This window comes from Lissotriton helveticus, chromosome 8 (genome assembly GCF_964261635.1).
Source record: "Lissotriton helveticus chromosome 8, aLisHel1.1, whole genome shotgun sequence".
In the NCBI taxonomy this organism is placed as follows: domain Eukaryota; kingdom Metazoa; phylum Chordata; class Amphibia; order Caudata; family Salamandridae; genus Lissotriton; species Lissotriton helveticus.
The window spans coordinates 1,503,880,981-1,504,124,773 of record NC_136069.1 but is presented as its reverse complement, the minus strand read 5'-3'; the positions used below and the strand labels follow the sequence as shown (position 1 = coordinate 1,504,124,773).

Sequence of the window (243,793 nt, the reverse complement as noted above, 5' to 3'; positions counted from 1 at the left end):
GACCCTGCGAACCCTTGCCACTCTTCTGTGCTGTGTCTCGGCGCCGGGATACCCTTTTTGGGTAGCTGTTGCGCCTTACAAGTTTAATAAATAAATAAATAAATAAAGTTACGTTTTATACCGAGGTTCACCAACAAAGGTACAACATGGACATAAACAACGCAACCTTCCATAACACAAATAATAAGTTACGGAGAGGTGGCCCCAGCAGAAAGAACATCACACAATTCTCTCTCAGATACAGAAAGGTACAACATAGGTAGCTAATGCACTAAACAGTGAGTTAATAACATTAAATTACTGTTCTATAATTTTAAGTAAATAGACATAAACATACATTCATGCATGAAACCGGTTATTGAATTACCATACATTCATGTACTCTGCAGGATGATAAATGCTCACCAACCTAATGTCGTATGCTTTATCAGTGGGTTCCATATCTTGCACGGGGAAGCATTAAAGAGTACTAGTGTTCACTAATAGCAGTCTCCTAGTTATGGATTCCATAGCGTGGGTGAGGTTATGTCACTTATGTACTCAGTTTGTTCAACTGCCAGACCTATATTAGAATTTTAAGTGGGTGAGCTAAAAATGTTTTTTTTTTTTTACTGTGGTCTGCCAACCACATGATTAAAAATTGGTTGGCTGTGAAATGGACCTTACATATCTTTTCCATAAACATAGTACTTGAATATTGACCCTTTGGGCTCAGGAGTCTTCCCCAGGAATATAGTACCTCACATAAAATATTGTGAAGCAATCCCTGCCTCATAGGGCATATTCACCAGTCTCAGATGGGGGAGGGATGATGGTGCAGGCTCGCAACACGCTATTGGTGAGAGTCACAGCCTGCATTATGAAACAGACCGTGGCAATGCTCCAAGTCACACTCGCAATTGACTAGGTGTGGCAACTGGAATGCCTAGGCATTGAGACGGTGCAGTATACGCCCAACACCAAAGCATCTCACGTCACGCTGAAAGCACCAATAGGGCAGTGGCAGTCTCCCCATCCCCATCTGTGTTGCATTCTGTCTGGAAAAGCAGTGCTCTGGAAGCTTAAGTGAAAAGCTATTGGTTCAGGTTGGACCTCCCGCTCTTCTGTAAAGGCTGGTGACTGCCATTTTATTTATAGCTGAGGTATGAACTTTTGCATAACAAAGTATATGTTGGTTTGTTTCACTTAACCACCTTAGATTGTACCACTGTTCTGAGCGGCCTTTATTAAAATTAATGAACAACATCCTTTTTTGCCAACACAATTTTATCATTGATGTAAGAGAAAGTCAGTCGTCTTGTTTCCTCCTATGTAAGCCTTTTGTTTTTATAGCTGAAGCAACATTATGGACTATTATACCACATACAATGTAGGTTGTTATATAGTGTGCATCCTGAACTACTTCAAGGTGCTCTCAAATGTGGGGATGGTGGAAAAATAGGCACAGTGGAGAAAAGTAATTGCCTAAAGTCAGGCTGTTTAGTCAAGCTTGGAAACTGGGATTTAAACCAGGTTTCCTGATTAGTCATTGCGCAATTCAAATCCTGCATGGGTATCACATTCTTTCCCCTTCTACCCTGATGAAAATTGTATTAGCGACCCAAGAGGCAACTAAGTTGGTTGTCTTAAGCCTGCTGCTTAGGTCTTAGCAGTTGTCATAAATGAAGCAACATTATGGTAAATTAAACCATACACAAGAGAGGTTTTTGTACAGTGTGCATCCTGAACTAAAACCAAGTTACTCTCAAATGTGAAAATCACATTAAAAGGACAGGCAAGAAAATTGCCCAGGATCACATAGTTCGAGAAGCTGTGATTGAAACCAGGGTCTCTGGGTCAGGGATCCTCAACTAGTTTTGCCCTGGGCCCAAGAAAAGCTTCTAACTAGCTTGGGAATGTAATGCAAGGGCATTCAAATGATCTTTTGTTTTATAATACAAGACAGGGGAACAGTAGTGAAAACACCCTTCTCCATACACCACCTTGAGCTGAACCAGTGCAAGCATCCATAATTCAGAAAACCAGTTCACATAGGGTAGCATCAACACAAGCAGGTACCAACCAGGTAACAGCAGGGCAAGCTTTAGTTCCTCAGAATAGGGATAGCATGGCAAAAACCATCTCTCACATAGGAGAATAAGTTCAATCCTCTGTTCCACAGACAGTAATGTATAGGTGGATGAGTGAGGGAATATAAGTTCTGACAAAATTCCCACGTAAGTGATGATATTCCATGTCTGCACCCTGAAAATCCTGCTGCTGTCACTCGGAGACCTGTTTTAATTGATTCTTTGTTTTTCCACATACTAAGAAGTTGCAGTAAACAAGTAGGTCTGATTCCCGTCCTGCATATAGCGCTAGGCGCTGGAAGCTCGTAATTGATTTTTAAAAACCCCGTTTTGTATTTACTTTTTGGATTCGCGCTCGTTATTCCCTGATTTTAACTGTTAGAATATTGTTTAGAGATTACTAGGTCCCTACCTGTGCCCTTAGACACGGATCGCACTGCTGCACTTAACAGGTCTGCATTCACCGCCATTCGGGCGGCCCGGTCCCCGCGCTTTGTTTGTCTGGGACGCCATCTTGGGTGGGTCACTAGCGCTACTCAGCCATTGGCTGAAGCAGACACGTGGTCTGACTAGAGCCCTACATAGATAGCGGGATATGGCGCGCAGCGTATACGCGCAGCGTGGATGCCATAGTGACGCCGGAGTCACGCCAGAGTCCAGCCCGTCTGCGCCCGTCATCACGCCAGAGTCCAGCCCGTCTGCGCCCGTCGTCACGCCAGAGTCCAGCCCGTCTGCGCCCGTCCGCGCTGAGGACGCGCTGGATGGCTGGACTCCGGACTCCGGCGATACATTTCCGGCCCTCTATAGCTATTCACACCAGCAACTGCTGGGTCTGAAACCGCACCGACTGCGATGCTCGCATTCATACGAGCCGGATGATTTTCTTCTCCCCCTTCATTGCGGCTGCTTCTCCACGCGTAGGCTTCCCAATTTTGTCCCTAAAAATCCTCTCTCTGGTTACCCCGCTATTTCCAGCCATAAGATAGTAGGAGTAGAGGGCATCTTGCTTAATGCCCGCTCTCTTGTTAAGAATAAAATAATGTTTAAAGAGCTGGTACTGGAGAAAAAACCTACTATAGTATTCATTACGGAAACATGGGCTAAGGATTCCTCTGACCCTGACCTAATTGAGGCGGTTTCAGAAGGGTACTGTTTGGTCAGACTTGATAGACAGGGTCGAGTGGGAGGGGGGTTAGCGATCCTTCACAAAGACCACTTGCAATGCCATTTTGTACCTATACCCGACTTCCCGGATAGCTTTTAAGCACTTTATTTCATAATAAAGGAAGCGCAATGTCCCTTTTTTAATGGGATCCTAGTATATCGACCACCTGGTTCGAGAACTCATTTCACGCACAACCTTCTCCAGGCCCTGGAACCTTATTTCGGCCAACAAAACTTTTCTATCCTAGGTGATTTTAACTATCACTTAGAACGACATGATCTATCTGACACATCATGCCTTATCGAGGCTCTGGAGTCATGTGGACTTACGCAACGAGTTAGCGGAGCCACCCATCGTGCAGGCCATACTCTGGATGGCATTTTCTCTAATGACTCTCGGCTAACTATCAAGGATCCGATGCACCTATCTTGGTCTGATCATCTGGCGGTTCCTTTTCTTTTGGAATACCATAGGTTGGACTCTTGTAAAAGAGGGAATCATGTTATGGAAACTACTAGAAATTTCAGGAATCTCAGCAGTGATTCCTTTGCGCCATGGGCTGCAAGCCTTTCTGTCACTAGCTTGGACAGCGTACAGACCGCAGTCGGCCATTTCGAACAGGTCACTACTGAGGCCTTGAACACACTGGCCCCAGTACAGTCCCGCCGCCGAGCCAGAAAGAGACCATCTGCCCCCTGGTTCTCTGACTCCCTCAGACTTCTTAGGCAAGAAGTGAGAAGAAAGGAGAGGCTCTGGCACGCCAGCTGGGACTTTAAGAACAAGGAAGCTCATAAATTCCTTGTTAGGAAATATAAAGCCGAGATTATGCAGGCCAAACAAGATTACTTTGTAACCCTGACCACCTCGCTTTCCTCGCCGAAGGAGCTCTTTAAAACTGTTGACTCCTTAGTCAACCTACAAGCCCCTGATCCTGTTATTCCTTCGCAGGACTTATGTGACAGGATTGCCTCCTTTTTCCACACCAAAATACAGGATATCCATTTGGCCCTCGAGGAACAAAGAGCCTGCGTTAGTGCGTCCATCACTCGGGTTGAGATGAATATGACCACTATAGACATCTCCCCAAAGCGCACTTTGGACTCTTTTCCTCTGCTGGCCTTACAAGATCTGGAGATCCTGCTTAATAAGATCAAATCTGGATCTCCCCTGGATACCTGCCCACTGAAAATTATCAAGCAGTGTAGGGAGACTCTCTTACCACCGTTGCTAGAAATAATGAATCTAGCCATTAGAGATGGTATTTTCCCTATGGAGTGGAAGAAGGCGGTAGTCAAACCCCTGTTAAAGAAGGCATCCCTTGACCCGGAGGTCCTAAAAAACTTCCGCCCCATCTCGTTGCTTCCTGCCCCAGTGAAGATGCTTGAGGCACATCTTAACAAGCATCTCGCTATCTTTGTGGAAAGCTCGGGATGCCTGGACTCCTCCCAGCATGGATTCAGGAGGGAACACAGCACCGAGTCAGCCCTCACCATCGTGCTTGATAAGATCCGCACGACAGTAGATGGGGGCCAGACCACCCTCCTGGTCCTGCTAGATCTAACAGCGGCTTTCGATACCCTCTCCCCCTCAGTGCTTACATCTCGCCTGAGGGAGGTGGGGGTGAGGAATGCAGCCTTGGATCTCTTGACCTCCTTCCTTATTGGGAGGGAACAAAGAGTCAAGCTGGGGGAGTTCCTATCTCCATCCCGACCAGTGCTATGTGGGGTCCCTCAAGGGTCGGCGCTTAGCCCGACCCTTTTCAACATCTATGTGACCCCACTAGCCAGGCTAATAAGATCTTTCGGGATGGAGGTAGTTTCTTATGCAGACGACACCCAAATACTCGTCTCTCTTCCCCATTCAGATGTGCTCACCGCCTCCAAGTTTAGATCTTGTATGGAGGCGGTTGGTCACTGGATGATTCAGAACCCTCTTAAACTGAATGGGGAGAAGACTGAGGTGTTGGTGTTCGGGGGGAAAGAAAACATCTGGTCAGCCAATTGGTGGCCTGACTCACTAGGAATATGTCCCTCCCCCACAACATCTGCTAAGAACCTTGGGGTGATGATAGATCCAGCCCTTGATATGGGCGGTCAGGTGAGTAGAACTGTCTCCACCTGCTGGGGCTTGATCCACACCCTGCGAAGGATCAGGAAATATCTTTCCTTGCAGGCAAGAAAGCAAATAGCCGTTGCATTTATTGGCTCTCGTTTGGACTACTGTAATGCGCTGTATGCTGGGCTAAACCGGAGCCACCTGCAGCGCTTACAGGTAGTCCAAAACGCCATAGCCAGATTTGTCCTGGATATTCCCAGACGCTCCTCAGCCACTGCGGCCAGGAAATCGCTGCATTGGCTACCGGTAGAACTTCGAATCCGGTTCAAAGTCCTATGCATGACCTACAGAGCCATCGCTAAAAATAGCGACACGGGTATTGGGTCTATTATCTCCCACTATACCCCTGGTAGGAACTTGCGTTCCTCCGGGAAATTACTTCTGACAGCCCCCGTGTACGAAGAGCTAAATGGGGTGGCAGGGCTTTTTCCACGCTAGCGCCCAAATGGTGGAATGACCTCCCTCTTGATTTGAGATCCCTTCCGTCTTTACAGAATTTCCGCATTGCCCTAAAAACTCGCCTCTTTCGACAAGCCTATATGTAAGGACGTCTGCTTCAATTTTGATTGTATTGTTAGGCGCCTTGATACCTGCGGGTTATTGTTTATGCGCACTATAAATTTTTATCATATCATATCATATCATATCATAGGTCATTGCTTATTTGGAACAGCCTTGCCACAGTCTAAGTGACTATGCTCTTGGAAAAAGTTTTGAATGCGCATGCATCAGGCTGTGTGCAATCCTAGCCTCAGTGATGCAGACCATCATGTCTGTGGTTGTTTTAAAATAAAATGATCTTTTTTTCTTGTTAAATGCAGACCGTTATAAAAAAAAAAAAAATAACTGCCTGCTCGAAAAAACCTTTTTGTGAAAATGCAAATGGCTTACCATTAATGTTTTGCGACTGGATTTCGATCACAAAACATTAATACATTCCTAAAGAAATCTGTATCTGGAAGGGATGGCTTTAACACTGCCCTTCCAAATCCAGATTTGGTATCTCTTCCCAACCACAAATTGCGATGTGTTTAATATGAACTAGTTACCTGCTCCCATTTGGAAATTACAGCTTATCAAATGTAACAAGGTGACTCCAATGTTATATGGGTGAGCTATACCTTTAAAAAAAATTTAAGGGTTTTTCACTACCAAGACATGCAAAACTGAAAAGTACATGTCCCATTTTTAACATCCATTGCACCCTCACACTGGGCTGTCAAAGGTCTACCTTAGGGGTGACATGGATACTAAAAAGAAATGTTTGGGCCTGGCAAAAGGTTTATTTTGTCAGGTTGAAATGGCAGTTTAAACTGCACACACAGGCTGCAATGGAAGGCCTGCAACATGTTTAGAGCTACCTAAGTGGGAGGTTAGCACTTAATTTACAGGTCCTGGGCACAGGTAGTGCTACCTTATTTGGGACTTACAAGTAAATTAAATATGCCAACTGGGTATAAGCCAATCTTACATTGTTTTTAAGGAGCGAGCACAAGCACTGGTTAGCATTGGTAAAGTCTGCAGAGTCCTAATGCCAGCAAAATCAAAAACAGTGAAACAGAAGGTCTGTGTGCAAAAAGTTAGGGGGAAAACTCCTATAATCCCAGGTGAGGAAGCAATGTCAGCTGCTGAGCTTGTGCATGAGTGGTAGCAGCGAAGGAGTGAGATCCGTCAGCGTGTGACTGCTTAACTCAAAAGGCACAGTGTTTTGGCTTGCTAAGTTCTGTATATTAAGTGACGGTAATTGTTTACAATTTCTTTCCTGTTACTGTGTAAAAGGAAATGATGAGCAATACGAAGGCTCCAAGATAAATGCATGTATAGTGTGAATATCAAACTGCTTTGTAGGAAGCTCTACACATTTTTTAACATTTCGATGGTTGGTTTTGGTATAAAAGGGTCTGTGGTATATGGAGATGACACCCTACGCACAAGATCAATTAGTCTGGTCAGATCGGATTGGTAGTTTTCACAAGTGTTTCTACTGGTTCCACAAAAAGTTTAGTTAGAGGACGTCCTCTCTTCTTTCTTTCGTGGTAAAGAATTGCTCTAACTTTTAGAAACCCTTTAAAATTCAACATAAAAGGTGTGAGGTGTATGTGTGAGGTGTACATCACCTCCATCCTAAAATAATATTGCTATCCCTAGCTCTGATGAGGATTAGAATAATCATGTTATGCTCCAGGACAACTCTAAAGGGCACATGCATGCACCTGTAGGCAACTATCCATGGGACAGCCCCAGATGCTTGGCTAATGTAGGCATTTCTGCTGCCCATGAAATGCTAGAACTAAGGTAGTGGATACTGGAAGGACAGGCCAGGAGAGGATTACCCAAGCGTTGGCGACTAGTCATTATCTGCACCATACCATGAGGATCCCCTTGCCATCCCAAGGTTATGGCACCTCCAACCACCCACTCCTTTGAAACCAACACAAGTCTCTCTTACAGGAATTGGCCTACAACCCCATACAATAATGTGTCAGGGGCACTGAGATTGGAGAATGGGATATCCAAAGGTTTTGTAGTAGAGTGGAGAGGGCACTATTACTTTCTTTTTTTATAACACTTTTTATTGCTTTTATGTACCAAACAACAATTGCCATGTTCCACCCAACATTGCAAACAAATTGACCCATTACAACAATATTTCCCCAATACTAGCACAGCGTCGTGAGCCCTATATCCCAGAACCAAGAGGCCCAGGAGCTGCTACCCTGTCAGTCCATGAGTGTCCCACGATTTCTTTCAAATCTTTTGAAATTTCTTGGGGCATCCTCTCGCTTCGTATATGGTTTCCTCAAGTTTGCCACATCAATCCATACCCTTCCTCCACGCCTCAAGGGGAGGTGCTGCCGTGGATGTCCAGTGACGGATGATGTCTCTTTTAGCTATCATTGTACCCAGTCCAGCCAAAACTATCTACTCTAGGCTCACCCATGTCCTCCATGATACCCAGCAAAGCGATCTGGGGATGGGGTTCGATGGGGGGCCTCTTGGCTGGATAGAGTCTCCAAAAGAGTTCCACTCAGTCCAACAGACCGCAGCCCTCCAGGTACGAAACACCACCTGGGTATTCTCTGAGCGCTGGCAAGGGATAGGGGTGTCGTAAAGGATGCCCATTACGTTGTCAAGCCATGGTGAGGCCAGTTTGTCTGTGTAGGCAGGGTCATCCCTCCCCGCATAACCAATTGTTAATAGGGAGAAGATGTGTAGCTCGATAATATAGCCACAAATTTGCCATAGCCAGTTCCCCATCGTAGGATGATAGAGTATGATTGATTGATGATTGAGTACACTTCCCCATATGGGAAGTGTACTCAATCATCAATCAATCATACTCTATCATCCTACGATGGGGAACTGGCTATGGCAAATTTGTGGCTATATTATCGAGCTACACATCTTCTCCCTATTAACAATTGGTTATGCCACCCTGTGAGGGCCCTGTAGTATATCACTTTAAGAGTGATGTATTGTGTAGAATCTTTAGTAGTTCTAGAATGTTTTATATGTGTAATAGGGAACATTCTCTAGAAGCTGTTATGAAAGAAGCTCTGTTACCTACCAGCTGTATATTCATTCCCACAGTGGTGGGGGTTCAAATAAAGAACCTAACTTCAAGAAATTACCGGTGTATCTTTCGTTACTACAGGCCACCTGCCCAAATAAACTTGTGTCCCATAGCCTGTATTGCATCAAACCACGTTCGTGGGATAATTAAGCGGTAATTTAGCAGCACATATTGAAGCTACGAAAGAACCATCTGTTTTTAAAAGGGCAACACGGCCCATGACACTAAGGGGAAGGCTAGGCCACCATTTCATGTCTTTGAGAACCTTGAGCGTCACAGGTTCAAGCTCAGCATTAGGCCCAGCTCCCTGGAAATGTACATACTGTTCTGGCAGATCAGGATTTGAGATTGCCACAACTCATCACTGCGTTTCCCTTGTAGCGGGACCAACAGGGAATTATTCAACGTGTAGTCCTGACACTTCACTGAAGAGCTGAAAGATCTGGAAGACCCTGGGCCCAGTGTCAGCGGGCGGGACATAAACAGCAGGGCGTCATCTGCATAAATGGTGATGGGGTCATCAGTTGCAATGCCACAGTCAAAACCCCACAAGTGCACGCCACTTCTCACCCATGTTGCCTGAGATTCCATAATCAGGGCAAACAAGAGCAGGGACAAGGGGCAGCCCTGCCCAGTGCTTCACCCGATAGGTGTATTGTGTGAATATCAAACTGCTTTGTAGGGAGCTCTACACAATTTTTAACATTTCGATGGTTGGTTTTGGTATAAAAGGGTCTGTGGTATATGGAGATGACACCCTACGCACAAGATCAATTAGTCTGGTCAGATTGGATTGGTAGTTATCGAAAGTGTTTCTACTGATTCCACAAAATGTTTAGTTACAGGACGTCCTCTCTTCTTTCCTTCGCGGTAAAGAATTGCTCTACCTTTTAGAAACCCTTTAAAATTCAACATAAAAGGTGTGAGGTGTACATCGCCTCCATCCTAAAATAACATTGCTATCCGTAGCTCTGATGAGAATTAGAATAATCATGTTATGCTCCAGGACAACTCTAACGGGAACATGCATGCACCTGTAGGCAACTCTCCATGGGACAGCCCCAGATGCTTGGCTAATGTAGGCATTTCTGCTGCCCATGAAATGCTAGAACTAAGGTAGTGGATACTGGAAGGACAGGCCAGGGGAGGATTACCCAAGCATTGGCGACTAGTCATTATCTGCACCATACCATGAAGATCCCCTTGCCATCCCGAGGTTATGGCACCTCCAACCACCCACTCCTTTGAAACCAACACAAGTGTCTCTTACAGGAATAGGCCTACCAACCCATACAATAATGTGTCAGGGGCACTGAGATTGGAGAATGGGATATCCAAAGGTTTTGTAGTAGAGTGGAGAGGGCACTATTACTTTCTTTTTTTAAAACACTTGTTATTGCTTTTATGTACCAAACAACAACAATTGCCATGTTCCACCCAACATTGCAAATAAATTGACCCATTACAACAATATTTCCCCAAAACTAGCACAGCGTCGTGACCCCTATATCCCAGAACCAAGAGGCCCAGGAGCTGCTACCCTGTCAGTCCAGGAGTGTTCCACCATTTCTTTCAAATCTTTTGAAATTTCTTGGGGCATCCTCTCGCTTCGTATATGGTTTCCTCAAGTTTGCCACATCAATCCATACCCTTCCTCCACGCCCCTGGAAATGTACATACTGTTCTGGCAGATCTAGATTTGAGATTGCCACAACTCATCACTACGTTTCCCTTGTAGCGGGACCAACACGGAATTATTCCAATTAACGTGTAGTCCTGACACTTCACTGAATAGCTGAAAGATCTGGAAGACCCTGGGCCCAGAGTCAGCGGGCGGGACAAACAGCAGGGCGTCATCTGCATAAATGGTGATGGGGTCATCAGTTGCAATGCCACAGTCAAAACCCCACAAGTGCACGCCGCTTCTCACCCATGTTGCCTGGGATTCCATAATCAGGGAAAACAAGAGCAGGGACAAGGGACAGCCCTGTCCAGGGCTTCACCCAATAGGAAATTCGCAGGACAGAATGCCAATAATGTGCACTCGACCTTGCGTTCTAGCACATAGAACACTGACAAAGACATGGAACCATGGTCCTAAGCCCATGGTCAACAGAGTCTCTTCCATAAAGGAACAATTCAAAGGCCTTTTCAAAGTGCAACAGGAGGAGGTCCGCTGGTCCTCCCAAGATCTTGACACGGGCAAGGGCCACTTGCAAGAGATGAAGGCAGTGTCTGGTCCCCCGGCGGACAAGGCATAATTATAGGACTGTAGTTCCATGTGTGACGCACCTCTCAGTGAGGTAGTGGAGCCCTTGTCCTTATCTCCATTTCCCAAGGTCATCTAATTCAGCCAGCTAGTTATCTCACCTCTCCAGTCATGTTGAGAAACCCTTACTTAGTCCATTCAAAACAGGCCTGACCCAAATAATATGTGATCACGCACTGTTGATTGGCCTGGGGCGGGGATGCGAAAAACCCTCTGGGGATCATGACCCACATGATAAACTGAAGCTGCTGACATGAATGTGTAGTAGCTCACTGAACCAAACGTAGACAAAAACAACAACAAAAAAGAGGTTACGACTCGATATTGCCTTTTTACATACCCCAGGCCCTCAGGCCTCTTCTCATAGTGACATAATTTAGTATGAGGTAAGATTCTGCCTGGTACCCTCAAGGGAATCCAAATGCTGTCCGGCGGTAGGACATCAATCTGAAGTTAAGTAGAAAATGTACAGAGGGCCCCAGAGGGGATTGTAAAAAGACTCATGAAGTAACATTGAAATAAATGTACGAGAGCGATGAACAAAATATCAGAGTGGGAAATACACAGGCCCCCTCATTCCAACATCTTCAGTGCCTTGTTGTCCTCAGCGCCAATGGTTTGGTGCAGCCGGCGAGCAACATGGAGCAGTGACTGAGGTCTTCCGGCAGGGCCGGACAGTAGTGCCCAAATGAGATACTTGAAGAGGTTCTGCTTGAGCTCTTATGTTCACCAGAGAGGGGGATTAAGTGATGTTTTGTCTTAAAAAGTCAGAAAAAAACAGTTCCCAATGTTTACTTTGCCAAACTGAATTTACAAGGCATGGTCGTATAACAGAGCAGGTAGGGAGGAGACGAAGACGGCAGTCAAAAGTTCCCAGAAAAGATCCGGCTGCATGAGATGAGCTAATAAAAATTCTAAATTGAATAGCTCCCACAAAGTTTTTTTCTGTCAACCTTTTGTAAAAAAATTAATAAATGTAAGAGCGTTTTTATTAAGTGTTTGCATGAGTACAACACACATTGCAAGTACAGTATCAGGTAATGATTCAGATAACCAATGTACAATGTCCCATGAGGTCAATGCATCACATAAATTAGCGGAAACACCTGTAGGGGACATTGGTTTGTTCTTTAACGTAACCGTGACAAATGATATGGTTAACAGCTTGAACACTAACTAGGGCACTAACAGTTCTGAGTCAAGATCTGTGTCTCCAATGCGGAGGGGTATAATAATGATACATGGCGGGCATGCAGCTCCTTAGTTCTGTTGCCCCCCACAGCAGGCACACGCACAGCATTCCGGCACCGCTTCAGCCAATGAGCCAAGGTGGGGGAAGGGGGATCGGGAGCACTGCAGGCATGGCATTGGGAGCCAAGAAAAGGGAAGGGGGGTGGCAGAATCACGACTCACTGCCGGACCCCCCGCCCCCTCCCAGACACTGTTAACATGCGTTTGTCCGGGTGGCAAGAAACGGGTGATAACCCAAACGAGCTGTTTATAGGCTAAGCATTATGTGGTGGACTCCTTTAATACCCCTACTCTCCCTTCTTGAACCAGATTTAATAGCAAGCTAGTGAAATGCCATCATTCACGTTTCTGACTCTCAAAACACCGAATGGTTGTCCAGTGGGCTGATCCAAACATGGATATGAGACACAACAAAGCCAATGGCTAAAGCAGGCAGACCCAAAGCCTACTCCACTTATTTTGTTCTGTGGACTCCTTCCACACGTGAATGACAATCCAATTAAGAATTGGCTGAATGGGTCTGACCAAAAGCCTCTTTGTATATGTAACAGTATCATTTTATGTAGTGTTTGTGGTTAGAAAACAATCCCAGACAGCTTAATCTGTCAAGTCAGACCTAATACAACTAGTATCCGGTCTTGTGAGCGCTTGGCTGTGCCGGTTGAATAGGTGATAGCCATGGTAATGACACCATATGTCCAGAGCTAATCAAAGAAGGAAACTCTGCAAAGAGAGGGTTTTTCTTATCCGCTATGAACCTCCTCAAACACCCCCGCCCAAAAAAGCCAAGTAGATGTTACCCACTATTATGAGAGCTTCCATCAACTCGGTGCTAGAATATGGACAGGCAAAGTTCACTGACGTCAGCTGTAGCAGGCCAGTGTTCCACATTAAACCCCATGCCCTAGAGAGAAATGAATCACTTAACAATCGTTTTGGGCTCTGCTCTGGCACCGGCATTAACCAACTCAGTGGTTTGCTGCCTTTGTGAACAGTGAAAAGGGGCCAGATCAGAGTTCACTAACAGCTCACATCAAGACTGCACCATCTATCCTCCAAATACAAGGGGATTTATTTTTTATAGAAGCAATATTTGTAGAGTTGAAAAACAAAACTGTTGCAAACAAACAAGGGTAGACTAGATACATCAGGTTGCCTTTTTTAATCTCGAACATTTGATCTAGACAACATGCAAAGAAATAAATCACAGCACCAAATAAATATTATGGACCGATAAGGTTAAACAGGTTTAATTTTTTCAACAAAATGCAATCAAAAACAATATATGTAAAAATAATGAATAGTGCAAGTAGGCATGTAGAGCAGAAAGACAACAGGATTTTAGCAGGTTTTTTTTTTTAAATCAACACCAAGCTTTCCTAAACTCAGAAGCAAATGTATGTTGCCTAAAACAGTGCATGGCCGTCGGAGAGACCCATGGGCAGGCCTAGTGTGGCAGGAGTCTAGTGGAAGGATAATACTGCATTCTCATTTGGATTTGGAGAGATCAGTTGAGAAGGAATGTAACTGATGGACCGCAGACCAAGGAACACTCTTCGTTCCAGATCTGCTGGGGGCCAGGCGTCCTACTTGAAATTGCACTTTCCAAATCAGGTGCAGACTGAAGAAGAATTTTCTCCAGTTGCATGCCTTCACCTGCTTCAAGAGTGGCTCTGAGTAGACAAAGACTTTACGGAGGGATTTGTAAATGCTGGGATTTCTGCCATGAAGCGACAACAGTAGCTGGGGTCTGGACCAAGTAAAAAAAGGAGTGAATGCTGAAGTTCCTCATGGTAAGAAGCTCTGTTTGAGAGTGGTTACCGTTATACATTCGTAGAGAACAGAGCTAACTTTCACCTGTCTTTAGACTCATGAAGTGCAGGCAAGAGAATCCTGGATTACCAATCACACGATCTATATTGTTCATCTCTGCCATTATCGTCTCAAGTTACCCCAGAAAAAGGCAGTGCTGAGGTGAAGTGGTGGTACACATGAGGTAACGCAAAGGATACAGTACTGAGTCCAAAATTGAGGTGCAGGACCGCATATACCTGGGGTTCCAGTTTTATTACAATGATGGAGCAGAAAAACCTGTGTGCATCATCAGGACAGTTCCGAGTGGCCACATATCTAAACTTCTATATGTATGCAACAACTTTTACAATAAGCTTTTCAGAATTTTTCTTGAGTAGGGAAAGCAAAGTTGCCTTTCAGTTCCTCCTCCTTCAACACGTCTTTGGTAATGTCCACACATTATAGATAAAAAAGGCCACTGTTCCGCACGTTGACGTTTGCAGTGCTATTTCCACAATCGATAAAATCCCAGAGCTATTGCTAAACATGCAAAAACGGAACCTGCAGAAAATAAAAAAATATATAGGTTAACAGATTAAGGTTTATTTAGAAACTTTCAGCACTTTGCCTTTCACTCCAAAGATTATATAGCACAATACAAAACTAATTTAAAATACATATCTATACCCGTGACACCGCATTGACCTATGGCACCCACAGCCATTAACGTGTAACATTAAAATAATATAAAAACATCAAACTTTTAAAATCACAATACAATAAAAAAACTTTTTCTTGCAGCAATCAAATCTCTAGCTTGTCTCAGAAACTCGGAAAAGCAGAGTTCTTTTGCCCACCCCCTTACCCTGCCTTTTTGGGATGCCTGTTCTCAGCTTCTTATTTGTAATGCATTTATCCTCATAGCTCTGTCTGGTCACATGGTACTTGTTGCTTTGAATCAGGCAAACTTCTCCCACTTTTATCTAGATATTGGTCTACTACTCTAGTTGTTATAACCAAACCAACCCCTTGATCCTGGCTCAATGCACCTTTTAACAATGACCCTGGAGATTACTGTCTCCCTGATCTCCAAGCAGAGTGCAGCTCATCATAAAACAGAGAAAACTACATGCATAACACACATGCATGTTCAGCACCTTCCAGTTTTGTGTTTATCATGAATAGGCCAACTGGCTCACGGAAACTACAAAATGTTTGTTTGCATTGCTGTGAGTTACCCAAGGACGTTCAATAAGATTGAGGGCATTTTGAGGTGTTGCACAGACTTCAAAGTTCCGGGGAACAGTACTGTTTCAAAGCCTGCAGGGCCGACGTCTAGCACCAAGAGGCTGTAGCAGTAACAGACTTACTTCTTGGGTATAGTCAGTGATGACAGTGTCCAGGCCAATGTTTCTAGCAGCACTTTTCCATTTAACCATAATCTTCGACTGTGAACTAATTTCTGGGTAGTCTCTCCAGGTTTCTAGCAATCATTTGGTTTAGGAGAGATGCTGGGGTTAGGCTGCGTATTAAGGGGAACCGCTCTACTATAGTTAACAATTATGTCCAGAGATCTGGTTGAAAGCCTCCCGGTATCTAAAGTAGTCTTCTACAAAATCACCTTTTATTTGCCTTTGTCCATCCCCATATGTTCGTGCCATATGTCAACTTGTTACCCAACATGGCCTGTACCAGTTTATCAACACAAGGAGGGAATTTGTTCCATATTCCCAGGCTATGCAAAAAAATAGCTTTGATGATGTTTCAGGTTTCTCCAACGGAATTTCGACATGTATTTTCCAGCCTAACTAACTCAATAGTGTGGGCCTAAGTAAGTAACAAAAGGACTTTCTCCAATTTTGCACCATCCAGGTAAAATTGCCTCGATTTTGTTCTCTTCCTCCCAAAAACGTTATCTTCGATTTGATGGCATTTATTCTAAGTATTCAAGGCAACATTGCTATATTACACTAGGTTGTGCTTGATAGCCAGTGGGTGTGAGGGCTATCACGATAGAAGCATTACCGAACAAAAATCCGGGGACTTTAGGACTCTCTTTTGCAGGTATTCATGTCTTGGTGCAGAAGGTTAACAGATCAGAATTCCATTGGTTGTGAAACAAACTATACTAGACATGTAGAAATTGTCTTTTTCTGAAGGCTTGACTAATTTACAAAACACTGGGGCATGTAGGTGGAACATACTTTAGAAACGTTACGCATGTAAGTGACCTTGAGTCACATACATTAGTGGTTCAAGCTTGTTTTTCATAACCTCGCTCCACTGAAGAAAATCTGCATGCATGCTTGGACTTTGGGAAAAAAATATGTTTTCTTTCAGGAAAATCATTTCCTCATGAAATATCCGATCATTTTCACTACTTGCAACTGCATATTTCAGGTGTATGTTTAGAAGTGCAGTTATGTGCAGGAGAAGGTTTTAGAAATGGTTGAAAATACCCACAAACATTACCCCTCTGTGACACTTAAGAGGGCAGACGCAATGGAACCTGCGTGCTCTGCCATAGTGTACATAGAAGCGTTTGCAACACGTTTCTCACTCTGTAAATCGCCTCCAAGTCTTTGATGCCTGACATATGTTCATCCAAGTTTAAGGCTCACTCAAATTCAATTTCTAAAACTCTTTGGGAATCGGCCAAATAATTAATAATTGTATAAACAGCAGTAGCAATTATACAAAGTTTTGTGAAAATGTTCGTCTCTCTTTTTCTAAGAAAAGCAAGCAATACACTTCTGTGCCTGACCTGAACAAGACTGTAGGAGACACAACATTTCTGGAGGGAACATGGACAAAGCTGGAGAGGGCTCTGGAATGGCATTAAAAGTCAATGTGCAAGCTGAGCCATCAAAAAGATGTAAACCAGACATAACAAAATAAAAAGAATAATGGCAAAATACTATATAGACTCTGTAAAAGGTAAAAACAATGTCTTTCTCTGTTTTTGAGTGTCTCAAGTATATACCACTATGGCATTGAATTGAGAGACATTTATTAAAGGTAATTTTTTTTTTTAAATGATACATTTAAGAAGACCCTCGTGCCATGACTACATGCCAACAGTTGCCTATGCCATACCAGTTTGCCACATTTTCTCTTCATAAGGCCTATATTATTGGTTCTTAACCTATGGTCCGGGGAACCGTGGGGGGCTGTGAAGCTTACTTAAGGGGGCTGTGACTGTTTTAAAAATTAAATAGTATTAACAGAGTAATAACGTGTATATAAAGAATCAAAATGTACAATTGAAAATTTTAAAACAGTCTGTAAACGTGAAGGACTTTGAAATTGGTGGTTACATCCTCAGATTGCTTTGTGGGAGCAGAGCCAGTGCATCAACCAGAATATAGTCTGGACGATGAGTGGCTTCAATTGAATTTAGAAAAGCTCCAAACTTAACATTAAAGTTAACATTTTGATTTTTTTAAATTTTAGTTTGTCAATTAAATAAAATATTTCATAATTTGTGTAGGAATATTTGTTTGTGTATTTTTGTCTTTTGTTTTCAAATCATTGAAAATGCTTAGGCCTGGGTCTCTGGCTACTTGTAATGACTTAGTGGGGGTTGCCCATCTTCTAATAATGATTCAGTGGGGTTGCCCATCTTCTAATAATGATTCAGTGGGGGCCTACATAAGTCAGAAGATTAAGAACTACTGGCCTATACAGTTATTAAATATGAAGCAAGATTACTTAATATTAATCATATATGAGTGAGGTTTTTCTACAGTGCGTATCCTGAACTGAATTACTTCAAAGTACTCTCAAACTGGGTAGAGAAGGAAAATGATACATAGTGAAGTAACCATGTGCCGTGGATCACACAATTTAATCAAATCGGGAAGATGGGATTTGTGCCGAGATTTCATGGTTGTAAATTGCAGTTCAGTCACAGTACGGTTACAGTTGCCTTTCTTCCCTTAATCACCAAAGATTAAGAAGTTCAATAAATACACATATAGTTGGACCTTGACCTTTCTGGTGGGTCATCAACAGACGTTTTGCCTTCCTCCTATTGTTTACTGAATTCGTTTTTGTTGGCCTTAGGACTCTATGCACTTTACCAGTGCTAAAGTGCTTGTGCTCGCTGCTTAAACATGGCAACATTGGCTTATGCCCATTTGGCATATTTAATGTACTTGTAAGTAAAGTGGCATTACATGTGCCCTGGGCCTCTAAATTAAATGCTACTAGTGGGCCTACAGCACAGATTGTGCCACCACTTAAATAGCCCTTTAAACATGCCCCAGGACTGTCATTTCAGAGCCTGTATGAGCAGTTTTAAACTGCCACGTTGACCTGGCAAAATAAACCTTTTGCCATGCCCAGACTTTCCTTTTTAATACATATGTTACCCCTAGGGTAGGCCACGACAGTTCAAAGGGCAGGGTAAAATGTATTTAAAACGTTGGACATGTAGTTTGAAGTTTTACATGTCCTGGTAGGGAAAAACTCTTAAAGTTGTTTATCTCCCTTGAGATTACATTGGAGTTGCATTATTACATTTTATAAGTGTAATTTCAAAATGGGAAGAGATAACTGGTTCATCTTTGGTGTCTCTTGAGTCTGGATTTAAAACTCCTAACTTATGGTGAAGACAGATTTTAAATTACAATTCTGAAAAAGCCACTTTTAGACAGTCGAACAAAGCAAACACAAGGATATGATAAAAAAATTAATAAAAAAGGATGGACGGAGCGCTGAAACTTTTCAGGCCCTCACCCCCAGTCACAGATCTGGGTTAAATCCATCATCATTCTTTAGCTCACTTCATCACCCCAGTTCAGACCAAGCTATATGCAAATCAGTCTTGACCCTGTGCCTCATGGGAAGAGCCCAACCTGAACGGCTAAGCAAGGTCTTCCCTGGACCAGAAACAAGCATCCTGGGACCAGTTTCGGGGTATCATCCCTCATTAGCCAGGCTAGCTTGAATCCAGTGGTAAAGTGAGCAAGGGACCCATGTCTGGGCATACCCTGCCAACTTAGGGTGAACAAAGCAAACACAAGGGATAATGGATGGAGTTCTGAAACTTTTCAGGCACTCACCCCCAGTAACAGATCTGGGTTGAATCTAGCATCATTCTTTAGCTCACTTCACCACCACAGAAACCTGTCCCAGGATGCTTGTTTCCGGACCAGGGAGGATATGGCTTGGCAGTTCGGGCTGGACTGTTCCCAATGCATATGGCTATCTAAACTGGTGTGGCATGGTGAGCAAAACAATGCTGTATTTAACCCAGATCTATTGACTGCATTCCGTCCATCATCTGTGTCTCTTACTTTTTGAAAGTTGGTATTCTCTTGCCTTGGCCATTTGGTGCCTGCAGCCTGTCTCTGGTCACAAGACTGGCTTTGTGTATTCTTCCTAGACATCCACACACAATGGGAGCTTAGGTGTTACTAGTTGGGCTGTTAGAGCAGGAAAGGCTGGTTATCTGTGCACTTCAAAGGCATGCCTCTAGTAGCTTCTCCCCATTTCAAAGGCACAACTGTGTATAAAGGAAGGAGCGCAGACACCATCACTTTTGGACCTGTGGATACTCTGCCAGGAAGGTCTGCTGTGCTGCTACAGGGACTGCCACTCTGCTGGACTGCTGCTCTACAAATAACTACTGCCCTGCTGTGCTGACCTGCTCCCTAGAGAAGAACTGGACCTGAAACTTCATCAGGATCCCAGGACCCCAAGTGACTCAAAGGTCTGCTGGTCTGGCCTGTTGATCTGAGCCTCAGGGACATGAACGACTTCCCAACATCTCCTGCACCCGTCTTCAACGAGTTCCTGACCCCCAACTGATGTCCCCGGTACCAGACCCTTGTTTGGGCTCAGCGGGCTCTTAAAATAAAGCTTTTGAGCTCTTTGTGACCGTGCCCATTCGCATCAGAACCATGCTGCTCACAGAGAAATTGAGCGCGAGCCACCGCCAGCCCGTCTCCTCGCACAGCAAGCACCGATCATTGCAGGGTAATGGGAAGCTCCAACAAGCCCGGTGCGCTCTTCGCTCCACGTCGACCACCACCAGTGACACTCTTTTTGCCCCCTGTGACCCTCTCCAACACAAACAGGATTCTTGGCCAAAACTTTGCAAGGTAAAACTTCAGCTGGCCTAATCTGGGACGGCTGTATGACAGAGGCACACATAGCCGAACCACGCGCGCCTCTGCAACACCATCCTAACCACGAAAAGATCCACTCATTACTTTACAATGCATTTTTGTGGTAAAGGCATGATTGGTAAGGGGATTTGCGCGGTAAAGATTGCTACTACCCTGACCCACCTCCCTGCCTAAGCCCAAAAATCCTATCCCCCTACGTCGCACCCCCGTCCAGAGGCGTAAAACCCTGCTCCTACCTAAAACTACCCGGGCCCCCCCCGCCCTAAGCCCAAAAACTTACCCCAGCGATGTCCTTAAAAGTACAGGGTTTTAGGCCCCAAGGCCTAAAAACCTGCCCAACCATTAAATAAATGACCCCAACATCTCCTGCTTAGAGCCCCAAAACCGACGCCACCCCTAAAAAATTCCCCAAAACCCAGTCCTCAAAACGACCCCAACCCCATATCCCCGCCCCGAGCCCTAAAACCCAGCCCCTTCCAAAAACTGCCCCCTTCCAAAAACTACCCCCTGCCATGGGCCCTAAAACCGACCCCGCCCCTAAAAACTACCCCCTCCCAAACCGAACCCCACTTATCTGTCCCGGAGCCTCCTGTTCCGATGCTTCCTCTTCTTCTCCTTGCCCATACGAACACTATCTGCCTTAACCACACAAATGCGTGGTTAAGGCAGATGCGTGGTTCAGACAAGCATGGTTACCATTCGGGAAAATGGCAACCGCGGCTCAGTCCACATTGAAAAGGACGTTTCCCATCTGGAACTGTATCTGACCCCTGCATCATCCTGAACTTTTGACTTTGACCCAGTCCAGCACAACAAGATAGCCACAGATGGCGCTTCATGCTTTCAGACTCTATATTGCAGTTTATTATTTAAAAATTCATAACTCCGTTTCTACTGATTGGCTGTTTGTTGTTCTCATATTGTTTTACTTATTGAATTAAGTTCTATTTTTCTAACCTGGTGTTAGATATTTTTGTGTGGTGCTTTCACTGTTTGAAGTGTTGCACAAATACTTCAACATTGTATCTAAGTTAAGCCTGGCCGCTCTGTGTCAAGCAACCAGGGGTGTTGAACACAGGTTAATTTGGAGAGTGCTTGTGCCTTACCCTGACAGGGATTGTGGTTGCTGCTTGACCAGGGATCACACCCTAGTCAACCTGTAACTAGGGTGACCAGAATTTTAAAGCCAAAAACCGGGACATTTCACAAAAATAGAAGGACTACAATTTTACTTCAACCGAGAGCACAGAATGACCGTGCTCCTTAGCAGAGAATTACAGAAGAGGTAGTAAGAAAACACATAAAATGCCATTTGAGAGCCAGTATCATGCCTGTTAATTAAATTGTTTTCTTATAACAGCTGCTAACTATCCCTGCTTTGCGAAACATAAAAAGATACCTGCCACCGTTTTTAGCCGATCCTTTCTAAAAACTGGGACATGAGCTTAATTTCCTGAAATCTGCTGGGACAGCTGGCGAAAAACGGGGACGGTCCGGGCAAATCCAGGATGTCTGGTCACCCTGCCTGTAATCCAATTACTAACACTTATCACACCTTGCATCAAACTGGCAATATACATACATATGTATGTGCGTAGTCATTAGATTTAAATGTATGCTTTTCAGATTGGAAGTTTCCACAGGAAATTAAGATGAAACGCATGGACAGAACATCTGTCTGCATCCATGCCGCACATCCTCTGTGCCATCTTGAAGTGCTGCACCCAAGGAGCAAACTCCTAGGGTTCCAAGACCTCTGGCTTTGTTAACTGTGTAATAGAGGTCACTGAGGCACAGAGCTTCACCTAAAAGGGTTGTGTTTGTGAAGTCAAGTAAACACCGACATAAAAATATCTCGTCTTTTTTTACACAACTGTATATTTGAAAAATTAAGTGGAAGGAAAGGCAAGCGATGCTATTTGTATGTTAATATCAATGATGGCTCTCATGACTTCATTTGACAAACACAACATTTTAGGAGAGGCTCAACATTTCAATGACCGCAATTAAATAATTTACAAGACAAAGAATATAAAGAGATCTTGAAACCCACAGTTTACTCGTCAGGTTACAGTGTGGCAATGAGACTATGCCATGTACAGCATGGTTTCAGAGAGGTAGGTTCCTCCACCGCTTAATCTTCAGTTTCTACTACACTCCAAAGTCAGGCAGTGGAGGAGTGGGTGGGGTGTTGAAATATTGGATCATGCGGCCCACTTTAAAATGTGGGGCTTGGGGTGAGGGAAGGCAGAGAGCCAGGACTGCATTGACAGATTTTCTGAGAGGTGCTCTTCGTCTGCTGTTTCAATTCAGCATGGGTCTGCAGCGACTATGGGATAACGGAAAGTGGCGACTGGTGGCGCTGAGGTGCCAACTGCATTTCCCTGCCTGCCTATCTAGAGACCCTAGAAGGCATCAGCTGCATCAGTCAGGCATGCCTTTGGACCCACCGCTTGCCTGCTCTCACATCAGCATAACCGGGTATTATACATAACCTGTGTTCTAGAAAATTGCTTCATATGGAGGCCATACAGAACATTTAGCATTCTTGATGAGCAATACTCCAGAAAAGTGTGTTGATGCTACTATTAATGAGGATTCCCCACTGTCGGGAGATGATCGTTTCTTCTCATACGTGTCTTGTAGGTGTTCAGTTACCCGATGCACCAATAGTTTTTTTAAAGGTTTTTTGGTCAGTTCAAAATATAATCTTTATCTCAGGAAGTCTTTGTATTTAATCTAATGAGCCCAATCGTTATGTCTACATTGTTGAACTGATCAGTGGCAGTCAAACATTGATCTTTAATGATGTTCTTTAGGTGTAACTTTCCGCACATTTCACAGATCATGTGTGAAGCGTTCATTAGGGATCTCATGATATAGGTTTTAGGTGTCCGTTCATGCCTTACAATGTTACATAGTTTTGCAGTACTGGAAACATTTCTCTCATAGGTTGTAGAATAAATTAAAGGCAACTATGCCTTATACGAATGCCATTTATAGGTCTGGTTTTGACAGAGAAGCAGTCAAACAGGCCTGTTGCTAACAATATAGTACATATGTAGAAGAATGCAACATAAAGTGGACTTTGAGTCTGCACCTCTCAACCATTGGTTTTGTCCGATCTGCCAGTTCAGTCACTACCTTGAAACTTTGTCAATCATGTGTTGGTTTAGCACAGAGGAGCATCCCTTCCTTTAGCTAGTACTATTGGCTGTTTGGGCGCATCCTTCCCCATCCACTCCAGTGCTTGCAGTGAACTTTATGAGGGACTACTTTACAACTATAGCCCTGCATTCCGGTGCTGGCCACTTCTCATGCATTTCACGCAAATAGTAATGGCTGGCTTTAGGGCAGAGTGGCGGGGCAGGGGTGGGACCTGGGGTAGGGGCGGGCAGAGAAAGATAGAAAGAAGAAAAAGAACTTACCTGCCCGTGCACAGCTTGTGGCATCGCTGGTCTTCTGCTCCTCTTGTGGCTACCGTACAGACAGAGGCTCCCAGCTTCCCCTGCGGCCAATCCTGAAGCTGCTCTTATGCACAAGAGCAGTTGCAAGATTGGCCTGAGCGTGGTTGATTTGCGCTCCCAGGGAGACTGTCTCCAACCTGGCAATGCAGCTCGGGCTAGAGACCGCTCAGTGCGCATATGCGTTTGGCTGGGCTGAGATCCACTACCTCTCCTGACTGCCCCCGCCCCCACGATGACCCCACCTCCAGGCCACAGCGCGTAGGAGTTGAAAAATAAAACGATAATAAACTTGCTTTATTATCGTTTAATTTTTTAATTTTTGAAGCTGCTGACAGGGGGGGCGACGATTCTCCGCTATAGCGGAGGAGCCGCCGCGTGCTAATAGATTGCACTGAAACATGTGGGCATTGCCAGTGCGTGTTAGAATCAGGTTTTCATGTCTTTCTCTGTGATTGTTGATTTGTATCACATTAGTGTGCTCGTGTGTGTGTTGCTTAGTTCACAATTTACTGGGATGTTATGTTTTAGGTTTGCTAAATATCTAAGTTCACTTTTCAACAGCTAGCAACTCTACTAGGGGGAAGTTTTCCGTTGCAAAGAACTAATCTGATTCAGATTCAATAACACTATGACCCTGTCACAGCAACTGGACAAAATATCCAATATCCAGGTTGATTGTGTTGATCACTCTGGATTCTTTAGATGTTTTTGAATGCCCTTGTCTGGCCATTACGGGTTCTCCTCTTTGTGTAGTTTCTCTGTTAGCCTGTAAGACCATTAAGAACTCTTTTCTCTGTAAAACCTGGCTTTCCACATACAGACGTAAGACAGACGTAAGACAGACGTAAGACAGACGTAAGACAGACTTAAGACAGACGTAAGACAGACTTAAGACAGACGTAAGACAGACGTAAGACAGACGTAAGACAGACGTAAGACAGACTTCAGACAGACTTCAGACAGACTTCAGACAGACTTCAGACAGACTTCAGACAGACTTCAGACAGACTTCAGACAGACTTCAGACAGACTTCAGACAGACTTAAAACAGACTTAAGACAAAATCCTAACTTCTGTGAATACCAAAAGTAGTAAGTTTAGGATTTTGTCTTAAGTTAGTCCTGTGAATCGGGCCCATCGACTTTAAGAAAATTGTCACTGTGGAAACAAATCAGATTCCTCTTTCTCGAGAGAAGTATTGTTTAATTTTTACCTGCAAGATACCGAATTGTGTCCAGCTTGTGGGACTCCATGAGCGTTTTTAAAGAGGCAATATCAATATCGATTTTTTTATTGATTTCCGTGATAACTGCATCTGTGCCTACATTCTGAAATACATAAAGTAAGGACGTTGTTTAGTAATGTTTTACATAAAAAATGCATTTTCCTTGCAATGAGATAACATGTTAGTAACGTGATAAGTCAGGTATGCGATGTGTTTATGCATCAGAATTTACTTAACACTTCTGAACTAAAAAGTTGATGTATAGTGATAGCTGCCTATATTAAAGGGCTACGGTCTTCCTAGGCAGCTTTCACTTTTTTCAGCAGTCCCCTTTTGACGTATTATAACATCTTTGGAAAAGGTGATATTTCAACTAAAACCTTTTTTCTCTTTCATACGAATACCGATCCTTCAAACAAACCTAGCTGGCCCTTTTGACTCTGAATGTGCCTCTTCAATTTCACTCTCTTCTAGTAACCTCACCTTCCCTCGGTATTATTTTGGGGCGTTTACTAAGGTAGAAAAATCATGCAGTAAGAGAAAGTCTTTGCCGTCCATCTCATGTTCTCGATTACAATTGAATATCCAGTTCAATTGTTTAAAAATATTTGAAAAACACTCATCATATTACCTTCGAACTTTAAAAACTCCAAAGATGTGCTGCATAGTTACAATACCAATTGGATACATGGTATGGAAAACTAATATTCTGTTGAGTGGGGTTGGCAGCGGTTTCTGGCCTTTGGCCGGCCCCCAAGCCTAACCTCCTGGGTGACCAGACCCTGATGGAGGACTCTGACTGTGCACAGCACTGGTTGGCCGCAGAGATTGGCCTATAGCTAAGCACTGCGCCCAACATCTTTCAAGGCCACCCAGAGCTGGCCAAATGTCCAACTTCCCCTGAATCGATCCCAGATTTACAGCAACATGGATGTGGGTATGTTGGCTTGTCTAGCGAGCTCTCAGTAAGGGTCGCTGTGCCACAGAATTCTCTTTCTACAGCCTTCAGCAGTGCGCAGCATGCCCGGGCAAGGGCTTGACCCTGAGCCAACACCAGTGCTTGAAATGGAGTACCAGCTTGTTTCTGTGCCGGTACTCTCCAATTAAAAGTATTATGTAACTCTTGAGAAGTGCAGGTACTCTCCCTCTCAAAATAAAAAAGTGCTGGTACTCCGTACTGGACAGTACCGTCCCATTTAAAGCACTGGCCAACACCTCAGTCCATAATCCTAACTGTGCATTATCTTTTCTATGCATAGTTGCACAGAGAATTTTTTGCTTGTTTTAATTTTTTTTCAGGATTTGTAAAAATAAATAAATAGCATTGAATTTCTGTGTCATCAACACAGCTGTGTAATTACGCCTTTGTGTGTAGTGGACTATGTCAGCTGGGGCTGATTGGAACTCAGGCCCTGGGCTGGCATCTGTGTCACTGAACCAGCTGGGATGGCAAAGCGCGTTCTGGCCACGAGGGTAAACAGCTTAGCTGCCAACCCCGAGGTCTACAGTCTTAAGGAAACTGTGGTTCTACCCGAGATTTTGCAGATCCTAATTTGGGTCTGCCGATCCTTTAAAAAAAGCCTTTTTTAAAATAAAAAATAAAAATTGGGAGGGGGGGCATCTGCCACTCTTGGAGGGAGTCTTCCCTCATACACCACACACCCTCCCTAGGGTCAGGCCCAGCAGCAGTACCCTTTCTTGGTTTTGTGTAAATCTGATCAGGAGTTTTTGATATATTTGTGTGTTTCATAATGGTGTTGGGTTGGCTTCAGTTAAAATACTTTAAAAAAAAATAATTAGGGATATCAAAAACGTTAGGACAGGATTGTGTCTTGCATGGTAAATGAACATGTACCCCTTCCCTGAGAACCTGACTGCGTGTGAACATGCGATCAGGACTTTTTGTTTGCCCCCCCCCATCCTGCTAACCCAGAGTGTATGCAGAGGCCTGGGTCTTTCCGTGGAAATCAGTGATCTATGACACTGATGGAAATATTTATTACAAATAAATGAAATATTGGCCTATACTGCTTAGATGTCTGCATTAAAAAGAAGAGAACAATATTTAAATATGTTATGAACAATGTAGGATTTTAGGAAAAAACACCCTTTGTGTTGATAAAATAATGGACATTGGTCAGATAGAAGTAGAATGCGCTAATTATGTGGCTGCGACATTTACTGCGTAATTCCTGTTGCCATGGCAATAGTAAAGGCTCTGCAGAATGGTTTATAAACTCATTATGATGACAAAAGCTATACTTTACCGGCTCCTCTCTAAGTTGGAGGAGCGTCGCCCCACTGCTCATGGGGCAGTGTAAAAGGAAAAATAAAAATGATAATAACAGAAGTTATTATCATTTTATTTGTAGTATCAGCCAGGTTAGGGCAGGGTGGGGCTTGGCTCCCGTGGCGTCAGGGGGGAGAAGTGGTTGCTGCACTCTAAAGTACGCATGACAGTTTGACCGCCCGTCTTGGCCCGGCCAAACGGTTATGCACACTTTGCTCACCAGGCTGCAATGCAGAGCCTGATAGGGAACATGCACAGGCTCACTGTGTCCGTCTGAACGCCGAACTACAGCGCTGAGACCAATTAAAACACTGCATTGCCGCGTTGTGATTGGCTTAGGAGAGTCTGGGTGCTTCCTGCTTGCACAGAAGCCAGGAAGAAGACAGAAAGGATGAAGGAGAGACAGTGTGGGAGAGACGGCATGCTGAGGTACGTGAATTTAAATTTGTATTCCCCCCCCCCCCCCCATCTCTCCCATTCCGTACTGGCCACCACTGTACTTCACAAGGACTTGTGAAATTGTTCCTTATTTCATGAGTCCTCTTGGCATGTGGGTTTTTATAGGAATGCATTTCATTTTCATGCTACTTTGTCGATATATTGATCTCTTTTATGTCTTTGGATTGAACCTCAGTTCACTGATTAAACTGCATTCACAGCTTCTTCAGTGAAACATGTTGCATCATTTGTTGGCCTATCTACAATTCTAACCATTACTTGGGAGATGTGGCCTTGAGGCATCTTTGCAGGCTTCTGAGACTAGAGGCCCCATTAGGATGATGGGCGGATCGCCCCCACCCGGCCGGTGGTAGCCTCCGCTGGCCCGGCGGGGGCGGTCCACCCGCCATCCCTGCAGAAATGACCTCACGCCATATTATTATGGCTGGGGGGTCCGCGGCGGACGGAAAGACCGTCCGCCGCATTTCCGTCCCGGTCGACTTGCGACCGGGCGGAAAAGGCTGCAATATGGTGGCGGTGTCTGTTTGACACCGCCAGCCATATTACAATGTGCATTGAGGAATGCCTTTCCGTGGCGGCATTGCCGCCACGGAAAGGCACGCGGAGTCTGCTAGGGGGGCCCGTCACGGGCCCCCAAGGACTCCGGAGGGGTGGGGGTGCACATGGGGTGTACCTATGGTACCCCCCTGCAGTTCCATGCACAACATGGCAGGCCCCGCGCGGTGCCTGCCATGTTGTGCATGGAAGTGCACAACATGCCTCCCTAACATTGTGGCACCTGCCACAATGTTGGGGATGCAGGATGCGCCCGCCACTGTGGCGGGCGCATCCTAATAGCACCCACGGGACCCCCGCCCTTATGGCGGGCGGTCCATTTTCACGACCGGATGGCGGGCGGACAAAGTCCACCCGTCATCCTAATGGGCCCTAGGGGTCTGAGTTTGAATCCAAACTTCCCCACCTCACAGAATCTAACTACTTGTTCCTCTGGTCCCTCATGTGCCTAAATTTCATAGCAGCGTTTCAGTGTACATAATACAAGAATCCACATTCACATTTTTCATACACCCACTAATTTGGAAATCAGTTAAAATCTCTCTTTCTTCTTTTTTAATTCACAAATAGATGTCACAAAACCTGTACATGTCGTCTACATGGATATTGAAGTATGTGTATCGATTGGAAAATCCCAGGTTCCGTTTCCTGCTTTATCTTTATAGAAAAACTGTAGTCTTAAATACTGGTTTGATGTCACTTTATTTCAAGATGAAGCAGTGGTGTTCAGGACAATGTACTTTATTAATTACCCTGCTACTGGCTTGTTAGTTTCTTTCTCTTCACCCTGGCTGATTGCTTAAAAGAATCTTCATTTGCCCTGTCAGCGCCCTTTCATTAATAGAATGATTTTGTGAGCTTTGCAGAATCAACTAATTTACAGGGTAACAATGTGTGTGCATTATTGTATAATGGTTCTTGCTTTTCAGCCTCGATTCAGCCAAACACAGAGCAGTTTACTTAAATCCATCTCAAAATTAATCATCGATTTGTTTTCACTTTAGAATGTTCAAGATAAATTACATTCCATATTAAAAGCAATAATTGCAGTATTGCTGCACCCTTGGTAAATAATCACCTCTTTTACTCTCACAACAAGGCATATTTACCATAATGCACTTTAATTATCGAGTACTTTACAAATAACCTAGCATTATGTTTAGAAATTGGATCATACATGATTAGGTAATGCATGTGTGTGTAGTATCTACAATAAACGTTTAATACATTGTAATAAACTTTAAATAACAAGATAGCCCGTGTGATTGTGTAACACATATGAGCTTGAAAACAATTTACACACATTTACACATGCATGCAGTAAGTGCTTACCTTTTTATGAAACTCTGTACTTGTTTCTATTAACTTCTTTTCATGATCTGTGAACTGACAATCCAAAAATGTATTACTCTTATTTATCGTGTAGTACGAGTAAGATGACGCAGCAAAAAGGTTTGCTAAACATGGGCTTATTTCCCTGAGAAAAAACATAGGAGTCAATTCACAAAGACATTTAAGACCATTTCATGTGCTCATAAGTGCCTTTGTGAATGTCACCTTAATGTTTTTCTTATTAGGGATTTCAAAGGTACCGCATCTCTTGCTTGACTATCCATTCAAAGCATCACAGGTACTGTGAAGGGAAAGGAAAAGGAGCACAGGGGGACTAGGGGAATTGAAGAGGTAGAAAGATAGAGATGGGGAGCGAGAGACCGGAGAGAGACAGAGCAGGAAGAGAGAGCAGAAAGGAAGGCGTCACTCAGGTATGTTTGTTGGGTTGTTAGTGAATTACAGTTTCTGTTATCATACCAGAGCCTACTTAGAGAGTGATTTTGTTCCAGCTGGGACTGAAAAGTCCTCAGTATGGTAGTGGACATGTACCCCTGCCTTGAGTGCACAACTGTTATAACAAGGGGTTTCTGGTTGGCAGAGTATGCACCCCGCACAAGCAGGAAACACCACTCTGGTCAGGGTAAGCTAGATAAACACTAGAAGATAACCAGTGCTCACCCTCTGGTAGCTTGGCACAGAGTATGCAGGCTTATCTAAAGAGGCAGTGTGTAAAGTATTTGTGCAACACACACAGGTAACACAATGAAAACAACACACAAATACTCCACACAGTGTTAGAAAAATAGATTATATTTCTAGGAGTAAAACAAGATCAAAATTACAATAACCCAATAAGTAGAACCGGCGTTAAATCCAAAAAGTAGCTTAGAAACATATTGCTTAGAAACAAATTGCGCTTCGGATTATTTGATGTGGTGGGGAAAATCCAATGGCCAGACCCACCCTGATGGAGGGTAGGCCAGCTAAAGGACTCCAGCAGGTCCCGCTGAAAAAGTACTTTGGATGGAGCAACTGTCGAAGACTCAATGCGTTTAGTTCTGATCGGCAAAGACGATGAAGACTTTGCTGAAGAACCCCTTTACGATGCAGGTGCTGCGTTGTTGTCGAGCCGCGTTGTCCGTCGACATCAAACCTCACAGTCTGTCGAAGCGATGATGTCGATGGGGTCCTGCGTCGACATCAAAGGGCAATCCATCTGTTCCGATCACACAAAGTCGTCACTGCGTCAATTGTGATGGGTCCTTTCAGCAGAAGTCATCTTACAAGGGCCCATGAATTGATTGGCACCACTTGGCAGGGTAGGATAGGTGCTATTGTAGGGTTAAAGGAAGTCCTTGATGGCCCTGAAACTTCAGAACAGGGAGCAAGCTAGCAAACCCTTGGGAGTCACTCTGGGTTCAAGTTAGATGGGTCCAGTCCAGCACAGCAGAAAAACTGTTCTTCCAGAGCAGCAGTCAAGCAGCGTGGCAATCCTAGGAGCACAGCAGTCTTTACTCCTGGCAGAGTTGTTCACCGGTCCAGATATGTACTGTTTTAGTAGGGTCAGAGCCCCAGTACTTATATCCAGTTGTGCCTTTGAAGTGGGGTTGACTTCACAGCAGGCACTTGAGGTGCACAGATTCCACTTTCTTCCCAGGCCTCACTCCAAACTATCAGTAGGTGTAATCAGCCCTTTGTGTGGGAAACACGACACTGCCTATTCATGTGTAAGTGCCAGCTCCCCCTCTCTCTTCCTACTCAGGAAGAGCTATCAGAATGCAGATGAAAGCAGATGAATTCTCGGTCACACCCAACTTTCCTGTGCTTGTGGCTGTATAGAGGGAATGCCCAAAATGTGGCGGTCAGCAACCCCAGATGTGTATTGGAGATAGGCTGCAAGGCAAACAGAGAAGTAAGAGCAGAGAAATGTCCACTTTATAAAAGTTTCAGAAAAGGGGGGTGGTGATGAACAGAGTGTCTGAATTAAGCAGACCACTCTTACCCAGTCCAAAGATCAGGGCTTGATCCACCACCGTTATTTAGCTCACTGCCCCATCCCAGCTCAGAACCTGGTCTTTGGACTGGGTAAGAGTGGTCTGCTTAATTCAGACACTCTGTTCATCACCACCCCCTTTTCTGAATCATTTTGTCCACCATAAGCGTGAAAGGGTATACTCAGATGTGAGTCCCTTGCTCATTGCACCATCAGGATTCAAGCAAGCCGGGCCGACGACGGCTGAAATGCCAGAAACCGGTCCCCGGAAGCTTGTTTCCTTCCCAGTATAAGAATTGGCTTGGTAGTTTGGTTTGCCCTGTTCCCATCAAGCACTGGGACAGGAACAGACTAATTTGCATGTAGCCAGGTTCTGAGCTGGGATGGTGCAGTGAGCTAAAAAACGGTGATGGATCAAGCCCTGATCTTTGGACTGGGTAAGAGTGGTCTGCTTAATTCAGACACTCTGTTCATCACCACCCCCTTTTCTGAATCATTTTGTCCACCATAAGCGTGGAAGGGTATACTCAGATGTGAGTCCCTTGCTCATTGCACCATCAGGATTCAAGCAAGCCGGGCCGACGACGGCTGAAATGCCAGAAACCGGTCCCCGGAAGCTTGTTTCCTTCCCAGTATAAGAATTGGCTTGGTAGTTTGGTTTGCCCTGTTCCCATCATGCACTGGGACAGGAACAGACTAATTTGCATGTAGCCAGGTTCTGAGCTGCACACAAAGGCCCTGCTACAAAACGGTGATGGATCAAGCCCTGATCTTTGGACTGGGTAAGAGTGGTCTGCTTAATTCAGACACTCTGTTCATCACCACCCCCTTTTCTGAATCACTTTATAAAAGTGGCATTTCTTATAAAAGTGGCATTTCTAAAATAGTAATGTTAAATCCAACTTTACATGTAAAGAGGATTCATCATTACTGTTCCAAAGATATCAAACATGATGCAGCTACTCCTTTCTAATCAGGAATTACAGCTTGAAAGTATAATTAGGAATTCTCAATGTTAACCAATGAGAAGAGTAGGCCTCACAGTAGTGAATAACGAATTTGGTTGTTTGGAACTACCAGGACATGCAAATCTTCAAAGTAAATGTCCAACCGTTTGCTTACAAAAGCACCCTGCCCTTATGGGCTACCTAGGGCCACCCTTAGGGGTGACATGTGTAATAAAAGGGAAGTTTAAGGCTTGGCAAAGGGTTTTAAATGTCAAGTCGAAGTGGCTGTAAACTGCACACACAGGCCCTGCAAAGGCAGGCCTGGAACAGGTTTGAAAAACTACTAGAGCGGGTGGCACAATCAGAACTACAGATACCACTCTTCGCCCTCAAAAAGAATACCATCATTGGACAACGCTTAATTCGGGCAGCAGATGAACTACAAAGAAAACCAGACTTGTTGCTCCCCTTTCTTAACATGCAACCCATCCTTGGACACCACAAACGTGGGAATTGCCAATCGTGCAGCTCTACATTGGAAGGCACTGAATTCTCAAATGGTTCTGAGAAATGGTTTCATAAAGAATTTTCAACATGCAAAACAAAAAACGTTGTCTACACCATCATCTGCCCTTGTTCACTGATCTATATTGGCAAAACTTAACAAGAAATACGGCAGCGAATATCACAACACCGCTCAAGAGCCAAAAACAAGGTTCGAAATGCGCCCCTTGTCTCACATTTTCAAGAACTCCATCATACTGAAAAAGATTTCCGATGGACAGTACTTAGCTTCATTAAATCCAATCCCAGAGGTGGTGACCTCCACAGAGAAGCCCATCTAATAATGAAATTCAACACAGCCACTCGGGGGCTTAATGAAATGTCTGAAATAAGCAGATTGTAATCCGCTTGTGTAGCACAGTTGAAAACCACAGATCCCAGCATGCAATGCACCACCGACTCCGAGAGTCTACAAGTAATGTCAGGCATCCCAGGCTGACTACTTCCGCATTTCCGAGATGGCGCAGTGGTGAAGGACGCATCAACTGCTAAAGCTACGAATCAAGAGGCAAGTGTAACGAACACGGTTGTGTCAGGAGCACTCAAGGAAATCCAATGCTTTGAGAATAAAGTCCTCACATGGTCCTCATTTTCCCATGCAGGCCTGATTCACTCAAGCATCACAGGAAGAAGAACAGCTTCCCTTCACCTTAGGCAAGTCACTCTGACAATAGTTTGCCGTGCATGCTGACCATTCTTATAATTGTAACTTCAATGTCAGCTTTCACAATGCATATGCTGACAGACGCTAACACGGGCTCCGTCTTCGCAGGTGGTCACATAACTGTTTCATGAAGTATCGACACACATACTGAAGATCTTCCCCCGCCAATTCGAGGCAAGCCATTTCCTCAGAATTGTACTTACCAGGTTAGCCTGAATAGGGGTGTTCCCCATGCATCATTCTACTATTTTCTCACTTTGTTTCGGTTTCATAGAGTGCTCCCTTGTTTGAAGCTGCAGAACCCCCAGCTCATACAATTTCCCATTTTTTCTAATCCTTTATAGAAACCATCTTTTCACGTGGTTACAAGTTCCATAATTTGGACTTCACCAGCTTGTTCCTTTCGCCAAACTGAATGGTAAGGAAAAACTCTCCATCTAATTAAGGTCGGTAGGGTATTGTTATCATTTGGGACACAATTCTTATATACAACTTTATTTATGGTTTATAGTGTCTGACCATGTTCTAGTCCTGAGGACAGCCCGAAAGAAAATAAGGGCTCCAAAACGTGTCAAACTGACCCAGCTAGTTGGAATGGATATTGAACTGCATAAATCAGGCATATTCTGCGAACAGGGTAATCAGCCTATTGTTAGCCCATAACCCCGACTAACTTGTACTGGCAGGCGTTAGATGTTGACCACTATAAAATGTTTTGCCGCCTTGTTGCTTATTTCAAATGAAGGACTGGTCATTTTTTGTATTGTCATGTATTGTCATCCAATTTTGTCTCTTGTGTAATTGTCTAATGTTTCACTGTTAGTAATGTGTTGTTAAACATTCATAACTGTTAGTTCTTCTCTGTGTGACATACTTTATATGTTGATCATCTATTTCAAAAAGCATAGCTGAATAGTGATGGTGTAATAAATCACCAAAACCACCTTAGTTGATAAATTGTTTTTTTCCATTCATTTATTGTTGATCCAATTTGCACACCCAAACAATCCTTACGTATAAATTTTGTTGAGGGCTAGTTTGGGTGTAATTATAGGCCCAGCCCCTATTTGTTCACAGCAGGCTCATTAGTAGCATTTAATTTACAGTCCCTGGACCAATGCTATACCCTTTACAAGGTGGCTACCACCACACACGAGACGCACTGTGTCACAAGCCCCCATCACCCGCTGACTGGACCACGGCAATGCCCTTTACGTAGGAATCGCCGCACACCTTCTACAGAGACTTAAGACCATACAGAACGCTGCAGCTGTTCTCATCCTCGGGCTTCCCAGACGTACCCATATCACACCCCACATCAGGACAATCTACGGGCTCCACGTACAGAAGAGATGCCAATTCAAGCTGCTGACCCATGCACACAAGGCTCTACACGAGGACCCGCCTACATTAATCGCCGCCTGAACTTCCACTAACCATCGAGAAGACTATGCACTGCCTCCCTTTCACTTGCCCATAATCCCCGCATCTACTGAAGTAGAAGTGGAGGACGCTCCTTCTCCCACATCGAAGCAATGATCTGGAACAGCCTACCCAGACAACTCTGGACCTTCGCCTCAAATTCTGATGACCCTCAAGATCTGGCTGTTTGAATAAGCCTCCAGGACCAGGAGGGGTACCCAAAGTGCTACCCTCATAGCGGTGGAAGGCTACTGCCTTCACCAGGGGCTAAGCAGCATGAGCGCAGTGGTGACAGCATACTGTGTAGAGATCAGTAGGAGTGAACAACTCCTTTTTAACCTGTGTCGCGGGAGTGCTGTGTACAGGCTCGCTCACTTTTTAAAGTGCTCCTGCTGTTTGCTGTATTCACTTTTAGCCTACATCAGTTAGATGTGTAGTGCTGTGTAGTGCAGGAGTGTTGACTCTGCACTGAGTGTATATGAGACTGGAAAGGGTACTGTACAGGGATAGAGCAGTGATGTGCGGCGTGCGCATGGTGAGCGCAGATACTGTTGTATGTGTACATACGAAGAGTACAATACATGAGAGATGCAGGTTTATTCACTGCGTGCATGGTGAGTGCATGTACTGGGTTATCTCTACCTGCGAGGAGTACAGTACATAAAGGGTATAGTCTTGTGCAGTGCGCGCATGGTAAATGTGTATGCTGGTTGCATGTGTGCCTGCAAGTGGCAACACAGAAAGAGCTACAGTTCTGAGCCATGCACACAGAGGAAATGTGTGTGCTGAATATATGGGATTCTGTGGTGGCACAATAAATGGAGGTAACAGTGCTTTATAGTGTGGGTCCTGTGTACACCCACAGATTGTAAGTGTGCCTGTAATGGTACATTACATGGAGGACCGAAGGTTCTATTTTGGGAGGCCCAGGACTGCTTGGTGAAGACATGAGGAGGTAGTGGAATACCCCGAGACAGATTTGTGTATTGCTACATTTCTGTGGTGGGACACGCTGGAGGAGGAAGTGCGAGGCTCGCTCTGTACACTTCAAAGGAAGGGCCTGGACACATCTCTGGAAGGAGATGGGGCTGAGAAATTAATCAAAGCCCGAGATTAACTTCTTGATGAACATATCACTGTGGCCGACATCCAGGTGTGAACTCTAGTCACTCATGGCCTGTGTTGTGGGACGATCAGCTTTGGAATCTCTCCTACTTTGATGAATAGCTTTTCAAGATGAAGAGGGAGAGGAAAATGATGCACTTCAAAAGTAGCAGAACCTAAACCTAAAATTTCAAAGATCCAGGCCCTAAATCACATTTGGTGTCTGGAAATGAAGGAGCGGTTGTGACCCCCAAAAACTGACGAGCAGTGTGGAGTGGGAAAGCTCTGCAAAACGTCTGGCTGTGAAGAGGACAGGGGTAAAAGGCACCAAGACAACCTGCTCTGGGGCCTAGAGCTTACCAAGATCAGTGTGCCCTGTGAGGAAGAGGAGAGTGTTGGAGGGAGCAAGGTCAAGTGGGGAGCCCTGTAGAGAACTCCCACTGTGAGGTGTGGGGCTGCTGCACCGATCGGGTTGTTGTCCGTGTGCAGACGAGTCGGCGATTCCAGTATGCAGGGAGAAGGCCACCATGAAAGATTACTGAGTGGTAAGTGCGGAAGCCTGTGTGACATTGCTGCGGTGACCCCGTCTCCCAGGAGGAGCTGCTGTGGATAAGACTGCCTTGCGGAGAAGGGCCGAAGCCTGTGCGACTTTGTAGTGGAGAGCCCATATGAGTAATGAGGACTGCATCCGACCTGACCTGGGTATAACTTGTGATGGGTCTACTGTGCCCTGGGGAACTCACTGCTGAGAGTGCAGTGGAGCTAAGACACTTTTGACTGTAATCAGAGTCAGAGAGGACTCTTGAGTTAAAGTCCTACTCGTGAGCATTCCCTGGATGTGGCCAACAGTAAATGAGGAATAACCCCAATCACATTGTGAGGAATCAGTGGCACAGGGACTTGCCAGTAAACTACTAAAGCCCCGACCTCAAGGGAGACATGTGGTGTGGTCTGTGGATGCCATAACCTTCCTTTGAATGAATAGAGATTTTGTTATAAAAATAGTTATTTGTCTGAACATGGATTTACTGATGCAGCTGTGAGCTCTTTGAGTTATGTGCAATATTCGCTAACCTGTAACCACATCTCCCCCTTAAAGGACCCTTAGATTGCTCGTTCACGTTTACCATTGAGATTCAAATGCAGAAGGGGTACTTGGCCCAGTTGTTCCAGATCCATAGTAGGCGGGCCCCGGGATATCAGGAGTAAAGGCCTCAACCCCCATGGTTGTGCCCAGTAGTCCCTGCATGCCCTGTGGCCCTCTGAAAACGGTTCTGATAATTCCCTTTTTAGAATTGACTTAAAGGAGTTTGTACCATCTAAATAAACTACATGTATACAATATAAAAGAAGGGACTAGGGGCTTTGGTATATAGGGTTGATTTGTGACTAATTAAAAGTTATTTCCACATCATAGCTCAGCAATAGATTTTTTATATCTCACGTGCTGATTTTTTATTTGTTTTTATTCACTGTTGGCCACTGGCGCTGGTGGATATCAAGTAAGTTTTCACATAGATCATTTTGAAACAGGCATTTCCTGTGACTAATGTGAATGTGTGGTTGGCCGATTACTTGTTCTGCACCGATGTATTTTGTAGCCAGTCTGTCCGCATTGTCTCCTTTCTCGTAGTACATCTAACAGCGTGATTGTTGTTGGTGGAGGGGGCAGCGAGGACCACACGCCCCAGCAGTCTCTGCGGCCGTTGGCACCATCACTGCACCCAGAGGTGCATAAAAGTTGCGGTCGGGCCCTGCAGCGCAGGAGCCCGTGTTTGTTGTTGGTGGAGGAGGCAGCCAGGGCCGCACGCACCAGCAGGACCGGCGGCCTTTGCCGCATTCACTCTGCGTCCGGAGACGCATAACATTTGCGGTCCAGCCCTGTAGCAAGGGATGCACGCGGGCGTGCCTGGTCCAAGGGAGGGTCCGTCTGCACCTGTCTGCGGCCGAACTAGGCTGGGCTGGGCCAACCCTCTTGGTTGGTCACCTTTGTATTAGATGCAGCCCACAGGACAGAGCATACTTGAATTTCCTACATTGGAGACGGATCCCTCATGAGTTTAGCCAGAGGAACCACAGCAGTGTGGTAAGCACGTGTTAATTGTATTATTGATTTATTCGTGGACGACCTAGGGTCTGACTACCAACTGTAGCGGTTAGCATTTATCGATCATGGGGAAAAGAAAAGCCACTAATTCCGACAATTAGTCTAACAAAAGGGCTACCATTGACTTATCTAGCCAAGGCGGTGTGGGCCATTTCCCAAGAGATTGATAAGGCGGAGAGGAGATTATCTATGGGCTTTCCCGGTCCCCTAGTGCCTAAACTCTTGCGGGCTGATTCAGTGGAAGCAACTATCACAAGCTCTCCGGTTGGCATGTCGAATAGTGAACAGGCTGCCATCATAGGTGTGGTGGCGTCAGAGAAAGGCAAGTCATGCACAAGTGTTTCATCTTCAGGCACCACGGGGGGCCCACAAAGAGAGAGGACTCATCCAAAACCTCTGTCCAGCCTGATAGACATGTGGGACGTTTGGAACACCTTGAGAGGCTTAATCATGAACTTAATGACTGACTTGTTCTCTAAGCTCTGGGACAAATTGGACAAAGGGTTATCAGATTCTAGAGAGACATTAGACAAAAGTGGAGAACATGCTGAAAACTATTTCTGATGTTACTAATGTTTCGCCCCGAGTAGGGCCCATTCACAGGCAGCGTGCCCCAGTCTGCAAGGGCAATATGAGCCAGGAAACCAACTACCAAACTCTGACAGACCATTAGGGAATGGACCCCTGAGTGACCTAGGGGTCCAAGAGAAGGAGATTGGAAACAGGTTCAATTCTCAAACACATAATATGGAGAGAGGAGGCCGGGGATAAGGGACCGACTTTCCCCATCACTGGAGCAAGAGAGGGGGGGGGGGCAAGTCCGAAAAGCATTTACAGACCAGATTTGCCAGTAATTGATCTGCCCCCAGTATGTTGCCCCTATACTGTAGCTTTGGTGGGGGTGCACCGTCCAGGAGTGGGTACTGAGGAAGCTACAGATAATCTTATAAATAAAGTGTCTCACTGTTTAGGGAAATCCAGAAGATTTAACACAAGGGACCATTCTCTTATCCTGATGGCAAGAAGGGTCTCTTGGATTGGAAAATCCAAGAAATCCTTCAAGGGCGCTGCCGTGATTGTCACCTTTAGATTTCCAGAAATAGCACACATTTGAGAAAAGCGGCAGTGTATCCTTTTTATGCTTCAGAAATTAAACCACTCCCACATATTTCTATAGGCCGGGCACTATCACCCCAGTAACTAATAATGGCAGGGAGTTGGATGGGGGTTCACACATGTGGGAGGGAATGGAGTTGGCATTGAATACCTATGCCCCTTTGTCAGATCATAATGAACTGGATCAACAGGCGGCGGGCACTGAGCACAGACCAGCACAGGCAACAGTGATTGACCTCCAGAGGCAGGTCGCCATGCTCAGTGGGGAACGGCAGAGAGAGAATGTAGAGCACACCACAGATCACTCTAACCGGACTTACCGGTTAGGTCATCAAGGTGACAAGACAATATCAAAAACAACAGGTGATGGACAGAATGCAGAACACTGTTATACATTCACCCCAGTAAAGAGATCTGGGCCTAAATCCATTGTTTCTTTGCACTCCACACCACCCCAGGTCAGACATGGCCATATGCAAATCAGCCTTGACCTTGTGCCTCATGGGAACAGTCCAGCCCGAACTGCCAAGCCATGTCTTTCCTGGACCGGAATCAAGCATCCAAGGACAGGTTTCTGGCTATCAGCCGTCATCAGCATGGATAGCTTGACTCCAGTGGTGTGGAGAGCATGGGACTCACGTCTGAGCATACCCATCCCACTCATGCTCTCGACACCACTGGAGTCAAGCTATCCAGGCTGATGACGGCTGATAGCCAGAAACCGGTCCTTGGATGCTTGATTCCGGTCCAGGAAAGACATGGCTTGGCAGTTTGGGCTGGACTGTTCCCATGAGGCACAGGGTCAAGGCTGATTTGCATATGGCCATATCTGACCTGGGGTGGTGTGGAGTGCAAAAAAGACGATGGATTTAGGCCCAGATCTCTGTACTGGGGTGAATGTATGACAATGTTCTGCATTCTGTCCATCACCTGCTGTTTTTGCCTTTGTCGCCCCGAGTGGGATGGGTATGCTCAGATGTGAGTCCCATGCTCCCCACACCACTGGAGTCAATCTATCCAGACTGATGACCGCTGATAGCCAGAAACCGGTCCTTGGATGCTTGATTCCGGTCCAGGAAAGACATGGCTTGGCAGTTCGGGCTGGACTGTTCCCATGAGGCACAGGGTCAAGGCTGATTTCCATATGGCCATGTCTGACCTGGGGTTGTGTGGAGTGCAAAAAAACGATGGATTTAGGCCCAGATCTCTGTACTGGGGTGAATGTATGACAATGTTCTGCATTCCGTCCATCACCTGTTGTTTTTGCCTTTGTCGCCCCGAGTGGGATGGGTATGCTCAGACGTGAGTCCCATGCTCTCCACACCACTGGAGTCAATCTATCCAGGCTGATGACGGCTGATAGCCAGAAACCGGTCCTTGGATGCTTGATTCTGGTCCATGAAAGACATGGCTTGGCAGTTTGGGCTGGACTGTTCCCATGAGGCACAGGGTCAAGGCTGATTTGCATATGGCCATATCTGACCTGGGGTGGTGTGGAGGGCAAAAACAACGATGGATTTAGGCCCAGATCTCTGTACTGGGGTGAATGCATGACAATGTTCTGTATTCTGTCCATCACCTGTTGTTTTTGCCTTTGTCGCCCCGAGTGGGATGGGTATGCTCAGACGTGAGTCCCATGCTCTCCACACCACTGGAGTCAAGCTATCCAGGCTGATGACGGCTGATAGCCAGAAACCGGTCCTTGGATGCCTGATTCCGGTCCAGGAAAGACATGGCTTGGCAGTTCGGGCTGGACTGTTCCCATGAGGCACAGGATCAAGGCTGATTTGCATATGGCCATATCTGACCTGGGGTGGTGTGGAGTGCAAAAAAACGATGGATTTAGGCCCAGATCTCTGTACTGGGGTGAATGTATGACAATGTTCTGCATTCTGTCCATCACCTGTTGTTTTTGCCTTTGTCGCCCCGAGTGGGATGGGTATGCTCAGACGTGAGTCCCATGCTCTCCACACCACTGGAGTCAAGCTATCCAGGCTGATGACGGTTGATAGCCAGAAACCGGGCCTTGGATGCTTGATTCCGGTCCAGGAAAGACATGGCTTGGCAGTTCGGGCTGGACTGTTCCCATGAGGCACCGGGTCAAGGCTGATTTGCATATGGCCATGTCTGACCTGGGGTGGTGTGGAGGGCAAAAACAACGATGGATTTAGGCCCAGATCTCTGTACTGGGGTGAATGCATGACAATGTTCTGCATTCTGTCCATCACCTGTTGTTTTTGCCTTTGTCGCCCCGAGTGGGATGGGTATGCTCAGACGTGAGTCCCATGCTCTCCACACCACTGGAGTCAAGCTATCCAGGCTGATGACGGCTGATAGCCAGAAACCGGTCCTTGGATGCCTGATTCCGGTCCAGGAAAGACATGGCTTGGCAGTTTGGGCTGGACTGTTCCCATGAGGCACAGGATCAAGGCTGATTTGCATATGGCCATATCTGACCTGGGGTGGTGTGGAGTGCAAAAAAACGATGGATTTAGGCCCAGATCTCTGTACTGGGGTGAATGTATGACAATGTTCTGCATTCTGTCCATCACCTGTTGTTTTTGCCTTTGTCGCCCCGAGTGGGATGGGTATGCTCAGACGTGAGTCCCATGCTCTCCACACCACTGGAGTCAAGCTATCCAGGCTGATGACGGTTGATAGCCAGAAACCGGGCCTTGGATGCTTGATTCCGGTCCAGGAAAGACATGGCTTGGCAGTTCGGGCTGGACTGTTCCCATGAGGCACCGGGTCAAGGCTGATTTGCATATGGCCATGTCTGACCTGGGGTGGTGTGGAGTGTAAAAAAACGATGGATTTAGGCCCAGATCTCTGTACTGGGGTGAACGTATGACAATGTTCTGCATTCTGTCCATCACCTGTTGTTTTGGACAGGACAATATCAGCCATTACCTAGTACCCAGGGAGGGAGGGAGGTTAGTTTGAGCTCTTGGAACGTGGCAGGATTAGACTCAAAATTTGAAGATAATAGATGGAGTCAATCCCTAACCCCCTATAAGATCATTTGCCTGCAGGAGACCTGGGAAGTGGAAAATACATTATTTTTGGAGGGCTATAAGTCATTCTTCGTCCCAGCAGAAGGTTCGATATTCGGTCAAGATAAAGGTGGCTTAATTATATTTATTGCCCTCGAGCTGTGTGGGTCAGTGAAACAACTGAATTGGAACAGTACAGTGGCATAAGGCTTAAGGCTGGTGATAGGTAGAACGAAATGGCTCACAATAATTAACTTTAATAATGCCAAAAATAGGAGTCTGGGCTCAACAAATTTGAAGGAGCTAGCCGGTTTCCTAAATCAGTTACAGGGGGGACGATTTATCACTGGGCAATCTTATTTTGTTCGGAGATTTTAATTGCCGTTTATGTTTAGACATTGGACAAAGTACTAGGGCCACTTCCTCATGCATGACAGTAGAAGAATGGCACATGGAGCACTCTGTAGATGGTCACAAATGAAATGCTCTGCTAAACTCCTTTGACCTAAAGTTCACCTTACAAAATGCAGTAATGCCTCCCAATAGTCTCTATCCTTCCACCTATAAAGGAAGGGGCTGTGCGTCCACCATTGATTTTATTTTTGTGTCATCAACACTGGCATATTGAATATCGTTCTTTAGGACTATAGAAGTCAGCGATTATAACCCTTTGACTCTGGGGATGTGGGCTCAGGGGCCGAAGCTAGTGCAAAGCAGCAGGATGGGAGGGACATTAAGGCCAACTCACCAGGGGCGGCGCCTGAGGTGGATAGCAATGATTTTTATTGATCCCTTTTCAAAGAGAGGCAACAGGAGGTATTGAAGTGCCAGGAGACCTCACCTTCAAAGGAAGAGATACTCAGTTCCTTTGATGTTATAGCAAAGCCAGTTAGAGCTCTTCTAATTGTACCAGTGGTCACTGCCCAACCGGATAACCCAAGGTGGTTCGACAATGAGTGTTCACAAGCATTGAGGAAACTCAAAATGGATCTGAAAGAGACTCCGCGCAATAGATATATGGTAGCTAGTTGCCGCATTAACTATAAAGAAGCATTAAAGAATCGTAGGACTACATTACAAAAACAGGCTTGGGATGAACTGGTGGAGGCTAGGGCATTAAAAGATAGTTCCTTATTCTGGAAAGTCATTAACAGACCTGGTTTCTCTGACAAACCAACCATGTGCACACAGGACCAATAGAAGAATCACTTCCAGACAGTTTAGAATTATGGGGAGGGAGTTCACTGTAACAATGGCTTGGAGTCCGTCCCATGTGATTCTTATATTAATTTTCAGTTAGAAGAGGTAACAATAGAGATAGAGGGACAGACCAATAATAAGAGAGACAGTTTCAAGCTCCTTTGTTTTGCGCATAAATCCTTGCATAAAAAAGGACCACACATTTTGCAAAATGAGTTATAATTCCACGTCCTTTTGAGCAACTTGAGATCGTGCCATCAAGCCCTTGCCTCAGTCAAGCGTACATCCAAGGTCAGATTGGGCGACCAGTCCTTTTCTAAAGGAGCCACGTTCCTTTGGAACAACCTACCCCTTGATCTTCGCCTGACAGACGATCACCTGATGTTCAGAAAAAAACTAAAAACCACCCTGTTCCCTAGATTCTGATCTTACCTAAGAACCAAACTAAACTGCACTCTAACCCGCCCTAGCGCCATGATGCGCTCTATAAATACTATTAAATACAAATAGAAAAAATACAAATAAGGCTCCGAACCCAGACGGGATCCCCCCGACCTGTTTAGAAGCAACATTGAGGTGTGTGCCCCGATTTCAACCAGGGTTCTGAATGCTGCAGTTTTAACTGACATGCCCCAGTCTTGGTCTACTGATATATATATATAGATATATATATATATATATATATATATATATATATCTATATATATATATCTATATATATATATCTATATATATATATATATATATATATATCCCCAATTGCTACCGAACCATATCGTTGATAGACTCGACCGTAAAGGTTATGGGACGGGTCAAACTAAATAGGCTAGTGGAGTGGCAGACAAAAAACAAATCATCTCGGAGGTACAATAGGGCTTTCGAGCAGGTAAATCCATAGTGGGACAATGCTTGAACCTCTACTTACTGATGGCAAAATATACAATCGACAAAGCCAGGACCTTTACTCTGAGAACTTTCCATTGATCACTGAGACCTAGCCATTTTGACTGATGCCCGGTGGAGCAACCTCGCGAGCTAAAGGGGAGATGGGTTATGGATTCCCTCCTTGACCATCAACTACCCAGCCGGACTTTGGGCATACCCACCTGCGTCTCTCCTGACCTTATCTCCCTCCTCCCCCTACCCCTCTCCGCTCTACTCTTCTCTTCTCCACTTTCCTGCTACTGACCTTTGCCCTCACCTGTCCTGGCCCTTAGCCCCCACCCTGTTTATCTGTGAATTTTCTCTCGACAATTGAGACCTAGATATTTTGTCTGATGCCCGATGGAGCACCTGGTTTAGCTAAAGGGGAGACGGGCCAGGGATTCCCCCCTTGGACGTCACCTACCCAGTCGGTCTTTAGAGAGACTTCCTTTCATCTCTCCTGTCGTCTCTTCCCACTTCCTCCCTCTATTTATGTCTCTCCTTCTCTCCTCACTCAATGTATTGCTTATTGTTTGACATAATGTGTAATTGTTATAATTTTCTATTACATTGTGGAAACTAATGTAAAACGCTTTGATACCTTCGGGTGTAGCCAGCGCTATATAAAACTTTTTAAATAAATAGGATAAATGGATCTTACTGCAGCATTTGATAGGGTGAACCGCAGTAAATTGTGGTCCTTGTTAGACTAACTAGGAGTAGAGCGTTCAATAATAAATGCCCTGATGTCTTTATATGCCAATACCTCAGCGGCTGTACGCTTTACACATGAGGAGGATCTTACAGTTTTAACTGCTCAGGAGGGGTCCACCAAGGCTGTATTCTAGCCCCTTTTTTACTTGCGCTGTATATTAATGGGTTGGAAACGGCCTGGATATCTTTGCAGGTCGATACCCCGAGAATAGGCAGCAGACGAGTCACAGTACTGCTGTATGCAGACGATGCATTGCTTATAGTACGTACCCCAAGAGCGTTGCAAGCCTTGATTGACAGGTTTGTTACCTTTATGAAGGGGTTGTACTTGTGCCCCAACTACGCCACATCGTTTTGTGATGGAAGTGGGCTGTCGGGGGACTAGTACAAAAACCTATAAGGCAGGTTCTTTTAGTATAGCCAAAGTTCCAGCTTTTAAATATCGTGGGTTTGTTTCCGATGCTAAACTAAACTGGAACACTCTGATAGAAGAGAAGGTGATGGACATTAAGAAAGTAATGCGAGCCATCTCAAATTACGCACACAGAAGAGGTGCATAGTCGCCTGTGGTGATTTTAAAATTATATCAATCTATTTGTATTAAGGCAGTGTACGGGAGCGAGATCTGGCGGTACAAGGCAGTGGTGGAACTACAGACGACGCACAACAAATATCTGAGACAGTTGTTAAAAGTCCCTCAAGGTGCCCCCACTTACTCAGTTCACGAAGAACTTGGGTTGAGGCATGTGTCCGACTTAGTCGTAGTCAAGCCTCTGCTTTGCTGGGTGAGTATTTGGTCCAATGAGGAGGCCTCCTTTAACCAAGCTGTAATTTTGGACTGCCTCTCATTGGATCATGCCCTTAAAATACCCTGGCTAAGATTTATTAAAGAAACACTCTGTAACCTAGGAAGAATAGACATTTTTACAAATTATAGAACAGTAAAGAAAGAGGATAAAAAACTAATTAATGATCTATTCACTAAGAAAGTAAGCGCAGAGAGAGAAGGAAAGGAATTGGCTAAGCCGAGAGGTGGATAGAGGACCCTGTGGCTGTGACAATAGGTCTCCACAGGATATTTTACATTTGGTCTTTTTATGCAAATATTTTACGTATCCCAGACGTCTCTATCTTAAACCCTATTTAAAAGATATGGGTTTTAGACAGGCTCGAATTGCACTTTTGCACATGCAACCTCTGCAGAATTAACGCACTTTATTCGTGGTTATGCACATGTTAGGAGCAATGGTGAGATCTAGTTAAACCAGACATGACTAAGACTGAGAGGTGTATTTATGAATAGCGATATATTGACATAGGTTCTCTGGGGAACCAGTTCGTATTTACAGTCATGTATAAATTAGTGGTCTTGCAAGAGGAGAGTATATTTTGATGTCATTTTAGACTTGTGTTAAAATGAATTATGTTTTTGAATGAATATGACATTGTTTTAATGTATTGTATCTTTTATGGCTGTGTGCTGTCTGCATCTTTAATCAGAAAAGTCTCCAATGCTTCACACAATGCTGTGTTTTCCTGGTGTTTTTATTTTTAAATTCTGATTCTAATTGAGTGATCTCTGCCTCAAGGTACAGTCTTTTTCAATTGGTGCTGTAGAATAATGTTTTTGTATGCTTGATTACTTCTTTTCTCACCACCACCTTGGCTGCATCCCAGATTGTCTGCCCAAGACATCCTCTCTGTTTCACTCTATTTAAATTGTTTTCCATTACTTTTTTTATATTAGCTTTAAGGACCGGGTCTCAAAACGCTATTTCATTTATCTTCCATGTCCTATAGGGAGGAATCTTTGGGAAGGGGAGATGTTTATTATGTCACAGGTGTATGGTCTGACAGGATGCAAGTACTAATCGCAGAAGTTCTGACCAAGGAATACACAGAAGAGGAGGTAAAGATATAGTGAATTCCTGAATACAACCTATGCAGATTGGAATAGAATTTGTAGTCCCGCTCCCCTACCTGTTGTGTGTGCCAAACATATATAAGATTCAGGCTTATAGGAGGGGCATCAACTACGAGGAAGTTTGTGGTTTTTCCATACATAGTTCGAGGAAAACATTGAAATCGCTGCAGACTAACAAACTAATGATTGTTGAGCTACGTGGGGAAGAACCAAGCATGAAACCTTCTTTTGCCCTCATCTGGACCATAAACTGACACAATTGCAATGGTCGGACCCTTGATTTTAGCATAAATTAGCACTTTCCTACCCTCTGTGTCTCTGTATATCTTGTTCACTTATCAGAATGGCAGCCCCCTTTGTTTTGGTTAGTGCATTCGAATTGAACTGCAGTGGATAGTAAAGCGACTTGCATCTTTTAACATCATCTCACCAGAGGCGAGTCACCTGTAACAACACCACGTCAGCCCTTATGGTATGAAGCCAATTAAGAAGTGACTTCTGCTTAACTGGTGAGTTGAGACCCTGTACGTTCAAAGTCAGGATATTCAGAGCATGCCTGTTGTCTTGCATCATTATCAAATCATTCTCCTCCATCTTGTGAGTTGCAGTCTCCCTGTGCCCCAGATTGCAGTGAGCAGAGTCCAGGAAGTGGTAAGGAGGCAGACTAGTGCTGTCTCGTCCCCAAAACAAATGTTTTTTAAAAAACAATTTTACCTTTCTGTGATTTCTGTCTTTGCCTGTGGTTGTTACAGTTTAAACATTGTAGTTTTAACCTGCCTGTGATTGGATATTTTATCACCGGTTTTGTGTTTTAAACTTGTGTTTTTTTCCTGCCCATGATTACTTCCATACAACATGTTGAATTGTGGGATTTGCAGTCCAAACTCTGTCGTTTTTCCTTCTCATTGCTGATGACTTTCAGTCTTCCCTCCAAATTTCTCCTTTGCTCTGTGCTAAGACCTTTATGTTAAAACAGTGCACCCCAGCCACCATTTTGTGTTCACAAGCCAGTGAAACCAGGCCCCCTGCCTCTCCCCCCCCACTCCCTCACAGCAATAGGGATATTCTACATCAGAGGGTGCTTCTGTGAGCGGTTTAAACTGTGTTTACTTGGGACTGTGCACTTCGTTTTTTGGCCAGTAGAGGAAGTAAAGTTTTATTCAAACAGTATTGTTAGATTTCAAGTTAGTGCGGCCTTTACCTGCAGAAGTCCAAAGTGTGGATCGAGCCGGTCTGTCTCCTAGGAGATTCTGTACAGGAAAAGCAGCTTCCAACTCCCTGGCCAGCAAACCTTGTCTGAGGTTGCTGGGACCTTATCTGGTCTGATATTGTTTGGTACATGTGTACACTGATTGGTGGTTGTATCTGATGTTTCTATTGGATTAGGGTTAGTATCCTCATTGGTTGGGTATTGGAGTGTTCTGATTGGTTTCTGGGTCTGTGATTCAACCAATGTAGGGTTGGGACTAGGGCTAGGGTTAGGATTTCTATTGGAAGTAGGGACTAGGGTTTCCTGTGTTATTGATTGTTGGGACTAGGGTGGGACTAGGGCTAGGGTTAGACTTTTAATTGGAAGTAGTGATTAGGGCTTCTGGTGCGATTGGTTGCTGGACTGGTTGTGGGACTAAGAGTAGGGTTAGGCTTTCTATTGGAAGTAGGGACAAGGGCTTCCTCTGCCATTGGTTGCTTGGACTTGGGGTGGGACTACTGGTAGGGCTAGGGCATCTATTGTACGTAGAGATTAGGGGTTTTGAACTGATTGGGGGCTAGGGCTAAGATTGGCTGTAAGGTCCTGGTCTCCTATTGCTTCTAGATTTTTAAGGGCTAGTGTTGTGATAGGATAGTGTTAGGGCTAGGGTTCCCATTGGCTGATGGGGTCACCTGATTACTAGGGCTACAAAAGGCCAGGCTTAGGGCGCCTGAGCCCGGGCGTCGAGGACAAGGGCGGAGAGGACAAGGGGGGAGAGGACAAGGGCAGTTGCCTGTTTGAGCCAGTTAAGGGCGGAGAGGACAAGCGCAGTTGCCTGTTTGAGCCTGTTCGAGACTGTCCAGGGCCAGGGCCAGAAATGCTGCCCAATATACATACCTCCATTATGCATCTATGTACTTTCAATGTACTTATGGATCTATATATTTATCACTTTCTTCTAATTTAGCATTTCCAATGCACTTCCCTATTTCTCAGCCTATACTTCGCTCAATATATCCTCTACATCCACTCTCTCATTTAACCCCAAACCCCATACCACTACTATGATCCCCAAAATAACCCTTTCTAGACTCTCTCCTACTCTACCCCTCCTAGCATCATCTTACACCACTTTTACTATACCGATCCCCCAAAACAAACCTTTCTAAACTCTTCCCTCTTTTCTACCCCTCCTCAACCCTTCTCAATCCAAATAACTGACTAACATATCCACCACTAAAATTACAATCATGTTTCACCATACTTGTTCAACACTAATTCTGATGGGTTCCAGAGTAGCGGGCTACTTGCGCTTCAAAACCCCATCAGGGGTAGCAGGCGCTATATAAATACAAACCTCTTTCCCTTCACTATCCCGCCACCTACCCTTCTCTACCCAAATAGCTGAATAACATATCCACTACTCAAATTTACTTCATATTTTACTATACTAATTTTCAACACTAATCCTTTATGAGTTCTGGAGTGGCGTGCTACTCGCCAGAAAAGCGCTTCAACATCCATCAGGGGTAACAAGTGCTATATGAATGCAAACCTTTCTTCCCCTTTTTATCCCTTCGCTATCCTTCTCACTCCAAATAACTGACTAATATCCACCACTGAAATTACTTTCATATTTCACCATATTAAGTCACCACTAATCCTTTATGGGCTTCCTGAATAGCATGTTTCAACTCCCCATCAGGGGTAACAAGTGCTATATAAATACAAACCTTTTTTTCCTCCTCTATCCTTCTGCTATCATTCCAAATCCAAATAACTGACTAACCTATCCACCACTTAAAATGTACTTGCATGTTTCACTATAATAATTCAACACTAATCCTCTATGGGTCCCGGAGTAGCGTGCTACCCACCGAAAAAGCGCGTTGACGCCTCGTCAGGGGTAGTAAGCGCTACATTTCATATAAATGCAATTACAATACAATACAATCTTCTAGGAGTTTAAACGCTCCCAACTACTAGATTTATCATCCTCCTTGTCTTTGGATAGAGGACCTATGCCATGGAGCCATCCATTTATCACTAAACAAAAATAACCTCTCAATAGTCGCCTTCAATGGGTAAGAATGTTGAAAAAATGCTGTGTTAATAGGGTGTGAAATAGAGAAGCCATTTAGACAACATGGTGGAGGGCAGTGGTTGGAGATATTAATGTTCTGTTCCAAGAAGTCAGATGCATCTAATTAAACATATGCCACAGATGAACAGAAGAGGAAAGCCACATTGGAAGAAAAGAAAGGATGCAGGAAAAAGTATGAGCAAATTGTGCAGCTGGCTGAATATCAGCAGTTATTTATTTTATAACGGACACTCTACTTAAGCTAAAATTAAAAATCATGTGTGCAATAAAATGAAATACAACGAATTAACACGTAATCCTCAATAGCAAACTCTGCTGAAAGTATTAAAAAAAAGAGCACATTAAATAGTTACCATGTCTGTCAATCTGCTTCTTTCAAGGTTAATGTCCAGTTTGGTATCCGCTCTGATTTTGTTCGACTCATTCTTCAAAACAGAGAAATGTATTTACTATTCACATCTTTCAAGAAAGGACGTTTTTTTATTTGCAGGAAAGCATACAGTGTCAGTTTACCGTAAGCTGCTGCTTGACCTGGTCCAATTCTATTTTCATTTTCTAGGAACAAAAGAATTTTTTTTACAATATGTTAATTTATCTGCAATTGTATTAAAGACTGTCACAACAACTATGCCTTTGGTTTGCCATCAGATTTCACAAATATTTTGCTTCATACCAGGTACATGAATAATCGGAAAACATGTTTGAAACAGGGCCGTGTACATAAATATATAATATGTGTCATTCACTTGATCTGAAGATTTGACTGGCTGTTGTGTTGTTTACATAGTTATGTTGGTGCGCGTTACTTATGTTCTGCTGCGCGCTCTGTGGTTCGCGTTTCATGGAACATGGAACGCGAAGCCAGAGCGGTTAGCAGTTCCTTCACATTTAGCTTTTGCTAACTCCTGTCCTGCCAGGAAGAGTAAGTATGGTGCTTGTGGTCTATTTGGTCATTACACCAAAGCTTGTAGGAGAAACACGAAGGCAATCAAATGTGTTCAGGTCGACACAGACTCTAATGACAATGAGAGTAGTAGTGATGAACAAGTTTCTGATTGCTCTTTAGCACTCAAGAAAAAACTTCTACTCAATATTAGAGATGGATGTTTGATGATTGACAATAAACCTGAGTGTTGGGTCAGCATTGGTGGCGTGCGTGTGAAAGTCTACGCTGATTCTGGGTCACCATACACCATAGTGAATGATGATGTTTGGAAAAGGAGCTTCATTGGGAAAGTGGGTTCAAAACTTTTTCCTTCAGACATTGATCCCGAAGGTTATGGTGGTGAGAAAATCGACATTGTGGGTTTCCGCTGGTTTAGATTTGAGTTTAAAAATCGCAGATCCTTTGGCAAGCTGTACATTTCTAGGAAGGGTCCATCTGTCTTAGGGTGGAAAGATCAGGGTGATCTACATATAATTTTAGATCCCAATTCTGATGAGAAAGTGCTTGTGATGGATGAATGTACTAAGGTGGGTGAGAGAATTTTGAGAAGGTTCCCTTCAGTTTTTCAAAAGAAGATTAGTAAATTAAAGGACTTTGAACACAGGATCTTGCTTAAGGACAATGCGGTACCAAAGATTCACAAGGTCAGAAATGTGCTGATTGCTTTAAGAAAGGATGTCACTGCAGAACTTGATAAATTGGTTGCTTCTGACATAATTGAGCCCATTGAGGCGTCATCTTGGGTTTCTCCCTTGGAAGTGGTGAAACGCAGCAACGGAAATTTGAGGCTGTGTGTTGATTTGCGCCATCTCAATGACAACATTGTGGTTGATCAATTTCCATTTCCAAAGATCAATGAAATGTTGGCTTTATTGGATGGTGCTGAGTGGTTTAGCACAATTGATTTATCTGCAGCTTACCATCAGATACCGCTATCAAAAGATAGCAGGCAGTACACCGCTTTTATTACTCCACAAGGGTGTTTTCAGTTTAAAAGGATGCCTTTTGGCCTTGCATCTGCTGTAGCCGTTTTTCAACGCCTGATACATAGGTTGTTTGCCAATATCAAGAACACTAAGTTTTTCCAGGATGACATACTTGTTTTTGGTAAAAATGAGATGAAACATGACAAATCTTTAGACAAGGTCCTTGGTATTCTTGATGTGAAAGGATTGACGGTTGAGTATTCCAAATGCACGTTTGCCAGTGATCATGTCACGTTTTTAGGTCATGTCATTGACCGTGAGGGAATAAGACCAAAACCCAATTTAATTGATGCCATCAAATGTGCTCCCTCCCCAAACAGTAAGGACGATGTAAGCTCATTCATTGGTCTTGTTGAATACTGTTCCAAGTACATTCCCAACTTTGCAGCTTTGAAGAATAAAACGAAATTCTTTTGGCCGCCTGAATGTGAACAGGACTTTGAGGACATTAAGGTTTGCATCACCAAAATTGCTTCTTTGAAAAGCTTTGATCCTGAAGCTCAAACCATATTTACTACTGATGCAAGTATCAAGGGTTTAGGGGCGGTTTTATCTCAGATTGATCCTAATGGTGAGGAGCTTATTATTGCCTACGCTTCCAGGTCTTTGTCGCCCACTGAGGAGAAGTATTCCACCATTGAGAAAGAGACATTAGCGTGTGTTTGGGCGGTTGATCATTTCCGTGCTTTTGTGTAGGGCAAACAGTTTTTTTTACGTTGTGATCATAAACCGTTGCTTAAAGTCTTGACCACGGAAGGCACCATTAACACTTCAGCCAGAAACTGCATAGCTGACTTTCTCTCTAGGATGCCTAAACAGTTGGATATGTGCGAGGATGAAATTTGGAATTCTTTTCAGATTGCGTATGTTCATGATTTAGGTAATGCTGGCATACTGCAAGGTAAATGGGAAGATGAATATCTCAAAGATGAGGAGTTGTCCCTAGTGAAATCGCACATTACTCAGTCTTGGCCTAGTAGGGTAGGAAGTGATCACCCTCTTAAGTCTTATTGGGAAGTCAGATTTGACCTTGCTAATCAGGGTGAGAATATCTGGTTTGGTGAGAGAGTTATTCCCCCCAAGGCGTTGCGTCCTTCTATTATGGCCTTATGTCATGAAGGACACTTTGGCATAGTTCGTACCAAACGCACTGTTAAGGCTTCATTCTGGTGGCCTGGCATGGATGCTGGAATTGAGAAATTTGTGAGGGATTGTAAATTGTGTCAGGCAGCTGATAAATCTTTGGTCACGTTTAAACCTCCATTAAGTAACATGTCTAGACCTAGTTCACCTTGGGAACACACCGCCATTGACATTATGGGTACCATTGGGAATGAACAGAAATTCATTTTAGTGTTGATGGATTTATACTCTAGGTGGCCTTTCGTAAAGATTGTTGAAAAGGCCGACACTGACAGTGTTTTGCTTTTTTTGGATCAATCATTTATTTTGGAAGGAATTCCATCCTTGTTACTTAGTGATAATGGGGTTCAATTTTTGTCTACCAAAGCTGTTAAATACTTCAATAGACTGGGTATTAAACACAAAACTACGTCGCTTTACAACCCAAACAGTAATGGCATGGTTGAGCGTGTTATTAAGAACACTATTCAGATGGTTACAAATTATGGTGATTGGGAAACTCAGGTTCTTAAAATGGTTTGGGCCTATAGAGTTTCCATTTGTGACGCCACTGGGTATCCTCCTTTTGTCTTGATGCGTGGAAGGAATCCAAGAACTAAGTTCACTCCCAGTTGGCTGTTCAAGTTTAATATTGTGAACTGGTCTGAGAATCTTGTTAAGAATAAGAGTGAGGCTGCTTTTGCTAAAAGCAAAGAATGGTATGATCTTAAACATGGTGTGAAAAGTGTCAATATTGATATTGGGCAATGGGTTAGAGTAAAAAAACCTGGCAAGATTGCTAAGAATGTTAGTCGCTTCTATGAGTCTTTACAAGTGGTTGAGGTTTTGAATAATGCTGTTTGTTTGTCTGATGGGAAAGTTTGGAATCTTAAAAGAATTGCAAGATGTCCCGCACCTTCGGTGCCACATGACAAAGTTCCTTATATATATGATTTTGATGATTTTCTGTGTAATAATAATTCTTCTGTGAATTCTTACTCTGGGTTAGATATCAGTGATAAATCTGTTGTCATTTCTCCTGAGGTTCAAGATCATGTTGTTTCTGATTCACATGTTAATGATGCAAATCCAATTACTTCTAATGTTACTAAGAGCGGGCCCTCTGTGGCCCTCAGTGGGCTGAAGTAGGCTGGGCTGGGCCCACTCCCTAATTTCTATTTCAATATATTATATTTGTCTATTTCATTGATTGTTTGTCATAGTAGGCAATTACTGTTTATTTAGTGATTCTATACATGCCTCTCATTGTTCGCTTGTGTGATTAGATAGTATCCACTTTTACTTATATATTACCTGCGTATTTATATTTCAAATTACCTTTTTTATAGTTTGATCTTAGTTGTAGTATGACTGCCAAAAAGTTGAGATCTGGAAGAGTGTTGGGGGGAAGATCTACAGCTAAGACTAGATCAAACCCCCTTCGAAATAAGAATATTTCAACGATCCAGTTGAAAGGTCAAACCCAGATTTTCCAGCTTTGGGAGAAAGCGTTGGATGGTATTCCTCAGGAAAACATTGCACCTGATAAGAGCATCTCCCTGGCCTCAACCCCTATTCCATCCTTGGCTAGTCAACCGAAGGAGGTAGAACTGGGAACTCCTGGTCTTAGCGCATGTATTTTTGGGGGTATTCCATCTACTACGTCTGTATCTCAGGAGAATGAGAAATGTTTAATTTCTAGCCCAGTTAATCCCAGAAATTCTAAGACTTTATTAACTTCCGGAAATGCTTTGCACAATGGGTCTTTGTCCATCTCTAAGTCGAGGGTGGATATAAATGAAGATTCACAGCCCCTGATTATTGACCCCGTGTTGTGCAAACGTTATTTGGTCGACGTCCCTAGGGCATTATCAGATGTTGTAAAGTCCCCTATGGGCGCTACTCCTTCTGGCCTCCATCTTTTTAGCAGTACTCCTTCTCCCAACTCACTAGATCCCTCATTTAAAACAAACATGTCTTCAAGTCCATTGCTCAATATAACTGGGATTGAGGTTATTAATGATCCTAGTCTGAAATACTCCGAGAAACCCATATCTGAATTTTTACTTTCATTGGAACAGTTGCTATCCTCAATTCTCACGCTACTTAATAAATTCGTGGGTAGCTCGGATTGCGTATTGGACTCTGTTACTCAAATTTTAAAGGCTTTATTACCAAAGACCTGTGAAAGGAGCTGTGGCTCAGACTCTCCCACGTTAACACCTCCTAATAATGTACGGACTAATACACCTTGTTTGTTGAGTGAGAATATGCCGGTGGCTCCGGTAGTGAAGGACGTGTGTCCCACGTTGAAATCTTCTGCTTATAATTGTATAAGCGATTCCATTCTAGGTATTGTTGCTGAGGAAAATAATTTGGTCATTCCTAACGCTATTGCCGAAGTGGCATTATATCCTATTTTCGATCTTGAACCTAAGGGGTTGGAATTGGAGGAAAAAGAGGAAAAACATGTAAAACCTAAGGGGGGGAAAAAGAGGAAGTCTCTCCGCAGATTTAAAAAAAGGAGGCAGAGACAAATTCTCTTTGAGAATCCCAAAGTTTCCTTCAAGTCCCCCTCTGTTGAGGTTGAAGATAACAAGAACAAGGATAAGGTATTTCTGAAGCTTGATCCAATTAGGCCATCCTCTGATTTTTTGGGGCTCTCCGTCAATTCTGATGAAATTATTATGAATTGTTCAAAATCAAATCTAACAGATCAAGGTCTAGGAACAGAAAAATCTTTGACCCTCCGTTTAGTCGAAGAAGAAAGATGTTCTGCCTTGGTGGCTCCCACTTCTTTAAATCCTTCTGCACCCTCTTTCCGTACCCGGTTAGAGGGGGCAATTGGGGGCCAAAAAACGGTTCATAAAGTCACGGAACTCCGTACTGATTCTTTGTTTCTGGACTTTGTCCCATTATTCGATATTGATTTAAGTCTGAATAGATCTTTTCTGTTGAAATGTTGTAAGGATATCGAGGGACTAAATTTAATTAAATCAAGCGACATTGACTTAGTAACACTATTGGGATCTGGACCCACGTCTTTAACTAGGGTAAGATTCTACTCAAATTTGATAGTGAATCTAATATTAAATAAAGCTGAACTTTTTCAGAGCCAGGGGATTGATGTGGTACCGTTTACAGCCATTAGTGGTGACAATCTCATTGCGAATGGTCCTCATAGGGGATTGAGTTCGGTTGGTCTTTCTCAACCTTTTGATGACTTAAAAATTCGAGTGTCAAAAACAAAAAGGATAGTAACGCATCCCATTCCCTCCCCTATAACAATAAACAGAGGCTTACCTGAGAATGACCAGCAATGGAATTGGTTACCCGGTGCCCTGGTGACTAAGGTGACGGACAACCCTAGATTGTTCTCTCACCTTTAGCAGTAATTGTTCTGTCATCTCCTGGAATGCAGCCGGCATTAATAATAATCCGGAAAAATTATCATATCTTTTTTCCTTGAATGCTAATATCATTTGCATCCAGGAAACTTGGTGTACTGATAAATTGAATATAGTGAAGGATTATTATGTATTGGAGGTGGCGGCAACCCCCTCTAGTAGAGGACATGCAAAGGGGGGAATTGCCTGCCTTTTATCAAATACAATAAAGTGGAGTTTCTCTCACTATATTGATCCCAGTAACCTTTTCCAGGCTGTGACCCTCTCCAATTTAGATAAAATTGGGGAGAGACACCCTCTTGTTATAATAAATGCCTATATTCCGCCTGGTGATCTTTTTAACACTTTGATGAAGCAAATTTTCATTTTTATTAGACAAATAAAAAAAACAGTCCCTCTCTCTAATTTTTTGTTAGTTGGCGACTTAAATTGTAAAGTGTCCAATTATAGTCTAGAATTATTCAGGAATAAAGAAAAAGAGGAGGTCTTATTGATACCCCAAACCATTTTTCCGGATAACATAAAAACAAATAAACGGGGCAAATTGCTGCTGGAAGAACTATATTGTACGGAGGGACTCATAGTTAATGGTAGGCTCCCTTCTGATGTCCCTGCAAACTATACTCATAGCTCCTTCAACAGCAAATCAATTTTAGACTATATAATTGTTGACCAACCTTTTTTCTCCTTGTTAAGGGATTTGGTGGTCATGGACACTAGCCTTAGTGACCATAATGTTATCGTACTAACGCTCTCTCTAGAGCCTCCCAATTCTGATACCTGGGTGTTGGACAGAGAGGTGGTCACCTTTCAAAAAGCAGGTAGATGTTTCTGGGATTATAAAGCCATGAAGGATTTAGAACCTCTCCTTGAAAAAACTGTGTCCGATTTAAATAATTGGCAGGGGGTGGAACAGTGTTCTTTTGATGTTTTTATAAAGGAGGTCATCTCTGCCGTTAAAAAATCGAACCTAATCAGGAAAAAAAACTCCCTCCCAAAAGCGGTTGTTTCCCTCAATAAGGAAATAAACAAACTGGTGAGGGAACAATATTTAGGTGGTGCAGTAGAAAGATCCCAGAAAATATCTCTTCTCAAAAGGAGGAGGAGCAGGTTAAAGAAAAAAATGAAAAGAGAAAAAGAGGACCTGTTATGGATTGGATTGCGTGAAGCCGCTGTCCATGGGAACTCTAGACAATTCTGGACCCTTATTGGGGAGGGATGTGGTTCTAGAGTGCGCCCATCTCCAATTCCTATCTCCGAACAAACCTGGGTTAACTACATTTTAAGTCTGTATGCAAGAAATGATCGGCATGTGAAACTTAGGGGAATTGAGGAAAATACCACCCCTATAACTGAATACCCCTCAGAATTATCCATAGAATTAGCTATAAGAGACATGCGTTCTTCAGGTGCCATGGGCCCTGATGAACTCCCGATATCAGTCTTAAAACAAAATCCAGTAGCCTGGAGTAAAATCCTATTTCCTCTCTTTAGGATTTGTTACCTTAAAAAATATATTCCAGCATCCTGGAAGGGGAGTATTTTGGTTCCGTTGTTTAAAAAAGGTGATAGGAACTTGCCTATCAATTATCGCCAAATAGCTCTTCTAGACGCTATCGGGAAAGTGTTTTGTAAATGTCTATTATCGCTGATTAATGATTGGGTGGCGTTAAAACAAATCCTTCCCTTAGAACAAGTAGGTTTCCGTAAGGGCCACGGAACGTTGGACAATCTTTCCGCTCTTCAGTCAATTACTGACAAATATATAGGGGTACGTGGCGGAAGAGTCTACGTGGCCTTTATTGATTTCTCCACAGCATTTGACAAGGTTGACCGTCCACTGCTGTGGAGAAAGCTCTCGGCTATGGGAATGCCGCCATATCTATTAGATATGATTCAGTTGTTGCATACAGACACCTGGTGCCAGGTGTTGCAAGGAGGTGACAGGGGGCTCTCTAAGATCATTCCTTCATGTAATGGTCTTAAGCAAGGTTGTTTACTTGCCCCGTTACTCTTTTCGTTATATATTGCTGATCTACCCGCTTCTCTCTCCTCTTGTGATGGTATAGCCCCAATACTGGGCGGAAAACATATCTCATGTATGCTATATGCGGATGATATCATAATAATGGATCTTATGCCCAAAGGTCTTGCTAAACGCCTCCTTGCTCTACATCAGTATGCAGTTGTTCATTTCCTAAAAATTAATGCAAGTAAGAGTAAAATTATGTGCATCACAGGCCGGAAAAAACATAAATTTAGGAATTTCACCTGGTCTGTGGGAGATGACAAACTGGAGGTTGTAAAGAATTATGTTTTTCTTGGAAAAGTAATTTGTGATAATCTAAGTGCCAAACCCCACACCGATAATAGTGTCCGTAAGGCATTAGCCCAAGGAAGAAGTTTAAATTCACTATATTCGGCACTGGGAAAAAGGCATTTTTCGCATTTACTGGAGGTCTTTAGGGCAAAGGTCCCATCCACCCTTCTATATGGCTTAGAATTAATTGATCTTAAGCACTGGGATTTTTTAAATAAGGTGGAGGGGAAATTGCTAAGAAGTATTACTTCAGTCAGTTCTGCCTGCTCCGTGGCAGCCTGCAGACTTGAGTTCGGTCTGCGCAGCAGCTGGGTGCAGGGCTTGGCAGCTGTGGTGCGCTGGGTCGCAAGCATAGCCAGAGGAGAAGAGGGGACCATGAGGTTCCTTCTAAGGACTGAACTATTGGGAGGTTTAGGGGAACACTCCTTGATAGTTAGCAACTTTAGAAAGGCCGTATCCCTCCTGCAGTTGGAAGAGAGTACTCTCTTCTCTTTATCTGCATCCCAGTTAAAGTCTGTCCTGAAGGAAGCCACTTGGGACCTTAGTTACAGATTAGACTTTACTGCTATTTCTGATAAGAAGGGTGTTAATCTTCTTACTGATTCATTTGCAAGAAAATCCGCCCAACCTTATGCCACTTGGAACTTACCCCATGGTATTAGGAGATTTTGGTTTTTACTGAGACAAGATTTGTTACCCCTAAACAATCTTTTGTCTAAATGGCACGGAGTATCTGCAATTTGCAATTTTTGTCATCAATCTATTCAAGATCGAATACATGTACTTTTGATATGCCCAGTGCTGCGTCCTTATCGCAGCAAGTGGCTAAGACATATATGTTTGCAAATGGGTATTCTAAATGTGAATTCCTTTATGTGTGCTTTACATAATCCCCCTAATGAGAGATTCTGTTATCATATTTTTAACTTTTTTTAATGTTTTTTAGAAATCTTTTGAAGATCGGCATGCTTAATAATGTGTCACTTTGTGTTCTAGTAATTGTAATTGCTATGATTTGTTTATTTTCGTTGTGAAATGATTTTCTTTATATTGTATTTTTTCTTTATGTGGACCTCTAAGGAGTTCCAAATCATAATAAAATTTGAAATTGAAATTGAATTCTAATGTTACTTATCATGATGAATCTAACACTATGTCCAGGAATCCTATGGGGGAGAAAAGGCCCCCGATTTGGCTTGCAGATTATATTTCTGAGAATTTTCCCTTGTAGTTATTCAGGAATACTTTATTGTTTTTTTTTGCTAGCAAAAAGAAGGGGATGATGCTATTCTGTATTTTTTTCTTTGTATTCCAAAGGGGATGTGTTGTGTTGTTTACATAGTTATGTTGGTGCGCGTTACTTATGTTCTGCTGCACGCTCTGTGGTTCGCGTTTCATGGAACATGGAACGCGAAGCCAGAGCGGTTCGCAGATCCTACTTGAACATCGTGCTATCCGGTTGGGCAGAGTGTACCTGCTTGTTAACTTACAATAAATGAGTTTATCACTACTCAAGACCTCTTTGAGTCATTACATTACACTGGCCTTCCTGACTGAGGACAGGGAGGGAGGTGGAGTGCAGAGGAGTGGTGTACAGAGCCGGTGCAACACTAGCAGGAAGTCCAAAGGACAATTTGGTAGCTTGCCTTATTAGCATTTATTTCCCCCGTTACTATAGGTCATGCTTTAGTGACATTCACAATGGTTACTGGCTGTATTTATTTGACAACGTTTTTAAATAGGATACGTTCCTGGCATGTTTTACCTCAAAACATAAAAAATTCATAAATCCGGTTACATTTTTCAGATACGGATCATTTTTGTGTCTTTTGATTCTTAAAATTGTCATGACTTTTTATAATTGATTTGGGACTTTTATGGTATTGTGTTCTTAAAGTTAATGTTGCTTGGTACTGCTTGAACTAGCACAGATTTGTCTGGGGAAATACCAGCTACTTGTGTCATAGCTACTGGGGGCTGAGGAGGGATTCACATAGAACTGAATTGTGGTCTAACGGAGTGCGTTTATTCAGTTGTTTGGGACAAATTAATAATCAAGTTTCGGTGACCTCTAGTGAGCAAGGTCCATTTCCCGCAGGGGACTGGGTGGTCTTAAAGTGGCAATGTCCACCCACTCCTCAACAAACATATTGCGGACCCTGATATTTTTGGAAACTACAGATGCGCAGTAGACTAACTTTTTTTTGATAGAATGGATAAATGTGGTGACATTCATATCAGGGAATTATACATTCTCCAAATCATCTATGAAGCTTATGGATATCCGACGTTGGAAAATCTCCTTAATCCCTCAGCATCCTTGGATACCATCAACCAAAGCATCTTTCTCCGTACTCTCAGTGACAGGATGGATATTGATGACACTGCACTGAAATGATTTGAAGCTTATCCGATTAACAAATCCCAATGCAATAAAATCTCAGCTGTTCCTTTTGGGTTCACTCAGGGCCCTTCTATTCTTTATTCATTAGAATCAACTAGATTTTCTCAAAATTATGTACCACCTGCCACAAGTAAATTGATGAGATCTAGCTGATTCAATCGCCTCCTGCCTCTCCCATATTGGCTCCTGGACATCCATTAATCAAAAAGGCGGGAATCACAACATCCAACATAAAACTCAAGCTTAATCCTCAATAAACAGAGTTTCTCTTTTCTACTATATGAAAGGATTAAAGAATTACAAGCAGGCATCAGCTTCCATGCAACTTCAGCTAAATCACCCAGTATTATACTAGAGCAATCTCTGAATCTTAACCTTCATGTCAATGACATTTTGACGATTGCTTGATATCAAATAAGATAGCTGCACAACATCAAACCCCTTATTTCCAAACCACTTCAAATCTGCTGCCCAACTCTAGTCACACTACATATTTGTCGGGGAATGCACTACTCACAGGATTCACCGCATCTACTCCATCTCACAACAATTCTTCGCTTATGTTGTTAGACTCTACATGCACTAGAAAATTTGACAGACTAACACCTTTTCTTCATTCCCTCAACTGGCTTCCAAGTGAATCTACTTTTACCTACACTACATCTGGCCTCATCTATAGGTCCACTGGCCATGACTCTCAAGCAGCTCCCACAGAAACCCACCTCTCTACTCTGATCCAGTGTCTCCCACCTCAATCTTTCCTTCCTAACGTATTACTGTATGCTATTTGTAATCTCCTTTATTAGCCCACTTATCACAACCTGGATCTACAAAAGCAATGTCCCCCATCTGCCTTAAAATGATCCCTAAGGAAAAAAAAACACAGATAATGGACAGAATGCTGAACAAATCAAACATTTGACCCCAGTCACAGATTTGGGTGTAATCCATTTTTTACTCAACACGCCATCCCAGTTTAAACCCAGCCATATGCAAATCAGTCTTGACCCTGCTCCCCATGGGAACAGTCCAGCCCGATCTGCCAGGCATGGTCCTCCCTGGACCAGAAACAGACATCCTAGGATTGGTTTCGGGGTATCACCTCTCACCAGCCAGGGTAGCTTCAATCCAGTTACACAGTGAACACGGGACCCCACGTCTGGGCATACCTTTCCCACTTAGCGCGAAAAAGCAAAAAGAACAGATGATGGACGGAATGCTGAACAAATCAAGCAATTCAAAGGAAGGGCACAGAAGTCATCGCCCACTAAACCTCCCGGGCTGGTATTCAAAAGAATGTAGACTTGTTGAAACAATGCTTTTAGAAGCCGTAAAAAAAGGTGATCGTAGGAAGATTATAGAAACAAGGATAGGATATAGGGCAACTCTGATAAAGGTCAAAAGATGCTAGGACATAGCATAATGGGAGGAACTTACCGAATCTCACCAGAATAAGAAAATAAAAGCCTTCTGGAACTTATTAGCGATTGGGTCTCACCCCTTAGAAAACCACCTTGAAGAGGCTGTACAACCTGATGCACGGGTCACTCATTTTTTAGATATATACAGTAAATGGCCGAATGATCCACTGCAGATGATTGAGGACTACGACAGCCCATATAGAAAAAGAGGCAGCGAATGAGGATGTCATTCCCCTAGCCTTTGGCTTAGAAGAAACAGCACAGGCATTGCATCTAATGAAGAGTTAGAACGCCCCTGGCACTGATGGCATACCTGGAAATTTAGATTTGTCACAGCCTGAAATCTGGGTTCAATGCCTGAACACCCATGGAAATTCCATTTTAAGAGAGGGGGTGGTGGTGTGGTGGATTCATTCCGTCATTCTGGAGAGGTGCCATTATTGTACCCACCTACAACAAGGAGAGGCGGGATGTCCCTTCCAACTACAGGGCGATCAGTGTGATGGACAAGCGTCAAAAGATCTTCGTTAGACAGGTGTGGTCTTGCCTTGACTGTATTGTGTCTCTCAACTGGACAATACAGTTTCCATGACGAACTAACTTTCTCCAGAGGCTTCTGAAGAGAGTGTACACAGTGGTGGTTGAGACTGTTAATGACAATTATCTCCGAGGTCTCTCAGAGACCGTGGCTGGAGTTTCCTCTGTGAAATAAACTTCATTTTTTATCATCTCTCCAGCGTGGAAATCATCTTGGATATATGACTTCACAACAGGTACTATCAAGACTTCTGTCATGGATGACAGACCATCACATCCTTTCAGATGGCCAAGTAGGCTTTAGAATGAAGGTCAGCACCTTGAACAAGGTGTTCCGCGTCAGGAAGATTTGCTGGAAATATGTCGGCCTTAGGCAGGACCATCTATATGTGGCCTTTATAGACCATTAGGGCTACGTTCCACTTGGTGCCCTGGGATAACCTTTGGAGGGTCAAAATAGGTATGGTATCTCCGATGACATCCTGAGAAATTTGGAAATATTGTGCAATGAGGCCTTGGCACAGGTGGAATTTGAGTAGGGATCCGACCAATAGGATACACATTAATCATGGAGTAAGACAAACTGCTTGCTTGCCCCCACATTGGTCAGCTTATAGATCAACTGAGCAGTAAAGTGGGTGGCAAACTGCAATCATGATGTGCCAAAATCTACGGGCATTAACACCCCAATTATCATCTCTGCAGAGGATACTCTCCTACTTTCAAGGACTCCACAAGGTCTTCAATCCCTCCTGGATGATTTCACACCTTTTTGCACTGTAAGGGGATTAGAGATAAACCCCCATCGATCCTTCAGAAGCAGGATGTTGATAGAGGGGGTGCCCTTGGAACAAGTAAGACGTTTTGAATATCTGAGTGTAAGATTGGCCAGATAGGAAAAAGCAGAGTTATCCTATTACAAAGGGTGTCAGCTATAGCAAGGAAATACAAGGCCAATTTAAGCGGCGCTGTATCATCAGCTCTCGAGGCTTATGGTCACTGAATTGTCAGGGGCCACATATAGAGCAGAAGTCTGGGGATGTGCCATATTGTGTCCTACTAACTCAAACCGAAAATAAATGTATTAGGTCATTGTTTATTCTTCCTCAAAGCTTTTCTCTTACTCTCCTGAGCACTATTTTGGCAGTAAATATGATAAACCTTGTGATGCTCCTAAAACCTCTACTTTACTGGGTGCGATTATGGACAACGCTGGAACTGGTACCCTACATTGAGGCCTTAGTGGAGCTAATACGTACTGACAACAGCATATGTACCCCATGGCTCAAGAAGGTAAAATATATTTGTGAAATCATCAAAATGGAGGAAGTGTACCTTTCTCCAAACACAATGAACAAAGCTACAGCTATTAAGCTGAAGCAAGCTTTCTGGGAAACCATGCTGTTGCAAACTTGGAGTGGCCAAAAAGTGGGGTGCACTACTGAAACATTCTTCCAACGTGATTGCACCCCTAATTTTAAGATGTAGCTGGATAGGATTAGGTCACCACAAGCCAAAAGCCTGTATATAAAATTCAGGGTTGGTGGTCTACTGTTAAGACCTTTTACTTGCAAATGGGATGAAACAAGATCTTCATTATATCAGTGTGCTTTTTGTCTGCTCCTTCAAGAACCAGAGGAACACTTCCACTTCTGCCCTGGTTATGGCTTGTCCCGAAGAAGGTGAATTGTTGCATTATGTGAACTCATGGGCACAGCTCACTTTTTGGAAGATTATAGACTCCTCAGATATGACACAAAAGAACAAATTGTGTTTGCTGTTTCTAGGTTGCTCCTTTGGGTATGGAGAATTAGACGGAGCAAAGTGGCTAATGAGATTTAATGGATGAGATGGACGTTGTAATGTTTTTAATTTGTGTGCTTCAGGTAACAATAGTATTGTAATGTTTCTATTGCATCTCAAAATATGCACGTTTTTGCTTTTTTTAAAGATGTTTTAACAATTTGAATCATTTGCAAGACAGAATGTTTCTATGTATGTATGATCTACTTTTATGTTTTTTTACAAGCTGAAATAATGTATTATTATTATTGAGTAACAGATTCCACTTGCAGAGAACTCAATTGATGATAAGCCATGTCTATGCAAATATTTCAAACATGCCCCATTAATTCATCCATCCATCCATGCACGTATATCACTTTCCCTTATTTAAAATAAAAGGCAGACCTATTATGTTTATTAATGCTTGATTTATACAGTTATTAGTAATCTGCTCAGGGTTTGAAGAGGGAACACCATTAAATAATTTTTTTTACGGGTATTGAAACTACTTGCCGAGAAGAAACATCTACTTGGGACAGGAGAAGATGAGACCATAAACCAGATTTGTAAAAGCTAGCTATAAAGAGGAGGGGTCACCACAAAAGGGCAGAATGCTTTGGCAAGCACAATGTTTATGAAAGATCACTGGTCACGTTTCGCACAAACTACATATTTCGTACATAATAACAGAACCCATACACAATTTTCTATCTACTGCTAAGACAATGAACGGTTGTTTTATTAATGAATGTCTCGTTCTTACCTCGTTTTCTGCTCGGAGTGTTGAAAATTCACTTTTTTCAAGGATAACCATATCTTTTCGAATGGAGTCCAGGTGAGCCATTATCTGCTGAATGGTTATTTCCTGGGACAACAACACATTTTAGGTTTACAACGATGCAACACTATCTATTTACCAAAACAATATGAGCATGTTCATTACACCATTTTATATTATGTTACAGCTGTATGAATGGATTCTTCTATTGTTTAAGAAGAGGGGCCATACACAAATGATTCCAGGGGGACATTTTACAGTCTGTAACTCCCACATTAACACAGGAACCTGCATCTTGCAGGTACCATTACTGTTCAGCCCGCAAACCAGTTCCAGTACTACCGACCGATGCATACAGTTCGCTTGAGAACACAGGTTAGTCATTGTGAGGTGATTGTGACACAAAACATACATACACAAGCATTGGCAATAGGTCTCGCTTGCGTGATTTGCCAAGATCTTTTAGCCATAATGTACAGCAGAGTTCTTGCTGTTCAATATGGGTAAAGGTTAGTGGGGTGGCTTAGTGGAGTGGCATAAAATAAAGTGGTGTACATTAGAGTGGCATAAGTAGAGTGGCGAAGTGTAGAGTGGCGTACAGTAGAGTGGAATAGACTAGAGTGGCTTAGAGTAGAGTGAGGTATAGTGGAATGCAGTGGCATGGAGTGGAATGGAGTAGTGCAGAGTAGAGTGGCATAAAGTGGAGTGGCACAGAGTGCTACAGACTGGCACTGTATGAAGTGGAGTGACTTGAGTGGTGTAGACTGGCATAGGGTGACTGAGTTGATTGGTGTAGAATGGAATGGCAGTAGAGTTTCATACAGTGGTGTAAAGTAGAGTGTCAGAATGGGATGGAGTGGCATACAGTAGAGTGGCAATGTGTGGCTTAAAGTGGAGTGGCATCGAGTGGAGTGGCATAGAGTGGAGTGGCATAGAGTGGAGTGGCATAGAGTGGTGTAGAGTGAAGTGGCGTAGAGTGGCATTGTGTGGAGCTGCATGGACTGGAGTGACAGAGTAGAGTGGTGGAAAGTAGAATGCCACAGAGTAGAGAGGCATGGAGTAGAGTGGCATGGAGTCGAGTGGCTTAGCGAGGCATTGTGTAGAGTGGGTTACAGAGGAGAGGGGTGGCATGGAGTGGTGTAGAGTGGTGTGGCACAGATGGACACTGTGTGGAGTAGAGTGGAGTGTGGGGGAGTAGAAGTGTGAATAGAGACATCAGATAGGGTGAAAGCAACATAAATAAGAAGCTGTATGCCTGTGTTAAAAGTAGGAAAGCGCATTGCATGTCCACAAATGATACTAAATTGCTTATGAAATTATTAAAAAAAACAATGTAATGCAAAATAGAGGAGGAAGAACGTATACTTAGTCCATGCTCCAGGGAGGAACTAACACACGGAAGGGAAGCCTACTGGATCCAAGCAATCGGAAGATTGTAAAAGAGAGTGATAATGAAAACAACTAAAGATATGCTGTGGGCGAGTTTTTAGCCCACTAAATTGTAAGCAAAATATCTCACAGCACATGCTCTGAGTAGGGGAGACCTAAACAACTACTGACTGGGACCAATAAACTGTGAATCATACGAATGATAAGAATGTCCTGGACTTGGATCACAATATCAGATGAGTGATAGTAACTGGCAAACCTGGTAAGTGAATGTCAAGTACAACCAATCTGCACTCACCTCACCTCACTAGACCAAGATTAAAGAACAACAAGTTGACAATATTTGAGTTGCACTAACAAACCGATGATTTACAGAACGGTTTTCCAGAGCCAACCTTTTTTTTCAGTGATACTGAAACCAAGGAGAGGACTGACCCAAAAATATTAATTACAACACTTAAAATGCACTCTGGAATGAAATATGCTAAGTGTTGGAGCCACACGGGGCTCTGTGAACAAATAATGCCTCCATAGCGTTGCAGCTGACCCCTGCAAAGTGGGGCAGCTGGAGTACAAGGGCCAATATGGGGCAGCACGGGCCCTCGGGACCCCCACTGGGGCCCTTTAAATAAGTATGGCCACGTTGGAGCCATCTAGGCTCTAGAAATGAACATGCCCCTCTCGTTGCGGCGGTCCACAACTGCATCGCCGCTATGGAAATTAGCACCATGCCGGGGTAGTGGAATGGCTCACGGGCCCCTCAGGCCCTCTGAACAACAATGTGCCCCCTTCGTTGGAGCGCTCCCCTATCAGGCGGGGGCCGCTCAGGAAATAGGCTGGGACACAACACTGTGCCTCACAAGGCACCACAACATGATCAAGGCCCTAAGCACCGGGGCTTTCTGCAGCGGAGCTCCTCTTTGGCGGGCCGATCTCAGCTCATCCCCGCTTCTCTCCTCACGGAAGTGTGGCGGCAGCATGTGGGGCTCTCCCTCCTCCTAGGAGAGCCCTGCCTGGAATCGGCATCCTGGTGCGGCACGTGGGGCTCCCTCTCCACAAAGGGAGCCCCGTAGGCCATGGCCGGTCGTCTTGGTCGCCTTCCCCGGCTGGGGGAAACGGAAGTGACGCCTGCGGCCCCGCCCACAAAAAGGTAATTGCGCCTGTCTTCCGGGTCGCGCTGAGACGCGGCCCGGCAGTCTCTGTTCTCTTTGCGCTGGAAGAGGGGTAAGCTCCCTCAAAATTACAAATATACAGCAGGGTAGGCACCTGCTTTAAAAATAGCACCATAAGCGGGGTGGGCACCCGTAATTTTAAGATAAAAGTTCGAGCCGCGGGGTGGGCACCCGCGCATTAAATAAAACGAAGCGCAGACGCAGGGTGGGCTCCTGCTATTTGAAATATAAAAAATAGCGGCCATGTGGGGTGGGCACCCACGGTAAATATATAAGATAAGCGGGGTGGGCACCTGCAAGGCCTGCATCACGGGGGAATCCCCAAAGTGGGGGTTCCCTCCCAAAGGGGCTGCAGCTCAGCATTGCTCAGCCCCCCAGGCTCTCCCTCTCCTGGGGAAAAGCACAGCGCGCCCAGGGCGCAGAAAGGCTGCATAAAGTCTTGGGAGAGTCCTGGAAAAAGAAAATAAAGCCAAAGGTTCCAGGGCATAGATGGGCCCAGGGAGGCAGCCCTCCTGGCATGTCCTCCTGGGCCCCAGCAGCAGCACGCCCAGCAGGGATCAGGATCCAAAAACAAGAACATCTTCATTGGGTCACAGCCCCTATATTTATACCAGCAAATCCTTTGTTTAAAAGTGTAGGCAATGGGAGAACCAGATACAACTGGTTCAGGGGAGCTGTTGAGCACTTTGTTTTGCTCAGCTCCTCTCTCCCTTTCACAGGACAGGCCAGGGACATCAGACGCACCACAGGAGGTGGAGCCAGCATTGTGGAGGGAATGCACAGCCCTATTCAGGTCCCAGGTTCAACTCCTCCCTCCCATCTACATGCAGATCTCCCTATTCACCACCGGGCAGACTCATCCTGGCTCCTGAAGCCAACCACACCAGCCAGCACCTGTAACTCACAAGCCAGACAGGCAATTCACATTCACATAGCACACAGAAATGCCAACTACTAAAAGTGGCATTTCTAAAATAACCACAATAAATCTGCGCACACACTTGCGCAGCATTTATCCCTCGAGTTTGCACATACTAAACTTGGCCCTGCACTCCCCATATATCAGGAATTACCATGGGCACACAAATCCCCCATGCATTCATATTCAGATTGGATCAGGCGCATGTTGGTAGGCAGGGAATTCCACAATCTGGCCGCTACCACTGTGAAGGATCTGCCCCCTATACGTGACTTCGCAGAGTGTTTCAAAGAGCAGGTGCTGAGAGTTTGACCTCAATGACCGTTTTTGTTGGTAGAGGCATAACAAATGCTTATGGTAACTAGGACATCCGCCTTGCAGTGCCTATCCTTTTCGCTACCGGAAGCCAGTGGAGCCGTCTTATATGAGGAGAGATGTGGTGTCGATATGGTACTCATCTATTTAATCTCGCGGCCACATTTTGTACCATCTACAATCTCGTAATCAGATAGGCAGGTAATCCCAGGTACGGACAGTTTGCATAGTCCAGCCGAGATGTCACTGTGGCCTAGACTATAACTCTACGACAGTCCTCCGGCATTAGATGCTGAAATTTCCTCAGGCTTCTCAACTTACCGAAGCATGAGGCTGCTATATGACGTACTTGAGCTGCGAATGAAAGATCAGTTTCCCATTACGACCACGTTGTTTGCCATCGTTGCAGGGATAGGTGGCAGGTCCATTTCCGCCGGCCATCAAAGTCCAGCTGAAGGAGGAGCTGCCTTACCAAAGAATAAGACCTCTGTCTTCTCCGCATTGAGCTTCAGTTTATTGTTAATTCATTCAACAGGAGATGTCCTTCAAGTATCCCTTAAATCTAATGAAAGAGTCAGCAGAATGATCCTTGAAGGAGAACACCAACTGGGTGTCATCCGCGTATGATATTACCTTAGCTTCCCAGTTGGCAATAAGTGAAAACAGGGGTGCCAGACAGGTATTGAAGAGTAGCAGAATCAAGGCCGAACGCTGCGGTACCCCACACCACAGAGTCTTTGGTTCTGACTGAAAGGGTTGAAGAGCAACCCTTTGCGTACGGTCTTTAAGTTAGGACTGTAGCTAGGAGAGGACCATCCCACCCAATATCAGCTGTGCTAGCCGGAAATGAGGGAGCCAAGGGGAGGAGTCATGTCCCTCCGCAGCAGACCGGGGACCAGCAAAGGCGGATAAAAGTGCAAGTGTAAACAGTAAAGCAAGTAACTAGATAACATTTTAAAAATAAGTGATCAGTAGTTATTAGGCAGCGATTAAAAATCCTGCAGCGCTGCTTACATACAGCAGGGAAGGTGATGCGTCGGTTCCTTACACTCACGGAAGGTGATGTGTCGGTTCCTTGCTCCGGGGGAGGTGATGCGTCGGTTCCTTACTGCTGCGAAGGGGAGGCGATGGGTCGGCTCCTTACCGGAGAGGAGGTGATGCGTCGGTTTCTTACTGTGTGGGGAGGTGATGCGTCGGTTTCTTACTGCTAGTCCCAACGATGCAACAGACTTGGCACCTAGATGCGATGCGATGATCTGGGACGATGCGTGGGTTCTTGGAGCCGCACAGCAGGGTTTGCGTCGCAATCGGTGTGATGATCTCAGACTTTGGTGCACTCGATGTGGCGTGCGGCGATTTCTCAAGCCACGAGCAGTCGCTGCGACGATTTCTTCTGCAATGTTTCGGAAACAGGTGCAGATGAGTCTCACTTCTCAAAGTTGTGTTACTTTTCCAGCTCCCATCGGCAAACAACCTCCAGAGGTCCAAAACAACAGCAGGCATCTCTTAGCAGGTCAGAACTCCCAACAAGTAACTTCAGGGGAGCTGATGTTAAAGTCTTTGTGTCCCTGACACTTCAGAACAGGAGGCAAGCTCAGTTTCAAGCCCTTGAGATCTTCCTCAAGCAGGGGAAACAGCAAAGTCCTTGTCCCTTTCTTTTGCAGAAAGTAGCCACTGCAGGCCAACCCCAGACAGCAAACAGCACAGGGGTAGTGTGCCTCCTTCGCAAAGGTTCCTCTCGATTCCCAGAAGAAATCTAAAGTTCTGAGGTCTGGGCCCCAATATTTATACAGCAAAATCCTTTGTTCTCTGGTGGCAGAGTAGCCCTATGCTCAGTCAAAATCACTTCTGTCCTCTCTGGTGCAGCTTCCTGGCAGGAGGTGGATACAGAATTGTGGAAGGCAAACCAGGCCCATTCAGGTGAAAGGAAATCTCCCCCCCCCTACTCTAAATGCAGCCCAGCTCTGACTCATCCAGACTCTCTGGAGCCACTGCACATCCCCAGCCCCTGTCACTCAAAAGTTAGACAGTCAATACACATCCTAGCAGAGGCACACTGGATGGCTAAGCAAGAAACTACCTACTTTCTAAAAGTGGTTTCAAACACAGAATGTAAGAATCACCCTCACTGAAAGATGCATTTTAACATTCTGAGTTCAGGCCTACTAAACGTTATTTTCCTACCTTGTTCCCAGGGGTAGTTATGCTTACATGATGTTATAAGCAAACTCACCGTTCTATCCTATGGGGACAGAAATTGGCAGTATTTCACTATCAGGACATGCCACACACATCAGGGCATGTCCTACTTTTCACATACACGGAATCCTGCCCACAGGGGTACCTTGGGCTTACCTTAGGGGTGACTTACATGTAAGAATAGGGAAGGTTAGGACCTGGCAAGTGGATGCACTTGCCAGGTCGACATGGCAGTACTTGACTGCACACAAGCACCGCAATGGCAGGCCTGAGACCTTGTTTAAAGGCTGCTTGTACAGGTGGCACAATCAGTGCTGCAAGTCTACTAGCAGCATTTGGTTTACAGGCCCTGGGCACACACAGTGCACTGTACTAGGGACATAACAATAAACCAAATAGACCAATCATGGAAACACCAATCCATATCAACAATTGACAAAGGGAGCACTTGCACTTTGATTTGATGATTTATAAAGCGCAGCAGTCACCCAAGGGCATCAAGGTGCTAGAGACCAGCCGTCCATAACCAGGAATTTAGAACATGCCAAATGTTCCCGCAAGATGCTAGACTGTAAAGAGACAAATTTTAAGAGCCTTTCTAAAGGGGAGCAGAAGGGGGATGGATCAAAGAGCAAAGGGCAGGGAGTTCCAGAGCTTACTAGCTGCCACTGAGAATGCTCTGTCCCCCCATTTCTTCTTCTTAGTTCTAGGTACTACCAGATGCATTTGAAGCGAGGAGCGCAGTGATCTGGTAGAGTAATGCCATTTGAACATAGTCTTCAATCTCGATGGCACTTTGGCACTGAACAGCAGTGGCAAAGTGCCCAAAGCATCTAGACAAGCAAAACAGAGTCCAACACACAGCAAAAACACAGGCGGCACAGGCAAAAATACAGGGGAAACCCACGCTAATGGTGCCAGGTCTAACAGATATAATGGGGGTGTCATTTCCCAGGAGAATACCCGATCTGCGCCCCTTGCATGAATAATGGCTGCTAGCGGTTCAATGGCTAGGGGGATAAAAAGCAGAGGGGATAGCGGTCATCCATTATGGGTGCCATGGCACACCAGGATTGGGTCTGATATGTAGGAACCTGTCCTGACCCTGGCTGTCAGCTCAGTATAGAGCACTCAAACCAAACGAATAAACCTAATACTGTATCGAGGCAGGGTGGAGAAAAGGAAATCTCATTCCACAGAATCGAAGGCCTTTTACACGTCATGAGCAAGACAGCCTGAGAAAGGCCAGAGATGTGTGGAATAAGTGGAAATGCAGAAGAAGCGTCGCAGGTTAAGGGAGGTGTTACGAGCTGGCACAAACCCATTCTGAACCGAATACTCCAGTGATGGAACTAGAGGCATCAATTAATCAGCAAGTATTTTGTCCAATATTTTGTTGTCCGTGTTGAGTAAGACTTAAAGGCAATAAGAGCCCAGTGCAGTGGTGTCCCGATCTAGTTCCTTCCATCTTCATTTATTTTGTCAAACAGTCCTCTCTTGTTTCTTGTTCAGACCTCCCTTCTTTGAACCCTTTTATTGAATGTGCTCTTTCTAGTAAGTTTTCCTTGTTTCGACTAGCTGTCTGTCTTATTTCCCTATTCTCTGTGTCATCCTAAGTCAAATGTGTATAGATGGAGATATGTTTGCACCTTAGTAAGATTGGATTTTAGTTGATAAAGGATTAATAGTGTACATTTAGTACACTTTCCTGCTGCTTGGCTATTGAGACAAATGGCGAAGATCGACTGAATGAAGATTTTCTATTTAGAGAAAGTTATATATGTTGTGCTGTGATTGGTGGTCTGTTATTGCAAGCCAGCATCACACTGCCCTGTTCTTTGTCTTGAGACACTGAGAAAAAACACTGTGCTTAGTCTTGAGACACTGAGAAAAAACAATCTGATCTGGACTCCTGCTTTGCCTGGTCAAAATGGAGATTTTATTTGCATTCTGTTAGCTGTGAAGACGTTGGTGACCATAAACTGCGCAACTATACGAAGAAGCAGGTGAGCTAGGAAAGTATCTTTAGAACCTGCAGGATGTCTTGGGTCATTTGCTGGTGCAGTTCACACCGCAAATGAAGTTTATTTTTCCATTTATGGGCTATCTCAATGGGATTTTATATTTATGTGAAGCAGCGTGGACTGCGTTCCTGACAGGCATATGCGAGAAGTGAACGTCATGCTTTACCTTTGGGTTCTGAGCAGAGTGCACTGTTTAAGTGCAATTTCCATCTTGGGGGCAAGATAAAGCAAATTTCAATGTTTCCATAAAAGACTGTCACTGGGGTTTGTACAACGAATTTTTCTATCTGCCTAACCTTGCTTCAGCACCTTAAGTTTCAAGCTTCATGGAAGAAGCAAAAATGGAAATTGAACTTGGAACAGAGCTTAGAGATAGGAGCTACTCTAACACTGTTTAAAAAACAGAGGGCCTCAAAGCAATACAAGTATAGTAAAATCTGGGTTTTCCAGTCCCTACGGAAAAGCAAATTTTCTATTTGGTGGTGTTTTATTATTATTTTTTTTTATAATTTTTGATTGGTATTTACAGGTTAAATATAATGACAAACATAAAGATTCACATTGGTATGGTTAGTCGTAGCCTTGTTTTTAGGTCGAGGACCTAAAGGCTGCGCTTGCGCAGTCTGGGGTCGGAGATTTAATGTTTCTTAGTAGGGCTGTAGAACCCGCCTCCCTGCCCTGTCTCTCCTCCATTGGCTGGCTTCCTAAATGGAGGCCAGCCATTGGAGGAGAGATGCGTCACTCCGATTTAGCCCCGTCCTTTTCAGATTTGGGGGCGTAAGTGTTGCTGTTCTTTAGACAGTGACGTTGTCTGTCACTCAGAAACAGAAAACCACGCCCCCATTCCGAAAAAGACGGAAGCTTGCGGCCGCCATTTTTTTTGTCCCGAAGACGAGCTGCAGGACTCCCTTCATCCTCGCCTGTGCTGCCGGGCTCTACTCCGCCTTGTACCGATATCTTATTCACTATCCCTTCGTTATGTGGTGCCCCTGGCCCTGACTTGTTTGTACTCTGCAGAGATGGCTTGCAAGCTAGAAACCCTAACCTGGAGACGGACGGAGAGACTGCTCTGTTGCGGCCGCCATTTTTTTTTCCCGAAGACGAGCTGCAGGACTCCTCCCTTCCTCCTCGCCTGTCTGTGCTGCGTTCCAAGAAGAGGAATACCGAGGTAAGGACCTGCACAGGGACATGTGGCGGGAATTGGCCCCCCACAAGAAAGACTGGCCCCCCAGCTCTGGTTAGTCTCCACAGCTCCCCAACACCCACAGGAAGGAGGGGGTGTGAAAGTGGGGCTTGCTCAACCCCCCCTCCTGATGCCTTAGTCTTGCCCTTGCTGCCCCCGGAACATCAGAGGGGGGGCTGTAGGCAAAGGTCTTATGCGTGCCTTTCCTGAAGAGGGGGGGGTGAGAACAGACGGAGACGATCGCAATGCCGGAGGAGTCTGTGGTCGGCGCAACTGCAAATGGACCTCGCAGGCTGATTTAATTTGCGAGGGAGCCTGGACCCGGTTCCAGTGTTCCCTTGGGGGCGAGGGAGATGCCGGGCCAAGATGACCCCCGCGGCCTGGACAGATGCCAGAGAAGCCGGCCTACCATGTGGCCCCTGCAGGCCGGGGACCGGGGCGGGATAAGCCGGCATAGACGATGACCCCTCCCCTGCCGTGTCAGAAGCGGGGGGAGCTGGCACTGTTATAGAGGTGGCCCCCTTGAGGGCCACGGTCAGACGCAGCGCCTTGCGTGTGAGGGGGCGTGCATGTTAAACATGGGGAGCAGGGCAGGGGGAATCAAGCCTGCCTGTCTAGGGCGCCGCCACCCAGGTACGGGGTAGCGGGCTTGACCCTGATCAAAGATCTCTATCGGGGATTTAAATTATTGCACGGCCCAATGGGGGCGGACGTCGGCACGGCCGCTGGCTCGCGGGCCCGCTGAGTGGCCAGCAGGTTGCCAGTGCTGGCCACTGCCTTCGCCGGCACGTTGTCGGTTCCAGGGTTTTCTGCCCTGAGACAGCAGCAGGGTGCTTTGCCCCGGTCACCATGCGGCAACTCCTGCCTCTTACACCATCCCGCGGGGGCCCTTGCCGAAACCTGAACATGCCGCCATAAGGGGGGATAGGGGGGCCAAGGAGTCAGCAGCACGCAAGGGGAGTTGGCGACCCAGGTGCCCCCCTGTCCACACTCGTCCCGCCTCCACAACCGACGGTACTCTGGGTAGATAACCCCCTCTCTATGATGTGTCAAGGGGGGGGGGGGGAGCGGCACAGATTAAATTAGCCCCTAGAGGGCCGGGGTATTATGCGACAGTGGCTAACATCGGGCGGGGGGGGGGGGGAAGGCACAGATTAATTTAGCCCCTAGAGGGCCGGGGTAATATGCGGCAGTGGCTAACATCGGGCGAGATTACGGGAGGCCCGGACGATCCTATCTGCCTCCTATGTCGTGGCAAAGTGGGCGCTGCTGCCGGGTGATGCGCTCTATAGGCCCAGTGCGCACTGTCCCTGCGGACGGGGCCCATCGCCGCTTGGGCTGCAAACCCTGTGGTCCTGTCCGCCCTCACCCTTCCCACCAACACGGAGAGGGGGAGCGCCCTAGCACCACTAACCACCATGAGGGAAACGGGGGCCACAGAACAAGTAGTCTCCCCCGCAACTGCCAGCACACCCGGAGCCCCTGCGGGCCCAGGGGCAGCCTGGTGAGAGAGACTCCGTGCATGCTCGAGGGGTGCTGCTGCTGCCCCTACAGCAGCCCTGGCTGGACCGCCCTGCCCATGATCCACCCAGATGAATGCTCTGGCGTGGGGGGGGCAGAAATGCACTCATCGTTCTAATGGATGCAGCGGCTCCCACGGGACACGTCCAAATGGCGTCAGGGTGAGGGACAGAGACCGCCAGGTGGGCGGGGGAGGAATTTTCCCCTCTCCCCACTTAGGCCAGAAGTGACGAGCGGGACCCCGAAGGGGTCTCCGGACACTAGGCAGCCCAGTGTGCCATCCTGTGACACTAAAGAGGCCGCCCTCTTATGAGGGTCCCCTGCGGGGATGTCTGTAAGCCCACATTCTAGGGGTCCAGTGTACGGGAGGTTGGTGCTTGGACACCAGCAGCTGGCAGCCCACAGCTTACCATTCATGCGCTACCTTGCTTAGGGTACTTGGGCCCTCCATGGGGTGACGGGCAAGGGAATGGAAGCGCAGCGGGTGGTTCTGGGTAATAAAATATTCCCACATTTTCCACAGTGCATCACAGGAGTGAATGCCGGTCTATGAATGGGCAGATTTATAATATTAACTGGCGGTCAGAAATGATATAAAGGTAAGCCACATAATGTACTAAGGAAATACAATAATGAGCAGATTCGAACAGCAGCGTTTTCCCGCCTGTTTAGGAAACAATTGCCATAAATCCCTCATATAAAGCATGGCTCATCGTGCAACATTTTGCACCGCACATTCTGCAAACTGATTCATTTTTCGCCACTTTTATTATTGTAGGGTATGGATGAAGCAACAGTGCAGACCTTCACCACCTATTGCAAGTCTATCCAAGGGACCTCCGCTCCGTGCTGTATGTGTGTATGTCTGTGGCTCTGTATGTGTATGTCTGTGGCTCTGTATATGTGTGTGGGTAGCTCGGTATGTGTGTCTGGGTGGCTCTGTATGTGTGGCTCTGTATGTGTGTGTGCGTGATTAACTTTGTGTGTGTGTGGCTCTGAGTGGGTGGGTCTGTATGTGTGTGGTTGACTCTCTCTCTCACTAGCTCACTCTCTCTCTTCCTACCTCACTCGCTCTCTCACTACCTCACACACTCTCTCTCACTAACTCACTCTCTCTCTCACTACCTCACTATCTCACTAACTCACTCTCTCTCTCTACCTCCCTACTCAACTCTCTCTATCTCACAACATCACTATCTCACTACCTCACTAACTAACTCTCTCAATACCTCATTACATCACTATCTCTCCCTACCTCACTCTCTCACTACATCACTCTCTATCTCACTACCTCACAACTTCACTATCTCTATCTCAATACATCACTCTCTATATCACTACATCACTCTCTCTTTCTATCTCACTATCTCACTCTCTCACTTTCACTACCTCACTCTCTCTCCATCACTACCTACCTCACTCACTCTCTCTAACTAACTCACTCTATCACTCTCGCTACCTCACTCTCTCAACATCACTACTCCACTAAATCTATCTCACTAACTCACAACTCACTCTATCAAAGCCTCAATACCTCACTCACTCACTACCTCAATCTCTATCTCACAACTTCACTCTCTCTCTCTAACTCAATACCTCACTCTCTCTATATGTCACTACCTCACACTCTCTTTCTATCTCACTAATTCACTTTCAATATCTCTTTCACTACCTCACTCTCTCTCCAGCTCACTACCTCACTCTCTATTTCTATCTCACTACCTCTAACATTATCCCTCACAAACTCACTCTTGGACTACCTCACTCTCTCTGTCTCTCACTACCTCACTCTCTATCTACCTCACTCTCTCTCTCACTACCTCGCTCTCACTACCTCACTACTCCACTCAATCAATCTCACTACCTCACTATCTCACAACTTCTCTCTCTCAAAACGTAACTACCTCACTCTCTCACTACCCCACTCTATATCTCACTACCTCACAACTTCACTCTCTCTCTAACTCACTACCTCAATCACTCTCTATCTCACTACCTCACTCTCTTTCTATCCCACTAACTTACTTTCACTCTCTCACTACCTCAATCTCACTACCTAACAACATCACTCTGTTTCTATCCCACTACCTCAAAACATCCCTCTCCCTCACTAACTCACTCTTTCACTACCTCACTCTCTCTCACTACCTCACTCACTATCTACCTCACTCTCTCTCTCACTATCTCACTCTCTCTATTTCACTACCTCACTCTCTCTCTCTATCTCTATCTCACTACCTCACTCTCTCTCTGCTAATGCAATAGGTCTCGCATATGCAAGCAAATAAGCTATTGCCAATACAAATGACAATGCCATTTATTTAGGGATAGAGAAAAAATTATAATGAGCAATGCCAATAGCTCTACCTATAATATTGCCGAGACCATTGCATTGTAAATGCTTGTTTTTTTTGGGGTGAGGTCGACGGTACGACATTGCTCGTTAAGACTGTTAGGCTTACACGTAACATTTAACCTTTAACACTCGCCATTGGCTCTCTGAAACATAAAACATAAAACATCTAGTGGTGGTTGTTTTTGACAGAAAAGTACTTCCGATTAGAGGTTGGGTTGGACTTTGACTATGGTGGTTTGAAGGAGTCTATGAATTTGTCAAGTTTGGACCACATCTCTCTGTGGGGGTGTCTTCCTGGCGTGTTTGAGAGTGGTGTTGTCTGCACCTCTGAGGAAGATCACCCAGTTTAGCCACCCTTTGAAAGTGGCCTTGGAGGAGTCTTTCCAGTTCGTGAGTACTATCTTTGCTGCTGAAGTGAGGAGGAAGTCAAGGAGATTTCAGTCTTCCTGGGTGGGGACTTCTGGTGCGATATGTGCTGTGATTATTGTGGCGAATGTCTCTCTGAGGCTGCATCTCAATGTATTGTTTGTGAAGTCTAGCACCTGTTTCCAGAAATGTTTGACTTTTGGGCAGGTGAAGATGAGGTGTTCTAGGTCCCCTTTCTCTATTCCGCAGTTCCAGCAGGTGTCATTGTCTTTCAGACTTATAGAGGCCAAGCGAGCTGGTGTCCAATAGGCTTGATGTAGTAGCCAGAATTTGCTCTCCGCAAGTACTGGGGATATCATATTCTTGGATGGGGAAGCCCACAGTGTTTGTAATTCCTGTTCTGTCAATTTGGATTTTGTCTGGGTTTCCCAGTAGGCCGATTTTTTGTCATTAAGCTTGGATTTGACTGGTCGGAGTAGTTTGTATAGAAGTGAGGCTCGGTGCCCTGTCTTGTTTATGTTTTCCATGAGCTGGAAGATGGATGGGGTTTGTCTATGTAGTTTTGATTTCGTTAAGGCTGTTTTTATAGCTAGGAAGTTATAGAGTTCTATATCTGGTAGGTTGTGTTTATTTTTCAGGTTGTTGAAGATGTGTGGCATTCCATCCTGTTCTAGTTGTGCTGGGAACGGAATCCCTCGCAATTTCCATGTACTCATGTCTAAGGTTTTCCTTCTGTATTTAATCTTGTGGTTACCCCAGAGTGTCTCCCACTGCGAGTCTTTGATGCTGACTTCTAGGTTGCGGTCTATCTTCAGTAGCGCCTTTTTCGTGAACTTTAGGATCAGGTTGTTGTTGAGTGCTTGTTTGTTCGCTGTAAGTAGTGTGAGTGGGTCGGTATTGTTCAGCATGACTTCCTCTATGGCTAGCCAAGTTGGCGTGTATTTTTGTCTGGGCAGCACCCAGTACATTCCTTGTCTGGCGATGAACGCTAGTTGGAACGTTTTCGGATCAGCTAGGTTGAGCTCGCCCAGTTTTTTCCCCAGCCTCAGCTTGCGGAGGACTATCCTAGCTTTTTTTTCCCTCTCAATATAAATTTGTTGATCATTAGGTCGAGTTTTTTGGGGAATTCCTCTGTCAGGGGCAGGGAAAGCATGTCTGCCAGGTAGTTGATTATGGGTGTTACCATCATTTTGATGGTGCCTATGCGACCCCACCATGTGATGAACTTGGGTGACTATGTGTCTAGTAGTTCTTTTACCTTTCTCAGCGTGAGTGTCTCGTTCAGTTCTGGGATGCCTCTTAGGCTTCTTTTAAATTGGATGCCCAGGTATTTGACGGCCTTTGGTTGCCACGCTAGTCCTACGTTGCCCATTACTTCCTTGGTTGTGTGTATATTGAGTGGCATACAATCCGATTTGTCCTTATTGAGTTTGTAGCCTGAGTGCTTGGCATATGTTTCTATTGGACTCATGAGTGCTGGTATGGAGTGAGATGGGTCGTTTGTTAGTATTAGTAGATCGTCTGCGTAGGCAGCGATCTTGGCTGTTGTGTTATTTATCGTTATCCCTGTGATGTCTCTGTTTGCTAGGGTGTCTGTGATCAGAGGTTCTAATGCTAGTAGAAAGAGTAGCGGGGATAGAGGGCAGCCCTGTCTCGTTCCTTTTTCGGCATCTAGCGTAATTGCGACAGCCGGGTGGGGTGAGTTAGAGGAGTGTTCAATCACTTGGCATAGTAGTCTGGTGTTGTTGTGCGACATGCGTGATTTCATGTACCCTACTTGCGTGTTTCCGATTAGCTGGGGTAGTATTTTGTTTAGTCTACTGGCTAGTACTTTTGCGTATATTTTGCAGTCACAGGTTAATTAGAGATATGGGGCGGTAGTTTTTGGGCCATTGCAGATCTTTACCCGTTTTTGGAATGACAATTTTGTCAGATTGTGACATTGTTTCTGTTATGGTCCCCTCCCCTGCCCATTGATTGAAGGATTTAGTCAGGCCTGGGATAAGAAGTTCCTTGAACTTTTTGTAAAAGGGTGCTGTGTAGCCGTCTAGTCCTGGTGCTTTGTTGTCTTTTAGTGAGATTATGGCAATTGCTATCCCGGTCTCTTTGAAGTCTTGGCCTAGTGTTTTCGCTTCCTCCCCTAGTAACTTGGGTAGGTTGAGTCTTTTTAGGTAGTCTGCCGTGCCTGCCTTCACAATGTTGTCGTCTCTTGTGTATAGTTCTTTGTAGCACTCTCTGAAAGTTTGTAGGATTTCTGTGTGGCTTGTGTATGTTTTGTTTTGCTGGTCTGTGATGCTGGATATGCTGTGCTGTCTTTGCTTGCGTTTGATGTAGGATGCTAGCATTTTCCCTGCTTTGTTTGCTTCGCAAAGGTTGATCTGTTTGTACTTCCTGATCCACAGTCCCGCCCTCTCACTTAGGATTCTGTTGTATTCATATTTCTTTCCTGTAAGGATTAGAAGGAGTTTTGAATTTGAGGTGTCGTCTATGTGTTGTGTTTCTAGTTGTTTAATGTCCTTTTCTAGTTTGTCCAGCTGAGATTTTGCTTCTCTGTCTCTCCTGGCCTTGATTTCTATCAGGCTCCCTCTGATGGTTGCTTTCAAGGCCTCCCACAGGCATTTCGGGTCAGTGTCCGCTGTGTCGTTTTCTGCTATATAGTTTTTGATTGCTTTCTCAATCGTGTCTCTGTCCTCTTGCTTCGCTATCGTAATATTATTGAACCGCCATTTACGGGTAGTGTGGTCGTTATGCCTGCCTGTTAGGTGTAGACTGATGCAAGAGTGGTCTGAGACCGTTCTTGCTGCTATATCTGTGTGTTCTGTCAGGTGCGTGTGTGATTTTGAGATGAGAATGTAGTCGATTCTGCTGTATGTGTTGTGTGGGTTGGAGTAGAAGGTATAGTCTCTGGTGTCTGGGTGCTGTAGTCTCCATGGGTCCTGTAACTGAAATCTATTGCAGATATTTTTCAGGATTTTGTGGGAGGCCGGTGGTCTTGTCTGGGAGCTTGACTGTCTGTCTAGTGTATGATCTAGGACTAGATTGAAATCGCCTGCTACGATATTCAGGCTGTTCGTTTGGATCTTTTCTGAAAACCAAAAAAATCTGGAAATAACACACAGTAAACAGGGATAATGGTCCAAGGGACCGCAGACACAGGTTCCTGTACCATCAAACCCCTATCAACAGATGAGTTTAAGCCATGGCAAATAAAAAGGGGACATTTAGGCTACTCTTCAGATGTTTGCAGTTGAAGAAAACTAATGGACTGGCACTCCCGCTAGCCCCACTCATTAAAATATTATTAAATCAGCCCTTTGAGAAAGAGGTAGTTCTTCTGCGTTAAAACGTACAGTCATCACCTCACCTCAAGAAGCTAGGTCCTCAAGTAACAGGATTTGTAGGAAATTGGTTCTGTCCATTTAATCACCCTGGATTTTTTCTCTAATCTTATAAAGTAAGTGGGCATTTGTAGTGTAGGCCTGTGGTACGTAACTGAATTACACATTAGAGGCGACATTGGCACCAAAATACAGTTTTGCCCCATTAAAGCCTGAAGGCTTCAGTGAGGTATGCGTGTAAAAAGAGTGCGGATCCATTATCACTTATGTGATAAATGTGCTCCTTCTGACACTTTAAAAGTGTTATTTCCCTGACTCACCTATAATCAGATTCCAGGCCTTTGTCCACCCTCCCTTCTCCAATGGGCCAAGTTAATTACTCTGCTGGCCAGAATGAGGATCAAAGGCCAATCCACACAATAGAGCACTTAACAGTGCTTGATCCAGTTCTTGGGAAAGAAAGGACAAGTGAGACAATCTGTATCCGCTGACAGACGTTTTAAGACATGGGAGCAAAGATGGCAAAAAATGCCCAGCTGGAAACAGAAGCCACCTGGTGCCCCTGTATAGATAGACAAAGACTTTACCTTTAGCTTGAAACCAGGATTTGGACAGAGATGTTCCTTAGTAACAGTTGGGGGAATGGATGGTTCCCAGAAGCCTTCTGATAAAGAAATCCCCTACAAGACGCCAGGAGGCTGCAAGACCTGGGGAGTGTGGCAGGGGTGCGTTCTGCTTGCTAGCTTTGGAGGGCTTATGGAAAACATTACTGAAGCAGGAAAAAAAACACCAGGAGTCCAGGCAGGGGATAGATCTGGCGCAAGGAGCTTGGAAATCAAGGTCCCCACAGGACGTGCTCTTTAGATCCCAGAAGGCCTGATGAAAGTGCCCCTGGTGGCTATTGCTGGCAACCAGGGAAAAATTCAGCCCTGCGAGTCTAGATAAATCAGTGTTGCAAACCTGGTGCCTGAGGGACCCAGATGGCGAACAAAGCACATAACACTCCGTCCAGATTCTTTAAGATTACCCCAGAAAAAGGTCAAGCCACCCAGGGGTCTGCACTTCAAAAATCATTTACATTTTGTTAGAGGGAGGGATAGTGAGTAGGCCCCCCTCCCCAAGCAGAAATCCCCCCCCCCCTCCCAGAGTCTGCAGCCTCAAGGAACTGTTCTGGGGGACCCTATCTCCCTCCAAAAGGAGGGAAAAGCTGAACGCCACTGCACTCCAACATTTGAGCCGCACCGCCTTCCACTCCCTTAGCCCGTGACGGAGGGCAACGGTGGATGTACAGCCCTACTACAATTCACTGGCAAGGTTCTGGGTGGAAAAAGGAGCATTACAGCTCCTGCCTAGGAACTGAGTGGTGTTGGCTGGACTGGGGAGCCAGTAAGGGATGCAAGGACTTTGGCACAGCCACTATGACCTATTGCAACTGGGTGCCTGAATGGTGACAGGCACCGAAAAGTGTGTGAGCAAGGCCACAAAGGAAATAATGTGTCACAAAGAAGCATTAGATAGGAATGTGCGGTGAAGCTAAACCTAAAAAAAAAAAAAAAAAAAGAGAAGAAGAAGAAAGGCAAGTGGATGCCCAGGGTGGGATGCATTTAACATGGAGACACTTTGCACAATCCCATTCCAACATGGACACTCTTTAAGCATTGCACCAGACTGCAATCCTGAAATGATATTGTGCATACTGTATCACTGTTGTGCCGGTCCAAGGTGGCTGACATAAGGCTTCTAAACGTGGCAGACAACTTGGAATGGAAAGCATTGATTCACTATGGACAATGTAATTCCGTGTCGGCTGCCTGGTTTAGGAACAGTGGTTGTGCAGAATGTGGCTCACTACAGGGAAAATGACCGGCAAGCGGCCTCGCTAGCACTGTTTCGGAAGCTGCAGGATGCTCTGAAGAGAAAAAATAAAACAGTAGAAAGAATGAAATAAAAAGTTATCCACAAAAGGAAAAAAATGGAAATCCAAAAGGCTGTCTAACTAACCCTGGCAATGCAGCACACTCTTTCAGGTAGCTGAGCACATGTAATCATGCCAATGGTGTCACTCAGACGGCAATAGTGTCCGTGGCTGAAGTGCACCATACTGCTTCCTGTCACGGGAAGAAGCCAAATGTGAACAACACTCTAACACACTAAAGGCAGAAAAGGGCTGATCTGAAGGCCCTGCATGTATGTATGTGCATAAATGTATTTATATGAATTTTCAAGACCCCGTCAGCCAACAGAACACATCAGTACCACTTAATAGCGTATGTTGCAAGGATTATTTAAGTGCACATTTTATATACTTTAGAGTTTGTCAAATGTAGTAACTAAAACCAAAACACTTGACTACTGACACATTCTGTGAGAATCTGTGCAACAATACATCGGTCTACATGCTTTAACATGGTGCAATAACAATCCTCCATTAGCAGCCTGTTGGCATTGACATGTGCTTTTATCAATACATATATTTGGACAGATTCACAAAGGTAAACCTACACTTTTGTGTAAGTTAACAATGTTTTTGCTATTCACAAACTACGCGTTAATAGTAAGTTTATGACGGTGGAAACTCTGCAGTCGGGGCAGAGAAATCTGCCCATAAAATGATAGGACTTGCTTATCTTTTTATGCATGGAGTTCTCTGCCCCAAGTGTTTAATCACCACAGTTGTAAACTTACCATTAATCTGTAGTTTTTGGATAGCAAAAAAATAGTAAACCTACATAAAAGTGTAAGTTCGATCAGGCCCAATAAATGTTGGTTGTAAGTTTTCAGAATAAACAGATCACACTTATGTCATTTGACAACTTTTCCCAATTAACCAGTTAGGACTATGGGCCAGATGCATGACGGCCAAAATAGCGCCTCGCAAATTGCGAGTCTTTTGTGACTCGCAATTTGCAAGGCGCTATTTCGGATGTGCAACAGTGTATAAACACACTGGTAGCGATTCCCAATGGGGTCGCAAATAGAGAGGCTCATAAATATTAATGAGCCTCTCGCAATTTGCGACCCCATTGGGAATGGCATGCCCTCCCAGCTATGGTGGCCTGCCATGCTCAGCAGACCACCATGTCTGGGACTGCTTTTAAATAAAGCAGTTTTTTCCCCAAATTCAGCCCGTTTTCCTTAAAGGAAAAAGGGATGCATTAAAAAAAAAAAAAAAAAAAAATAAATAAAACCAACAACAAAACATTTTAGTTAAATTTTTTAAGGGCAGGCTGTGGTCCCTGGTACCACTGCCTGCCCTTAAAAAAGGTTTTCCCCTGCCTTTGCAAAGGGGAAGGGGTCCTCTGGGGACCCCTTCCCTTTTGTGACCTCATTTGCAAGAGTTTTGCGCCCGCAAATGCGACCGCAAAACCTTTGTACATGGGGTTGCGCTCGCTATTAGGAAGGGAACGCCCCCTTCCTAATAGCGACTCTGATAAAAAAATTGCGACTCGCTATTTTGGTACTGTACATACCCCTAATGTTTTTTGCATGCGCAAACGGGTTCGAAAACCTTGGCGTCAAAGCCCCTCCCTCCAAAGCACTTCTTAAAGCTCTTTTTCTATTGATAACTTATGGTTTGACTACAGTTGCCCTGTAAATTAAAGCTAAAATGGACACACCAAGAGTGAATACGTATCAGTGAACAGTTACGCTGCAAACTGTTTGCTTGTGGAGGTTTTTTTTTTATCCCTAATTCTGCCTGCCCTCGTGAGCAAAGGTGCACTGGTGGGGGTTCTCTGCGATCACATGCAATGCTCTCAAAATGTCAGTTTGTCAAACAATTAAGGAGGCCGTCTGTGCACTGGTTTAGTCCTCATTTTTGTCAGAGAGGTCCAGTAGGATGCTGATAATGTCTGTGCCTGTAGCTGTGAGGCAATACCAGAAGAAAATGACTTCCCCCTGGGCACTCACCGGCAGCCCAGGCATGCAACTGCAGGAGTGAATAATCAGCAGAAGTTATTGCCCCAGGTGCAGACAATAACGTTTAATCAAGCACTATTTAAGTTTTGGATTTTGTCAGAAGGCTGTGTACTAAAATAATTTAAATGTCAGAAAGCTGTGTGCTATAATAATTTAAATGTATGGTTTCACTTGTTTATAAATTAAGCATTTCAATCAGAAATGCCGGAAAAGCGATTAAAACGGTGTTCTCCTTCATAGCATATGACATGGAATTAAACTATGTTGACCACTGTTAGTGTCGGTCGCCGTTAATTGCCTTTCCCAAAATTATGAGGATAATGATGCAGAAGGACAATTAACAAGTTATGGCCTGACAGTAAGTGGGCAATGAGGCTAATAGTATGTTACTCTCAATCTCATACAACAGGCCCTATCTGCTTTACGTCCCAGCTTCACACTCTTACTGAACCTAGAATGCAGGCATATAGGAGTTAGTGGCAAAATCGAAACTGGAAATTCCACATGTGGTGGTTTTATTCCTGTGCATATGGTATATATACACACGATTATAAACAGCAAGGCAGACTGGCGCGGGGGGGGGGGGGCCGGTGGCATGTGGAGGCGGGGGGTGCCACACAACATCGAAACAGTGCACACAGGAGGGGCAAGGACCTGGCACTCACGAATTGCTCTCAGAATGGGTCTAAAGCTGTAGTTACTGCCTGCACAAGAAACATTCTGATTGGCTGTTTCACTCTTAAAGTTCATTTCTGGATGCGAATGACATTTTATTGAGGAAAATGTATTTAAAATCTGCCATTGATACATTTACCTGTTGTGCTTTGGTCACCATATCCCTGTAGACGGTGTCCATACTGGAATTCGTCAAATTAGCCAGCACAGATACGATGGTCTCTGATTGCACTTTATCAAAGCCTAAGGATAAGGGAAAATTATGGCTATCAATTCCAAAAGCATAAAAGTCAACCTCCACAGACATAATGCCCGTTATATGTCCAAACATTTACTCCCTTTTTGAAAGCTTGAGCATTATCTATTTGTATAGAAAACTGATGTAATTCAAAAGAAGTCCAGAGGTAGCCATGAGGTAAGTTGTATGTAAGAGGTTTATTAAGCTTAGTTACAGGTCAGGTTTGGAAGGTAGGTAGAAGATATGAAGTTCAGCCTCACCAGGAACAGCATCCTTACTGCTCAGCCAACACACTTTAACTCTCTGTCAACCTCACGAGGCACTCCAGCATTCCACTACCTCTTCAAGCATTCCAACATTCCACACACATCACATTGTACTGGTGGAGCAGCAGGGAACAAATGGCTAAGGGAAAGGATGGAAACTAACATTACAAGTTATAACACATCTCCTTCCCTTAGGGAAAACAATTAATAATAATAATAATAAGAAAACAATGTACAGTGGAAGTACACACCATTTGACATCATCAATACAAAAGAGAAATACACAATTTACAAATAACAATTGCAATTTGAAATAACTAAATACCAAATCCCTTGACATTACACCACTGTAATGTTATGTAGGACTGTGAGAATGGAGGATTCCACTGAGGTGCACAAGGAACACGACCTCTCAACACACTCCTAGGTAAAGCAACAGGACAGGGTACATAACCCCTCAACGCACCGGTTACATCCTGCTCTTCCTCCCTCTTTGTCCCTCCTTAGTGTTAGTGTCTGCATGTCTATGTCATGTCTCTGTGATGTTATCCATGATTCTACCTGTTGCTGTTCAAGGGATTTATCAGGGATTTATCAGCGACCATTGACCCTTCCGCTGGTATCACTGCTCTGTGCTTTTGCTCCTGTTCTGCGCTCTAGTCTGCACTGCGCCATTTTCATTTTATTCTCTGTAACTGTGCCATTTGTATTTGTATTTTATTTCTCACTGCCTCTGTTGCCCTGCGTCGCTTATAGCGCCCCTGCCACGCCCCCTTCAGCTTCTCTCTGTCCCGTTCTTCCCACCGCTGCACCCCTGCGGCCCCGCCCCCGCGCTCCCATTCGCCGCCCATGCCCCCACCTCCCAGCTGTCCCTCCCTCCCACATCCCCTTATATGGCAGCCGCTGTATGGCCGCGCGCAGCGGGTGCGCCAAAGGCAAGCCCGTCTGCGCCTGTCCGCGCCTGGACCGCGCCCAGCGCCAGAACCCCTGGACCCTGAAGACACCACGACACCCAACTACACTACGACGCCAGCACCCTCCACGCACTTAACCCCGAGCGAGAACACACATGCTACCAGGCCACCCCGAAGCGCAACCAAGGCGCCTTCACCTGCCGGAACTGCAGATTCACCAGTATCCGACCAGCACAACCACCAACCAACGAAGCCAACCACCCGAGGTGCATCCTCCTCAACACCCACTCCGCCCGCAAACACGCCGTCGAAATCTGGGACCTCCTCAACTCGACCGCCCCAGACGTCGCCTTCCTGACTGAGACCTGGCTGACCCCTGCCTCAGCAATAGACATCACCATAGCCATCCCGGAAGGATACAAGATCACCCGCAGAGACCGCATCAACGGAACAGGAGATGGAATTGCCATCGTCCACAAGAACATCCTCAGCATCTCGACCAACACTGACGACACCCTCAGCATCGCACTTCCAGCTTCACACCGACCCCCAACACCACCCTCAGAGGAACCCTCATCTACAGACCCCCCGGACCCAGACCACAGTTCAGCGACTCCATCACCGACCTCATCAGCAACCACGCCCTCGCCTCCACTGACTACATCCTCCTCGGGGACCTGAACTTCCACCTCGAGAACAACAACGACGTCAACTCCACCACCCTGATCGACAACCCCGCCAACCACGGAATCAGACAGCTTGTGACAACACCCACCCATGCCGCCGGCCACAAGCTAGACCCCCATCTTTTCCGCAAGCCCCCACGTCTCCTTCAACCACACCACCGAACCCCACTGGACCGACCACCGCTGCGTCCACTTCACCTTCAAGAAGCCCACCTCACATCGCCGCAACCAACAGATGCCCCGTCGCTGCTGGGGAAAAGTCACCGAAGAGCAGCTAGCCACCGCCCTCGCCCAGAGCCCACCAGCTGACCCCACCGATCCCAACACCACCACCCTCCGAAAGTGGATCAACGACTGCGCCAACACCCTCGCCCTGCTCAAGACACCCTCAAACAACCACACCAGCAAGAAAGCCACCTGGTTCACTGAAGACCTCAAAGCGTACATGCCGGAAACTGGAGAAGAACTGGCTCCGCGAACGATCAGTAGACAACTACACAACCCTCAAGAACGCCACCCGCAGACACCATCAACTCATAAGAACCGCCAAGAGGACCGCATTCAAGGACTGCATGGATAACAACGCACACAACAGCAAAGAGCTCTTCAGCTTAGTTAAGGAACTCTCCAACCCCAGCTCCAACACCAACGACATCCCCCCTTCGCAGGACCTGTGTGACTCACTGGCCACCTACTTCCACTGCAAGATAGCAGACTTTCACGATACCTTCAACGTCACGACCACCCCGCCAACTATCGAGACCACCACCGCTACAACCACCGGCCGCCTGATCGCATAGTCTAACATCAACGACAATGAAACCATCAAGACCATGAACTCCGTCCACTCTGGATCCCCGTCTGACCCATGCCCACACCACGTCTTCAACAAAGCTAGCACAATCATCGCACCCCATCTCCGGAAAGACATCAACACCTCCCTCGAGACAGCAACCTTCCCCGAGAGCTGGAAGCACGCCGAGATCAACGCCTTACTCAAGAAACCCAAGGAGGACCCCAAGGACCTCAAGAACTTCTGTCCCATCTCTCTGCTCCCGTTCCCGGCAAAGGTCACCGACAAAATTCGCAAACAACTGACCCGCTACCTCGAGGACAACAATATCCTGGACCCATCCCAATCAGGCTTCCGCAGCAACCACAGCACCGAAACCGCCCTCATCGCCGCCACCAACGACATCAGGACCCTGCTCGACAATGGAGAAACAGCAGCCCTCATACGCCTGGACCCGTCAGCCGCCTTCGACACGGTCTGCCACCGCACACTACAAACACGCCTACACAATGCCGGGATCCGATAGAAGGCGCTATACTGGATCACACCGGCAGACCACAGAGCGTCCGCCTCCCCCTCTTCAGCTCCACCACCACCAAGATCACCTACGGCGTACCCCAGGGCTCCTCTCTCATCCCAACGCTGTTCAAAATATACATGGCACCCCTCACCTCCGTCGCCCGTCAGCACAACCTCAACATCATCTCCTACGCCGACGACATCCAGCTGATCATCTCCCTTACCAAAGACCCTCACACCGCCAAAACCAACCTCCATGAAGGAATAAAGGCTGTCGCCGGATGGATGAGTAACAGCTGACTGAAGCTGAACTCGGACAAGACGGAGGTCCTCATCCTCGGCTCCAACCCCTCAGTATGGGATGACTCCTGGTGGCCGACATCACTGGGAACAGCCCAGACACCCACTAACCACGCACGCAACCTGGGGGTCATCCTTGACTCCACCCTCTCCATGACTAAACAGGTCAACGCCATATCCTCATCCTGCTTCAACACCCTACGAATGCTCCGCAGGATCTTCAAGTGGAACCCCACTGAAACAAGAAGAACAGTAACCCAGGCCCTCGTCACAAACAGGCTGGACTACGGAAATGCCCTCTACGCAGGAACATCAAACAAGCTCCTGAGACGGCTGCAACACATCCAGAACGCCTCGGCATGACGGATCCTCGACATCCCCCGTCGCAGCCACATCACACCGCACCTCAGAGACCTACACTGGCTCCCCGTCAACAAGAGAATAACCTTCAAACTCCTCATCCACGCACACAAGACCCTCCACAACGCCGGCCCAGCGTACCTCAACAAACAACTCAGCTTCTACGCCCCTACCCGGAAGCTCCGTTCCGCCGACCTCGCCCTCGCCAGAGTGCCGCACAACCGGAGAACAACCGCCGGCGGCAGATCCTTCTCCTACCTCGCCGCCGAGACCTGGAACACCCTCCCCACCAACCTACGGCAGACCCAAGATCTCCTGGCCTTCAGACGTCTTCTCAAAACTTGGCTCTCCGATCAGTAGCAGCACCATCCCCCCCTCTGCCCCCCCCCCAGCACCTTGAGACCCTCACGGGCATGTAGCGCGCTTAACAAATGTCTTGATTGATTGGTTACCTGGAGGCTGAGCAGGAGTTTATCTGCTCCTGGTGGGGTTTCTTACCAGATTACATTTCTACTTGAATGCTGTACCGGACCATCTAATCCCAAGAATAAATATACTACTTGAACATTACAACGAGGAGTTTTCATCTTTATTTTACTGAATTTAACACTGGCGACGATTTAAGGGAGAAACCATGTGTGCATAAGAAGAAACTACCAAAGAAACTAGAAGATACTATCTCAACTTAATGCTCAATGCTTTCTTTGCCCCACCGGTGTCTTCTACATCAGACAGCCAGACATAAGTGAGTGTTGATGTGTGTTTTGGGACACTGCCTACACGTTGGATGTTAGATGTTGGAATTTGCATCTTTATGCTGACATTTGATCTGAATGACTTGGAAGTTGTACACAGATGCGTCGGGCTGACTCATGTTAAAAACAAGGAGTTTGTTCAACCTAAGCTCTAGCATGTATCGTCAAGTAGTGCTGTTTTAATGCGCTAAATTGTGGGCTAATCGTAATTCTGATGAACATTATTAGCGTGACCGAGATGGACTTTTTATGATACTCAACCCATTGGATGATTACCTATGGTCTCAGCTGGTACAAGTTGTCCTTTGTGAGGTTTTCGGGGGTGATGTGTGTTTTGATCTGCACTTGGCCCCAGTGTGCCTAGATTTTTTTTTAGCACAATTTGGAGGCACGTTTGCGCAGTTAACAGTTGATAGAGACTTTGAAAACACACTGTGTATATGTGCTTCGAGCCCCGCAATGATGCCTTCGTTGGACTCTGTCTCCTCACGTAATCGTATACAAGCATATTGTACCTTCTTGAGGATGCCTGTTACCCTGACGTGCCTCGAGCCTTCCGGTACAACGTGTGCTGTGTGACGCCATATTTTGGTGGGCGGCCGCATATTCCTTCTCTCTGGTGGATCCAACCACGCTCTGCAGCCAAACACGCCGTTTTTTTGTTGTTGGTTTTTTTGCCGCACTAAAGATCGGAATGACTATACAAAGTGCTTCTGTCAACCTTTGTTTTGCCTTTCAGATCGGAGAATACTTAACTTGGTTGCGAGAGACAGTTCAATATCAAGAGAGACAGTTCCATATTAAATTTTTGACAATACTGCCACCTTGTGGATTTTGACGTAATCCGTCCTACAGAGCAGTTTCAACTTGTTTAACTGATTGGGATTTTAGTTCGTACAACTTTCAACTGTGAAGACAACTGTGACTACTTTTATTATTTTGATTTGTGATGTTTAAGATGCTGTGAACAATTTTGCATATTTCCTAAGTTATGCAATGTGTTGTTTGCGCTGTAATTTACCCTTGAGTGCATTATTCAAGAACTTTGCGTGAAGGATTTGCCTACTTTATAATTCTTGTTTTAATTTACAGTGTATGTGTGTCAGTCATGACATTCCTTTTAAGTACTGTGATGTGCTAAATATCGATTTATATGCTCAATGCTTATAATTCTGGTTCTAGGTTATATATGTATGCTTTTCCAAGTTCTTTTCTGTGTGGATTTGCAAGTGATGTATTTTGAAATAATTGATTCTATTATTGCCTACTTTACTGGAGCCACTTTTGTGCTCAACCTCCGTTGAGGTGCTTATTTTCTTTCATTTTGGTGATGATTTGTAGGCGTTATACTTATTGGAGTCATTTATGTGCTCAACTATCTTGAGGTGCTCCAATTTGTTTTCATGCTTAGTGATGATGAGCTAGAGTGATGCTCAAGTTTTGATATTTATTTCTGTTATCAACCACTTTATAGTGCTCTATTGTTAGAGGTGTTCATGTGCTTGCTACTAGGAGCCGTAGGGGCTCAATTTTATTGTCATTTCAGATTAACCACTTATAGTGCTCTCTGGTTAGAGGAGTTCATCTATTTACTGTGAGGAGCCGCATGGCTCAGTTTATTTGGTGATTTTCTGTTACTTACTGTGAGGAGCCGCAGGGGCTTCGTTTTATTCTATTGTTAGAGAAGTCATGCATTTTCTGTGAAGAGCAGTTTTATTGTCATGAACCACTTTTATTGTGCTCTATTTTTAGAGGCGTTCACGTATTTACTGTGAGGAGTTGGGCTCATTTTTTTTTTTTTTTTAAAAACCTTTATTGTAGCATTCAATAAAAATACAAGCATGGGCCTACAACCGCAGGGGCCGGCCGCTAAACAAAATTTAAGACCCCCTATAGCACAGTACAACACAGCTCATCAGCGGACAGCCCTGAGGTCCGGCAGCGATACAGGATAGAACTTGTATTAGAATGCACAACTGAGTCCCAGGATGAGACAAAGGTTCCATTTTATATTATTTAAGAAAGGATCAGGTGCCATGCAATCAAACAGAAGAATACGGGGGACAGGGCAAGAGACAGGATATGCACGTAAGAACTGCTATAATGGAACATTGGCGCCAAAGCATACGGATCGATGCAAACGACAATACAATATACATTAAATGTTGAGCGCCAGTTCTCAGGGCCTGCCCTCCCGGAAATCAGGATATCATAAAAGCATAAGCACTAAATACAAGTACACGATAAGAACCCGAATGATTCACAAGCTATACTGATCCTTTAAGGAAGAGAAAGGGAAGGAAAGAAAAAGGCCATAGAAATAAAAAAAGGCAAAAAAAAAAAAAAAAAACGTCCCAACCCCCCACCCTGCACCCCTGCAAATGGCTACAGCCTAACCCCACTAGCAGCGTGCCTGTCGCCCCTGATAACTAAAAACCCTAAAAGTAGGAAAAAGAATGGAGGAGGGCTTATCCATTTGGGCTCCCAGCCCCTTTAGTCCCCCCGCCAGAAACAGACACCCCCTATCACTAAAAGACCAACGTATGACAACACTTATAGAAAAAATTAGGGGCCACTGTTATACACCGCCCAGCCGTTTAGAGATCAAACAGTTGCAGGTCGAACACCCGTAAAAGCCACTCTAACCCGTCCCGACCTAGTTGATCTTAACCTTGGCCCTTCCGAATCAGCACACAAACCCCCCCCAGCGAGACCCAAAGACACACAAAGGAGTAATAGAGGAGAGGGAAGTCATCAAGAATCAAGCTATGGCAACTCGTATGCAGTGAGTCCACAAGAACTTAAGACGCAGAAGACCTCTCCCTCTTAGATGGACAGTCCCAATGTATCTTGCCCAGGAGTTGGAAAGTCACCATAAAAGGAGAAGACGACCACAGAATGAACGGAGAGTCAAGAAGAAAAGTCTCCGGGAGGGGAACGCCTTTCGATACCTCCAAAGTCGATAGTGGTGGAAGGTTCGGCAATACCCTGACGACCTCGGGGACACCTTCCTCAGGGCACCATCCGATGGTTGCGATACTTGCTTCCTCACGGGGTTCTCGCACATAGGCAAAATGGCCGCGGTTTGAATGGCTGCAGATTGCTGTTCCAACAATAAGGCTGGGTCCGGTTCTGCCAGGAGCATCTCAGATAGGCGCGTGTCCAATTTGCACAATAAGACATCCACATGTGAATGAAACGCCCTAATTTCTGCCAATATTGACCTCAGCGATGGCTCAAGCACCGTTCGATCTATAATCTCACACCCGACACCAATCACAATCACCTCCCCGGGTGAATCTGGCATCCTCAGGGGGGACAAACAGGGTCACGAACGTGCAGATGCGGAGGGTGACCAATCTTTATTCGCAGCCACGGTCAACCCGGTTAAGGCCGCAGGCCGGAGACCCCGACCCACCGAACCCCGGCAGGCCCAATACCGGGTCCGCGGGACGGGGACCCCCACCCGCAGCCAACAGCGAGCAGAGTCACTCCTCCATTGATGCTGAACAATAGAAACGATCGCCGCCAAATTCGGGCTTAAGCGAAGCCTCCACTCCAATTAACCGGCCCCAGCCTGGGTCTCCCGGCCGATGTTATTGCACTGCAGCCCGGCTGTGAAAGTACTCGAGGCCCCGGCTTCACCACTGGAGTACGCCACAATCTTCAACTCGATGTAACTTCGTCAAACCAGCCGATAAAAGTTCCCGGATTTCACCATCGGAGTGCGGAACAGTTCATGTACACAAAGGCTAGGCGTAAAATCAGGATAATGTACAGGATATTGCGGTGGGATACGGAGGTCGGAGGAGCCGGGAGCCTAAGCGACTATCTCGTTCGCTGACGTAGCTCCTCCTCAGGGCTCATTTTTATTGTGCTTAATTTTTAGAGGAATCGAAAATATTAGAACCTGAGGAGTTTAAATTTCATTTTCCATCTACGGTACTGAGCTATACTGTACTTTTGCTCATTTGGTTTTGAGAGGTTCAGTTTTCATTTTGTGGATTTGTCATCTTATAGACTTTACCACATTTACTTATGCTTACATTCTTTTGTTAGCTTACGGTGCTTGTACAACCTTTGTACCTGCGCCCTTTGGTCTTACCTCTTCTTTCCACCATGTTGAAGAGGGTGTTTATTTCTTGTGCGTTTATGTTCTTTCTTTCTTCTGCCTTTCTGCTTCAGCCATCTTCTGTTTTATCTTATTCATCTTTTCAGTCAAAGGGGGAGGTGTGTTACATCCTGCTCTTCCTCCCTCTTTGTCCCTCCTTAGTGTTAGTGCCTGCTCGTCTATGTCATGTCTCTGTGATGTCATCCATGATTCTACCTGTTGCTGTTCAAGGGATTTATCAGTTACCTGGAGGCTGAGCAGGAGGTTATCTGCTCCTGGTGGGGTTTCTTACCAGATTACATTTCTACTTGAATGCTTTACCTGACCATCTAATCCCAAGAATAAATATACTACTTGAACATTACAACGAGGAGTTTTCATCTTTATTTTACTGAATTCAACAACACCCCTAGGTAAAAGCAAATGCACAAGGTACATGACCCTTAAACGCACCCCTAAGTAAAACAAAAGTACAGGATTCACAACCCCTCAACGCACCCCTAGGTAAAACAAAATTACAGGGTACACAACCCCTAAACGCACCCAGGACCGGGTACACAACCCCCAATGCAAAGTCCCACACTTTATAAGGCTAGACAACCATACATCGCACAATACAAAATAGGCTAGAGATTAATGATAGCCTCACTAGATCAGCACAACATAGGCAGAACCACACCCAGTAAGAATAAGGTGTACAAGATAGCAAACTAAGCACTGCAAGCAATAGCACGTGGCATAAGCAACAACACACCCAGCAAGAACATGGCATGCATGGCAGCAAACTCAGCAAATTCGAGCACGGCGTATATCACCCATGTCAGCTAAATTGAACAAGGCACTTAACTACATAATAGCGAGCATGTGGCATGCATGGCACACAGTAGCATATTGATAGTTAACCAGCACAACATGTGACCTGAAAATATGAGAAAGGAAGAAAACTACCTACTCAGCACAGCAAATAAAAACTCATATGCATGCTATGTACCCAGCAATGGAACAACTTAAGCTTTAGACTCGTTCCATTATCAGGAACTAAAATTAAGACAGAAAGAAAAACCTGTTTCACTTCACAGTCCCCTAGTAGGATAATCTGCTGTCGATGACTTATGAAGAACCCAAACACCCACTCGCAGTTGAGCAGTTCCATACCGTCACAGAGATTCTCGTCTTCAATTTGTGGAGAGTTTTGCATAACCCCGTGGTAGGTCATCAATGTCCCTCTGACGTTGCAACATAGTGTACGGAGAAGCACGCCGCACCCAATGCGAAAACTTCTGTCTCGCTGTGACTAAACAACAATCGACTTGTGACTTCAATGCGGCAATGCTGCTAAGGAAAATTCTTCTACACAGACGCTTTCGGTACTTGCTGTACTTCTAGCTGAAACGCAACCTCAGGCAGCAAAGATGGCGGCACGCAGGGTTGTACGGCGTTGGGTGGCTCACAGCGAGTACGTGCTCCCACAACGTCACAAGACAGCACAATGTCGTGGGACAGCTTGCGCTCCAACCGATAGGGCCCACTGTGTGCTTCCAACTGCTCTAGCAGATTCATGCAACTTCAAAGCAGCAGGACATAAGGCTCCAATCTTACACAGCAATTCCCAGCAGCCACTGTATGTCACAAACAACTCCACAAAAGTGCATCCAAAAGCATACATTTTGTAGTACTTGGATAATGAAGCTGCTAGCCTACTCTACATCAGATCAGTTCACGTCCAGGCAGCGGGTTGTTTGGTGGTGTGCCAGTCTTTGTTGAAGCCAGAATCACACCCTGGTAGAAAGATGTTTAAAGGTTTGCCAATCTTTTTGGTTGACAGATTTACGCTTTAATGGTGGGTTGTCCGGTGGAAAGGACACTGGTGAGGCTTACAAGGCGTTGTTCTTCACCTCAGGTTCTTCAGTAGTTTCAGGTACAGGTAATCTTTCACAACATGCAGATTATTTTCGCCAAATCTTCTTTTAGATCCCATCCTTGTCACCATTGATGTAATCCAAAAGAAGTCCAGAGATAGCCATGAGGTAAGTTGTAAGTAAGAGGTTTATTAAGCTTAGTTACTTGTCAGGTTTGGATGGTAGGTAGAAAATATGAAGTTCAGCCCCACCAGGAGCAGCATCCTTGCTGCTCAGCCCACACACTTTAACTGTCTCTCTATCAACCTCACGAGACACTCCAGCATTCCACTACCTCATCAAGCAATCCAACATTCCACACACATCACATTCATACTGGTTGAGGAGCAGGGAACAAATAGCTAAGGGGAAAGGATGAAAAGTAACATTACAAGTTAGAACACAAACCTTCATGCGAGAGGCATTCTCGGAAAATACATCATGCTCATAGTCCTCACTGTGGACGCACACTATGTCTGTAGGCGCAGTCTGCTAAAAGGGTTGCCTGTCTTTCTTTAATCCTCAATATTTATTTGAAAACATTTTTGGAGTGTTTTAAAAATTCGTAAACTTCCCAAAGGGCTTTAGTGTACCATAGAAGCTATTAAAATTGTGTTGATTGATCAATGGCTTAATGTAAATATCCATTAGCAAACATGAGCAAATTTATACAGGGCATTTCAAATCACAGTACTAATGTAAGTAGTGATCTAAGGCATGGGAAAGAACATGGTATTCTTTAAATGAAAGTTAGAAAAATATCTCCTTCACTCCTGCAGTATTTCAACTTTATGCAACTGCTACAAACTTTTATACACCATCACAATTAACTTACCAAAGCGTCAAATAACAAAACTTTAAGCAAAAAATGTGTTTCATTTTTAAGGCCGAACACATGAGCATGTCCCAGTAACCCTAAACTTTAAATACCAGAAGTCAAGAGTATTCAAATCAAAACTAAATGGTAGTAAGACAGGAAAAGGACACACTTTCACATATATACTTTGGCTTCTAATTCTTGATCCAATATCCATATAAAATATAGAAATTTCTAAGTACTATTTTACGCATCTTTTTGTCAACATACCTTCTCTAATCGTAAGGGCTGTACTTGAGCTAATTATGTGGCTGTGTATTGAATATGTGACTATGTTCACACTTCCCTTCACAGGACGCATCCCGGTTGGTGTTTTTGAATAACAGTGTTGAATATTGGAGCTGTCAGGGGCAAACTTTACATCTCTAAGAGTAATTTCTCATATGGTCTGACATTTTGACATAGAAAGTAAAGGAGGTGCACAGTATTTGATTTGCAAGGTTTTCTGTTGTATTACTGTCAGCGATGTCATCAACAATAAAAGAACACAGTTGCAAATACATAATCTCGTTAAGTACATCACAAATAGTAAGCAAAATTTAATCAAACCATTTCGCAAGTACAATCAGAATAGATTTAATAGTTTAATGTGTACTATGTAAACTACTTTCTATACTACTATGTATTTAGAGTTACAGACGTTTAATGGGGGCAATCATAGTGCATAGCTGGCAGATCCATGCTATGATCTTAGTTTGCAGAAGCAAATAATGTTGAAGTGCAGCTCTGCTGCTGAAATAAGTAACATATGTTATAGCATATTCCTCAACCCCTTTTGGCTTTCTATCTTACTTTCAATGAATTAGAACATGATGTGTCTCTAGGTATGAAGTAGGAGTGGATCTGGAAATAAACAATCTTCTAAAAGTTATGCTACACGTATATATTTGGGAGGGTTACCCTACCCATCACCACTACTTACCATTAGATTCCAGGTCCTGAACCAAGGCGTGAGTATCAAACGTTACCTTCCTCTGTTCTAAAGGAGTTATTTCCACTCTTCTCATTTCATAAGTTGCAACAACTGCTGAGGTCAAAACTCCTGGAAAATTGCAAATTCGCAGTGGTCAAATATATCCGTTTGGGCTTTTATACAAGTTTCAACAAATTTCGATAAAAACATCACAAGCAGGTCCATGAAATGAACAGACATACAATCAACACAAGAAATACAATTAAAAGAGCTTTACATAGCTAAAAATTGATTTAAAAAATAAGCACTCTGGAAGAACCTGTTACTGTTAATATAAAACGAACAGCATAATTAACCGTTCTTACATTGCTTTTATACACATGAGAAACCAATGACAAACACATAATCAAGAAATTTATTAGATTGTGTACTTAATTTTAGACAAATATTTTTACGATTTTTTTGTTCAAATATCTTTATTGCTCATTAAAAAAAGAAATACATTTGTAGTACAGTAGCAATTTTTACGATTTATTTGTAACATTTGTGGTCTTTCGTTGGTCGTCAACATTACAAACCATTTGTCCGTGTTGCAGTTTATAAGTAAAATAATTATTTGTGGTGTTTTTACAGCATCTGACACTGCAAGAAGTAATTTCTTACTGTTTACAGAGAAAATGACCGCTCTGTGTGGGTACTAGGAGCAACAAGTCACATAACCGTGAAAGCAAGTCATTTTAGAGAGAAGTTTTGCAAAACAGATTCAAGGACACTGTTCCACCACTAACTTAGAAATCATAACAAGCATTGACAAGACATCGATAGGAATGTATCTTATGCCAGGTGCAGTCTTAGATGCCACCATAGGGGGCGTGGCCAAGATGCCGGATGGATAGGACATGCCTTCTTGTCCCTCCATTGCCACCGCCGACTGGGGCATGTCAAGCACCCTCCACAGCACAAAGCACATGCCCTACGATGCTTCACCACACCCTGGAAGTGGTCTGGCACCTGGAAGCGTTGCGAGAGGCAGTGGGTCCCACTTCTAAGCTGGTTCTGCTCTGCTGTCGCAGCTGCCCAATGAAACGCGACATGGCGGCGGCTTCTGCACAGTAAGACCCGCGCTGGCCACGACTTGCCTGCATCGACTCTGACGACCTCTTCCAGGGACCAAAGTGAACTCCCCAGCGATCAGGCCTCACTCCTGACCAGAAGCCCCAGGGATACTCTCCATCAGAGACGGCCGTCACACGACCCAGTACACCAACGCGATGGGCTGCATTGCAGCTGGCCCTGGCCTGCAAGATGGCAGCAGCCTTGTAGATCAGGAGTGGACCGTGGCCCCGCAGGGACAAAACCACACTGGGCCCGGCTGTGGCACTGGGAAGACCCCCATGGCTAGAGACCCTTGAATACTGGGCAACGCAGGGAAAGCGGATCCAGGCCGCTAGGTGCTGCAACAACGTAGCAGATATGATGCTTATTACGGCCTCAGTGCTAATCACCAGTCCTGCTGAGGCTTGCCCAGATGCCCTCACCATAGCAGATGCCCCCATGGAGAAGCAGTGCAGTTCGGACCTGACACGTGCATCGTAGCAGCCCCTTGAGATCACAACAGCTGGCGGGGCATCAACACCCACCGGAGCCTTCGCAGATCCACCACAGGAGCCTGCTGCCCCCTGCGGGGATTTCAGCTGTGACAATAGGAGCTGGCCACAGTTGACGGAGGTGAGAGAGGAGCAGAGGGGGCACGTGACGAGCACTGAGACCCCTGGGAACAACGTGCAGACTGGATGGACGACCTGAGCTGCGGCTGTTGTAGGCCCATCAGGGTTAGCCTGCACCTCCCCCCTCCCCCCACCGAGACTGTGCTTAGGCACCCAGCAGACAGTAGGGGGGAGAGGGCCGGGGGGGGGAGGGGAGAGCACAAAGCAGACCCTGAAGGTGTCCCTCTGCCGGCAGAGACTTTGCCCAAATACACTGGGCTCCTACATATTTGATAGACTTTCGCCTCGAGGCGCTTGATTAGAGCTCTTCCCCCGCCTCACTGCCCATCTTCCTGGGGACTCTTGAGGTTGAGAAAACCAGAGAATGCCCGTCCGGCCAACATTCTGGCATGCGCCCATGACTTTGAACTCAAAGAAACCATACTCTGCAAAGCCAGGGACCTTCATCCTTTGCAATTCTGCGGGCATAAGCTGGTACTCAGAAACTAAGACTTTCGCCAGGTGAACACCTTCCTTTGGGACAAGGGCATCACTTAGTCCTGGGGACACCCATTCCGCATAGTTTTTCACTGGGAGGAGAAGCTCCATCAACTTCGATCCCTGTCTGAGACCTGTTAGGTGCTGCCATTGAATAGTCTACCCAGGGCTTTAAGAGGGATGCAAAAACTGGGGGTCGCTCAAAGGGACGTGGCCAGAGTAATTAGGGGCGTGGCTTCAAAACACGCAAAAAATCTGTGTTTAGCATAGTGTGCCGCCCGACTTGTATTTTGTTGTTTCTGTCATTGCATCCAGATATGTGATACAACTAGTAACATCATACCTACAACAAGTAAGGACTATTGGCTTTGTAAATGGTTATTAGTTGTATAAGATAAATAAGCTGCAACTATGGCTTGTTACATATAATATTGAAAAAGCTTCCAATTAAAGCCCTAGTATCCCTATCACAATGTTGCTGCTCTTGCGTTTCTGGAAGGGAAATCCAGAAGGAAAATGACTCTTTAAAGGATTTCCCTTCCCCCACAACGCTCACCTGGCATGACGTCATGCCATAACTTCTCCACTAGTGAAAAGTGAGGAGTGCGGGCAGCGCACATCGATGGCCTGCTGTCTCGAAACAGGTCTCTATCGGGCTGTTTTGCGCCCTTGCACTTTTTTCCGGACTGCAGTGACAGCAAACTGCTGTCACTGCAGTCCGGAAAACAAGCACTGGCATAGCCAATAGGTCTGCTTTTGGGACCTTATAAGTATTTAGTTATGCAGCACAGTATCCTTGGTGCAACAACATCAACTGTTGCTTGGCTAAACACTCATAAGGTCCCAAAGGTGAGACCTATAGGCTATGCCAATGCTTGTTTTTCTGCAGTTGGCATGTAGAAAACACATAATCAGTGAGCACAAGGATGATTTCACAGTCCTCAGGCACTTGGAGTAGATGTCAAAAGATAGCCTGTACATAGGCCTCTAGCTGAGCCTTGGATAGTGGTTCATAAAACTTTATTTCGATTCATCAACAGAATCATAAAAGCATACATTGTTAAAAACACCAATACATTTAGATTATCTGAACTACTATCGCAGATTTCCATTTGAATGATAATTTACATATAATTTCCTTAACATTTAATTTTGAGATTTAAGTTCCAACAAACAAGGTAAAGGACCCAAAAGTGCTTGTGCCATAAAATCATCAAAGGCTGTATTGCTATAGCTAACAGAGACCTGACATATTAGCATCTGTTATTACATGGTACTACCACTAAAACTGCTCAATAAAGTTTTCTAATGTCAAGTGCCAATCTAATAAAACTAATCATAGCACTACATATAACTGCAGTTGACATCAAATACTCATATCCTTCTTTGTAGTTACACGGTCTAATATTCAATAGGACAGGTTTAATAAATCGGTTCTTGGGTCTTTATACAAGGAACAAAAAAAGAACAAGATGCAACGTACATTGTGGTGTTTTATTATCACATGGGCAAGGTGGTACCCTCTCACGCCAACCCCTTGCTTTGGAAAAGCAAATAAAAAATGCAATGTTTCCGATCGAAATCTTGTTAAATAGAAACGCCATTGCGTATGCACCGTAAACGATAAATAAAACTGGTGCCGCAATTTACCCCTATAATATACCGTTTCAGCATTATTTTTTAACATACCCAAGGTGGAACGATAGGCGCCTTTTATTTCCATCTTTGTATCCTTCTGGATAGTTTCTGGGTTTACATATATATGTCCTAAGCCGATCTTATGGAGGGTTTCCTTCACATATAACAACCATGGGATTTGCATCGCATAATCGAGTTTAACCCCTTCGGCACTGATGACGAGCTCAGCTCGTCATCAGTTGCGCCGCTCGCACGCTGATGACGAGCTGAGCTCGTCATGTAACGCGGCTTTTTGAAAAAAGCAGCGCAGCGTGAAAATAGCCCCAGCGCGCATGCGGTTAATACAATCTTTCAAAATTTCCTTTGAAAGCTGCATATCTTCCGACTGCCAAATTTTGCCCCATAGGAGTAGAGGGGAAACATGGATAGTATCACTCACAAATTCTATGCCCATCTGAGTATGGCAAAAGATATTAGAAGAACCAGTTGGAATTGATAAGAGACGCTTTAAGAACTTGTTTTCCATGACTTGAATCTTGGTAGATCCATGTGACCCCCACACCCCAGACCCATACATTGCAACAGGCAAGCATTTAGCTTTATATAGGGACATCATTTCGGCAATCGGTTTTTGACCAAGTTTGCTAGAAAAACGAATAAGGGCCTCTATGGATCGTGTTGTCTTTTGTACGCGGGCTAATATTAATGGGTCCCAGCTCAAAGTTTTGTTAAATAGATTTCCTAAGTAGTTAAAATTTTCGACTTTCAATGGTTTGATTTTCTACCGTGAAGCTACGGGTTTTTGACCATTTCGGGCCACAGACCATAGCAAATGACTTTGAGAAATTAACCCTAAGATCTAAATCCTGCATAAAGTTGTTAAATGCATTCAAGCAAGTTTGCATACTATTGGCAGTTAGGGTCATTAACACAGTGTCATCAGCATAAGATAACATAGGTATATATTTGTCATTTACTTTAGGAAAATCTAAACAATTTTTCAACAGAAAACTTTGCAGGCCATTTGTGTAGACTAGAAACAAGAAAGGGGCCAGGATACAGCCCTGGCGTACCCCTTCAGTCGATGGGATTGATTTGGTCTTCTCTCCCCCTGGACCGAATCTAATTTTCACAGTAGTTGCAGCATGCAATCTGCGAAGCAGGGTAATCAGGGGTTCTTCAAACCCCATGGCCTCCATCATCCGCCATAGTTTGTCCCTACATACAGTATCAAAGGCACTGGACAAGTCCAGGAAGGCCAGGTGAATCGAAACACCCTTGGCCCTCATGTACTTGCCCATAATTAAGGCCAAATTTAGGCACTGCTCTGTAGTCCCCTTACCTCTCCTAAACCCGTACTGTGAATCCACTATAATGCCCGATGATTCAGCCCATGTTTCCAGGCGCGCTAATATTACCCTTCCCATCAATTTACAGGACGCATCTATTAGCGAGATTGGCCTATAACAGCACGGGTCGTTTTTGTCGCCTCTCTTAAAAATTGGTACGACTACCGCCTCCTTCCATGAAGTTGGGATACGCCCTACCACAATCGCTCTAAAAACATTAAGTAACAGTGGAGCCCACATATCGACATTGTATTTAAAGAGGTCTAGTGGAACTGCATCTGGGCCTAGGGCCTTTAAAGAAATACCTTTCCCTATAGCGTCCTCGACTTCTGAAAGAGTGAGAGAAAGGCTAAGTGTTGATGCAGAGTCGAAATTAAAATCACCATGCCCATTGCTATTAACTAATTGAGAAACACCTTTTGGATTAAAAAAAAATTGCGTAATGGGCCTCCCACGTCCCCCCCGTTATGTGGGTGACCATATTGCCTTTGTCCTCACTGTTTAGGAAGGGACGATTTATTACCTCCCAGAATAGCCTACTGTCTCTAAGATCCGAGGCTTTTTCCAGGTCATCCCATGACTTCTTTTTTAAGTCTATTTTCCGTTTAAAAATAGTGTCCTTGTATGCTTTCCTTGCACTTTTGACCAACTCCTTATCCCTCGGTACTTGGTGCAATGCCTTTGTTAATGACGTTTGTGCTGCAGAACACGCAGCATCAAACCATTTATACTCCCTTTGTTTTCTATCACCCACCCTTTTGAGTAGGTGCCCTGCCACATTTCCACAAAGCATCTCAAAATTCTTAATTACTGTTTCGGGCTCTGCGGTAGGCGTTAAGCAGATATCTATCTTTGAGATATTTGCTTTAAAGATCTCTTCCTCCAACTTTTTTCCATCCATCCTGTCCCACTTCAAAGTTACGCCTTGATTCTGGCTGTATTTCATTGGCTGTTCACGAGTCTGATTCCTCTCAATCATCGGACACAAATTCAAAACTAAAGGGTTATGGTCACTTGCGGGGTTCACTTCTATCTGAAAATTTTCGACAAAATGTATATATCTACTAGAGACCATAGCAAAGTCAATTACACTCATTTCACCCCTTGTACCTAAAAAAGTTGGTACTGGGAGCGATTTGGAAAAATATGCCATATCCAAAATACACACATACCCCAGACCCACTAAATTTACATACGGTACAATTGAAATCTCCTACCCACATAATAAACATCGAAGAGAAACTTTTAGTTGCTTTAGCTATTTCCTCCTGTAGTTTGTCGATAACAGATGTGGCATGCGGATCAAAGATATTGTAATACCAATTAATCAAAATCAAAGGGACTGGAAATAAGTTCACAACTAAAAGCAGCTGATACCAGGGGGAATCCACTAACATCAATATTTTTACGGTATTATACTTTACAGAGATAGCGGTCATTAATCCGCCCTTTGCCCTTCCCGCCGCTGAGGATTCAGCATTGACCTTAACAAATTTAAACCCATCCAAGCTCTGATCATTTCTGCACCAGGTTTCCTGAAAACAGATAATGTCAAAGCTTTTTACATATTTTAACCATACCTCATCCTGTAACCTACGAGAAAGGCCTGCTATATTCCATGAGATCAAACGGAATGCACACCCGTCCAATTGATTGCTTGATGACTCTCGCTGTGTGCTTTCTTTACATTGTGTAGTGCTTACATCCAATTCAATATTTTTGCCCCCACCTTGGCCTGTAGCATAGTGATCTATCAATGGTGTATCACATGAATTCATAATTCTATCAGCCACTATTCCAGTCCCTGCTGGTTCTTCGTCTGACCATTCCCTTACCAGCATGGCAACCCCGCCTATTTCATCCATTTCTATGTCCCAGGTGGAGGCTTTCGGTTGTCAATCTACCCCATACAGCCCCATCAGTGGTTCAAACCCATTTCTGAGTGGCAAATATTGCTATCTAGTTGATTTTCACAGAAGAGTCCCCACCTACGTTGATTCAAAATTGGACGAGGTGCACCACAATTCACATATGGGTAAAAATAATCTACACCCAATGATTGGATATCACCCAGTCTGCCATACCTTGGTTCTCGCCGGATGTGATCAACCACCCAAGGGTCTCTGAAGTTGATGATAATACAATCACCTTCAAGATCCTTGGAACTAGGGCCCACCCAGGCCACCCGTCTGACATTTAAAATCTCTGTATTAACAGATGGGGGAAGTCTGCTATTTTTATTAAGCCTAAAAATTACTTTATTCCTTAAATCTCTATGCGATTCAGATGATTCAGGACTAATAGCTGGTACCCCCGTCAAAATACTTGTAAATAGAACAGATTCCGGGGGGAGGTTTACGAATGGGACCCTCTTTACAGGCTCTTCTTTTTCTAAAGGTACACACACCTTTGCCTGTTCTTCCACTGGTTTTAACAGAGGTGCCAATTTGGGAGCAACCACCCTACCTGCCCCAGTACCTCGAGCGCCTATAGCCACTATCTTATTTTTCTCAGGGCCTATTTGAGAATTCTGGTTAACCAAAGTTGAAGGGGCCAATTGGATAGTTCCCGTAGGCTTTGAAGGTGCTGGTGCCATATTAATAGGGGCTTTAGTACTTTTACTCTTTGCAGCCTTTACCAACACCTCAAGCGTAGAGGTGTTTGCTATTACCAGCTTCTCTATTTGATCAAGCTTTACATTATTTTGCTTCGTTCTTTCCACTAAGGGCAGTAATAATGACTTCATTAGTATTTCCATTTTGGCAAAGAGTTCCTCATTTATATTATTTTGAATGGGAGGTTGGGAAATATCAAGAGATGTACCACTCAGTCTAGGAGACTGGGATTCATCCGCTAGGGGATCACTCATATTTTGCGTTTTTGATGATTTTGCACAGCCACCCTTCCTATGCCCACCCCCTCTTTTCCTTTTGCCTATTTTTAATGTAGCAACTGGATTTTCCCTCGCCCCCAACACCTGACTTTTTCCATTCGCAATAGGTCTTCCTTTTGGCGATTAATCAGAGACTCTGCGGCTAGAGCCACTTGATACAATACTAGGTGTCATTAAACTTAAAACAGAGCAAGCCAATGAGTCATCAGGACCCGCCAACAGGGAGCAGGGGGAGATCGGGTCAGCGACAACCAAAGGATCATTTCCTCTACGGTGTTCCGGGGTTGTCGATGACCCTATCATACCCAAAGAAGAACGCTTCCCTGTTAAGAGATCTATGGACAGGCGTTTTTCTGTGAAGGGTATTTCCTTTTCTAAAATCACAGTCGCCCGTTTAATGAAATTGTCCAAAGTCCCGGTGGCTGATCCCCGTTAGTGTTGAGGGTCACCTTTCTGCCTCTACCTGAGCGCAAAGCCATCTTAATAGGATAGTTACCATCACTTGCACTAACAGGGAAAGTACAACACAATGAATCTCAAACAGTATGGTCACGTGTTAGACAAATTAACAGTACCAGATATTGACAGAGGGGTGGCCCAGCCTGGCCTCAATTGCCCTCAGACGGCCTCAGACGGCCCCGCCCTTTGCCCGGGCTTAGCCCGGCTGGTCCCGCTTAACGCGGAAGTGGCTATAGATTATATGCAGGGAGGAAGGGGCGGGAAGAGGCCCCAGCTGCAGCGGTGATGGGCGCGCTGTGCAGGCTGGTCCTCGCAGTCCCACCCGCGTTGATCCTCAGCTGGCCCTAATCGGCACAGGCAGTCCCAGCCACGGAGTCCACGAAGCTCAGGAGAATAACACTTCAGGCGGTGAGCACGGGGATGTTAAAAATATTCAGGTTCTCATAAAAGATTAGGCACGGTGATTTTTGAGCAAGTCAAGGTCCCCTCACATGTACGGCTACGAGCGGCACCCCTTGGATAGTGCCTTTGCAACACCTTGCTGCAAATTAACCTTTTTCAATTCCTTCTCTAAGAGTTAAATGTCACTCTTTATAGATGGAGTCTTTAGTTCTGAGATTCCTGCCTGCTTTTCTCTGCTACGTGATGAGACTTTTTTTGCAAGATTAGCATTTTCTTTTGATGGACCTCATTTTAGGGGCTTTTGGTCATGCTGCTGCCCTTACAGAGAGTTCAATCTGTAGAAACTCAAGGTGTCAATTCAGATATTCTCCGCAGTTGAACCAATGAAGAGTTTCATTAGAGTCAACAAACCAAACAAACTGGTTTAGGAATATCTGAATGTCAAACATGTCAGACGCAAAGTCACTGTGTCCAGTTAACGGAGGTCCAGGAGTCAAAGTTTTGAAGCACCTAATTTAGTATCCGAAAGAGAGGAACTAATTTGGGTAGAAGGCTTCAAAATGGGGGGATGTGCAGTCCAAGGAAGGGCAAAATTGATCAGGTTGGATGCAGTGAGGGTGTTGGGGGGGGGGGGGGGGGGGGGAGGATGGCAGGGGCTGCGAGGTTGCCAGGCCCTGGCCACGAAGGGCATTTCTTATCCTCCTAGGGAATAGAGACAAACCTCATTGCTCACAAGGATGGTTAGTTCTAGTGAAATAAAAACGAAGTGGCAGTGATCCACACTATAGTGGGCCATTGGTAATATCGCTTTCCTGGCTGAAAGGAGGTATCAAAGTAGCAGGGGTGGAGGGCACCAGATAACCTTTAAAGTCCCCCCTTCTTTTTCTGATAAAGGCTCACACTTTAAAAGCTGCAGTGTCTCCTCTTACACAGGGTGCCCGGTACCCGGAAACATGCTGACAGCAATCAGGGCATCAACAACCTGCTGTTTGCAGCGAGCTGAACCTGCAACCTCTAGCAGTAGGAGCTATATAAAGCTTGCATGGTTAAATTCGACAGCCAAGGGGTGCAGCTTTGCTGGTCGATCAGTAATCGGACCAATATCCGGCCGAAATAAGGTGAATTGAAATGACCAAACGGTACACAGAGCTAATGTGGGCAGCTCTGGACAGATGGGAGACAATTTGCAAGCATTGATGGACTTAATATTGTTAAGAGATCCTGCGGTGACTCAGCCGAGCCTACAAGAGAACATGCGGCCGTATGCGCTAGGAAAGAGCCGGGCGCGCATTACTGAGCAGCTGCTGACACAGAAATAAGCACGTGTGGAAAGCGACGCACCTGCTGATCTAACGAAAGTGAGCGGGATCATGGCCCATCCTTCTGCCCATTGCCAGGTGCCGTTGTGTTAAGGCCCGCCCAGACCGGGGAGGCAGTGCCTTGCGGGATGGTTGAGCGAACTGGTCAGCCTCACGGAGCCTGAGGCGTCAGGAATGGAGAGGGACGGCGGCACAGACCAGACCCGCAGTGCACCCTGAGAGACAAGCATTGGCCGCCCAGCCGTAAAGCGCCTGCGCGGCCCGGTGCATTATGATGAAGGGTGTGCACCAGAAACCTCTAATTTACACAGGAAAATACGATACAAGTGTGTATTAAAAAAAAGAGTTCCATACATACAGCTTCCACTCCATAAGCGCACCTACGTAGCTTTTAGTTTGCAGCCGGACGCTTCCAACATAAAACATTCAAACATGCACTCTACCAACCATGGCGCTAGCTCTGGCTGGCAATAATCTGGACAAAGGACCGGGAAGCCTTTCTGTCCCACATAAAACTAAAGTTAATTGTGAGAGGGGGAGCAGGGGGTGAGCCAGAGAGTGGAGCGCGGCTGAGGAGAGCAGTCTCCTGCTGCAATACACAACAAGCCCGCGAATGGTGCGCGCGAGAGAGACGAGCTCTGTGATGGGGGTGGGGGAGGGGCGAAGCGAGGTGCTGGAGAGAGCAAGCGAGACACAGATGGCGCCTGTGCCGCGAGGAAAGCCAGAACCAGATGGCGGCTTTGCGCGTGCACGCACACGTGCACTCAAACTTCTGGTCATGGTAGCATTTTCTGAAGCCCACTTACTATAAGTCTCGCCAGGACAGCGCATGCGCTGGCACAGGGGAGACCTAAAAAACGGACCGCCTGTGCCAGGTCTCAAAACAGAGCCTGATAGAGACCCGTTTCGTGGCCCCCTTTTAAAAAACTGCCTGTGCTCAGAACCCTTGAGACCCGGCCCACTTAAAGCCCTGAGTCTACCGAGTAAAGAGACAGCAGGCCAGCCCCCAAGATCTGAGAGGCAGGAAATGCCGTTAGTGGCAGGGAAGCTCCGCCTCTTCTAAGGGACTGCACCCAGATCCTGAAACCAAAGCCATGGAGCGGCGACCGGTCTTGAACACATTGACTGGCGAATCCAACAGGCTGCAGATTAACTGAACACCACAGAGGCTTCCAGATCGCATTCAATAGTAATGGGGGGGTGCCGGGGTGTGGAGTGCCAGGACCTCTCTGAGAGGTGTTCGAGATAGTCTAATGGGCCCCTACCCCCGGGAATCCTACGGGACACTCCTGGCCGTGGCCAGTGCCTTAAGTTCTGAGTGGACTGTGTTTTTGTACCTGTTATACGTTGTGCTCTTGTTGGTGGGAGTACTTGCATTACACAGGAGTGCACTACACTCTAGGCTGGGGACTGCCAGGGTCCGAGCTGGCCACATTAGAGGGAGGGTTGTTATTACCCTGGGTAGCCCTTGCTGTGCTTTCCTCCCTTTCCCTCCCCACATTATAAATTAAAGGTGATCAGCCTCAATGTGAAGGGGCTCAACAATCCGACTAAAAGTAAAGCAATTCTTTCCCATTTATTTATGTTTTTCTTCCAAAAATGTATTGGGTTTTCTAGGACAAAGCAAAACAAAAACAGAAAAAAAAAAAGAGTGTGGCAAGGCAGTATAACTGAATACATAATGTTCAGACAACATGAACAGAATCAGATGGCCATCTGTAATTTCATACATATGAAAGAAGCAAAATGTGTTACCAATCTACATAGCATTGCAATAGCAATGCGGAGTAGCCATACAAAATAGAAACAAAAAAGAAAGAGGAAGGAAATTATGGAGTGGTTCACTGAAGGACCTCTTGCCGATGATTGCGTATGGTTCTAATGGTCGAGCATAGGGAGATTAGGGTCAGAAAATAGAACATTTACAAATAATGAATAATTTCCCATTTATAACCGACGAGGGCGGACCTAAGACTCCTACAGGAGACCCATCTCGTCTCCAGAGAGGGGCACAAGCTTAGGTCCCGCGCTTTCCTGAAACAGTTGATCTTTTTTCTACCTCCAAGACAGCAGGGGTGGCCATTTGGTCTCCCGCACTTTCCGTGGGCGGATGGGCTCTAAACTAGCAGACGTAAAAGAGAGGCTGCTGACATATACTGTGAGAGACTGCACCTTTACATTGGCTTCCCTGTATGCCTCTACGGACGGCCTTGGTGATGTCCTCCCAAGATAGGATGGTGCTGTTAGGGGGAGATCTTAATCAAGTGTTCAACAACAACTTGGGCTCATTGGCGCACTGTTATGGACACACTGGGGCCCTTTTCCTTGAGGGAGCCGACTGATTACGGGAGATAGGACTGAGGAACCTCTGGCAAGACCAGCATCCCGAAGTGCAGCACTACACATTTAACTCACATGCCCATAAGACTTACAAGCTCTTTGACTACTTTCTGGGGATAAGAGAGATCCAAACCTTGGTCCTAGCGTTAGAGATAGAGCCGCAATCCGATCACGCTGCAGTGTCTCTTACCCTGCCAGTGGCACGTTTCCCAGTCATGGAGAAATTGAGACCTTACTCGATATGCCTGAAGTGGTGACGAGGGTTACCCAAGCTATATCGGTTTTCCTCACCATTAATGATACCGCTGCCACATATATCACTACCCTCTGGGTAACCCTTAACCCTTTCGACGCGGATGACAAAGCCAGCTCGTCATGGGCGTTACCTGCCCTACGCGGATGACGAGCTGGCTTTGTCACAAACCGCGCGATTTTCAAATTTCAGCGCACAGCGGGAAAACCCACTAGCGCGGTAGCGGTTAAGGTTGTCATCGGGGGCAGGTGGACACTTATTGCTGTATCGGCGGCAGATAACAAAATCCAATGCGTCAAGAGGGAGCACCTACACAAGAAAGTACGGGAACTCAAAAGTATTCAGAAATGCGCGGGAGCTCCACAGGTCTGGTGGCAGCTAGTGGCGGCGCGCATGCAGTTATCAGGACTGGACCAGGACAAGGCCAAATATGCACTGCTTAGACTCCGACACTCTTCCTATGTGGGGGGGATAGGTGCAGGGGGAGGATAAGTGTGAGCGGCTACTAGCCAACAGACTTATAGCACAACAACAAAAGGCAGGAGTGGTTCTAGCGCAGGACAGTACCAATATCGTAGGGGAAGGACCCATTGCGTCCACCTTCTAGTACTATTAGGAGAAGCTCTACTCGGAGCTGGCCCATGCCCCGGATGATCCAGGCCTCTACATCAAAGATGAGCATACTCATTGACTGACGCCAGCCCAGGCAGACACTCTTGATCACCCAATCCGGACAGGGGAGGTTATCTCAGCCATTGCTCACTAAAAACCCCTCAAATCACTGGAACTGGACGGCTTTCCGGCCCTCTTTTATAAAAGCATCTGCACTGCACTTGCCCCAGTCCTAACCCTTTAACTGGATCGCTGGCCTGGGGATGGTGCCGCCTTCGAAGCTAAATGCCTCCATCGTTGTAATTCCTAAGTGAGGGAAAGACAAAAAAACATGTGGCTCCTATCGCCCAATATCCCTCCTCAATGTGGATATTAAATTGCTCACTAGCATCCCAGCAGAACGGTTGGGTCCACTTATGCTGGGCATGCTTGATCTGGATCAGGCAGGATTTGTTCCACACGGGCAGTGTAGTGATAACACCAAGCGAATCGCTCACTTGATCGACAAGGCCAAACACTCAAGGAGGAAAATAATACTCCTGCCCATAGATGCTGAGAAGGTGTTTGACCAGGTGCATTGGCCTTCTTTCGAGGCAACGCTCAACCACTTTGGCTTCGAGGCGCAATTCTACATCGGGGTAACTATGGGCAACTGCAAGAGACGGTTCAAGTTAATGAGCAAACTACGGCTCCCTTTCCTATCCGCAGGGGAACTTGCCAGGGGTGCCCGCTGTCACCCCTGCTGCTTGCTCTATATATGGAGCCTCTAGCCCAGTGCATACGGGAAAATCCGAACATCAACAGTGTCTGTTTTGGCAGGTAAGAACACACTGTTAGCCTTTATGCCAATGACGTAATAGAGGCACTGGACATTCCTGTCGAGGTCCTCCTGGCCTTTCTGGCAAAGACGGAGGTCTTTGGAAAAGCTTCCAGATTCCGTATTATTATCCAGAAGTCATAGGCTCTCGACCTTTGGGTTGCTCCGGCGACAGAGGCGTTAGTAGCTCCCCAATACCAAATACAGTGGTTGATTACCTCCAACCCCTAATTGGGGGTCAGCAGGCCCTGACGGTGTAGGGGACTGCAACCCTCAACTATCAAACCACTCCAGCAATTCTGGAGAGACCTGGCCCAATGGAAACACTATTGTCTATCCTGGCTCGGCCGAGTGGCGGCGTTGAAGATGACTGCCCTCCCGAAGATCTTGTTCTTGTTCCAGGCCCTCCCGATAGAGGCTCCCGCAGGTATGCTTCAGTCCCTGCATGGAGAGAGGGGATACCTTGCATGAGCAAGGAACAGATCTACAGGTCCACAAAAGAGGGGGCGTAGGAGTTTCCAACCTCCTACACTATTACCAGGTGGCACAACTCCGCTATGTGGTGGAATGGACCAGGGAGGAATCCGAGAAACCCTGGTTGTTTATGGACAGGGCAGTAGTTGAGTCACATCTGTGGAAAGCCCCGTTTGTGTGACAAGCATAGAGAGCATGGGGCATTTACTACTCTACGGTCACTAAAGCCACTCTTAAGGTGTGGATCGGGTGGGGACGCGCAAAAGCCTGTTATTGTTTCCCTCTCCGCTTACTCCCCTCGAGGTTAGCACAGACTTTACACCAGCGGTATCCCAGACAAAGCTGCGTCCAAGCCATGGCAATTAGCAGGTGCTGCTCTACTGGCCAATTCGTTGACGAGGAGAGCCCTCTCCCTTTAAGCAGTTGCGTAAAGATTATGTGCTGCCAGATTGTAGGGAATGCACTACATTCAAGTCCGTCATTGGCTCACCCGCCAGATTGTACGAGCCATGGCATAGCGCCCGCTTAATCCCTTTGAGAAGTGGTTGGTGATGAAGACCTCGGATAGCCGCCTTCTCACGGAACTATATGGTATTCTTCAACACTCTGTCCCGGCGACTAAGACTTCAGGGCAGAAGCTGTGAGACCTTGAATTGGGGTGGATGCTGACACACAAAGAATGGGATGAGGTTCACTATAGAGCGCAACACACAGCACGTAACTTGGGCAGCATTGTGACAGCTCCTAAAATAGTTACTTACTGGTATCTTACCCCAGTGCGCCTCCATAGGGGTACCCTGCATGTAGCATGGACTGCTGGAGAAGTTGTGGGTCTCCTGGGATGCTGCTCTACCTGCTATGGGACTGCACCAAACTTACACACTATTGGGACACGATTTCAACTGACTTAGTTACTCACTTTGACACACAGTTACTCCGAATACACCATCTTAGGGCTCCTGAATGCTCTCACCTTTCCTCTTAAATCCCACAGGGGGGCGACACATTGGTCTCACACTGGGGGCAGCCCTCCAAAACATCCTCTCACATTGGGGCACCAACAAGCTTCTGAGACACCTCGAATGGTTGCACCACTTGTGGCACATATTAAGGATGGAGAAACTAACCCTTGCACTAACCAGTCAGAGCGACTCCTACAGAAAGCTTGGGCCATCGTATATTGCTCTCCTGTCCACGGTGTTTCAGGAGTTAACTTGCCCTAGATACCTGTGTTTACTGCACCTGGCAGGCACTGATACCCTAGCACGAACTGGGGGGGCAGAACGGGGGGAACCCACAGACTGTGAATAGCGAGTTACTAATCAGATGACACTGGATGCGAGTACTCTGGAGGGAGGGTAAGGGTATGGGCCGAGGATTTGTTGGATTTTGTTTTGAAATTTGATTTGATTGTTTTCACTTGTTTTGCTCACTGTTTGTCTATTGGAATGCAATAAAAAGATTTGAACAATAAGATGCCATCATAAAATGTTTGGGTATGCAAAATGTAAGCATGTGCAAACTCACACCTAGGTGCATTCCTCACATGTTTAACCACAACAATCATATTCAAGAACAGCCATCACATGCCAGGTTGAGGTAGAACAATCATATTCCATATTATATTGGACACCCTCAGGCAGTCTTATATCCGGGATAGCCTGAGAATAGCAGTGGTATCAACTTATAAGAGTGTGGCATGTTCAGACACTGCCATTAGATATTCAGGTTATGCCTTATATATTTAGGTACTAAAAATGCCAGGCATACCCTAGCTTTGCCTCAGGCTATTGTAAATAATCATGTGTGCCTCAGTAACCTGCACTCGATGTAACATATCCCTTGTCCCATGTTAAGCACTCTGCTCTCAATTGTGCACAGGTAAGAGTTCTATAAATACCCTAAATACAATAAACATGGTCAGATACTACTTTACATGTCAGCTAGAACATTACATGCGCAGATAGGGGTACTTGTCAGTTTGGCTCTATCACAACAAACAGTATGCATCATACGGCACACCTCCGACATATAGATCTTCCTCTTCCCAAAACCTACTCTCTATCTCCACAAAACCTGCACACTTACCTGCACTACATCCCCAACAGACGCATTCAGTAATTGCAAGTTACAGGTTATCTTTTTTTTCTCCAAGATTTTTCCCCCACCCCACTGATAGCAACGTAAACATCGTCATTAAAATGTGTTTTTACTGTAGGCATCACAATAACAGAGCTTAGATCTTTCCATCTAATATAAAACCTGTAAGAATTATTGGCATAACAAAAAGACATATAGGCCACTATAAGGAGCTCTCAGTGCTGGTCAATGTTCATTTTTTGTTCGTTCATTTATGGGGGCGGGGTTAGATCTTGGGTCAGATGCCCCCATCTTACGAGTCAGACTCTGTTGATAAGGACAGGCTGTCCATTCTTGATCATTGCAAGACTAATGGTTTGCCCGTTGGCACAGGTTATTTTTTAAGAGAGGCATGGGCCAGCCCTCTCCCCTAGCACAGCAGCTTAATGTCCTTCATTGCATCCTGCCTCTTCTTACAACTATTTTCCTAGTGGGCTAAAGAACGGTGATGGATTAAACCCAGATCTTTTGACTGGGTGTGAGTGTTTGATTAGTTCAGATGCTCCGTCCATCACCACCCCCTTTTGTACCGCTTTGGCCGCCATAAGTGTGGCAAGGTATGCTCAGACGTGAGTCCCTTGCTCACTTTGCCACTGGATTCAAGCAAGCCGGGCTGAAGACGGCTGTAATGCCAGAAACCGGTCCTCGGAAGCTTATTTCCGGTCCAGGGAAGGCATGGCTTGGCTGGACTGTTCCCATGAGGCACAGGGTCCGACTGATTTGCATATGGCCATGTCTGAACTGGAGTGGCAGAGTGGGCAAAAGAACGGTGATGGATTAAACCCAGATCTTTTGACTGGGTGTGAGTGTTTGATTGGTTCAGATGCTCCGTCCATCACCACCCCCTTTTGTACCGCTTTGGCCGCCATAAGTGTGGCAGGGTATGCTCAGACGTGAGTCCCTTGCTTACTTTGCCACTGAATTCAAGCAAGCTGGGCTGAAGACGGCTGTAATGCCAGAAACCGGTCCTCGAAAGCTTGTTTCCGGTCCAGGGAAGGCATGGCTTGGCAGTTCGGGCTGGACTGTTCCCATGAGGCACAGGGTCAGACTGATTTGCATATGGTCATGTCTGAACTGGGGTGGCAGAGTGGGCTAAAGAACGGTGATGGATTAAACCCAGATCTTTTGACTGGGTGTGAGTGTTTGATTGGTTCAGATGCTCCGTCCATCACCACCCCCTTTTGTACCGCTTTGGCCGCCATAAGTGTGGCAGGGTATGCTCAGACGTGAGTCCCTTGCTCACTTTGCCACTGGATTCAAGCAAGCCGGGCTGAAGACGGCTGTAATGGCTGAAACCGGTCCTCGGAAGCTTGTTTCCGGTCCAGGGAAGGCATGGCTTGGCAGTTCGGGCTGGACTGTTCCCATGAGGCACAGGGTCAGACTGATTTGCATATGGCCATGTCTGCACTTGGGTGGCAGAGTGGGCTAAAGAACGGTAATGGATTAAACCCAGATCTTTTGACTGGGTGTGAGTGTTTGATTGGTTCAGATGCTCCGTCCATCACCACCCCCTTTTGTACCTATGCCTACTTACAAGCATAAAATTGTATCAGCGGAAAATTCCAAAGTGGCGCTTCAAAAACTATCAATGTGGTGGTAGAAAAGAAGTTCCCAGGAAAATCCTGGCCTAAACTAGAATTGAATTATGCCACGGAGGACCCAAGGAAGGATTGGAAAAGGTCCAGGAACCATAATCTTCTGGTATGCAAAAAGTAATGAGAGCTGAGGTGGAACACCTTTGGTCCAATCTGTGATTAGAGGATCTGGGATTACCTGCCTTGTCTGTAGATGGGATACCAGCTTTGTAGATATTTTCAGCCATTACCAGTTCATGTCAGTGCCAGTGTCCCTCTTCCCCCAAGCATTGTAAAACCCATAATTGGGAACAAAATAGGCAGAACTAGAGAAATCTTTCATTCCCTGCTTCCAGACCAAGCTGTATTCAAACCATGGCTGGAAACAGAGATCCTCAATTGCTCAAAGTGAATTTCTTCCTAGGCCTAGCAGGAAGTACAACTACGGCCTAAAAGTATGTTCAAATGCTTCACGATGTGAACCCATAGATAAGAGTTTTAGAACATCAGTGAAGAGGATTATTTTGGTGGCAATCACTTTTAAGAAATTTCCACTCAGAAGGTTTGCACTTAATGAAGGTGTGGATTGTAGGCCTATCCTGGAAGTAATGGAGAAGTAGCACCAGCCTGTATAAGGTATATCTTGTGATTCTCTGGAAGCACACCTATCACGACTGCAAGAGTGATAGCGGTGAGGAGTCCTTGTTATGTTCTCGACAAGAGGACACAGAGCTGAAATCTATACTCTTGAAGCCCCTATTATTTAAGAAATATATTTCTATTTGTTTAGCAGAACAGCATAATAAAGAAACATACATATATTAACCCCACAACACACCCATGATCAGTGTGCCCAGGGAAACCAACCTTCACCCACCTAACAGTCAGTATTTTTTATGTTATGTTATATAATTTTATTAAGCACACATTTCACCCGAGGGTCTCAAAGTGCTAGCCTATCCCGAAAAACAGTTGAGGAGAAGGAATGAAGAGAGGAGGCTGAGAGAAGAAAGATCAGAAAAGACAGATCTTGAGAGCCTACCGAAAATATTTATGGTTGGTCTCCATACGTAGATGCAGAGGGAGTGAATTCCATAGGGTGGGGGCAAGATACGTAAAGGATCTCCTGCCATTCCTGCAAGTATAAATCTTGGTTGGGATAAGAAGATGTTTATTGGTGGATCTAAGAGTTCTGGAGGGGGTTTATACCTGAGTTTTTCTGCAAGACAGTGTGGTCCATGTCCAAGAAAGGTTTTATGGACCAGACAGTTGATCTTAAATATTATGCGTTTCCTGATGGGAAGCCAATGAAGAGCTCTCAAACTTGGTATCGAGGGGGATCGGGAGGGTAGATTTAATACCAGTCTGGCAACTGTATTTTGGAGGACCTGCAATTTAGTTAGGAGCTCTTCATTGATGGAGGCCATTAGGTGTGTTTCCATAGTCTAGCCGGCTGCTGATTAATCCTTGAACTAGCGGTATCCGAGAAGCCAGTGGAAACCATTGCAAGATCTTACGAAGACTGCACATTAATCCATAACAAATGCTGGCAATATCATTGACATGATCATTCATGGAGAGGTGATTGTCAAAAAGCACCGAGCTACCGACGTAGGAGATGGAGAGGGGCCGAGATTGGGAGGCCACCAATCACTCGACCACAAGGTTTGGGCTTTACCGAATAGGATGATTTTCGTCTTGCTGGCATTGAGTTGCAAATGATTGGTTTGCATCCAGATGTGTATGTCAGACATACACTTCATGAATCGAAGTTCGGTATCAGTCGGATCTGGGCCTAACGAAATTAGCAGTTGAGTATCGTCCGCATACGATACTGTCTCGAAGCCATATGATTTGATAACACTGGCAAGGGGTGCCACGTACAGATTGAAGAGTGTGGGGCTTAAGAATGAGCCCTGGGGGACACCTACGTCTATTGATTGGTCACTGGAGACAAAAGTACCTATGTGTACTTTTGAAGTTCGTTCTGTTAGATAACTCCTGAGACAGTTCAATGCAGGGCCCCTGACACCCATCCCCCACAGATGATTCACAAGAGTGCTGTGGAAGATGGTGTCAAAGGCGGCCGACAGATTGAGTAAAACCAGGATGGCTTATTGACCAGCATCAAAGGAGAGTCTTATGTTGTCAACTACCTCCAACAAAGCGGTTTCCGTACGGTGTAAGGCCCGAAACCTAGAGTGAGAAGGGTCCAGTAGGTTATTGTTCTCCAGAAAGGTGGTAAGTTGTTTGCTAATTAGCGACTTCAGGACCTTCCCAAAAAAAGGGAGAAGGGAGATGGGCCGGTAGTTATTTGGCTCCTTGGGGTCCAGGGTATTTTGGCAAACATTTCTGGTGGCATCTCGGGTGCCGACCATCCAATAGCCCCTCCTCGTTCGGCATCATATGGCATGTTCCCAGCTCCTGGGGAGCCGTCAAAGTCATCTGTCAAGCATGATATGTGCCCTCAAACCTTTTTTCATTTCCTAGGGCATCCCCGGCTTTCGTACACCCCCCTCTCCCCTCCCACCACATGGTCCTTGTGGGTGGCTTTAATGGCCAATTCTCTGGGGTGCATCCTCCATGGCCCCAATGTCTCTTTCCCATTTCTACCGTTGTCTCCCCAGATTGTCCAGGGCATTATATTGCATAGTGCGGCATAGGCAAGAGGCACTTTCGGAGGAGGTGCTACGCCCAACACCTACTTTCCCAATGGGGAGTATGCAGCGAGGTCCCAACACGGATTTTGTCTCCTTTGAGAGCTTGTGCAAGTTGCACGAATTTAAACCGTGAGGTCTCCGCGAGAACATACTAAATACTGTAGGGCCTCAAAAGACTTAACCTCACCGCCATACACTATATCCCCCAGGTTCTCGATCCCAATGTTCCCATTGACAAAAAATGGCTAACCTCCACGTCTGAATAGGAAAGCCTCCTCACTCTCTCACGGTCTTCGCGTCATCGGGGGTGGGAGGAGGGACACCACAGCCAGGATCTCCCCTGGTTCCTGAGTCGCTCCCCCAGACGGCCGTCCCGATCTGGGCCTGGCTCCCTCCCTCTGGAGCTCTACGGCCACCCATTTTAGGCCCCACTGCGCCCCAGGGGATGCGACCGCCATGTTCCTTAGGAGCTACGTCACAGGCGTCCAGTGCCCCCGCGGCCACCTCGGTCTTTTGGGACGGTTGTGCAACACCGCAGGCCCCAGCACTGCCCGGATGGGTCAGGTTAGTTGGTGCAGCAATGGAGCACTAAAAGATGGTGGCCGCCAACTTGCGCTGCCAGACCATGTCTCTCAAAGCTCCCTTTCTTGCACAAAATCCCTTTGGGCACAGAGTGTATAAAGTATCACAGAATTCGAAAAAGGGCCTTTGTCTGAAGTGCACTAGACAGCTGCTTCAGAGACCATGTACCCACTGCTGGGGGTCCTGCATTCCAATGATATAAAAAGGACAGCAATACCTGGATGATTTACAAACCACTTGTTGCTGACTCAAGATTCAGCAGAGTCCTATTAAGTATGCACCCAAATGCAATTAATCAGCCATAAGCTAATCTTAGAAAAACAGCCTGATTTTCCTGGTGACATGGGTCAGTCAAAGTATTTGTCATTCCTGACCAAGGGCTATCCAGTAAGGTAGACAGGTTTGGCTTCATTCGGTACCAGACACAAGGGGAGAGAGTATCTTGTATTGTTACAGTACCATGGGTAAAGATGCACCTCAAACTCCTAGTTTGCCATGTTATGGTCTTTTGGTGCTTTTACTCAAAGGATGATAATCAAGAATCCCATTTCTAACTCTGAACAAGTGGTGACTGGGAGAGGAGAATTGATGTTCAATCTCTAATGCCACTTGTTTTAAACACAAAAGCCACTATAAAGTGACACAATGGGATCATTCCACAGACAAAGACTCTTTTCACCTCAGGAAAGCACAGAACCTTTACCCTGCAGAGACATTTCAACATTCTACAATCTCATAAACGTGCTTACTGGAATAGCCAGAATAGCAGCCAGATCCCTAGCAGATGTACCTTGGACTCTTCATGGGGACAAAAGAGAATATTTTGTTACAAGCAGCTTGCATCTTAGGGACAGGACAGGAAATGTGCCCAAAGATCCACGAGTGTGAAGTTCCCACCCAAAATATAGTTGCACCGAGGTCTAATCATCTTTCAGTATATTTGGAAGGCTGAGATTTGATCAATTTACTTCCACTAGAAACAATGGTCTTCCAATAAATGTATTGCTCCAAAGAATGCGGTTCTTAGTTCTCAGACTAAGACATCCTCTCTTTACAGTAGCCACAGCAGCTTATATCACATTTCACACATTCCCCTTGATTGCCAGAGTTCTCCATAAAACTGGAAAGAAGGGACTGCAGGTTGCCCCGATGGTTCCCATCTGGAGAGGAGATACTGGTTTTCTCTGCTTGGCTGTCAGGGTTTTCAAAAAATGTCCAGTGTGTCTACAGGTTGATGAAGGAATGTAGACTCTCAAGATGAAAGGTTAGGTTGATCGCATTGTCTTTGGGTCTTCTGTGAGTTACTTAGGAGCTTATTACTTCCACTTTTGATTTCTTGAAAGAAGAAACTCTGAAACTATAACCGACAAAGTGATTTTCCTTGGCTGTCATCGCCTATTCTAAATGCTTGGGGAAATGGAGAGCTCTGGTGTGTAAAGAGGTTCCTTCAAGAGCAAACCTTTCTTCATCATTCTCCTCATTATATACCATATTTTTAACTAAGGAAGAATATGTTTCTCTTTATCACCTTACCTTGACAGAACCACCGCTGTTACATTATCATAAGCATTCTTTATTGCCTGTAGAAAACTCTCCAGGGCCTGATAATGAGTCTTAATAAGTATTGCACAAATACTTTACACACTGCCTCGTAGTTAAGCCTGACGGACCAGTGCCAAGCTACCAGGGGGTTGAGCATACGTTAATTTGGAGTTGGCCTTTGCCTTACCCTGAAAAGGACTGTGGTTGCTGCTTGACTAGGGCTCACATCCCATTCTACTACTAACACAATTTCTTACAGTACCTGAACAGCATCACGCTGGTTCGCCTTGTACTGTATACTTTAAATGGCCTCTAATATGACTGTGTGAGATTTTGCATGCAATTATTATGTAGCTGCTGTACTTTTGGGCCATTAACACCAACTGTCAGCAATTTTCCAAACGGACTCCTGATTGCAGTTATTTGCTCTGCAAAATAAGTTTCTACCTACGAATGCATAAATCCACATATATTAAGTACACCATTAGAAGCATAAGGCGCACCTTTTATAATGGCTCCGTAATTAACCACTCAGTCACTCTTTCAATTCTACCACCTTTTTTTTCATACCACTTAAACAACTACATAGCACTGTATGAAGTACTAGCAGACATTCAGCCTGAGAAAATCCCTTAGCTCTGTATCCTTCAATAAAAATTCCGATGTCTGCTCCCGCGGGTGGCCTTCTTACTTACCTCTGTGCAGGGAAGGGGTGGCCGGGATACAGCAGGGTACCAACTTCATGGAGTTTTGGAAAAGACGTCTGCAAATAGGAGAAAGGGTTGTCATGGCTGCGAGCTAGAGAGAGTTGCGTCCTGTATCAAGGTCAAACTCACAAACCCTGGCGCTAGCACTCTTCCACCACCACTTTCTACACCCGTCTCCCTCAAACAGCCGGGTTCCCGGAAACCATGGCAGGGAATATAACTGACAGCAAAGTGAGTGCATATCTGGCACTCACATCGCAAGGAACATTATAGCAGGAAGTAGCTTCTGCCGCTCTCATATGCGGCGGCCATCTTTGAATGGAAGGGACTCTTTTCACTATATGCAGAAGTGCCAAGTCTACCACATACATTAATCACAATTTGGACTAGTTATATATATATTTTTATAAACGAGTACAGTAAACCAATGCACTTATATTTTTCCAAAATCTTTTTATACTTATATAAATATTCTCCATTTACAAAAATCTCTATTTTCAATAAGTGAAATTGTTACGATCTCGCTTTTGGCACCATAAATCGAGTCCAGTTCCAAAACAACGGTGTCATTTGTAAAGCGGCTGCATCGTCTGGCGTTAAACGAATGAGCGAAGGGACCTGCGCATCCTGTTTCTTTTCTAAACTTTCGTGAAATTATTGTAATTTTTGGATTGGGCCACTGTTGGCGCTGTGTCTTGCTTACGCGCGTGCGTAGTGCTCTGATTTTTTATTGTTAAATGAATGCGTGGGAACGTGTATTGTGTGTGTAAATATTTCAGTAAGAAAAGAACCTTGGAGTTGCAGAGAGAAGAGAAATGGAGGGAAACAGAATAGATAGAGAAAGAGTCAGAAAAAGGGGACACACTAAAAGGGGGAAAGGTGGAAAATGTTCGAGAGAAATAAACAGGTTTGGCCCCAACTTGATAAAGATATTTGGATGCTGAGGTACATTTTATTACCTTTCGTCCGTGCAGTATAGGTTTTTATAGTAATAAGATCTATGTGTGTTAAGGCCCGTTAAGTGGGATGAAAAATGGTGGGAGTCCAAAAAGGTCCGTGTTCTGAGTCAATTAAAAATTTGCTAACATTTGTGCCAAGAATTTTCAATTCTATTAAGGACAGGAGGCGAGGATTATGCTTACTCGATTTCTTTACTAAAAAACACAGCAGCCAATCAGCACACAGTATAGAAAAAACGAACTACGTTACCCATGAACCCTGGGTAACCATATAGTACATAACATTATAAATAGAGTCATAGAGGTCACAACTTCCTCTTTCTTTGTCCATGACCATAAAGGAAAAGTTCAAAACGACAACTCCAACAATCCACTAAGGACGTCCCGCGGAGAGGTCATCATCCGGCTGAAGAGATGAGGGAACCTCCCAGATCCACAGGAACAACAAAAGACCAACCAACAGGAGAAATTCGAAGCACAAATCATTTAAGGTCGGAACCTGGAAAAAGTAAAGCAAAGCCGTAAGATCTATCTCCAAAAGGAACAAACACATAATCCATGACAGGGCGGGAACATTTCAGAGAATAATCAATATGATGGCACAGCATAAATGCATAAAAACAATACAATCCATCATAAGAATGAAATAAGGGTGGGATAATCCTCGCCTCCTGCCCTTAATAGAATTGAACATTCTTGGCACGAATGTTAGCAAATTTTTTATTCTATGTCAGGACGGAGGATCCGATTATGCTTGTTCAAAGCTCATCCACCACTACTGAAGCAACACTTACAATAGGTTTAAAATATAACTTTTTAAATACAGAGTCGGAAGACCAATCCGCGGCCTTTATGATGTCATGAAGACTGACACCCATGGAAAAAGCTTTGGAAGCCATAGCTCCCGAGCTGAATGGGCACCAAAGAGGGAAACATCAATACCTGCTTCCAGCATGAGCCATCTTAACCAACGTGCTAAAGTTGCAGGAGTAACAGGCCTAAAAGGTTTCTGCAAAGCAATCAGTAATTGACCTTGTAAATCAGAACGAAAAGGTACAGTGCTTACCTCGTAATCTTTGAGACATTGGACCACACACAGCTGGGGGTTGTGAGGAAAAGAAGGGTATGTAACCGAAGACGTATTACATTTAGTGCGTCTCGATAGAGTAAAAGTAACACCCTCCGAGGTGAAAGCACGACCTACCAGGTCCAAAGCTCGAACATCAGAAACCCGCTTGCAGGAGAGCAAACACAACAACATGGTCAACTTGACTGAGAGTTGCTTACGGTTCAATAAAGGATTAGAAGGCCAAGACTGTAAGAAACGTAAAACAACAGACACATCCCATAAGGCAACATATTTAGGGCAAGGAGGTTTTACCATCCGGATGCCTCTAAGTAATTTAGATATCAAGGGATGTTCCCCAGCGGGTTTGCCATCAATGGAAATATGACCCGCGGAAATCGCAGAGCGAAAGTTGTTAACCGTTCTGTAAGCCAACCCAGAAGAAGCCATGGAGGCTAAAAAATTGATAATCAAAGCAAGATCTGCTGTAACGGGATCCACCGACCGTTGTGCGCACCAATCACACCACCGTTTCCAACTTGACGCATAACGCTTGCGTGTGTTGGGGGCCCAAGCTTCACTGATAAATCGGGAAGCGTCCCCCGATAAACCTGGGAGTTTCCAGCGTCCCCCGATATCCTCCATGCCACCAGATGGAGTTGACCCGACAGAACCAGAGGATGGGGTTCGTGAAGAGGGTCCAGCAACAAGTTCCATTTGGGAGGGAGAAGGAGCGGCGTCAAGCAGCTCATCTCCAGAACTGGAAAAAAGGCCTGAGCCCGCCAAAGAGGAGTGATGAGAATGAGCTCCGAGGTGAACTGTCTTGCACGGGCCAGAACCCGTGGAATCATCACGAACGGTGGAAAAGCATAGCACAGGAGAGGAGGCCAAGACTGGAGAAACGCATCCGTGGCCAAGGCCCCCGGATCCGGACGCCAACTGTAGAAGCGGGGAACCTGAGCGTTGAGGCGAGAGGCAAACAGGTTGAGGTGACAAAGTCCCCAAATCCTGGACAACATGCGAAAGATGCGAGGGTGAAGCCTCCAATCGCTGTAGTCCCTCAGATGACGAGAGTTCCAGTCCGCGATCCGATTGTCGCGCCCTGGTAAGTACTCTGCAATAACAATGATCTGTCGTTGCAGACAAAGATGCCAGAAGTTTTTCGCAATCTCCGCCAGAAGTCTGGACTTGGTACCCCCCAGTTTGTTGACATAACGCACCGCCGAAATATTGTCCATTCTGAGAAGAATGCAACAATTTGTCTTGTGCGGGGACAGACACTGAATCGCGAAAGAGAACACTAGAAGCTCCAGGCAATTGATGTGAAGTGACAACTCTTCCCGAGACCAACAACCTCCCGTCGCCACAGGACCGCATCGGGCTCCCCAACCCCAAAGGCTGGCATCGGATTCGATCACTACATCCGGAGTCCTCCCGAACAGTGCACGGCCGTTCCAAGACTCCATGTGGAAACCCAGAGATTGCAATAGATTGATGGACCACTGTAAATGAGACTGAAGAAGAACAGGACACTGAGACAGGAGAAGGATATCGTCCAGATAGACAATCAAGCGGACCCAGCGCGACCGCAAAGTCTCCATCACTGGATGAAGAAGCTTTGTGAAACACAATGGAGCTGAAGAGAGGCCGAATGGAAGGACTGTGTACTCGTACCAGGAGTCGAGCCACTGAAACTGTAGATAATGACGATGAGGGGCAAAAATCGGAACCGATAGATATGCATCCTTCAGGTCCAGGCGAACCATCCAGTCGCCCTCCTGAAGCAGGTCCCGCAGAAGATGGATGCCTTCCATCTTGAAATGACGGTACACAACTCAGCCGTTGAACTCCTTTAAGTTGAGGACCAAACGAGACCTTCCCCCTTTTTTCTCGACGAGAAAAACATTGCTGACGAATCCATGAGGGTGAGGGACCGTGGAGACGACGGCTCCTTTGGCCAGAAGAGAAGCGATCTCCACGGAGATGACCTCCTGATCGTGTTGGGAAAAAACAAGAGGCTGAGGCTTGGTACCCCCCAGTTTGTTGACATAACGCACCGCCGAAATATTGTCCATTCTGAGTAGAATGCAACAATTTGTCTTGTGCGGGGACAGACACCGAATCGCGAAAGAGAACGCTAGAAGCTCCAGGCAATTGATGTGAAGTGACAACTCTTCCCGAGACCAACGACCTCCCGTCGCCACCGGACCGCATCGTGCTCCCCAACCCCAAAGGCTGGCATCAGATTCGATCACTACATCCGGAGTCCTCCCGAACAGTGCACGGCCGTTCCAAGACTCCATGTGGTCTAGCCACCACAACATCTCTGCCCGGGCATCGTCCGAAAGAGGAATGTGATCCGAATACCGAAGACCCCTCTGCAAATGCGGGATCTTGAGGCGCTGCAGCGCACGATAATGTAGCGGACCTGGAAAGATCGCTTGAATCGAAGAGGATAGAAGACGTACTATTCGAGCCACCGATCTCAAAAAAACAGTCTGTTGAGCCAGGAACAATCTCAAGTCCCTCTTGATCGACCGGATCTTCTGACCGGGGAGGAGGAGCTGACAGGAGACCGAGTCTATCCGAAAGTCCAGGAAATCCATCGAGTGAGATGGAACAAAGTCGGACTTCAGAGGATTCACCAGGAGACCCAGAGATTGCAATAGATCGATGGACCACTGTAAATGAGACTGAAGAAGAACAGGACACTGAGACAGGAGAAGGATATCGTCCAGATAGACAATCAAGCGGACCCCGCGCGACCGCAAAGTCTCCATCACTGGATGAAGAAGCTTCGTGAAACACCATGGAGCTGAAGAGAGGCCGAATGGAAGGACTGTGTACTCGTACCAGGAGTCGAGCCACTGAAACTGTAGATAATGACGATGAGGGGCAAAAATCGGAACCGATAGATATGCATCCTTCAGGTCCAGGCGAACCATCCAGTCGCCCTCCTGAAGCAGGTCCCGCAGAAGATGGATGCCTTCCATCTTGAAATGACGGTACACAACTCAGCCGTTGAACTCCTTTAAGTTGAGGACCAAACGAGACCTTCCCCCTTTTTTCTCGACGAGAAAAACATTGCTGACGAATCCATGAGGGTGAGGGACCGTGGAGACGATGGCTCCTTTGGCCAGAAGAGAAGCGATCTCCACGGAGATGACCTCCTGATCGCGTTGGGAAAAAACAAGAGGCTGAGGCCGATGATGTTGGTGAGGGTGAGCGTAAAACTCTATTTTGTACCCTTGCACCGTCTCCAACACCCAGGCATCTTTCGAGATCAATAGCCAATTGTGGTGAAAATACTGCAATCTGTCCACCAGAATCACATGGGAAGCAAGAATCAAGCTCACCTGAGGTGGAGACATCCTGACGTCCTCCTTGGTTACCGTTGTAACCTCCTTTGCCATACTGTCCTCTGCCTTTTCTGGAAGGATAGAAGTTGGATTTACCGGAGGAGTAACCTTGACCACCCCTTTGGGACTTGTTTCCACGTTGAGGATTGGAATCCGATCCACGGCCGAACGAACGTCCCCTGCGTCCGGCCCTGGCAAAAAACGGGCGAAATGCCCTGCGTAGGTTGGATTGGGCTTTATCCAAACCGCTGAATGTAGACACAAATTTTGTAAGCTCCTTAAGGAAAGGAGAACCAAACAGCAAACCCTGGGCCAGAGGCCCCGACTCGGAAGATGCCAGGTCGGTGAGCTTAGGATCAAGCTTCATCAAAATAGAGCGACGACGCTCCGAAGACAGGGCACAGTTGGCATTGCCCAAGATACAAACAGCTCGTTGGGACCACCCCACCAATTCGTCCGGAACAATAGGGGCTCCAGAGTCTTTGGCCTGAAAGGCCAAGTCAAGAATTTTGGTGAGAGGACCAAGCAAATCTAGTAATTTGTCCTGGCAGGACCGCCAGGAACGATCCAATCCTTTCTTCGGGTCCTTGGAATATTTTTTCATATAGGTAACCATAGTAGGGTCTACTTCAGGGGTGTTGGCAAGTTTGTCTGCGAGGTCCGGGCGAGGACACTACGAGCGCAAACGCGCTCGCACATCTGGTTCAAAAGGACGGCGTATATGGGATTGGACATACTCAGCCACCTCAGGGGAGGGTAACCAGGACGAGGAATTGGGATGAACAATATCTGAAGGGTCAAAATTAAGCAGCTGGGGCGTAGAAGAGGCATCCACAAAATGGTCCTTGCGTGCCTTCTTAGAAGGAGGAGGCTTAGCAGGTTCAGAGGACGAAGTAGAAGAAGAAGAGCCAGCATCAGAATCTGTAGGAGGAGAAGAATGGCCAGACGCAGCACGTTTTTTTGGCCGAAGGTGCAGAGGACAAGGTTTTTGCCAATTTAACAAAATCGGAATGATGGGGAGTCTTGGGAGACTTTTTGCTGCGCTTAACGGAAGAAGGGGGCAACCACCCCTGTTGCGCAGCATATTCAGAAAGATGTCTCTTCAAAGGAGCTATGGCCTGGAACAGAGCCTGACCCATGAAATCATCAACAGAACCAGAAGGTTCCTCATCATCGTAGTAGTATCCTTCCTCCTCATAGAAGTCTCCCATGGCGATAAAAATTCACCAAATAGTGCCCACTGGAAGGAGAATATAAAGATATATATAGCCAAGGCCAATTCAGGGGGAGTGGAACCCCAAGTGCAAGCCAGAAATACAGGAAAACCTGTCAAAATAAATAAATAAACAGTGGAGGGAGGGCTTGCACAGCAACAACAATATGCCACTCTAGGCAGAGCCTATGCGAATTTTACAACCCTCTAAATTTCTTAATAGAGGGCGTGAAGGAGACTAAACGACAGGCAAAAGGGGCACGCTTTGGTAAGCAATTCCAAATTCCTCCTGAGGCGAGCGCCAGAAGAAGAAACAACGAGCCGGATAGAGCTCGCGATAACAAAGCTGACGCGCATGCGCGAACAGCTGCCTGCCGAAATGGGAGACGCGCGAGACACACGCGCGTCTCCCGAGCTCCTATCTCCCGCTCCACAAAGCAAAGCAGACGCTGAGAAACACGCGTCTGTCGAGTGAGGTGCCACACGCTCCCCCAAGCCACACCAGCAAGAACCGGTAAACACTGCAAAGACGCGCTGAAACCGGAGCGCGGAAATATAGCAAGGAACGCCGAAGCGGCGAAAGGCAATGCAATAAACACACAAAGCGGCAGAAGCAGCACTATGAGCAGCGCACACAGCGGCAGAATAACAATTGAATTAGCGCACAAAAGCGGCAATAAAGACACTAAATAGCGTTAACAATAATGGAAAGAAGGGTAAATGCACTTAACTGGCTGCGAAGCAGCAAAGAAAGAGGAAGTAGTGACCTCTATGACTCTATTTATAATGTTAAGTACTATATGGTTACCCAGGGTTCATGGGTAACGTAGTTCGTTTTTTCTTTACTGTGTGCTGATTGGCTGCTGTGTTTTTCAGTAAAGAAATCGAGTAAGTATAATCGGAGCCTCCGTCCTGACAGATATTTACGGGCACGGTATACTGATATTATGGGCTTCTCATAGATTATCATCTAACCAGTATTTTGTATTTTGATGCCTTTCAGAGCTTTCTGTTATTGTGTTCAAGTATGTAATACAACTGGCGAACACTTAAAACTAGGATTATAGGCGAGTAACAAAAATATTGTTGTAAATTATTTCTATTGAAAAGGTTTCAGGTCTGAAATTAAGAGACAAAGTTAAATAAACATTTCTAAGTTATGTGGGAGGGGTTGCGCTCTTCAGAGCATTTCAATTGTAGTGTCTTGCAAATTAGAAATGATGGAACCCTTTTGGCTGCAGATGGATTCCGTAGAACTGTGATGTGTTAGACCAGAATGAACTGATGGCTGTTTTAGAATGTTGAAATCGCAGTTTCATGCAGACGAATAAAGAGATGCATTACTAAGCTCAGTGTGTGGCATAGTCATTTATGGGTACCCAGGCCGGGAGAACGCTACAAATGGCAACGAGTTAGGGTCTAAGTAACCAGAAGTTCATTAGTGCTCTCCCAAAGAGTTTTTTGTGGTCCAAGCAAACTGCTTGTCCGTGCCATGTGTGTTGCAGTCGATGTGCGTAACCGACGCTTATTGCATGTGGAGTCAAAGCGCAACTCCAGGTGCTGTAAAGAAGTTAAAAAGTACGAAAGCGTTGGAAAGAAATATTCATATCGATGACCAAGAACCGTCTGATCGGATCATACATAAAGGCACTGCACTGCTGTGCAATATGCAGTCATATGCCATTGGGACCGTGAACGCGAAAGGCACATGCAACCAAGTCTTCAAAGAGCAGCTATTGATAATAACAAAGTGCAAGATAATGTTACAGTTAGAAAATGGTGAAGACAAAGTGCGTGCAAAATGACGCCCAAGAATAAAACAGTTATTTACTTACCAGAACCTAAGTGAAGTGAGCCGATATGACCTCCGTGCCAGATGCTGCAACCCAAGCAAAGCTCATGGGTTGTGCTTATGACGCTGGTGAGTCTTGCCAAGTCCATTGAAAGGCCGTGAAAGCGGTTAGAACAGGAATGTAGTGGGTGACAATCAGACAGGTCGCAGAATTAGTGGAATAGTGAAACGTTGCTTATTGATGGAGGCAAAGACTGAAGCTAACTTTAAAACAGCCATCAAGGATGACTCAGAGGCCCGCACATCCTAAGGCTTCAGAGATGGCTCACATAAACTGACTCAAGATGAACAGCCAAGGGAGCTGGAGAGAGCTCCACCCTCAATGTCAACCCCTCTAGGAAATGGATATAATGCTGCTGTGTTGTGTCGTAGGTAAGGAGTTCCAGTAGACTTGGTTAGGTTACAGATGATAAGTTTATTGTTCTGAGATGTTCAGATAGTTTTTCTAGTAAAGATGTAATACAAGCCCCACCAGGAGCTGCCTCTCTGCTGCTCATGATCCAACTGACAGTCCCACTCACAGCATCCCAAACATTCCAATGACATCACATTCACACTCCAACTTCAAGTTGGCAGCACGCTAATGACGTTGGGCCGGATTGAGAACTGCATAGTAACGATGATTTCAGGGAAGAAGGCTCCAGGCGATCTGAAACAGAAGGTAAGATGCGTGTGGAGGACTTGAATAGGGATTCTGTTGGAAAAGACTGCACAAGCTCCAAACGACCCAAACTCCCAGCCCGTCCCACATTGGAATTAAAGCAGTATACATGTGAGTAAAAACAAAATAGAATCACAGCAAACACTGCATTAAATGACAAATAGGACAACTGCTTAAGTTCACGGTGAACACAATGCCCACTTGTACACAGGTGCATGTCACAGTTTGTCGATATCTTAGAAAAGAAAGTTAACCAAAGTAGACATGAGACACAGCAGCAAATCCCAACAGTCATTGTACACCGCATTGTAATATTTGCGGTGAGAGTGGGTGGTGGCAGCGCTCATGCTGAACCGCTTCTCGTTTGTGCACGCTGTGGAAAAGAAAATTTTGCCATGTTCTGTGTCCCTACGTGTCATCCATCATATGTTATGTGTGCATGATTAAATATGCATATGCATTCCCCATGTCTGATTAATGACGCAATTACAGTTGTGTCCACCTCTAGTATGCCAGTTTCCAGTCCTCGTGAATACTACGAATATCAGGCCTATGTAAAGCTACGTTGCCACGTTTCTCAGTGTGCACGTTATTCTATTATAAAGTCCCCGTTTCTAGGCCTCAAAAGGGCCTGGACACTAGATTCAGCTCCTGTCTCCTGAAGCCTCGCTGAGGAGCGATACAGCCCCCACCTGTATCCTCGACCCTTCACTTACTTCCTGCCTCGCAGTGCCCGGTGCAGCCTGGCTCTGCCTCTGAGTCTGCCAAGACTATGTTATGATTCCAGTTATCAGTTCAGCCCTCCTTCCCTGCATTCCTAAAGCTACTGAATCGCATCAATAGTTTCCGTCATTGTCTAGCCCTCAGGGCTCCATGTTAGAGAAATACTGCATTTAATGGTCATTTAGTATTCTTCATCACGCACTACATGTAGAATAATGCATGGTCCAGTCTTAGAATCAAGTTAGCCTTTCCCCTCCTAACTTCTAGTTCCTATCAACATGTTCTCTAAACATCAGATACTAGATAGGGTTTAGGTACATGTCGCTCCGACTCTCCAGACTTCAGTCTCTGCTCCTAGCACAGAGTTCATAGCCCCCAGCTTCTCCTAGTGATACGTCATTGCCAGTTTGCGCGCACCATCAGGTTAGAGGTCCCGGCTCCTCAGGTAGCCCCCTCCATGGTTTCCGCCCCATTCATGACATATCCTGTTACGTCTGCACCACATGTCTGTGTATACGCCCAGTTACACCTACTTTCACCCTTATCTTTCGCGACTGCTACGCGTCACACCTTCTGCTCCACCCACTGCTACGCCTACTGCAATGTAATGCTATGTGTTTGCGTTATGTATATATGCTCATGTATTGTTATTAAAAGTCAGCGCGCTCATCCCAGACCGAGCCCCAGCAGCTGCTGGGCCCTGTCATCCTATTCCTATGCAGGTTGTCCTGTTCCTGTCCTTATGCTGTAATAAACCTGCAGAACTCCTACTACCTCGAATCTTGACTCTTATTTATTGAGCTATCTGTTATGATATATGTCTAGTCAAAAAGAGAGGTATTATTTATTTATTTACCACATAATGGCCCCCGATAAGGGACTTGCCCTTTCCCCACGCGTCGGTGAAGCCACGCCGACCCCCTGACCCTCTGCAGTCGTGACGGAACTCTTCTGCGCAGTGGCAGATATTTCTGCTCAAGTATCCCTCAGGCCCACGGAGGAGACGGAGGAGGCGGTCCAGCATCCAGACGAGACGGTGGAGGAACGCGGCGAGTCCCGACCAGAGCCCAAGCCAAGAGTCCAAGGTCCGAGGTATCCGGAGGTCCACCCGTAACTGAAGTCCGAAGTCCGAAGTTCGTCGTCCGTCGTCGTAGCAGTCCAGTGCAGTCTGAGGCCTTCCGTTCTTGCTGCCCGGTGAGTACCGTTACTGGGGTGGTATCTAGACAGGGTCAATTTAATTGACTCTGGTCTGTGGGTTGGTGGTACACAGTCCCACAAACGAAGTGTCCACGTCGGTGGATGCGGGTCCTGACGTGTCTCTTTACGAGACCGGTAAGTTTCGTACTGTTTCAGCAGTGCATCTAGTTTCTGTTCTAGCCAGTTTCTGTTCTCGAGAAAATTTATGTGTTCTGTTCTCAGTATTTCCAGGTAGTATTCTGTTCGAACTGATTATTTTAAATGTTTTTCATGTATTTTAATGTCGTGGTATGAATGGGGAATAAGTATCGTGTTCATTGTGTATTGTATTGTGTCTAGATTACAGTTCAGTCATGCCCATATTTTCCAAGTTACGTCAGTTAAAAACTAGAAAGGGTCTGCTGGAAGCAGCAGTTCCCGTCCCGCCCAGGGACAGTCCAGGTCACTTTATGTATCAGAAGCATGGCATAAGCGCCATATTGTATCTAGACTTATGGGTGGAGTATACCAAACAGTTAGAAGAAAAGTATAGATGGCCCGTATCGGGTACATGGGATGCCGAATGCATCATGCGAGTAGAAGAAGCATTATGGAAAAAGAAAGCCAGACAGTCACAGAAAGATGCCATTGAGTTATGGCGTAAAGAAGCTCATAAAAGAACCGAAAAAGAAATCAGAAAGTCAGAATTAAGTAGAGAATCCCAAGAGCGAGCCCAAGAAAAAGAATTAATCGAGATAGGTGAACAAGTCAAAGCCGAACAGTCAGACAGACAGAGGCATGCCCTTATTAAGGGTATGTACCCTCTTCTTGCCGAGGGCTTGCCAAAAGCGACCCCGGGGGCATCCAGTAATTTCCCGCCACCATTAGTTCCGACCAAGCTACGTCACAAACCGACCGCAGCTGATATTTTTATTTCGTCCTATCTGGACGACACAGTCCCTGAATATGCAGATCCTGTTCGCGCTCCGCCAGTCCCTGTAAATCAGGCACATCCTGCTCCTCCAGACACCGGGGCACCCCATGCAGTACCTGCTACGGTACCCCCGGTCCAGCCAGCATTTCAATTTCCCGCTCCGCCACGAAGAATATCAGTCGACGATTCTAGTCTAGGGGCCGCAGGAGGAAGTCCTCCTCAAACCCCGCCGCCACGCAAGCGTTTATCAGCACTCGAATTACATGCTCAAGCATCACAGCGTACTCCCAAGAGTAATAAGTCTGTCGCAGAAATCAGGCAAGCCCTTGGCGAATGTGCCTATGACCCAGTCCCAGGCGAGAATAATATGGTTTTATATTCAGTACGCGTAAGGAGGGTGACCGAGTATCTAGTCACCCTACCCAATATGAAAGAAGATCTAGACAGAATATATCGTTTCATCCGTACAGGGGATGATCCAGAAAGTATTAGTGATGCCATGTCTCAAAGGAAAGCTGAGATCCAGCGTATGATATTAAAGTTTTTAATTAACTGTCTAATAAGAGAACAAGATTACCCGTCTAAAGATCAGGCCGAAATGAAAATCCTGACAAAGTGGAGTGATAATATAGCCGAGGGTAAGCACAATACCATTAGTGCCATGGAGAGTATGTACAAGAAAATCCGTAGAGAAATAATAAAGATACACGAACAACGTAAAGCAGCACAAGTAAGCGAGAAAGAAAGTAACTCTGATACTGAAGAGGTAGAGGACGAGAATCCCGCCAGAATAGCGTATGTAGGAAAATCTAGATTTCCAGATCGCCATTTACGCCTAGAACACAAGTCAATTTTCCATCATTCAGCACCAGAACAAGGTTCCCTAGAACAAGTGTTCCAAGCTACCGATCACATTCTACAATCACGAATCGGTTACAGTGAGTTAAGTACCATGCATGAACAGGAACTAGCCCGATCAGCAGTCCGATGGATCACTGATTCTACCACTTTTCCAGACGAAATAGTGGCACAAATGTTTCTGAAATTGCCCCCAGCCGAGCAGCGACTGGTGGGTATGTATATGATCCAGCACCTCATTACTCTGTATGAGGGTCAGCACTCTGATCCAGGTCCGTTACACGATATCCTGAACGAGTTACTCCAGTATAGATGGAAAGGTCTAGGTACCGACTTAATTAGTGTCATTCTAGAGCAGCGCCACAAATATAGAACGTTTCTGAACCCGCATTTTGTTCATGTCTCACCCCCAGAAAGTAAACCATTTTACATGGAAAGACAGAACCCGTTACGAGAAGTGCATCCAGTTAAGACAGAGGACGGTGAAATGCAACGAGTGTTTGTATACACCCCGATTACAAAGATGGAACTCCTCGAAATGAAGAAATTAATTCCCTGTCATGACAAAGATCCAGCAGGGTTCCATAGAGAATTAAAAGACATGCTCCGTATGGGAGAATACACTTACCCAGATATCATTAAAATGTTAAAGGTCCTGTTGCCCGCAGGGGTGTATGAAAAGCTAAAGGAAAAAGAATGGGAGGTGGGAGAGAAAAAGATAGATTGGGCAGTTCTAGAAGCCGAAGACAAATCACGAGTACCAGGTACCGGTCTTGGAGATAAATGTAAAGAATTACCAGAATTATTGATTCAAGTTTTACCCAGATTATTGACAACTAGAAAAGAAGACTGGGATGCAATCTCAGCCTGTAAACAAAAGCAAGATGAGGATATTAGTGATTTTTATTCTAGGTTTGAAAAATGCTTTAGCATCAATAGTGGCCTCAAGACAAGTAGTGAGTCATACCCTCACCTTTTTGTTACTAAATTAGTCGAGAATTCAAGCCCACAAGTTAAAAATCGAGTTTTGAAAGTCGAAAGCACCTGGCAAGCTAATACTCCGTCCCAGATGCTCCAGATGCTCCAGTACCACCAGAATAGAATCAGGGAAGAGCAAGAACACGAGAGAAAACGTATGAAAGACACGAAAATGAAAGTACTAGTTGCACAATCTGTTCCTCAAGACAGTCAGAAGAGGGGTCCGAATCAAGCCAGTCATCCTGCAGCTCCCGTTAAAGGGAATTGCAATTATTGTAAACAGCCAGGTCATTTTATAAACGAGTGTGCAGTTCTGAAACACAACATAGCTACTGGTAAAACAAAAGAAAGACCACGTCCGCCTAGACAAGAGCAAGTTTCACAGACTCCTCAGCCACAGAATGCACCACAGACAGTTACAGCACCGCAGCCTATTGCTGCAACACAGCACGTTACATCACAGATGTACCAGTATGCACAGTCTGAGTATCCAGAGTACCAGCAGTATTCATGAAACAGCCTAGAGAGGGAGGTAGGCTTGCCTCTCATCGAGATACCTGTAGATCAAGAAGGTCCCTATGTTCACAGTCAAGTATTAGGGAAAGACAGAAAGTTTTTGATTGATACAGGGGCAAGTAGGACCACAATTAGTCATGCCAAAGTTCCAGGGGCTCCGCTCTCAGGCTCAAGAAATGTTTCCCTTGGATTTTCAGGAAAACCTATCGTAAATGAGATTTCAAAGCCAGTTACTCTAGAAGTAGGTCCATTGTCCCGTACTACTGATCTGTTACTTACTAGGTCATGTCCAGAAAATCTATTAGGCATTAAAACACTGAAAGAGTTAGGTGCAGTTATATGTTGTTCCCCAGAGGGAATACGTCTGTTCCTGCGTGACTTCAAGGGTCACTATGTATTACGAGATTTTGATTCAAGACTGTCTAATGTACCGCAGCACTTATGGGCGCAAGGTCCAACTGATGTAGGTTATATGCAAATCACACCCTATCGTGTGACTCTCAAACCAGGTGTAGTGTTACCACGAATCAGACAGTACAGATTGCCACCCGAGGCTGTAGCAGCCTTATCCAAAATTATTGACGAGCTCATCGCTCAAGGAGTAGTTGTAGAAACTGACTCCAATGTATGTAATTCTCCGATCATTCCAGTCATGAAACGTACTGATCCAAATGCACCCCCAGTATATCGATTAGTGATTGACCTACGAGAACTTAATAAATGTATTATTCCTCAGTACCCAGTTGTTCCAGACATCTCTTCCCTATTAACGGCCATTGATTCCGAAGCCACGTTCTTCACTGTCATAGACCTCAAGAACGCATTTTTTAGTGTTCCAATTCATCCAGACAGCCAGTTTCTTTTCGGATTTTGTTTAAATGGAAGGAGCTATATGTTCACACGCGCTCCTCAAGGTTTCACAGAAAGTCCTAGTATTTACAGTCAAGCACTCAAGAGACAACTAGACAACATTCACATGCCAACTGACACTGCCCTGCTCCAGTATGTCGATGATCTACTGATCACAGCCCGTTCTGAACGTGATTGCGAGCGAGCGTCACTAACGGTTCTGTATTTCCTGGCCGAGATGGGGCACAAGGTGTCCCCTTCTAAGCTTCAATTCTGTGTCCAGCAAGTGGTATACTTAGGACACTTGCTGTCCAAGAGGGGTAGGCAGTTGACACCAGACCGTATCCAGTTAATAGCGAGTCTTCCTCAGCCCAAGACCCAGAAGGAGGTACGTGCTTTTATCGGCCTTACTTCTTACTGTAGACAATGGATTCCCCAGTATGCATTTCTAGCCAAGCCACTGATACAGTTAACGACACAGGAGGCAGCCGTATCGACTGTCCTCCCTTGGACATCTGAACATACACTTAGTTTCAATGAGTTAAAGAAAGCTTTATGCCAAGCTCCAGTTCTAGCTACACCGAACTACAGTAAGCCTTTTACACTTTTCGTCACAGAACGCGAAGGTACAGCATTATCTGTTCTCACACAAGATCAAGCAGGACAATACAAGCCCTGTGCTTATTTTTCGAGCACACTAGATCCTGTAGCCCAGGCTCTGCCTGCGTGCCTTAAGTCAGTTGCAGCCATAGCCCTAGCTATCAGACAAAGTGATTCCATAGTCTTAGGACATACCTTGACAGTACAAGTTCCACATTCTGTGGAAGTTCTTTTAAACCGAACACAAACTCAGCACTTGACAATTGCACGTTTAACAGGTTATGAATTGACACTGTTCCAGCCACACATAGAAATCAGACGCTGCAACATCCTGAACTCTGCTACATTGTTACCATCAGCTAATTCGAATTCTGCCACACATAACTGTGTGGAAGTAGTTAACATTACGACAAAGCCAAGACAAGATCTGACAGATATTCCGTTACCAGATCCCGACCTGACACTTTATGTGGATGGTTCATGCCTAAGAACTAGTACAGGAGAACTAGTCGCCGCGTATGCAGTGACTACTGACACTGAAGTTATTGAAACACACCGTATTGACACTCTGTCCGCTCAAGCAGCAGAGCTAGTTGCTCTGACACAAGCCTGTATACACGCCAAGAACTTGAAAGTTAATGTTTACACAGATTCACGTTACGCATTTGGAGTTGTACACGACTTCGGAGTACTCTGGCAGGAGAGAGGTTTCATGACTTCTCATGGAACCAAGATTCAGCATGGTCTCCTTATTCAAGCTCTGTTAGATGCCATACACTTACCGACATCTATCGCTATCATGAAGTGCAAAGCCACTGACATCATTTCCCAAGGTAACGATCTAGCAGATCGCACAGCCAAGCTTACAGCACAGACTCTAGACATTCCAGTTAACATGACACATACTCCAGATCCAATTACATGTATGACAGTTAAGGACCCTACTCAAGATGTCATAGATATCCAGTTACATGCTACTCCCGATGAAATCAAGAAATGGTCCGAACAAGGAGGGGTCCAGACAGATCAAGGATGGTTAACGAAGGGTAGAGCCACATGGTTTCTCCCCGACTCTATGGTTCAAGTCATTATTAATACCGCACATAGTCCAGCACATTTAGGAGAAAAAGCTATGTTAGACAGTATCCAGAACATTTGGTTCAACAAGCATTTACGAGCTGCAGCTAAGCAGAAAGTCCGTACCTGTATGATATGTTGTCAGTTTAATCCAGGTAAAAGTGTCCCGGTGGAACAAGGTGGTTTCCAGCCCCCTGACCACCCTTTTGAAGTCCTCCAGATGGATTATATTCAGATGGAGCGATGTCGAGGTTTCAAGTATGTCCTTGTAGTTGTATGCGCTTTGTCCAGGTGGACAGAAGCATATCCAGTCCCAGATTACACAGCCGCGACCACTGCCAAGCAGTTGGTTCGTGAGTTCTTCCCTCGTTATGGACTCCCTAGAGTCGTATATTCTGATAACGGCCAGCCATTCTCATCTGAACTCATGAAGCAGGTTTCCCTTTTGCTAGGGTACCAGTGGAAGTTCCATTGTGTACGCCATCCTGAAGCAGCCGGTCTCGTTGAGAGACATAATCAGACTCTAAAAATCCGTATTGCAAAAGTGTGTAAAGAAAAAGGTGTGGACTGGCTAGTAGCTCTGCCAGTCGCTTTATTTTATATGCGCATGGTCGCACATTCCAGATCAGGTCTGTCCCCGTACGAGGTCGTATTCGGCCGCCCCCCAAATATGTGGGGTACTCCTAGACCCCGAAGTATTACCGATGTTTCAAGTAATATGCTGACAGATTACCTAGCTTCCTTGATGTCTGCCCTCAACTCATGTCGTTCACAGGTTGCTGCCGCATTTCCAGACAATACCGAGGTGGCACCGCATGAAATCGTCCCAGGATCCATGGTGATGGTGAGGAACTTTGACAGATCAAGTCCGCTGGAGCCTCGATGGAAAGAGCCCCGACAGGTCCTCCTCACCACCCGTACAGCCGTGAAGTTGGAAGGACGCAAGGGCTGGGTGCACCTTTCTCATGTTAAACTTTTTAATGGACTGAAACCCGTCTTAAAGAACATTCCCCAGGATTCAAAGGATTGCCAGAATATTGTTCTCAAGGACTGTCCCGCAAATGACATTGCTACAACCCCTCCCCTGTTAGAGAAAACTCCGCAACAGGAGTATAAACAGAAACTACGGTCTAGTAAATTAAGTCAGCCAGTTTGATTGTCTAAGTCCTCCCCTAGGTGAAACGGTTAGACTGTTTCTGACATGTATAAAATAGACCCCCATAGTGAGAGAGTTAGTCAAAACTCAATCCGATGTATCGTTTTTCTATGTTTCATATTATTTCTCAGCATTATGATTTCCTGCACCAGTTATGCATTTTTCCTGTATCTCCCAGTTTCACATGTAAATAAGTCTGCTAATGCTACAGTAGAGCACACGTTTAGTGATCTGCCCCCTCACGAGCTGTCCTACCGCCTCGCTATGCGTAATAACTCCTTTATCCGCATGTTACATTACTCACACCAGACCAGCAATGCCACTAATTGTTGGGTGTGTGGTCGACTCCCCCCTTTCCAGACACCGAAGGGAGTTCTGCCACTTTTTCCTTATCCATTTTCACATAATGGTTCGTGTGGAGCATGGTCCACGTTAACGTCATCCTCAACAGATATGTTTTTCCTTAACAGTACATGTTTCCCAGACAAGCAAGGTCTCCCTCACCGAACAGGTTTAGATCTAGAAAATGAAGTGTATAATTTAGGTAATTATTCGTCGAATTTCATGGTCCTGAATGTTCAGTCTGTTACTACTCCAGACTTACCTGCTATTTCAGTACTACCAGTCAAAGGCGAATTATGTGTCCGAAATAATGGTTCCATACATGTAGGACATAGTGATTGTACTACTGTTGTCAAGTATAGTGACAGTGGGAAATCTATTTTCAAAGCTTCACGTCATTCATATTTTATTTGTGGTCAAACCGCATATGTTCGTCTGCCCCTCGATTGGGAGGGAACCTGTTACATTGCCTTCCTACTGCCACCTGTTTTCCTAGCCCCACCTGATTATCATAGAAATACACATCTAGTACACGTTAGACATAGAAGGGAGTCCCCAATTGTCGATTATACTGAAACTGCTCTAGAACAGTATACAGATTTCAACAGAGGTTTCTTTTTCTTTATAGGACCTATCCAGAATAGTAAGTTGATCCGTAGGTTAACCAGAACCCTCGAAGCTGTAGTAAAAGAGACTGCCTCTGCTCTAGGTAACTTAACCGAAGAGCAATCTGCTATGAGATTTGTCGTTTTACAGAATCGTCTCGTCCTTGACGTCATACTGGCCGATAGGGGCGGGGCCTGTAGAGTCATCGGATCTAGTTGCTGCATTTTCATTCCAAATAACGCGCCGTCTGTTTATTCAGCTATAACCAGACTCCATAAAATTGCCCATCTGATACACCAAGATCCAGGCACCTGGACATGGTCCGGTTGGTTCTGGAATATAATTTCCGCATGGGGATGGAAAATATTGTCCTTTCTAGGTATTGCAGCAGCGATCATATTCAGCTGCTGCCTCTGTATACAATGTGGCCCTGCGATTTGTGGCATTTGTGCTACCTCTTGTATTCCTAGTCCCAAGCACCGTTCTAAATCCCGTTCCAGGATAATTCGAGATGAGCAAATGATACTGTATGAAATGATAGATGGTATCATGAATATTGATGTTTCCTGATGGAAACGTAGTGACAAGGAGGGAATGTGGAAAAGTAAATTTTGCCATGTTCTGTGTCCCTACGTGTCATCCATCATATGTTATGTGTGCATGATTAAATATGCATATGCATTCCCCATGTCTGATTAATGACGCAATTACAGTTGTGTCCACCTCTAGTATGCCAGTTTCCAGTCCTCGTGAATACTACGAATATCAGGCCTATGTAAAGCTACGTTGCCACGTTTCTCAGTGTGCACGTTATTCTATTATAAAGTCCCCGTTTCTAGGCCTCAAAAGGGCCTGGACACTAGATTCAGCTCCTGTCTCCTGAAGCCTCGCTGAGGAGCGATACAGCCCCCACCTGTATCCTCGACCCTTCACTTACTTCCTGCCTCGCAGTGCCCGGTGCAGCCTGGCTCTGCCTCTGAGTCTGCCAAGACTATGTTATGATTCCAGTTATCAGTTCAGCCCTCCTTCCCTGCATTCCTAAAGCTACTGAATCGCATCAATAGTTTCCGTCATTGTCTAGCCCTCAGGGCTCCATGTTAGAGAAATACTGCATTTAATGGTCATTTAGTATTCTTCATCACGCACTACATGTAGAATAATGCATGGTCCAGTCTTAGAATCAAGTTAGCCTTTCCCCTCCTAACTTCTAGTTCCTATCAACATGTTCTCTAAACATCAGATACTAGATAGGGTTTAGGTACATGTCGCTCCGACTCTCCAGACTTCAGTCTCTGCTCCTAGCACAGAGTTCATAGCCCCCAGCTTCTCCTAGTGATACGTCATTGCCAGTTTGCGCGCACCATCAGGTTAGAGGTCCCGGCTCCTCAGGTAGCCCCCTCCATGGTTTCCGCCCCATTCATGACATATCCTGTTACGTCTGCACCACATGTCTGTGTATACGCCCAGTTACACCTACTTTCACCCTTATCTTTCGCGACTGCTACGCGTCACACCTTCTGCTCCACCCACTGCTACGCCTACTGCAATGTAATGCTATGTGTTTGCGTTATGTATATATGCTCATGTATTGTTATTAAAAGTCAGCGCGCTCATCCCAGACCGAGCCCCAGCAGCTGCTGGGCCCTGTCATCCTATTCCTATGCAGGTTGTCCTGTTCCTGTCCTTATGCTGTAATAAACCTGCAGAACTCCTACTACCTCGAATCTTGACTCTTATTTATTGAGCTATCTGTTATGATATATGTCTAGTCAAAAAGAGAGGTATTATTTATTTATTTACCACAACGCATGTGTGATTATTTTAAGAATTTTAACCAGCTTCTGAACCAACTGTGATTGCGACATTTGGTTTTTTATTTTTCATATTTTGGACTCGCTCCTCGAGTCGGTTTGTATCATTGCTGGGGGCAGCTTAAGTGGCTGTAAAACGTTTGGGGCACGTTTTCAGACTTGCCTGGCTTCTGTTGTGTGGTGAGGTGAGCCTACCCGGCCCCGTTCCATCGCGGCTGCTGTGCCGTTTGTGTGGAGGGCGGGCGGCCATCTTACTAGGAGTCCTCTCCCCGGCAGAACCTGTGGCAGCGGTCTAGCTGGGGGAGTGACGCGCTCCTATAAGATCAGCTGACAGACTAAGCGCTGGGCGGTGAGAGTGGGTGGTGGCAGCGCTCATGCTGAACCGCTTCTCGTATGTGCACGCATGTGTGATTATTTTAAGAATTTTAACCAGCTTCTGAACCAACTGTGATTGCGACATTTAGTTTTTTATTTTTCATATTTTGGACTCGCTCCTCGAGTCAGTTTGTATCATTGCTGGGGGCAGCTTAAATAACTGTAAAACGTTTGGGGCACGTTTTCAGACTTGCCTGACTTCTGTTGTGTGGTGAGGTGAGCCTACCCGGCCCCGTTCCATCGCGGCTGCTGTGCCGTTTGTGTGGAGGGCGGGCGGCCATCTTACTAGGAGTCCTCTCCCCGGCAGAACCTGTGGCAGCGGTCTAGCTGGGGGAGTGACGCGCTCCTATAAGATCAGCTGACAGACCAAGCGCTGGGCGGTGAGAGTGGGTGGTGGCAGCGCTCATGCTGAACCGCTTCTCGTTTGTGCACGCATGTGTGATTATTTTAAGAATTTTAACCAGCTTCTGAACCAACTGTGATTGCGACATTTGGTTTTTTATTTTTCATATTTTGGACTCGCTCCTCGAGTCAGTTTGTATCATTGCTGGGGGCAGCTTAAATAACTGTAAAACGTTTGGGGCACGTTTTCAGACTTGCCTGACTACTGTTGTGTGGTGAGGTGAGCCTACCCGGCCCCGTTCCATCGTGGCTGCTGTGCCATTTGTGTGGAGGGCGGGCGGCCATCTTACTAGGAGTCCTCTCCCCAGCAGAACCTGTGGCAGCGGTCTAGCTGGGGGAGTGACGCGCTCCTATGAGATCAGCTGACAGACTAAGCGCTGGGCGGTGAGAGTGGGTGGTGGCAGCGCTCAAGCTGAACCACTTCTCGTTTGTGCACGCATGTGTGATTATTTTAAGAATTTTAATCAGCTTCTGAACCAACTGTGATTGCGACATTTGGTTTTTTATTTTTCATATTTTGGACTCGCTCCTCGAGTCAGTTTGTATCATTGCTGGGGGCAGCTTAAATAACTGTAAAACGTTTGAGGCACGTTTTCAGACTTGCCTGACTTCTGTTGTGTGGTGAGGTGAGCCTACCCGGCCCCGTTCCATCGCGGCTGCTGTGCCGTTTGTGTGGAGGGCGGGCGGCCATCTTACTAGGAGTCCTCTCCCCGGCAGAACCTGTGGCAGCGGTCTAGCTGGGGGAGTGACGCGCTCCTATAAAATCACCATGCCTTTTCTGACGCGCAGCGGTCACGCGTGGCGGGCGCGCCTTAGGCGCGCCGAAGGTAAGCCAAAGGTCAGCCCGTCTGCGCCCGTCCGCGCCTCGGCCGTGACGGACGCAGGACGGGCTGCCTTACAGCCTCGGACGGTGGCTAGTTCCACGTTTATGTACACGAGTGAGCAGCTGCTATCTCTGCGCTCGGCAGGGTGTCTGAATGCCGGTGGTGATGTGGGGAATTGTCCATGGCTTTCCCCTTGCTCGATTTGTGTTTTTTGCTGTGTGAAAACACTCCCTGCCCCCTCTCCCCAGGAGCCGGCCTCTCACGTTTTCTCCGCTGCCTTAGTTAATGCGCGCTCGATGTGTAAACACGCTGCGGATATTTTTGAGCTTCTTGCTGACAGCCCGCTCGACTTTTTGTTTGTGACGGAAACCTGGCTCACTGCGGCCAGTGCTCCGGATGTCAAGTCAGCTGTCCCCCGTGGCTATAAAATATACAGGAGGGATAGAGCTCTAGGAAGAGGAGGGGGTGTTGCAATTATTTTAAGAGATTCTTTGACTCTTCAGGTTGACCCCCCGGTAATTTTAGATGGTGGCGAAGCGATGAATTTCTCTGTGGTTCTCTCCCCTCACTTTACTCTTGGGGGCACCCTAATATATAGGCCTCCGGGATCAGCTGGGTCGTTTCTTACGGCTTTGATGGATTTTATTGCCCCCCGAGCCCTTAGATTCCCCCATTTTTTACTTCTGGGTGATTTGAACATTCATGTTGAGGAAGTGGATCTTCCAGAAAGCAAAAGCTTGCTTGATTTTTTGGACCTTGCGCACTTGTCTCAGTGGGTCTCCCTACCCACGCACTCGGGAGGGCATACCCTGGATGTGATTTGCTCCAACTTTTCTCTCCAGGTTGATGCCCCTCAAGTTCTGACGTGGTCAGACCATCAGCTGATCAGATTTGCATGGTCAACTTTGGGTGCTCCCACTGAGAGGGTCAAATCACTCTGTGTTAGTAAAATCAACAATGCGACTCTGGCGGCCACCCTGATTGAATGTCGGCCCGCGTTGGATAGTGATCTTACCACAGCGGTGTCGTCCTTCAATGATTGGATGGTGACGGGGGTTTCGGTCTCTTCTAAAGGGAGGTGTGGCAGACTGCGCTCCACTCCCTCTAAACCTTGGTTCTCCCCGGAGTTGCGTGTTCACAAGCAGACCTGTAAAAAACTAGAGCGGGCTTGGCGTCTATTCTATTGCCCTTTGGCCAAGGAAATACTACGTAAAGAACAGAGAAATTACTATGCTAGTATTAAAAGGGCCAAAGGTATCTATTATGCCAATCGAATTGCTAAAGCCAACAATAGCAGCCAAGAGATTTTTTCCATTGTGAATAGCTTTCTTGCCCCCTGCGCGGAGCAGCGGATAGTTCCAGCTTCAAAGGCCTGGTGTGAGAGTTTGTCCGGGTTTTTTGAGGATAAAATAGCTGCTATTCAGTTAAATTTTGCTGCCACCAGTTTAGCAAATGCCACGCTGGATTCTTTTCTTCCTCTGAGGGTTCCATCGGCCAGGATGACGGAGTTTGTCCCTCCTACAACTATTGACACTCTTGCCGTGATCAAATCTTTGAAATCTGGGTCACCGTCCGACCCATGTCCAGCAAGAGTGTTGGCTGCGGTTGCCGATGTGGTTGTTCAGGAGGTGACACACTTAGTCGGCCTTTCCTTTAAATCAGCCACTGTGCCTCCAGAGTGGAAACAAGCTAAGCTCCTGCCTCTGCTTAAAAAGGCCGGGGCTGACCCGGCTGTGCTGACTAACTATCGGCCTATATCATTGCTTCCTGCTCTGGCTAAAATTGGCGAGAAATTGGCTTTCCAGCAGCTCAATGAGTTTGTGGAAAGATCCGGAGCTCTTCACGAGGCCCAATCCGGGTTCCGCGCTGCAAACAGCACGGAGTCGGCCCTGGTGGAAATTTCGGAAGCAGTTAGGGAGTGTCTGGACGGTGGCGGCAGAGCGGCTCTAATTTTATTGGACCTCTCTGCCGCGTTTGACACGGTACCCCACCAACGTCTCCTGGCCCGGCTCGCAGACATTGGAATTAATGATCTCGCATTAGATTGGCTGAGCTCATTTCTGACGGCAAGATCTCAGCAGGTATGGCTCCCTCCTTTTTCATCATCGGATAGACCTCTCAGGACAGGGGTCCCTCAGGGCTCGACTTTGAGCCCTTTGCTCTTTAATATATATCTGACCCCCCTGATTGACTTAGCCGAACATTTGGGAGCCAAAATTATAGCATACGCGGATGACACGCAGCTGTTGTTCACCTGGCCGGGAGAGGCTCTGGAGACAGAGCAGATTCAGAACTGTCTGTCCTCAGTTTTCAATTGGCTAGCGTCTTCTCAATTGAAATGTAATGAGGACAAGACCGAAATCCTGCTCTATGGCCAGTTCCCCCCTGAGTTCAGGATCCTACTGTGGCCGGACGGCTTCCCCATGCCATGTGCCTTGAACACTCTGGCCAAGAACCTTGGGGTCTGGTTTGGGGAAGACCTTCGATTTGAGGGGCATATTAAGAAGCTTACTGGAGGCTGCTTTGGGACCCTGAAGTCTCTTAGAAAGTTTTTTCCTTATTTGCCCGCCTCGGCACGCGAGTCAGTCGCGAGAGCTTTAATCCTCTCGCGACTGGACTATGCCAATGCTTTGCTTAGTGGCTCTCCGGCCTACTTGGTAAAGCGGCTCCAGATTATTCAGAACGCTACCGCCAGATTATTGGGGAATATCTCCAGGCGGATCAGCGTTAGGAGTTACCTGGAGAGCCTCCATTGGCTGCCGGTGCCGCATAGGATCACTTTTAAAATTCTGACTCTGGCTCATAAGGCCATTAACGGGCTGGGTCCCGCCTATCTGAAGAAGCGATTCATTCGGTATTCCCCCAATCGAGAATTGCGTTCAGCAGCTCAACATCTGTTGCAGGTTCCGCGTTTCCGGCGTGTCCGGTTGGGAGGACACTCAGTGGCAGTGAAGGCCGCACGAGCTTGGAATGCGCTCCCGGCTTCTTTGCGTGGTATTGTTGACTTTACGGCCTTTAAGAAAGCGCTAAAAACTCATTTGTTTAGATTGGCTGTCTAGTCCTTTCAGTCGGATCAGGGTCTGCTGTTAAAAATTCATTTTTGTTCATCCGCGCCAGGATACTCCGGCAGTAATTGAGCGCGCTATAAAACAGCTTAATAATAATAATTAATAATAATTTGCGTGATGAAGCAGTTGTTTCACTAAAATTCAGTTCAATTTATTGCCAACCTTTGTAGATGTGGGTTCTTAGACATAGTGCCACCGGGTTCACACTTTAGTAGAAATTATTTTAAAGCAGCAGGGTGTCAAGGCAGCAGGAAGCAAGGCTGCAGGTAACAAACACCCTGACAAAAACAGGCAGCAGCAAAGAAACATCCCATAGTTAGTAGCAGGAGACATACGCCCTGACAATGGCAGCAGGAATAAGGCAGGACATACATGCAGCAGGAAACATGCCCCCAGTCAGAAGCAGATAGTAGAAATCAGGCAGGAAGAAGCAGGTCGCAGGAAACTTACGACCTGTCAATGAGATGTCCGGAGGATTTGGACACTGGTAAGGCAGCAGGGCGCAAAATATTCAGGAGGGTTCCTTATAAGTATAATCTTGAGTAAAAGTACCTTTTTTAAGCTTGAAAAAGATCCTCACACGTAGTTTTGATCCCAGCCTCGTCGCCAATTTATCTTGTGTCGTAGGTAAGGAGTTCCAGTAGATTTGGTTAGGTTACCGATGATAAGTTCATTGGTCTTAGATATTCAGATAGGTTTTCTAGTAAAGATGTAATATAAGCCCCGCCAGGATCAGCCTCTCTGCTGCTCAGCCAAGGATCCAACTCACAGCATACCAAACATTCCAATGACATCACACTAACATTCTACTCTCACTGGCTGAACAGCAGAGGCAGAGAAACAGGGGAAATGTAAGGTAGAAACCTTGGATATAACATGCTGCTTTCCTGAAACCACCACCACCATCATTCAATACCACCAAAAAGCTAAATATTGGTGATAGATGGACTGCCTGGATAGAGACATTTGATGATTTCGTTGATGCACTTGAAGAGTCTGTTAACAAAAAAATTATCAAGTATCTCAAAAATCTTGCTGGTGATGGTGTAAAAGAAGTCATAAAGAGAATGCCATGAACTGATGAAGAAGTAGTCAGATTAATTCAAGTGACGAAGGCTGGGAGAAACTCTTAGTCTGAAGCGAGTGTTAATGGCTGCCAGAGCTGAAGAGTGTACCGATAGACAAGCTACGAACATGGAGGTTGGAGGTGTCCAGATAGAATCAGTTACAAGTGTGAAAAATGAACAAAACCAAACAATTGAAGGACACAGAGGAATGTCTGTCTATAAAAAGAAGTTGTGCTTTAGGTGTGGATTTTAAATTCCACATGAAGATAACTGTCCCGCCATTGGACAGATATGCAAAGGCTGCAAGAAGGAGAACCATTCTGTGACAGTTTGCAAAGCTGTGAGAAGTTGGCCTGGTATATGCTGTCCACTAATTAAAGTGGGCACCTTGCACCAGTCCAAACAACCCTTATGGTGATTTAAGAGGTCAGAGATAACCTTAGAAAGCTATCCAAGCGGTAGCTGTGGAGAGCAGCCTTCAGGCTTAGTCTTGAACAAATGTTAAGCAGCTTGTTTTACCAGAATACAACCTTATAGTATTGGTTACAAGAAAGGAGAACCACACAGTAGTTATAAAAATATGTATTTATTAATATAACACTCTCCAGTACGACACAGTATCTTATACACAAAGATAATCACAAAGCACACAATACTGTAGCACAGAAACAATAGTAAATAGCACTAATACACAGTGGGCCCCAGGGGGACACCTAACCATGTACTAAAATATTGGTATAAGAACCGCGACTCGAGTCAAGACAGTGTCTAGAGGTTGTAGAATCGCTGGGACACCAAGGAACCACACAAGGTGAGTAAGTAGGGATACCACGGAGGACAGGTACAGTGTGGGAACACGACCGCATGCTCTGTACTATTCTCCGGGGAAGTCGCGTTGAAGTTTTAAAGTATAAGGACCCTTCCCAATGGACTTCGAAGAAACCTTGTGGAAGTTAGGAGGTTGGCTACTGTAGTACCAGAGTTACCTATCCCAGGGAGCTGGGTGCATAGGTCTGAATTGGCGTTGGAAACCGCCGTCGGACCCAATGGAGGACTTTGAAGAAGAGCCGCAGCTGGAAGGAAGAAAAGTGTCTTTTGGATTCCAAAAGTGGATCCTTGTCAAAGGGTACCTGAAAGCAGAGGGGACAGAGTCTGGGTCACTCAGGAGTGACCAGGGGCTCGGCAGACAAATGGCCACCGACGTTGGGTGCTTCAGGTGCGTTGAGGGGGTTCTTGACTCTGCAGCCAAGGGGACCAGGAGACGTCGAGGACAACCATGAGCCAGATACGAGCTGTCCCACGAAGGATTTCGAGTGCTGAGGAGTCGGTGTCTGGGGGGAGCACCAACAAGCCTTGGCAACGGCAACCCACGCAGAAAGTCAAAGACGGTTACAGTTCATATCAGCAAGGTCCAGGAGACTCACCAAAGCAAGGGGGGGAGTCAGGGCAATCCTGGAGAAACCAGGGGAGCCCAGGAAAAGCAAAGTTGACCCTCAAGTGAACTCACAGGTCGGAGGCACAGAAGTCACAAGAGGACCTCAAGCACTTTCACCAAACAGCAGCCCACGGAGCACTGAGTGCCAGGAGGCTGGAGTTCCTGATAGGAAATGGTGCCAGAGGTTGGGGCTACATGGAGCCCAATGCACTTGTTTGGGAAACGCCAACAAGCATATGCAACTGCATATAAATGCGGTGCACAGAGGTATGGGCATTGCAGCCTCCATAAGGGGTTCAGTCCTCAAGCTTGGTGAGAGGGTGGCTTGGACCTTGAAGGATGTAGAAACCCACCTCCTCTGTTGCTGGAGCCTTCGCAATCCACAGAGCTCAGGAGCAGCAGACCGGTCAATCGCGATGTGGTGCCTGTAAATGCAGGGGAGTGACTCCTTCACCCCTTGCAGATATCCTTCACCCCAAGGGAGATATCTTCAGTTGTCCTTGATGCTCCACAGGCTTTCCTGGAGCTTGTATGGTGCACGCGCATACACGATGCTTTGGATGGAGTGGGAGATGAAGCCACACCCAAACAAAGTCCAGCAAAGTCCAGAGTGTCCAGACGGTCGAAGTTCAGTGGTTTCTGGTTCAGAATCTTGTCCATGTCGAATCTAAGGTCTGACAGCCAGGTAATCCCTTTTCTACCCACTGGAGAGGGTTGGACATATTCAGGAGGCCCTCCCAGGGGAGGGTCTGGATAGGGGGGAGGTTTCTCCCATGTCCTTTGTCCTGTATTGCGCCAGAGCAGGAGCCAACGGCTCCCAGGGCTGTTTTGAACTGGACTATGCACAGGGACACCAAATGTGCCCCTCATGCAGACTTTTGTTCACTGGCAAGCGCATCCACTCAGCCCTAATGCACTAAATACTGTCTGGGAGGTGGTCACACCTCCCTGTGACAGGATGCCTATTGTTCCACCTTCCTCTGCTCGAGCTTACCTCAGGAACAGGAGGGCAGAAATGTGTCTCTGGTCGGCAGCAGCCATTTTGTGTTGTCCCGTACCTGAAGGCTGGTACAGGGGGATACCAGGAACCCAAAGAAGCTAGTTTCTGAGGGGTGGAATTATACCTCCCACACCGGACCGGTGTGGGGGTATGATTCCCACATGTTTGACACCAAACACAATAGGGTTTGTTTCAGCTGTTTAAGAGTTGGTCACCACGCGGTTGCATAATGCTACTCTATATGCCATACATGGTTGCTTCACTAACAACCCGGGAGAATGGACTCCGTAGGCTGCAGGGGTATCCTGGTCATGCAGTGGCACCCTCTCACATAAAACCAAGCACTATATGGGTAACTTATAGATTTTAAGTGTAGTGACCCTTAGATATAGTAAACATATATCTTAAGTAAGTGATGCATGCACCAACTTACATAGGCTACAATGGCAGGCATGTAGTTCCATTTTGCATGGCCTCTCATGGGTGGCATAATACATGCTTCAGCCCATGCAAGGCCTCTGGGGTACCTATACCCTGGGTGCATGGGTACCATATACTAAGGACTGATAAGGGTACTCCAGTATCCAATCTGGAGTGTACTTAAGTACATAACATAACAGTTTAGGGAGAAAGCAGATAGACAGAGGTCCTGATTAGCAGGATCCCAGGCAGATTAGTCAAAAACAGTATCACATTTTGCAAAAAGTGGAGGTAACCATAAGAAGCAGATCCTACTTTATTACAAAAGCCAAGAGAAATGCAAGTGCATCATGGCATGAAAACAAAATGGCAGCTGAAATGTTCCCGAAGCAACGTTCAAAGCGCGCCATAATGTCGGCCAAGCAGCGACAACAGTTAAGAGAAATCTTCACCGAACAAAGTCGCTTGTCATACAAATCATCTTCAAACAGTTCTTCTGAATCAGAATCTAATCAGAGGGAAGAAAATGATTGTGCCATGTCAATGTGTGCCTCAGAATAGTCTGCCATGTTGGTCCGGCCACTTATGTAGCAAATTGTCAGTCGAAGAAAGATCGACATACCAAAGTCATTCAAACATTGACCGAAGATTATATTGAAAGTAAATGTTTTTTTATACCTTTCATTATCGACGTTGATGCATCGATAAACATTATGCCTGAGGAGAAATATAGTGAATTATCTCCATTACCACCACTTACGCCATCTAGAACCACACAAGGGCTGCATCAAAACCCTTAAAGAGTCTAGGTTTATTTGTAGTGACAAATGAAACACAACACAATGAAGGTGCAAGCACCCATCCATGTGCTTCAAGGCGCAGCACCCAGTGCCTATCTCCTCACCTTCAGCACAACAGCTGATATCGGACTGTTTTTTGTGAATTACAACATAAATGCTCACCATGAAATAGTAAGTAAGTTCCCTTAGTTATTTCCTGGTTTGAGAAAACTTAACAGTATGAAGGTAAAGCTGCGTATTAACGAGGACAGCGGTTCTGTTGCTCAAATACATAGACAAATTGCTTTTCATTTGCAAGAAGCTGTTGAGAAAGAGCTTGAATCGTTATTTAAAAATTATATTATTGAGCCTTCTACTGGTCCAACGCCATGGGTTTTTCCTATAGCAGTAGTGCCCTAAAAAGACAGGGAAGGAGCTGTACGTATATGCATTAACACGCGTCAGACTAACAAGTCAATTGAACGAGAACAACATCCAGGTCCACACATTGCTGACATGATAACGCAACTAAATTGTGCAAAGGTATTCTCTCGCTTTGATTTAAATAAAGGTTATCATCAGTTAGAACTTGAAGAAGATTGCAGGTGCATTACAACCTTTTCTACACATGTTGGTCTGTTTTGTTGCAAAAGACTACGTTTTAGTGTGTCATCCACTGCAGAACAGTTTCAAGACGTCATTCGACGTGTCATACAGCCTGTCATGAATGCGTTCAATTACAGCGATGGCATATTGATTTTCGGAGCTACACAAAAAGAACATGATAAAGCTGTTGCACAAGTGTGTAGTTTTCTTGCCGAAGCAGGTTTGACTTTGACTACTGACAAGTGTGAATTCCATAAGACAAAGCTAACATACTTTGGTCAGATCTTTTCTGATGCTGACATGACACCAGTGGCCATATTACACACGCACACCAAAGGCGCAACAGACGTTTGCGCCCGCTTTATGCGCCCCGGGGCACTTTGGTATTACAGAAGGGGATACAGATGCCTGTGCTCCCTCTTTTGTAATACAGACAGTGCAATCATTAGAGGCTGTTCCTTCATTTGCGTTGGGGATTGCCCCAATGCAAATTAGGTAATTGCTTTGCCTCTGTGCACGAGCCTTATTACTGACGTGGTTGCAGAGCCAAACATGCCTTCAGAAGGTGCACTGCAAGTGCGTCGCAAAAAAAGTGGTGCCCTTTCAGAGCGCCATTTAAATGCAGCCCTCCAAAGGGATGCAGCAGGTGCAGTCACTCACTTCACCGGCTGCAAGGGGATCTCTCATCCCTTTTAAAAGTGCAGGTGGGTTGCCACCTGCACAGAGAAACTCGGAGCATCTTTTAAACAGCTGCTCCTTATTTCTCTTGAAAGTGCTGCTCTCGTGGCTGAGCGAATTTGCGGCTGACCTGGGAGGAGCGCATTTTTTCTGATAGGCCACACTTTCCATGTTTGCACCCGGTGCAGCTGCTTTACGGTGTGCCATGGCGCAAACATGGAAAGTGCTTGCTAGCTGTAATATTGGCCTGTAGGAGGCTGGCTTAGTATATGATGCACACTTATTTAAGTGAAGCACCTTGCACTAATCCAGACAACCCTTATGGTGATTTTAGTGTTCTTAGACAACCATAGAAAGCTCTGTAAGTGGTAGATAGGGAGAGCAGCCTTCAGGCTTAGTCCAGAAGGAGTGTTAAGCAGCTCGTTTTACCAGAACTGATCATAGAGTGAAGGTTAAGCGAAAAAGAACCACACAGTGTAGTTTATCACATTTATATATCTCCTACCCAGAGATATCAACACAATACACACGATATTTCAAATGTAAACAGGTAAGTAAGCACAAATACACAGTGGTCTCCAGGGGGAGACTAAACCATATACTAAAGAAGTAGAATGCAAACTGCGACCAAAGTCTAGACTTGGACCAGCAGACTCAGAAGAGCTGGGGATACAAAGAAATAACCTGAGGTAAGTACCCAGGAACCCCACGAAGGCTGTGTGCAGAGTGAAAACACTGCCACAAACTCAATGTAAGTCAATGGGAAAGTCGTAGTTGCAGTTTTCAAGAAGAAGGACCCTTTTCAGTGGACCCTGAAAAAAACCAGTGGAAGACAGAAGGTTGGAAAGTCACCCCACCCGTGGATACCCCAGGAACCAGGATACCTACACCAGGGAAGCCGAGTGCATAGGAGCGAAAAGATGTCAGAAACCGCAGTAGAACACAATGGAGGACTTCAGGAAAGATGCCACTGGTGAAGAAGGCGGAAGAGTCTGGTGGAATCCAAGGATGGATTCTTGAAGAGAGGCACCTGCAAGCAGAGGGGACAGAGTCTATGCCACTCGGAAGTGACCAGGAGGCACGGAAGACCGATGACCACCGATGAAGGAAGATGCAGGATTGACAATGGTGACCTTGTCGCTGCTGCTGTGAGGACCCATTCACGAGCTGTCCCATGTCAGGAGTTAAGAACCAGGGGGTTAGTGTCCAGCGGGAGCACCAATAAGCCTTGGCAGCAGCAACAGATGTGGTAAATGAAAAAGGTGCAATTTTGGGGCCAGCAAGGCCTTAGGAAATCATCAAATGCAGGAGTGTCAGAGCAGGCCTCTAGCAAGCAGGGGAACCCACTGAAGCCAAAGAAGACCCTCAAGAGGACCCACGGACCAAAGGCACAGGAGTCGCAAGAGGACTTCGAGCAGCTCACCAAAGATGCAGGGCCACGGTGCAGAGGATGCAATGAGGGCAAATATCTTTTAGGAGTAGATGCTGGAGGCTGGAGCTTCTTTTAGCCAAAAAGCCTTGGCAACAGCAAGTTGATGCAGTGCACAGGGTTCTATTCCAGCGGTTCCGGTGACGGATACTGGCCTCAAACTTGCTGAGAGAACAGGTCAGGCCTCAAGGGAGTTGCAGAACCACCACTTGTGTTGCTGGGCCTTTTGGAGTCCGTGGGATATCATGAGCAGCAGACCGGTCAGCCTTGTTGTGGTGCCTGTAGATGCAGGGGAGTGACTCCTTCACTCCAAGGGAGATTCCTTCAAATCTCTTTGATGCCCACTGGCCTGGAGAGGAACCTAGATGAAGCACAGGCACAGATGACAAAGCAGACTTGCAGAACAGTGAGCCCAGGTGCAGCACAAGTCTTTCTTGGGCCAGTCTCTGTTCCAGGCGAAGTCAAGCAAAGTCCATGGTGCCCAGACGATTGAAGTTGAAGTGGATTCGAGTTTGAATCTTGTCCCACAATGAATCTGACGAGTCACCCACAGGTAAGCCCTTAAGTACCCTAGGTAAAGGGTTGGGGCAATTCAAGCATCCCTCAGAGAAGGGGGCTGTACTGAGGGGAGGATACTCCCATGTCCTTTGTTCAGTTTTGCGACAGAGCGGGAGCCAAGGGCTCCTTGAACTGGCTCCAACTGGAGTATGTAAGGAGGGCACCAAATGTGCCCTTCAAAGCAGTCTGTTGGAGCTGGCAAGTGTCCACATCCCGGCCCAATACACTGAGTCACATCCCCAGCAACAGGAAACATATTGTTATACCTTCCCCTGCTTGGGCTTGGCTCATCAGCAGGAGCACAGGATCCTGTATGTGGCCGGCAGCAGCACTAGTTTGCTGTTAGACCCTGAAAGGCTGGTACTGGGAATACAGGGGGGCACCCCCCTAGGGATCCCCCTAGTATATTGGATCCTACATCCAACACTGGAATCGGGGTTGGGGGTAGGACTCCAACATGTTTGATTCCAAACATAATCGATTTCAGTGCTGCCAATATATAGTTAGACATCTTGTAATTGACTTGATGTCCACTATATTTATTAAACGGCTGACTGCACTTAAAAAGCCTCCAGAATCGGCCCTGGGGTTTGTAGTGGTGCCCTTCTCATGCAGGTGCACACCCACACTTGTAAACAAGCACCATACCCTCAGAATTGAAGACCGTGCCACAGCGGTGACTTATACATTTTAAGTGTAGTGACCTCAAATAAAAGGAAACTTATATCTGTGATGAGGGGTGAAAGCACCCACTCACACAGGCTGCAACGGCATGCCTGTAGTCACAGTTTGAGTGGTCTTGGTACACCCCTAGTATATGGTACTAAGGTACCCAGGGTATAGGTACATCAAGGGTCTCCTATGGGCTGCAGCATGTATTATGCCATCTATGTGGCATACTACATGCTGCTGGCTATGGAAGACCCCAGATGTACCTATATCCTAGGCACCTTAGTACCAAATACTAGGGATAGGGATTTACACGGGTACACCAGTAGCCACTTGTGGAGGTACCAAATTACTTACCATTGTCAAATTTAGGGAGAAAGCCCAGTGACTGGGGATCTGATTAGCAGGATCTCAGTCAGAATAGTCAGAAAACAGTATAATACCAGCAAAAAGTGGGGGTAACCGTGACAGCAGATCTTACTTTCCTACAGGGCCCAGATCCAGCTAAAGCACAAGCACTGTCAAATGCTGGTCCCCCACAAGATGTTTCTATGGTGCGTTAATTTCTTGGCATGGCCAGTTACTGTTCCAGATACATACAAGACTTTACCATTGGAAGTGCTCCATTTTTAATTGGTCACGTGAATGTGATAAAAGTTTTAAGAAACTCAAACAAGACTTTGAGAATGCTACTGAAATGGCATACTTCAATCCGAAGCTTTCTACAGAAGTTGTTGTTAATGCTAGCCCAGTTGGGTTAGGCGCTATCCTTGCACAGCAGACACCCAAAGGCATGTTGTGGCATATGCAAGTAGAACTTTGTACCACACAGAACGTGCCTACTCCCACCGGAAAAGAAAGCTTAGCCATGGTGTGAGCTTTTGAACATTTCCAAGTATTGCTATGGGAAAAACCTTTTACGCTGGTAACTGATCATCAAGCTTTAGTGACTATATTCGGATATCTAAAGGCCAGAATGTCTCCTCACATTGGTCGATTGGGACAACTGTTAAAATAATATAAATATATATTTGTCCATCTTCCAGGGAAGGATCAGAACTCTGGTGACTACTTGTCCAGAGTGCTTATACAAGGTCACGGCACTCAAGCCAAGAAAGCTGAGGCCTATATCAACTTCAATGTAAAATCAAGCACACCAGCTGCCATTTCGCTAGCCCAGATGATCACTGCTAAGAGCCATGATAGTGAAATGTTAAAGTTGAAGGATACAGTTACACATCAGTTATTGAAACCAATACACTCGACCGCTCATCAGTGATGGGGAATATAAAAAAATACAAAAATGTCAAAGATGAACTGTCCATAACTCAGGAAGGAGTTATACTACGAGGATTGAGAATCCTGATTCCGTAGAGTCTGAGACAGAAAATAATTGAAGTGGCACGTGAAGGAATGCAACTGTTTGCTGTAGCGCGTTGGGGCCTGCCGGCACAATGTGCGCAGCTGAGTGGGGAGCTTGGCTTGCTGAGTTGACCACGTTCAACTGAACGGCCAAGCTCAAGTGCAGGTGTAATTTCCTGCCTAATTTTCTTACTGCCTTTGACATGTTGCGGCTAAAGTGTACGGCCAAACTGAAGTTCAAGTGTAATGTTGTGCCTAATGTACTTAATGCCTTAGACAGGTTGATGCGGCTAAAGCATGATGCTGTGAATAATTTTATATATCCAAACAGGATGGTTTTCTCCTATTGGTCTGTTATGAATTACCTGGTTTGATGTGAATACAAAGGTTACGCCTTGGACAACATGCTCTGATTCTGAGAGTTCTTGGGCATAGCGGGTTGCAAAAATGTTGGAAATGGGGAGGAGCGAATATAACTTTGTGTGCATACTATAACTCACCACACCTTGAACATGTCAGAACTCCGAAAGCATGCATAGAAGAGAATACCAATTGCCTTTTTTGATCCACTTGACAACGGACATCATCTCTTGGTGATTATGAATGAATACTCACAATATCCATTAATTGAAGATCTTTCATCTTCTACTCAATAACGCGTCATTGAAAGACTAGATGGCATCTGCGACATGGGGTGTTTGAGCCAAAGTGAAGACTGACAATGGGTCGCCTTTCAATAGTCTAGAGTTCACAGATTTTATGTAGCATTCGAATATAAAGCATCAGAAGAGCACACCTCTGTGGCCACATGCCAACTGACTAATTGTGCGTTCATGAATATGCTAAAGAAAGCAGTACAGCGTGCTCTTGAGAAGCAATTTGAAAACTGTGTTTATTTCTACCTTGAGAGCTTATCGTTCAACAATCCACTTAACCATAGGTAAAAGTCCTGTGACTTTGATGTTCAGGAGAGCAATAAACATCGTTACCTCAATTGACCAATCAGAGAAAGAAAGATGAGACTTATGGGCAAGACTTTGTTAACAAACAGAAGATTAAAGCATATGCTGATGAAAGACAACATGCGAAAAACATTGTCTTTAAGAAACACCAGATCAGCAGGTTAGCCCCCCCTGACAGACTTCATGATGCTAACATCCAAATTGAGGGTGACATACCACTCTTTCTATATAAGAATACAATTGTTTCATTAAATGTTTGAAAAGCCAATTTGTATCTTTCTTGTGTTTACCTTGGGCATGCAAAAGTAAACAATGAAGCCGTAGATCTGTTTCCATGATTTCCTTGGGGATTTGGGCCCAAATGTACGAAATGTGGTATATGTGATTTCCAAATTGCGAATCTGTTGAAATCGCTATTTGTGAATCGTAAAACGTTACATATGTAACCCGCAATTCCACAAATATCGATTCCTATGGATTTGCATTCGAAATTTGGAAATCGCTAAATAGGAAATCGCAAAATTGCGAATTCCTAGTAAGAAATCAAAAATAGGGAACAGAGCTCTCTGGAGATAGAATGATGAAGTCAGATCAAGAAGTTTACACATGTAAGTTGTGGTCACAACCCAGAGGCCTAGGCTAGAATTAAGAAGTGCTCCTGCATCACCGCTGTTACTGACTAACACCATCTTAGGAGAAGACCATGGCGACAGAAGATGGGAGCAGGGACTAAAAAGAGGAAATTAAAATTTGCTTCTGACAGGGAAACGCGTGGCCCATATGGACCAACTGTTTGAAAAGGCCTCTTTCTCTGTGCCAGAGAGTCAAAAGACCCAGATCTAGTTCTGCATCCTGGAGAAGGTGAACTCCCTAGGAGTCACCCAAAAGACCATTCCAGAGATCCGCAAAAGGTGCCCAGGTGACCAGCAGAATGGCAGAGGGACATGGAACTGGTGGAGGACCCTCAAAACACCCCCTCCGAATCCCATGGAGATTCTCATTGAGGGGATCCTGGAACCAGAGAGTGTGGTGGGAGTAGCTGACACCAATACCTCCAATCCAGCAAGCACCAACCAGGGTAAGTCATCTTCCCTTTACTTACTTACTTACCAAGAAGTTGTTGTGATGTTTAGTACGGGTGGAAGTAGCCATGCCTGTATTTGGGTAGCATGGGCTATGCCTAAATAAGGGCTTGATTTCTATGCCTTTATAAGGGCAATGTGAATTGTACCTATATAAGGGCATGAATCTGGAAAATTCACTCGGAGCTTAAAACGCCACACAACACTCACTGCACTTTCTTATGTACGACATTACTAAGTTCTGAACACATAAAAACATATCTAAACATGATGTGTTAAAACCCACTCAAAATACATAAAAAATGCATTGGTACTGGTTGTACATGAAAAGCATTTGTGCTGTACGCATTTGAAGCAATTTTTTCATTCAAAGCATATAGATGACATTTGAAAATGCTATCCGAATGAATCACGAAAATACATTTATGAAATGACTTTTAATTACAGAAGAAAAAGTCAAGACCATTCCATGGCAGATTATATAACCTATTTGGACTAGGTCAAATATTGTCTCTTGTAAGTTTTCAAAGAATTCTAGTTCTCTATGAATAGTTCTACTTTAAGCAGATTATTTTGTGCGAAAAAATGAAAAAATACAAATTTGGAAAAACAAAAGTTTGATCATAGGAAAACAAAATAGAGTGCCAAAGTTAGGACTTTGTTTTGAAAAATGAAGGTCGAATTCAGAGTCTCTCAGAACACTGCGTGCCAAATCAAAAGTCAGTGTTATTGTTTGGAGAAAACATCAAATCTTCTAAGTCTGTAAAGAATTTGTCTACCATTGTAGGTGAAAGTTGGATTACCTTGTTAAGAAGATTAATCGCACATAGATGTGAAGCATCGCCGTCAGCATTGGTCGCATTAGCAATGTTCGAATTGGATGGTACCTGTGTGCAGCTTTTCTCTCGTACCTCATCGTCAGCATTTTGTGTCTGTGAGAACTCAATGAATGCCGCCATCTGAATTGGTAGCTGCTGGGGACAACACAGTGCATGAGCCGTCACTGGTCCAAGCAAAGTATCAACATCTGTTGGCAGGACTGATGGGAGTGTCAGACAGATGTCTAACACGCATTCTTCTCCACATGGCAGGCATCGTAGAACAGGTAAGATGCAATCTTGCCAGATTGGTCTCTATGACATAAACCATGTGGTATTCAATTCTCTTAAACAAGTTAATCCCAAAATTTGGACTATGCGCTCACGACACTTCATCGCCAGTAGAGTATTCTCCACGGTGAACTGGGTATCTCTGGTGATTTAGCTTGCCATATCGAAGCAGTAGGAGCAAAAATAGTATCCCTGCAGCGAGTCCCAAAATGATGGGCACGAAGTTTGGAAATATGCCTAGGACTGTTTCAAAAGGTGCTAACAGTCCCGAAAGAAACTGCCTTAAATACATGTACAATACCGCTGGTATCAGACATGTTTCAGATACGACCTAACATTTCTGAGAAATGTACAGGGCAATTTGTAGTTAATAGGGTGTGTATCTCTGCAGAAGTCCTTGCAACTTGCAGATCATAGGTCACTTTGGCCGAGGTCAGTGGCACAGTTTTCTGTAAAAGAATGGCTTTCATTCTGCTTAAAGTATCAATTCGTATAGAAGAGATGTTCCGTGAAGGCCATAAAGGCGACTCCCGGTCTGTCTTGGTTTTTGGAAACAATACTTGCAAACAGCAAGTGACCCTGGCTGACACAGTTACGAGATAGGCTAAACCTGGCAACATGCCACAGCAGCTGTGATCATTCAACACAATGTATCTTCCATTAGAAAGTTGCCTAAAAATTGGATAAATCACTGTAGCTGGTGAACTTTGCAGGTGGCAGGATAAATTGTTAGAGGAACCATTGCAGGCCCCGTGTAAATTAATACCCTGACAAAGGAGATCGCCGCTTAGTGCGTTTTCACAATTTTTACCACTAAGAAATACTTCTTTCCCCCCACTCCAACATTTGTGTGTATGGTAATTCCCAGGATGTCTTGATGTATTCTTTACCCAACCTTTCATATATGCCTGCTGGTATATGTTTTAAGCAATACTGAAAATGGAAAATTGTAACAGGCAGAGTGATTGTACCATGTATTATCCATTCAATGGCTGGGTTTTCAGCGACAGTAAATGGCAATCTTTCCAGTTTTTCAATGCTCAGCACCGTATAGTCTGCTCCCCTCTGTGCCAGTGTGATCTGTTTATCAGTGAGATTGAATTCTGAAAACATTGACGTAGTGTTGATTAAACGCCAAGGCACATAGCCTGAACGAAGGTTTTGTAACGTCCAACCTAATAGCATTATAGAACGTAATTGCGACTGACAATGTTGCAACATGACCAAGTCCTAAGTAAGTAAGTAAGTAAATTTATTTGTTGATGAATTAAAATCATTACAAAAAAGTACATATCTAAACAAAATCTGAGTAAACGTACACAGATACAATGCAAATATTAACCGTTTTTCTGATTTGTCAATAACAGTTAACAACAACAAAGTAAAGTGCGATGGGCTCACCGCACCAAAACTAATGTGCAGTGTGCTAGCAGCAAATATTAACAGTTTTTCAATGACAATTAGAAGCAAAAGGAAAGTGTAATTAATGACAATGTTTTACAGATTATCTGTAACAATTAGCAGCAGAATATAAAGTGCATTAGGTTTTTAACGGCAAAGCTAAAGTGCCTTAGGCTAGCAGCAAAAAGTTATGAATGACTGTAATAGTTGAAAAATGATGTATAATATACAATGCTCCTATCGAAAATAAAGTGCACATGTGCTGACCTCTAAGAACATAGAAGTTGATTACACATAAAGTGCCATCCACAGTTATGAAATTACCTTTAAAATACAACATTACAAAAGGTAAACTACAACATAAGTTAAAATAATTTTTGCGCACTACAAATATTACACAGATTCAGAATGAATTATAAATACGATAAAATAGCCCACCTACTCCCTAAAAACTATAAAAATCATTATATCATTACCATAACTGATATATAATTTGCTTAAATTGTCTACTATACGTAATTTCTTTTCCGCTATGAAGATGAACTGAACAAATTGGTGTATAAAGTGAATATTGACACCTCTTAAACAAAATATAATTGCCGTCCTACAAGTTCTAAATCCCAATTCTTTAAAAATAGGCTTTAAAACAGACTTCCGGTCTTGTAACATATTTGGACATAGAGTTACAATGTGCTGTAAGGTTTCCTCACACAGCCCGCAAAGCCTACAGATGTTCGACGACCATTTATTCTCCCATTTTGGGTTTCCGTCTTTAGTTGGATATATGCCAAACCTTACTAGCATACATTTATTTTTAATCAGAGGTTTTAAATGAAAAAGCAAATAAGGTTGGACTAACAATTTATCAAAAGAGTTAGCTATGGTCCAGAAGTGATTTTTTTACCTCAGTTCGCCTTTATCCGTTATTTCAGACAGCAGAGCAACAGTTTGGTTAATTGATTTTTTATAAACCATTTTACTCCTCACTTCATCTACTAAATTTGGGCATTTAAAATACCATAAACACTCAGATAAATAATCCTGCCAACTACTCGAATATTCGCCCTTTAAAATCTCAAGCCAGCACACATGTGCTAACGTGCCCTCTTCAGCACAAGATAGTGCCAATAATGTTTTTATGTAAACAAAAACCCACTGCACACTACATATAAAGTATAAGCATAACAGATGTCTCAATGGACATAAAAGTTCAAGTTTTCCTGGACAAAGAAGGGGAACACCAGTGTTTCGGCTCCTCTTTTAATGTTCATACATAGCCAGCCGACACGTGTTTCGTCGCAAGAAAACACTTTTTCCGCGACTCCTCAGGGCTGTAAGTAATGAGAGTAGAACCTTAGGTCGCAGTGCCGGTGATAATTCCGACCCGGCTCCGCTCGAGACCGGGTTGCGTCTTTGTACAATTATGACTTTCATAGTCACGAAGTGTTGCTCTCCAGCGAGTATTTGGAGATGCTTCAATTAGTAGTTTCGCTTGTTTAAGGAGTGATCAAAGTTGTTTGATTGAGCTTGAGTCCTTGTTCACGTTTATGGAGTGGGGACAGTGTGTAGACTTCTGAATGATATAAACCCGTAGTGCGGGGTGAAAACGCCGACAATGCGAGTGTTCCTGAATTCGGTTTCAGGTGCGGTGACCGCACCCGGAACCGAATTCAGCTGCCATTTCGCTAGCCCAGATGATCACTGCTAAGAGCCATGATAGTGAAATGTTAAAGTTGAAGGATACAATTACACATCAGTTATTGAAACCAATACACTCGACCGCTCATCAGTGATGGGGAATATAAAAAAATACAAAAATGTCAAAGATGAACTGTCCATAACTCAGGAAGGAGTTATACTACGAGGATTGAGAATCCTGATTCCGTAGAGTCTGAGACAGAAAATAATTGAAGTGGCACGTGGAGGAATGCAACTGTTTGCTGTAGCGCGTTGGGGCCTGCCGGCACAATGTGCGCAGCTGAGTGGGAAGCTTGGCTTGCTGAATTGACCACGTTCAACTGAACGGCCAAGCTCAAGTGCAGGTGTAATTTCCTGCCTAATTTTCTTACTGCCTTTGACATGTTGCGGCTAAAGTGTACGGCCAAACTGAAGTTCAAGTGTAATGTTGTGCCTAATGTACTTAATGCCTTTGACAGGTTGATGCGGCTAAAGCATGATGCTGTGAATAATTTTATATATCCAAACAGGATGGTTTTCTCCTATTGGTCTGTTATGAATTACCTGGTTTGATGTGAATACAAAGGTTACGCCTTGGACAACATGCTCTGATTCTGAGAGTTCTTGGGCATAGCGGGTTGCAAAAATGTTGGAAATGGGGAGGAGCGAATATAACTTTGTGTGCATACTATAACTCACCACACCTTGAACATGTCAGAACTCCGAAAGCATGCATAGAAGAGAATACCAATTGCCTTTTTTGATCCACTTGACAACGGACATCATCTGTTGGTGATTATGAATGAATACTCACAATATCCATTAATTGAAGATCTTTCATCTTCTACTCAATAATGCGTCATTGAAAGACTAGATGGCATCTGCGACATGGGGTGTTCGAGCCAAAGTGAAGACTGACAATGGGTCGCCTTTCAATAGTCTAGAGTTCACAGATTTTATGTAGCATTCGAATATACAGCATCAGAAGAGCACACCTCTGTGGCCGCATGCCAACTGACTAATTGTGCGTTCATGAATATGCTAAAGAAAGCAGTACAGCGTGCTACTCTTGAGAAGCAATTTGAAAACTGTGTTTATTTCTACCTTGAGAGCTTATCGTTCAACAATCCACTTAACCATAGGTAAAAGTCCTGTGACTTTGATGTTCAGGAGAGCAATAAACATCGTTACCTCAATTGACCAATCAGAGAAAGAAAGATGAGACTTATGGGCAAGACTTTGTTAACAAACAGAAGATTAAAGCATATGCTGATGAAAGACAACATGCGAAAAACATTGTCTTTAAGAAACACCAGATCAGCAGGTTAGCCCCCCCTGACAGACTTCATGATGCTAACATCCAAATTGAGGGTGACATACCACTCTTTCTATACAATAATACAATTGTTTCATTAAATGTTTGAAAAGCCAATTTGTATCTTTCTTGTGTTTACCTTGGGCATGCAAACGTAAACAATGAAGCCGGAGATCTGTTTCCATGATTTCCTTGGGGATTTGGGCCCAAATGTACGAAATTTGGTATATGTGATTTCCAAATTGCGAATCTGTTGAAATCGCTATTTGTGAATCGTAAAACGTTACATATGTAACCCGCAATTCCACAAATATCGATTCCTATGGATTTGCATTCGAAATTTGGAAATCGCTAAATAGGAAATCGCAAAATTGCGAATTCCTAGTAAGAAATCAAAAATAGGGAACAGAGCTCTCTGGAGATAGAATGATGAAGTCAGATCAAGAAGTTTACACATGTAAGTTGTGGTCACAACCCAGAGGCCTAGGCTAGAATTAAGAAGTGCTCCTGCATCACCGCTGTTACTGAATAACACCATCTTAGGAGAAGACCATGGCGACAGAAGATGGGAGCAGGGACTAAAAAGAGGAAATTAAAATTTGCTTCTGACAGGGAAACGCGTGGCCCATATGGACCAACTGTTTGAAAAGGCCTCTTTCTCTGTGCCAGAGAGTCAAAAGACCCAGATCTAGTTCTGCATCCTGGAGAAGGTGAACTCCCTAGGAGTCACCCAAAAGACCATTCCAGAGATCCACAAAAGGTGCCCAGGTGACCAGCAGAATGGCAGAGGGACATGGAACTGGTGGAGGACCCTCAAAACACCCCCTCCGAATCCCATGGAGATTCTCATTGAGGGGATCCTGGAACCAGAGAGTGTGGTGGGAGTAGCTGACACCAATACCTCCAATCCAGCAAGCACCAACCAGGGTAAGTCATCTTCCCTTTACTTACTTACTTACCAAGAAGTTGTTGTGATGTTTAGTACGGGTGGAAGTAGCCATGCCTGTATTTGGGTAGCATGGGCTATGCCTAAATAAGGGCTTGATTTCTATGCCTTCATAAGGGCAATGTGAATTGTACCTATATAAGGGCATGAATCTGGAAAATTCACTCGGAGCTTAAAACGCCACACAACACTCACTCCACTTTCTTATGTACGACATTACTAAGTTCTGAACACATAAAAACATATCTAAACATGATGTGTTAAAACCCACTCAAAATACATAAAAAATGCATTGGTACTGGTTGTACATGAAAAGCATTTGTGCTGTACGCATTTGAAGCAATTTTTTCATTCAAAGCATATAGATGACATTTGAAAATGCTATCCGAATGAATCACGAAAATACATTTATGAAATGACTTTTAATTACAGAAGAAAAAGTCAAGACCATTCCATGGCAGAATATATAACCTGTTTGGACTAGGTCAAATATTGTCTCTTGTAAGTTTTCAAAGAATTCTAGTTCTCTATGAATAGTTCTACTTTAAGCAGATTATTTTATGCGAAAAAATGAAAAAATACAAATTTGGAAAAACAAAAGTTTGATCATAGGAAAACAAAATAGAGTGCCAAAGTTAGGACTTTGTTTTGAAAAATGAAGGTCGAATTCAGAGTCTCTCAGAACACTGCGTGCCAAATCAAAAGTCAGTGTTATTGTTTGGAGAAAACATCAAATCTTCTAAGTCTGTACAGAATTTGTCTACCATTGTAGGTGAAAGTTGGATTACCTTGTTAAGAAGATTAATCGCACATAGATGTGAAGCATCGCCGTCAGCATTGGTCGCATTAGCAATGTTCGAATTGGATGGTACCTGTGTGCAGCTTTTCTCTCGTACCTCATCATCAGCATTTTGTGTCTGTGAGAACTCAATGAATGCCGCCATCTGAATTGGTAGCTGCTGGGGACAACACAGTGCATGAGCCGTCACTGGTCCAAGCAAAGTATCAACATCTGTTGGCAGGACTGATGGGAGTGTCAGACAGATGTCTAACACGCATTCTTCTCCACATGGCAGGCATCGTAGAACAGGTAAGATGCAATCTTGCCAGATTGGTCTCTATGACATAAACCATGTGGTATTCAATTCTCTTAAACAAGTTAATCCCAAAATTTGGACTATGCGCTCACGACACTTCATCGCCAGTAGAGTATTCTCCACGGTGAACTGGGTATCTCTGGTGATTTAGCTTGCCATATCGAAGCAGTAGGAGCAAAAATAGTATCCCTGCAGCGAGTCCCAAAATGATGGGCACGAAGTTTGGAAATATGCCTAGGACTGTTTCATAAGGTGCTAACAGTCCAGAAAGAAACTGCCTTAAATACATGTACAATACCGCTGGTATCAGACATGTTTCAGATACGACCTAACATTTCTGAGAAATGTACAGGGCAATTTGTAGTTAATAGGGTGTGTATATCTGCAGAAGTCCTTGCAACTTGCAGATCATAGGTCACTTTGGCCGAGGTCAGTGGCACAGTTTTCTGTAAAAGAATGGCTTTCATTCTGCTTAAAGTATCAATTCGTATAGAAGAGATGTTCAGTGAAGGCCATAAAGGCGACTCCCGGTCTGTCTTGGTTTTTGGAAACAATACTTGCAAACAGCAAGTGACCCTGGCTGACACTGTTACGAGATAGGCTAAACCTGGCAACATGCCACAGCAGCTGTGATCATTCAACACAATGTATCTTCCATTAGAAAGTTGCCTAAAAATTGGATAAATCACTGTAGCTGGTGAACTTTGCAGGTGGCAGGATAAATTGTTAGAGGAACCATTGCAGGCCCCGTGTAAATTAATACCCTGACAAAGGAGATCGCCGCTTAGTGCGTTTTCACAATTTTTACCACTAAGAAACACTTCTTTCCCCCCACTCCAACATTTGTGTGTATGGTAATTCCCAGGATGTCTTGATGTATTCTTTACCCAACCTTTCATATATGCCTGCTGGTATATGTTTTAAGCAATACTGAAAATGGAAAATTGTAACAGGCAGAGTGATTGTACCATGTATTATCCATCCAATGGCTGGGTTTTCAGCGACAGTAAATGGCAATCTTTCCAGTTTTTCAATGCTCAGCACCGTATAGTCTGCTCCCCTCTGTGCCAGTGTGATCTGTTTATCAGTGAGATTGAATTCTGAAAACATTGACGAAGTGTTGATTAAACGCCAAGGCACATAGCCTGAACGAAGGTTTTGTAACGTCCAACCTAATAGCATTATAGAACGTAATTGCGACTGACAATGTTGCAACATGACCAAGTCCTAAGTAAGTAAGTAAGTACATTTATTTGTTGATGAATTAAAATCATTACAAAAAAGTACATATCTAAACAAAATCTGAGTAAACGTACACAGATACAATGCAAATATTAACCGTTTTTCTGATTTGTCAATAACAGTTAACAACAACAAAGTAAAGTGCGATGGGCTCACCGCACCAAAACTAATGTGCAGTGTGCTAGCAGCAAATATTAACAGTTTTTCAATGACAATTAGAAGCAAAAGGAAAGTGTAATTAATGACAATGTTTTACAGATTATCTGTAACAATTAGCAGCAGAATATAAAGTGCATTAGGTTTTTAACGGCAAAGCTAAAGTGCCTTAGGCTAGCAGCAAAAAGTTATGAATGACTGTAATAGTTGAAAAATGAAGTATAATATACAATGCTCCTATCGAAAATAAAGTGCACATGTGCTGACCTCTAAGAACATAGAAGTTGATTACACATAAAGTGCCATCCACAGTTATGAAATTACCTTTAAAATACAACATTACAAAAGGTAAACTACAACATAAGTTAAAATAATTTGTGCGCACTACAAATATTACACAGATTCAGAATGAATTATAAATACGATAAAATAGCCCACCTACTCCCTAAAAACTATAAAAATCATTATATCATTACCATAACTGATATATAATTTGCTTAAACTGTCTACTCTACGTAATTTCTTTTCCGCTATGAAGATGAACTGAACAAATTGGTGTATAAAGTGAATATTGACACCTCTTAAACAAAATATAATTGCCGTCCTACAAGTTCTAAATCCCAATTCTTTAAAAATAGGCTTTAAAACAGACTTCCGGTCTTGTAACATATTTGGACATAGAGTTACAATGTGCTGTAAGGTTTCCTCACACAGCCCGCAAAGCCTACAGATGTTCGACGACCATTTATTCTCCCATTTTGGGTTTCCGTCTTTAGTTGGATATATGCCAAACCTTACTAGCATAAATTTATTTTTAATCAGAGGTTTTAAATGAAAAAGCAAATAAGGTTGGACTAACAATTTATCAAAAGAGTTAGCTATGGTCCAGAAGTGATTTTTTTACCTCAGTTCGCCTTTATCCGTTATTTCAGACAGCAGAGCAACAGTTTGGTTAATTGATTTTTTATAAACCATTTTACTCCTCACTTCATCTACTAAATTTGGGCATTTAAAATAGCATAAACACTCAGATAAATAATCCTGCCAACTACTCGAATATTCGCCCTTTAAAATCTCAAGCCAGCACACATGTGCTAACGTGCCCTCTTCAGCACAAGATAGTGCCAATAATGTTTTTATGTAAACAAAAACCCACTGCACACTACATATAAAGTATAAGCACAACAGATGTCTCAATGGACATAAAAGTTCAAGTTTTCCTGGACAAAGAAGGGGAACACCAGTGTTTCGGCTCCTCTTTTAATGTTCATACATAGCCAGCCGACACGTGTTTCGTCGCAAGAAAACACTTTTTCCGCGACTCCTCAGGGCTGTAAGTAATGAGAGTAGAACCTTAGGTCGCAGTGCCGGTGATAATTCCGACCCGGCTCCGCTCGAGACCGGGTTGCGTCTTTGTACAATTATGACTTTCGTAGTCACGAAGTGTTGCTCTCCAGTGAGTATTTGGAGATGCTTCAATTAGTAGTTGCGCTTGTTTAAGGAGTGATCAAAGTTGTTTGATTGAGCTTGAGTCCTTGTCCACGTTTATGGAGTGGGGACAGTGCGTAGACTTCTGAATGATATAAACCCGTAGTGCGGGGTGAAAACGCCGACAATGCGAGTGTTCCTGAATTCGGATCCGGGTGCGGTGACCGCACCCGGAACCGAATTCAGCTGCCATTTCGCTAGCCCAGATGATCACTGCTAAGAGCCATGATAGTGAAATGTTAAAGTTGAAGGATACAATTACACATCAGTTATTGAAACCAATACACTCGACCGCTCATCAGTGATGGGGAATATAAAAAAATACAAAAATGTCAAAGATGAACTGTCCATAACTCAGGAAGGAGTTATACTACGAGGATTGAGAATCCTGATTCCGTAGAGTCTGAGACAGAAAATAATTGAAGTGGCACGTGGAGGAATGCAACTGTTTGCTGTAGCGCGTTGGGGCCTGCCGGCACAATGTGCGCAGCTGAGTGGGAAGCTTGGCTTGCTGAATTGACCACGTTCAACTGAACGGCCAAGCTCAAGTGCAGGTGTAATTTCCTGCCTAATTTTCTTACTGCCTTTGACATGTTGCGGCTAAAGTGTACGGCCAAACTGAAGTTCAAGTGTAATGTTGTGCCTAATGTACTTAATGCCTTTGACAGGTTGATGCGGCTAAAGCATGATGATGTGAATAATTTTATATATCCAAACAGGATGGTTTTCTCCTATTGGTCTGTTATGAATTACCTGGTTTGATGTGAATACAAAGGTTACGCCTTGGACAACATGCTCTGATTCTGAGAGTTCTTGGGCATAGCGGGTTCAAAAAATGTTGGAAATGGGGAGGAGCGAATATAACTTTGTGTGCATACTATAACTCACCACACCTTGAACATGTCAGAACTCCGAAAGCATGCATAGAAGAGAATACCAATTGCCTTTTTTGATCCACTTGACAACGGACATCATCTGTTGGTGATTATGAATGAATACTCACAATATCCATTAATTGAAGATCTTTCATCTTCTACTCAATAACGCGTCATTGAAAGACTAGATGGCATCTGCGACATGGGGTGTTCGAGCCAAAGTGAAGACTGACAATGGGTCGCCTTTCAATAGTCTAGAGTTCACAGATTTTATGTAGCATTCGAATATACAGCATCAGAAGAGCACACCTCTGTGGCCGCATGCCAACTGACTAATTGTGCGTTCATGAATATGCTAAAGAAAGCAGTACAGCGTGCTACTCTTGAGAAGCAATTTGAAAACTGTGTTTATTTCTACCTTGAGAGCTTATCGTTCAACAATCCACTTAACCATAGGTAAAAGTCCTGTGACTTTGATGTTCAGGAGAGCAATAAACATCGTTACCTCAATTTACCAATCAGAGAAAGAAAGATGAGACTTATGGGCAAGACTTTGTTAACAAACAGAAGATTAAAGCATATGCTGATGAAAGACAACATGCGAAAAACATTGTCTTTAAGAAACACCAGATCAGCAGGTTAGCCCCCCCTGACAGACTTCATGATGCTAACATCCAAATTGAGGGTGACATACCACTCTTTCTATACAATAATACAATTGTTTCATTAAATGTTTGAAAAGCCAATTTGTATCTTTCTTGTGTTTACCTTGGGCATGCAAAAGTAAACAATGAAGCCGTAGATCTGTTTCCATGATTTCCTTGGGGATTTGGGCCCAAATGTACGAAATTTGGTATATGTGATTTCCAAATTGCGAATCTGTTGAAATCGCTATTTGTGAATCGTAAAACGTTACATATGTAACCCGCAATTCCACAAATATCGATTCCTATGGATTTGCATTCGAAATTTGGAAATCGCTAAATAGGAAATCGCAAAATTGCGAATTCCTAGTAAGAAATCAAAAATAGGGAACAGAGCTCTCTGGAGATAGAATGATGAAGTCAGATCAAGAAGTTTACACATGTAAGTTGTGGTCACAACCCAGAGGCCTAGGCTAGAATTAAGAAGTGCTCCTGCATCACCGCTGTTACTGAATAACACCATCTTAGGAGAAGACCATGGCGACAGAAGATGGGAGCAGGGACTAAAAAGAGGAAATTAAAATTTGCTTCTGACAGGGAAACGCGTGGCCCATATGGACCAACTGTTTGAAAAGGCCTCTTCTCTGTGCCAGAGAGTCAAAAGACCCAGATCTAGTTCTGCATCCTGGAGAAGGTGAACTCCCTAGGAGTCACCCAAAAGACCATTCCAGAGATCCGCAAAAGGTGCCCAGGTGACCAGCAGAATGGCAGAGGGACATGGAACTGGTGGAGGACCCTCAAAACACCCCCTCCGAATCCCATGGAGATTCTCATTGAGGGGATCCTGGAACCAGAGAGTGTGGTGGGAGTAGCTGACACCAATACCTCCAATCCAGCAAGCACCAACCAGGGTAAGTCATCTTCCCTTTACTTACTTACTTACCAAGAAGTTGTTGTGATGTTTAGTACGGGTGGAAGTAGCCATGCCTGTATTTGGGTAGCATGGGCTATGCCTAAATAAGGGCTTGATTTCTATGCCTTTATAAGGGCAATGTGAATTGTACCTATATAAGGGCATGAATCTGGAAAATTCACTCGGAGCTTAAAACGCCACACAACACTCACTGCACTTTCTTATGTACGACATTACTAAGTTCTGAACACATAAAAACATATCTAAACATGATGTGTTAAAACCCACTCAAAATACATAAAAAATGCATTGGTACTGGTTGTACATGAAAAGCATTTGTGCTGTACGCATTTGAAGCAATTTTTTCATTCAAAGCATATAGATGACATTTGAAAATGCTATCCGAATGAATCACGAAAATACATTTATGAAATGACTTTTAATTACAGAAGAAAAAGTCAAGACCATTCCATGGCAGAATATATAACCTGTTTGGACTAGGTCAAATATTGTCTCTTGTAAGTTTTCAAAGAATTCTAGTTCTCTATGAATAGTTCTACTTTAAGCAGATTATTTAATGCGAAAAAATGAAAAAATACAAATTTGGAAAAACAAAAGTTTGATCATAGGAAAACAAAATAGAGTGCCAAAGTTAGGACTTTGTTTTGAAAAATGAAGGTCGAATTCAGAGTCTCTCAGAACACTGCGTGCCAAATCAAAAGTCAGTGTTATTGTTTGGAGAAAACATCAAATCTTCTAAGTCTGTACAGAATTTGTCTACCATTGTAGGTGAAAGTTGGATTACCTTGTTAAGAAGATTAATCGCACATAGATGTGAAGCATCGCCGTCAGCATTGGTCGCATTAGCAATGTTCGAATTGGATGGTACCTGTGTGCAGCTTTTCTCTCGTACCTCATCATCAGCATTTTGTGTCTGTGAGAACTCAATGAATGCCGCCATCTGAATTGGTAGCTGCTGGGGACAACACAGTGCATGAGCCGTCACTGGTCCAAGCAAAGTATCAACATCTGTTGGCAGGACTGATGGGAGTGTCAGACAGATGTCTAACACGCATTCTTCTCCACATGGCAGGCATCGTAGAACAGGTAAGATGCAATCTTGCCAGATTGGTCTCTATGACATAAACCATGTGGTATTCAATTCTCTTAAACAAGTTAATCCCAAAATTTGGACTATGCGCTCACGACACTTCATCGCCAGTAGAGTATTCTCCACGGTGAACTGGGTATCTCTGGTGATTTAGCTTGCCATATCGAAGCAGTAGGAGCAAAAATAGTATCCCTGCAGCGAGTCCCAAAATGATGGGCACGAAGTTTGGAAATATGCCTAGGACTGTTTCATAAGGTGCTAACAGTCCCGAAAGAAACTGCCTTAAATACATGTACAATACCGCTGGTATCAGACATGTTTCAGATACGACCTAACATTTCTGAGAAATGTACAGGGCAATTTGTAGTTAATAGGGTGTGTATCTCTGCAGAAGTCCTTGCAACTTGCAGATCATAGGTCACTTTGGCCGAGGTCAGTGGCACAGTTTTCTGTAAAAGAATGGCTTTCATTCTGCTTAAAGTATCAATTCGTATAGAAGAGATGTTCAGTGAAGGCCATAAAGGAGACTCCCGGTCTGTCTTGGTTTTTGGAAACAATACTTGCAAACAGCAAGTGACCCTGGCTGACACAGTTACGAGATAGGCTAAACCTGGCAACATGCCACAGCAGCTGTGATCATTCAACATAATGTATCTTCCATTAGAAAGTTGCCTAAAAATTGGATCAATCACTGTAGCTGGTGAACTTTGCAGGTGGCAGGATAAATTGTTAGAGGAACCATTGCAGGCCCTGTGTAAATTATTACCCTGACAAAGGAGATCGCCGCTTAGTGCGTTTTCACAATTTTTACTACTAAGAAACACTTCTTTCCCCCACTCCAACATTTGTGTGTATGGTAATTCCCAGGATGTCTTGATGTATTCTTTACCCAACCTTTCATATATGCCTGCTGGTATATGTTTTAAGCAATACTGAAAATGGAAAATTGTAACAGGCAGACTGATTGTACCATGTATTATCTATTCAATGGCTGGGTTTTCAGCGACAGTAAATGGCAATCTTTCCAGTTTTTCAATGCTCAGCACCGTATAGTCTGCTCCCCTCTGTGCCAGTGTGATCTGTTTATCAGTGAGATTGAATTCTGAAAACATTGACGTAGTGTTGATTAAACGCCAAGGCACATAGCCTGAACGAAGGTTTTGTAACGTCCAACCTAATAGCATTATAGAACGTAATTGCGACTGACAATGTTGCAACATGACCAAGTCCTAAGTAAGTAAGTAAGTAAATGTATTTGTTGATGAATTAAAATCATTACAAAAAAGTACATATCTAAACAAAATCTGAGTAAACGTACACAGATACAATGCAAATATTAACAGTTTTTCTGATTTGTCAATAACAGTTAACAACAACAAAGTAAAGTGCGATGGGCTCACCGCACCAAAACTAATGTGCAGTGTGCTAGCAGCAAATATTAACAGTTTTTCAATGACAATTAGAAGCAAAAGGAAAGTGTAATTAATGACAATTTTTTACAGATTATCTGTAACAATTAGCAGCAGAATATAAAGTGCATTAGGTTTTTAACGGCAAAGCTAAAGTGCCTTAGGCTAGCAGCAAAAAGTTATGAATGACTGTAATAGTTGAAAAATTATGTATAATATACAATGCTCCTATCGAAAATAAAGTGCACATGTGCTGACCTCTAAGAACATAGAAGTTGATTACACATAAAGTGCCATCCACAGTTATGAAATTACCTTTAAAATACAACATTACAAAAGGTAAACTACAACATAAGTTAAAATAATTTGTGCACTCTACAAATATTACACAGATTCAGAATGAATTATAAATACGATAAAATAGCCCACCTACTCCCTAAAAACTATAAAAATCATTATATCATTACCATAACTGATATATAATTTGCTTAAACTGTCTACTCTACGTAATTTCTTTTCCGCTATGTAGATGAACTGAACAAATTGGTGTATAAAGTGAATATTGACACCTCTTAAACAAAATATAATTGCCGTCCTACAAGTTCTAAGTCCCAATTCTTTAAAAATAGGCTTTAAAACAGACTTCCGCTCTTGTAACATATTTGGACATAGAGTTACAATGTGCTGTAAGGTTTCCTCACACAGCCCGCAAAGCCTACAGATGTTCGACGACCATTTATTCTCCCATTTTGGGTTTCCGTCTTTAATTGGATATATGCTAAACCTTAGTAGCATAAATGTATTTTTAATCAGAGGTTTTAAATGAAAAAGCAAATAAGGTTGGACTAACAATTTATCAAAAGAGTTAGCTATGGTCTAGAAGTGATTTTTTTACCTCAGTTCGCCTTTATCCGTTATTTCAGACAGCAGAGCAACAGTTTGGTTAATTGATTTTTTATAAACCATTTTACTCCTCACTTCATCTACTAAATTTGGGCATTTAAAATAGCATAAACACTCAGATAAATAATCCTGCCAACTACTCGAATATTCGCCCTTTAAAATCTCAAGCCAGCATACATGTGCTAACGTGCCCTCTTCAGCACAAGATAGTGCCAATAATGTTTTTATGTAAACAAAAACCCACTGCACACTACATATAAAGTATAAGCACAACAGATGTCTCAATGGACATAAAAGTTCAAGTCTTCCTGGACAAAGAAGGGGAACACCAGTCTTTTAATGTTCATACATAGCCAGCCGACACGTGTTTCGTCGCAAGAAAAGACTTTTTCCGCGACTCCTCAGGGCTGTAAGTAATGAGAGTAGAACCTTAGGTCGCAGTGCCGGTGATAATTCCGACCCGGCTCCGCTCGAGACCGGGTTGCGTCTTTGTACAATTATGACTTTCGTAGTCACGAAGTGTTGCTCTCCAGCGAGTATTTGGAGATGCTTCAATTAGTAGTTTCGCTTGTTTAAGGAGTGATCAAAGTTGTTTGATTGAGCTCGAGTCCTTGTCCACGTTTATGGAGTGGGGACAGTGTGTAGACTTCTGAATGATATAAACCCGTAGTGCGGGGTGAAAACGCCGACAATGCGAGTGTTCCTGAATTTGGTTCCGGGTGCCCATAGGGCATGTATGTGCGCCATATGCACACACATGTAAATTTCAGGGGTGCAGCAGGGTGTCTTTGGGACACCCCTACACTCTTGAAATAATTCTCAATTTGCGATTAGCAAATTGCGAATTCGCAATTCGAGAATTATTTCAATATCATTCCTATGGGCCTTCTGGCCCATAGGAATGCATGGGAAATGATTCCTTAATTGCGAATTCGCAAAATGCAAATTCGCAAATAAGGAAGATTAAGAAATCGCTAAAAATTAGCGATTTTTTACATACTTTCCAATTTGCGATTTCTAAATAGCGATTCATTAAAAATCGCTATTTAGGAATCGCAAAATAGAATCTTGATACATCTAGGCCAGAATCAAAAGCGGCTTTTAAATCTATGAAACAGATGTACAATTTTTGTTTCATACATTTTGCTCTTTCGCCTAATAATGTCAATAAAATCAAATTAGTGAGAGTTGATTCACCCTTTCTAAAACCGGTTTGTAAATTTGGAATCAGTTCTTCTCTTAGAGCCCAGGACTCCAGTTCGTCTAGCAAACAACTTGCAAATATTTTTACATCTACACCTGTAAGTGTTATTAAGCGATAATTTGAAGGATTGTCCTGGGGGCCACTTTTATAAATTGGCTGAATAATGCTTCCCTGCCATGATTCCGGGATGCAGCCAGATTTAAGAACATCATTAAAAAGTAGCGTTAATACCTCTGGCCAATCCGTTATCTTAGCTTTAAAATGGCATTTGGGATTCCATTAGGACCAGGCGCTCCGTTAGATCTGATCTTAATTAGGCCTTTTTTAACTTTATCAACGGTCCATGGCTCAATGTCAAGGGAACATAGTGGATCACAGGCACTAGGGTGAGGACCCCCATCTACTGACTCAGGTTGGCAATGATGTCGATAGCATTAACCATCATCGCACTGTGGGCACTGAGGAACTGTTTTCAAATTATTAAAAAAGTTTACCCAACTCAATTCATCAATATTGGCACTATTACTTCTAAAATTGCCATTTTCAAGGTTATTAATAATACCTCAGAATAGTCGCAAACCCTTAGACTTGCATGCATAATATAGTTTCGACCAAGTCTCTTCATTGTACACTTGTTTGGCCCTCCAGGTTTCGTTCTTATAGCCCTTTTTTAGATCTCTAATTTTAAGGGACATCGAAAAATAAGATGTCCCTTTTGCTTTTCTATGCAATGATCTTATTGTTTTATTAAGAGTTCTTTTCAGGTACAGTAAGCGGTGGGAAAACCAGCCTAGGTTCTTAGGGTTTAAGGTAATAGCCCCAGAGGGTTTCTGATGAGAAAATGTATCCAAACGAGCATCACATAGGCGGGGCCAGAGAGCAACCATCGAATTCCCTTCGATATTAGCAGCTTGGGCCTCGAGAATTAGACGAGATAGGAATTCCAAGATATCTTTCTCAGTTTTATCGTTCCATATCAGCCTTTTAAGATTAAAAGCAGTTGGGACAATTCTAAGTATTCTGGATTCAGGCAAATGATCAAAAGGAAAATTAAAAGAGATAACTTGGGGATTGTGATCACTCTCAATCCTTGGAACTACCTCATAGCTTTGGACTAAATCAAAAAGTTTCTCTGAAAGTATTGTATAGTCAATTATAGAGGTGCTACCAGTTTTGTTAAATGTTGGAATGTGATGTCCATCCTGCATAATCGTTAGATTATATTTTTTAGAGTAAAGTGAATTGCCCGCTTTTTATACGAAACAAGATGTGTATTAAAATCCCCAGAAATGATAATAATTGAATCCATATGATCAAAATATAGCACTTTCACCATTTCCCATAACTGAATAAGTTGCATTGATCTAACTTTTTTTCCGAACTTAAATAAACGTTAAAAAAAATTAACGATTGTCTAGCAATTAATTTAACGCACTGTATCCATTTGACCTGAAAGTCAATCTTGAAATGTTCAACATCAAGACTCAAAGAAACATATATAGAGAGACCACAACTTGGCCGGCCAAACGTGGCCTCCCGAGATGCCACATTCAAATATTCAAAATAGCCAATCAGTGGCTCACTACACATATTCCAAGTTTCTTGCAAAATTAACATATCAAAAGTTTTTTAAAAGCCTACAACATTTACATCCTCAATGAGTGATTTAAAACCATTCGTATTCCAAGAACAAAATTTAAAAGAATTTGGTGCTTTGTCTAGAGCTGGCCGGCATTATTCTATCTTAACTGGATTTACACTTGTCAGTATTGACGGGAGCCAACTCCAATCCTCAACAGGATCCTCACAAATTTGTGAACCTGGCTGACAGCTCCTGATTTTGGTGCCACATGACACATTTAGCTCTGATGATGGGTCTGAGGCACCTTTCAACACTCTGACGTGAGCTGCCTTAATTATTTTTAGGTAGTCCTTTTTTACAACCGGGCTGCTTGATGACTTGATCGGGATTAACGGAGTTGGATATTGCAAACCTTGAAATCTCCATACCTTAATACCCCAATTTTCAAATTTGTTACCATTTGCCATTATTTTACTAACAATATCATCACTTAGCCAAGTCGTAATCGTTATCTCCCTAAAGATGTTACCACGTTACCACTATCTTTCTTAAACTCTACAACGTCCAGATCTTCAGATACTACATCCTTAAGATCTGGAATTGCATTTAGTAGTTTCAAAATATTTCCACAATTCAAAATATCATAAATGCCTCTCGTAGAATATTGGGGACAAAAAACGACTTTTCTTTTTTCGGACAACACATCGGAGGCTTTTATATAGCCCCTTAATCTCGAATCAACTACTACTCTCTTCCCAGTATTTGAGGACGAGACAGAAACCGTCAAATTATTTAGTTCAATCTGCTCAGGCGGCTTTTGGTCCTGAATACAGAGTCGATCAGCCTGTTCATTCCTATTACATTGGGGGTGAATAGGATTTACACTTTTCTCGTTAAAAGTATTTTGGTTTCCATGTTGGACTATCAATTCATCTCTAGACTGTGCTGGCTCTGCCGCCCCTAGGTTTATTTCAGGCTGGACTTTAGGCCCTACCGTTAATTGAACCGAGTTCACACTTTTCTGATTAGAGATATTTTGATTACCATAATGGAGAACCGATTCATTACTAAACTGGACTTGCCCTGCCATCCCCAGGTTTAGTTGAGACGGAATTTTAAGCCCCGCATTTAATTTAGGCACCTCCTTCATCGCACTATTAACATCTTGACTAGTTTGTTTATCCTTTAAGTCAACTTCAGAATCTTTCATTGATCTAAAAATAGGAAAAAGGGCCTTAGATTCAAGATTAATGGTTGTTTTAAGATTATTACTTACTATCTCACTACGGAGTTTTTTTCCTGTGATGTTTTATTATGGGTTTTCCTTAACCTTTTTCTTGCCCGTTTTGATAAAATCTCAGGATCTGGGATAACTTGTAATACCTTGCTTACTTTGGGGCAGATCTTGTTCATCTCCGATTTTTTCATAACACTTGGGGTTTGGATAGACTCAGAATAAACACTAATATTTTCATCAGCTATCAATTGGGCCTTGTGTTTCACATTTTTAATCGAGGCGTGGGAAAGTTTTGGAAATAGAGAATTATTAACTTCATTTACCGGGTTGTTTGTCCTATCCGAAATTAAGCTGTTTCTACTAGCCACTGCATTCTCACTGACAGTAGAACAATCTTTATTCACCGACCCAACTATAACAGGACTGATTTGATCTTTTTTTTACCCAATGATTTACAAGGATCTTCACAGCCTTGATCATTTCCGCCTGACAGTGGATTGCTTAGTTCTTCACAACCTTGAACTTTTCTGCCTGACAACAATTTTATTTCATGTTCTATAGAGCTGACAATTAAAGGTAAATCAGAAATTTTGTCTATCAGTTGAGCACAGGTACAAGTTATTAGCTGACTCTCTTTGTCTGCTTGTACCTTAGAGATCAATTTGGTTAATTGCAGAAGCTTTGCATCGATTCCTACTACATGTGATACTAGTGTGTTTAAAATGTCCACTTGGATGTCTAACTTATCCGAATGGAAATTAAGGGCATTAGTGATTGAGTCCATAGTACGTAATAGGCAATCCCATATACCACGCTCAGGACTGATAGCATTATTTTCCGAATCACCCGATATGGCCTGAAAATTCCCATCAAATTTAGTTAGTAAAAATAAATCAACTATATTAGTGGATTTACCTTGCTCATTTACATTGGCATTGGGAGCGTTGTGCCTACTAACCGCACCTGGAACCAATAATGATTTATTAATAGTGAAATTATTCTCCAGAATTATACTCGACTGGTCCAAGTTAAAAGGACGTGTTTCACCCATTTTCACCGATTGATCATTTGGGCTTGATACTAATTCATCCAAAACCAGATTTGTTCTACCAAAACCCCCTTATAATTTAACTCGTCAACAATAGCATCTGACACAATAGCCACATCACTCACATTATGGATCGAACAGGAGGAGATATCAATTACCGATTCAGAAGCTTTTACGCTCTCAGCTGATCTTTTACAGAGCTCCTCCTGTCTGGTAATCAGTGAATCATCTACCAGAATGAACTCTGTATGGTGTACCATAATATTGTGTGAATAAATTTGTACTTGAGTCTGCTGCTGACCAGAAGGCACCAATAGACTTTTAGACGGAAGTAGCACTGCTTCCTTTGCAGCCTTTTCTGACTTTAAACACCTCTCCTGAGTGCAAGCAACTTCCTACGAATTAACTATTTCTGAAGAGGACGTAGACTCTATTACTGAGCAGGGATGACCACTTTTTATACTCCTCTCCAAAGAGCCAGCCACAAGAGATTTTAGACTCTATTATTTCACATGGCTGAACACTTTTTACACCAAGTGGTGATGATAATAAAGGGGGTGTTCCACAAACTCAGGCTCAATACTTTTAGTTGTATTTCTTTTTTGTTTTTGAGTCTGATTATGATGATACTTGAAAAAGAAACTCTTAATAGATAGTTGAGCGGCAAGCATTATGCTCTTGTGGACCTGACCGGGGGTTATTGAGGTTATAGCTGGAGCGTCCAATTCAGATGACTCATTCAAATGCTCCTTTGACGAAACACTGACTCTACTTGCTCCGCTGCCCCCCTAATTTTTTTGACTATGCTTAGTTTCTGACCACACATTGATCGCCTCTTCAGACTTCTGGCGTTTTTTTAGTTTTGGCAGAGCCCCACGCTGATGGCCCGATCTCATTATCTACCGTCTCCCGGCTGGAGATGCCGAAGATAGCAATAACAGTTAACAACTACCAGGAAATGACAAAGCAAACCGAGTAAGGCTGACTTCCAATATTAAAGCCCGTTCCTCACTCCTTTAGCCAAACTCAGTCTTAAATCTCAAACTTGCGGAGCCCCCCTTTTGTTTGACCCCCCTTGTGATTTGTCAATCGCCAACGACTGTTCAAAACCAATCTTTTCTGCTGTAACCACAGCTTGACGCTCAGGAGCGGCCACCGCACAACTCAACTTGCTAAGCTTACTTGCGGCTCAGGTTACAGTCACACAGCAGTGTCTCCTCAGCAGATTGTGGCTCGCCACAGCGCTCTGCCACTCTATCTCTCCAGGGACCCCTCTGCGACTTGCTCCTAAAGATACGACGAACCAAAAATGCCACCGCTCCTCCTCAGCTACGTGGTGCAGCACAATGGCTCAATAACTCCACGATCCAACCGCGACTCTCGCTTCTCATACTCACTGCGAGTCACCGTAGACTGGTTGGGTTGGATTAAGTCCAAACCGCCAAAACTATGCCGCCATTACCGCGTCCTTTCCCTTCTGTGGCTTTCTTCGCACTCACACTGCCTGCACGGACTTACTCGTGCAATTCAGGACTCTGCTGCAGCCTTCCCGGGCCCTTATCGCGACCCTTTTAGCGGTCTTCAGCGGTTCTCAGCGGTCTTCAACAGTTTCCCGTGACTGTCCGACTCTCGGCTGACCCGGCTCTTGGCATTCGTTTTTTCTGGTTCTCTGCTATACCGTAGCTCTCCCCCCGGCTCAGCGCCCGGTACCCAGTGCTTTGGTGTCCTCGAAATTTTTCGGAGACCTGCATCTCGCGTAATCACGAGCTGGCCAGGCGAGGCTCCCGGGGTTCCCAAAGGCTGTATTACCAGGCGTCTCCACAAGACCCAAGAGGCTTACTGCCAGCACCCTCAGTCGTCCCCGGGGCTCCAACCAATCCTTCTTACTCTATGCTGTCAAACAATTGTAATCGGGGAATTAGAGAGTGGAGGAGCATACCTGGCAGAAAAAGCAGGGCAGTGATACGCTGTCAAGGGGACTGGGACTGCCCCAAACCACTGCCACTGTCCCTGTCGCCGCTTCCTCCACTTCCTCCACTGCCAGTTACTATAATGCTGTGCGGTGCTGATCAACGTCCAAAACCCGGACTGGCAGGGACTCTGAGGTCAGAAGACAAGAGGTCGCAATATAGGAGAACTCCTGCCGCGATGGAAATGACTTGCGGCTTCTGTCGCGTTCGGCAATGTTTTGCGACTCCTGCCGCTCTGAGAGGATCTTGCGGCCTCTGCCGTACTAGGCAAATGATTTGCAGCTCCTACCACGTAGGAAGGCAACTCGCGGCTTTCTGCTGCACCCGGCAATGTTTTGCAGCTCCTGCCGCGTTGGAAGGTTCTTGTGGCTCCCGTAGAAAGCACTCCCGGGGAAAGCACTCTCACTCGCAGCTCTGCCGCACAGCACAGCCAAGTCCAGTTCCATTATGTCTATGGCAGAGGATACTATGCTGTCCAAAGAAAATATCCTGGATGACAGAGTCGTTAACCCATTGCCAACTACAGAGAGAGATTTTCGCTAAATTAATACAATCAATTTCTCGTATTCGTTCTGCAGTCTCTGCTTGTGTAATCTTCCATGCTTCATTATAAGCAGCACAGATACCGGCAGTAAAATAAGTGTTGTTTTACTTCCTTTAGTGTAGACTTGTGTAGCCATTCAAGGCACAGTTTCCCTACACTGTATGTTCTTACTATTCCTGGATGCTGTCTCTGAACATATCTTGGATCTGGCCTAGTGAATGTGAATCCTTGTGTCTTATTCAGGAATCTATCTTGACAGTTATTTGTGTCTGTGGGCCAGATTAACGAATTTTTCCAATCTGGATCTGTTCTGTTGTGAAGCACAATAGTATGTACGTCGACCTCCCCCTCTGAAGTGATATTGATGTCAGGTGTAGGTGTAGGTATGGACGTTTTTTTTAACTCCTTGATCTTGGCTAACCCTAGACAAGATGTCTGTTGGACAGTGTAATTCAAAAACATTATTTGCTCTGGGATGATGCAGGCTCTAAATAAGGCTTCCAAACCCTGCACCTGCCAGTCTTTTGTGCCCCAGACAGTTTTTGTCTCAATGTTGTCTTTCCAAAAGTCGAAACCTAACGAAGACAGCTGAGCATAAAAGGCCGCAGAATAAATTAGCTTGGTATTTGTCAACATTCTTTTCATTCCTGTTCTATTAACATTTTTAGAGTAAAATGATTCTGTATTTGAAACATTAAAACCTGAAAAGTATGGAAATTTGCCATAAAATGATTTTGAGCTACCCTTTGGTGACGTTGGACAATGTTTCCATTGGTTATATTTCAATAAATTTCTAGGGTTTGCAGATTTGTGCAAGGAATGATGACCATCGTGATTATAACAATACATTTGTTCATAATCTGATGAACATTCTAAGTATTCATGATTTGTAAATACAGCAGACATTTCTGAGTCTGACATCATATTATTAACAGTCTTGAAGTCCATATCATCCGAAAAGGTACTAGATGAAACAAGTCATTCAATGAAATCTGGAACTGGTGTGGAATCTTCAACAGCTCCGCTGGACCGAAAATGTCATAATCAGTTCTGTCCCAAGCTATACCACCAGGTATAGGAACGGCTGTGATGTTCACTGATGACAATTCTCTTTGTTCACAATGAGATGATTTGTGTGTCTTGAGGAGTAAGTTGATGTTCTTACTTGCTCTGTCCTTTTTAACATATCTTCCATTTATCAGCATTCCCAAAGTTATTACACGAGTCAACCAAAGTAGAAGAAAAAGTACACCCAACACAATCCAAAGTTCAATCCATGGTGAAACCAGATAAGTCTTTTCCAGGTGATGAAAAAGTTCTGTTGCTTGTTCTTTCAAAGTTCTTTTTACTGGCGTCATTCCAGGTTTGCTGGGATCCTCAGAAAACGTATCAAAGTTAATGAAATAGCAAGAGGCAGTTCTGTCAATTGTAGGGATTGCATCAGGATTCGTTGAAATCGCTGAAACCACTTGATCACTTGTTACATTTGTATAGTCAGATGCTATTTCATTGTAGACAGGCGTTTCTTGACGAACTGTTATTTGGGTCTCAAGAGGTACAAGTTCCATGGCTTTGTTGCATAGTCTTGCTTTTCGCACTGCAGATTCTTCAAAGGTGATGAGTCTCTCAGTTTGAACCTCTTGGATAGTAGCCATATATTGGACCTGTCAGCCTGAGGGTGGTCTTCCCCTACCTTTTTGCCCTTGCCCCTCACATTTTCACTGTACCCTTTTGTTGGACCTAGGACTCTGGGCGCCTCACCACTGCTAAACAGTGCTGAGGTGCTGGTGCTCTCCCCTAAAACCTTGTGATGCTGACATATCTGCCACAAGCCCCTGCTACTGCAGTAAGGCTTAACTCTCCATAGGCTAGCATTGGGAAACCCCCCTATGGGATAATTTCGGACAGGGACCTAATAAGTCGGTCATGTTTGGTCTTGTTGGACTCGGGCGGGGAACCCTTTCCAATGATATATGGAGTTTGGGCACTGCTACGCTAGGGATCCCACTTTTAGAAAGTGGACCTTTTCCTGCCTACACTTTGATTGATACAAAAGGGGATGATGGACGGAGCGATTGAGCAAATCAAACACTCACCCCCAGTCAACTGATCTGGGTTTAATCCATCACCATTCTTTAGCCCACTCAGCCACCCCAGTTCAGACATGGCTATATGCAAATCAGTCTGACCCTGTGCCTCATGGGAACAGTCCAGCCCGAACTGCCAAGCCATGTCTTCCCTGGACCGGCAACAAGCATCCTGGGACCGGTTTCGGATTCATAATCCTCATCAGCCAGGCTATCTTGAATCCAGTGGCCAAGTGAGCAAGGGACTCACGTCTGAGCATACCCTGCCACACTTAGGGCGAACAAAGCGATACAAAAGGGGATGATGGACGGAGCGTTTGAGCAAATCAAACACTCACTCCCAGTCAACTGATCTGGGTTTAATCCATCACCCTTCTTTAGCCCACTCAGCCACCCCAGTTCAGACATGGCTATATGCAAATCAGCCTGACCCTGTGCCTCATGGGAACAGTCCAGCCCGAACTGCCAAGCCATGTCTTCCCTGGACCGGAAACAAACATCCTGGGACCGGTATCGGATTCATAATCCTCATCAGCCAGGCTATCTTGAATCCAGTGGTCAAGTGAGCAAGGGACTCACGTCTGAGCATACCCTGCCACACTTAGGGCGAACAAAGCGATACAAAAGGGGATGATGGACGGAGCGTTTGAGCAAATCAAACACTCACCCCCAGTCAACTGATCTGGGTTTAATCCATCACCATTATTTAGCCCACTCAGCCACCCCAGTTCAGACATGGCTATATGCAAATCAGTCTGACCCTGTGCCTCATGGGAACAGTCCAGCCCGAACTGTCAAGCCATGTCTTCCCTGGACCGGAAACAAGCATCCTGGGACCGGTTTCGGATTCATAATCCTCATCAGCCAGGCTATCTTGAATCCAGTGGCCAAGTGAGCAAGGGACTCACGTCTGAGCATACCCTGCCACACTTAGGGCGAACAAAGCGATACAAAAGGGGATGATGCACGGAGCGTTTGAGCAAATCAAACACTCACCCCCAGTCAACTGATCTGGGTTTAATCCATCACCATTCTTTAGCCCACTCAGCCACCCCAGTTCAGACATGGCTATATGCAAATCAGTCTGACCCTGTGCCTCATGGGAGCAGTCCAGCCCGAACTGCCAAGCCATGTCTTCCCTGGACCGGAAACAAGCATCCTGGGACTGGTTTCGGATTCATAATCCTCATCAGCCAGGCTATCTTGAATCCAGTGGCCAAGTGAGCAAGGGACTCACGTCTGAGCATACCCTGCCACACTTAGGGCGAACAAAGCGATACAAAAGGGAATGATGGACGGAGCGTTTGAGCAAATCAAACACTCACCCCCAGTGAACTGATCTGGGTTTAATCCATCACCATTCTATAGCCCACTCGGCCACCCCAGTTCAGACATGGCTATATGCAAATCAGTCTGACCCTGTGCCTCATGGGAACAGTCCAGCCCGAACTGCCAAGCCATGTCTTCCCTGGATCGGAAACAAGCATCCTGGGACCGGTTTCGGATTCATAATCCTCATCAGCCAGGCTATCTTGAATCCAGTGGCCAAGTGAGCAAGGGACTCACGTCTGAGCATACCGGTCCCAGGATGCTTGTTTCCGGTCCATGGAAGACATGGCTTGGCAGTTCGGGCTGTACTGTTCCCATGAGGCACAGGGTCAGACTGATTTGCATATAGCCGTGTCTGAACTGGGGTGGCTGAGTGGGCTAAAGAATGGTGATGGATTAAACCCAGATCAGTTGACTGAGGGTGAGTGTTTGATTTGCTCAAACCCTCCCTCCATCATCCCCTTTTGTATCGCTTTGTTCGCCCTAAGTGTGGCAGGGTATGCTCAGACGTGAGTCCCTTGCTCACTTTGCCACTGGATTCAAGAAAGCCTGGCTGATGAGGTAGTGCGAGACTGTAGTCTCGCGGAGAGCAGTTCCATAGTGATGACATGCCAGAGTCTCCCAAACCATGCAGCAATGGGGGGGGCTCCACCTTCTTCCAATACAGGCCAATAGGTTGTCTGGCAGCACCCAGCATTTGTAATGATATAGTCCATTCACTTCGGGTCAGGGCGAGCAGATCGGCAGGCTTGATTCCCAACAACACTGTACTAGCGGCATCAAGCAAAGAGAACCCCAGGACCCCTCTTATGTGGCTCAAGACCTCTTTCCAAAAGATAACAATCAGGGGGCAGGTCCACCAGATGTGTAGGAAATCCCCAGGCACGTGATGGCACCTCCAGCAGCCGGGAGAAGAAGAGGGAAACATTTTATGCAAGCGCTGAGGCGTGTAATACCACTGTGTCATTACCTTGTACGCGTTTTCTTGTTGCGGTATGCTGCGGTACACTTTGGGGATATCTCTCCATAAGCGAGTCCACTGCGTCGGCGTGACATCGACTCCCAGCGTCGTGTGCCATCTTTGTTGGTACGGTTGCGAGGACGGAGTCTGAGGGTGTTGCAATATCTGATAAATCCGGGAAATTAGGCCCTTCGTGTCAGTGCAGGAGCGGGCCAGGCGCTCGAACGGAGTAAAGTCCCGGGTGGCCCCAGGGTATATCGCGTCCGTCAAGGCCCAATGGCGCAGCTGGAGATATTGCAACTCCGCTTCAGGTGGAAGCCGAAACTCCTCCCTACAATGGGCAAAAGATTTAATGGTACCCCCGTCAAAGAGATCTGTGAGGACTCTGCAGTCGCCCTGTGTCCATTTACCAAAGGCTCTGGTGCGATAAGCCGGTGGGAACCACGGGTTGCCCTCAATAGGGGTATGTGGGGAGGGAAAAGTCGTGAGACCCCTCCTTACCGCTATCCGATCCCACACATCCAGTACTGTCCTTGTGGGCACCGCCAGATACGCGCTCGGGGACCGCCCCGCTTTATGAGTCCAAGCCAAATTCCAGATAGTACGGCCAGCGACTGCCCTGTCCATATGGAGCCAGCCTTTCTCACTCCTCCTGGTGCCCCACTCAACCACGAATCGCAAGTGAGCGGCCCAATAATAATCCGATAGATTAGGGCATGCTAGCCCTCCGCGATCTCTCGGGGCCATAAGGAGTGCTTGGGAGAAGCGGGGTCTCTTACCCCCCCATATGAAGTTAGTGCAGTCTTTTTGCAAGGCTCGGATATTTGGCAAGGGGATAGGCGTGGGTAGGCACTGAAATAGGTAAAGGAGTTTGGGCAGAATAGACATTTTGACTGCATTGAGTCTTCCCAGCCATGAAGGGATAAGTGACTTCCATCTTCTCAGGTCATCAAGGACCGATTTGCGACAATCTTTCCAGTTAAGCGACGACCAGCCTTCTAGTGAGGGAGTCAAGAGTAGGCCGAGGTATCTAATGTGGCGAGCGGTCCATCGGTACGGACATAACTGCTCTAGCGAGGGGACTTCAGACGGAGGGATCATAAGGTTAAGGACTTATCGTGATTGATTTTCAGACCGGAGGCGCCCTCGAAGGTGCAGAGTACCGCATGGAGCGCTGGTAAAGACTGTCGGGGCTCTGTAAGGGTGAGGATGAGGTCATCCGCGTAAAGCGCAACTTTATGGGTTTGTCCACCCATCGGAATGCCGTGGATGCCCGGGTTGCGACGGATCATATCCGCCAGAGGCTCTATCGCCAGGGCAAACAACAAGGGCGAGAGAGGACAGCCCTGCCTAGTCCCTCTACCAATGTTAATCGGGTCCGTTAACTGCCCATTCACCCGGATCCGAGCCTTTGGCGCAACATAGGGCGCCATGATCCTGGCGACCATCTTTGGACCTAGCCCCACTTTGCAAAGGACCGCCCGGAGGAACGACCAGTCCACCCGGTCGAACGCTTTCTCAGCGTCCAACGAGAGAAGGCAGGCCGGGATCTGCCAGTGGTGGGCCTTCCCTACCACATGCGCGATTCTCCGTACGTTATCGTCCCCCTGGCGTCCACGGATAAAGCCCACCTGGTCCGGGTCGACGAGGCCAGGCATATGGGGGTCCAGCCGCTTAGCCAGCACCTTGGTGTATATTTTAAAGTCTGTATTGAGTAGCGCTATCGGGCGATACGACGAGCAAAGTGCGGGGTCCTTCCCAGGCTTCGGAATTAAGGCTATTTCTGCCATCCCCATGTCTGGGGCAGGGCCCTGGCCCTCATCAAAAGAGGCGAAAAGCCGAAGGAGGTAGGGACTCAGCTGAGACTGGAACAAGCGATAGAAGGAGAGTGGCAAGCCGTCAGGGCCTGGCGTCTTCCCCAGATTGAGCTCTCTAAGAGCCGAGGTTACCTCTTCCTGCATTATCGACTCCTCCAGAAGCTCAGCCGTGAGGGGGTGCAACGTCGACCCGCTATACTGCTCCAAGACTTCTTCCGTCAGGGCAGGAGTTGGCGGTTCCGCAGTGTAAAGTGAGGTGTAATAATCCCGGAACGCCCGCATTTTGTCCCCCGCCGCCATTGCTCGAGCCCCATTAGGGAGCACCACATTCGCTATATGGGATCTGGCCGCCTTGACTCGCAGCCGTCTCGCTAGGAGTTTCCTGACCTTATCCCCTCCGTCAAAATGCAGCTGTTTCAGAGCTAGAAGGGAGCCCTCAGCCCTGTTCGTACGCAGCAGTCGCAGTTGGCCCCGCAGATTCGCCAGGCGGCGTCTTGTCTTCAAGGTAGATCCCTCCTGATCCTGCGCCTCCGCAGCTTTCAGGTCCCTCACCAGGCCGTCTTCCACCGCCCTCCCCTCTCGTGCCCTCGCGATCACCAGGGATGTAATGTGGCGCCGTATCGTAGCCTTAAAGGCATCCCAGACCACCGAAAAAGGCGTCTCTGGCAGGTCATTGGTCTCAAAATAGGAGATAATGGCTATACGAATGTCCTCGACAGACGCCTCGTCACGAAGGATGTGCGTTGGCAGATACCATTTCCGCTCTCGGGGGGGACAGTTCCGCGGATCCCGAAGGAGCAATTCCACATGCGCGTGATCCGAGATGGATATGTCCGACATCTCCACGTCCACCACATCCCTGAGGAGGTCGTGGGATAGGAACAGATGGTCGATGCGAGAGTAGGAGCGGTGGGCGCTCGAGTAAAAGGAGTACTCTCTCTTATCCGGGGAAAAATAGCACCACGCGTCAAACAAACCTAGGTCGCCAATCTGCTTACGAAGCGCCAGGGACATCGCCCCAGCCCCGTTAAAGGAGCCCTCACTCCGGTCGATCGTAGGACACCACACCATATTAAAATTTCCCCCAAGAATGAGAGAGGGGCTACCCTGAAGTACCTGTTCCCGCAAGAGGTCTCGGAGGAAACGATCCTGCGCCAGATTGGGGGCATACACATTGCACAGTGTAAGACGTCGTAGTCCCACCTCAACAGTCACCTTAAGGAAACGACCATCTCCACTGCGGAAGAGCCCATTCTCCCCCCGCCTGATGCCAGCTTTGCACAAAATCGCCACCCCTGCCGTCTTCGTATCCGCCGCCGCCCAGTACTGGAGAGGGTATCTAGGATGTGCCATGCGCCCAGTGTCGGCCTGGAGAAGGTGGGTCTCCTGCATGAAAACGATGTCCGGGTCATGCCGCAGAAGGTAGTGCCAGATCTGCTTGCGCCTATTGGGCGAATTAAGGCCCTTAACATTAAGGGACAGGATCTTTAGGGGGCCATTCACACTACTAGCCATGGCAGGGAGCTCTAGAGTTCGCTTTCAAAACCATCCTCAGCAATCCACACATCCGCCACACACCCCGGGCATGGGTCCTCCCCCTCCGCACCCCATCCGCCACCCCCGGCACCCTCCTAGGTCCCGCACAGAAGGAAAGAGAGAGATGAAAAGAGAGAGAAAGGAAGATAGAGGCAGCTAGGAACATAGAACGGACAGTCTGCAGCCGAACCGGCTGGCAGCACGAACCATAGAAGGGCGGCCAACAGGGCCAGAGTCCTCTGTCCTCAGAATAGGGCATCCTACACCCGTAGGTTCGAATGTCCTTTGGGATGTCACTCCCCAGGGGGCAGTTCAAGAGGGACATGACTATCAGAGCGCACCAGGAGGTATGGAGCCCCCACCGCCCCAGGCCCAGTGTAGGGGAATCAGGAGCCCGTTAGTCCCCCGCATCACTCAACCCCTTGCCTGCAGAAGGAGACAGGAGAACAGTACCTCAGGAGGAATGCGGCAAGTGTAGTGTCATCTTCACGGCGTAGGAGGGCGCATCGTGGGAGAACGCCCCTCGGGATCGGCCACGGCCTCCTCAAGAGCTTTAATGTGGGCAACTACATCCTGTCTAGCCTGGCTGTGTGTGGGGTCCTCAACAGGCGGGGTGCGTCGTCTCCTCGGTACCGTGGTCCAGTCAGGTCCAGTCGGCGTTCTCTTATGGGACGAGGATCTAGAAGGGCTCTCCGGGGGAGAAGACGGGATGTGAAGAAGCCGCGCCGCCTCATTGTAGGATCTCAGAGCTTTGCGCCGACCCTCCCACTGGAAAATAAGCGCGAAGGGGTGGCCCCACTGGTACGAAATGTTCATGCTTCGTAGCTTCTCCGTCACTGGGCGGAATGCACGTCTGCGTTTCAAGGTATTAGGCGCCAAGTCCTGGAATATTTGAATCTTATGGCCCTTGTATTGGAGGTCAGGCTTGTCCCTCGCGCGCTTCCAAATCTCCTCCTTCTCTACAAAAAAGTGTACCCTGGTGAGGATGTCCGGCAGGAGGCCCGATCTCCCCGCAGGGGCCGCCACCCGATGCGCACGATCCAGAGTGGGTGGCGAGACGTCTTCATCTCCTCGGACCTCATGGAGGAGCTGCGCCACATAATCCATCACGTCCTTCCCTTCTTCTCCGAGTGGCACGCCGCGGATACGGAGATTGTTGCGCCGACCCCTGTTCTCCAAGTCTTCCTGCTTGATCTGGAGCTCGATGTTCTGCTCCTCAAGGGCTGTCAGGCGCTGCCACAGGTGCTCTTGGTCCTCCGTCCGTGCGTCCATGGTCCTCTCCAGGCCGTCCACACGGTCCCCCAGCTCCGTAACCTCCCTTTTGAGCTCAGTAACGCAGGAGTGCACCTCAGTTCTCAGGGATCCTATTTCCGCTTTAAGATCCGTCATGAAGGCAGCCATAAACGCCTGGGTAACCGGCGGGGAGTCCGCACCCACTTTCGATGGGCCCTCTCCAGCGGTCGGAGCCCCCGTCTTGCCCCACATGGCTACTACCGTGTTGTCTTTAGGGGCCGCTGCCGGATCGGCCCTGGCGCCCTTGTTAGTGCGCGTCATCTTCTCTCACAACCAGGGGGGCCACCTGCAGTCCAAGATCCGCCTCACCGCAGCGTCCACACAGCACCAGCTGGCAAGAACAAAGCACGAGCAGGGGGGGGGTGTAGGGAGGCCCACCGGGACAGCGCACTAGTCAGGGATAGAGGGAGCAGGCCCGCACCCCGACCACCAGGGGGTCCAGAGTCCAGATCACCCGGCTCCCGCAGCAGCAGGACAACAGTGGGCCCCCCACCCCTTTTGAAGCAATCCAGGCAGCTCACCTCAAACTAGCAGATTGGGCCCACCGAGCCAGGGTGTCCAGTGATGGTCTGTCCGGCCTCAGGGCGTTCCCTCCACTCCGGTCTCTCTGCTACCGCTCACCTCGAGGGCCACCCCCGCAAGCTCTCCTCGTACCGCAACCTCGTCGTGTCAGCAGGGCAACGAACTCCACGCACCACCAGATCCCTGTGCTCCGCCGCTTTACTCCCGTCGTAGTCGCCGTCAGGGGACTCCCACTGGGGCTAGGTCCGTGCCGATGCAGGCAGGAAGCCACAAGGAGGAACTGCACCAGTCCACAGCCAGAGCGCTCCGCACCCAGCCACACCACTGCCTTGTCACGGCTCACCCAATGCTCCTCAGAGTGACTGTAGGGGCACCGCTCACCTGCGGTCCTCCAGGTCTCACCTCTCGCCGATTCGCCACGCCGAGGGCTCCACTCCTCCGCTGCAACCAGCAGCGCGACTCAGGGGGGGAGGGGGCCCGGGCCAGCACCCCACACCGGGCAGCCGTGGTCAGCGCCGTCAGGAGCCTCAGTCCGCGCTGGCCGCCAGGGGCCTCCACCCCCGCATACAGGGGGCGCACCACGGGTGTGCCCCTTGGCCTTAGGGATCCACACGCAGGCCTCTCCCGCGATGCACAAAATGGCGGGTCTCAGCGTCTAGTGCCTCCCGTCTGCAGTGACCCACCGCCGCTCGCCCTGTAGGGAAGAGCCACCCACAGGACTCTCTCGCGCTGGTCCACAGGGTGGGAAGCTCCAGATAGCCCACGATACTCAGGGCCTCGCATCCGGGCCGCAGCCTCCGCCCGCCGGACACGACAAGATGGCGGCCCCTCCGCACCCGATCCTTGCCGGGGACCCAGCACCTCCGCTCACCCACTGCTCGCCGGGGCTGAGAGAGGGTCGGCCGCAGCAGTCACAGGGAGCACGGTCTCCGGGGCTCCCAGGAGCGCGTCAGCAGCGCTCACGTTCTCGCGTTCCCCTCCTCAGCAGTCGGGGCGACAGTAGAGGCGATGCGGGGACCAAGATGGCGGGCACCCCTCCGAGCCTCCGGCCGGCGTCAAGAAGAAGCTTCAGTCCTCCGCTCGCCCTCCAATGCTCACGACCGAGCTCAGAGCCAATGCCAGTAGCCCCCACCAAGCAGCTCCGGGGGTGGAAACTGAAGCCCCCGACTCCGCTGTAATAGCTTAAGATAGCCTGGTACGGCGGGAGCTCCGACGAGATGCGTCCGCTCACGGCGCCATGCAAGCCACGCCCCCGTACCTAGTTTTTTTGATTGGGGACTGCAAAATTCTTTAAACTGCCCCTGTGGCTCTGGGACAGCGAAGCTCTCTTCTTTGCCTCAACTACTGCCTCTGCAGCACTGCATGTATAAAACTACTTCCTTCCTCCCTTTGAAGACACCGCCGCCAGCCGTGTGGAGCACGGTATTTAAATCACCCCTGTAACGCTACAGCGCTGTGCCTACGTTCAACCCTGTTGGCGCTGTGACTGTCCGGAGCCTGGCAGCGGAGCCCTGAACCTGCGATCCCCCGGGGGCTCCTGTGATCACCTTTGCTGCTGGCGCAAGTTGACTGAAACTGCCCCCGAGATCACCGCCGCTGGCCCGGACCTGAAAGCCACGTAAAGCGCTGTTCCACCCACAATCACCGTATCCAGCCCGAGTGCAGTATTTCAAATTACCCCCAGGGTGCGTAGAGCGCCTGCCTGCACTTCCCTGGGGAGCGGACTTAACCAGCGACTGCCAGCGGGAGAAATTGCTCTCGAGTGAAAGTGCATCAGCGTCGCCTTTGAAAATCCCCGGGAGCCTCGGGAATCCCGCGCGCAGCTCATCTGATGTCAGAGAGGAGCTGCGCTGGGATTGGTGCCGGCGTGGAGCATTGCCCTGCAACGAGGGGCTCGTCCTGGAGCGAGGCCGCGCTTGGAGTGCAGAAGGGCTACCTGCTCGCAACCGGGTGATACCAGCCATAGCCTTGGACCCTAACGGAATCTCCGCCCCTGGCAACGCTTGCGGTCGTGTGCACCGGGAAGCTGGGGGCATCCTTGCTGAAAGGGGGACTGCTGGGAAACATTGCATTTGGCTCCGCTCGAAGCCATCGCCTGCCCAACCCGAGCATTAATCAATACCGCGGGCTCTAGCGCTGCCCTGCTGGGAGACTAAGTTCACGTGTGTCTCTATCAGGCTGCCAGGGGACTGTGCGCTTGGGCGGGAAAACAGGAAGCCTCCTATTTGGGACCCCAGGCAGTGACTGTGCAAGCTGCTGCAAAGTACCCTGCTGGAAGTGAACGGGCGGGACACTCAACTGGTAGCAAGCCCCACTCCAGGTGACGCTCATGTAGCGGGCCCATTATCTGTAAGTCCGTCCGCCTCACATCATTCAAAACACCCTTCTCCATACAATCAGGGTGGAAGGTTCTGGTATCCTTTGCACTACAAACTGGGCACATCACTGCTTGTGCTGGGGGAATTGTTTTTGCTGCGTGGATTGCTAGGACAGGTCCTGGTTATCTGTAAGAAGGCCCAAATTCCTTCTTGTCTCTGACTAGATCTCTAAACTTTGGAATCAAGACAGGTCTTGCTGGGATGGTCGGTTTCTCTTCAGTGGTTGTTGGCTTCAGGAACACGTTACTTTGGCTTTTCCTTATTTCATTTAAGTCCTGCAAAACAGTCAAACGATCTTTGATATCAAAGGATTTTTGTTCTACCTCTAAAGTCTGACAATCGAGATCCGAAATAATCATTTGTGTTCCAAAAAGGATTTCATATGGAGTGATACCCCCTAGCAGTGGTGGCTGGTGAGATTTGAAAGTGGAGGGCCGTAAAAGTTTGGGATGCGTGCCTTATGGCGAGCGACCAGCCAGACTGCTATTAGGGAAGTTTGGGGGCAAGGGTTCTTCCCCTGGTAAAATTTGAAGAAAGAGTGTGAAAATTGTACATTTGCAAGCAAAATTTAGACAGCAAGAAGGTTAATAAAGCAATTCTTCTAAAATGTCAATTAAGTGCACTCATCCTCCCCGCTATGATGACGGGCAAAGAACAGACAACACTCACCTACAGAAAGAAAAATACACAGATGCGAGCACACACAAACAGATAACACACACAAATGCAGATTCATGCACATCGAAATGCAAACACATGTCCACAAGACTCAAATCCACAGACACACACAACCACTCAAGCACACAATCCAGGACATATCCTAACAATGATGCACAGGACTGTTCCAAACAAAACAGCAAAGTACCTCAAATTCCACAGTAATTGTAACTACACAGACATAAAGCATGCCACAATGCTAGAAGCCTCAAAACCACATAGAATTTGTGTCAGGAATTACATCAGGTACATACAGCAACTCATATTGCATGTGGATAAAAAAAATCAATAATTGCAAATACAAGAATGTTTACAAAGACCATTAATTGATGATTTACATGCACCAGGCAGAGGAGACTGAGATTTTGATAAGGCTTACTTAATGCTCCCTAGGAACAGCGACGTGGGCAATAACAGCTGTTCTACAACCTAGCAGGAACGCTACATCACCTAACTAAATCTAACTGCTTATAGCACCTATGAATGCCCTGAATGAGCGCTGATGCGCTGAATAAACATGCTAAGTGCTCGCTAAATTGCCAATTAACCAAACAAGTGAGGGAAGACCTGCAACTGCACAGATGGACGCTTCATCTCCTATTACCCTATAATCCACAGCAGAAAAAGTGCCCGTGCCACTTAGAGGGTCCTGCCCTTCACAACCAAAAAATCCTAAACTTCTAAACAACTCCCATGTGAGGGTACGAACTTTAGGAAGCATGATGACAATCAAAGGCGGCAACTCTTTTCAAAAGGAGGAATGTTGCCTCTCTCTCTTCATGCCGCACCGAGAAGAGATTAGAAAAATAAACACAGCCTCCTCCGCGCTGTCCGGCTTCATGGGCATACACTGCCAGGGGCCCCTGCAACTAACTAATTTTGCACCGTGAAGCGCGCAATTGCAACTTCCTTGCATGACTCGTATGCTCGTACAAACTGACCCGAGTCCGTCGCTTGACAGCATGCCCCTGACCTGGCCAGCATTGGGGCCGGAGGACCTCTGTCTGTGTTTTCTGGCAGTGAGTGCATCAAGCACTTCATCTAAATTGAGGCCTACCTGCTGACTTTATCAGTGCTTCTTACCTTTATTTATTCCATATCAGGCATGTGAATAACATCTTGCGTTCCTAATATGCCTTTTGCATCATTTCCTCTTCAGCCCCCCTCTGCACTAATCAATTAAACTGTCGTTCTCCGCACACGTCTTCCTATAGTTCCTGCATCTGTGCATCTAACCATTCACCCTTCCTCTCCATCCAACTTGTCCCTCTCCTGCATGTAGCTCCTTTGATCTCCTCCAGCGCGCTATCTTCTCTCACACACAATCGCAGCGGCGGCCAGCATGCTTGATGGAGGGAGGGGGGAGGGGGAGTTGAAGGCCAGTCGCGGCTCGCAGGGGGGGGATGTCGCGCGGGGTCGGGGGGAGAGTTATATAAAACAAAATGTACCTAACTGCCGGTACGGGTCCGCACCACCTCAGCTACCCTTGGCACCTTCACGTCACTGGACTGGCAGCCCCTCTCAGCCAATCCTGGCGCTGCTGCAGCGCCAGGATTGCCTTGGGGCACAGGTTATTCTACACCCTCAGCACGCCCCTTAGGAGACCGAAGGGCTCCTAATGGGCATGCGCAAAAAAGCGCAAACAGAAGTGCGCACGAGTGGGCATGGGTAAAAAATTCTCCCTCCGTCCCCACTCAGGCGCACTTGTGTTTCTGCCTCCCTGTTGCCCTGGTGTCTGGTGACAATCATGTCAATCAACATGATGCCAAACATCCCACCCCTTCAGACTCTGAAGGGGGTGGGAGGTCTGACGTCAATCTGACTGACATGATTGTCAGTTCTCCCGCCTTGGCTTGCGTCTTTGAACTTAAGTTCAGATAAACACAATGGGAGCTGCGAGCGGGGGGGGCTACGCCCCCACGCCCCAATGGATGCACCAAGCCTGTCAACCTAGAGAACTTCTTGGCAGAATATTAAGAGTACGTTGGGCATTTATTAGATGTTTGACCCACCCATCACCCGAGCCTAATACCCTAGCTGTTATAGATTGCTTTATGTCCCGGTATTTTCTCTCCACTGCTGAATTCCCCTCAGGATGGAATGGACAAGAGTACCGCAATCAACGCCCAATTTGGCCATGGCCTCCTTGTAAGCTTGAGAGCTAAACACAGGACCCTGGTCAGAATGTAGCATGCCGACTGCTTATGTGCCGATAAAGACTTGCAAATCTTTTATAACAGTTCGAGCGTCAGCCGAGCGCTGAGGCCACATCCAAATGAATCTTGAGCACGAATCCACTGTGATCATGATATATTTGTAGTTACCATCCCTCTGTAAGGGACTGCAGTGATCCAGGTAAATGCAAGCTAATGGTTTGTCTGACATTAACAGGGGCGTCTGCGCAGGACATTTCACTGTAGAGACTTTCATCTTTTGGCAGATTTCACATTCCAAAACATAGTTTCTGGTTTGTTTCCTCATGCGCGGCCACCAGTATCTCTGTTTTAATAATGATACTGTGGCAGAAACACCTGCGTGTGCAGAAGCAAGCCCTTCATGTGCTGCTAAGATTAGTCCTAATCTATGTTCCAGGTTTGGTATTACTCTATCCCCCACTCCAGGGATTCGAGCAAACGGAACATTATTTGCATCAGTTATATATAAGTATTTGAGTGGAAAGCCTTTTGGTAATGTTTTACCACTGTCTTTGCTTGAAGCATTGACAGCTTGCATTATTTTGCTATCTATTTTTGTTTTTGAACGAGTGATTGCAGCTACGGAAGCCGTGTGCACAGCTGCCTTCGCTACTTCATCAGCCAATGAATTCCCTGCAACGTGAACGCCACCACGTTGATGACTCAGTGTATGTATCACGTGAGCCTTTTGGAGTTCTTGTTGTAACTGAACTACTTGCTCCCAAAGCAATTTATGCTTAATTGTGCCACCTTTTGCATCTTTGTAACCGTTTTGAATCCAGTTTTGCTAGTATTCATTGTAAGATTGAACACAATAATACGAATCGCACACTATGAGTGTGGGGAATTCGCGATCAGTATTTTCAAGCACCATCTTGAATGCTTGTAGTTCAGCTCGCTGAGCTGTACAATCTCCTAGAGATTGCGTTCTGGTGACCATTAGTCGGAATTAACCATTGCACCGGCGACCTATAACAATCGCGCACGCAGCACTATAAGCTTGTTTACCCTCCGTAGCATGTTGGGCTGATCCGTCAGTATAAATTATACATTCATACTGCTCTAGAGGCAGAGTAGGCAGAGGACATTCTTGTTCATATTGTAAAAAATGCTTGGGTTTTCAAATAAGGGTCAAAAACGTATTCAACGTCTGTTGCAGCAAGAGAATTAACCCATTGTATTCATCTCTAATGTAAAGCTTTAGCATTCGGAATGCTCGCTTTCGGCACTGCCTCTAAGGCAGGTACAAGAGTAACGACCATTATGCGCTTACCCTGTGCGACGGCTCTCTCTTTTGCTACTGCAGTTTGAACCGCTGTCAGAATTTTTTCAGTTGAAGTGAATTTCATTTCTGCTTGTGTGTACAAGTGTGATTTGTAAGCTATTTGTACTTTTTCTCCTTCATTAAAGGTTAAGTATGTGAATCCGCATTGTCCTGGAATGATTCAGGTCACCAAGTTGCGTATGTTTGCGCGTGTTTGTAAATGTTTTGTTGCTAACATGTCTGTTTGCAATGAACGCAAAATTTCGGTGTGTTTTTGAGTCCAATTAACTGTTTTGAAATCAGGTTTGATTAATTCGTGGAGAGGTTTAACCCTTTCTGCGTAGTTTAGAATGTAAGTTCTTCCGAAATTCATGAAACCTAGAATCACCATTTTTGGAGGTTGGAGCAGCGCATATTTCTCTAGAAAGTTTGCTGCCAGGCTTTTGCCTTCACTTGAAAGATCGTATCCTAGGAAAAGAACGTTTAGATGGTCAATTCTCGATTTCTTAAAAATGAATTTGTACCCTTCAGAGGCGACGCCCAATATTATGGTGTTCACCCTGTTCAAGTGCCTATCCACGTCATCGTCTGTTAGATAGATGTCATCGACATATGATAATGCCTCATCATCATACGTTTTTAGTAACTCTATTACTCTGGCTGAAAATAACCCTGGACCATTCTTGAATCCCTGGGGGAGACGACAGAATTGACCATGTGTCTCCATAATTGAGAAAGCGGTCAAATACCTACTTTCTGGTGCAATGTTTTGACAGAAGAAATCGTTAGAAATATCTAATGTGGTTTTATATTTTTTACGCACAATGGGCCAGATGTAGGTGGCCATTTACCAGCCGGTAACGGCCGATTTCGGCTGTTACCGACCGGTAAATGGGTTTTTGGGATGTAGGGGGGCAATTTTACCAAATCGGTAAAGTTACCGAATCGGTATATTTACCGATTCGGTAAAATACCGGTATTTTTACCAATTTGGTAACTTCTAGATGTAGGTGGGACTCTTCTGAGTCCCAAAGGCCTTTCAGAATCGGTATTTTACCACCCAATCCAATTGGGTTGTAAAATACCGAATCCTGGTGTGCATGCACATGTGTGCATGCACACCTATGCCATGTGACAGACAGACATGCCCTTAGGGCATGTATGTGTGCCACATGGCACACATGCCTGTATTTGGGGTGCTAGAGGGTGTCAAAGTGACACCCCCTGCACCCTTGCTGGAATCGGTATTTACCGATTCTGTGAATACCGAATCGGTAATGCCCATTAATTCCTATGGGCTTCAACACATGCCTGTATTTGGGGTGCTAGAGGGTGTCAAAGTGACACCCCCTGCACCCTTGCTGGAATCGGTATTTACAGATTCTGTGAATACCGAATCGGTAATGCCCATTAATTCCTATGGGCTTCAATGCCCATAGGAATCAGTGGGCATTACCGAATCGGTATTTACAGAATCTGTAAATACCGAATCTGAACGATTCGGTATTTACCGAATCTGTAATACCTACATCCCCCCCGTCTATTTTACCACTTCTTAAATACGGAATCGGTAAAATTCGGTATTTAAGAAGTGGTAAAATAAAATTACCTACATCTAGGCCAATGTTATTTTTCAGTGCTGCACTGTGCGCATTTTGTACTGCAAATGTTTTGCAACAAGAGTTTAGATGTCTGTAATACAATACTAGACAATATGTATTGTTTGGTTTGGAGACAGGAAAGAAAAGATTGTTCATTGACGAGGTGCATGTTTTAATCACCCCTTGGTATTCAAGTTGTTCTAAGATCTCCCTGACTTGTTTTTTAGCTTCTTGCTTAACTGGATTATGCCTTTGTGCAGTCGGTTGATTTTTTTAACTGGATTTTAGGAGAACAGCCATTACAACGCGGGGATTACCCCGCAATACCATTACAAGGCGGGGATTACAACGAAAGTCGTTACAACGACTTTTGCTGGAGGGCGCTGTTGGATAGGGAATAGTTTAATTTTCTATCCAACACCTTCCCTACTGTCAACGTGGGTTGGAGTTGGAATAGAATATTAAACTACTCCACTATCCAGTGCCCTCCAGCGAACGTCGTTGTAACGACTTTCGTTGTAATCCCGCGTTGTAATGGCATGTGGGGTAAAAGCCCGCGTTGTAATGACATACAACCGGATTTTATGGTGAGGAGAATCCTCATCCCATCCTAAATGATTTTTATATAATGCAGGAGCCTGGGTTACTGCCCATTTCCTGGCATAGATATATTTTAAATGAATTGGAATGTGGTTGGAGAAAGCTGGCATATTGATTTCTTTGCCATGTGAGCACTCCCTGATAAATTCAGGTGGCCAGTCTTATTCAGCTAGAAGAATATCATAACCCCGAGAGATCTTCTCCCAAAAGAGTGCTCTTATTTTTCTAGTTATGTCCCTCTCCATCCGGAGTGTTACTTCATATAGCTTATGTGGGACACTAACCCTGGTATCTGCAGTTTCAACTTGGATGTACTCATTCAAGTCCACTGTCTTCAGATGATCCTTCAAGTTCTTCCGAGCTATAGTGACTACTGCTGCGCTGTCCAACATTGTTTGAGCCCATTCCCTGTTCTTGAGTTGTGTCCTCAAGATCCTCGGCATGTCTGATTTTTAGACCTGCTACCTTCTTTTTGGTGAATTATGTTTACTTATTTTTTCAATGTGTTGATCGTCTTTGGACTTCACGCGTTCTTCGTTTTGCTTTCTGACAGTCCTCTTCTTTTGGATTTCTGTGAGGAAGTCTGAAAGATACGAGAGATACGTGTATCAGTATCTTGATATCTATCAAGTTTTCTCAAATTATCCCTATTCCTGAGGTTATACCTCCTTTTAGAGGACTCCTATTGAGGAGACCTACCTCTGGATTGAGAACGCTTCTCTTTAGAAGTTTGTTTAGTGTTCTCCCACTTCTTTTTAGGAGGAGTAGGAGTGTTTTTAATAAAGACCTTTTCAGGACTTTCTGACAGTTGAGGTTTAACTGGTTTCCCACCCACGCTGTCTCTGCCTAATTCTTCATAGGATTTTTCAATTATTCTGGCCAGTTCATGTGGTTGCTCAGTTATATCAAATTCTTTTCGCTTTTGGCGGATCGCCACGGATGCTGCTTCACCTTTAATATTAGCTAATATTATTGTTGAGACCTGTTTGAAATCTTTCAGCAATTTCATACCTAGATTTAGAGCAGGCTTTACCCCGTATTCATTTTGAATCTGTTTCAGGACGTCTGCTATTACCACCATAGACGGAACACCATGTGTTTTGGTGTAGATTGCAGCAAAGACTGTACCCCAAGTGTCGCAGTCCTCCAGGTATGGTGCAATCCCCATTGGTAAACAGATTGTTAGAATTCTGTGTTTCTCATGAGGGGTAGTATCAGGAAATACTGCCTCTATTTGAGCAATTGTTTGAGCTATGCAGAATGGAATTTATTCCTGTTTTGCGGGTAATTTACCAACGATTGAATGTAAAGTCTGTGGTGGTTTTTTTTGTGTTCTCGTGGTAAGGGGTGTGTTGTGGAATCCTTATTGCCGTTTGGATAGTAAAAGTCTGCATTATATATTGAACAAATTGTCTATAAATTTTTGTCAGCTCTTTAAGTTGAACTAATAGTTCCTCATTCAACATATTTTCAATTGCAGGATGTGGTGTATAGCTGGCTAATAACGGCCATGTTGCTCCTGGTCTACCTAGTGGACCGAGCCTGGTAATGTGATGTATATGTTTTAGGGTGCCTTTAAACCAGAGCGCATGCTCTTGGTATGTTAGTGGAATTTCAATATCCTCGAAAGGAATGTATTCCTCTGGTGGTTCATCTTCTTTTTAGAAGTGAAACACTTTTGATCCTGGATCTGCTTCAGGGAAGACTATCCATGAATAGAATACCTCTGTCTGGTGATATTCATGTGCCTCTATCACAAAAACTACCCTACCACCTCTTGCTGATAGGCCATTTCGTATGAGTTATATAGTGATGGCTTTCCTTAAAGTTTATGGAATGCTTATAGCATCATCGTCAGTCTCTTGGAAACCTGTAAAGTTTAAAACTTGTACAGCCGCATCAGCTGCAGCTCCACCGGTTTCGGTGTTGTCGCCGTTATTCGACATTGTTTAATGAAAGTTGCAGAGAAAGTTTCAAGGAAGCAAAGATAAGGTGCACAATATTTTGAAACACTGTATCCTTCAACGTTGAAAAAACCAAAAACGAATACATAGGATTTTCCGTCCTACTCAGCAATGGCGGATATTATCCCTTTACCCACTCCAGATGTCTATTGGAGTATTACGGAAAAAGGGGTCTTTGAGAAAAGCACGACTGAGTTACTTCTAATTTCTAATTTAAAACATTTGTAGAGCGCAACGTCCACCAAGCGGTTTCTTGGCGCTAACAAGGTCCGATTTACTGAGGATTACAGGGGTAAGCGAGTTTATAAAAGGAAGGCCTGTCTAAACAGGAAAGTTTTAAGATCCTTTCGAAAAGAGGCATAGTGGGTGGAGAAACGTAGGTGATCAGGCAGAGAGTTCCACAAGGCAGGGGCCAAGGTGGAGAAATTGTCACCACCCCACTTTTTCCGCTTAAAACGGGGGGTTTGGAGGAAAGCTTTAGAGGAGGACCGGAGCTCTCTGGAGGGAACATACATTAGTATCTAGCATTAAATTAGTGCCTTACCAAATGTTGGGCGCCATGTAGTGTAGTTCCTATAGTCCCAATAGGCTCTGCGCATTAGGAATAATATATCCTATAGATTTGACGTAGGACTGAGGTCAACTAGGTCTCTATCGAATATACTAAACTTAATTGTGTGTGTGCCAGCGGATGTATGTCAGTACAACGCGATCAAAATGATCGCGGTACTTGACAACGCAGTTTTTACAACGCAAGTCATTACAACGACTTGCGTTGGAGGGCGCGGATTGAGGATTATTATAATTTTCTATTCCAACTACAGCCCACGTAACAGTAGGGAAGGTGTTGGAATAGAAAATTACAATATTCTTTAATCAATAGCGCCATCCAGCGCAAGTCGCAGTAATGACTTGCGTTGTAATGGCAGCGTGGTAAAGGTCGTGCGGTGTAAACACCGCGTTGTAAACGACGTTTACCATGCCAGCTAACTCAGAGGTCACTAGAAACTTTCTCGAATACACAAGAAGGGATTAGTTTCTGACAACCGAAAAACATGACAACTTTGTTTTCCAAGAATAAGAATATATCTCTCAGAGTCGCAAAAACAATAGATAAGTATTTCACTCAGTCAATCGTGCATGCTTCGTTTCTACAGAGTTGCAGAGAAATAGTGAGACAGGCATTTTCAATAAAAAGGGTTTATTGAACAGTCTTGTTTCTCATGCAAGAGAGGTGAACTGCTGCAATCGTTATGCAGACTGCAAAGTATAATGCGTACAGCGTAAACAGTAATATGACATAATACTGTAAAAGCTGTGTATGGTTTCTAAGCCGTATAAAAATACATACATAAATAACATTGACTAAAATACTCAACTGGTGCTTCTAAAATACGCCTACCCCATTGTACCTAACCTAAGTCTAGTACGAGGGAAGAAGTAAGTATTGTGTAGCATAGGTTTAGTTTTTGCCAATAATCTACCAAAGGTTTCTCTAGGTTCTAATCAGTTCCATACCTTGGTTAGAATGAAGGAGGTCTGGTATCTCTGTCTCGGGACCCGCAAGGGGAGCCGGAAACACTGGAGCTGGATTCTCGGCAGGAGAAGGGCAGCTTCCTGATCAGTGCGTCAGCTGGAGAGTCGGCTTTCTTCAGCACTTGCTGTAGCGAGCTGCATCGGGCAAGTAGGTCTTCAAACTGCTCCGAACTACCGTAGCTTGCTAGAGCAAGTGAAGGTATATTTATACCTTGAAGGTGTTTCGGAATGCTTTAGTTTGATGTACAGTCGGGCGTATGAACATCAGGAAAGGCCCCCTAGGGAATAGTTGTTCTTTGTAAAGTAACTGAGTTCCTGGACAAATCAATAATCAAGCAAGGGGAAGTTCCCTAACACCTTAAGCTGGTTTTACAAGAAGTCGTTGTGACGTTTGGTATGGGTGGAAGTAGCCATGCCTGTATTTGGATAGCATGGGCTATGCCTAAATAAGGGCTTGATTTCTATGCCTGTATAAGGGCAATGTGACTTGTACCCATATAAGGGCATAAATCGGGATAATTCACTTGGAGCTTAAAACGCCACACAACAAACCATACAGTCCGCATCAGGGCTTTATATAAGAGGGAGATCAGTCCCCTGGAGGAGCCTGGGTCAAGCATTAATACAAGAGTATGTGATTCCTCAGGTTCCTCCGGGAAGGTCGTCCATACCTCACGAGTTGTGCGCGATATATCTGCATATTGCAAGAAGTGACCCTCCGGTACTTGAGGACTACATTTCCTCCGAGGACTACATTCTACTAGGGGACCTCAACTTCCACCTAGAAAAGAACAACGACAACAACACCACCACCCTTCTGGACAACCTCGCCAATCTCGGACTCAAACAACTGGTAAACACCCCCACCCACCACGCCGGACACACGCTCGACCCAATCTTCTCCTCCAGCAAGCACATTTCCTTCAATCACGCCACAGGACTCCATTGGACGGACCACTGCTGCGTCCACTTCATCTTCAGAAAGACCATGACCCACCACCACCCACAACAAATCCCCCATAGAAACTGGAACAAAATTACCACCGACCAACACACCACATCGCTATACCAAAACCCTCCCGCCAAATCATTGGACCCAAACCAAGCAGCCATCAACCTCACACAATGGATCACCCACATTGCTGACGAATGTGCACCATTGAAAAACCATCAAAACAAGCCAGGTAGCAAAAAAGCCCCTTGGTTCAATGACGACCTTAAGAAATCCAAAAAGACCTGCCGTACCCTCGAGAAAGCCTGGCGAAAAAACCCAACCACAGACAACATGACCACCCTCAAGGACGCCACCCGCAAACACCATCAGCTGATCCGATCCACCAAGAAATCAGCATTTAAGGATCGACTCGACAACAACGCCCACAACAGCAAGGAACTCTTCAACATTGTCAAAGAGTTTACCAATCCCAGCGCCGGCACCAACGACATCACTCCCTCTCAAGACCTCTGCGACTCTCTAGCCTCATTCTTCCACAGCAAAATCAATGACATACATAACAGCTTCGGCGACCAGTCCTCCCCCCCTACCTCCGAACCGAAGCCACCCACCACCACACTTTGCGCCAGGAACACAATCAGGACCGAAGACACCATCCGCTTGATGAATTCCATCCACTCCGGTTCGCCAACCGACCCATGCCCCCACCACATCTTCAACAAAGCCGACTCCATCATCGCACCCCATCTCCGAGACATCAACAACTGCTCCCTCAACACCGCCACCTTCCCGGAAAGCTGGAAACATGCCGAACTCAGCGCCCTCCTGAAGAAACCCACAGCAGACCCCACCAAACTTAAGAACTACCGCCCCATTTCGCTCCTCCCATTCCCCGCCAAAGTCATTGAGAAAACCGTCAACAATCAGCTCGCCGCCTTCCTCGAGTCTAACGGCTCCCTTGACCCCTCACTGTCCGGCTTCCGAGCCAAACACAGCACCGAGACCGCCCTCATCGGAGCCACAGACGACATTCGAACACTACTTGACAACGGAGAAACACCTGCCCTCATCCTACTGGACCTCTCCACAGCATTCGACACGGTCTGCCATAGCACCCTCATAAAACGCCTCAGCAACATCGGAATACAAGGAAAAGCATTGGACTGGATCATCTCGTTCCTCACAGGAAGAACCCAGAGAGTCCGCCTCCTCCTTTCAGATCAGAGGCCACTGAAGTCATCTGCGGCGTACCACAAGGATCATCGCTCAGCCCCACTCTCTACAACGTCTACATGAGCCCCCTCGCATCCATCGCGCGCCAACACAACCTCAACATCATCTCCTATGCTGACGACACACAGCTGATCCTCTCCCTCACCAAAGACCCAAACACCGCTAAAACCAGCCTACACGAAGGGATGAAAGACGTAGCCGGATGGATGAAGAACAGCCGTTTAAAACTAAATTCTGACAAGACGGAAGTCCTCATCCTGGGATCATCCCCCTCTGCCTGGGACGACTCCTGGTGGCCCCCGGCCCTAGGCAGCGCACCCAAACCCACAGACCACGCACGCAACCTGGGCTTCATCCTAGATTCCTCACTCTCGATGACCAGACAAGTCAACGCCATTTCATCATCATGCTTTAACATCCTACGTATGCTCAAAAAGATCTTCCGTCGGATCCCCACCGAAACAAGAAAGACGGTCACCCAAGCACTTGTCACAAGCCGACTGGACTACGGAAACACCCTATACGCCGGAACCACAGCCAAATTACAGAAAAAACTCCAACGCATTCAGAACGCCTCCGCCAGACTCATCCTTGACATCCCCCACCACAATCACATATCCGGTCACCTAAGAAACCTCCACTGGCTCCCCGTCAACAAGAGAATTACGTTCCGTCTCCTCACCCACGCACACAAAGCCCTCTACGACCTAGGACCCAAATACCTCAACACGCGCCTGACCTTCTACACCCCCACCCGCCAACTACGATCGTCCAATCAAGCCCTCGCCGCGATTCCACGCATCCAAAGATCCACCATAGGAGGAAGATCTTTCTCCTACCTAGCGGCCAAAACATGGAATTCTCTCCCCACCCACCTCCGCCTTACACAAAACCACCTTTCCTTCAGAAAACAACTCAAAACTTGGTTATTTGATAAATAACATCCCCCCCCTCAAGCGCCTTGAGACCCTCTGGGTGAGTAGTGTGCTATACAAATTTTAACTTGACTTGAGAACAGTCCTTTGCATCTGCAAAAAAAAGGAAAATCCCATTGAGGTACAGGTCCCACGCCTCCACACATCTCCACTCATACCACCTCGCGAGGTCCATCACTGTTTGTATTTGACAGAGGCCATGGAGCCAGTGGAAGAGGAGCAAACATGCATACGGGCCCTATGTAGGACAAGGGCGACCGCCTATGACCTGACGAACCACGAACAGACAATTTGTAGGAGTCTGTGAACCCATCATGAGGTATCTCAGGAGCTCCACTCCTGTGCCTAATAAGACCATGTCAGTATTCGGACCATCGGTTCACCACTGTGCCGCATATTGTAATAATCCTGCAAGATAATAGAGGCCGAGGTCTTGAAGACCCAGGCCCCCGATTCCATATCTAGCTTCAACACCTCCAACTTCACCCTGCTGCGTTTCCTGGCCCACACCAGGGAAATCCGGAGGCTATTTAGAGTGGCAAAGGTAGACGTTGGGATGCAGCAGAAGGAGTTCTGGAGAGCGTAGAGGCAACAGGGAAGCAGGATCATATTGGCTAGGCCACCTATAACAGAATTTTGGCATTTAACATGTAGCCCAGAAACTGCACCGAACGAGGACAGCATGCCTAAGAGTGCAGGTACTGCCCTCTCCGGGTGATGAACATACAGCAGCAAGTTGTCTACTCTGCATATAGGGAGAGAACATGGGTGCAGCCACCCACAGAGATACTCCACCTGGCCATATCTCGTCGCAGCCGTATCGCTAATGGTTCCATTGCCAAAACGAAGAGGAGCTAAGACAACGAACAACCCTGCCTCGTGCCCCACTTTATTATACCTTCAGAGATCACACTGCCACTACGAACACGGGCCATTGGTTGACAATAAAGGAGCCTGACCCAAGAAATAAACTCCTGGCCCAGACACATCTTCCCCAAGACTTCCAACAGGTAATCCTCTCGCAGGGAATCAGATGCTTTTTCGATATCCAAAGCAACTACCGCTACCCGTACATCAACATCCGCCACCGAATGCCACACATAAGAAAGTCTTTGCAAGTTCATATGTGTCCTTCTACCAGGCATAAACCAACATTGGTCTTCATTGACCAAATGTGTCACCACCCTGCACAAAAGTATGCCAAAGCAGTAGCTAGTATTTTGTTACAGCAAACAAATGATGAACGGAATGCTGACAATGCAAACATTCTCCCCCAGTCAAAAGACCTGGGTTAAATCTATCATTCTTTTGCCCACTACGCCACCCCAGTTTGGACCCAGCCATATGCAAATCAGTCTTGACCATGTGCCCCATGGGAACAGTCCAGACCGAACTGCCAGGCCAGGTCATTCCTGGACGGGAAACAAGCATCCTGGGACCGGTTTCAGGGTATGTCACCCTTCTTCACCCAGGCTAGCTTGAATCCAGTGACACATTGAGCAAGGGACACAGGTCTGGGCATACCCATCCCACTTAGGGCGAAAAGTGTTACAGCAAACAAATGATGGACTGAATGCTGACAATGTAAACATTCTCCCCCAGTCAAAAGATCTGGGTTAAATCCATTGTTCTTTTGCCCACTACGCCACCTCAGTTTGGACCCAGCCATATGCAAATCAGTCTTGACCCTGTGCCCCATGGGAACAGTCTAGACCGAACTGCCAGGCCAGGTCCTCCGGGTGTGTGCTTGCAATGTTCAACACTCTGTCCATCATCCTCTTTGGTTTTGCTTTGTTCTCCCTACGTTGGCAGGGTATGCCCAGACGTGGGTCCCTTGCTCACTTTGCCATTGGATTCAATCTAGCCTTGCTGATGACGGCTGATTAGCCAGAAACCGGTCCCAGGATGCTTGTTTCCGGTCCGGCGAAGACATGGCATGGCAGTTCCGGCTGGACTGTTCCCATTAGGCACAGGGTCAGACTGATTTGCATAGAGCCATTTCTGAACTGGGGTGGCGGAGGTGATGATCTTTTTGCCGAATGGAGTGACTATCTCTGCCAATGGAGCCATATAGGTGTTAAAAAGCGTGGGGCTCAGGGAACAACCATGAGGACCCCCACAGCTAAGGGGCCACTGGTTTGACGTGGCAGTACCCTCAAAGACTTGAAAGAACCAGTCTTTTAGAAAGGACTGGAGCCAGGTAATTGCCAGATTTGTCACTCCAACATTTTGTAATCGCTCAAACACGATGTTATGATCAACAGTGTCGAAGCAGGCCCTGAGATCTAAAAGAATAATTGCTGCTGAGCCGCCCTGATCCAGAAGTCTCCTTGCCTCCTCTGTTACTGCCAGAAGGGCCGACTCTGTCCCGAGCTGAGGACGAAATCCAGTTTGGGAGACATGGAGTAAGTTGTTGGACTCCAAATACTGAACTAGCGTTGAGTTTATATGTTTCTCAATCAGTTTGCTCAGCCAGGGAAGGAGAGAGATGGGTCGATAGTTGGCCATGTTGGAGTGGTCTAGATTGGGTTTTTTCAGAAGGGCTCTAATTTGCGCACATTTCCAAGCAAGGGGTACCGTACCAGAGGAAATGGAGGAGTTTAGAGTGTCCAAAATTACTGGGCTGATGGCATTCGAAACTAGAGAGAGGTGCTGCGGAGGAGCGGGGTCCACAGGGGAGCCTGAGGTTCCCTGGTAATAAGTGTATCCAGGGAAACAGCATCTAGTAGAGAGAACTCTGCTAAGGAGCACTGCAATTCATGGGGCAGACTTCTAATGCTGGGAGCTGTAGACTCAGACTGATGGGGAGGGAAGGATTGACATATTAGACAAATTTTTTGATGAAAGTATTCAGCCAAGTAGTTACAACTAAAGGGTGCGTCCTCTATGTTGGGAGGTTTATGCGGCATGGTGGAAAGGGATTTAGCAATACGAAAGATCTCTTTAGGTGAATTGGCAGCTGCATTAATCCTCTTCTCATAGAAGGAGGTTTGGGCAATTTTGATTTCTGCCTCATAGCTCCTGATTGCCTCTCTATAATAATTTTTCCTCTCTTCTGCTAAATTCTGTCTCCATCTATCAAATTTTCTGCAAATGTACTTAAGCTCCCTTAATTTGGGGGAAAACCATGGTGCTGATTTTTGTTTGGCTCTTTTGTAGTAAGGATTTTTGGGAAGTAGTGTGTCCAGTGAGCTTTTAATCCAAAAATTGAAGTTATTATTTGCCCTCTCAGGATTAGGATCACAATAAGGTCTAGTGGCATCTAAAACTATGGACCATTGGCTGATGGAAATATTCGACCATTTCCTTTCTAGCGTTAAAGTGGCGCTCTGAGGAGGAATGGCAGCCAAGGTCTCCCAGACCAGTGGAATTAGTGAGTGGTCAGTCCATGGGAGGGGGATGGGAGTGCCTACTGAAAGATTCTGCTCGTAACTACATTACTAAGCACAGGATCGTGGAGATGGCCCTAGACATGCGTGGGGGCGAAGCTTTTTTTTTATCTTCAAGGCACGAGTGTACAGTATGTGCGACCACGCTCACAGCAACCCAATGATGTCACCGCAAATAGACTCCACACAAGTTTTGTATAAAACGAGTAGAATCTTTATATAAGAAGATACACAATATGACCACACAATACAAAACCAACATAAAATAATGGGTAGTATTCCTTCCGGTGGATAGGTAGGTTCTAATCCCAACCACGGCTTCTAACCAACAGTTAAGCTTACTTTTAACCATTTCCAAAAGGTTAGCCAGGTCGTATTGCTAGAATCACACACGTTGCAAAAGAAAAGAAATACTGCAATACGTCCATTCAGTCTCTTCCTTAGTAAAAGCTACAAACTGCAGGCCAGTCCCAGATCACAAAGCAAGGGTCAGTCCTATCCAGCAGTCTCTCCAGCAACTTCTTCCTTGGCAGAGGTTCTTCTTGACCACGAAAGAGGTCAAAGCCTTTGCAGACTCGACCTGTCCATTTCACCATTCAAAACTACACCAAATTCTAGGGGTTTCAGTTCTCTTAGTTATACCCCTTCATGTCTTTGACGTTCTTTGTGCTCAGGGCTCCCTGACCCCTCTCTAAATCAGTTCTGGGTGTCTCCCTCCCAGTTTCATCTTTCTCCCTTTGATACTGGGGGTCTGAATCCTTAATCACTCAGTAGGAGATTGGTCAATTGGTTTATAGCACCAGCCCAGGCCTTTTCACCTCCCGGGCTTGACCTCCCCCTACTCTCCAAATACAGGGCAGCCTGGTGCCATCTCAACCCCTCCCTCAGTCAACACCTCTCTCAGCTCCTCTCACCTTTCAGATCCAGACATTCAATCCCCAGTCAACAGAGACACACAGAAATGCTTAAAGTACAAAACTCAGCCACTTTCTAAAAGAGTGGTTTCTGAACACAGTGACAAAACCACTTTCAAAGAAACATGTGTTATGACACTGTGAATTCATACACACTAAACTTCACCTCTCCATTTTAAACGTATAAGAAACTAGGGTAACAAACACAACACCCAGCTTCCCCCATTCTGTCCTACGGGCTGGATGGCCTTTCAGCAGTGAAAAACGAAATGGAGTGTTTTTCACTGTCAGGACATAACACATACCTTAGTATATGTCCTGTCTCTTACTTACACTGCACCCTGCCCAGGGGTTACAAGTGACCTGCCAAAGGGGTGCCCAATGTGTATGAGAAAGGGAAAGTAAGGCCTGACAAGTGGTTGCACTTGTTAGGACAACATGCTAACTTAGCAAACTGCGCGCAGGTCCTACACTGCAGGCCTGAGTACCCTTCTCCGCGTGCTTTTGCATTACTAGCCCTGGCATACACAGTGCACATCACTAGGGACTTTACTAGTAAGACAAACATACCAATCATGGCCAACCAATTACCATTACACTTTACACAGGGAACACTTGTACTTTGACACTGATCAGCAGTGGCAAAGTACCCAAACCATCTACATTGGCAACTCTATGTCAGTAAAACGGTCTAGGGGGAAAAGCAAAATGTTTAGGGAACTTTAGCCAAAAAGGCCAAGTCCTACAATAACAATCTAAGGGGCATATTATCAAGAACGGAGTTAAAAATTATCGCCGGATTAGCGGCAGAAAACTGCTGATAAAGTGGCGATAATGGGCTTGATAATATGCCCTTGAGAATTCTAACAGAAGTCCAAGTTCTGGTGTGAACATGAGCTTCTATTGGAATTCTCCAGGGCATATTATCAAGCCCATTATTGCCGCTTTAGCTGCAGTTTTCTGCCACTAAACCGGCGATAATTTTAACGCCGTCCTTGATGATATGCCCCTAAGTTTCCTGCATAGAGGGCGGCAGAATCCCCACCTGCCTAGCCTCCTGTAGGGCCTCTAGCAAACGGGAGAGCAAGGAGTCAGTGAATGTCTGGAAAAATTCCATCAGGAGACCATCTGGACTCCGGATCTTGCAATGCGCCATATTTTGCACTACTTCCTGTAAATCCTCAAGTCGGTTCTCTTCGCAAGACCGTCTCTCTAGGCCTCTGTGAGGTACAGAAGTGGTAAGTCATCTAAAAAAACTCCCTATCTCGTCCGGGTTGACACGTGGGCCCTATTTATACACCGCTGCCAAATGGTCACGCATTAGGGAATAGACACAAACCTGTGTGGAGGCTAGGTGCTCACCAGGGTGTCTGAGAGTAAATAATATTGGGGGCATTCCAACTACAGCAACCACGCCAGAAGTCTCCTAGACTAGTTGCCCTACCGATGTACAAGTAGCGATATTCGTGTCTGGTCAGGCAATCCAATTTGTCCCATATTTCGTCCACTCTACGCTGGGACTGCTGTAGAGCCTTACTCTGTGGCTCCATTGTGGCCCCCTACCCTACAGTCTGGCCAGTACATCCTCTGCCTCAGGAAGCTCCCTCTCCTCTTATACTACCCACTCTGGATATGCATTCCCCTCGCGTCACCACCTTCAGCGCATCCCATTCCATTCCCCTACTATCGGTGTATAACCAGTTAGTATCAAAACACCCAGTAGTTATCTTTCGGAGTTCCTCTCAGACCAGAATGTCTTCAAGGCCTCTGGATGTAGGCACCACAGGAGGACTCTCGGCCTGCTACTTCCCACCACCATACCATCAGTACTGGGCATGGTCTGATAGGAAGCGCCCCAACATGCACGTCTGTATGGCGGCAGCCTGAGCTTCAGCTTCATCAGAAACCAAGAATCGGTCAAGCCTACTATAAACAACGTGTGTGGGCATGTAACTTGTATAGCCTTGTGATCCATGGTGCGCCGCATGCCATACATCAATGCAGTGCAAATGGTCCATCACTCCCCGAAGAGCAACTGTAATATTAAGTGTGTAGTTTCAGAGGGTGCCTATTCAGAGTTCCATCCAACACACAATTAAAATCACCTGTTTACAATATAGGCACTCCAACATATGGAAGCAAATATTTCTCTGATTCCAAATAAAACCCACCATCATCCATATTCGGGGCATGGCATTCAGCAGACAAACCTCCACTCCATCCAGCAATCCATGCACCAAGACAAATCTTTCCTTTATGTCCTCTGTGCAACCTCTAACTCAGAACCGAAACTGCGGGCCACCCAAACTACTACTCCCCGAGCATAGGTGGAATAAGTAGTCGAGAACATCTGACCTCTCCACTTTCAATTACATTTCTGAGTCTTAGAGTCTGATAGGTGTGTCTCCTGCAGCAGTGCCACATGAGTCCCAAGTCTGAGAAGATAGGTTTGCTCTCTGTATCATTTTACAAAAGAATTGGGCCCCGCACATTCCATGTTATGAATTTAAAATGACCCATTCCTCTGTTCTGTGGCTCTTCCAAGCCCCTTCATACATGCACCCCTCCTTCGCTGCAGCCAAAATCATAACAATAATGAACTAATTCCCCACCTTCCTGTTAAACACAGCAATAATAATTCATGCCTCTCCAACCATCTTCACAGATCCCACCTTCTAAAGCCAATCAACACTCATTAACGACCCCAACACACAACAATGGGGGAAGTAAGCAATAAGCAACATCAAAGTCTATCTGCAATCATCAACTCTCATACTACAATAGGGGAAGAAACACAATAACCAGCATCTAAGGCAACCTACAGTCAATACCTGACCTCACCCAGGCTATCAATAGACTACGGTCTGTACAGTTGTCCTACTCTGAGATGCACCACATTCAATCTGTAAGATTTCCAGTGCCAGGATGAGGATGTGCACCGGCTGCGGTCACACTACAGCGAGCCCCAGTTACACCTTACTACCCCTAGACACTCCACTTACACGAACACACAACTAGTCACATACCAGTCATCTTCTATCACACAATCATCACTTTAGCCTCTAGACTGCTAAAAAGGAAAAAAGACAAGAATTGGTAGAAGAGAAGAAACCGTTACAAGTTGCGGGGGGAGGGAGAAGCCAGCCCATATTTTGCTAGCACCCATCCTGCTCATACAACGCGTGGCCCAGAGACCCATCTTCAAACTCACATTTGTATACCAGTCAACGCGCGCTCTCCACCGCAGGAGCTAAACGCATGGCCCCCCCCATACCAACATTCAACAGCAAGCTCATGTAGCCCAATGATTGCTCCAATTATTCAGGGGTCGGAGGTTTTGGGGGGTTTCGTCCACAACATCACCCATACTAGTGTCAGAGATAGAGGCGGTGTCCTCCACGCAAGAACTCTCACCGCTTCATGTTCAGCCTGTAGCAGTAATGGATCCACTTGAAGTGGGCAACTCCCTTTGCCGTCTGAGTCCAGCCGCTCCAGGTCCAAGGAACCATCCTGGGGTATCAACACTCGCTGGGAGGAACGGGAGGCAGGCCTGCCCACTGACCCCATATACTCACCCTCTGTGAGCTCCGTGCACCTGGGGCTGCCCATCCATCCCACTTGTGGCCAAAGTCTGCCCCTCCCCCCTCCAGCCAATCCCAGGTAGCCTCCAGGGTAGTGAAAAATGAGCGGACTCTCCTTAAATGACCTTCAGTTTGGCAGGTTAGAGGGGCATGTACTGCAGGTCCATCACCTTCAGCTTCTGTTTCACTCCCACAAAGAGCGCTCTCTGTTGTTGTACCAAATGCATGTTGTCTGGGAAGATATGGATGGTGTGATTATCAAAAATGGGCTCGCCATCACGACATACTTCTTTAAGGATGCAGTCATGATGCTATCATTTAGGATCTTGGCGATAAATGTGACAGGTGGTACACCGGGAGCACCAACTCATGGGCACGATGAGCACGTTCAATCACAAAAAGGGAGAATTAAGCAGCTGTAGGGAACTTGGCCTTAATCCAGTTTTCAAGAAAATGTTCATGATTCTTACCCTCCACTGCCTTAGAAACCAAACAAATTGGAACAGCCCTCTGCATCTTCTGCTCTGCACTCCAGTGCTGGTGTTTTGGCAGGCAGATCAATGAGGGCTGCCTTCACGGTAGAGACCTCACCCTGCAGTTCAGACACATTTTGTTCAGTGGTTAGGGACCTCTCTGCCACTGTGCGGAAGTCAACTCGAGGTCTCTATAGCTTTAAGTACGCCATAAGTATTTGAGCCTCAGTGGGATCCGTATGCATAGTTTCAACCTCCTGGAGAGAATCACATAGAGCATCCCTCCTCAGTGCCCCCCCTGCACCGTATACTGGTCTATCATAGTCTGCTGTGCCTCCCTCGGCGGTCTGTCCTTACCCATGGCGACTCACTCCAGAGTGAAGAGTAGTTTACAGTACAACAGATTTGTAGAGTGTGGGTCACCTCAGGCCGTGTGTCACCAGGCCAGGCAGATGTGAGACATGCCCCCTACCAGCCCACGGCAGAGAGAGTGGAATTGGACCAGACACAGCCCACTCCCGTAATACCCCTGGAGCGACCAGTAATTTCTGTCAAGTTCATCGTCGGGGGAAGTCCTGGGGCAGAGCAAGAGAGCATGGGATTAGAGGGAGCAGTTCATACACCAGCGACCCACCAGCAGTAACACCAGGCAGGTAAGGGGCCAATCTTCCACCCGGTCAGTAGCGGAAATGGGCAATCCACAGCACCCAGGAGGCATTTTCTAAAGCAATGGCGGCAGTTCTTCCACGGACGCCACACAAGAGGAAGTCAGCAGCAACCCGCAAATGTCCTCAAAGTTGCCTCAGTACTGGTCTTCCTCTCAGTAGGCTCATGGATCACTCAGCGTGGGACTGGCGGCCTGCACTTCCAGTGTCAATGCCCCCACCGTCGTCACAGTAACTGCTGATGTCTCTGGTGAATCACTGACAAAATATCGATGTAGAAAATATCGACCTACAGGAATATCGATGCAGAAATATCGAAGGCAAGAATATCGACATCCTATCTACAACATGGTACAAAAATATCGAAAAAAATATATAGATGTTAAAAATATCGATGTTAAAAATATCGTTTTTTTCTGTAAAAATATAAATGTAAAGTAAATAACACTAATAAATAAAATAAACATAGTAAAAAATATCTAATAATGTTTAAAATTAATAAATAATACATATATAATAATAATACATTCATTAAACATATACAGAAGATATATAATATGTACGCACTTAATAAGTTGTAATAATTATTTTAATAATTTATAAATTAATAACAAATATTATAAATTACAAATACATTTACAAACATAAAACAAAAACATAAATAAAAAGTAAAGAATTATGTTTAATAAATTAAAAAAATTAAATATACCTTTAATATTTTTAAAATTAATTCTATACTACATTATCTAAATTTATACAAAAAAATTAAATAACTAAATAAATAAAATACTATTCAAAATCCATAAGAAAAAAAATACATTAATAAAAATGTTGGATAGCATAGAACTTAAAATTACCATTCCCACTCCAGAGAGCACAATAGTAGAGAAGCCGTTATATAAGCATAGAGGTAAAAATTACTATTCCAACTCCAGAGAGTGCAACAGTAGGGAAAACATTGGATAGCATAGGGGTAAAAATTACTATTCCAACTCCAGAGAGTGCAACAGTAGGGAAAACATTGGATAGCGTAGGGGTAAAAATCACTATTCCAACTCCAGAGAGTGCAACAGTAGGGAAAGCGTTTAATAGCGTAGGGGTAAAACTTACTATTCCCACTCCATAGAGTGCAACATTAGGGAAAACGTTGGATAGCGTAGAGGTAAAAATTACTATTCCAACTCCAGAGAGTGCAACAGTAGGGAAAGCGTTGGATAGCTTAGAGGTAAAATATACTATTCCCACTCCAGAGAGTGCAACAGTAGGGAAAACGTTGGATAGCGTAGGGCTAAAAATTACTATTCCAACTCCAGAGAGTGCAACAGTAGGGAAAGCGTTGGATAGCGCAGGGGAAAAAATTACTATTCCAACTCCAGAGAGTGCAATAGTAGGGAAAGCGTTGGATAGCGTAGGGGTACAAATTAGTATTCCAACTCCAGAGAGTACAACAGTAGGGAAAGCATTGGATAGCATAGAAGTTAAATATAACATACTTATAAATAATTGTTGTAAATAAAATAATTAAAAATTAAATTTTTAAATAACTCTACATCATTTGCAAATACCCATTAATAATTACTAAAAACATAAATACAATTGCATAATGAATTAACAAGAAATTAACAAGAAATACCAATAAATATTATTTAAGAAATATAAATTACCAAATAATAAATATTGAACACTAAAATATTTTTCAAAACAAAAACATATTAAAAATTTAAAATGTATTAACAAGTAAAAAATGGTAAACACATTTTTTTATACAAAGAAAAATTATTTACCAATTAATAAAGTGAATTTCCAATTAATAAAAAGTAATTAACAATTAACAATATCAATTACCAATTTAGAAAAATGTTTTTCCAATTAAAAAGTTTAATTGCAAATTACAAAATGTAATTACTAATAACAAACCTTAATTACCAATTAAAAAAATTAATTAGCAATTAAAATAATTAATTACCAATTCATATTTAATTATAAATAAAATAATTATCAATATCAATTAAAAATAAATAATTACTTAATTACAATTAAATTACTTCCCACCCAATTCCCCTATAAACCCACAACCTGCTACAGAACTTAAACACAAAAATGAATTAAAATTAATTTAAAATTTCTAAAAATGAATAATTAATTTAATATAATTTAATTACTTCCCACCCTATTCCCCTATAAACCCAAAACCCGCTCCAGTACTAAAACATAAAATTAAATTAAATATAACATTTTTAATATATAAAAAATAGTACACATATAATTTAAAACAAATAAAAAATTTAACAAAAAACAACACATACATATAAAATACATAATAAAATACATAACAACAAACAAATATCGATATTAGTCATCGAAATTAGTAACTTCGATATAATTGATATCGATAATACTAACTTCGAAATTACTTACATCGATATAAAAAAATCGATATTACTTACCTTAGGGTCGATATTCTGTCCAACGATATTCTTGACCTCGATATTCTTGACCTTAGATATTTTTAACTCGATATTCATGTTGGTCGATAATTTGGAATCGATATTTTGACTGTGCATCGTCTCTGGTATGGCACCCGGCAGCCATCCAGGAGCCCCAAGCCCGATGTCCTAGTGGCCATCCGGGCAGTGATCCAGCTACGCGGCTGACACCAGAGACCCTCAGCCCAAAATGTCCTGCACTCCAACAGCGTTCAAGCAGGCAGCCTGCCCATGTCCCGCTAGTGCTGCAAGGAAATTCAGAGGGCCATAGAACGCCCCCCAAAGGTGCACCATATACTCTGCTGGGCCCCCGGCAGACCCCCTACCTCGAGGTCTGCAAGGCATTGGGGCGAAACAGTGGGGCCCACCAAGCCCCCACCGGCACGGCACACAGGAGTGCAAAGCAATGAGGTCTCCGTGCCTCCACTAGGCCCTGCACTCTTCTTGCCAATCCAGGGCTCCAGGCGCATCTAACCGCTGTGCGCCCGCTCCATCAGCACATCATCATTCTGAAGGCAGCGGGCCCTGGGCTCCTCGGTTGGCGCGTCCAATCCCTGTTCGGTTCCTGGCCTCTGTCTGCCTGGGGAGGTGTCTCCAATGCAGGCCGCTGCATCTGTCGACCACTTGGTTACCCCACGCAGGCACCAGGCACATTGACTGGGTGGGTTCATCTCCGCATCACACCCCACCAGCGATGATCCGGTCCCAGCAGATGGCATTAGCCACCAGGTGTAGGCGAGGTTGTGTCTCCTCAACGTGCACCAGGCCTCAGCTAGGCCCCGTTCCCAAGGTGGCACAGCAGCACGTCATCCGCTCCAAGCTGCACTCTCACACAGCCCCCGTCTTCACCATGATCAGAGGGTGTTGTTACAGGTGAAGTACAGTGGGGTTGGCAGGAGAATGCAGGATTCCTAATGGGCTGGCGGCAAAACTCCTTAAGACAAGGCTGCTGTGACTGCCAACTTGGCCACGTCCCCATGGCCAAACATTAACCATTTATTTACACTAACTATATACATGCATTTCCACAGATCACAGCTGGGACATGTCAGGATGTGAATGTGAGTGTGAGTTGAGTCAGGTTATGATTTAGGTGATGAGTATGAAAGAGGGTCTTTGAATTTTGTTCAGTCTATGGCATTTTTTTGCACGTCTGTTTTTTCAATGATTTTAGGTGTCACACATATTTATTAAATACCTTGCATTTTGTCTTCTTTGAAAGTTTGAAAATAAATAAATTCTGATGGAATTAAATCCATTTTATGACTAAAAATTCATTGTTTTTTAGTCATTTGCAATAGTTCTTTGCTGCATTAGGACTCAGTACTGGCTTCCTGTGATGGTTTTTTCAAGTATATAGACTCTGCCTTACTGAGGTGAGTCAAGGCCCTTATTTGTTTTTTGAGCATTGAAGCGGATTCAGTATTCGCGAGGCTTCACTATTGAAAATAATAGTGGTTCGTTTGATTTTCTGGTAGACAGGTGGTCTGCCTAAAAAAGAATTGGCTCTTCACTTTATGTATGTGTGTTATTTGTTTTGTGTTTTAATCACTAACACGACGTTGTGTGTAACAACAGTAGGACTATGACTGAAAGTGATACGTTCGCTTATAGCGAAGATCATATTCAAAGACTTATCAACGCCCCCCCCGCGTTTGCCTCAGCTACCTTAAGTGTTTCAGCGAAGACGCAAAATGAGTCTGATAAATTGATAAGACTAAAGAAAAAACAGATTACACGGGCACTTTCTGGTGCAACATCTACGGGCAGGAACGATCCCTGGGGGACTTCAGATCCAGAATATCCCCATGGGATTTATTGAGGACCCTGAGTACAAAAAAGGTTCAGCTGCATTGAAACTAAATGCAGCCGCGACCTCATGGTATTAACCGTGGAAACAGCTCTACGTTTATCTCAGAAACAATTAAAGGAAATAGCAATTCTGGAGACGGAAATTAAAAACAATCAGTTGATCCCTGACGCCAAAACATTGCTAGAAAAAGTTGAAAAAGAAATCCTTGATTTTAAAGATTATACAGTAGCACAAAATATGAACAAATTCTAAACGGATAAAAATAACTTTTCTCTCGAAAACACCTACCCGTATCTCCATAAAGATTTTTACACCCGGACAGATTCCAGGAGATATCTGCAGAACTCTCAGGGTAGATCGAGAAACAAATTTCTCACTTTTTCTGATACCTCATCTTCATCAGGCTCTGAAAAGGGAACAAACGAGCCAGTCTCTAGTGGCATTAACAGAAGAGGTGGTCAACACAATCAACAACCACAAAGGAACAACTCGCAGCCTTTTTTAGGCAGAGGCCAACGGAGAGCCAGAGGCAGACCCCGATACAACTCCCAACCTTGGGAGATGACGACGAGGCGCCAATTTTACAAGAACTAAAAATATCCTCATTGTTCAACTTATCAGACCGAGTTCTGACAGACACAGAGAAACTTGTGCTAGAAAAGGGACTTTCCTTTGTGCCATCAAGGAAGACGGATTTTGTCAAAATGAAGTTGGAAGTCCTGTAATTTTGTCATAAAATCAGACGTAAAACATTTTTCAAAGATGAGGAAATGGAAGCGAATGGGGAAGTAACAGGCCTAAGGAAGAAATCTAACTTTTGCCCTCCGGGGAATAAGATTCCCAAAGAAGTTATAACTTTGGAAAAAACGTTGTTATCGGCAATTGCCCAGATGGAGTCGAAAAAACAATACATCAAGTTTAACTTGCCTAAAGATCAAAAAGATGCCATTCTCTCCCTAAAAAACGATCCATCTCTAGTAATCAAGGAGGAAGATAAGGGAGGAGCAGTAGTCCTCTGGCAGATAGACAAGTATAAAACTGAAGTAATGAGACAATTAGGAGACACGGACTGCTACAGAAAGATCACTAAGGACCCTACAGCAGAACTCCAAGGACAATTGTCCAACTTGATACAAAGGGGGCTTGAGCAAGGCTTCTTGGGACCCAAAGAGTCATTATTTCTTCAAAATAGGAAACCTCGAATTGCAGTATTTTACGTTCTCCCCAAAGTCCACAAAAGTGAAACTAATCCCCCCGGTAGACCCATCATCTCGGGGTGCGATTCCTTGCTGGAACCAGTGTCAAAATATATTGACTTTTTTTAAAACCACTAATTACACTGATTCCAGCTCACTTGCAGGACACCACTGCTTTTATCAACAGACTGGCAAACATAGAGTATGATCCATCAAAGCAACTGTTGGTCACAATGGACGTGGTTGCCCTGTATACTCAGATTCTGCAGGAAGAAGCCCTGGAGACTTTGTCTTATTTTTTAGACACCAGAGATCAACCGGTCAGGGTACCAACCAATTTCATTATTGCTCTCGCCAAACTTGCGCTTCAGAAAAATTACTTCTTGTTCGGTACGGATTTCTTTTACCAAATCAAAGGGGTAGCCATGGGCTGCCCCTTCGCGCCGTAATTAGCCGTCCTATTTATGGGATTATTTGAGAACAAATTTATCCTCAATAATAACCCATTCATGGCATTTATCACTCACTATATGCGTTATATTGATGACGCATTTTTCATCTGGAGTGGTTCCGAGGAAAAACTAAAGGATTTTCTAAACTGGCTCTACAGACGGACAAAAGACATCCAATTCACAATACATTTTTCAACTCATCAAATCACTTTTTTGGATGTTAAAGTTTATGCATCAGAAGGGTCACTGGCAACCACACTCTTCAGAAAAGACACGGATCGCAATAAAGCGTTGCATTACACAAGCAACCATCCTCGAAATCTTCGACAAAATCTACCTTTCGGCCAATTCTTAAGGATCAGGCGAAATTGTACATTTAAGGATGAATATTTCCAACATGCACAAAATCTTGTTGAACGTCTGAAGGACCGAGGGTATCCGAGGAAATTGTTGAAGCATGCATTACGTCGAGCTTGGTGGGCACCTCGAGAAGTCCTTCTGGAAAAGAGATCTAAGCCACCGCAACATAGAATTGTTTGCGTAACAACATTTTGCCCAAATGCTAATCAACTTTAAAAAATCATTCACCAAAATTGGCATTTGGTGAAGAACCTTGATGTTAGCCTGCAACAACCACCTCTCTTTGCTTTTAAAAAAGAATAAAGTATTGCCAACTTTGTGGTGCGGGCAGCATTACCTAAAAAAGAAACAGTCACACTACGGAGCATGCTGTGTTTGCAGCCTATTCAGGGTCACCACAATGCGGCACTTGTGCGTGCTGTGACAAAACAATGGAAGGAGACGTTTTTTCATGTAATGGCATCTTTTGGAAGCACTCAGCGTTTTCAAACTGCAAAACGAAGAATGTCATTTATGGTATTTTATGTCCCTGCTCCAAACTATACGTAGGCAAAACCTCCCAGGAAATCCGACAACGGATTACTCAACATAAATCTATAGTACGTCGGCTAGTGGCCAACGCACAATTGGTCAGTCATTGGCAGACCGAAGGACACACAGAGAATGACATAAAGTGGGCTGTTCTCTCCAAATTGGAAATTGACACCAGAGGTGGTGATATGGAAGCCAGACTAAGCCAACGTGAAGTGCAACTAATTATGAGATTTAACACGGTAACAAATGGGCTCAATGAACTTTCTGAAATCCCGCGGGTATTTTAGTATTCTTGCTTCTGCCCCTTGTGAGTTCCAACATACCTGTCTCACATCGGATTTCAGCCACATAAGTTTACCCTGTCTGTTGGCTCACTTGGTCACAAAATGGTTACAAGGCACAAGACACCACTAAAATGCATTCTCCCACACTCCTCAACTACAACTCCCAGGCATCCACCATGGTCACATGACCATCTGGATAGCCCACGTGCCGATTTGCATTACTTAACTACAACTCCCAGACCTCCAGCAGGCATACGAGGACTTCCGCGTGGTGCTCGCCTCACCGCCAGACTTTGCCGCGGAATGAGCTGTAGGAGATTGAATCTCTGATTATAGGTATGTTTTGGCCTCACGAATATCACGACCTTGATGCCTCCACACGCTCTTTTCTGAATGGCCGGGTCAACCCATTTATCCTTTTCACCCGGTTCTTTCAGGGTTTCTGAAATCATCCTTCCGTACCATCTGTTTTTGGAAATGAGACGCAGCTGGCGCCGTTCCACTGATCTGTGAAACAACCCCAGAACAACGGCCTCTCATCATTGAAGGTAAATTTAAGTCCCTTCTACGTCCAAACTGTGTTTACACAAGCCGATATGTATGTGCGCTGAACTGAGTTCTTCACATTATCGTTGTTCCAGCCACGCGTTAAAACTACAAGTCCCAGACACCTGACGAGTGACCCGCCCTCTTATTCTACAGTCCCGGCATCAAGTGCTCCGACTGACAAACTTCCTCCTTCCGTTAGCTGTGACCCACTGCTTTGAAGGTAAAACCAACACTCAACCCCATGACCATGACTAACTTGACAGCAGGTATTAACAAACACAAACTAATTTGTTTTTGATAGTATGGTGTTTCTCTTTAACAGACTCACACGCTTCCTTTGATCTGACCGAAGCGCGTTCTTGAAAATTAAGGTAGGGGGGCTTACAGTGATCTCGGTGGGTGTGTTTTCTGTGTTGTCTCTGACAAACTGAATACGTTTTTGATTATAAGGGAATGTTTTGTTTCCTCTTTCAGATTTCTTTTTGCGGTCCTGATGAGAATCGGACAAAGGGTCTGGTTCGAAACGCGTCGACCTTTTTTGTTGTATCCTATGTCAAAATGAATATGTATTATTAATGGTCTGTTCCAAAGTGTATCTTTAGTGTTGGGGATGCGGGATGACATTGTAAATTAGACCCACTCCTGCCAAACTTGTGTTTTTCATAATTAAAATTGCCCCATTTTTTGACAAAGGTTCCAATTTTTTGTTTGTTTCATGTCTGTCCCTGGGAGTTTGAAGGCTTGAATGTCAATGTGAGTGTGAGTTGAGTCAGGTTATGATGTAGGTGATGACTATTAAAGAGGGTGTTTGACTTTTGTTCAGTCTATGACAATTTTTTGCACGTCTGTTTTTTCAATGGTTTTAGGTGTCACACATATTTATTAAATACCTTGCATTTTGTCTTCTTTGAAAGTTTGAAAATAAATGAATTCTGATGGATTAAATCCAAGTTATGACTAAAAATTCATTGTTTTTTAGTCATTTGAAATAGTTCTTTGCTGCATTAGGACTCAGTACTGGCTTCCTGTGATGGTTTTTTCATGTCAGGAACTGTGGCAGCCGGAGGAGCTTCTGACAGTGAGGTGGCCATTGAGGTCACAAGGCCACCATCCCCTCAGCTCATCAACCCAACTCCAACTGGCAAGAGAGCCACCATCTCACCACTGGCAGAGTTTGAGGACAATGATGAGGGACAGTTGCAGAGCATGGACTCCACAACAATAGAGACCAGGACACAGCGAAAGTGCAGAGGCCAAACCTCATATGTATGGTGCCCTGGAGGGATCAATAATCTCCACATAGTGCCTGCAGACAAAAAAAGATATGCACTGTCAGTAGGCAACTGCAACCCATGTCTAAGTCACTGAAGAATATGGAGAAAGGGCTGGAATTGTGGTTAGCAGCAATGGAGCGGGAGCACTGTGTGTAGAGACAGAAGCACAGGCAGCACGTGGCAAGGTTAGACATATTCATCCAGTCCCTCAACTGGCTGGCAGTTGCAACAACAATACTGACAAAACAGACTGTGAGTATTCAGACCGACATGGCATACTGCTGTCAGGACATTGTACGTGAGCTAGTGCAAGTCACCACAGCACTAGAGAACATCCATACCCACAACCTCTGAATCCCCAACATCCAAGCCCCATCTGGGAGCGAAGAAGGCTCTAGCCTCAGAGGGATATCCCTTCAGGAAGCATGCAGTATTAGGCGTTCACGCCATCAGATGTCTGGTAATGATGTGTTGACAGTCCCACAACCTAGTGTTGCAGACAAAGTACCGAACACCAGAGGCTGTAAAGAGTGAATCTCTATACACTCAGTGGAATGGGTTGCCTTTGTTTTGTTTGCCATGTTTTACTGTGTTGTTATTCATTAAACAATGTAATATCCAAAAGGATGCAGTTGATCCTTGCTTGCAACATTGTCGTAACCACATGAATAGAAGGTGGTCACTCAGTTATGTACAAAGCATTGCCCTCACCTGTGATGTCCCATTTTTAGGATGTTTGAAAATCTCTTGGAGGAGCCAAGATGGCGATCGGGATGGCTGCGTAACCGCTCGGCTCCGTGAGCCTCCTCACCCCGCGCATATATCCTGGCACTTATCCTGAGCTGTGACGGCATCTACATGTAGACGAAGAGTCACTTTCACTTACCGCTTGCTCCTGAGGCTTCTGCTTGCTGCGGACCCGTTGGAGTGTCCCTCACAGTTTTGAGGCCTTCGCGGAGCTGCGTCCGGGGTCTCGAGTGCTGGGAGTGGCCGGCCGCGAGTGCAACAACAGCGGCCTCTGGTGATGGTGAGGACCCGGCCGGAGGAACCTGTGGACCTGATTGCCGATGGCGACAAAGCCGACCCAGCCCGACTGGCGGAGAACCGTGTGGGGAGTGTGAAGCCGCTGGGTCGTGGGAGGTGCATGATTATTGACCCCCCATTCCGGTGTTGTGCCCAGGCCCTCGCTGCCATTGCCAGGAGTTGGCGTGCTGCCCCCAGGGTGCGGCGGAGTTTTTAGCCTTTCGGTGACTCTCCTTTGAGACACCTGCCCTGGCCAGTGAGAATCAGTTGAGAAGCCTGCCTTGGCCTGTGAGATTCCCGTTGTGAAGCCTGTCCATCCCTGATGTGAGACCCGGCCCCGTGGTGAGGTGGTGAGGGACGTGGCCGGAGAGCTGAGATGGCGGGGAGCGCCCTCGTGTGCACACCTCACCCGGGCAGAGAAACCTTTCTGCGAGAGAGTCCTGGGGTCTGGCGGCTCGAGAGAGAGCCCACGTTCAGAGATGTTTTGGCTGCATTAACAACTCTGCATGAGACCGTGATCCGGAACGCCCGGGAACTGGGACGGAGGATGGCCGCCATTGCTGTCCCGCAGCTCCACGTGGGTGGGGATGGATCGCAAGGAAGCGCCGATGTGCCCGCCTTTGCGTCTGTGTTGCACGTTTCAGCTGCGCCTGTCCTTGTGGAGACGCCGATGGACCCGGTTTGTTGCATCGCTCTGGATAGCCCTGTGGTGTTTGGGAGTGACTCGTCGGGATCTGCATATATACGGCGGCGGAGGACACAACGCCGATCCATGGTTTGGGTCACCTCGGTGGCGCTTCAACAATTGTTGGATTGTGTATCTCTCTCCTTCTGGCCGGTGCGATTGTGTTCTGTCTGGGGGATGTTTCCGGCATCGGTGCCGCGACGCACGGAGTTCCGCCAAGCGCCCTTGACTGGGAGTGGGGGGCTACGGTCCCATGGAGTATTGGCGTCTCTTGGACCGCCTGGTTCGGCTGGACCCGACACATTGTACTGTATGCTGATTGATGACTGGCCATATGTGGGTACTACTGATAGAGAAGGCCAGGGATGATATTTTCTGGGATATGATGGAACACATTGTCGGCTGGCTGTGTTTTGGAGGGACACTCCACGGGGATGATACCGATTGATTATCTGATTCTTGCTACTGTGGCTCTTCTGACGTTGCTTCTTCTGTATATTGTGCGCGATAGGGGAGGGGGGGGCCGGGTGGTCTGCTCGATGGCCCTTCTCCGTATTTTTTCCTTTCTTTTTCTTCCTCTTTCTTCTATATTTCGGGTCTCTTTTAGGGCGATAGGCACGCTGCTGGGGGGGTAGGCCGTAGCCTTCTGCAGGGGTGTAGGGTGGGGGGAGGGGCCCTTTGCTTCGTCTTTTTCTGGGTGTCGTCGTCTTCATGTTTCCTACAATCTGTTTTGTTTTTAAGGGTTGGGGTGCTAATTCGCCTAGCCGTGTCTGTGTTGTTTACTTTCATCCTGACTCGCACGCCATGCCCCGTGTTCTTAATTGTGTTCGCACTCATTCTGGGGTTCTGTTTCATGTTGCTATTGTAGGATCGTGTATGACTGACTGGCACTTCTTCTGATGTATTTCTGTTTCATTTTCTTCATTGTAAAATTGACCTTCTTCAGTCCTGTATTTTCCGCTGTACGCTTCAATACGAGATGTATCCTGGATACTTACCTGCCCCGGCTTATCGACCGCTGTTTCTTTTATATTGCTCTGCTTACCTTGCGACTTGCTTAGCGGCCGGCTGAGATGGTTGTAGGCCCATGCTTGTATTGCTGTGATGTGAAAATAAAGGTCTTAAAAAAAAAAAAAAGAAAAAAAAAAAAAAGAAAATCTCTTACCTCAGAAATAGTTGTTGGTTATAACTTGGCATTGTGCACGTTCCTCTGCTGCATGTGTTTCCTTATGCTGCACCTGTAGTTGTGGTAATTCATCACCAGACTCAGACTCAGGCTCTATGGGGATGTCATACAGACCCTTCCACATTGAGATATTGTGCAGTATGGTCCATGTGGCGATGATCTTACAGCATGTATCAGGACTGTACAGTAGTGCCTCGCGGTCTTGTGGAGGCAACGAAACCAGGACTTCAGGATCCCAAACGTCTTCTCTATGATGGAGCATGTTGCCCTGTGTGCCCTGTTGTACTGGTTTTCACTTCTTGTCCTTGGAGTCAAATACGGTGTGAGTATTCAGGGATTCAAAGCATATGCACTGTCACCTTGGGAGCTTAACAAGGTAAACTTTTAGGCCACATTACACACACTGTCCTGGCCACTGTATGCATTGAGTTTGCGATTCGCTTACTTAGTAGAAAACCATCACAAAATTCATCCTGTGCCAGTCAGTGATATATTCCACTGTGGGGGAACATGAATGAGTCGTGGGTGCTGGCTGGGAAACTGGCCACAAGTTCTGGTATGATGCAGGCGGCATCACACAGTACCTGCGCATTGAGTAAGTGATCTTTTTTTGTTCCTGTATATGTATTCATTTACAGAGGGGGGACATATGGCAATATGTGTGCCATCAACACACCTAATGACATTGGGAAACTGTGTTATCCTGTAGAACTACAGTTTAGGTTAATGTAATGATTGAGGGGTATTGGGGAATGATATAAATTGTTTGACTTTGCTGACCATGATGTCCAGAAACTTGTGGAGGAACCTGGAGAGGGCACTTTGTGACACGCCCTGGCAATGCTATGACCCCCTGGTAACTGTCAGAGGCTAAGAGGTGTAGGCAAGACTATACCTGCACATGTGGTGGGATTGCATTTTTTTTAAGAGTTGGGGCCTGTAGCTGAGGTTGTAACTCAACAATTAAATAAAGTATCACCTGACTACTGAGTCTGTACCTCTCATGAATCTGTCTGTCCAAACAGGGTGACCCTCACCCTAAATATCCTCTAAAGTCTCCTCCTCCTTCTCTGCTTCACAGCCAAAATCCTCATCCTCCTTGCTAGAACCTACATAACTGCCATTGTAAAAGAGCCTGGTGTATTTTGGGTGCCTTTTTATAGTTGCACCTGGTTACCACCTGATCAGATTAATTGGTAATTGCATTTCATAAATGGCCATTTTGTGACTTTTCACAATTTGGAAATCTGCTGAACATGTGCTTTGCAATTCCCATTTTGGAAATCTCTATTTGCGGCTTTCTATGTTACGATTACCAAAATGCGTTTTTTACTAGGTAGGAATCACATTTTACACCACCGCAAATGCCTTTCATACATTCTTACATGACATTTTGCATTTCTTAATGGCCCGAAATGGTGATTCCCACTATTTGGAAATTCAAAATGCCTTTGCACTTATGTACCAAAGAGTGGTCATGTTCAAGTATGCTGATACCTTCTGGTACCCTGGTAAGATTAGGGATTCATATGAGTCACTATGATCTAGCTAGGAACCAAGCCATTTTTTTCTGATGGTATGTGTTAACTGAGTTCCCATATTCTGATACCTATGTTGTCCATACACGGTCCTACTTAATTCGTAGGAACCGCATAACTGTATCCCTTTACTAGGGACTTACAAGCACATTAAATGTGCCAATTTGGTGCAAGCTAATTTCACCATGTTTGGGGGGTGACCCTGTAGAGAGAGCCAAGTCCAACACTAAATAAGAACTGTGAATACTGTTCAAAGTACATATATTTATTATGTATGTGAATATTGGGGCTGCCCCCATCTCTTAGCTGGAAGGCCCAACTACTACGGCTCTGCCATCCTTCTGCCTTCCAGGATATATTAAAAAACATGCTTAATTAGTAAAAATGTAAGTGCCAGTGCCCTTCCCAGGAGGCCACTGCAGCCTGCACCACCCATTGCCCATGTCGGATCTGCTAAAGGCAGTGCCAACACAACACATCTACTAACATCACACTCCTACAAGTGCGACAATTTTAACTATTCCAAGCCTTTCGGAAGTAATACACTGGCTTGGACAAATGGTATTATGAATTTTTTATGTCTTTAGAACTATTAAATACTCTTTTGCAGCGCCACCATGTTGTGGAATGCCAGACGTACTGGTGTTGCAAATTAAATATCAGTGTTGAGCATTGGAAAACATGGCTCAAATTAAGCACTGTGAGAAATAGCAATACATTATTTTTACGTGGCTTTATATTGCGGCCATCTGTTTGGCACATCATCGCCTTCCTCGCCTGTATGCCAGGTGGATAATGGGCGATGGAACCAGGCACGGCCGGGTGTGGCTCTTATGTGGGGGCGCAGGGAGGCATGGGGGGACTCGTGGGGGTCGCGGTTGGAGTCGCACGGGGCATTGTGCAGGGGGGGTTCAGAATTACATTTTTTAAAAGTTCTCACCTCGAGCCGGGTTCCACGTCTTCTCTGCTCCTGCTCTCTTGTCTCGGACAGGAAGCAGGTAGCCAAGCTCCCTCCTCCCCTGACCAATCACAACACAGCCATGCAGCATTGTAATTGGTCTGAGCGCCTTGACACAGCGCTCAGCCAGGGGCTGGAGGGGTGTGCATAGTGCGCATGACTGGTTTGGGCAGCCCTAGAGGGCCGACCAAACAGTCATTGCACAGTCAGCAGTGGGCAAACCACTCTTCCCATGTCCTGCTCAGAGAGCAGAGCAGAACCGCCCCACCGCCCACCGCAAAGCAGCAGGACATGAAACATAAAATGACAATAACTCCAAGTTATTGTCATTTTATGTTTCTCACTGCTTAAAAGCTGGAGGGCGATGCTCCTCCGCCATAGCGGACTAGCTGCCCCTGGATGGAACCGTGGCAGAAGCTGTTAACATTCCACACCATGAGGGTTAACAGTGATGCCTTCATGTAACTGTCATTACTTGCTGGCAGAAGTGTGTCAATGGTCAACAGCCCCCAATCACCCCATATTTCAGGCACTTGTAGGGATACAGCTTTAATCACGCAGGATTTTTGTGAATTCCTAAACATTTCGAAAACTGCGCATATTGTAGGAAAGAACCTTTGATTCGTAGACTCAGGGGCGGCTCTAGGCTCATGGCGGCACTGGGAAGGGAGCGTAGGTAGGGGGCCCGGGAAGAGGGGGTCCGGCAGGGCAGAGCGTGGAGGCCAGTGAAGAGGGGGGGTCAGGGTGTTTGGAAGTGGAAATCCCTGCTAGGGGCCGCCATGCAAATATGTATCCATCCTCAGAGGATTATTATATTAAGGATATATATTGGCGTGGTGGCCCCTGGGGTTTGGTGGCCCTGTGCAGGTGCACAGCTTGCACATGCCTAAAGCCGCCCCTGGTAGACTTCCTTCTTTTAGCCTGATTCTTTCAGACGGAGGCATAGGGAGCGTGAAGATATGAGGAAAACGTCTTTCTTGCAATGTAGGATTAAAACTCTGAAAAAGTTTGCTTGTCGCGCCTATATTATAGGTAAATAATGTAAAAGAATCTATTATTTTGTTGCGGTTTAACCACTGAGTCGTATGAGTGCTTGCTAAAAAATGGAAATAATTATAGCAACCCGTAGTTCATTGTGCATAATGATGAAAATAAAAAGAGTTAAGTAGAAAACACCCATTTAAATTCATTATTCATGCATGCAGACTTGAAGCTAATAGCTAGAAACAAATCACAGTTCCGTGAGAGCTTGTTCCAGTCTCACATTCATTATTAATGCATTTGGTTATTAAAATAACAACAGTGAGAGCTGGCTGAAGTACCCGGGTGATTTGCCGAAGCATTGTTGAAAGTGGCCATGTCATACGTGCAAACGAAAGTATGCAACTTAAAGGTTACAATGATGCCCAAGTGTGGCATAAGAAATTACTAAATATATTTCTCAGCAATTTCCTTTCGATACGGTAAATGAACATTTATGTATTAATTAAAGGCATTTAAACAGAGCGGTACTAATCGAATTTTTCAGCTGCGCACTTCATACTAAACTAGAAATAAAACAAGCGAAAGTAGCTTACTTAACGGATAAAGGGTAGATTTACTCTTCAAGATAACTTCTGAATAGATGGGTTTTCGAAATATTTCAGAAGAATAGCAATTCGAGGTTCATTAGTATTCTTTAAGGGCCAGATGTACGACCCTTACATTTTGCGACTTGCAAATTGCGTCGCTTTGTGACTCGCAAAATGCAATGTACAACAGTGTCACAGACACAGTTAGCGATTCCCAATGGGGTCGCAAATTTCATGCCTCATCAATATTCTTGAGGAAAGCACAATTTGTGACCCCCCATTGGGAATGGCTAGCACTCCCAGGGATAATGGCCTGTTGGGGTCAGCAGACCACCATGTCTGGGACTGATTTTTAAATAAAGCAGTTTTTTAAGAAAATGCAGTCCGTTTTCCTTAAAGGAAAACAGGATGCATTCAAAAAGAAAAATGAAACTTTTCAGGTTAATTTTTTAAGGGCAGGCAGTGGTCCCTGGGACACTGACACTCACAAAGGAGATGGGGTCCCATGGGAGTGGGTGGTAAACTGAGTGTTTCGTGTCCGCAAATGCAGTTCCAAAACAATAGTACATGGCAGTGATTCTCGCTATTAGGAAGTTTCAGTCACGTTATAGTTACAAATTGGCATTTAAAAAGCATTAGAAATTCACTGAAAAAACCATAGGTTTTAGAGAAAGTTATAGTTAGTTGCACATTTCTCTCATGCAAAACCCGTGAAATTCCCCCGTTATAGTTAGTTCTGCTAACTATAACGCACGCCCTCGCAATGCACTCCTGATGACGTCACATATTACATCACTCATGACATGGCCGGTGACATCACTGATGACATCAATGATGACATCTCAAATGACATCACTGAGGACATCATCCATGTGATACATTGATGCATCTTCTCACACCCTAATATAACCTTTGATACACCCACTCTAAATTACAGACTGCCATTTTCAAAACAATAGAAACTACAACAGCAATAACTACATACACACTCACTGATTCTTAGGTTTACACCCACACATCCACTCACTCACCCGCACAGTCACTCAAACTTATGGTCACTCAGTACAGGACTATCATATGCACTCATACACCTATATAAACACTCACACACCACCACTCATCCATAGAGCTACTCATACACCTAGTCAGTCATGCAAATAATTAAACACACTGCCATTTACTCACCTATACAGTTATACACACACCAGCTCAATCACTCATACAAATACTAGCACATTCTTACGCTCTTATACAATCACTGATATAAGCACACACTCATCCATACAGCCACTCTCGCAATCACACACTCTCACTTACAGCCATTTATATACTCCAACACACATATATACTGCCTTTCACATATGTAGTTACTCACACATGTACCACTGAGATATACTCTCACTCACTAACACACAATACACATACTCACCCACCCATACAGTCCAGCACTCTTAAAACAATGCACCCAGTGAATCACCCACTCACACATTTATGCACAGAGTCAAACACACCCCACCCACATAAACACTCAGGCACCCATACAGATACTCAGACAACCAATCAATAACTCATATAGACTCATGCTGCTTTGCCGCCACTGCCAAGAGTCAACAGATGGTCCTTACCTGTTGGGGCATAACGTACAAGCCCAAGACCTAGCCGGCACCGCCGAGAGTCACTGGGGGCCATTCTCCCGCAGGTTGACGCCGGAGGGGAGGCAAACTACACCTCCCAGCGTCCCCTGCGCCGCACACGCCGCGCACGTAGACCAGCGCGCCAAGAGGCGCTTAAAGTGACGCTTGGGCTCCCACGGCGCGGGAGCTCACTGCTGCTTTGCCGCCACTGCCAAGAGTCAACAGATGGTCCTTAGCTGTTGGGGCATAACGGACAAGCCCACGACCTAGCCGCCACTGCCAAGAGTCACTGGGGGCCATTCTCGCGCAGGTTGACGCCGGAGGGGAGGCAAACTACACCTCCCAGTGTCCCCTGCGCCGCACACGCCGCGCACGTAGACCAGCGTGCCAGGAGGCGCTTAAAGGGATGCTTGGGCTCCTCCGGTGCGGGACGCGCGCAGGCGAAGCCCGGGCCAAGGGCGGGCCCATCCACGCCCGTCAGAGCCCGGAGGAGGCTGGACTGGGCTACACCTCTAACTTTTATTCTATTTCCTCCATCTACCCCGAACTGTAAGTTGTGGACTGGTGTACTTGGGGCTTGTAGTTGAACGGGGAGTTTGTTGGAATTGGGCTGAGACACATAGATTACCACTATGAGTAAAAGGAAGGTGGGGGACAGGGTGGTGAGCACCTTAGATGCTTTTCTTAACAGGGCTGAGTCTGTCCTAATTCATGAAATACAGGCCACGGAGCGTAGGCTCTCCCTTGAACCTTTGCCCTCGAGGGGTGGCTCTTTGCCTAGTGCCCAGTTACCCCTGTTACCGATGACTGAAGAGCTAGGAACATCTAGTGACATAACCCCCCAACTTAATAAGTGTTATGCCCACGCCCACACCCCGAGTCCCTTGCTAATCCAGGACAGTTCAAATAGCCCCGCTATGGTAACAACTAGGGGAAGGAAAGCTCCAGGGGGGACAGGAATTGAACCACCTACAAAAAAAGGAAAGGCCGGGGTACAATCAAACAATCCACTCAGTCTGCCATTACGGAATCTAGTGGAGTGCATGTGTTTGGAAACTCGCGGGAAAATATTCCGGGTCCTAATTTTGCAGGGCAACCAAAAATTGTGCTCAACCAGGATGAGTTATGCTCCTTATTGGGGAAACAGTTGGCTGTTCTTATTGACCCTATACTTAAGCGACTCGACTTAGTGGATGCTAGGCTAAACAAGATCGAACAATGCTTAGCTTGTAGTGCCCAAAGGGATAGGGAGCAACCTTCCGCGCACGCAATTGTGGGGGCACAACATAGTCCACATGGGGTAGTACATGATACTCAGGGGGTAGGCTTACAAAATGCTCAAAGTAGTGTTGAGCGGGTAGCATCATTGACAAGCTCAGTCTGCCCTTCCCATACTAGTGCTAAAAGGGGTAATGTACCTCCCCCGACACAGCAGTCTGGGGTAATGGTTACTGACAATAGACGACAAGCCGAGCGAGATCCAGAAGGGGAACTGGCCATGTTACCAAGCCTTCACCTCCCCCCAGAAGCCACCCCCTACACGATCATCCTAGCGAACGTACCTCCACTCCCGCCAGGTACACACGAGCATTGGTCAACACTCAAAAACAAGACCTTACAGTTTTTAAGTAAGAAGACTGGGATTCGACATGAACTCTTTGACAAATTTAAAATGGTCCGCGGTGTTAACTGGGTAGGCCATTCGCACAAATCGCTGGTTGGCGACTGTGTGGTTCTAAGCCTTAGGTCCCCCCTCTTAGTTCCTGAGTTGGCTTGGCAGTTTCCACCTGCTGCTGAGGAAATCAGATTACTCCCACTCGGGTTTTTCTATAATCGCTGGATTATACCCAATAATAGGGTTGTACGGGCCCAACAAGAGTCCTTTAATAGGCTAGACTTTCCTATCCAGACTAGCAACCGTTTTGAATGGTTGTCAACCCTTGAATATATAGACTGACTGGGAGGAAGTGTCACTGATAAGCTGACAATAGACAGGTCAATATGATGGCACTAGAGAATCCTCTAAGCAATATCACTAGTCTACAGGGAAGTTGGTGTCTCTCCTCCCAGGAAACATTGATAAGTGGTTTAGGGTGTTCAAGCACAGGAAGTGTACGGTGGGCCGATCCTATTAACCTTGATACTCAATCTCATACAATTACATGCACCCTAGACAACCTGCTAACTAAGGAACCTAACACAAATAAGATACGGACCTCCGTAGGGAATAGTGGCCCAGTCCTCTCGATCCAGGCCCTGACATTATCTTCATGGAATATTGCATGCCTTGAAGCGAAATCTGTGTTACCGGAATGGTGCAAGTTTATAGAGGGCACGGAAGTTTGGGCATTCCAGGAGACATGGTCTGTAGAAGGAGTCTTTCATGTAGGCTACAAAAACTTCTATAAATCAGCTATAAGGGGCGAAAGAGGAAGACCCGTAGGAGGTTTGACTTGTTGGGTTCGCCAATCTGAGGGTGTAAGGATTGATGAGGTTTATATTGATAGCCCAGATAGCTTGGTCTTAAGGGTTAGTTCTAAAAAAGTCCTTGACATAACCATCTACAATGTGTACTCGAGGGGACAACCTGGTGGTAGGAATTCGAGTGTCATCGCAACTCTAGAAAACCACCTGATTCAGGATGTTAGCACTAGTAGACAGATCATTGCTGGTGATTCAATACCACCTTCGAACCCCTGAGCCCAGAAGACGGAAGGCTTAGCGAAGATGTAGATGCAGCATGGGGGATTCCCCCCTTGGACCTCATTCCCATAAGGAAATGGTCTGAGGCTGCCCTCCAATTAAAGGGGCTGTGCTTGGAATGGGGCCTGAGGGCGGTTAATGGCAGGACAAAGTCCGATAGACATGGTGTAGTGACCCTTGACAATGGTAGGCAAAAAGCCGAATTGACTATATTTTGGTCAGTGTGGACCTTTGGCCGCTAGTCTTGGATATGGTAGTACTGAGTAGACCAGAAAGTGACCATAATCCCTTGGTTTGTAAATTAGATGATAAAAGCTTTTACTGTTCTCCCACGTTGGAAGATGCTGGTTGTCCCAATATTCTAACTACTTCTAATGATTTAAGAAGGGTTCGTTGGCCGCGGATAGCTGCTAATGATAGAGATGTGATACAGAGTAGGGACATGGTCTCAAAGTCCTTGGACAAACTCGTGGCCTGTGAGTCCCAGGAAGTGCTTAATGTCACCATACTGGGAGTCCATACTGATTTATCTAGTGGGCTGAAAGGGTTTATTGTTAAAAATAAACTGCGTAAAAAGATCAATTTGCCGAAACCAAGATCATGGTACAGTAATATGTGCAGAACTGCCCATAAGGGTCTGGTTGAAGCAATAAAATCAAGGTCTCAAGACACAATCAAGCAGTGTAGATCCAATTATAAATCAGTGGTAAGACAAGCCAAGAGAGAATGAGACGATGACCGTTGGAAGGATTTTCTAAATGCTTGCCAGGGGAGAAACATGGTTAAATTCTAGGAACTACTTAAGTGGGGGAATAGCCCGCAGGCTAAAATCCCGGGAGATCACGTTGAGCCACAGCATTGGGTTTCCTTTTTTCGAGGCACAGTTTAGGGCACCGCATTGCATCACAGAAGTTGCCCTGCCTATCCAAGTTGACAGTCCACTGGTGTTTACAAATGGAGAGGTGGAATCGCCCTGACAACAATTCCGAGTGAAAAGGCGCCAGGCCCTGACTGCATTCCTGCAGATTTATTGAAGCAGGATTTAGAGTTATGGGTCCCATATACTAAGCTCTTAGCCAATGCCATTGCCCAAGGTGCCCGATCCCTCCATTCTGGTCCGGAGCAGAGATTATACCAATATTTAAGAAGGGAGACCGCTCTGCTCCGGCCAATTATAATTTGCGTTTAATTGACACCATGCATTGGGAAGGATACAGGGATGGTTGATGGATGAGGACATTTTGTCACCCTTACAGGCAGGATTTAGGCCCCACGTAGGCACCCACGATCAAGCCTTCAGATTCGTTTTGATCTTCTAGAAGGAGGTCTTTTTAGGAGGTGGTTTGATCTTTGCTGCATTTGTGGACTTAAAATCCGCATTTGATCTTGTCCCAAGGTTAAGGCTGTGGGAGAATTTATTTAAAATTGTAATGCCGAAGGAGTTGGTTGCCATATTAGTTAAATTACATGAACATACAAATGCACAGGTACGATGGGGCAAACCAGGCGAGGTTACGGAAAAATTCGAGGTGAACAAAGGGGTCCGACAAGGGTGTGTGCTGGCCCCCACCCTGTTTTCTATATTTATTAACGGGGTGGTCCAGTACTTTACCAACTACCCAACGGATGCGCCAATATTGGCCGGCATGAAGGTGCCCCTCCTCATGTTTGCGGACGACACCTTGATTATTATCAAAAACAAGACAGGGATTACAACTAGCCCTGTCACGGTTTGACGTGTTCTACCACGAGCATGAGTTGGTTGTCAATGTAGGGAAAACCAAGTTCATGGTGCCCTGCGGGTCTAAGCCAGTAAAAGCACGTGTCCTTATGGATGGTGAACCCCTGGAGCAGACCGATGTTTTCACCTACCTGGGTGTCACCTTTAATGATAAACTGAGCTGAAAGCCCAAAATAGATATCTTGGCATTAAAACATGCTCAGTTAGGTGGTGCCTTGCTTAAGGAACATATTTTGTCCCTCTCTAGGCCTATTGCTCAGATTGTCAATATTTACACATCTAAAATCTGTCCAGCAATTTTTTATGGAGCCGAAATCTGGGGTTTCACTAACCTATCCCCCCTCACCACAGCCCAGAATAAATTCATGAGATCCATAGTGGGTCTACCCCAATCTACTCCTAGAATCCCACTGCTCTACGATCTTGGTTGTCATGCATTGGAAGATGTTGCCCGCTACAGACCATTGGCATTCTGGAGACGGCTCCGGACAACTCCAGAGCTCCATTTATATGCCAGGGCCATGCTGGAAGTTAGGGGGCTAAGCCGCTCCCATAAGATCCCATGGTTTTCTGGTGTCAAATCCCTGCTAATTGACATGGGGATGAGGAATCTTTGGGATCATCCCGAGACTGCAGAATTTCCATCTAAAAAGTTGTTTAAAGCAGCATACTGGGAGTTGACCAAAGTGAAGCGATTCTCTAGCCATGTTATCCCGTCATTGTCAAGAGATTACCTTGATATTAGGGATGAACCCCATTTGGAGGCCTATTGGGATCTAGTAATGAAACGTTTAGATCGTAAATTATACCACCAGTTCAGGGTTGGTACCTTGCCGTTGCGGTGGCTTACTAGCAAGTGGGATACTGCCACTAGTAATAAGTGCCAGTACTGTAAAGATTAGATAGAAGATATAGACCACTTCTTATTTGTTTGCCCGGTTTACCACAAGCCGAGAAGTACATGGCTGAAACCCGTGTGTAAGCTTAAGGGTACTAGTTCAGCTATAGTGGCAAAGAGATTGTTGAAAACCGACCCCACACATTACGTAGTCATAGGAATTGCTAAGTTCCTGAGTTGGGCATGGGTCTTGTGTGCAAAAACGGGAAGGCAAAGTAACCATGTAATGTCCCCGATTCCACACCTACACTGTATTTTATAATATGGTCTTTTAAATAGCTTTCAGCTATGACATTAATGTATGTTCTAAGTCTTTTTGCTGGGATAAAAATATTTAATACATTTTTAATTGATTTTAATAATGTTAAATGTTACGGTATATGTATGTATTTATTAATGAGATGGAGTAGTAACTGTTAATCTATATTTGTACAACTTTGGATTACAATTAATGGATGACACATGTAATAATGTATTTTTTGATAATCATGTCTTTTAATGATGAAGAATTGCAATAAAGACTTATGAAATGTTAAAACAATATAGACACTCATGTAGCTATTCATAAACCCATGTAGCTGCTTACACACCAACAGACAGATGGATACAGACATTTACACAGTTTAGTCACTAACCCATGCATTCAGTGAGATACGTTTAATCACTCACTTATAGAGTCAGTCATGTACCTAGTAAATCATCCATTCAGACACTTATACACCTACTCATTCTTCAATATGCCTTTTCCTATATTTATTAAACATATTTAAACTTTACAGAAACACACAGTCACTGTATCATGTCATCCGTGATGTCATTTGAGATGTCATCAGTGATGTCACTAACCATGTCATGAGTGATGTAATATGTGACGTCATCAGCAGTGCATTGCTGGGGCGCGAGTTACAGTTAGCTGAACTATATATATATATATATATATATATATATATCATTCACTCCGCTTCCTGATGCACTCTGGAGTCTCACCTGCCGGCAAGAAGTACACGGACACGGGCCAGTTAGGTGCTGTAGTTTTTAATTGCAGAAAAAAGTCAAAGACGTTTCGGCTCAACGGAGCCTTGTTCACATGACAACGTTACTTTGAGAGGACAGCCCTTTTAAAGTGCACGTGTTTTAACATAATTAACACCACCTATGAGTTTTAGGTATGGACATGAAAGACATACTGCGTCAGTTTACTAGTTGGCATACAGCAACCTTATCACGTTATTACGTTCTAATTTCAGTAAAATACCGTAAATAAATGCGTTCGCTGATATGACAAATCAAGGTGTAAAATA

At 45.4% G+C, this 243,793-nt stretch overlaps 1 protein-coding gene across 2 annotated transcripts; it reads right to left on the bottom strand.

Moving 5' to 3' along the window:
* Window positions 1-13,677: 13,677 nt before the first annotated feature.
* CCDC90B (coiled-coil domain containing 90B) lies at window positions 13,678-124,587 on the bottom strand. Of its 2 annotated transcripts, XM_078658482.1 has the most exons (10): window positions 124,473-124,587; window positions 124,328-124,395; window positions 100,385-100,504; window positions 87,885-87,988; window positions 66,356-66,457; window positions 51,178-51,219; window positions 51,018-51,089; window positions 29,700-29,753; window positions 25,052-25,166; window positions 13,678-14,798 (listed from the first exon to the last, which is right to left on the bottom strand). In XM_078658482.1, the coding sequence occupies exons 2-10, from the start codon at window positions 124,374-124,376 to the stop codon at window positions 14,743-14,745; spliced, it is 714 nt and encodes a 237-aa protein (XP_078514608.1). In that variant the 5' UTR covers window positions 124,377-124,395; window positions 124,473-124,587; the 3' UTR covers window positions 13,678-14,742. The 2 variants fall into 2 exon arrangements, with proteins under 2 accessions (XP_078514608.1, XP_078514607.1); XM_078658481.1 differs by having other exon boundaries at window positions 124,328-124,569.
* Between the last annotated feature and the right edge of the window lie 119,206 nt (window positions 124,588-243,793).

Excerpts from the sequence above, each read along its gene's own strand:
- CCDC90B (XM_078658481.1), bottom strand. The coding sequence starts at position 124,421 with ATGACAACCCTTTCTCCTATTTGCAGACGTCTTTTCCAAAACTCCATG. Across the intron at positions 87,989-100,384 it reads TCAGGACCTGGAATCTAATG|GCTTTGATAAAGTGCAATCA; the intron begins GTAAGTAGTGGT and ends CCTTATCCTTAG. Across the intron at positions 66,458-87,884 it reads TGGTGACCAAAGCACAACAG|GAAATAACCATTCAGCAGAT; the intron begins GTAAATGTATCA and ends TTGTTGTCCCAG.